The 222,530-nt window shown below is 43.8% G+C and overlaps 5 protein-coding genes and 1 pseudogene across 12 annotated transcripts; 5 read left to right on the forward strand and 1 right to left on the reverse strand.

The window, feature by feature from the left end:
* The first annotated feature begins 3,648 nt into the window (after window positions 1-3,648).
* On the forward strand, window positions 3,649-11,652 carry lactb2 (lactamase, beta 2). 2 transcript variants are annotated; one of them, XM_021613184.3, is made up of 7 exons: window positions 3,649-4,013; window positions 4,217-4,380; window positions 4,529-4,652; window positions 4,922-5,100; window positions 5,414-5,562; window positions 10,629-10,716; window positions 10,820-11,652. In XM_021613184.3, the coding sequence occupies exons 1-7, from the start codon at window positions 3,892-3,894 to the stop codon at window positions 10,864-10,866; spliced, it is 873 nt and encodes a 290-aa protein (XP_021468859.1). In that variant the 5' UTR covers window positions 3,649-3,891; the 3' UTR covers window positions 10,867-11,652. The 2 variants fall into 2 exon arrangements, with proteins under 2 accessions (XP_021468859.1, XP_021468860.1); XM_021613185.3 differs by having other exon boundaries at window positions 3,713-4,013; window positions 4,217-4,344.
* A 2,606-nt stretch (window positions 11,653-14,258) lies between these two features.
* Window positions 14,259-100,074, forward strand: LOC110530268 (nuclear receptor coactivator 2). Of its 5 annotated transcripts, none has more exons than XM_021613186.3 (21): window positions 14,259-14,427; window positions 50,481-50,591; window positions 53,329-53,501; window positions 56,357-56,460; window positions 59,836-60,013; window positions 60,325-60,522; window positions 61,366-61,467; window positions 62,554-62,694; window positions 62,854-63,001; window positions 63,937-65,236; window positions 66,853-67,072; window positions 67,390-67,593; window positions 67,760-67,942; window positions 68,139-68,253; window positions 69,395-69,554; window positions 70,622-70,891; window positions 71,481-71,558; window positions 72,055-72,529; window positions 73,356-73,539; window positions 73,912-74,113; window positions 95,777-100,074. In XM_021613186.3, exons 2-21 carry the CDS (start codon window positions 50,500-50,502, stop codon window positions 95,786-95,788), a joined length of 4,539 nt encoding a protein of 1,512 aa, XP_021468861.3. In that variant the 5' UTR covers window positions 14,259-14,427; window positions 50,481-50,499; the 3' UTR covers window positions 95,789-100,074. The 5 variants fall into 5 exon arrangements, with proteins under 5 accessions (XP_021468861.3, XP_090038347.1, XP_021468863.3 ...); XM_090182221.1 differs by having other exon boundaries at window positions 72,055-72,295; XM_021613188.3 differs by having other exon boundaries at window positions 71,484-71,558.
* Window positions 100,075-103,266: 3,192 nt separating this feature from the next.
* slco5a1a (solute carrier organic anion transporter family member 5A1a) lies at window positions 103,267-137,498 on the forward strand. Of its 2 annotated transcripts, none has more exons than XM_090182224.1 (10): window positions 103,267-103,451; window positions 104,011-105,422; window positions 117,829-117,961; window positions 122,429-122,646; window positions 124,257-124,421; window positions 127,932-128,130; window positions 131,851-132,010; window positions 132,412-132,653; window positions 132,881-132,945; window positions 133,953-137,498. In XM_090182224.1, the coding sequence occupies exons 2-10, from the start codon at window positions 104,432-104,434 to the stop codon at window positions 134,423-134,425; spliced, it is 2,646 nt and encodes an 881-aa protein (XP_090038350.1). In that variant the 5' UTR covers window positions 103,267-103,451; window positions 104,011-104,431; the 3' UTR covers window positions 134,426-137,498. The 2 variants fall into 2 exon arrangements, with proteins under 2 accessions (XP_090038350.1, XP_090038348.1); XM_090182222.1 differs by having other exon boundaries at window positions 103,355-103,594.
* Window positions 137,499-150,611: 13,113 nt separating this feature from the next.
* Window positions 150,612-166,405, forward strand: LOC110530950 (brefeldin A-inhibited guanine nucleotide-exchange protein 1-like; annotated as a pseudogene). The gene is made up of 22 exons (XR_016482758.1): window positions 150,612-150,800; window positions 152,275-152,421; window positions 153,551-153,730; window positions 154,493-154,871; window positions 156,434-156,620; window positions 156,785-156,974; window positions 157,263-157,396; window positions 157,935-158,043; window positions 158,130-158,238; window positions 158,795-158,988; window positions 159,177-159,276; window positions 159,578-159,765; window positions 159,848-159,953; window positions 160,022-160,270; window positions 160,418-160,515; window positions 162,006-162,293; window positions 162,548-162,697; window positions 163,051-163,141; window positions 164,322-164,436; window positions 165,076-165,244; window positions 165,606-165,742; window positions 166,037-166,405. The product of XR_016482758.1 is annotated as a brefeldin A-inhibited guanine nucleotide-exchange protein 1-like (transcript).
* A 1,255-nt stretch (window positions 166,406-167,660) lies between these two features.
* On the reverse strand, window positions 167,661-202,066 carry LOC110530271 (centrosome and spindle pole-associated protein 1). Its single transcript, XM_090182225.1, is given in 29 exon segments — window positions 167,661-168,540; window positions 168,723-168,864; window positions 169,161-169,264; window positions 175,392-175,452; window positions 175,578-175,621; window positions 189,152-189,292; window positions 189,583-189,743; window positions 189,846-189,972; window positions 190,064-190,130; window positions 190,258-190,374; window positions 190,553-190,696; window positions 190,900-191,049; window positions 191,267-191,373; window positions 191,613-191,747; window positions 191,920-192,067; window positions 192,840-192,878; window positions 192,966-193,080; window positions 193,692-193,830; window positions 194,107-194,225; window positions 194,412-194,741; window positions 195,039-195,135; window positions 195,237-195,328; window positions 195,818-195,976; window positions 196,151-196,515; window positions 198,406-198,509; window positions 199,142-199,217; window positions 200,677-200,698; window positions 200,700-200,780; window positions 201,988-202,066. Coding segments are annotated over 28 exon segments (3,591 nt in total). The 5' UTR covers window positions 200,765-200,780; window positions 201,988-202,066; the 3' UTR covers window positions 167,661-168,319.
* Window positions 202,067-207,267: 5,201 nt separating this feature from the next.
* Window positions 207,268-214,503, forward strand: vcpip1 (valosin containing protein (p97)/p47 complex interacting protein 1). The gene is made up of 3 exons (XM_021613194.3): window positions 207,268-210,143; window positions 211,111-211,197; window positions 211,344-214,503. Exons 1-3 carry the CDS (start codon window positions 207,494-207,496, stop codon window positions 212,165-212,167), a joined length of 3,561 nt encoding a protein of 1,186 aa, XP_021468869.3. The 5' UTR covers window positions 207,268-207,493; the 3' UTR covers window positions 212,168-214,503.
* Window positions 214,504-222,530: the final 8,027 nt, after the last annotated feature.

Genomic DNA, 222,530 nt, shown 5'->3' on the forward strand with positions numbered 1-222,530 from the left:
TAATGTGGTAGAGTAAGGCAAGCTAGGCTAACTGAGTCTGGCTACGTCCTAAATGGCACCCTATTCCCTACATAGTTCACTACTTCTGACCAGGCTCTCAGCTCCTTGTTATACACATCATATTGATTTTGGCTGGCAATATTGATACGGTCCGGTGGCCAGGGTAGGGGACAGATCAATAGCATCTGGCTCTTTCATTGCTGGTGTAAATTGTCAATCCCACTCTGTTATATAAATGTCTGCCTTTCAGCACTCTCACCTGTTTCCCCATATGACCTCTAGCGACAGAACTTAAAAGAACAATACGTAGACTTTCATCCCAAATGGCACCCTAATTCCTATACGTAGACTACAAGAAGCTCAATCAAATCCAATTTTATTTGTCACATACTTCGTAACCAACAGATGCAGACTAACTAACAGTGAAATGCTTACTCATTTCCAACAATGCAGAGTGAAAGATTAAAAAAATATGAAACAGTGACACGAGAAGTAACTAACTATACAGTGAATAATGAATAACAATAACAAGTAAAAAATAACATGCCTATATACAGGGAGTACCAGTTCCGAGTCGATGTGTAAGGGTATGAGGTAATTGAGGTAGCTACTGTACAGGTAGGGCTAAAGTCACTAGACAGCAGGATAAAATACAGTAGCAGCAGTGTATGTGGTGAGTGTGAAATTATGTGTGTGTGTGTGTGAGAGAGAGAGTGTGTGTGTAGTGCTAGTATGCATGTGTGCGTGTGTTATTTGTGTGTGGTCGCCTGTTGTGTGTGTGTGTGTGTGTGTGTGTGTGTGTGTGTGTGTGTGTGTGTGTGTGTGTGTGTGTGTGTGTGTGTGTGTGTGTGTGTGTGTGTTGGGGTGTCAGTGTAAGTATGTGTGAGTGTGTGGGTAGAGTCTAGTGTGTGTGCATAGTCAGTGCAAGAGAGTTAGTGCAAAAAAGGGTCAATGCAGGTAGTCTGGGTAGCCATTTGATTAGCTATTTAGAGGTCTTGTTTAGCAGTCTAATGCCTTGGGTGTAGAAGCTGTTCAGGGTCCTGTTGGTTCCAGACTTGGTGCACTGATACCGCTTGTCGTGTGGTTGCAGAGAAAACAGTCTATGGCTTAGTTGGCTGAAGTCTTAGACCATTTTTGGGGTTTTCCTCTGACACCGCCTGGTATATTGTAGTAGTCCTGGATGGCAGGGAGCTCGGCCCCAGTGATCACCACCCTCTGTAGCATCTTGCGGTCTGGTGCCGTGAAGTTGCCGTGCCAAGTGGTGATGCAGCCAGTCAAGATCCTTTCAATGGTGCAGCTGTAGACCTTTTTGAGGATCTGAGGGCCCATGTCAATCATTTTCATCCTCCTGAGCGGGAAGAAGCGTTGTAGTGCCCTCTTCACAACTGTGTGGGTGTGTGTGGACCATGTTAATTCCTTAGTGATGTGGACACAGAGGAACTTCAAGCTCTCAATCCACTACAGACCCGTCGATGTTTCATCACAGCAAGAGGAGGGATAGTAACAAGTCAAGCATCCTTCATTGGTGGTGACATCATACAAGGCAGTCAACGGTTTGTCAGGGGACAGAACATGTTGATACATTTCAAGAAGGGTTTATGCAGACGCAAAGAAAATGTTATCACAACTTTGACTTGAAGAGTCCTTCACTGCACTCAGGGCTCATGCATACATCATTGCTTGTGTCTCATTTGAACGGACTCGGGACTGACAGGGTTAGGTTTAGGGGTGTAATGAACGGTGAGATATTGCTTGAATACAAGGATTCTGAATGATGAAACTAGTAAACAGCAGATATATGGAGTACAGTCAGAATAGTATAAGAAATACATAGGCGAAGTAGAGACTGTATTTGGATGATAATACTTTGATAACAACACAAGCAAAGTGGGATATTCAAGAGATAATTGTGACTCGGGCATCCTCACTACTGCTCCCATAAAATATTAGTGGGTGTATATTGCAGTGATTTGTTGAAGGACAGTTGAGAGATTACACATCAGGCATCTACCCTAAAATGTCTGTTATCTATAATCCATATTTAAACTCTCATCCTGCTACACCTGCTTAGTCATACATTATTAACGCAACGTGTCTTCGGTCCAATGAGCTGGTTTCTCTCCCTCTGTCTCTCTCCTTCTCTCTCTCTCCCAGTCTCTCTCTCCATTTAAACCATTGGTAAATTAAGTTTCTAAATGGGAGATGTAATTACGCAACGTTTTTGTGCATTTTCAATAATAAATGATGATAAAATTAGTGCCGTTATATTCCCTATTTTTGTGAATTATGAAGGGTTCTGTGATGTTTTTAAATGGAAGAAATAGTTCATGTCTGAATAGCACTATGGTTCAGTAAGCCTATAACAAGGGCACTATGATGGATTTGTGAAATAAAACGCTTTAACCAAAGGATTCTTCAAACATCCTCAAACTTCTCTCATTTTCCCTTATCCTCTACGACCCCATTCATATTTCACCAAAATTCACACAAAACAATTTATTGTGATTAGGCATGTAAATAAAAATGAGATTTCTACATTTCTTTCTCCATTCTTTCTCCCGGTCATTTACATTTATATTGAATTAGCAGCAGTGGAGAGAGAGTGAGGTGCAGAGGGAAGGAAAGCAGAGTGATTATAATGTGAGATTACAGACAGATTGCACAGCCATTATGTTGTGTAATTACAGAGGGAGAGAAGAGAAGAAAAGGGCCCTGATACCCAGATGGCAGGATCCATTTCATTTAGAAAAGGTCTCTGCTACCTCTCAACGCTCCTGTAAATATTATATAGACCAAGCAGCCATTTTTATAGGTCACAATTTATGAGAGACAAATATCAAACACAGCATTCAGTGGGATGGGTTGTGTTATGGGTGTAGTTGGACCCATTGTACGATTTACAGCTGCATCCTATGTCAGTTTTATGGGTTAATTTGACTGTATTGATCTCTTGTAATGCATGTACTATTACTCATGAAGCACTTAGGGGGGTAATAGAATGAATAAAATAAATATCACACAGCTTTATTTAAGATCATGCTGTCCCTTATATTCTATATAATGACGATACGGCCAATGCATAGGAACTGCAAAGTCAAAACACATTAAATGAGTTGGTGTTAAATCGTGTAATAAATGACATGTAGAAATGTGTGAAGGTCTATTACATTTATGCCGATGACAGCAGACAAAAATCATTTAGCTTTACTTACTATAAATAATTAAAGTCAATACACTTACAGAGGCTAAACAAACCCAAGGTGATATTTAAACTGGAAAGAAACAAATGCTCACACACACATGACGTATAGTTGTTTTAAACAGTTTGTGCTGAAAACGGTCGTTCTTGTTTTTTTCTACAGAGAAATGTGCAAATGTGTTTATCATAAATCGTAATTATCTTATTATCCTGTCACACTTTATCTACAACATACTGATATAGTCAATTGATTAACCATGTATCTCTGAATAAAATTTGACAATGGCTCTACCTATTGACCTAGCTCAGTTACTACCATCTCGTGCTTGTGTCTGTCATATATATATATTTTTTTTGGGGGGGGGGGGGGGGGGGCAGTATTTACGATGTACTATAATTATTATGAAATTATATGCAATCGTTTTGTAGTTTGAGGCTAAATTGTTTAGACTTTTAGCAAACACTTTTATTTGGATAATGAGGCTTTTATTTTGAAACGAGGTGAGGTGCCACGTCACACAGGAAGTAATCCTCCACTCCAGGTCAATGTTTATTTACATCGGAGAGGTGAAGTTCAAAGCTAATTTACAACTTCAGCGTCTTGGACTACAGATTTTATTTTCACATTGCACGGGGCTTTGAGTTACTAACATCAGCACAATTGATATACGTACCTGATTGCGTCGTGAACCATGAGTGCAATACTCCCTCGTATCGAGCAGCTATCGTCCAGAGTTGTGCGAATCCTGGGATGCAACCCTGGTCCAATGACACTACAAGGAACCAATACGTATTTAGTTGGAACGGGGAAAAGGTATTTTCGTTTTGTGGAAATGTATTCCACACCTGTACTAGCCTCGCATTTCCCCTCTTGGACAGCATTGCTTCATGCGTGCCTATCCATTTTCAGTTGAAGGTCTAATGTAGTACAATTTTATTGAAAGAGTGTTATGGATATGGAAACTACACAAAAGTATCAAACTGCATGAATTAAATTCAGACCATTCTTGTTTTAAGGCGAGTGTTGATAGACACAGGAGAGCCTGCCGTCCCTGAGTACATCAGCAGTCTCCAACAAGCCTTGAGCCAGTTCAACACTGCCATCCAGGAGATCATTGTCACCCATTGGCACCACGACCATACAGGTGGGGTGATCGACATCTGCAGAGACATTACTGGAAGTGAGTGACAGACACCTGACGATAGTAACTGTCTCATTTTGTCAGCCACAGATTGACAGCTTCAGAGGCGTTATGTGCTTTTTGTTGACGCGGACTCAGAAAGCCACACATCACTTGTGTGCCTATGTGCTTTTATTTCTCCACGCAGGTTCTGAGTTACAAGTAAGTAAACTCCCTCGCTCTCCCCCAACTGACGAAAGAATAGGACCAAGTAAGACGTACACTTACCTGAAACATGGAGACGTCATAGAAACTGAGGGGGCCACACTGAAGTAAGTGTAACGTTACTGTGTAAATAGTGTAGTGCCAGTGTTTGACTTGGGCAGCAGCTCACCGGAGCTGAGTACCGGCACCTCCATTCTACTGCTTGAGCTCCTGCACCTCTTATAGAATGTTGGCTCAGAAGTATTGTGAAGCTCCTGCACCTAAATATAAACAGTCCCGGCACCTATTTTAGTCCAAGTCAAGCACTGTGAAGTGCATAAGCTTTATTATGGCTCTATGTATAACTGTGGGTGTGTGCATTTGTGTGCGTGCGCAGAGTCCTATTCACCCCAGGACACACAGATGACCACATGGCCCTTGTTTTGGAGGAAGAGAAGGCCATCTTCTCAGGAGACTGTATTTTGGGGGAGGGAACGGCCGTGTTTGAAGATCTCTATGACTATATGAAATCTCTGCAGATTCTGCTGGACTCACAGGCTGACCTAATATACCCAGGTTTGTTATTGAGCTCTAAAACACTTATTAAAACTCATGGGAATGCGTCCCAAATGGCACCTTATTCCCTATTTAGTGCAGTAATTTTGTCCATATGCCCTGGTAGTGCACTAAATAGTGAATAGGGTGCCAATTGGGACGTAGAGTGTGTCATTAAGTGGACACAAATATATAGATGTCTGAAGCCACATGACATCATGATTTGAGAGGCTCTTCTTCAGATTACTAGTTTACATTTACAGCTATGTCAACTATGCATAGGACTTGATACAAAAACATCTATGTTACTTTCTTCCCAAACTAATTTCTTTAGGTCATGGACCTGTGGTCCAAGACGCTGGTTCTAAGATCCAGCATTACATCAGCCATAGAAACCTCAGAGAGCAGCAGATCCTCAGTGTCCTCCAGGCAGCCGGAGGGAACACATTTTCATCTATGGAACTGGTCAAAGTCGTCTACAAGGTTTGTACATTACAACTTAAAGTTAGGGGCCCGGTTGCATAGAACATTTTAAGTGTTTTCCTTAATCCCTTAAGGAATAATTTCCCTTTATCTAAGGGAATTGTTCAAGGGCGTTGCATAGAGCCCCTCAAATATTTCCTTTAAGTAAGGGCATTCTTAAGGGGTTTTACAGGAGTTTGAAGACATGTATGGCAGAAAGAGTATCTGGTTACCATGGAAATGGCATGATTCACTGACTCGTTTTGTGAGATAACAAAATAGGACTTCTGCAATCAAGACAGGATAACCAAATTGCTTCAGAAGATAGTAAACCACATTTATTGAAGTTACTTTTTTCGAAACTTGTTTATATTACTTTCTAGTACGTCAAGCTAGCTTATAGAGTAGCTATAGCTACAATGGTTTCTCCACTAAAAGTTTAGTAGTTTAGTACGGTACCCTGCGTCACTACTTCATTGCTCCAGACCAGCGCAAGGGGGAGTTAGAGCACTGATTATGCTTTTGGATCCCAAGGCGCTACTGTGTGTCTAACTGAAAATGAATGGGCTACATAAACCTAAATAGAAACTGATAATTGTGCACGACTTCAGTATCACTTAATAAAACTGTTGTTACACTAAGGTTTTTATTCTAAGAGAAGCTTAGACTACAATTAGGGTGTGGAAATGTTAGGATTACTTTGCTCTTACTGTAGTACTGTAGCCTAAAGTCACGTTGTACAGCGCCCAAGTGGCGCAGCGGTCTAAGACACTGTATCGCAGTGCAAACTGATGCTGGTTCAATAACTGTGCCGGCCGCGACTGGGAGACACATGAGGTGATGGTAGGCTTTTGATTTCTCTCCCTCTAAAAACAGAAATAAATCATTCTAAATAACAAACTGGCTTTATTTACAAATTAGTAACAATGTCTCACCCCATGTTCAAGAATGGCCTTTTTCTCGCTCACTTTAAGTTATTTGAAAACAAAATATCGTTATTTTTATTTTTAAAACAAAGCAATTATTATTATTAAATGATTTAGAGTGATTAGATATTCTCACAGATATATTATTCACCCTGTTTTTCACAAGCGTAGCATGCTGTGAATTCTGCAAACGTTTCTAGCAGGACAATATATACTATCCACAGAGATATAGGTAGGCAGGCGCACGAGGTTCAAGGCATGAGAGCAGGAGGCACGGGACGGGCCACAGAGGGGCGCACAGAAGACAGACCTAGCCCATGGGGGAGGGGGGTTGGACCCCAACCTGCACCACAGGGTAGCACAGAGCAACACTTTAAGGGGCATTGCATTAATTATGGCGCTGACTAGGGAAATGTTCCCGCTGTTCTTAGTGCCTGTCTGCACTGTTCAAACTAAAACAACGTAACTAATAATGGTGCAAAAAATGGCCCTTTAGATTTGAATTGGGTGGGCAGATATTATTAAATATTAAAGCATTAGACCTCTCACTAAAGGCGTCAGTCAAAAGTTATTCTTAAATCCGAAAAATTACATGAAAAGCGCACATTTGTAAATCCCAAACTCTAAAAGTAATTGGAAAGGTAGATACTAATTAATTGGGACATTGTGGCTTTTGGTTTCTCCAGAAATAAATAATTCTAAAAAACAAACTGGCTTTATTTACAAATTAGTGAGAATGTCTCACCCCATGTTCAAAAATGGCCTTTTTCTCACTCACTCTAGGTTAAATGAAAACAAAATCCTCTCTAAAAATACCTTAACTTTTTCAACAAAGCGATTATTATTATTATTAATTAATTTAGAATTGTATAAAAGCCCCTTAGATATTCTCAGATATTCTCACAGATTTTAACAAAAAATGCCCCTTAGATATTTATTTAGAATCCTCCAATCCCGCTGATCCTCAACACTGGGGCCCCACAAGGGTGCGTTCTGAGCCCTCTCCTGTACTCCCTGTTCACCCACGACTGCGTGGCCATGCACGCATCCAACTCAATCATCAAGTTTGCAGACGACACTACAGTGGTAGGCTTGATTACCAACAACGACGAGACGGCCTACAGGGAGGAGGTGAGGTCCCTCGGAGTGTGGTGAAATTGTTAGGTTTGATTACTCGTTGGTTATTACTGCATTGTCGGAACTAGAAGCACAAGCATTTCGCTACACTCGCATCAACATCTGCTAACCATGTGTATGTGACAAATAAAATTTGATTTGATTTTCTAAATGTAATTATTGGCGTAGAGTCACGTCATTGAAAAAAATATTTTTCGATATGCTGTAGAACTACTGTAGGCAAAATGAGTCTCACTAGTGTTGAGTAATGTGCTGTTAAAAGTGGTGTAGGTCTTATTTATTTAAAGAGAATTTTCAAGTTAGAAGCAATAGGATTTGAAGCAATAAATATTTCAGCATCGTTTTGCACTGCTCTGAGACAAGCATGGGGACTGGTCTTGATAAATCAATGCATTTTTTTTATTTTCACTGAATCTCTGTTTGATTATTGGGTTACACTGCAATTATGGTTTGGAAATGTTATGCCCCTTAGATATTAGTTTAGAATCCTCCAATCCTCTTATGCTGTAGCCTACTCCTGACCGTCACGTTTTACAGTGCCATATTTTCCGTTCCATCCTAACAGAAACCCTGAGGGTTTCGTTGTTCGTTTTTCTTGGAATAGAAACACCATAATATTAATCAAATGAATTAAGCTACATTTCTTAAAATCAGTCCCATATCCTATGTTCTTACAAAAAAGGTTTTAAATTCTCTAGTAATGCTAATATATATGGAAGACTATCAAATGCTTCTCAAAGATGCCCTCTGGTAGTCAAACTAGCACTAACTTGCATTAATGTTAAAAATGTTAAATAATGTGCCATAGAATTCTGCTACAGCCCGGAAGGTGTGCTGCAGTATGACACAACTTTTAAAGGAGGAACCACTGTAACTAGCCAGCTATCTTTATAGCCATGGATTGTGCATCTTCCATCGTTTAGCTAAGTAGATAGCTTTTTGATGTTCAAACTTTTGTAAGCAGAGCAGATGAAAGCAACATCCACAAGTGCTGTTTACATTGATATCCATACTGAATGAAGCTGTTAAGGGACTTTGTGGGGACCATAACTTTTTCACTTAATTTAAGGGGGAAATTCACCTTAAAATGTTTTGTGCAACTGACTTAACTTTAAGGGGAAACTTTAGGTGTTTTATGCCACCAGGTCCTGAACCTCCTTTGGTTACATTTGGTAAAATTCCTTGGTAACATAAGGTTGATATACGGTATGTGTAGATGCTGACCAAATAATGTTACATCATTCAAAGCCTACTAACACTGCTTTGCCTATAGAATTATATGGGTTGCATATTGGGTCACAATTTTGTTTTGAATGTTTGTTTTAGGACTGATGAAGATTTAATCAAAAGTGCATTACTGTGACTTGAAAACATGATGACATTTCTAAAGAAGGCAAATAATTAGTAGGAAAACCTAGATGCAGTATAATGTTAGCTACAGTAGCTAGCTAAGATTGAGGGGAGATCTCCAGATTTTATCTAGCTAATGTTAGCATTGCTAGCTATTTTTGAGTGCTATTTTTGCTAGTCATTTTACTGTGGCTTCGTCTACATATCTACCTCAAGTACCTCATACCTCTGCACATTGATCTGGTATTGTTACTCCCTGTATATAGTTCCATTGTTTCATGTTTTGTGTGGACACCAGGTAGATTAGCTTCACATTTTTGCAACAGAAAATGAGGATCCTAATAAAATACCAAATATCGTTTGTGTATTTTATTTTATTCCTTGTGTTAGTTACTAGTTTTGTATAAAATTTTTTAAACTCTGCATCGTTGGGAAAGTTAAGCAATAATTTCACTATAAAGTATACACCAGTTGTATTCGGGGCATTCGGGGCATATTCGTAAGCAATAATTTCACTATAAAGTCTACACCAGTTGTATTCGGGGCATGTGATGGAAATAAAATTTGATTTGACGAACTTTGCTAGCTAATGACAACATTGCCATCTGACTAAAGTAAATTTGAAAACATGATGATAATGGAAAAGTTTCTTCCTACTAAATACTCTGTGTACTAGCAATGTCATCATAAGCCCCTATAGTGTAATTTAGGCAAAGTCATTAGCCCCTTTTCAAAGTCATTAGTCCCTGTTCTACTTTTGAGCATCAATATGGCTGCGGTGGCTGTGGGATGTTGACAACAATGACAGAGGTGCAACCCATGAATTAGAGGTCTTCACGGGTCCAACAGACCCAACATTTTGAGATCCGACCAGGTCTGGGTCCTAAATTCAGACTTTTGTCTCGGATTTGGGTCGGGTCTGATATAATTGCCACGTGTCTCGTGTATGTGCAATTAAAATTGAGTTACCGACTGGACCTGATTGGACCCGTCCTCTGTTCATTTAATGTGTGTGAGGTGATGAGAATTACGCAAGCTGAATGATCTGTGTCAGCCAATTGGCACTCAATAAAACATATAGCTTATGTCCAGCTGAAACTGGTTCCGGCTGCGCACTTCACGTGTGCCTGCTTTTAAATGTGAATATCACACAGTGAACACCTAAGCCTAATAGACCCATGCATGCAATGCCCTGATGCATTTGGTGCTCAAATCTCTGACAGCTGAACCATGAGATGGACAATTATTGTTTTAGGAAAGTAAAAACCATTAAAACAATAGGCTACAAGGTTTTGAATATGCTACACATTGTGTAATTTGTTATAGGTAGTTTTTAAGGACCCGTAACTGTGGATCATTTGGGCAACATCGCTTGTTTGTTGGTGGTGCTGGCAGCGCCCGGTTGGTTTATTTTTCGCTCTTTTTACTCTACGGATCTGCATTGGTATCTTGGATCCGAACAAGCACCGATCTGCTTTGGTATGTTTTTTCAAGGGGCCTTTTCGGAACGGGTCTGACTGTCTTATGGTCTCAGTTTAAAAAATATATAATTTATGCATATCGGGTCGGGTGGGAAAACCTCGGAACGGTTCCAACTTTTTGCACCCTTGAAAACCTCTACCATGAATAATCTACTTTGTAACCCATTTTGTAAAATGTACTTTTCTGCAAAAGGAGACACCTGAACATCTGCATAGAGCAGCAGAGGTGAACCTTGTGCATCACCTAAAGAAACTGGAGAAGGAGGGGAAGATAACTGTTGGTATGTCTTAATTTCACTTACATTACATTATGTTACACCATTCGGTTAATGTATTACCATTTTCCAGTAGTTAACATTTTTTCATTTCCTATTTTTCTTTCAGCTAGTGATGATTCTTCTCACACCAACAAATGGAAAAGTAATTTGTGATCAATGATTTAATCCGATTTATCTGTTGAAAAATTACATCCCTAACAAAGGACACATGTAATCTTGGATTCAAATGATTCACATTTCCCTGTCCCACACACAACTGAGCTTGTTTGACGTGAAGTAAAGAGTATTTGCAAGAATCTTACTTTGTAATTCTTTATAGAACTGCAATTATTTAATGTCTGTACTTTATGTCTTAAGACAGCTAAAGGGGTGTTAAAATGTGGCACATCAATATAGGGAGCTGCAAATGCACTGGTGGGTACCCCTCATTTATACCCCTCATTCATCGACAGATAGCCTCAAGGTTCGAGGGTTAGGCCAGTAACCGAAATGTTGCTGGTTTGAAATCCCAGAGCCAACAAGGTAAGAAATCTTGCTGTGCCCTTGAGCAAGGCACTTAACCCCAATTGCTCCATTGGTGACCCTGGCCGTGACCCCAATTCCTGTTGCAGCTCAGGGGGAGTTGGGATATGCAAAAAACACATTTCCATTACAAACTTATACACGTGTGTAACAGGACAAATATAAGCAGCCCCACAAGTATTATTATTATTGCTAATATGCTGATCTTAGACATTTGGGCATTATGAGTTGTACTACTTTCAGAATGTTACTGTGGACAGCTTAACTCTGATATACTAAGATGAAGCACATTTAAACCCTGTGAAGTGATCTTATTGTTCCTTTCTATTGAGAAACCCAGATCAAACTGTATGAATCTATAATGTAAAATGTACAGATGCCTTCTAATAAATACATTGTTTTTCAATATAGAACAAACCGGTACTCAAAGTTATCATTCACTGCCTTTGCAATAATATACACAAATAAATATTTTGGGACAATGATCAATGCTAATACCAAAGCCACTGATTCATACCTGGCCAAGGCTTTCGACTCTGTCAATCACCACATTCTTATTGGCAGACTCGACAGCCTTGGTTTCTCAAATGATTGCCTCACCTGGTTTACCAACTACTTCTCTGATAGAGTTCAGTGTGTCAAATTGGAGGGCCTGTTGTCCGGACCTCTGGCAGTCTCTATGGGGGTGCAACAGGGTTAAATTCTTGGGCAGACTCTCTTCTCTGTATACATCAATGATGTCGCTCTTGCTGCTGGTGATTCTCTGATCCACCTCTACGCAGACAACAGCATTCTGTATACTTTTGGCCCCTCTTTGGACACTGTGTTAACTAACCTCCAGACGAGCTTCAATGCCATACAACTCTCCTTCCGTAAAACTAAATGCAAGTAAAACTAAATGCATTCTATTCAATCGATCACTGCCCGCACCTGCCCGCCCGTCCAGCATCACTACTCTGGACGGCTCTGACTTAGAATACGTGGACAACTACAAATACCTAGGTGTCTGGTTAGACTGTAAACTCTCCTTCCAGACTCACATTAAGCATCTCCAATCCAAAATCTAGAATCGGCTTCCTATATCGCAACAAAGCATCCTTCACTCATGCTGCCAAACATACCCTTGTAAAACTGACCATCCTACCGATCCTCGACTTCGGCGATGTCATCTATAAAATAGCCTCCAACACTCTACTCAACAAATTGGATGCAGTCCATCACAGTGCCATCCGTTTTGTCATCAAAGCCCCATACACTACCCACCACTGCGACCTGAACACTCTCGTTGGTTGGCCCTCGCTTCATACTCGTTGCCAAACCCACTGGCTACAGGTTATCTACAAGTCTCTGCTAGGTAAAGCCCCGCCTTATCTCAGCTCACTGGTCACCATAGCAGCACCCACTCGTAGCACGCGCTCCAGCAGGTATATCTCACTGGTCACCCCCAAAGCCAATTCCTCCTTTGGTCGCGTTTCCTTCCAGTTCTCTGCTGCCAATGACTGGAACGAACTGCAAAATATCACTGAAGCTGGAGACACATATCTCCCTCACTAGCTTTAAACACCAGCTGTCAGAGCAGCTCACAGATCACTGCACTTGTACATATCCCACCTGTAAACAGCCCATCTATCTACCTCATCCCCATGCTGTATTTATTTATTTATCCTGCTCCTTTGCACCCCAGTATCTCTACTTGCACATTCATCTTCTGCACATCTACCATTCCAGTGTTTAATTGCTATATTGCAATTACTTACCTATTTATTGCCTTAACTCCCTTATCTTGCCTCATTTGCACTCACTGTATATAGACTTTTTCTTTTTCTACTGTATTATTGACTGTATTTTGTTTATTCCATGTGTAACTCTGTTGTTGTATGTGTCAAATTGCTATACTTTATCTTGGCCAGGTTGCATTTGCAAATGAGAACTTGTTCTCAACTAGCCTACCTGGTTAAATAAAGGTGAAATAAATAGATAAACCAATAAATCATCACTAGGTGGCAGTGTTTATCAAGGAGAGGCAATAACTGAACTGTGGACAATGAGTAGAATGTCAGCCCATAATGGCATCGATTTTGTATTTAGGCCACAAGCAGAGAACCACTCAAGAAAATATATTACCAATTGTCTTCCACTGTTCTTTACACTTCAATATACAATACTTATTTGGGATTTTAAGAATGTAATAGGCACCCAAATACATGTTTTTGTTGCCTGGCCTCTGCCCTATGAACTGTCTGTCTGCAACTAGATCCCCTGAAATCCCTCTAAGTAAATATTTTTTACAGGGTATAGAAAAGGATATGAAATAGAGCTAAACAGCTTGGAAGACAATATACAATACTTAAGTGCAAAGACATTAGGCAAACATGTCTACATTAGTTTCTCTTTCCATATGTGCAAAACCTTTCCCTAGCTCAAACCGTCTCAGTCTAATGGAGGAACATTAACAATTTATTGTATCAACAGCAGGTGTGGCCAATTAGTGAGTGTGGCTCTGTGGCTGCTATAAAAGCAGACACGGGTGAAGTAAGTAGCGTAATCAGTTCTAGTCCATGGAGGGTTTGGACAGAGGCTATGATTTGTGAGCTGTGCAAACGTTTGAACATCTGCCTGAGACGGCTTGACTGTGCCAAATAGGGGGGGAAAAAACTAATGTGAAGCGAGGCACTATCTCACTGTGTTTGTGTGTCAGCTTGTTAATTTACTCATGAAATGCAAAACCTGAATAAATTGGACTTTTTTTACTCCAAATTAAAATGAATTTAGGCCTAAATAAAAGGGTGTTTACTATTTAGTAGACTAGGCTACATTTTAAAGACTTCATAATGTCATGTTTATTTTAGTAAACAAGGAAGTACTATGGCAACCTATTTAAGTTTAAAATGCAGTGTAAACATCCTCTTTAGTTGTGGCTAACAAACTTTAACCGGGCATTCATTGCATTGTGTCTGGCTTTTAGCTGCTATGGCTGGTTGCAGTGTCATCATTCTTGCCGTCTGTTCTGTGAGCAGCAGTCTATTGTGGTAATGAGTGCTGATGCCCTGCGCGTGTGGGGGAGGACTACTGGTAAGATAAACAGGCACCCAGTCATCGCAGAGGAACATGGCGGCACTGCCTTTACATTGCCGTTTCCCGATTTCGAAGGTCCTGGCATAACAGTTTGCATTTATGGGATTTCAAGTTACGGTAAGTTGAGAGTAACTTACAACGGATGTGTTTTGTAGTGAAGAAGTATGTTTTTGTGCAGTTAGATAAAATATATGGTAGGCTATAGAATCCGTCATGTCAGTTTAGTCTTACCACTGGGAAGCGGCGTTGTCGCTTGTTGTCTGAAGCGAGATATTTCTTTAGGTGGTTCGGGGATGATTCTTACGCTAGACTAGTTTTGTTGCGAAGCGTTGCTGAGAATTCAATGAAATTGAACTTAAAATGTGTTTACGAAGCAATTTAAATGAATTGTTTTTGGTGGAGGAACATCGCCTGTGTTTCAAATAGAAAAGTTTAAGGAGATTATTTTTGGCAGATTCATTTGAAGGTATTGCACGACATGCCGATAGCGAACATGGTAAACTGCACATAGTTTGAGGTTTCTGCATCATGCAAAATAACTTATTGAAACCAAAATAACAGTTGCGGTTGAATAACCAAACGTCACTGTGGTTTACGAGTTTAAGTAGGAAATCCTCAGCAAGCTCGGCACCACATTTCCGATTGTTATTTAGTCTCAACTGTGTAACAACTAGAAATGCCTGCGATCGGAAAGGTGTAACATTGAGGTATGAGATCATTAAAAAAAGTACCCTAACTTTTCATCAACCTTTGACGGTGACGTCATATGGCGAATTTAATATAACAAGTGTTCCCACCATAGAGTGAGTTGTATGTGACACATTTCTCAAAAAAAACTCATTTGAGTTTGGCAATGAGATCTTGTAACCTAAGTTTTGATGGTTTGAGTGTCAATCACCAGTCGTCACTCAACAGTTAAAACAAATATCGGAATCAGTCTAATTTTGTTTGCCTTGTTGCGAGAACCTGTTTTACTATGTATGCCGTGAATCACGATGACTCATTTTTTGAAATGCTAGTAAAAAGTGTGAGGAGCATGGAATAATGGCTCCAAAATCAAATACAGTTAACATTGAGAAGGGCCAGTGGGCTACCAATCAATTGGCCTGCAGAAGGTTGACCATATGGCAGGTGCATGTTATTCATAGTGAAATCTCACCCAATAAGTCAGTGCTATTAGTTTAAATATAAAGATTGGATGAAAAAAAAAAAAGCTGGATCTTGACCTATTGGTCTAGAATATATTGGTAGAGACTAGTGGTCTTTGTTGGCCCTATAAAGACTATTTGTTCTCTGCTGCTGTTTTACAGAGTAGTGAACTTTGAAAGGTATTTCATTACACAGCAGCATTTCTTGTTCTTTTACTTTCCCTCTTCTCCTTATTAAATGCAGGAATGTTACATGAAAACTGAACATCGTTGACAGCAATAACAAGCAACTTAATATTTTTGTAGTTATTTTGAATATCTTATTTTGCTTATGATTTTAGAGCCATTTTTAGCCCTTAAATTTGCCATATAATAGGCTATGCCAAAGGCTTGGCATGTGCTTCTAACACAGTGCATTACAGTAAGTTATGTAGAAGGGATGCCATTGCATTGCTGTACACATTAAGAGCCTTTATGAGTTTGTCTGCTTTCCCAACGAATTATCCTTTGGCTGTATTTACACAGGAAGCCCAATTCCGATATCTTTTTCACTAATTGGTCTTTTGACAGATCACATCCGCTTTGAAAAAGCCCTGATGTTAAAAGATCTGAAGTGATTGGTCAAAAGACCAATTAGGCAGCCAAATTCTAAATATTTTTTCCACTATGTAAATGCAGACATAGTGGCTTGGAATCAGCAAACCATGTGAGCAATATAATAATGTCTGCACCAATGGCAGAGGAGCGGGATGAAGCTTGGGACTTGACAGGGTCGTTTTTCCATTAGCAGGTTTCTACAGGCTTAAAGGCCCAGTGCAGTCAATGCAGTTTTTCCGTTGGTTTGTATCTCATTGTACAACAGTTGATAAAACGAACACTAAAAGTATGAAGAAAAATGAATCGGTGTCATTTAATGATAGTCACTAGTTGGAAAATACAATCTACAGAGGACCTAATCAGCAGGTTGGGCATTGGAGTTTCTGCTTGCCTGGTGACTTGACCAGGTGGTCATTTAGTTAATAGACCAATAACAAAGCTAACTAGCGCTTTGGAATTTCCTCATCCCCACTGAGACCTCACCCAGACCGTCTTAGCAAAATTCTTGGCTTAAAGTTTTTTTTGTTGCCAAAAATATATTTATTTTAAATGGACAACTATTACAGTAAGGTACTTGATTGTTAACCAGACATGATTTGATATTGATAATAACCCGAACATGAAAATGCCATGTTAAAGGTGGTCCGTTGTTTTTTAAAGAGACATAAGCCATTCCTATTTCATTGAGTTTATTAACCTATTTCAAAATAATCAGAAGTCTGATATTTGAAACACTGCATGATAAAAAATGGAATGCCCCAACCCACCCTGTGCTTTCCTCCTGCCTTTTCAAATGGGCATTGACATTGCTGGGTTTTCCCCTGCTCTCTGTAATTGCATTGCATGGAAAATAAGAAATTGTATACATCCATTCTTATGTGACCTGATTATGAGCGGTAGTGTGTACTATTACAGTGTGATTCATTTATCCAAAGCCCTTGAATGTTCATTCCAGGCTGCGTTCACGTGATTAATGGAAGTCTCTCTCTCTCGTGGAATTAAATGTTCTCGATCTCTTACTGTGAAGCCCCATACTCAGTCTTCAACTTGAAGCACTTCCTGTTGCTGCGTTGTTCAATTTATCGATTCCTGTGTGCGTGCGTTTTTAATAGGCTGTGAGAGTGCAGTGTTTCCTTTAGGGGGGATAAATAGCGAGGGGGGGGATAGGTCGGGGGGACTTTTTAAAAGGACATAATACTCTAAAATGAAAAATTAAACTATGCTGACATAATTTATACCTCCAGAAATGAGCCCCATAACAGGCTAGTGGTAAAATGATTTGTTAAAATTGGACCATGCAAATATCGGATGTACAAAGTTTCTGGATATTGGCGGGAACTGGAAGACGCTGTCGTACACGTCGATCCAGGGCATCCCAAACATGCTCAATGGGTGACATGTCTGGTGAGTATGCAGGCCATAGAAGAACTGGGATATTTTCAGCTTCCAGGAATTGTGTACAGATCCTTGCGATATGGGGCCGTGCATTATCATGCTGAAACATGAGGCGATGGTGGCGGATTAATGGCACGACAATGGGCCTCAGGATCTCATTGCGGTATCGCTATGCATTCAAATTGCCATTGATTAAAATGCAATTGTGTTCGATGTACGTAGCTTATGCCTGTCCGTACCATAACCCCACCGACAACATGGGGCACTCTGTTCCCAACGTTGAAAGCAGCTAACCGCTGGCCCACACAATGGCATATACGCGATCTGCCTGATACAGTTCTCCAGTGTGCCAGTGGCCATCGAAGATGAGCAATTTCCCACTGAAGTCAGTTACGACGCTGAACTGCAGTCAGGTCAAGACCCTGGTGAGGATGCAAGTAAGCTTCCCTGAGACGGTTTCTGATAGTTTGTGAAAAAGTCCATTGGTTGTGCAATCCCACAGTTTTGTCAGCTGTCTGGGTGGATGGCGTCAAACAATCCCGCAGGTGAAGAAGCCGGATGTAGAAGTCCTGGGCCGGCATGGTTACATGTGGTCTGTAGTTGTGAGGCCGGTTACACTCACTGCCAAATTCTCTAAAACGATGGAGGTGGCTTATGGTAGAGAAATTAACATACAAGCCAGAGAATTGAAAGTTAGCATTTCATGGTAAGGCCTACTACACCTGTTGTGTTGGGTGCATGTGACCAATGAAATGTGATTTGATTTTGACATTCTTGCAGTCAGCATGCCAATTGCACACTCCCTCAACTTGAGACATGTGGTAAAGGTCAACCTATTTATAATTTTTCAACACCGATTATTGGAGGACCCAAAACTCTGATACGGATTAATCGACCAACATTTTTTTATATATACATAAAGAAAATATATATTTATTTGTAATAACAATTACAACAATACTGAATGAAAATAAGGGTTCATTGTTAACTTTATACAATAAATAAAATCTATTTAGTCTCAAATAAATAGTGAAACATGTTCAATTTGGTTTAAATAAAGCAAGAACAGTATTGGAGAAGGTAAAAGTGTAATGTGCCATGTAAAAAAGCAAAAGTTTAAGTTCCTTGCTCAGAACATGAGAACATATGAAAGCTGGTTGTTCAATATTCCCAGTTAAGAAGTTTTAGGTTGTAGTTATTATAGGAATTATGACGCATCGACCATTTTGTATTTCATATACCTTTGACTATTGGATGTTCTTATAGGCACTTTAGTATTGTCAGCCTAATCTCGGGAGTTTGTAGGCTTGAAGTCATAAACAGTGCTGTGCATCAATCATTGCTAAGAGCTGCTGGTAAATGCAGTAAAGTGCTGTTTGGATGAATGCTTACGAGCCTGCTTCTGCCTACCATCGCTCAGACTGCTCTATCAAATCATAGACTTAATTAATTATAATATAAATACAGAAATACGAGCCTTTGGTCATTAATATGGTCGAATCCGGAAACTATCATTTTGAAAACAAAACGTTTATTCTTTCAGTGAAATACAGAACCGTTCTGTATTTTATCGAAAAGGGTGGCAACCCTAAGTCTTAATATTGCTGTTACATTGCACAACCGTCAATGTCATAATTATGTAAAATTCTGGCAAATTAATTACGTTCTTTGTTAGGAAGAAATTGTGACTCTGCTTGCACTGGACGCAAGACAAGTGATACAATAACATTGCCTACTAAAATGCATTTCTTTTAGCTAAATATGCAGGTTTAAAAAAATATAACTGTATTGATTTTAAGAAAGGCATTGATGTTTATGGTTAGGTACATTTGTGCAACGATTGCTTTTTTCACCCGTTTGGCGAAGTTGAAGTAGGCTGTGATTCGATGATAAATTAACAGGCACCGCATTGATTATATATTTATGTCACCGTTATTTAACCAGGTAGGCCAGTTGAGAACAATTTCTCATTTACAACTGCGACCTGGCCAAGATAAAGAAAAGCAGTATGACAACACAGTTACACACAAATATACAGTCAATAACACAAAATAAAAATAGAAGCATCTACGTACAATGTGTGCAAATGTAGGGAGGTAGGCAAAAAATAGGCCCTAGAGGTGAAAATAATTACAATTTAGCATTAATACTGGAGTGATAATGTGCAGATGGTAAATGTGCAATTGGAGATACTGGGGTGCAAGAGGGTAAGTAATAATATGGGGATGAGGTAGTCGGGTGTGCTATTTACAGATTGGCTGTGTACAGTGATCAGTAAGCTGCTCAGACAGCTGATGCTTAGCGCAGGACAAGCTAGTTAACTACACATGCTGGATGATATTACTAGGTTAACTAGTGATTATGTGAAGATTGATTGTTTTTTATAAGATAAGTTTAATGCTAGCTAGCAACTTACCGTGGCTCCTTGCAGCCACAAGGTCCTTTTGATGCTGCACTCGCGTAACAGGTGGTCAGCCTGCCACGCAGTTTCCTCGTGGATTGCAACATAATCAGTGTTCAAATAGGCCGATTACTGATTGTTATGAACTTGAAAATGGCCCTAATTAATCGGTTGACCTCTAATCTGCGGCATTGTGTTGTGACAACTGCACATTTTAGTGTCCTTTTTCCCCCCCAGCACAAGGTGCACCTTGATCATGCTGTTTTATCAGGTTCTTGATAATCCATAATCCAATCCCCTCCCCCCCCTCTCCCAACACTTTCCCTGCTCACCTAAAATATAATCTGTCTCATCACAATTTAAATCACTCCCCAAAAATTATTTTGATGTAGAGTGGAATTTTACCCCAAGTTACCCTACCATTAACCCGTGTTAAATTAGCCCCACTCTCCCCTTTGCACTCACTGCAAATTACGGAGTGGTAATGTGCTTAACTAGCCTAGTACGAACATCCTGATCTCGCAAGCTTGCATTCTGATTCTCTACATGGATATCCATATTGAGAAACAGAATGTAAACTCGCGAGATCAGGATGTTTTGTATGAGGCTAGTGCTTAAAACCTCAAGGATCTGCCCCCTTTTTTCAATTTTTGCCTAAAATGACATACCCAAATCTAACTGCCTGTAGACCAGACCCTGAAGCAAGGATATGCATGTTCTTGGTACCATTTGAAAGGATGCACTTTGAAGTTTGTGGAAATGTTAAAGGAATGTTGGAGAATATAACACATTAGATATGGTAAAAGATAATACAAAGAAAAGAACAACTGTTCTTCTGTTCAAATTTTTGTTTCAAGACTGCCCAAATAGTCTTTGTTTATTAATAACTTCATGTTTAAAATTGTGCACTCTCCTCAAACAATAGCATGGTATTATTTCACTGTAATAGCTACTGTAAATTGGACAGTGCAGTTAATTAACAAGAATTTTAAGCTTTCTGACAATATCAGATATGTCTATGTCCTGGGAAATGTTCTTGTTTCTTTTACAGCCTCATGCTAATGCCGTTAGCTCAACGGTCCCGTGGATGGGACACCGATCCTGAAGATGAACCATTTGGCTGCTAAAAACTCAGGTTTTAAGTTTGTGCATATTTAGGAGTTGAGAAACAAATAAAGTAGGAATGGAAAGCTGGGATCCCCCTCTTAATTATTATTATTTTAACAAAGGCCTTTAAAACTGCTGTTTTAACCGCATTTGCAAGAATTGTTGTGCATTGACTGCTTGTCCCTCACTATGGCACTTGTAACTTGAATGCGCCTCGAGAGGAATGTTTCTCTCACGTAGAACAAACATCAAGCCGAATAGGTTTGTCAGAGTTTTCTATTCATTACACATTTTGTTTGCAAAGGAAAAGTAACTGTGGACTGTTATAGCGTTTTTTTTGGGGGGGGGGGGGGTGGCAATTTTGCCGTGGGTACAGCACCACATAAATGATTGCAACGGAAACACTAGAGTATGTGCAATAAGTGCCTCCGTCGCCACACACTAAGTCTGTCACCTGGATGTCACACTGCAGGGACGGGTGTCTCAGTGACTGTTCTGATTCCCCCCCGTATTAACTGCTTTGACCACAGACTTACTAACACTACCAGTGTTAACCCAACCGTCCAGGCAGTCACCACCTCAATGATAGTTAATGGATGGACTGCCAGTGCCACCTGACAGTATGATCTGGTTGCATCACTGCCTGGTACGGCAACTGCTCGGCCTCCGACCGCAAGGCACGACAGAGGGTAGTGCGAACAGCCCGGTACATCACTGGGGCCAACCTTCCTGCCATCGAGAATCTCTATACCAGGCGGTGTCAGAGGAAGGCCCTAAAAATGGTCAAAGACTCCAGCCACCCTAGTCATAGACTGTTCTCTCTGCTACCCTGCACGGCAAGCGGTACCGGGGCACCAAGTCTATGTCCAAGAGGCTTCAAAACGGCTTCTACTCCTGAACATCAAGTCAAACGGATACCCAGACTATTTGCATTCCCTCCCCCACTTCCCCCTCTTTACTCCACTGCTACTCTGTTGTCATCTATGCATAGTCACTTTCCTAACTCTACCTACATGTACATACTACCTCAACTGACCGTGCCCCCGCACATTGACTCTGTACCGGTACCCCCTGTATATAGTCTCGCTATTGTTATTTTACTGCTGCTGCTTACTTGTTACTTTTATCTCTTATTCTTATCCATATTTTTTTGGAACTGCATTGTTGGTTAGGGGCTCGTAAGTATTAACATTTGATTTAAGGGGTCCATTCCTTTCTAGCATTCAGCAATGCTCTGAAAGAGCAATTACTCTCTTGAAATGGTGGTTGTAGCATACTGCATTGGGGAGGAGACTGGTTCAAATAGGGAATCTGTGGTGTTTGCACAGTCCACACACACACCGCACACAATTTGAATAAGTGTACTTGGTGTACTCACAGACAGTCTCAACCCACCATGGTAAACTGTTTGTCGGCCACACAGCAAACGATAGTGAATCAGACTGCAGCGGAATGAACCAGTGGCCTGGGAGCCAAGTCCAGGGTTGCATAACAAGTGCTAATTTAGTTTGAGCTGTGGCCATAATTCTGCAGCTCTGTGACGGGTCCTGGTGATAAAGTCGCCACTGTGCTACACTCTGTGTGAAGGCACTGTAGACTAACAGCCAGGCAGGCTTGGAACCAACCTCCTGTTTGTTTGGCTTGGTTGTAGGATTGTTTAGGGTTATTATTATTTTTAGGAATCCCACATTGCTGTGAAAAGGGTTCAGCAGTAGATGCTTTTTAACCTTGCAACTGCAGCACCAGTTGTTAGACGCAGTGTTCAGTTTGCCTGCTTGTTGCCCAATCTGGCAGGGTTTCCATGGTTTAGTCTGGATATATTGTAGAATTTACTGTTCTGGATGTGAAAAAGCCTCCCAATGAACTCTCAAGTCTGTCATGTTATGATAATACATGGGTGGTTATGGTGATTTTGAGTAATATCATACAATGTGATCATGATACCATATTGACATCGAAACGGCAACACCATAATAACAATAGGCTACTAAGGCTAGATGCTTTCTTTCCGGTATAATTCTGAAATAAAATCCTTTTTATTCAAAACCAGCACATATTTCAGCAGTCCCATACAGTTCCCAGTACCTCAAGTTCACTCTGTTACCATCTGGTTGCTTAGTAACACAAATTAATCATAGCCTGGAAGTAGGTCTTGGGTGTGTGTGTGTGTGTGTGTGTGTGTGTGTGTGTGTGTGTAAAATGATTTAATGAACATTTCCACAAACTGTTTTGCTGTTTTTTTCAGTAGTCAAGTGTTGATACGGTCCCAAAATGTTTTGCATGTCAGTAATCAACTTTCAAAATACAGGTGTCACACTTGGCTAGGTGAACTGAACGAGTGTGCTCGCATACTCCCTTAAAAGACCTTTTGATTCGGAAAAACAAGAAAAAAGCGTCAATAGTACTGTTTGTACTAGCCATTAAATTAAACCTAATTTAAAAAAAAATGAAGATGTATAGTGCAGTATTTCACTAGTGGGGGGGGAAAAAAAGAGCATGAAAACGATTTGTCTCTGGTTGAATGACCAACAAACACTTAAAAAATCTCTACTGTTGACCAATCACTGACGAAGGGGCTACCCGACTTCGGCTTGCCTCAACGAAAAATGTTGTGCGCCTGTACAGCTGAAAATAAACAGTGTCAAAGACCAAAACGAACAAAAATGGCATTATCATGTATGCACAAACTGTTGGATGGGAAGCATGTGGATGGACACCTTAAGGCTTGACTTGATAGAGAAAAATCTAATCTGATGTTAGATCTGCGCAGGCAGGAGGCAAAGTCTACCATGAGCTAGTTGGACAAATGAAAACGACGACAAATAGCCTGTTGATTCAGTAATGACGTGTAAGCACTCGGCCAAAGGTCACAGAGTGTGCTGCTCAGGCGACTAGGCCCATAGTTTCAAGCCTTCAACCAGGAGAGAAATTCCATCGGTGTGAGGTGCTGTTTCATTCTGGTGTGTGTGTGTTCAGATCACATTACTGGACCTAATCAATTGAGCTGGTTGAGCCAACATTACTATTTGAGCTGCCCTGTCATTGGTGCATTCCAGGGGGAAAGAATGGTGAACTCCTGACCTCCGATCAGCTGCGAGGAACTTAAACACAGATCCTCTGACATGGTAATGGCCAGACACGCTGATTTAGGCCACATACAATTTTATGTCATGCTCACGATGGTCTAGCAGCCAAAACATTTATTTTTGCTATTGTTGCCTCTAATTGAGTAACATGGCAGAATTATAACTTTACAAATATATTTTAAGTGCGGACCTTCTAAAAATGTATCAACTTTTATATACCATCTTAAGCATAGCTCACTGTTCTTTTCTGAATTCTTCCTTTCAATTGATTTGACTATCAACAGAAAGCTGATGTTCTCCGGCCACGCTCCCCCACCCATCCCCTCTCTCCAGTGCCCTGTTGTTGGTGGAGATCATGTTACAGGAGGAGGAAAGCACTGTTGCTCTCAACACACAGCATCACATGATCGTCCTGACTGACTGGGGGATTTGACCAGTCCCTGTTCAGAGCTGAAGTGTGTGTGTGTGTGTGTGTCGCTGCTTTATGTGCGTACCTCAGCACCTGTTCTCATTTGGAAAAGATTTGACTTGTTTTTGTCCTGCATAGTTTTTGAAATTCACTTGAAAGAGAAGCTGTGATGGATGTAGGGCATACTAGATTAATGTGCAATGAAAGAAGCAACCCTGAAACGACCAGCCTCCATTGGTGAGAGTCAGTGAGTTTTTTTTGGGGGGGGGGGGGGGGGGGGGGGTTGCTATGTAACCACCCTATGATTTGGCATGATGAAATACATGTGAAAGGGTTTAGGTTATTTATCTCGATGCACCCTATTGATGCAGAAGCATTTCATCCATTAACATGTCAAAAGCCACCCACCTCATGGGTTCAAGTCTTTCTTTCTGCCAACACGTTTCATTTTCTATTCACTCCCAAAGTGGAAAAGCAGAAGTTGAAAAGGTCACAGCACCTGCTTGTAACCTCCCTGTATCATCAGAGACTTGAGTCTGTCTTCTGATGAGTGACGGTTGACTGATGAGTCAGATTTGGTGCTTTAGTCATAGGGCTCTTAGAGTCTTACCGGCACACCCTATACAGCCCTATATCCCTATACAGCCCTATAGCCCCCAGCCCTCCCATCTTCCCTATTGCCCTTCTGCTGTAAAGTGTGAGTGATGTAGTGTGTGCTCGGCTCTGCTCCTCCCTCTGAGTGGTGTGGTGGGGCGACAGAGGGGCGGGGCCTGGTGGAAATCACTTTTGGTCAGCTTTCGTCCCCATGCCTCCGTTTGGTCTCTCTGGGTGCAGGTGCATCTTCAAGTGCTCTGGTTTCATACAGTACAAATCATACAAAGCTCTCTTCTACACACACACACACACACACACACACACACACACACACGGTGAGAAAGCTCTAGCAGATGTTTCTAGTTGGCTGGTCCCCAAGAAATGTGCTTCCTCTTATTACTCATTCTCTTATTGCAGTGCTTTCTGACTTGTTGGACTCAATTTCATGTTATGGTCCTCACACGTTCAAGTGGTATAGCTATTGCTCCTCGCTTGTCTACAGAGAACTTGGCTGATGGCATTAAACTAACTATAGCTCTCTGTCTCTCTCTCCCTCTCGCCAATTGAATGTACAGTAGCTGTCTTAGGTTTGGATCGAACTGTAGTATGCCTCTTCTTGTTCAGGCTTTCATAGAGAGGAGTGGATGATGCCTGAAGGAAATCTGCAGCAGAAGTTCAGTAATAAGAATGTGTCTCATAAAGCCACGGTGGGGGCCCTCCCGGGTGGTGCAGTGGTCTAAGGCACTGCATCGCAGTGCTAGCTGTGCCACCATCGACTCTGTATTCGAGCCCAGGCTCTGTCGTAGCCGGCCTTGCCCTGGAGGTTCGTGGGGCGGAGCACAATTGGCCTAGCGTTGTCCGGTTTAGGGTGGGTTTGGCCGGTAGGGATATCCTTGTCTCATCGCGCACTAGCGACTCCTGTAGCGGACCAGGTCGCTAGGGGCACGGTGTTTCCTCCGACTCATTGGTGCGGCTGGCTTCCAGGTTGGATGCGGGCTGTGTTAAGAAGCAGTGCTGCTTGGTTCGGTTGTTTTGGAGGAAACATAGCTCTCGACCTTCATCTCTCCCGAGCTCGTACAGGAGTTGTAGCGATGAGACGACTGTAACTACTAATAATTGGATGCCATGAAATTGGGGAGAAAAGGGGGGTAAAAAAAATGTTTTAAAAAAATAATAAAGCCACGGTGAGTCAGCTGAATCAACTGTTCTCATTCCTTCCCTGATATTGTGCCTTTTCTGCTTTGGAACAGACCTGTGTTTACTATTAGAAAAGTAAGCCTCGTCCCGAGCCAGAAAGGGCTCATGGTGCAGGAGGCTGTCTCCTGTTACAGTAGCGTGAGGCTGATTGATTGTTCAAGTACACCCCCTGGTGAGGACACCGGTCAACAGTGTTTACTATAGTGTGTACTATATTTGTATCTAACAACAATTACTCAATTATTGGCACATACACAACTGTATGATAACAACAAGCCCTTTGTTGTTTCTATAAATCAGCTGTTCCCCAGATGTTGACGTTATTATATAATGTTCTGCAAAGTGAAAGTAAAGGGGAGAGACTTCTGCAGGTTGACAGGGCTAGTGAAACAAAAGCCAGCTGCCTGCTGTGTCAAACGCACACTGCCTCCACCTCTTTTGCCAGTCCATTATTGCTTCTGCTTTGTCATGTGACAAGAAAAAGGAAACCACTTTTCGGGCTGGGCGTCGGAAGCTATTGGAATTTTCGAGCGCTGTACTCTGGCTGTGCTGTATTTTCAGGGTGGGTGGGGAGGGGGCGGGGCCAGGGAGGAGTGGGGGGAGGGGATTGGAGCTCATCGGCCGGGCAGTTCAAGGAGGATTTGTGCTGTAGTTTGTCAGCTGTCATTAGGAGCAGATGACACAGGAGGGTAATCTGCTTTTTGCGCACGTCCTTGCTCCAGCATGTGCCTCTGTCTACATTGCTGTGTAGTTTCTACAGTGCAGTGACTGCCTGCCTGCCTGGACTCAACGTCACTAGGCTATCTAACTGAGAGGGCTGCTCCTGTTTTTGCTGTGAAACTGAAACTACAGTAGCCATGGGTCAGACACTGGATTTACGGACCCACCTTTGGTCAAAGCGGTAAGTAGTGGAATAAATAGGCCTAGCTATTGTTTCACAATGGAAGTTGACAAATATTTTGTTTGGTACATTTGGTGCTGTTTTGGTTTTAGGCAAGTGTTTGTGGGCTTTTATATACACAACAAACTTCCAACCTTATTCTGAGAGGTATTCAGATGTCTACAGAACATTCCATTAGCTCTTTGTTGTATGGTGTCAGCAGTCCTACATGATGTCACCTGAGATGAACAGGACAAGCCTCTTGTAAACTACCCACAAGTCTGATCAGGGGGCTGGTATACTGAATTAACTGTTTGTATAGAGTTGATTGTGGGAATAATGTGTGGCGTGTTGTGTGTACAGTTGATCGACAGTAGGACATTCCTCTCTCCAATGGGAATGGTTTTTTTGAGACTCAGACAGTTGTACGGTAGGCCCCTGGACACCATTTATGGAGCATCTCTTCAGTACAGGGCTGAGGAAGGTGAACGTGGCTCTTTAACACAACACCCTGCCTGCTCCTTGCTTGGCCTGGTGTAGCATAGGGGATAAAGAGGTGCCACTGACAGTCAACAAATCTTCCATGCGACTCTGGTTTAGTTGTTTATGTTTTCTGAGCCTAGATCGCGTAGCCCGAGAGCCAGTCTGTTTGTGCTATCATGCCAACTCCCTGTCATTCATTTGGCTTGACAAGGACGGCAATTTAGTAGGCAAGCGCACAAACGGATCTCGGACCAGGCTATAGAATGTGATGCAGCTTCAGCCATTGTTGCTGTGTTTTCACATGGATGCGATAAAGCCAGTGAGTTCAATGTTTTGGAATGCAGCTGCAAGGCAGCGGGCATTTTTTTGGGGACCTAATGTCCACTGTGCCATTTACTATATATGATTCCTGTCTGTTAGGAAATTAGTTAGCCACAGGGTAAGTGTGTTCAATGGTATTGATCCGGTTCCATGATCAATGCATTCTGACATTGCTTGCGTCGTAAATGGCACCCTATTCCCTATGTTGTGCAGTACATAAGGCCAGAGCCCCATGGACCTATAGGGAGTAGGGTGGCATTTGGTGTCAGACATTGTCAAGCCAACATAGGCGGTAATGAGTTGTTCAGCCTGTTATTTCCATGTTGCCTTCCATCGGCCCATTTAGCATAATCTAAATAATGTTTCTAAACTAATGTTGTGTGCTCAGTGTACAGAAATCTATCTTGGAGGATAATTTGGACTCATTCTAAGTAAATTACAGTGATTGACTGGTCGCTTTATGCAAATAGCAATTTGGGCTGTATTTGCATTGAGGGAGACAAACTGGACAGAAGTGGGTCATTGACGATGAGCACACTTGGTCTACACTCCACTTCGCAGCCTGCACACACACAGTGAGGCAGTTGTTTGCTGCACATTCCAGCACAGAAGTGTCACAAGTCATAAGAAAATTAGGAAAACAATCAAAGACGGTGTTAGGAATGCCTATCCTGATTTACCGTGGTAGCAGCCTGAGCTGATCCGATAACATCTGGTTGGTCCTATACTCTGTGTCAGTGACGCATTTTCTTCTAGATACATCCAGTCTTCTGGATATTCTATGATATCACCATTAATTGAGCTAGGTGGGCGTGAGTCATCATAGGTTGTGTCCCAAATGGAACCCTATTTCCTATAAAGTTCCTATAATTCCTATAAAGTCTGCAAAACATTAGGAACAGCGTCCTAATATTGGCACCCTATTACGCTATATTAGCACCCTATTACCCTATACAATGCATTCGGGAAGTATTCAGACCCCTTGACTTTTTCCTCAATTTGTTACGTTACAGCCTTATTCGAAAACGGATTGAAATGTTTTTTCCCCCCACAATCTACACACAATATCCCATAATGACAAAGCAAAAAGTTTTTTTTTAATATACATTTTTACTAATGAAAAGAAACTTAAATATTACATTCTAAATAAGTATTCAGACCCTTTACTAAGTACTTTGTTGAAACACTTTTGGAAGGGATTACAGCCTTGAGTCTTCTTGGCACCCCTGTATTTGTGGAGTTTCTCCCAGTCTTCTCTGCAGATCCTATCAAGCTCTGTCAGGTTGGATGGGGGGTGTCGTTGCACAGCTATTTGTAGGGGTCTCCAGATATATTAGATCAGGTTCAAGTCCAGGCTCTGGCTGGAAAACTCAAGGACATTCAGAGACTTGTCCCGAAGCCACTCCTGGATTGTCTTGGCTGTGTGCTTAGGGTCGTTGTCCTGTTGGAAGGTGAACCTTCGAACCCAGTCTGAGGTCCTGAGTGCTCTGGAGCAGGTTGTTCATCTTTACCTTGATCTTGACTAGTCTCCCAGTCCCTTCCGCTGAATAACATCCTCCCAGCATGATGCTGCTGCCACCACCATGATTCACAGTAGGGATGGTGCCAGGTTTCCTCCAGATGTCATTAGGTGCCTTTTGGCAAACTCCAAGAGGGCTGTCATGTGCCTTTTTTACTGAGGAGTGGCTTCTGTCTGGCCACTCTACCATAAAGGCCTGATTGGTGGAGTGCTGCAGAGATGGTTGTGGTTTTGGAAGGTTCTGCTATCTCCACAGAGGAGCTCTGTTATAGTGGTCATCGGGTTCTTGGTCAGTGAGGTGACCAAGGCCCCACTCCCCCAATTGCTCAGTTTGGCTGGGTGGCCAGCTTTAGGAAGAGTTTTGGCGGTTCCAAAATTCTTCCATTTTAAAATGGCGGTCACTGTGTTCTTGGGGACCCTCAGTGCTGCAGACCTTTTTTGGTACCCGTCTCCAGATCTGTGCCTCGACACAATCCTGTCTCTGAGCTCTATGGACAATTCCTTCAACCTCATGGCTTGATTTTTATTCTGACATGCTCAGTCAACTGCGGGACCTTTATATAGACAGGTGTGTGCCTTTCCAAATCATGTCCAATCAATTGGTGGACTACAATCAAGTTGCAGAAACATCTCAAGGATGATCAATTGAAGCAAGATGCACCTGAGCTCAATTTAGAGTCTCATAGCTAAGGGTCTGAATAGTTAAGGTATTTGTTTGCAAACATTTCTAAAAACCACATTGTGTTTAGATTGAGGAAAATGTTTTATTGAATCCATTTTAGAATAAGGCTGTAATGTAACAAAATGTGGAAAGTCAAGGGGTCTGAATACTTTCCAAATTCACTTTGATCAGGGCCCTTAGAGCTCTGGTCAAAAGTAGTGCACCATATGTCCTACTACACCGGCTCTGACGTTCGTCGGATGTGGCAGGGCTTGCAAACTATTACGGACTACAAAGGGAAACCCAGCCGCGAGCTCCCCAGTGACGCGAGCCTACCAGACAACCTAAATGCCTTTTTATACTCGCTTCAATGCAAGCAACACTGAAGCATGCTTTAGCGCACCAGCTGTTCCGGACGACTGTGTAATCACACTCTCCGTAGCCGATGTGAGCAAGACCTTTAAACAGGTCAACATTCCCAAGCCTATGGGACCAGCCAGATTACCAGGACATGTACTTAGCACATGCGCTGGCCTACAGTCTTCAACCTCTCCCTGACCGAGTCTGTAATACTTACATGTTTCAAGCAGACCACCATAGTCCCTGTGCCCAAGAATGTGAAGGTAACATACCTAAATGACTACCACCCCGTAGCACTCATGTTGGTAGCCATGAAGTACTTTGAAAGGCTGGTAATGGCTCACAACACCATTATCCCAGAAACCCTTGAGCCACTATCATTCGCATACCGCACCAACAGATCCACAGATGATGCAAGTTCAATCGCACTCCGTACTGCCCTTTCCCACCTGGACAAAAGGGACACCTATGTGTGAGTGCTGTTCATTGACTACAGCTCGGCATTTAACACCATAGCGCCCACCAAGCTCATCAGTATGCTAAAGACCCTGGGACTAACCACCTCCCTCTGCAACTGGAACCTGGACTTCCTACCCCCCCCGGGGTATGCAACAACTCATCTGCCACTCTGATCCTCAACACCAATTTCCCTCAGGGGTCTGTGCTTAGTCCCCACCTGTAGTCCCTGTTCACCCATGACTGCATGGCCAAGCATGACTCTAACATGATCATTAAGTTTGCTGATGACAAGTGGTAGGCCTGATCACCGACAACGATGAGACAGCCTACAGTGAGGAAGTCAGAGACCTGGCAGTGTGGTGCCAGGCCAATAACCTCTCTCTTAATGTGAGCAAGATAAAGGAGATGATTGTGGACTACAGGAAAAGGAGAGCAGATCAGGCCCCCATTTACATCAGCAGGGTTGTAGTGGAGCGGGTCGAGAGTGGTCCAAACATACCCAAGACAGTTGTGAAGAGGGCACGACAACACCTCCCCCCCAGGAGACTGAAACTATTTGGAATGGATGGGTCCCCAGATCCTTAACGTTCTACAGCACCATCGAGAGCATCTTGACTGGTTGCATCACTGCCTGGTTTGGCAACTGATCGGTATCTGACCGTAAGGCGTTACAGAGGGTAGTGTGTACGACCCAGTACATCACTGAGGCCAAGCTTCCTGCCATCCAGAACCTACATACCAGGCGGTGTCGGAGGACTTTTCTCTGCTACTGCACAGCAAGCGTTACCGGAGCACCGAGTCTAGGTCCATAAGGCTCATTAACAGCTTCTACCCCCAAGCTATGAGACTGCTGAACATTTAATTAAATGGCTACCCAGACTATTTACATTTCGCCCCCACTTGTTTTTTTTACGCTGCTGCTGTTTATCTGTGCATAGTCACTTTACCCCTACCTACATGCACAAATTACCTCGACTAACCTGTACCCCTGAACATTTACTTGGTACCGTTGCCCCCTGTATATAGCGTCATTATTGTTATGTCATTTTACTGTTTTTATTTAGTAAATATTTTCTTAGCTCTGTTTCTTGAACTGAACTGTTGTTAAAGGGCTTGTAAGTAAGCGTTTCACTGGAAGGTTGTATACCTGTTGTATTTGGCGCATGTGACAAATAACATTTGATTTGACCTAGGAAGTCTGAGTGTGCCAGGGAACGTCGGCAGGACGGAGCCCTGATTCAATTTGACCTGTGGGATCAGCCTGATAATGGCTGGCTCCAGCTCTCATTCATCGTCTCGTGGAATTGATTATTCTGCAAACAGAGATTGTACACCAGCATGCGTAGGGTGCTACAGGGTGCATAGGGCTGCTACAGGAAAACTAGGGCTCCTAATCCACACTAAAGAAGATTTAATACCCAGTGTATGTGTCTGATGGGAGGGCTTGAACCCTGTTACCATGGCTTTTCTATAGGCTAAGAGATCTGTCTGTACAGGCTTACACATCCTCCAAAAGTCTGACTCACTGACTGATACATCTCACTGAGTATGAGGGTCCATGAAGTCATGGCAGTCTCTGCATTCATGGTGTTTCAACATCCTCAATAAGGCAATTCTAAACTCGGTTACTTAGGGCTGGTTCCCTATGTGATGAGTAATGTTTTAATTTATATTCCTGTATTTGGTTGTGCTGGCCAGCCTTAATACTCTTGTCAAAGAACTTGACACTCCAGGGAGAAGGATGATGAAGAAGAGAGCAGTCACGTCTGATGATGATTATGACATCATGGTGTTGATCCCATAGATATCCTATTAAATTAGTGTTCTAATTCCTAATTATATGGTTGAGCCAATGGTAATGACCTCACAGATCATAGAAAGCATACTGGGACAGATTGTTCCATCACCATCCGCGGCAGGCTCTCTATGAATTAACCGTAATGTAGCATACCACAAAATGCTTACACACCAGCATCTTCTCCTTCCAATCCAATACTAATGAAATTAGAGAAACCAAGTGCCTCAAAGTAAACCCATTTAAAACAATTTCTGCAACGAGAAGACAGTTCAGAGGTCAACTGAGGCATTACAGAATTAACCGTTGGATTGATCACCGCTTCCTAACGGGATTATCTTCTTGATCAAAAGACTAACCGCTTTGCTGCCTTTGGGAGACCGCTGGTCATGTAGTGTTATTTTCAACTATAAAACAATGAACATTTGAAGTGTGTTGTGGACCTTTGCAGGCCATGCAGCATGCTAAAAATAATACTATTTTTGAAATCAGAGTATTTTTGCCCTTAGGATGAGTGAGGGTAATGCCTATATTACCTCATGTTATGGACCTGTGGAAATTAGAATATCCTAGAGTGCATTTTGATGAGTAAAAAGGTGTCACTAAACTGACTAACAAAAATAGGTCCTGGTTTTCTCAACAAGTATAAAGATGCAAAAGTGAAGGAATCTTCTCTGGCTTGTCCAAAATGAAAGGTGTGTCATATCGGCTCTCTTTCCTATTACAATGACAACCAGTCCTGGGTGATGAGGAACTTAAATACTGAATGGAGGATTAAGCACACTGGACAGCCGACAATGCGTTTAAAGGTATATTCCAATTGAGCCGACATACACGTTTCCGATGAATGCAATCTCTGCAAAATGCGGGAACATTGCCTTTAAAAGATGCGTTGTCTTCAACCCGCAATCAAATGTCAAATGTGCCTGAGGTTACTCCTCTGTTATTATCATCATGACAGACCATTTTAAAGGGCTTTTGCCATTTTTTTATGTGATAAAGTATTAGAAATTGGAAGACCTTGCTCCAAATTAGAGGTAGACTGAATAATCGGAAGAGCCGATTTAATTAGGGACGATTTCAACTTTTCATAAGGATCAGAAATCGGTATTTTTGGGCACCGGATAATTGTATTTAATTGTATTTTTTTATTTAATTAGGCAAATCAGTTAAGAACACATTCTTATTTTCAATGACGGCCTAGGAACGGTGGGTTAACTGCCTTGTTCAGGGGCAGAACGACAGATTTTCACCTTGTCAGCTCGGGGGATCCAATCTTGCAACCTTACAGTTAACTAGTCCAACGCTATAACCACCTGCCTCTCATTGCACTCCACAAGGAGACTGCCTGTTACGTGAATGCAGCAGAAGCCAAGGTAAGTTGCTAGCTAGCATTAAACTTATCTTATAAAAACAATCAATCAAATCAAATCAAATCAAAATGTATTTGTCACATACACATGGTTAGCAGATGTTAATGCGAGTGTAGCGAAATGCTTGTGCTTCTAGTTCCGAGGTCTAGTAATAACCAACAAGTAATCTAACTAACAATACCAAAACTACTGTCTTATACACAGTGTAAGGGGATAAAGAATATGTACATAAGGATATATGAATGAGTGATGGTACAGAGCAGCATAGGCAGGATACAGTAGATGGTATCGAGTACAGTATATACATGAGGTGAGTATGTAAACAAAGTGGCATAGTTAAAGTGGCTAGTGATACATGTATTACATAAGGATGCAGTCGATGATATAGAGTACAGTATATACGTATGCATATGAGATGAATAATGTAGGGTAAGTAACATTATATAAGGTAGCATTGTTTAACCTCTCTGATCTCCCAAACCCGGATCCGGTATCGTGACTACAGCCTCAAGCTCATTACCATAACGCAACGTTAACTATTCATGAAAATCGCAAATGAAATGAAATAAATATGCTAGCTCTCAAGCTTAGCCTTTTGTTAACAACACTGTCATCTCAGATTTTCAAAATATGCTTCTCAACCATTGCAAAACAAGCATTTGTGTAACAGTATTGATGGCTAACGTAGCATTTAGCATTAGCATTCAGCTGGCAACATTTACACAAAAAAACAGAAAAGCATTCAAATAAAATCATTTACCTTTGAAGAACTTCAGATGTTTTCAATGAGGAGACTCTCAGATAGCAAATGTTCAGTTTTTCCTGAAAGATGATTTGTTTAGGACAAATCGCTCCGTTTTCTGCGTCACGTTTAGCTATGAAAAAACCCCTGTATCCAGGATTGTGTAAATCTATCAGCAAGCTCATTAGCATAACACAACGTTAACTATTCATGAAAATCGCAAATGAAATGAAATAAATATGCCATCTCTCAAGCTTAGCCTTTTGTAAACAACACTGTCATCTCAGATTTTCAAAATATGCTTCTCAACCATAGGAAAACAATCATTTGTGTAAAAGTAGCTAGCTAGCGTTAGCATTTAGCGTTAGCATTTAGCGTTAGCATTAGCGTTAGCATCCAGCACGCAACATTAACAAAAACATAAAAGCCTTCAAATAAAATCATTTACCTTTGAAGAACTTCTGATGTTTTCAATGAGGATACTCTCAGTTAGATAGCAGATGCTCAGTTTTTCCAAAAAGATTCCTTGTGTATTAGAAATAGCTCCGTTTTATACATCACATTTGGCTACCAAAAAAAATCTGAAAATTCAGTCCTCAAAACGCGAACTTTTTTCCAAATTAACTCCATAATATCGACTGAAAACATGGCAAACGTTGTTTAGAATCAATCATCAAGGTGTTTTTCACATATCTCTTCATTGATACATCGTTCTTGGACACATGGTTTCTCCCCTATATCAAATGGATAGGTACGAGCAGCTGGCAATTGCGCACCGAATTCCACGCAGGACACCAGGCGGACACTTGGAAAATGTAGTCTCTTATGGTCAATCTTCCAATGATATGCCTACAAATACGTCACAATGCTGCTAAGACCTTGGGCGAACGACAGAAAGTGTAGGCTCATTCCTTGCGCAATCACAGCCATATAAGGAGACAATGGAAAACAGAGCTTCAGAAATTCTGCTAATTCCTGGTTGATGCATCATCTTGGTTTCGCCTGTAGAATGAGTTCTGGGGCACTTACAGACAAAATCTTTGCAGATTCTGAAACTTCAGAGTGTTTTCTTTCCAAAACTGTCAAGAATATGCATAGTCGAGCATCTTTTCGTGACAAAATATCGCGCTTAAAACGGGAACGTTTTTTATCCAAAAATGAAATAGCGCCCCTAGAGATCTAACAGGTTAAAGTGGCTAGTGATATATTTACATCATTTCCCATCAATTCCCATTATTAAAGTGGCTGGAGTTGAGTCAGTGTCAGTGTGTTGGCAGCAGCCACTCAATGTTAGTGGTGGTTGTTTAACAGTCTGATGGCCTTGAGATAGAAGCTGTTTTTCAGTCTCTCGGTCCCAGCTTTGATGCACCTGTACTGACCTCGCCTTCTGGATGATAGCGGGGTGAACAGGCAGTGGCTCGGGTGGTTGATGTCCTTGATGAGGTAGTTTGCCCCCGGTGATGCGTTGTGCAGACCTCACTACCCTCTGGAGAGCCTTACGGTTGTGGGCGGAGCAGTTGCCGATACAGCCCGCCAGGATGCTCTCGATTGTGCATCTGTAGAAGTTTGTGAGTGCTTTTGGTGACAAACCGAATTTCTTCAGCCTCCTGAGGTTGAAGAGGCGCTGCTGCGCCGCCTTCACGATGCTGTCTGTGTGAGTGGACCAATTCAGTTTGTCTGTGATGTGTATGCCGAGGAACTTAAAACTTGCTACCCTCTCCACTACTGTTCCATCGATGTGGATAATCACTAGTTATAACTACACATGGTTAATGATATTACTAGTTTACCTAGCGTGTCCTGCGTTGCATATAATCGATGCAACGCTGGGGGAAGATTTAACAAAGGCGCATTTGCGAAAAAAGCACAATCGTTGGACGACTTTACCTAACCATAAACACCAATGCCTTTCTTAAAATCAATACACAATGTATATATTTTTAAACCTGCATATTTAGCTTAAAGAAATTCAGGTTAGCAGGCAATATTAACCAGGTGAAATTGTAACTTTTCTTGCGTTCATTGCAACCAGTCAGGGGATATGCATCCAGTTTGGGCATCCTGGCTCATTGTGAACTAATTTGCCCAGAATTCTACGTAATTATGACATAACATTGAAGGTTGTGCAATGTAAGAATATTTAGACTTAGGGATACCACACGTTAGATAAATACCGAACAGTTCCGTATTTCACTGAAATGATAAACGTTTTGTTTTTGAAATGATTGTTTCCAGATTCGACCATATTAATGACCAAAGGCTCGTATTTCTGTGTGTTATAACTAAGTCTATGATTGATAGAGCAGTCTGACTGAGCAATGGTAGGCAGCGGCAGGCTCGTAAGCATTCATTCAAACAGCACTTTCGTGCGTTTTGCTAGCAGCTCTTTGCATAGGGACGGAAGCTATACTGTTACTGGCAATACTATATTGCCTATAAGAACATCCAATAGTCAAAGGTATATGAAATACAAATGGTATAGAGAGAAATATTCCTATAATAACTTCAACCTAAAACCTCTTACCTTGGAATATTGAAGTCTCATGTTAAAAAGGAACCACCAGCTTTCATATGTTCTCATTTTCTGAGCAAGGAACTCAAACGTTAGCTTTTTTACATGGCACATATTGCACTTTTACTTCTCCAACACTTTGTTTTTGCATTATTTAAACCAAATTGAACATGTTTCATTATTTATTTTAGGCTAAATTAATTTTTATTGATGTATTATATTAAGTTAAAATAAGTGTTCATTCAGTATTGTTGTAATTGTCATTATTACAAATGAATAAATAAACCGGACGATTTAATCTGTATCGGCATTTGAAAATCATAATCGGTCGACCTCTACTCCAAATCACCATAGTCAAAGCCTGGTATTATTGTCTGACTTTGAAAAGGCTTTTGATTTAAGTATGACTGGAATGTGATAAATGAATGAATGCCTGGAATGTTTACATTTTTTACAATCTCTTATAAAATGGCTTAAAGTTATGTATAGTAACCCTAGGTGTAAAATAGTAAATAATGGCTACTTCTCAAAAAGTACTAAACTGCCAAGAGGAGCAAAACCATGTTGTCCACTATTGGGAATATATTATTATTATTATTATTATTATGGCAATCGCAATGTTATAGCTATTAATTTCGGATCCAAGAATAATGTCAAGGGGTTGGAAAAACAAAGGTGTCATTATACGCTGATGATTCCTGTTTTCTTTTAAATCCACAATTTAGATCCCGCCACAGCCTCATTGAGGATCTTTTCTAACCTTTCTGGATTACAACCAAATTATGATGAGTACTATATTACGTATTGGATCACCAAAAAAACAAAAAAAAACTTTTACATTACCGTGTAGTTTACCATTTTAAAGTGGTCTGATGGTGATGTGGACATACTCAATATTCATGTCCTGAAATAAATGACCGCACTACAATACATTTTAATAGAAAGTTAGTAAAAATAGATAAGATCTTGCTACCTTGGAAAGGAAAATGCCTGTGTATTTGTGGAAAAATCACCCTGATTTAACTTTTTAGTAATATCTGAGTTTAGCTATTTGCTTATGGCCTTGCCTACACCTAGCGACCGGTTTTTAAAATATATACTTTTTTTAAAATTATATGAGCAAAAAATGTTCAATTTTATTTGGAATGGCAAGCCAGATGAAATTAAACGGGCCCATTTTATCTAATCAATATGAATTTGGAGGAAAAATAATAAATATTAACACATTAAACCTCTCACTAAAAGAGTCAGTCATACAAAAGTTATACTTAAATCTGAACTGGTCCTCTAACAGATTAGTAAGAATGTCTCACCCCATGTTCAAGAATGGCCTTTTTCCCTTTTCAGATTACAACCTCTCTCACTTTCAGTTATTTGAAAATAATCTCCAAAATATTGCTATTTTTAAAACAAGCTATAGGAAGTTGGTTCAAATGTCAGTTTAATCCACCAGAAAAGACAGAACAAATATTATGGTTAAACTCAAATATACTCATTTGATATAAAAATAAATATATTTTTGGAAAAAATGTTAAGGTATAATTTAAAGATATCATTAATAGGACTGGTGGACTTGTCACACATACAGCTAACAAAACAACACGGAAATGTCTGCTCTATCAAAATTAGAACCAACTAATTGCATTACCTCAAGTGGAAGGGGGGGAAAAGTAAAACTTGTTTGTCAGCCCTGCATTAAAGACCAAAGTACACCAGTTTAATTTTAAGGAAGAAAAAATTGATAGCTGTGCCATATAGATAGCAGAGATTTTTCAATGTACCAATTCCATGGAACATGGTTTATGAACTGATACACAAAACATCCCTGGATTCAAAATGTTTTCTTTTCAGTTTAAATTATTATACATTCTTGCAAAATAGAATGGAGGGGAAAAATGTGTGTACACACACACACACACACACACACACTTCCGTTCAAAAGTTTGGGGTTACTTAGAAATGTCCTTGTTTTTGAAAGAAAAGCACTTTTTGTCCATTTTTTAAATAACATAAAATTGATCAGAAATACAGTGTACACATTGTTAATGTTGTAAATGACTATTGTAGCTGGAAACTGCAGCTTCTTTATGGAATATCTACATAGGCGTACAGAGGACCATTATCAGCAACCATCACTCCTGTGTTCCAATGGCACGTTGTGTTAGCTAATCCAAGCTTATCATTTTAAAGGGCTAACTGATCATTAGAAAACCCATTTGCAAGTATGTTAGCACAGCTGAAAACTGTTGTCTTGATTAAAGAAGCAATAAAACTGACCTTTAGACTAGTTGAGTATCTGGAGCATCAGCATTTGTGGGTTTGATTACAAGCTCAAAATGGCCAGAAACGGACTCTTTCTTCTGAAACTCATCAGTCTGTTCTTGTTCTGAGAAATTAAGGCTATTCTATGTGAGAAATTGCCAAGAAACTGAAGATCTGGTAAAAGGCTGTGTACTACTCTCTTCACAAAACAGCGCAAACTGGCTCTAACCAGAATAGAAAGGGGAGTAGGAGGCCCCATTGCACAACTGAGCAAGAGGACAAGTACATTAGTGTCTAGATTGAGAAACAGACGCCTCACAAGTTCTCAATTGGCAGCTTCATTAAATAATACCGGCAAAACACAAGTCTCAACAGTGAAGAGGTGACTGCGGGATGCTGGCATTCTAGGGATAGCACTGCTGGGTGATTTGAAAAAACATAGTCAATCGATCAATAATATAAAAAAAAATTGCTAAAAGTATAATTCTTTAATTACAATCTGTAGAAACTGTGAGAATAAAGGTTCAGAACTTTTGTGAAACAGCACATTTTTATGTATGTAGTATGTAGAAGCCTAAGTATTGTCCATTACTTTACTCCAATTAGGGGAGGGGTGGTAGGGTTAGGAGAAAATATATTTACAAACAAATATATGGGGGATTGCAAAAGATGCAGACAATTACATTGCTGGAAGCTACACTCTATCTGCAGTATTAAAGCTGATCTACCCCCTAAATAAAAGCCAATAGTGTTCCTCAACTTTAGTCGACGGTGGAAAAGGCTGAATGGTCCGTATTTTGACGTAATTAATAATGCCAATAATTGACTGCATTTATATAGTGCCTTTCCAGATGCTCAAAGTGCTGTATGGGGGGGTGGAATAACAATGTGTAGCACTCATTTGGGACGTGATTTGTATCTTCTTACTTTATAGAGCTGCCACCTTGTAATGGAATGAGGATGTAGGTTAGGCTCTGTCCATGCATTTATTCCAAGCAGCCAGACAAACAGTTGTGTATTTGCTCTTGAAACATGTCGCCCCACATCACGGGGTCATGGTGACCCTCCAATGCAGGCTGTTTGCAATGGGTTGCAGGCTGTTTGCAATGGATTGCATCCCAAATGACACTCTATTCCCTATGTAGTGCCATAGGGCTCTGTTCAAAGTAGTGCACTATATAGGGAACAGGGTGCTGTTCGGGACGCTACCTCTTTTTACTGATGCCTCTTTTTACCGATACTGCTTTCACACAGGATTTACAGTATTTTGCAGATTTTAAAACTTTGTAAAAAATTTTTTTAACCACATTCTCACCCGCATATGCCTTATATTAGAACCAACAAAAATAATTATTCATTTGTTTAGGCTGGTCCTAAGACTAATACAATATATTTTCAAAACAATAGATTGGTTTATTTTGAGTTTAATTATGTTACGTCCAAATGAATGAAATCAATAGTTCATTATTTTGTTAATTTAACCTCTTGAAACTAGGGGGCACTATTTTCATTTTTGGAAAAATAACGTTCCCAAAGTAAACAGGCTATTTTGTCAGGACAAGATGCTAGAACATGCATATAATTGACAGATTAGGATAGAAAACACTCAAGTTTCCAAACTGTAAAAATATTGTCTGTGTGTATAACAGAACTGATATTGCAGACGAAAGCCTGAGAAAAATCCAATCAGGAAGGGACTCTTATTTAGAAAGCTCTGCGTCCCTATTGAGCAGTGAATGGGATATCAACCAGATTCCTTTTTCTATGGCTTCCCTAATGTGTCTAGTGTCACAATACATAGTTTCAGGCTTTTAATTAGAAAAATGATCCTGAACGACAACATTGCGTCAGTGGTCAGCTGGTGGCTCTCAGTGATTTGTGCGTAATAGACAAATGTGGCCATTGTTTCTCTTTCCTACTAAGAAGCTACCTGTCCCGGTTGATATATTATCGAAAAGATATTTGAAAAACACCTTGAGGATTGATTATAAAAAAACATTTGCCATGTTTCTGTCGATTTATTATGGATCTAATTTGGAATATTTTTCGGCGTTGTCGTGACCGCAGTTTCCGGTGGATTTCTCAGCCAAACGTGAAGTACAAACGGAGGTATTTCGGCTATAAAAATAATCTTTATGGGACAAAATGAACATTTGCTGTCTAACTGGGAGTCTCGTGAGTGAAAACATCCGAAGCTCATCAAAGGTAAACGATTTAAATTGATTGCTTTTCTGATTTTCGTGACCAAGTTGCCTACAGCTAGCTGGACATAATGCTATGCTAGGCTATCGATAAACTTACACAAATTCTTGTCTTGCTTTGGCTGTAAAGCATAATTTCAAAATCTGAGATGACAGGGTGATTAACAAAAGACTAAGCTGTGTTTCACTATATATATATATATATTCACTTGTGAATTCATGAATATGAATATTTTCTAGTAATATTTTTTGTCTGTTGCGTTATGCTAATTAGTGTCAGTTTATGACAATTCTCCCGGACCTGGGAGGGGTAGTTCTAATTAACAGACACGACACACCTACCTCGATCAGTCAATATATATATATTGTAGTAAGACCATAACAGAATAAAATATATTTTTCCCACACAACTTGTCACGGGAATGTGTGGAACTGCTGTCATATAAAAAAGGGTTATTTTGAAACAGAGCCAAAGCCCATGCTTTTTTGCTCCACATATCTCTTTCCTACCCTCACGCCACTTTAAGGTGCAGGAGTCGGGTCTTACATTGAGTATCCTCATCATGATACCGATTAGAAAATAATAGCAATCCTATTTTCTAAAGCATTTGAGTCTTGTGTTCATATTTCACAACCTCTGTGGGCTTTTGGAGTTGCCTATATGAGATCGAGCAAAATAATAGGCCTGCACTTGATTTGGGCTACATTATTGCATCCAAGATGAGCAAACGAATTGATGAGCTATAACACCACCTATTGGCCCAGCCAGAAACCAATGAACCAAATAGCCTATACAGATGGAGATTCAGTTTAAATCACATTGATTGAGACACGTCCTTGAAGTCGCAGGCTTTTGGTAGGGAGTAGGTCTAGGCTACTAAGGGACTGCGAGTGAAGCGCAAAATAATTCACTTGTTAACCTGATAGCCTAACAAGCTGACAAAATGTGACCAACCGGCTCGATTCGGTTTTATGTAGCAAAATTTGAAGTTGTGCTTTTTTACATTGGATAAAAGTAGAGACTCAGAGCTAGAACATTGTATATCATACACTACAGTTGAGGAACAATGGGAAAGTAATTCTGCTTTGAAAGTTGAGGAACTTGTAACCTCACTTTTGAGAAAATGGCCTTTGAATGTTTTGGTACCTACTGGTCAGCTATTTTTTGTCAACACCCATTCAGCATCGTTCACACCCTTTTTAAGCTTTAGCCCCACCCGTCTCTTTAAGGATTCACATGTGATGCTATGTACTAAACAACCAAAGATTTCAAGACTAAAGGCTGGTTTATACTACGGATGTGTTCGTAAATGTAATTTGCAGTGCCAGTGTGCTTGTCTCAGAGCGTTGTCAGATTGTCCGTTCATAACTTCGCTCTCGGAGCGTTCAGAACGCACACTGGACGCTCTGGCCGAGGAGTAGGGTCGATCTGTCCTAACAACAGCACCCGAGATAACATTGGCTAGCTACGTCGAGACACAAATTAGACAACGGCTCACTCTGACTATTTTACTCGCCCTAGCAGAGCTGGTTAGGCAGTTTTTTGTTATCCAGTGTTGGTGACTGCAACTTTTCTGCTGACAACAATTTAATTATGTTTTTTTGCCTACTTGCATAGTCTTTTGTTAAGACATGTAGCTAGCTAGCTAAACAGTTGAACCATAATCCCAACTCATGACGTTACTACCCTGAATGAATCTTCAGGTAGCTAACCAACAAGGTTCAATGTTAGCTAGCTTACATTAAGCTACAACTAGCAAAGCAAATGTCTCGGAGATGCCAATAATATTACTACACAGATCATACATGTAACGTTAACTAGCGAGCCAGCCAGCTAACAGTACACTTTAACTTGAAATGAAAATTACTTTCTGACAAAATTAGAAATGTGTAATATCTGAAAATGTAGCTAGGTAGACTACCTTAACCGTATGCATGGATGGACGCTTCTCCCTCTGTCACAGATGTTATGGTTGCCCTTAGTTTGAAGATGTAATCAGGCGACAGGTGTTTTCGCCATCCCCCTTAGCTATCTTACTCTAATTCCACAGATTTTCACTGTCCTCCAGACAGTGGAGAGCAACCCTTATGCAGTTCTTCTGCGTGATATCAACAAACAAAAAAAGCTGTGTTAGCGGGAAGGTGCTAGCGGGAAGGTTGCTGGCTTTTTCTGTGGCTAAACTAGGCTTGTAATTTTAACAATTTTATTTGTATTTACAGGTGGCATACACATTTGTTATTAAGCCGCATGAAAGTTCACATGTTCCAGAAGGCATTTCTGCCAAAAAACCCCCATTTATGTTCAAATGGCTCTCCTGTGAAGTAATGAAGCGCGACATATGCCTAGTTTCCTGGAACGGGTCACAAATGTTCTAATAAATGAGCCAACTAGACAAGATGTTCACGAGCAGCACTCAACTTAGCTAACATTTCCGTAGCCTTACCAATATCCAAACGGAGATTCAGTGAAAACAAATATTTGAAAATGTTTTTATCAAGACGAGTCCCCACGCTTGTCTCAAAGCAGTGCGAAGGCACTGTCCCAATCAAAACAGTGCTGAAATGATCGTCTAGTTGACCGCAAGCGGGTAGACTATTGTTTAAAATGTATTACAATGATTTGATGACTTTGGTAGTTTCATTAAGCAACAATTTGATACATGCCTTCAGTTGCATTAGCCTACTTTTATTCCAATATTTTCATCATTCAGTGATATTTATTCCGACATTAATTATTTATGGATCTATCCAGTTGTGGGTAAGAGAACAGTGCCTGCTTAATGGTGGGCTATGTGAAGAGATGGGAGAAATGACATGCCTCGCAAAGTTTAGAACTGGCAGGAGGACGGTTAACTGGCACTGCCTAGCAACCATCAAGTGTTTTTAAGAGCATAGTGCGTGCCAGTGCCGCCTCCAGCATTACAGCTACGTTTCATACTAAGCCTTATGCTTATTACCGAAATGATTACTAGGTCGTTAGGCGTAAATACCCGTTTTGACTTGATACTGACAATACCTTTCAAATATAAGGGAAATTTGTATAAAATGTTGTATTTATTTTTTATGGTGAAGTTGGCGGAAAATCGACTTTAGTATAAAAAGAATATGGGTCAAGTTTGACCATGCCTCTGTGGTATTGTATTACCACTACCTTCAGTCTCATCTGTTGTCTCTTCATCAGGGTTAGTTCATTTTACTGAAATCCCAAATGTATTGCCAGTCAGTCCACTCACTATATATTTTAGGACAGCTCAACTACGGTGGCTGAAGAGGAACATGCAACAATTTTTGGAACACAGAACAATTAATGACAGGGGCTGTATCCCAAATGTATAAATTTGGTATTACATTGTCCCAAACACCTGCTCTGACTGTGAACTCCATGTCATGGTGCTTGTGGAATTGTATGCTTGAACTTGATGTACTAGTGCCCCTAAATGAGTTTAAAACTCGGGCACAAAACTTTCTTCAGGAGAATTGTGTTGTGCTAATTTGATTGTATACTTACATTTCTTGGCCAGGTCTTCCTTGCAAAAGAGACTGCCTCAATTGGCTTTTCCTGGTTAAATAATGAATAAAAATAAACATTGATGGAAAGTGGTACAGACATCTCTTTGGGTTGTGGCAAAGGTCTTCAATGTTCTTTAATGCATACAGTACAGCGTTTAGGTATGTACATACACAATCAGTTGAAGCTTTACAGTAAAAATGCCTTGTCATTAGGAGCAAGGAAATATGTTTCCCTGCATGCATGGTTTAACATGGACATTAATTGACAGAATCACAACTAGGGCTGTTGCAGTACTGTATTACCGCCACACCAGTAGTCATGACCGCAGTAAAATTCCACGTGAATCGTTGAGTCACTTATCTCCTTTTATGCACTCTGGACCTACTTTGGTAGTACCCAACTTGCTAATAACCATCAGTTCCTAATGGTTGGTACTCAGGGCTGTATTGTCCCTCTAACCTCTCTGACATAAATGCAATCTATAATTGCATCAAACACTTATCAAAACACTTAGCCTATCGTACTTTTAAAACTCACCGTACTGTGATGATCACTTTGAAGAAGCAGGTTGAAACGGTGTAAAACATGGTTGTGGTGGATGTTGTTTTTAAAGCCTAACACAATGAAATGGACAGAGGTTTCTATGGTGATGATTCATTCAAAACACTCATGCATATTAGAGCATAGGCTTATGAATTAAAATGATTGTGCCATTATACAATACGTAGCCTACTGCATATTACGCATGGCAGAAAAACATGAAACCAAACTGATTTAAGATGTCTTTGGTACTTTTATTGGTCTGGCCTTTGAGTGTGGACTGTATTATTATGCGTGCTGAATGGACCGGTTACATTAAGCTACGCTCCAACATTCCTATCCATGAGTCTGGGAGAGAACGTATAGCCCTAGGCGATGCTGTTGGTTCATTGATTGTGCAGGGCGCCTTACAGTTCCACTACAATTAGTGAATTTGATTTGAATAGCGTACTAAGAGTGGATAAAAAAAATAATAGAATTAATTGGGTGACAGTACCTTTTTTTTGCTATACAGAAAATCTCACCACCATGCGTCTCCATCTTCTCTCTCTCCGTTATCCCTTTCTCGAGCACGCAGATGGACTGTCAACATTTTAGTGAAATATGCTCTGTTGTGAAAACATGTTACTATCGATGTTCTTGACCAGATTTCACTTGATTTTCCAAATGAAGCACCGTGTAGCTGCAGGAACAAGGTTGGAGAGCCCATGGCATACAGAGTTTGAGCGGAATATCACCTGCTTCGCTGTCAAACCGAAGTAGCCAACAAAACAGACAAGCTGGAAAGTGCACCGCCTCCATTCGCTTTTCGAGTGCATACTCTTTCTTTCCCCTGCCCGTGTTCCTACCCATTTGATAATGGACCATTTCAAAATCGAAACTAGTTTTTCATATTAGTAAAGACAAGATTATTCTCAGTTTAGTCTGATTGGTGAAAGTATGATTACTTGATGAGAGAATAGCGTGTGCAGCTCGAGGCAAGGAACAGACCACAAGCCATTTATTTTTTTGTTGCTACTTTCTCAAATCATCAATATCCTATAGTGGCATCATGCAGCTCATTTATATGTTTTGATTTATAAGACATTCAAATGTTTTTATCAATGTTTGTATATCACAAAAGTTGCCAAATAACTATAAATCTAGCATATAGGACCTGTTTCAAATGATCACCTTTACCTCATCATAGCCACTTTATATTGCTACTCACTCCATAACAAAAAAATATATTTTCTGTATTATTCAGTTAATTTCTGTTACATGACAATAACTGGCTGACACAATTTCATGACCGCCACAGCCCTAATCACAGCGTCTCAAGATGCTTTTCTGATCGGTTTCATTTCTTGAGAGCTTTGATACCACCCCCTCTCTAATTTAACTGAGCAAGTGAGAAGCCCTAACAATTAATTGCCTGTATAAATTTGGTAAGCATGCATAAATGAGAGAAGTAGACTGAGACTTCTCCTCTTACTCCCTGCTGCAGCCGATTCCTCCCCCCCTGTCCTCCTCCTCCTGATCTAATAGTGCCAGTGTAGTCTCCAGCAGGGATCTATGGGCTGATTATTCATTTAGATGAGCAGGGAGATTTGCCCCAGCTGGCGCTCTATCTGCTCAGTGGCAGGTCCAGGCTGTGTGTTATGTAATGGTCAGGTGATGTGCTGGCCTGCCTGGGCTCTTAGTACACCAGTCTGCTATTCCACCAGCAGCTTAGATCAGCTCAACGCTAGGCTAGCTGACGCGCCCTAGAGACGCGCCAGGCTAGCTGACACGCCCTAGAGACGCGCTAGGCTAGCTGACGCGCCCTAGAGACGCGCCAGGCTAGCTGACACGCCCTAGAGACGCGCCAGGCTAGCTGACGCCCTAGAGACGCGCCAGGCTAGCTGACACGCCCTAGAGACGCGCCAGGCTAGCTGACACGCCCTAGAGACGCGCCAGGCTAGCTGACACGCCCTAGAGACGCGCCAGGCTAGCTGACACGCCCTAGAGACGCGCCAGGCTAGCTGACACGCCCTAGAGACGCGCCAGGCTAGCTGACACGCCCTAGAGACGCACCAGGCTAGCTGACATGCCCTAGAGACGCGCTAGGCTATCTGTATATGTAATGAGATCTTTACTAATACTACGGTTTATTTTGGATGTGTATTCATTCATTTTTTATTGCATTGTTTTTTTTTTTAGGATATAAGGGAATTAGATGCAGATCACTGCAGATGTGTATTTTCATGAGTCATGATGAAACAGCTCTATAAGGAAATTGTGTTAGTCAGAGATCTGTAATTCTTATTGCTTACCGCAGTCATTTGGGGAAAAGTGGTGTGATGTTTGAATGAGGCCAGCAGTCTGTCCATGCAGGTCAGTTGTGATCATCCTCTCTGTGTTTGAGTTCACGCCCCTTGTTGTTGACAGATCTTACTATTGAAGCATCAGTCAATGCAGGAGCTGAATGTCAGCCTAGTATCAGTCCGTGCAAACCGGGTAGGGTAAGGAAGTAGCTCTGTTTGGACTACAAATGGGCTGTGTCCCAAACGGAACCCTATTCGCTTTACAATGTACTACTTTGGCCATAACCAGTCCTATGGGCACGGGTCAAAAGCAGTGCACTATGAAGGGAATAGGGTTCCATTTCCAGTGTCGTTCGGTCTGGCCTGTGTAAACACCCTTTTAAGAGGCGCTGTTACTTCTGTAATTGACAAACCAATAGCATTGACTGGTGAAGAGTCTTGGACAGACTAGTGGGGGGGTACTCTCGCCTCTAACTGCAAACAGAGCAGAAACACAAGGCATCCATACACTCTCGGTCTTCCTCCCTCAGCCTGGATTTGATGGGAGACAGAAGCCCATGCAGTTACACAGCCATACAAATTGCCTTATGAGGTTACGTGGCTGGCTGGAAGGACATGAACTAGATACAGTGCCTTGCAAAAGTATTCATCCCTGTTGGTGTTTTTTTTTCTTCCTATTTTGTAACATTACAACCTGTAATTTAAATAGATTTTTATTTGGATTTCATGTAATGGACACACACAAAATAGTCAAATGGTGAAGTAAAATAAAAAAAATTACTTGTTTCTAAAAAAACAAAAAACAAAACAGAAGTGGTACTTGCGTAGGTATTCACCCCCTTTGCTATGAAGCCCCTAAATAAGATCTGGTGCACATAATTAGTTAGAATCCACACAGGTGGACTTAAATAAAGTGTCACATTGTGTGTGTGTGTGTGTGTGTGTGTGTGTGTGTGTGTGTATATCATTCTGTTCTTAAAAGCCCCAGAGTCTGCAACACCATTAAGCAAGTGGCACCGCCAAGCAAGCGGCACCATGATGACCAAGGAGCGCTCCAAATAGGTCAGGGACAAAGTTGTGGAGAAGTGCAGATTTGGGTTATAAAAAAATATCCAAAATTTTGAACCACGCACCATTCAAAAATTGAAAGAATATGGCACCACAACAAACCTGCCAAGAGAGGGCCACCCACCAAAACTCACGAACCAGGCAAGGAGGGCATTAATCAGAGGCAACAAAGAGACCAAAGATAACTCTGAAGGAGCTGCAAAGCTCCACAGTGGAGATTGGAGTATCTGTCCATAGGACCACTTTAAGCCGTACACTCCACAGAGCTGGGCTTTACAGATGAGTGGCCAGAAAAAAGCCATTGCTTAAAGAAAAAAACAAGCAAACACGTTTGGTGTTCGCCTAAAGGCATGTGAGAGACTCCACAAACATATGGAAGAAGGTACTCTGGTCAGATGAGACTAAAATGTATATTTTTTTCCATCAAGGAAAACGCTATGTCTGGCGCTAACCGAACACCTCTCATAACCCTGAGAACACCATCCCCACAGTGAAGCATGGTGGTGGCAGCATAATTCTGATGCATACTTCTGATGCAACACTCGAGTGGTTTAAGGGGAAACATTTAAATGTCTTGGAATGGCCTAGTCAAAGACAAGACCTCAATCCAATTGAGAATCTGTGGTATGACTTAAAGATTGCTGTACCCCAGGGAACCCATCCAACTTGAAGGAGCTTGAGCAGTTTTGCCTTGAAGAATGGGCAAAAATCCTAGGTGCTAGATGTGCCAAGCTTATAGAGACATACCACAAGAGACTTACAGCTGTAATTGCGGCAAAAGGTGTCTCTACAAAGTATTGACTTTGGGGGGTGAATAGTTATGCACGCTCAAGTTTTTTTTTTTTGGTCTTATTACTTGTTTGTTTCACGAGAAAATATTTGATAGGCATGTTGAGAAAATAAGTGGTAGGCATGTTGTGTAAATCAAATGACACAAACCCCCACAGAAATCCATTTTAATTCCAGGTTGTAAGGCAACATAGGAGAAATGCCAAGGGGGGGGTGAATATTTTCGCACCCATCTCAGTCTCTCTCGTTGGTAAAGACTTTCCCTACAATTTCTCATTGTCCTAAACTGCGTCTTGTTTCATACATAATGTACGACCATCCAATTACTTGCAGGTGCTAGGGTAGAAAATGTACTGCTGAAATAAAGGTACACTGTACCTGTACACTGTTGAATACTCCAGTGGTTTGTTGTGTTTCGATCTGAAGATCTTCGTCAGCCTTGAGCTTTAATGGCGTCTTCTTTCTCTCCCTGTAGTTGGTGATATTTGCTGAAGATGAGTAGTGCGGGGGAGAACACCCCCGACCCTGCTGCCAGGGGAGAGTCCCTGAAGCGAAAAGAATGTGGCCCAGACCTCCTGGGGCCCAGGTAAGATCAGCTGTCAAATATACACAATATAAGTATGTGGCCCAAATTGCACCCTTTTCCATCTATAGTCTTTAAGGGCCCTGTTCAATATAAAGTGCACTTTATAAGGATTGTGGTGCCATATGGGACACTACCTTACAGTTACAGATTCCTCTCCAATATATGTGTGAATGCGCGCATCTCAACGTACGCGCGCACCGCGCACGTCTCAACGTACGTACGCACGCACTCGTCTCAACATACGCACACGATTCAACGTACGCACGCAAGCACGCGTCTCAGCGTACGCACGCACGCACGCACGCGTCTCAACGTACGCACGCACGCACGCACGCGTCTCAACGTACGCACGCACGCGTCTCAACGTACGCACGCACGCACGCGTCTCAACGTACGCATGCACGCGTCTCAACGTACGCACGCACGCACGCACGCGTCTCAACGTACGCACGCACGCACGCGTCTCAACGTACGCACGCACGCACGCGTCTCAACGTACGCACGCACGCGTCTCAACGTACGCACGCACGCACGCACGCGTCTCAACGTACGCATGCACGCACGCGTCTCAACGTACGTACGCACGCGTCTCAACGTACGCACGCACGCGTCTCAACGTATGTACGTACGCACGCACGCGTCTCAACGTACGTACGCACGCACGCGTCTCAACGTACGCACGCACGCGCCTCAACGTACGTACGCACGCACGCACGCGCCTCAACGTACGCACGCACGCGCCTCAACGTACGCACGCACGCACGCGTCTCAACGCACGCACGCGTCTCAACGTACGCACCGCACGCACGCGTCTCAACGTACGTACGTACGCACGCACGCACGCGTCTCAACGTACGCACGCACGCGTCTCAACGTACGCACGCACGCGTCTCAACGTACGCATGCACGCACGCGTCTCAACGTACGTACGCACGCGTCTCAACGTACGCACGCACGCGTCTCAACGTATGTACGTACGCACGCACGCGTCTCAACGTACGCACGCACGCACGCGTCTCAACGTACGCACGCACGCGTCTCAACGTACGCACGCACGCACGCGTCTCAACGTACGCACGCACGCACGCGCCTCAACGTACGCACGCACGCACGCGCCTCAACGTACGCACGCACGCGCCTCAACGTACGCACGCACGCACGCGTCTCAACGTACGCACGCACGCGTCTCAACGTACGCACGCACGCGTCTCAACGTACGTACGTACGCGATTCAACATACCAACGCAAATATCTACCAAGCTTTATACAACTGCAGCCCAAAAATTACTGGGTAGCCTACTCTGCTGACACTGACAAACAAATAAAAATGACATTGTCTGATCCATATAATCAGCCTCCGAAAAGTGGAGACTCAAATACAGTACGAAGTCCATCTAACCTGGATGAGGAAATTATTTTCTAAAACGTGGCACTGGCCCAATGTATGGCCAATGTTCTCCACTGGCCCAATGTATGGCCAATGTTCTCCACTGGCCCAATGTATGGCCAATGTTCTCCACTGGCCCAATGTTCTCCACTGGCCCAATGTGTGGCCAATGTTCTCCACTGGCCCAATGTGTGGCCAATGTTCTCCACTGGCCCAATGTATGGCCAATGTTCTCCACTGGCCCAATGTATGGCCAATGTTCCCCACTGGCCCAATGTATGGCCAATGTTCTCCACTGGCCCAATGTATGGCCAATGTTCTCCACTGGCCCAATGTATGGCCAATGTTCTCCACTGGCCCAAATAGATGGTTACTTTTCACTCAATTAAGAATTTTGATAACTAGACAGATGATTATTTTCATTACATTAATAACCATTTGTATCCCTACTTTTTTATATTGCCATATACCTTGCTGGTTCTCTCTGCTTTTCATTGAAAGTCGCAACTCAACAATCATCTATTTGGTATTTGCCTCACACTCTGCCCAAATTGCTAGCCCTTCCGACTGTAGACTGAGTTTTTTTTAAAGAAGCTAATGATCCTCTGTGGACAAATCATGCTTTCTGGTGCAGTAACCTATTTTGCATGATTTTATTTATTAATTTATAGACCGGGTTAAGCTAATTACGCTATATCATTTTGGCAATTTTTATTCAATTTACTTTAGGGAAAGCTTAGCTTCCCCAAGCCTTATGGATGTGCCACCTATATTCTACTATCTTCAAATTGCTCATCGGAATTCTGTAAGAATGACGCTCGCCTTTGCATCCGAGTTGCATGTTCAGTTAAGATGAATTATCCTGAACTAAATGTGATTTCTGAGAACCGTGAGTGGACACCTTAATCAGGTTATGCAACCAATGCCTATGGGTCTGGTACATTTCTGAAATGTCCGGTTTATTCAAATGCTGCCGGTCAAATGTCCAGCGCCACATTTTCCTAAATGGAACCCTGTTACAGATCACTCTCAGATGAACTGCTCTAGAAGGTCATTCAGTAGTCAGATCATACGCTGGTCATATGGTCTGTGTTTCAAATAGCACCCTATATAGTGCACTACTTTTGGCCAGAGCCTGTCCATTCATACACTGGTCAAGCAATGGCAGAATAGAGTGACGTTTTTGTTGAGGGGTGGGCCGTCGGCTAATCTTCAGGACGTGTATTGGCTATCTATGTAGCTTGCTGAAGCTTTGATCGAAAGACGCCACATGTATTGCTGTGAAAGCGTTTTTCCTAATCCGTGTGCCCTCCCTGCCTCATCATCTTACCTGTACCTCTGTCTCCACAGCCCCAAGCGGAGCATGGAAAAACCGAACCGGGAGCATGAAAACAAATACATTGAAGAACTGGCTGAGTTGATCTTTGCAAACATCAACGACATTGACAACTTCAATGTCAAGCCTGACAAATGTGCAATCTTGAAAGAAACTGTGAAGCAGATTCGTCAAATAAAAGAGCAGGGTAAGGTTTTATTTTCTGCTACTGAGTGACTTGCCCTTCATTGTAAGCACACACATTCCTATATGATACAATGACCCACGTTCTTCATAGCACTGTCCTTTACTGTATTTTCTTTGTGTGTGTGTGTGTGTGTGTATTTTAGTTAGCTGAGAGATGCGTTGTGGGTTCCTGATGACTCAGTGAGATGTGTGTCTGTGCTTGGAAGGCGTCTGGGGGAGAGATGTGCTGAAAGGGCAGGATGCCTGTTTGTGTGTGTGTGTGTGTGTGTGTGTGCCTACCTACTTTTTTGTGCCTGTCTGCGTAGAAATACAGACTGCTGCCTGGAAGGGCAGACGGCAGCAGATCAGACACACACACAGCGGCAGTGAGTCAGTCAGATGAGATGCTCTTCATGATGAAGAAGACAAAGAAGAAGCCTGCTGTTTGTGATTCACTGACTGGATTATGTAATAATGCGCAATGTGATGCAAGACTCCAAGGGAACTGGTCTGAATTGGTGTGAGCGCCTGTGGCAGAGAGAGGGCGAGAGCTCTAGGCTGCATCTCAAACTGAGCCCTATCTCCTACTTTTGACCGGAACCCTATGTATGGAATCGGGTGCCTTTTTTAGGACACAACCCCTACTGTATAATGTGAAAAAGCCTCCTACTGTTCCAGCTTTTGATAACATGTTAGTATGAGAGTTAGCTTACTGTATTATACAGTGTGTTGTCATTGTCTGCTGTTTGTGCAGCTGCAGTGCATACAGCAGCATGCAGTGCTGTGACGATTCTCAATATTGATTGATTTGTCACTCTACATTGTAAGATATTGATTTTGAGCGTTTAAGCTAGCGCACAGCTTCCCACCATTATGTCGGTCACACAATTGCACTCAATTTTCTTAGCAGCATTTGTACAGAATGTATTTATTTGTGGTTGAATGCAGGTTATACTTAATGGCGGTTCTACTGTAAAATATTGTCCAGTTCAGTCTCAAACAGCAGTTAAGGGCTGCGTCCCAGATGGCACCCTATTCCCTATATAGTTAACTTATTTTTACCAGAGCTGTATGGGCCCTGGTCAAAGGTAGTGCACTATGTAGGGAATCAGGTGTTATTTGGACCAAAGCCAGAGGCAAGAACAATCCCAGGTATGGTAGCTACAGCCGTACATGTGTTATGTACCACAGACTAGGAGCCAGTGCTCCATCTCCTCTGAGTAGGTGTCTGAAAATGTGCGTTGTGTGTTTTAGTGATTGAATGGAGAGTAATGTTGAGCTCTCTGCCCAGGCCCACTGTAATGGGTTCTCCCTCACTCACTCCACCTTTATTACTAGATCCAACATGGATCCTAATTGTTTTTGTTAATTACAACTAAGTTGACAGCAATGTTTTGGTGTATAGGCCCAGTGTGAACAGAGGGTAGTTGGTGTACATGATGTACACGCCCAATGGTGGTAGTTGTACTGGCTCAGTTTACAGGGACATGAATGTCAGCTATGTACCCTGATGAGGCAGACGGGACAGACAACAAACAGCTCGACTCTGTCGTGGCACCAACACACGAAGAGAGGGGGATAGACTCTGTAGGGGAGGATGACTGGGAGGGGCTTAGTGAGGCATTAAGACCACACCCAATCACTCATTGATGCACACTGGCATTTAAGTCAACCACTGTCAACATTATTAACACCTGTTGTAGTGATTCTCAAGGACCCTCAGAGCACTTCAAATGATTGTATCTGATAAACAAATCATCAACCACACACACCATGTAATTGGTCTTATTGTTTTCTTAAAGAAATCCAGATGTGTTGTTTTCGACAGAATTTTGTCCATTTAGAATAACACCGCTTGTGTTGTCTTTTTGTTCCTCCCATCTCAGGATTTTGTTGAGATGATTGTATGTTTAAGTAGTCAGATAAGTCATGTTTTGCAACACAACATTCCCTCTGCAATGGCTATGCTGCTGCTGATGACATGATTACATGTTAAGTTGTGAAACATGTCTAACAACCTCTGTCTCTGTCTCTCTCTGTGTGTCTGTCTCTGTCTCTCTCTGTGTGTCTGTCTCTGTCTCTCTCTGTGTGTCTGTCTCTCTCTGTCTCTCTGTCTGTCTCTGTCTCTCTATGTGTGTCTGTGTCTGTCTCTCTCTGTGTGTCTGTCTGTCTCTCTCTGTGTGTCTCTCTGTCTCTGTCTGTCTCTGTCTCTCTGTGTGTCTGTCTCTGTCTCTCTCTGTGTGTCTGTCTCTGTCTCTCTCTGTGTGTCTGTCTCTGTCTCGCTCTCTGTGTCTGTCTCTGTCTCTCTCTGTGTCTGTCTCTGTCTCTCTCTGTGTGTCTGTCTCTGTCTCTCTCTCTGTGTCTGTCTCTGTCTCTCTCTGTGTCTGTCTCTGTCTCTCTCTGTGTCTGTCTCTGTCTCTCTCTGTGTGTCTGTCTCTGTCTCTCTCTGTGTGTCTGTCTCTGTCTCTCTCTGTGTGTCTGTCTCTGTCTCTCTCTGTGGTGTGTCTCTCTCTCTCTCTCTCTGCGTCTCTCTCTCTCTGCATCTCTCTCTTTCTCTGCGTCTCTCTCTCTGTGTCTGTCTGTCTCTCTCTGTGTCTGTCTCTGTCTCTCTCTGTGTGTCTGTCTCTGTCTCTCTCTGTGTGTGTCTCTCTCTCTCTCTCTCTGCGTCTCTCTCTCTCTCTCTCTGCGTCTCTCTCTCTCTCTCTCTCTCTCTGCGTCTCTCTCTCTCTTTCTGCGTCTCTCTCTCTCTTTCTGCGTCTCTCTCTCTCTTTCTGCGTCTCTCTCTCTCTCTCTCTCTCTGCGTCTCTCTCTCTCTCTCTCTCTCTCTCTGCGTCTCTCTCTCTGTGTGTCTCTCTCTCTCTGCGTGTCTCTGTGCAGAGAAAACAACTACTGCCAATGCAGAGGATGTTCAGAAAGCAGACGTCTCGTCAACGGGCCAAAGCGTTATTGACAAAGATGCTCTTGGACCAATGATGCTCGAGGTGGGTGGGAGCAACACACTATTGACAACAATCACAAGTCACATGATTAGCAGGGCTTGTGAAATCAACACTGATTAGATTTTGAACACATTTAAAATATATAGGGGTATACAGTGCAATCGGGAAGTATTCAGACCCCTTCACTCTTTCACATTTTGTTACGTTACAGCCTAATTGAAAAAGGTATTACATTACATTGTGTTTCCGCATTAATCTTCACACACTACCCCATAATGACAAAGTCCAGGCTCTGGCTGGGCCACTCAAGGACATTGAGCCACTCCTGTGTTTTCCTGGCTGTGCTTAGGGTCGTTGTCCTGTTGCAAGGTGAACCTTCGCCCCTGTCTGAGAACCTGCTCCAGAGGGCTTAGGACTTCATCAAGGATCTCTCTGTACTTTGCTCTGTTCATCTTTCCCTCAATCCTAACTAGTCTCCCAGTCCCTGCCACTAAAAAACATCCCCACAACATGATGCTGCCACCACCATGCCTCACCGTAGGGATGGTGCCAGGTTTCCTCCAGATGTGATGCTTGGCATTCTGGCAAATAATTTAATATTGGTTTCATCAGACCAGATAATATTGTTTCTCATGGTCTGAGAGTCTTTAGGTGCCTTTTGGCAAACTTCAAGCTGGCTGTCATGTGCCTTTTACTGAAGTTTGGCTTCCGTCTGGCATCTCTACAATAAAGGCCTGTTTGGTGGAGTGCTGCATAGATGGTTGTCCTTCTGGAAGGTTCTCCCATCTCCACAGAGGAACTCTGGAGCTCTGTCAGAGTGACCATCGGTTCACCTCCCTGACCAAGGCCCTTCTCCCCTGATTGCTCAGTTCGGCCGGGTGGCCAGCTCTAGGAAGGGTCTTGGTGGTTCCAAAGTCTTTCCATTTAAGAATGATGGCGGCCACTGTGTTCTTGGGTATCTTTTACTCTGACATGCACTGTCAACTATTGGACCTTATATAGACAGGTGTGTGCCTTTCCAAATCTTGTCCAATCAATTGAATTTACCACAGGTGGACTCCAATCAAGTTGTAGAAACATCTCAAGGATGATCAATGGAAACAGGATGCATCTGAGCTCAATTTCGAGTCTCCTAGCAAAGGGTCTGAATACTTATGTAAATAAGGTATTTCTGTTTTTATATACATTTGCTAAAAAATAAACTTTTCGCCTTGTCAATATGTGGTTTTCTGTGTAGATGGGCGAGGATGTTTTATTTATTTCATCCATGTTAGAATAAGGCTGTAATGTAACAAAATGTTGAAAAAGTGAAGGGGTCTGAATACTTAACGAATGCACTGTATAACTCCCCCTGCGTATGGTTGTAGCCAACTCCCCTGCATGTTTATTAATGCACAATAGAACAAAAAGTGAATCCGCACACTGGTATAATGATCCCAAACTGGGGTTTCTTAAGGTCAAGTTGTTCACCAATGCACTAGCCTGGTTCTTGTTTGACGTCAGACAGAGGGGTCCCTCTATCTATATGGCGAGAAAGTGGGCATCAGGGAGTGGCTGCCAGTGTTGTTCTCCAGATCTGTGTAATCTGTCGTGTCAGTGGGTATTTATACACCCTCTGGTCCCTATGTCACTGCATTCAGACACAGGAGACTCTAAATATAACCACTGCGGCCGGTTGTCCGCACTGTTTGAAGTGGTGCAGGCTGGGAGCAGGGACAATTCACAGCCGGTCAGCTGGCGTGGTGGAGGAGAGTTCAGTGCTGAGCCAACAGAAAGGCAATGCTTGTGTCCCAAATGGCATCTTATTCCCTTTTTATAGGATATCACATTTGACCAGGGGCCATAGGGCTCTGGTCAAAGTAGTGCACTAGATAGGGAAAGGGTGCCATTTAGGAGGATACACACTTTCACTAGCCAGGGGAGGGTTACTCATCAGTCCTGACGGTAAACAACCATGGGCCATGAAGCAAACTCAGAGAAGCCTCTCTGGAGCTGCCAAGAGAACAGGCGATTTACCCAAAATCGTAGCTTTTAACAGAGTTTCTCTGTCTATTTATGACACACAGAATATCTGCAGTAGCGCCATGGCTGAAGCAAGTTGATAGTGGAAGAGTATTCCTCTTTTTTAATCGTGTTCAGTTTAATGCATAGTTTGTTACCCTGGTTTCCACTAGTTTTTATTATAGTTTAATAGTGTAGTACAGTATACACAACCACACTAATATGGCAGTGAATAGTTGCCAGGCAGGAAGGAGATATTACAGCCTTGTGTGTACAGTTTTGAGCTCAGGGGATGAGGTTAATGGCCTGGCTGTCTCGTGTGTAGAGCCACACACTCTGGCTGGGGCTCATAACATGTCGTGATGAGACTTCCTCTTCTCCAAGCTATTTAGCTCACTGAGGATGATGAGGGAATCTGGGTATCTAGACGAAGAATTGCGAAAGTTAATCTCATGTTGCGGCGCAATACTCTCGGTTGAGTCAGTTCGCTGTGCAGTAATGCATGGTTATATTCCAACCGTCTCTTATTGCTACAGAGCACTGTCGTGGTTTAATGATACGACCCAGGTTACATCCCAAATGGCACCCTATTCCCTATATCATGCACTACTTTTGAGCAGAGTTCCAATGGGCACTGTTCTAAAGTAGTGCACTGTAAAGGGAATAGGGTTCCATTTGGAACAGACGCTCTTGTCACATGTTCTTAGCCAGCCCAATGTTTTCCCTCTTTTTAACTATTTTCTGCTAAAGTTTAGATCTCGGAGCTCTGAATCTGACTTGGTGTGTTAGCGTGTGCTGCCATAATTGACTATAATTTTGTGTGCCACTTAACTTCTTATGCTCTTTTCTTCGTAATGGCTGTATCGTAGAAATAAGAGGTTGGTTGTTGTAAATGGTCTGTTTGCTTCCATGATTGCTCACCATTTTGTCATTTTCTGTCCTCACTGTAATGACTCTGTAAGAACCTTTTGATGAATGACTCAGTAATAACACTTGACTCTCCTCTTGGCCAATTGGAACCCAGGCCCTGGATCGAAGACCATGGCTGGATCCCAAATGGTACCCTATTCCCTATTTAGTGCACTACTGTCCAGGGTCTACAGGTCTCCCATAGGACTCAATAGAAGTGCACTATATAGGGAATTAAGTACCATTTGGGACAAAATGGATAACAACCTTGAATATACCAAAGGTCACGGATTTTTCTCCCGTCTTGTTTCCTCCGTCTGAAGTTTTTGTCAGTAACCTGGTTATAACCCTCTTCCTTTACTCCCTCTCCATCCTAATGTTATGTTGGTGTGTATATTGCAGGGGTTCGGTAAAAGCAACAAAAAAAACACATTTCCGTCTTGTGTGGAGTGTTTTATTTTCCTTCTAATAACCCTCTGCCTCTACTCCTGGTGTCTTCCTCCCCAGGCCCTGGACGGGTTCTTCTTTGTGGTGAACATGGAGGGGAACATTGTGTTTGTGTCTGAGAACGTGACCCAGTACCTGCTGTATAACCAGGAGGAACTGATGAACACCAGCGTCTACAGCGTCCTGCACGTAGGCGACCACGCGGAGTTCATCAAGAACCTGCTGCCCAAGTCCCTGGGTGAGTTACGCTACAGCTACTATATCTCTCCATCCCTGTTTAATGTGCTTTCACAACCATCCACAGAGAGAGGAAGGTTGTCAATGGAAGGGAACATTAGTAGCAGTAGTTTTTAAAAAGTCTTAAAGGGATTGCTCACCCAAGTATTAACGTTTGGGTGAATTATCCCTTTTAAGGAGATTTTCACACGGCCTTTAATGATTTTCAGTCAGCAGTGAATGAGTCAATCTGAACTGGAAAGGGCTTTGAGTGACAATGGGGACAGTAAGTTATTCGTTTTGACCTTTGACCCCCTGTGTGCCCACCCCCAGTGAACAGCAGGGCACCGCGGTCCAGTGAGAACCCCAACAGGAATAGCCACACGTTTAACTGCCGCATGTTGGTCAACCCCCACGGGCCCGAGGAGGGGGGCGTGCAGGAGCCCAAGGACCAGGAGGTGCAGCAGAAATACGAGACCATGCAGTGTTTCGCCGTGTCCGAGCCAAAGTCCATCAAAGAGGAGGGAGAAGGTACATGAATGTTTGTTTAACCCCTGTCTTCCAATAAGGGGTTAATGCTGAACTCTTGAAATGAGGTCTTCTCTCAGTTAATTTCACAAAATCTTCCAACATGGAACATTAATGTTTCTGTCAGATGTTCCCTGTGCACTTCAATAGAACTTCACTCTTAACCTTACATTCCTAAAGTAACGAGTTTTTCTAATATTGGAGGTATTTCCAAAGAGCATCTGGGCTTAGGCTTAGATATAAATCACAAACCTGGGTCACATTCATTAGTGCCAAACGTTTTGCAACCAAAAACAAGCGTTCCTTATTGGCTATTCATGTAGTCCCTTCCCTATTCGGCCTGTTTGTTTACGTTCGTTCCTAGTAAATATGACCTTGTGTGGTCGGGTGTCTTCTCCTCTCCTCAGTTCGTCTCCATCTCTCCAGTGTCCTGTCCTCCTTTTAAGATTCCTGTCATCCGTCAGACACATCCTCAGAGAGGACCCTGGGACGTCTAATTAGTGGCTGCCACTTTCTCCATTCCCCCAGAGCTCCCAGGGAAATATATTTCTAATGTCTAATTTTAGGACCGCCATCCATATGCTGCCACTTCCCAGATATTCAGTCACATTTTTCTCTTGACATTGAAACCACACCAGAGCTGCAAATGCAATGAAGACGCGTCACTAATGAAAACCTGTTGATGGGGACTGAGGACGGTAGCTCGGACATTTGAGGCAGGGTGTGAACTGAACATCGACATGTTGTTTCACCCACCACCTACAACCAAGACGAGGCCATGTCGAACTTGAGCTCCAATGTAAAGCGTTTAATATTTCTTTTTTTTCTTTCCTGCTCCTCGTCTAGATTTCCAGTCTTGTCTGATCTGTGTGGCACGAAGGGTTCCAGTCAAAGAGAGGCCCATGCTCCCGACGTATGAGAGCTTTACCACCAGGCAGGATCTCCAAGGTATGGTACAGCTACAGGACAGGACTACTACAGTGTTCGTATGTCTTACTCTCATCGACCCTTGATGTCAAATCAAATCAAAGTTTATTTGTCACGTGCGCCGAATACAACAGGTGTAGACCTCAGTGAAATGCTTTACTTACAGGCTCTAACTAATGGTGCGGGGGAAAAAAGAAAAGGTGTGTGTGTGTGTGTGTGTGTGTGTGTGTGTGTAGGTAAGTAAAGAAATAAAACAACAGTAAAAAGACATTTGAAAAAAGAGTAGCTAGGCTACATACAGACACTGGTTAGTCAGGCTTATTGAGGTAGTATGTAGATATGGTTAAAGTGACTATGCATATATGATGAACAGAGAGTAGCAGAAGCGTAAAAAGAGGGGTTGGCGGGTGGTGGGACACAATGCAGATAGCCCGGTTAGCCAATGTGTGGGAGCACTGGTTGGTCGGGCCAATTTAGGTAGTATGTACATGAATGTATAGTTAAAGTGACTATGCATTTAAGATAAACAGAGAGTATCAGCAGCGTAGAGTGGTTGGGGTGGGGGGGGGGCACACAATACAAATAGTCCGAGCTTTCCTAGTTGTCTTCTGCGGGTCCGGACGAGGCATCCGGCTCTTCGTCCTCTGTGTCGCTTCCTTTTGTGAATAATTGGGATGTCTGCCCTGTTGGGTGTTTGGAGAATATCGTGTGAGTCCTGCTTGTTGTTGTTGAAGAAATTTTTGTCTAATCCGAGGTGAGTGATCGCTGTCCTGATATCCAGAAGCTCTTTTCTTCCATGAGATACGTTTGCAGAAACATTATGTACAAAATAATTTACAAATATCGCAAAAAAACAACACATAGCACAATTGGTTAGGAGACTGTAAAATGGCGGCCATCTCCTCCGGTGCCATGAATTGGTTCTCAAAAAGGGGCTTTGTGATTCTCATTCAATGTTGTATGTTTGAAATGTACATGCTTGCTGTTTGGGGTTTAGGCCAGGTAACTGGAAAGCATTTTGTGACGACTGCTGATGTAAAAAGTGCTTTATAAAGTTGTTTGATCAACTGAAGCTTGGCAAACTAACTGTCAGCATTGTAATCGTAGGTAAGATCACATCGCTGGACACCAGTCTGTTGAGAGCCTCCATGAAGCCAGGCTGGGAGGACCTGGTCAGGAGGTGCATTCAGAGATTCCACCTGCAGAACGACGGGGAGATGTCCTTTGCAAAAAAGCATCAGCAAGAAGGTACAATGCATAGAAATCCTAGAATATACAAGAGTATTATTTGTTCTATAAATGATATTCTGAGTTGCAATGTTTCACTGGATCTGGAGGAGTCCTCCAAAATTGAAAGCATGTGTCAGTAAATCTCTCATGTTTCATATTCTCTCTTTCTCTCTCCAGTCCTGAGACAGGGCCATGCGTTCAGCCCTCTGTATCGCTTCTCCCTCTCCGACGGTACCATCGTGTCAGCCCAGACCAAGAGCAAGCTAGCGCGCTCCCCTGCCACCAATGAACCACAGCTCTACATGTCCCTCCACATCCTCCAGAGGTACACACCCTCCCGACCCCCTCCTCTCTCTAGTTCAATCCCCATTCAGAGCCACTGTTTGGACCACAGCAGTCGTAGACATGGATCCTGGCCCGTTCTACTGACTAATTCTATAGGTGCAGCCACTCCATGGAGGCTCAGTTCATCTCTTGCCATAGATAATATGATGTGCCCCACCTCTTAAACAGTCAGGGGCTGTGCCCCAAATGGCTCCCTATTCTGGATCCTTATTCTTGTATAGGGGCTACTTTTGACGAGAGCCAAATGGAATGCACTACAAAGTAGTGCACGATAAAGGGAATAGGGTGCTATTTCAGAAGCAAACCCCAGTTTTTCACCCGTTTTAACGTGCGATCCCCGGGGCAGAGCTCGACAAGAACAGGAAACAACAGGACTGTTGTTGAGAATGAGTGGATCAACTGCAAACGTAGCTTTTTCTTGGTGTATTCTCTAACTCATAATGTAGCTTCAGTGACGTGCACAGTGAGTCCTTTGTGTTTTTAACTGTGCCTGGAGCTGCTAAAGCTTTTTCGGTACATGCCGCATTAGAGCTGTCGTTTATAGACCAGACTGGTGTTTGAGTTTGCTCTGTTGAGTACACAGTGTCTCATAGGACTGAACTTTAGTTATCTCCAACATGTTTTATCATCAGTATCCATCATAGAAGAAGTACTGTCTGAAGGGGAAAAGTTGACAACGGTTGTCATTCCATTAACGAATGCCATTTTTTTTATGCTACGCCGGAATGACATATCAGCTTCCTTTAGTATGTCTGTGTCCCAAATGGCACCCTATTCCCTTTATAGGGCACTACTTTTAAACATGGCTCTGGTCAAAAATAGTGCACTATAAAGGGAAATTTGGTGCCATTTGAGACAGCCTATATATTGTTTTTATGCCTTAAAGCTGTGTCTGTGTGTTTGGCCCTCTTCCAGGGAGCAGACGATCTGTGGGATGAACCCGGACATGTCTGGGCAGGGACAGGGGATGGGGAAGCAGCCAATGAACACCATGTCCTCGCTGACCCCTCCCAGTGTGGTTGGGCCGTCCTCTGGGCTAGGGGTCCAGGGCCAGGACACAATGGTCAGCAGCAATACCAACATGGCCACCATGGGGGGCCTGCAGGGTGGACGTTACGGATGCCATGGGACTATGAACCGCATCCCCACTCCTCAGGGTGGCAGTAACTATGCACTCAAGATTGGGATGAACAGCCCGTCGCAGGGAAGCCCCAGTGTGACCTCTCAGGGGGGTCAGGGTGGTGGTGGTGGTACCATGCTATCTCCACGCCACCGCCAGAGCCCCAGTGTGGCAGGTAGCCCCCGGGTTCCTCCCCCAGGACCCTTCTCCCCGACAGGAAGCCTTCACTCTCCGCCAGGGGGGTGTAACAGCACAGGGGTGGGGAACAGCTACACTGGTAACAGCTCCCTCAACGCACTTCAGGCCCTCAGCGAATGCCACAGGGTCTCCCAGGCGCAGTCCTCAGGGTCACCTGACAGAAAGCCAAGCAACCTGCTGCAGATGCAGAGTCACCCTGGTAGTGGTGGAGCCAGCAGCAGGAACAACTCCAGGCAGCTGGCCAACCGCAGCAGCACGTCTGAGAGAGAGATGGAGATGTTTGGAGTGTACGGAGAGCAGTCCCAGCCAGACGGGGAGGAGAGGGAGGACGGGGAGCAAAGGGAGTCGAAAGACGGCACCCCTGAGCCCTTCATAGGAGGAGGGCCGGGAGGAGAGCTGACTGACGCCCAGAACAGGCTCCTCAACAGCAAGGGCCACACCAAGCTCCTGCAGCTGCTCACCAACAAGTCAGAGCACATGGAACCCTGCTCGCCCCACGGGGGAGGGGACCCCAACTGTAAGGACCCTGGGATGGGGCCGGGGGGCCACAACAACCACTCCTCCTCGCTGAAGGAGAAACACAAGATCCTCCACAGACTCCTCCAGAACAGCACGTCCCCGGTGGAGCTGGCCAAGCTGACGGCTGAGGCCACAGGGAAGGACCTGGGTCAGGACCAAGGAGGACCAGACAGCATGGCTGCCAGCGTGGCTGAGATGGCCACCAAGCAGGAGCCCATCAGCCCCAAAAAGAAGGACAACGCACTGCTGCGCTACTTGCTGGACAAAGACGACAACACCATGCAGGAGAAAGGCATCAAGATGGAGCCAGGGACAGAGATGAAGCTGGCCAACGTGAAGACGGAGAAGCATGACCCGGGGTACAACATGGCAGATCAGGTCAGTACAGCAGCAATGTGTATGGTCATGATACACTGGCTACGCCCTATTCCCTCTATTGGCCCTGGTCATTCCCTCTATTGGTCCTGGTGCGCTATATAGGGAAAAGGGTGCCATTTAAGACACAACCACTGATAGTCTGTGAAGTAAGCCATACAATGCAGCCTCCTGGGGGTTGTCCTGGATTTCTTGTACTTTATTACATAGTACCTAGTGAGTTTCTAACTAGGGAATCTGTTGCTCTGCCAGACATTTAATATGCTATGAGGATTTGTTTGTTGTTGAGAGATCTCTTAGCCGTTGCCAAAGCCAAGTTGATCTCCTTGTGAAATCCAAGGACCGGTCCTGAGAACTAGCTGGCTAGTGAGTGAGGCACACAGGCTGGCCCGGCGTCTGTCTTCAATTGACTCTGGCAGAGTGTGGGGGCTCTGAAATACAACATATTGCCAGGGGTAGTGGAGGGAGAATCCAGTAGTGTTTAGTGCTGGCTGGCTGTTTGGCACGCATTGGTGGCCTGCTCCTCTGGCTCGTCCTGGTCTAAACATCACCCGGAAGGCACAGGTGACTACAGACCGCTTAGCAGCCAGTGTTTATACTGCCAGCTCTCTGTGCTTCCTGTAGGGTGTGTGAAGAGGATGATCAGGTTGTCGTCAGTGTGTTCAGGGGTCACGAGATAGATGGAGCGGGGGCTAGCAGGCACACCGTGGGAAGAGGAAGTAAGAACTAAAAGCCTTTAATGAGATGTAAGCCGTCTGCCTACACGTTTCCCCTACAGGGACTATAGACATTCCGTTCAGAGGAGAATATTGGGCATAAGACCAATCTGATAGTTTTTAAGGGTCATTTCTACAAATGCAATCTGTCAACACAATAGCGTTTAGCATAGCGACAACCTGTTAGCTGGGGTCCCCACAGCAGTGTTTTCTAGCTCTGGTCCTCCAGTACCTCAACACATTTTCATTATAGCCCTGGACAAGCACCCCTGATTCAACTCGTCAACTAATCATCAAGCCCTCAATGAGTTGGGTGAGGTGTGTTTGTCTGTGGCTACAACTAAAAGTTGTAGTGTTTGAGGTACTGGAGGACCAGGGTTGGGAAACACTGGCCTACAGGGAGGCATCACTGTCTGTGTTAGCCAACAGCCAACTCCCTCTGCAGAGTGGAGCGGAGTGGCCTTACATCATACATGACCTCATTAGTGCAGTCTGCTATTTATATCCTCCCCTCTATTCACCGGCTTGCCTGTATGAAAGGGCCTGCGTAGGAAAGATTCCATTCCCATCTATAGGCCTCCCTCCCTTCACTAAAAAATACAGCTCATTCTCAGTGATGCATACAGTAAGTAGGTTAGGCTAGCTATGCACAGGCTTTCTTGATTAGAAAGGGATCTGGAAAAAATGTAAACCTCTTTTAATGTGGAGTGTTCAGACAGTTTATTTCTCTTCTAGAAAATATATACCATTTATGTTCCATAATATCTATATATATATTATTTATGTACATAGTGATCAGACACGGTCTCCCACATACCACTATCCTACTCTGCTACCAGAGGCTGTTCTAATGTGTACATATAACTTGTATGTATTTGTCTGTGTGCATGGATATGCATGCAGTCTAGTGAGCTGGAAGACATCTTGGATGATCTGCAGTGTAGCCAGCAGCAGCAGCTCTTCTCAGGCCAGCACCACCAGCAGCAGTCCAGACCCGTGTCCCTGCCCGCCAACGTAGACAAGCAGTCCATTATCAACGACATCCTGCAGATGACCGAGAACAACAGCAGTCCCACGGGCACCAACACCCAGCAGAAGGCCTTCCCAGGCATGGGCCCAGGACGTGAGTTAACCACACCTCTGCTCTTATCTGTCCCAGGTTACATCCCAAATGGCACCTTATTACCTATGGGTCCTGGTCAAGTAGTGCGCTCACTGTATACAGAATAGGGTGCCATTTGGGAAGTAACCCCAGAAGCCCTTAACCACAGATCTGAGATCAGCTTACCCTCCCCAAATATATCATAAAGAATGTGTGACCCTGTGTCAGCGGTTTGTTAGGGGCAACCTCTACCTACTTTGTCTTACGTTTGATATGGGAAAAAATGGTTTATAGTTTAGTGAGATGATTGTGTAACTTTTTCTCTCTTGTGCTCCCAGACTTCAATGGTCCCAGGATGGGCCAGCCAGGACGAGTACCCCCTGTCCGCAGTATGTCCCTGGATCAGTCCAACATGTCTGGCAATGGTTCTCCCCGGCCCTTCCCTCTTCCCAGGAACAGCAGCCCCTACTCTGTCATGCAGCAGCAAGCCATGATGGGAAACCACGGGATGCTGCAGAGCCAGGCTAACATGGGCAACGCAGGCGAGTTGTCTTATCTTCTATACCACTTCATGTTATTATTGGATCAGTCTCAAATGGCTCCCTATTCCCTATATAGTGCACTACTTTTGATTAGGGTCCATTTACAGTGTTTAGAAGTGATCCTTGCTCAGCTTACAGTCTGTCCTCTCCTGTCTCCCTGTCCTAGGCATGCCCCGGGCTGGCATGCAGCAGGGTTGGGGTCCTCAGGGGCCAATGGGCCAGGCTCTGCAGCAGAGAATGGGGCCTGATGGTCGCATGGTGCCCAACGTCTCTGCTGGAGTCCCCATGAGGCCCAGCAACCAGCAGCCTGGACCCAGACAGATGGTCTCCATGCAGATGACGGGAAATGGTGAGTGCTGCTGCCCTGTTTCTCCACACACACACACACCTTGCCCCCGTTTCGCCTAACACACACACACACACACACACCTTGCCCCCGTTTCGCCTAACACACACACACCTTGCCTCTGTATCCATCTAGAGCCCTATGAAGGCTATATTTGAACTTACTCTGAATCTTTTCAAAATGTCTGTTGAACAATCAGAGATGGAGATGGCTGGTCCTCCCTACCCAGGGCAGCAGGCACCGCCCAATCAGACTGCCCCGTGGCCTGACCGCATGATATCTGTAGACCGTGGACTTTATGACAACCAGAACAGGTAACTAGCTACACACAGTGCAGACAAGGGTTGAATATTTTCCTGTTATTTTCCAGATGTTCCATCCCGAGAATATATCACTTTTCTTTTGGCTAACCCGGTATTTCCCGCTAAAACCGGAAGTGTCATTCAAGTGCATTATAAGGCATATAAATAGGCCTATGTCTGGATTTGATCTAAAATTCTAACCTGATGAGCCATACATTAAATAAACGTTTGATCCTACATTAAAGAAATGTAAAGACTCCATTGAATTCATTACCTGAAAGATTTAGGCCAGACCATCCATATGGCCTATCGATCTTGAACAGGTTGATCTATTTTGGATGCAATTCGACTGGCATTTTTTTGAATTTATTTGTTATTTTTTACCTTTATTTAACCAGGCAATTCTTATTTTCAATGACGGCCTAGGAACAGTGGGTTAACTGCCTGTTCGGGGGCAGAACGACTGCCTGTTCAGGGGCAGAACAACAGATTTGTACCTTGTCAGCTCGGGGATTCGAACTTGCAACCTTTTGGTTACTAGTCCAACGCTCTAACCACTAGGCTACCCTACCCCGCATTGATTGCGAGAGAGAGAGAGAGAAAGACAGTGCTCGCGCGTGCACTGATTTAAAACTGCGAAGTGAAGAGGTCTCTCCCTCTTCTCTCACCTCTCACACTTCTCTAATGTCTGACACTCTTGAACATTGTGCGCTATATAGGTAATAAGGTGCCATTTCCGATGCAATGAACTGTCACATTCTGAACCTACTCTGGTTGTTCACTCACCAGATAATGAGAACATCCCAGACAAGTTGGAACATGTTACTGTATGCTTGTGTCCTGAGTGCACAGTCAGTGGCTGTTGAGTTTGAAAGTTGTATGGTATGCACATGATGGTGTCTGTCAGATGAGAAGCAGATGATTCTCACCGTAGTGACCTCCTCTGGCCACACGGCCCTCATCTGTCTGACCTTGAACTCTAACCTCCGACCTTGTGTTGTGGCATGTCGTGTTCTTGAACTTAACACCCACACTTTGTAAAAAGGGTCTACTTGTGATAACTGTGAAATGTCTGTGTTTTTTCCTACTGAACTTAGTCTGGATCAGAGTATCTGCTGAATGAACTAAATGTAATGAAATGTGTTCCTCACAGACAGGTGTATGGTAACCTCCAGGAGGAGGCGCTGTGTCCCCCCTCGCGGCCTGGGGAGGGGCCTTTGGATGGGGAAGCCCTGCTCAGCCAGCTCTACTCAGTGCTGAAAGACTTTGACGGCCTGGAGGAGATTGACCGCGCCCTGGGAATCCCTACTCTGGTCAGTCAGTTAATCTCTATTAGCCACTGTAATCTGCCCAGGCCACAAAGGTACGAGAGAGCTCATCTCCTATCTTTTCAATTGCCACTTCAAAATGGTGAAATCCCTTATTAAAGGGGCAATCTGCAGTTGCTACATACATTTTTGAAGTGAATGATATGTACCCATTGATTCTTGACTATTGTGATTTATAAATACCTAATGAGTTTAGTTCGACTTTCATTCCTCATTAAAACCTGAAATATAAGCTTGTTTTAAACCAATGTTTGTAAACAAGGTTAATGTAAAAAAAACACTCTATACCCTCAAAACATGGTTAAAACAATGATTTTGATATCATGGAAGGTCATTCCTTACAGTCCCTCAGCTTTTTACAGAAACTGTGGCGGTGAGATGCTTTGTTATTGCTTTAATTGCGCATTTCCCCTTTAATGGCGCTGGCCCAAAACCTGTTTTAGGATGGACAAGTGTGCCCTCTATCCAACTCTATGACCCTGGCCAACAAGCCTATAGCAGGCAGGCAGCTGGGCTCAGCTCCATGTTCTCTTTAGAGGGCTTATTGTAGTTCAGTACTGTAATTCAGTGACTTCTGTACAGTAGTTACTAATAATCATTTGGTGGGTGCTTATATTTGTCCTATTTCACACATGTACAAGTGTGTATTAATACGCATTTGTGAATTTTGAATGTGTTTTTTGCATATCCCAACTCTCCCAGCGACACCCTCAGAGAGTGGGGTCACAGCCAGGGTCTGCCATTATCAATGGCAATTAGGGTTAGGTGCCTTGCTCAAGGGCGCATCGACAAATAGTCATTTGTTTCCCCTAAGGTCTATATGGAATGTGTATGTTGCTGTGGATTCCATTGTCATTTTATAAATGGATTGCGATATTATGCAAGTTGGTGTAAACTACAAAATCTTAAATGAATTTAGCTGGCTAGTTTTGTTAGCAAGCCATTACTTATTAACGGAAAGAAGACGAGCCAAAACAAACAACACTGACCTATTGTATCATTTACAAATGCCCTGCTATGTGACTCTTACCTTGTTTGATCTATCTTTGTAGGGCCAGCAAGTGGAGCAGGAGCAGTATCCTAGTCAGGAGTCGCCCATGATGAAGCCACCCATGTACAGCCAGCACTACCCCCAGGCTGGCAGCATGGCACAGGGCAACTACATGGGCCATCAAGACCCTGCCTTCCACGGTATGCCCGGTCTGATGGGCCAGCGGATGGGCTACCCCATGCTGCGACTCCCTGCCCGACCAGGAGGCCCGGTGCCCGCCCAGCCCAACAACCTCAGGCTGCAGCTGCAGCACCGACTACAGGCACAGCTGGTAGGGCGACACACCACCCCTGGAGCCCTCACTGTCATTTATATTGGCCCTGTTCTAATTCATGTCTTCATCTGCAAAGAAACATTTTAAAAGCTTGAAATAATGTTCTAAATAATATATACTGTGACCCAATATATTAACTTTCCCCTTTCAAAATCAGACACACCACACCTAGAGCCCTCACTGTAAATCATAAGGCATATACCAACATCCTGATCTGAAAAGGACAATTTATAGCCTAAATCTTGAAATAGTGTTGCATTTGGAATAAATACGATAATTGCACAACCCTGACCCTCCCTCGTCAAAATCATAAAGGAACTTGACATTTAAGACCATTGCAAACTGAACTGGACATCTGAAAATAAGAGCTTATAGTCTCCTCCTCTGAGGCAGCTACTGCCACCTGCTGGAGAGTTTGAGAAATGTATTAAACAAATTATAACGATGACTCAATGTTGTGCATTATCTTAATGTCTTTGGTCTTAATCGCGTAATGGGCCTTACAGAATGGGAAGGTCTATGTAATGAACATATTTAAGTTGTTAAAATGTTTCAATTAATTTTCTTATTTCCTTTCTATTTTCAGCAGAATCGTCAGCCAATGATGAATCAGATGGGCGTGTCCAACATGAACTTACCTCTCAGACCCAGTGTACCCAACCAGGTTAGTCAAATACTGTAGCAGATCATTATTGTAACGCAACAGCTCCATGTGTGTGTGACTCAAAGCTTGCTCCTCAAATGAGAGCCTATTCCCTATATCGTGTACTACTTTTGACGGTACCCTATTCCCTATATCGGGGTCGGCAACAGGCAGTTTTGGCCCTCTATGAATTCAGCTACAAATTTGTTTCATTTAGGAAATCTGTTCCCAAGTATTCCCACAAATAAAAAAAGATTTGATCGCGTCTCAATGTAATCAAGGTATGAAATTATTGTTATTTTTAAAAATTATCTATTTTTGGGCTTAGTTGTGGTCAATTTACAGTGTACAAATTATTATAATTATGTTACGGCCCCCAGACCATCCGCTGTGACAAAAATCGGCCTTATATATAGTTTACTTCTTTTGACCAGGGCCCATAGTGCACTATATAAGGGAAAGGGTGCCATTTGGGACGCACACATCAAAATGTGTATTTGTCCATCTGTCCTTCCAGGGAACCCTTAATGCTCAGATGTTGGCCCAGAGACAGAGGGAGTACCTGAGTAACCACCTACGGCAGCGCCAGCAGCACGTCCACCAGAGAGCCATGCTGATGCGGGCCCAGGGCCTCAACATCCCCCCCAACATGGCTGCTGGTGCAGTTGGGCCCTCGCAGTCCCCCGGCATGCCACCCGGCACCAACCCTCGGATCCCCCAGGCAAACCCCCAGCAGTTCCCCTACCCGGCCAGCTACGGTACTGGGCTCACATCCCCACCGCCCTCCACCAGCCCCTTCTCCCCGCTGTCCCCTGGTCTCCCGGGGGCTCAGCAGCTACTCTCCCCTCTCCACTCCTCCCCGATCCCGCATGGCTCCTCCCAGATGAGTCTGGCTAATCAGCAAGGGATGATGGGAAACGTAGGCGGACAGTTTGGAGCCGCAGTGAGTCCACAAATGCAGCAGCACAGTGCCTTCCAGTTTCCCAGCTCAGGTATACTCTAATACTGCCCGATCACCTCGCTGTGTGTACTTCTGTCTCAGACACCATGGAGCATTGTGCTACTGGCTTCCTATCACAGCTTAGGTTGAATTTGAACTGATAATCATTCTAATCATACACTGGTTTTATTTGGTGGCTGCGTGACTGTGTGGTGTTTTGTTTCTCATACGTTCTCCATTTTGTCATGGTTTCGCTGAACATCAATGAAGTAGTATGCCTCATGACCTCCAAATTCTATCTACCTGATGAAATCCAAGGACTCACAATCCATAGTGTTAACTAGTCATTCTCTTGTCATGCTAGTTAAAACCATCCATTTCATATGATGCATGGATAAGAATTACCATTAGCATTATCACATTTCAGATTGCTTTGTGTTGGTGTTGTTCACACAGGCTTAATGGCTGTGGCTGGCCTGTAGTATTTTGAGTTCCATCCCCCTCCTCTTACCCATTCACGTGACTATTGATTTTCTGCTTGTGCAACGTTTTGGACCCAACTGCATATGTTTTACTTTATTGGCTCTTCCTGTATTTCTGTTTCTTCCTGCCTGAACATACCTGCAGCAGGCAACTACAACACACAGCTTATCTTTAGCCTGGTCCCAGGTATGTTTGTGCTCTCTTACCAACTTCATTGCTGTCATTGTCAAGTCAAACATGGCATGACAATGAGTGACAACGACTTGGAATGATGGCACAAGCAGACTGCACCTCAAGCGATCTTGTCTTGACAATTTAAATGCATGTGTTTGGGTGTTTTCTGCTGTACTCCACCCCTCCATATTGATTAAATATCTCCTTGTTGGTCCTGTCAGGTATCAACCAGCAGCAGCAGGACGCAGGCTTCATCGGCGCCACCACCCCCCAGAGCCCTGTCATGTCCCCCCGCATGAGCCATGCCCAGAGCCCCATGATGCAACAGCAGACTCAGGCCAACTCCACCTACCAGCCATCCTCTGAGATGAACGGCTGGCCTCAGGGCAACATGTCAGGAAACAGGTGAGACTTGACTGGCAGCTCTGACTAGATATATGAAATTTGCAACCATATCAGTTATCTTCGGAAAGGGTTTCCAGAAATTCTGGTTGGGGGGTTACCTGAATCAGGAGGGAATATGCAGGAAATCTGTAATTCCTCATCCAGGATTTCTGGAAAAGCTGGACATTTTGCAAACCTACTAATAACCTATGCATTAAGGGTCTATTTAGTTGTCCTGGTTCTTATGATCATATACTTATGTTTTGAATTTGCATTAATGTATACTGTCTGTAGAATGTATCCAGTATGCTCTCATTATACACATTCTTTCATCAACCTGTGGTAAAATCAGTGACTGAATATGTACTTTTTTGTTTCCATGTTCCGTTACAGCATGTTCACGCAACAGTCTCAGCAGTACGTGCCCCAACAGCCTAACAGTGGAATGTACAACGGCAGCAACGCCAACCCGAACATGAGCGGTGTCCCCATGGCCTCCAACGGCAGCATGAGCAACATGAACCAAATGTCAGCAGGCCAGATGACCATGACCTCTGTGTCTACAGAAAGCCTTTCCTCCATGGGCCCTGAGCAGGTGAGGGGAGAGAAAGGGGGTGTGTGGGGGCTGTGTAGTGTGTGTGTGTGTGTGTGTGTGTGTGCGTGTGTAATGAGTGTGTGTGTTTGTGTGTGTGTGGGGTTGTGTAATGAGTGTGTGTGTGGGGCTGTGTGTGTGTGTGTGGGGCTGTGTGTGTGTGTGTGGGGCTGTGTGTGTGTGTGTGGGGCTGTGTGTGTGTGTGTGGGGCTGTGTAATGAGTGTGTGTGTATGTGTGTGGCTGTGTAATGAGTGTGTGTGTGTGGGGCTGTGGGGCTGTGTAATGAGTGTGTGTGTGTGTGTGGGGGGGGGTGGGGCTGTGTAATGAGTGTGTGTGGGGGGGGGGCTGTGTAATGAGTGTGTGTGTGTGTGTGTGGGGCTGTGTGTAATGAGTGTGTGTGTGTGGGGCTGTGTGTAATGTGTGTGTGTGTGTGTGTGTGGGGCTGTGTGTAATGTGTGTGTGTGTGTGTGTGTGTGGGGCTGTGTGTAATGAGTGTGTGTGTGTGGGGCTGTGTGTAATGAGTGTGTGTGTGTGGGGCTGTGTGTAGTGTGTGTGTAGTGTGTGTGTGTGTGTGTGGGGCTGTGTGTGTGTGTGTGGGGCTGTGTATAATGTGTGTGTGTGTGGGGCTGTGTGTAATGTGTGTGTGTGTGTGGGGGGCTGTGTAATGAGTGTGTGTGTGTGTGTGGGGCTGTGTAATGAGTGTGTGTGTGTGTGTGTGGGGGGGGGGGGGCTGTGTAATGGGTGTGCGTGTGGGGGGCTGTGTAATGAGTGTGTGTGTGTGTGGGGTGGGGGCTGTGTAATGAGTGTGTGGGGCTGTGTAATGAGTGTGTATGGGGCTGTGTAATGAGTGTGTGTGTGTGTGGGGGGGGGGGCTGTGTAATGAGTGTGTGTGTGTGGGGCTGTGTAATGAGTGTGTGTGGGGGGCTGTGTAATGAGTGTGTGTGTGTGTGTGTGGGGCTGTGTAATGAGTGTGTGTGTGTGGGGCTGTGTAATGAGTGTGTGTGTGTGTGTGTGGGTCTGTGTAATGAGTGTGTGTGGGTCTGTGTAATGAGTGTGTGTGGGGCTGTGTAATGAGTGTGTGTGTGGGGGGGGGGCTGTGTAATGAGTGAGTGTGTGTGTGGGGGGCTGTGTATTGAGTGAGTGTGTGGGGGGCTGTGTAATGAGTGTGTGTGTGTGGGGGGGGGGGGCTGTGTAATGTGTGTGTGTGTGGGGGTGGGGGGGGCTGTTTAATGAGTGTGTGTGTGGGGGGCTGTGTAATGAGTGTGTGTGTGTGTGTGTGTGGGGTGGGGGCTGTGTAATGAGTGTGTGGGGCTGTGTAATGAGTGTGTGTGTGGGGCTGTGTAATGAGTGTGTGTGTGTGTGGGGGGGGCTGTGCAATGAGTGAGTGTGTGTGGGGGGGGCTGTGTAATGAGTGAGTGTGTGTGGGGAGCTGTGTAATGAGTGAGTGTGTGTGGGGGGCTGTGTAATGAGTGAGTGTGTGTGTGGGGCTGTGTAATGAGTGTGTGTGTGTGTGTGTGTGGGGCTGTGTAATGAGTGTATGTGGGGCTGTGTAATGAGTGAGTGTGTGTGGGGAGCTGTGTAATGAGTGAGTGTGTGTGTGGGGCTGTGTAATGAGTGTGTGTGTGTGTGTGTGTGGGGCTGTGTAATGAGTGTGTGTGTGGGGGGGGGGGCTGTGTAATGTGTGTGTGTGTGTGTGGGGCTGTGTAATGAGTGTGTGTGTGGGGGTGGGGGGGCTGTGTAATGAATGTGTGTGTGTGGGGCTGTGTAATGAGTGTGTGTGTGTGTGTGTGTGTGTGTGGGGCTGTGTAATGAGTGTGTGTGTGGGGGGCTGTGTAATGAGTGTGTGTGTGTGTGTGTGTGTGAGGCTGTGTAATGAGTGTGTGTGTGTGGGTGTGGGGCTGTGTAATGAGTGTGGGTGTGGGGCTGTGTAATGAGTGTGTGTGTGGGGGGGGGGGGGCTGTGTAATGAGTGTGTGTATGTGGGGGGGGGCTGTGTAATGAGTGTGTGTGTGGGGCTGTGTAATGAGTGTTTGTGTGTGTGGGGCTGTGTAATGAGTGTGTGTGTGTGGGGCTGTGTGTAATGTGTGTGTGTGTGTGTGTGGGGCTGTGTGTAATGTGTGTGTGTGTGTGGGGGGCTGTGTGTAATGTGTGTGTGTGTGTGTGGGGCTGTGTAATGAGTGTGTGTGTGTGTGTGTGTGGGGCTGTGTAATGAGTGTGTGTGTGTGTGTGTGTGTGTGTGTGTGTGAGGCTGTGTAATGAGTGTGTGTGTGTGTGTGGGTGTGGGGCTGTGTAATGAGTGTGGGTGTGGGGCTGTGTAATGAGTGTGTGTGTGGGGGGGGGGGGGGGCTGTGTAATGAGTGTGTGTATGTGGGGGGGGGCTGTGTAATGAGTGTGTGTGTGTGGGGCTGTGTAATGAGTGTGTGTGTGGGGCTGTGTAATGAGTGTTTGTGTGTGTGGGGCTGTGTAATGAGTGTGTGTGTGTGGGGCTGTGTGTAATGTGTGTGTGTGTGTGTGTGTGGGGCTGTGTGTAATGTGTGTGTGTGTGTGGGGGGCTGTGTGTAATGTGTGTGTGTGTGTGTGGGGCTGTGTAATGAGTGTGTGTGTGTGTGGGGCTGTGTAATGAGTGTGTGTGTGTGTGTGTGTGTGTGTGTGTGTGTGCGTGGCTGTGTAATGAGTGTGTGTGTGTGCGTGGCTGTGTAATGAGTGTGTGTGGGGGTGTGGGGCTGTGTAATGAGTGTGTGTGGGGGTGTGGGGCTGTGTAATGAGTGTGTGTGTGGGGGTGGGGCTGTAATGAGTGTGTGTGTGGGGGGCTGTGTAATGAGTGTGTGTGTGGGGGTGGGGCTGTAATGAGTGTGTGTGTGGGGGGCTGTGTAATGAGTGTGTGTGTGTGGGGCTGTGTAATGAGTGTGTGTGTGTGTGGGGGGGGGCTGTGTAATGAGTGTGTGTGTGGGGCTGTGTAATGAGTGTGTTTGTGGGGCTGTGTAATGAGTGTGTGTGTGGGGCTGGTTGTAATGAGTGTGTGTGTGGGGCTGTGTAATGAGTGAGTGTGTGTGGGGGGCTGTGTAATGAGTGAGTGTGTGTGTGGGGCTGTGTAATGAGTGTGTGTGTGTGTGTGGGGCTGTGTAATGAGTGTGTGTGGGGCTGTGTAATGAGTGTGTGTGGGGCTGTGTAATGAGTGAGTGTGTGTGGGGAGCTGTGTAATGAGTGAGTGTGTGTGTGGGGCTGTGTAATGAGTGTGTGTGTGTGTGTGTGTGTGTGTGGGGCTGTGTAATGAGTGTGTGTGTGTGGGGGGGGGCTGTGTAATGTGTGTGTGTGTGTGGGGCTGTGTAATGAGTGTGTGTGTGGGGGTGGGGGGGCTGTGTAATGAATGTGTGTGTGTGGGGCTGTGTAATGAGTGTGTGTGTGTGTGTGGGGCTGTGTAATGAGTGTGTGTGTGTGGGTGTGGGGCTGTGTAATGAGTGTGGGTGTGGGGCTGTGTAATGTGTGTGGGTGTGGGGCTGTGTAATGAGTGTGTGTGTGTGGGGGGGGGGCTGTGTAATGAGTGTGTGTATGTGGGGGGGGGCTGTGTAATGAGTGTGTGTGTGTGTGTGTGTGTGGGGCTGTGTAATGAGTGTGTGTGTGGGGCTGTGTAATGAGTGTTTGTGTGTGTGGGGCTGTGTAATGAGTGTGTGTGTGTGTGTGTGTGTGTGGGGCTGTGTAATGAGTGTGTGTGTGGGGGGCTGTGTAATGAGTGTGTGTGTGTGTGTGTGTGTGTGTGAGGCTGTGTAATGAGTGTGTGTGTGTGTGTGGGTGTGGGGCTGTGTAATGAGTGTGGGTGTGGGGCTGTGTAATGAGTGTGTGTGTGGGGGGGGGGGGGCTGTGTAATGAGTGTGTGTATGTGGGGGGGGGCTGTGTAATGAGTGTGTGTGTGTGGGGCTGTGTAATGAGTGTGTGTGTGGGGCTGTGTAATGAGTGTTTGTGTGTGTGGGGCTGTGTAATGAGTGTGTGTGTGTGGGGCTGTGTGTAATGTGTGTGTGTGTGTGTGTGTGGGGCTGTGTGTAATGTGTGTGTGTGTGTGGGGGGCTGTGTGTAATGTGTGTGTGTGTGTGTGGGGCTGTGTAATGAGTGTGTGTGTGTGTGTGTGTGGGGCTGTGTAATGAGTGTGTGTGTGTGTGTGTGTGTGTGTGTGTGTGTGTGTGTGTGCGTGGCTGTGTAATGAGTGTGTGTGTGTGCGTGGCTGTGTAATGAGTGTGTGTGGGGGTGTGGGGCTGTGTAATGAGTGTGTGTGGGGGTGTGGGGCTGTGTAATGAGTGTGTGTGTGGGGGTGGGGCTGTAATGAGTGTGTGTGTGGGGGGCTGTGTAATGAGTGTGTGTGTGGGGGTGGGGCTGTAATGAGTGTGTGTGTGGGGGGCTGTGTAATGAGTGTGTGTGTGTGGGGCTGTGTAATGAGTGTGTGTGTGTGTGGGGGGGGGCTGTGTAATGAGTGTGTGTGTGGGGCTGTGTAATGAGTGTGTTTGTGGGGCTGTGTAATGAGTGTGTGTGTGGGGCTGGTTGTAATGAGTGTGTGTGTGGGGCTGTGTAATGAGTGAGTGTGTGTGGGGGGCTGTGTAATGAGTGAGTGTGTGTGTGGGGCTGTGTAATGAGTGTGTGTGTGTGTGTGGGGCTGTGTAATGAGTGTGTGTGGGGCTGTGTAATGAGTGTGTGTGGGGCTGTGTAATGAGTGAGTGTGTGTGCGTGGCTGTGTAATGAGTGTGTGTGGGGGTGTGGGGCTGTGTAATGAGTGTGTGTGGGGGTGTGGGGCTGTGTAATGAGTGTGTGTGTGGGGGTGGGGCTGTAATGAGTGTGTGTGTGGGGGGCTGTGTAATGAGTGTGTGTGTGGGGGTGGGGCTGTAATGAGTGTGTGTGTGGGGGGCTGTGTAATGAGTGTGTGTGTGTGGGGCTGTGTAATGAGTGTGTGTGTGTGTGGGGGGGGGCTGTGTAATGAGTGTGTGTGTGGGGCTGTGTAATGAGTGTGTTTGTGGGGCTGTGTAATGAGTGTGTGTGTGGGGCTGGTTGTAATGAGTGTGTGTGTGGGGCTGTGTAATGAGTGAGTGTGTGTGGGGGGCTGTGTAATGAGTGAGTGTGTGTGTGGGGCTGTGTAATGAGTGTGTGTGTGTGTGTGGGGCTGTGTAATGAGTGTGTGTGGGGCTGTGTAATGAGTGTGTGTGGGGCTGTGTAATGAGTGAGTGTGTGTGGGGAGCTGTGTAATGAGTGAGTGTGTGTGTGGGGCTGTGTAATGAGTGTGTGTGTGTGTGTGTGTGTGGGGCTGTGTAATGAGTGTGTGTGTGTGGGGGGGGGCTGTGTAATGTGTGTGTGTGTGTGGGGCTGTGTAATGAGTGTGTGTGTGGGGGTGGGGGGGCTGTGTAATGAATGTGTGTGTGTGGGGCTGTGTAATGAGTGTGTGTGTGTGTGTGGGGCTGTGTAATGAGTGTGTGTGTGTGGGTGTGGGGCTGTGTAATGAGTGTGGGTGTGGGGCTGTGTAATGTGTGTGGGTGTGGGGCTGTGTAATGAGTGTGTGTGTGTGGGGGGGGGGCTGTGTAATGAGTGTGTGTATGTGGGGGGGGGCTGTGTAATGAGTGTGTGTGTGTGTGTGTGTGTGGGGCTGTGTAATGAGTGTGTGTGTGGGGCTGTGTAATGAGTGTTTGTGTGTGTGGGGCTGTGTAATGAGTGTGTGTGTGTGTGTGTGGGGCTGTGTGTAATGTGTGTGTGTGTGTGTGTGTGTGTGGGGCTGTGTGTAATGTGTGTGTGTGTGGGGATGTGTAATGAGTGTGTGTGTGTGTGTGTGTGTGGGGCTGTGTAATGAGTGTGTGTGTGTGTGTGCGTGGCTGTGTAATGAGTGAGTGTGTGTGTGTGTGTGTGTGTGCGTGGCTGTGTAATGAGTGTGTGTGGGGGTGTGGGGCTGTGTAATGAGTGTGTGTGTGTGGGGGGCTGTGTAATGAGTGTGTGTGTGTGGGGGGGGGGGTGGGGCTGTGTAATGAGTGTGTGTGTGGGGGTGGGGCTGTAATGAGTGTGTGTGTGGGGGGCTGTGTAATGAGTGTGTGTGTGTGGGGCTGTGTAATGAGTGTGTGTGTGTGTGTGGGGGGCTGTGTAATGAGTGTGTGTGTGTGTGTGGGGCTGTGTAATGAGTGTGTGTGTGGGGCTGGTTGTAATGAGTGTGTGTGTGGGGCTGTGTAATGAGTGTGTGTGTGGGGCTGTGTAATGAGTGTGTGTGTGGGGGGGGGGGGGGCTGTGTAATGAGTGTGTGTGTGTGTGTGGGGCTGTGTAATGTGTGTGTGTGTGTGTGGGGGGGGGGGCTGTGTAATGAATGTGTGTGTGTGTGTGTGTGGGGCTGTGTAATGAGTGTGTGTGTGGGGGGCTGTGTACTGAGTGTGTGTGGGGGGGGCTGTGTAATGAGTGTGTGTGTGTGTGAGGGGGGGCTGTGTAATGAGTGTGGGTGTGGGGCTGTGTAATGAGTGTGTGTGTGGGTGTGGGGCTGTGTAATGAGTGTGTGTGTGTGGGGGGGGCTGTGTAATGAGTGTGTGTGTGTATGTTGGGGGGGGGGGGGCTGTGTAATGAGTGTGTGTATGGGGCTGTGTAATGAGTGTGTGTGTGTGTGTGGGGCTGTGTGTAATGTTTGTGTGTGTGTGTGTGGGGCTGTGTGTAATGTGTGTGTGTGTGGGGAAGGATGTGTGTGTGTGTGGGGCTCTGTGTAATGTGTGTGTATGGGGCTGTGTAATGAGTGTGTGTGTGTGTGTGGGGCTGTGTAATGAGTGTGTGTGGGGCTGTGTGTAATGTGTGTGTGTGTGGGGCTGTGTGTAATGTGTGTGTGTGTGTGTGTGGGGCTGTGTGTAATGTGTGTGTGTGTGTGTGTGTGGGGGGGGGGGCTGTGTGTGTGTGTGTGGGGCTCTGTGTAATGTGTGTGTATGGGGCTGTGTAATGAGTGTGTGTGTGTGTGTGTGGGGGGCTGTGTAATGAGTGTGTGTGTGTGGGGCTGTGTAATGAGTGTGTGTGTGGGGCTGTGTAATGTGTGTGTGTGTGTGGGTGTGGGGCTGTGTAATGAGTGTGTGGGGGGGGGGGGTGGGGCTGTGTAATGAGTGTGTGTGTGGGGGGGGTGGGGCTGTGTAATGAGTGTGTGTGTGTGTGTGGGGGGGGGGGGGGGCTGTGTAATGAGTGTGTGTGTGGGGCTGTGTAATGAGTGTGTGTGTGGGGGGCTGTGTAATGAGTGTGTGTGTGTGTGGGGCTGTGTAATGAGTGTGTGTGTGTGTGTGTGGGGCTGTGTAATGAGTGTGTGTGTGGGGCTGTGTAATGAGTGTGTGTGGGGCTGTGTAATGAGTGTGTGTGTGTGTGTGTGTGTGGGGCTGTGTAATGAGTGTGTGTGGGGGGGGGGCTGTGTAATGAGTGTGTGTGGGGCTGTGTAATGAGTGTGTGTGTTTGGGGGGGGGGGCTGTGTAATGAATGTGTGTGTGTGTGTGTGTGTGGGGCTGTGTAATGAGTGTGTGTGTGGGGGGCTGTGTAATGAGTGTGTGTGTGTGGGGCTGTGTAATGAGTGTGTGTGTGTGTGAGGGGGGGCTGTGTAATGAGTGTGTGGGTGTGGGGCTGTGTAATGAGTGTGTGTGTGGGGGGGGGGGCTGTGTAATGAGTGTGTGTGTGTTTGTGTGTGTGGGGCTGTGTAATGAGTGTGTGTGTGTGTGGGGCTGTGTAATGAGTGTGTGTGGGGCTGTTTGTAATGTGTGTGTGGGGCTCTTTGTAATGTGTGTGTATGGGGCTGTGTAATGAGTGTGTGTGTGTGTGGGGGGCTGTGTAATGAGTGTGTGTGTGTGGGGCTGTGTAATGAGTGTGTGTGTGTGGGGCTGTGTAATGAGTGTGTGTGTGTGGGGCTGTGTAATAAGTGTGTGTGTGTGTGTGTGTGTGGGGCTGTGTAATGAGTGTGTGTGTGGGTGTGGGGCTGTGTAATGAGTGTGTGTGTGGGTGTGGGGCTGTGTAATGAGTGTGTGTGGGTGTGTGGGTGTGGGGCTGTGTAATGAGTGTGTGTGGGGGGGTGGGGCTGTGTAATGAGTGTGTGTGGGGGTGGGGCTGTGTAATGAGTGTGTGTGTGTGGGGGGGGGGGGGGGCTGTGTAATGAGTGTGTGTGGGGCTGTGTAATGAGTGTGTGTGGGGCTGTGTAATGAGTGTGTGTGTGTGTGTGGGGCTGTGTAATGAGTGTGTGTGTGTGTGGGGCTGTGTAATGAGTGTGTGTGTGTGGGGCTGTGTAATGAGTGTGTGTGTGGGGTGGGGGGGGGCTGTGTAATGAGTGTGTGTATGGGGTGGGGGGGGGCTGTGTAATGAGTGTGTGTGTGGGGTGGGGGGGCTGTGTAATGAGTGTGTGTGTGGGGTGGGGGGGCTGTGTAATGAGTGTGTGTGTGTGGGGCTGTGTAATGAGTGTGTGTGTGTGTGGGGCTGTGTAATGAGTGTGTGTGTGTGGGGCTGTGTAATGAGTGAGCGTGTGTGGGGTGCTTTGTAATGAGTGTGTGTGGGGGGCTGTGTAATGAGTGTGTGTGTGTGTGGGGCTGTGTAATGAGTGTGTGTGTGTGTGTGGGGTGCTGTGTAATGAGTGTGTGTGTGGGGGGGGGGCTGTGTAATGAGTGTGTGTGTGTGTGTGTGTGTGTGGGGCTGTGTAATGAGTGTGTGTGTGTGGGGCTGTGTAATGAGTGTTTCTGTGTGTGTGGGGCTGTGTAATGAGTGTGTGTGCGGGGTGGGGGGGGCTGTGTAATGAGTGTGTGTGTGGGGCTGTGTAATGAGTGTTTCTGTGTGTGTGGGGCTGTGTAATGAGTGTGTGTGTGTGGGTGTGGGGCTGTGTAATGAGTGTGGGTGTGGGGCTGTGTAATGTGTGTGGGTGTGGGGCTGTGTAATGAGTGTGTGTGTGTGGGGGGGGGGCTGTGTAATGAGTGTGTGTATGTGGGGGGGGGCTGTGTAATGAGTGTGTGTGTGTGTGTGTGTGTGGGGCTGTGTAATGAGTGTGTGTGTGGGGCTGTGTAATGAGTGTTTGTGTGTGTGGGGCTGTGTAATGAGTGTGTGTGTGTGTGTGTGGGGCTGTGTGTAATGTGTGTGTGTGTGTGTGTGTGTGGGGCTGTGTGTAATGTGTGTGTGTGTGGGGATGTGTAATGAGTGTGTGTGTGTGTGTGTGTGTGGGGCTGTGTAATGAGTGTGTGTGTGTGTGTGCGTGGCTGTGTAATGAGTGAGTGTGTGTGTGTGTGTGTGTGTGCGTGGCTGTGTAATGAGTGTGTGTGGGGGTGTGGGGCTGTGTAATGAGTGTGTGTGTGTGGGGGGCTGTGTAATGAGTGTGTGTGTGTGGGGGGGGGGGTGGGGCTGTGTAATGAGTGTGTGTGTGGGGGTGGGGCTGTAATGAGTGTGTGTGTGGGGGGCTGTGTAATGAGTGTGTGTGTGTGGGGCTGTGTAATGAGTGTGTGTGTGTGTGTGGGGGGGCTGTGTAATGAGTGTGTGTGTGTGTGTGGGGCTGTGTAATGAGTGTGTGTGTGGGGCTGGTTGTAATGAGTGTGTGTGTGGGGCTGTGTAATGAGTGTGTGTGTGGGGCTGTGTAATGAGTGTGTGTGTGGGGGGGGGGGGGGGCTGTGTAATGAGTGTGTGTGTGTGTGTGGGGCTGTGTAATGTGTGTGTGTGTGTGTGGGGGGGGGGGCTGTGTAATGAATGTGTGTGTGTGTGTGTGTGGGGCTGTGTAATGAGTGTGTGTGTGGGGGGCTGTGTACTGAGTGTGTGTGGGGGGGGCTGTGTAATGAGTGTGTGTGTGTGTGAGGGGGGGCTGTGTAATGAGTGTGGGTGTGGGGCTGTGTAATGAGTGTGTGTGTGGGTGTGGGGCTGTGTAATGAGTGTGTGTGTGTGGGGGGGGCTGTGTAATGAGTGTGTGTGTGTATGTTGGGGGGGGGGGGGCTGTGTAATGAGTGTGTGTATGGGGCTGTGTAATGAGTGTGTGTGTGTGTGTGGGGCTGTGTGTAATGTTTGTGTGTGTGTGTGTGGGGCTGTGTGTAATGTGTGTGTGTGTGGGGAAGGATGTGTGTGTGTGTGGGGCTCTGTGTAATGTGTGTGTATGGGGCTGTGTAATGAGTGTGTGTGTGTGTGTGGGGCTGTGTAATGAGTGTGTGTGGGGCTGTGTGTAATGTGTGTGTGTGTGGGGCTGTGTGTAATGTGTGTGTGTGTGTGTGTGGGGCTGTGTGTAATGTGTGTGTGTGTGTGTGTGTGGGGGGGGGGGGGGCTGTGTGTGTGTGTGTGGGGCTCTGTGTAATGTGTGTGTATGGGGCTGTGTAATGAGTGTGTGTGTGTGTGTGTGGGGGGCTGTGTAATGAGTGTGTGTGTGTGGGGCTGTGTAATGAGTGTGTGTGTGGGGCTGTGTAATGTGTGTGTGTGTGTGGGTGTGGGGCTGTGTAATGAGTGTGTGGGGGGGGGGGGGTGGGGCTGTGTAATGAGTGTGTGTGTGGGGGGGGTGGGGCTGTGTAATGAGTGTGTGTGTGTGTGTGGGGGGGGGGGGGCTGTGTAATGAGTGTGTGTGTGGGGCTGTGTAATGAGTGTGTGTGTGGGGGGCTGTGTAATGAGTGTGTGTGTGTGTGGGGCTGTGTAATGAGTGTGTGTGTGTGTGTGTGTGGGGCTGTGTAATGAGTGTGTGTGTGGGGCTGTGTAATGAGTGTGTGTGGGGCTGTGTAATGAGTGTGTGTGTGTGTGTGTGTGTGGGGCTGTGTAATGAGTGTGTGTGGGGGGGGGGCTGTGTAATGAGTGTGTGTGGGGCTGTGTAATGAGTGTGTGTGTTTGGGGGGGGGGGCTGTGTAATGAATGTGTGTGTGTGTGTGTGTGTGGGGCTGTGTAATGAGTGTGTGTGTGGGGGGCTGTGTAATGAGTGTGTGTGTGTGGGGCTGTGTAATGAGTGTGTGTGTGTGTGAGGGGGGGCTGTGTAATGAGTGTGTGGGTGTGGGGCTGTGTAATGAGTGTGTGTGTGGGGGGGGGGGCTGTGTAATGAGTGTGTGTGTGTTTGTGTGTGTGGGGCTGTGTAATGAGTGTGTGTGTGTGTGGGGCTGTGTAATGAGTGTGTGTGGGGCTGTTTGTAATGTGTGTGTGGGGCTCTTTGTAATGTGTGTGTATGGGGCTGTGTAATGAGTGTGTGTGTGTGTGGGGGGCTGTGTAATGAGTGTGTGTGTGTGGGGCTGTGTAATGAGTGTGTGTGTGTGGGGCTGTGTAATGAGTGTGTGTGTGTGGGGCTGTGTAATAAGTGTGTGTGTGTGTGTGTGTGTGGGGCTGTGTAATGAGTGTGTGTGTGGGTGTGGGGCTGTGTAATGAGTGTGTGTGGGTGTGTGGGTGTGGGGCTGTGTAATGAGTGTGTGTGGGGGGGTGGGGCTGTGTAATGAGTGTGTGTGGGGGTGGGGCTGTGTAATGAGTGTGTGTGTGTGGGGGGGGGGGGGGGCTGTGTAATGAGTGTGTGTGGGGCTGTGTAATGAGTGTGTGTGGGGCTGTGTAATGAGTGTGTGTGTGTGTGTGGGGCTGTGTAATGAGTGTGTGTGTGTGTGGGGCTGTGTAATGAGTGTGTGTGTGTGGGGCTGTGTAATGAGTGTGTGTGTGGGGTGGGGGGGGGCTGTGTAATGAGTGTGTGTATGGGGTGGGGGGGGGCTGTGTAATGAGTGTGTGTGTGGGGTGGGGGGGCTGTGTAATGAGTGTGTGTGTGGGGTGGGGGGGCTGTGTAATGAGTGTGTGTGTGTGGGGCTGTGTAATGAGTGTGTGTGTGTGTGGGGCTGTGTAATGAGTGTGTGTGTGTGGGGCTGTGTAATGAGTGAGCGTGTGTGGGGTGCTTTGTAATGAGTGTGTGTGGGGGGCTGTGTAATGAGTGTGTGTGTGTGGGGCTGTGTAATGAGTGTGTGTGTGTGTGTGGGGTGCTGTGTAATGAGTGTGTGTGTGGGGGGGGGGCTGTGTAATGAGTGTGTGTGTGTGTGTGTGTGGGGGGGCTGTGTAATGAGTGTGTGTGTGTGTGTGTGTGTGTGTGTGGGGCTGTGTAATGAGTGTGTGTGTGTGGGGCTGTGTAATGAGTGTTTCTGTGTGTGTGGGGCTGTGTAATGAGTGTGTGTGCGGGGTGGGGGGGGCTGTGTAATGAGTGTGTGTGTGGGGCTGTGTAATGAGTGTTTCTGTGTGTGTGGGGCTGTGTAATGAGTGTGTGTGCGGGGTGGGGGGGGGGCTGTGTAATGAGTGTGTGTGTGAGGCTGTGTAATGAGTGTGTGTGGGGTTGTGTAATGAGTGTGTGTGGGGCTGTGTAATGAGTGTGTGTGTGGGGCTGTGTAATGAGTGTGTGTGTGTGTGGGGTGCTGTGTAATGAGTGTGTGTGTGTGGGGTGCTGTGTAATGAGTGTGTGTGTGGGGGGGGGCTGTGTAATGAGTGTGTGTGTGTGTGGGGGGCTGTGTAATGAGTGTGTGTGTGTGGGTGTGGGGCTGTGTAATGAGTGTGTGTGGGGGGGTGGGGCTGTGTAATGAGTGTGTGTGTGGGGGTGGGGCTGTGTAATGAGTGTGTGTGTGTGTGTGGGGGGGGGGGGGGGCTGTGTAATGAGTGTGTGTGTGTGGGGCTGTGTAATGAGTGTGTGTGTGTGTGGGGCTGTGTAATGAGTGTGTGTGTGTGTGTGGGGCTGTGTAATGAGTGAGCGTGTGTGGGGTGCTGTGTAATGAGTGTGTGTGTGGGGTGGGGGGGGGGCTGTGTAATGAGTATGTGTGTGGGGTGGGGGGGCTGTGTAATGAGTGTGTGTGTGTGGGGGGCTGTGTAATGAGTGTGTGTGGGGCTGTGTAATGAGTGAGTGTGTGTGTGGGGCTGTGTAATGAGTGTGTGTGTGTGTGTGGGGCTGTGTAATGAGTGTGTGTGTGTGTGTGGGGCTGTGTAATGAGTGTGTGTGTGTGGGGCTGTGTAATGAGTGTGTGTGTGTGTGTGTGGGGCTGTGTAATGAGTGTGTGTGTGTGTGGGGCTGTGTAATGAGTGAGCGTGTGTGGGGTGCTGTGTAATGAGTGTGTGTGGGGGGCTGTGTAATGAGTGTGTGTGTGTGTGGGGCTGTGTAATGAGTGTGTGTGTGTGTGGGGTGCTGTGTAATGAGTGTGTGTGTGTGGGGGGGCTGTGTAATGAGTGTGTGTGTGTGTGTGGGGGGGCTTTGTAATGAGTTTGTGTGTGGGGGGGCTGTGTAATGAGTGTGTGTGTGTGTGTGTGTGTGGGGCTGTGTAATGAGTGTGTGTGTGTGGGGCTGTGTAATGAGTGTTTCTGTGTGTGTGGGGGGTGGGGGGGGGGGCTGTGTAATGAGTGTGTGTGTGAGGCTGTGTAATGAGTGTGTGTGGGGTTGTGTAATGAGTGTGTGTGGGGCTGTGTAATGAGTGTGTGTGTGGGGCTGTGTAATGAGTGTGTGTGGGGTGCTGTGTAATGAGTGTGTGTGGGGCTGTGTAATGAGTGTGTGTGTGTGGGGCTGTGTAATAAGTGTGTGTGTGTGTGTGTGGGGGGCTGTGTAATGAGTGTGTGTGTGTGTGGGGGGGGGCTGTGTAATGAGTGTGTGTGTGGGGCTGTGTAATGAGTGTTTCTGTGTGTGTGCGGGGTGGGGGGGGGGGCTGTGTAATGAGTGTGTGTGTGAGGCTGTGTAATGAGTGTGTGTGGGGTTGTGTAATGAGTGTGTGTGGGGCTGTGTAATGAGTGTGTGTGTGGGGCTGTGTAATGAGTGTGTGTGTGGGGCTGTGTAATGAGTGTGTGTGGGGTGCTGTGTAATGAGTGTGTGTGGGGCTGTGTAATGAGTGTGTGTGTGTGGGGCTGTGTAATAAGTGTGTGTGTGTGTGTGTGTGTGTGGGGGGGGCTGTGTAATGAGTGTGTGTGTGTGTGGGGCTGTGTAATGAGTGTGTGTGTGGGTGTGGGGCTGTGTAATGAGTGTGTGTGTGTGTGTGGGTGTGTGGGTGTGGGGCTGTGTAATGAGTGTGTGTGGGGGGATGGGGCTGTGTAATGAGTGTGTGTGGGGGTGGGGCTGTGTAATGAGTGTGTGTGTGTGTGGGGGGGGGGGGCTGTGTAATGAGTGTGTGTGGGGCTGTGTAATGAGTGTGTGTGGGGCTGTGTAATGAGTGTGTGTGTGTGTGTGTGTGGGGCTGTGTAATGAGTGTGTGTGTGTGTGGGGCTGTGTAATGAGTGTGTGTGTGTGGGGCTGTGTAATGAGTGTGTGTGTGGGGTGGGGGGGGGCTGTGTAATGAGTGTGTGTGTGGGGTGGGGGGGGGCTGTGTAATGAGTGTGTGTGTGGGGTGGGGGGGGCTGTGTAATGAGTGTGTGTGTGGGGTGGGGGGGCTGTGTAATGAGTGTGTGTGTGTGGGGGGCTGTGTAATGAGTGTGTGTGGGGGGCTGTGTAATGAGTGTGTGTGGTGCTGTGTAATGGGTGAGTGTGTGTGGGGGGCTGTGTATTGAGTGAGCGTGTGTGTGGGGCTGTGTAATGAGTGTGTGTGTGTGGGGCTGTGTAATGAGTGTGTGTGTGTGTGTGGGGCTGTGTAATGAGTGTGTGTGTGTGGGGCTGTGTAATGAGTGAGCGTGTGTGGGGTGCTGTGTAATGAGTGTGTGTGGGGGGCTGTGTAATGAGTGTGTGTGTGTGTGGGGCTGTGTAATGAGTGTGTGTGTGTGTGTGGGGTGCTGTGTAATGAGTGTGTGTGTGTGGGGTGCTGTGTAATGAGTGTGTGTGTGGGGGGGGGGCTGTGTAATGAGTGTGTGTGTGTGTGTGGGGGGGGGCTGTGTAATGAGTGTGTGTGTGTGTGTGTGTGTGGGGCTGTGTAATGAGTGTGTGTGTGTGGGGCTGTGTAATGAGTGTTTCTGTGTGTGTGGGGCTGTGTAATGAGTGTGTGTGCGGGGTGGGGGGGGGCTGTGTAATGAGTGTGTGTGTGGGGCTGTGTAATGAGTGTTTCTGTGTGTGTGGGGCTGTGTAATGAGTGTGTGTGCGGGGTGGGGGGGGGGGGCTGTGTAATGAGTGTGTGTGTGAGGCTGTGTAATGAGTGTGTGTGGGGTTGTGTAATGAGTGTGTGTGGGGCTGTGTAATGAGTGTGTGTGTGGGGCTGTGTAATGAGTGTGTGTGTGTGTGGGGTGCTGTGTAATGAGTGTGTGTGTGTGGGGTGCTGTGTAATGAGTGTGTGTGTGGGGGGGGGCTGTGTAATGAGTGTGTGTGTGGGGGGGGGCTTTGTAATGAGTTTGTGTGTGGGGGGCTGTGTAATGAGTGTGTGTGTGTGTGGGGCTGTGTAATGAGTGTGTGTGTGTGGGGCTGTGTAACGAGTGTGTGTGTGTGTGTGTGGGTGTGGGGCTGTGTAACGAGTGTGTGTGTGTGGGGGTGGGGCTGTGTAATGAGTGTGTGTGGGGGGGTGGGGCTGTGTAATGAGTGTGTGTGTGGGGGTGGGGCTGTGTAATGAGTGTGTGTGTGTGTGTGTGTGTGGGGGGGGGGGGGGGGGGGCTGTGTAATGAGTGTGTGTGTGTGGGGCTGTGTAATGAGTGTGTGTGTGTGGGGCTGTGTAATGAGTGTGTGTGGGGCTGTGTGTGGGGCTGTGTAATGAGTGTGTGTGTGTGTGGGGCTGTGTAATGAGTGTGTGTGTGTGTGTGGGGCTGTGTAATGAGTGAGCGTGTGTGGGGTGCTGTGTAATGAGTGTGTGTGTGGGGTGGGGGGGGGCTGTGTAATGAGTGTGTGTGTGGGGTGGGGGGGGGCTGTGTAATGAGTGTGTGTGTGGGGTGGGGGGGCTGTGTAATGAGTGTGTGTGTGTGGGGGGCTGTGTAATGAGTGTGTGGGGCTGTGTAATGAGTGTGTGTGGGGCTGTGTAATGAGTGTGTGTGTGTGTGTGGGGCTGTGTAATGAGTGTGTGTGTGTGTGGGGCTGTGTAATGAGTGTGTGTGTGTGTGGGGCTGTGTAATGAGTGTGTGTGTGTGTGGGGCTGTGTAATGAGTGAGCGTGTGTGGGGTGCTGTGTAATGAGTGTGTGTGGGGGGCTGTGTAATGAGTGTGTGTGTGTGTGGGGCTGTGTAATGAGTGTGTGTGTGTGTGTGTGGGGTGCTGTGTAATGAGTGTGTGTGTGTGGGGGGCTGTGTAATGAGTGTGTGTGTGTGTGTGGGGGGGCTTTGTAATGAGTTTGTGTGTGGGGGGGCTGTGTAATGAGTGTGTGTGTGTGTGTGTGTGTGTGGGGCTGTGTAATGAGTGTGTGTGTGTGAGGCTGTGTAATGAGTGTTTCTGTGTGTGTGGGGCTGTGTAATGAGTGTGTGTGCGGGGTGGGGGGGGGGCTGTGAAATGAGTGTGTGTGTGGGGCTGTGTAATGAGTGTTTCTGTGTGTGTGGGGCTGTGTAATGAGTGTGTGTGCGGGGTGGGGGGGGGCTGTGTAATGAGTGTGTGTGAGGCTGTGTAATGAGTGTGTGTGGGGTTGTGTAATGAGTGTGTGTGGGGCTGTGTAATGAGTGTGTGTGTGGGGCTGTGTAATGAGTGTGTGTGGGGTGCTGTGTAATGAGTGTGTGTGTGTGGTGCTGTGTAATGAGTGTGTGTGGGGTTGTGTAATGAGTGTGTGTGGGGCTGTGTAATGAGTGTGTGTGGGGGGCTGTGTAATGAGTGTGTGTGTGTGTGTGGGGCTGTGTAATGAGTGTGTGTGTGTGTGGGGTGCTGTGTAATGAGTGTGTGTGTGTGGGGGGCTGTGTAATGAGTGTGTGTGTGTGTGTGGGGGGGCTTTGTAATGAGTTTGTGTGTGGGGGGGCTGTGTAATGAGTGTGTGTGTGTGTGTGTGTGGGGCTGTGTAATGAGTGTGTGTGTGTGGGGCTGTGTAATGAGTGTTTCTGTGTGTGTGGGGCTGTGTAATGAGTGTGTGTGCGGGGTGGGGGGGGGCTGTGAAATGAGTGTGTGTGTGGGGCTGTGTAATGAGTGTTTCTGTGTGTGTGGGGCTGTGTAATGAGTGTGTGTGCGGGGTGGGGGGGGGCTGTGTAATGAGTGTGTGTGTGAGGCTGTGTAATAAGTGTGTGTGGGGTTGTGTAATGAGTGTGTGTGGGGCTGTGTAATGAGTGTGTGTGTGGGGCTGTGTAATGAGTGTGTGTGTGTGGGGCTGTGTAATGAGTGAGCGTGTGTGGGGTGCTGTGTAATGAGTGTGTGTGGGGGGCTGTGTAATGAGTGTGTGTGTGTGTGGGGCTGTGTAATGAGTGTGTGTGTGTGTGTGGGGTGCTGTGTAATGAGTGTGTGTGTGTGGGGTGCTGTGTAATGAGTGTGTGTGTGGGGGGGGGGGCTGTGTAATGAGTGTGTGTGTGTGTGTGGGGGGGGGCTGTGTAATGAGTGTGTGTGTGTGTGTGTGTGTGGGGCTGTGTAATGAGTGTGTGTGTGTGGGGCTGTGTAATGAGTGTTTCTGTGTGTGTGGGGCTGTGTAATGAGTGTGTGTGCGGGGTGGGGGGGGCTGTGTAATGAGTGTGTGTGTGGGGCTGTGTAATGAGTGTTTCTGTGTGTGTGGGGCTGTGTAATGAGTGTGTGTGCGGGGTGGGGGGCTGTGTAATGAGTGTGTGTGTGAGGCTGTGTAATGAGTGTGTGTGGGGTTGTGTAATGAGTGTGTGTGGGGCTGTGTAATGAGTGTGTGTGTGGGGCTGTGTAATGAGTGTGTGTGTGTGTGGGGTGCTGTGTAATGAGTGTGTGTGTGTGGGGTGCTGTGTAATGAGTGTGTGTGTGGGGGGGGGCTGTGTAATGAGTGTGTGTGTGTGGGGGGGGGCTTTGTAATGAGTTTGTGTGTGGGGGGCTGTGTAATGAGTGTGTGTGTGTGTGGGGCTGTGTAATGAGTGTGTGTGTGTGGGGCTGTGTAACGAGTGTGTGTGTGTGTGTGTGGGTGTGGGGCTGTGTAACGAGTGTGTGTGTGTGGGGGTGGGGCTGTGTAATGAGTGTGTGTGGGGGGGTGGGGCTGTGTAATGAGTGTGTGTGTGGGGGTGGGGCTGTGTAATGAGTGTGTGTGTGTGTGTGTGTGGGGGGGGGGGGGGGGGGGGGCTGTGTAATGAGTGTGTGTGTGTGGGGCTGTGTAATGAGTGTGTGTGTGTGGGGCTGTGTAATGAGTGTGTGTGGGGCTGTGTGTGGGGCTGTGTAATGAGTGTGTGTGTGTGTGGGGCTGTGTAATGAGTGTGTGTGTGTGTGTGGGGCTGTGTAATGAGTGAGCGTGTGTGGGGTGCTGTGTAATGAGTGTGTGTGTGGGGTGGGGGGGGGCTGTGTAATGAGTGTGTGTGTGGGGTGGGGGGGGGCTGTGTAATGAGTGTGTGTGTGGGGTGGGGGGGCTGTGTAATGAGTGTGTGTGTGTGGGGGGCTGTGTAATGAGTGTGTGTGGGGCTGTGTAATGAGTGTGTGTGGGGCTGTGTAATGAGTGTGTGTGTGTGTGTGGGGCTGTGTAATGAGTGTGTGTGTGTGTGGGGCTGTGTAATGAGTGTGTGTGTGTGTGGGGCTGTGTAATGAGTGTGTGTGTGTGTGGGGCTGTGTAATGAGTGAGCGTGTGTGGGGTGCTGTGTAATGAGTGTGTGTGGGGGGCTGTGTAATGAGTGTGTGTGTGTGTGGGGCTGTGTAATGAGTGTGTGTGTGTGTGGGGTGCTGTGTAATGAGTGTGTGTGTGTGGGGGGCTGTGTAATGAGTGTGTGTGTGTGTGGGGGGGCTTTGTAATGAGTTTGTGTGTGGGGGGGCTGTGTAATGAGTGTGTGTGTGTGTGTGTGTGTGGGGCTGTGTAATGAGTGTGTGTGTGTGGGGCTGTGTAATGAGTGTTTCTGTGTGTGTGGGGCTGTGTAATGAGTGTGTGTGCGGGGTGGGGGGGGGCTGTGTAATGAGTGTGTGTGTGAGGCTGTGTAATGAGTGTGTGTGGGGTTGTGTAATGAGTGTGTGTGGGGCTGTGTAATGAGTGTGTGTGTGGGGCTGTGTAATGAGTGTGTGTGTGGGGCTGTGTAATGAGTGTGTGTGGGGTGCTGTGTAATGAGTGTGTGTGTGTGAGGCTGTGTAATGAGTGTGTGTGGGGTTGTGTAATGAGTGTGTGTGGGGCTGTGTAATGAGTGTGTGTGGGGGGCTGTGTAATGAGTGTGTGTGTGTGTGGGGCTGTGTAATGAGTGTGTGTGTGTGTGGGGTGCTGTGTAATGAGTGTGTGTGTGTGGGGGGCTGTGTAATGAGTGTGTGTGTGTGTGTGGGGGGGCTTTGTAATGAGTTTGTGTGTGGGGGGGCTGTGTAATGAGTGTGTGTGTGTGTGTGGGGCTGTGTAATGAGTGTGTGTGTGTGGGGCTGTGTAATGAGTGTTTCTGTGTGTGTGGGGCTGTGTAATGAGTGTGTGTGCGGGGTGGGGGGGGGCTGTGAAATGAGTGTGTGTGTGGGGCTGTGAAATGAGTGTGTGTGTGGGGCTGTGTAATGAGTGTTTCTGTGTGTGTGGGGCTGTGTAATGAGTGTGTGTGCGGGGTGGGGGGGGGCTGTGTAATGAGTGTGTGTGTGAGGCTGTGTAATAAGTGTGTGTGGGGTTGTGTAATGAGTGTGTGTGGGGCTGTGTAATGAGTGTGTGTGTGGGGCTGTGTAATGAGTGTGTGTGGGGTGCTGTGTAATGAGTGTGTGTGTGTGAGGCTGTGTAATGAGTGTGTGTGGGGTTGTGTAATGAGTGTGTGTGGGGCTGTGTAATGAGTGTGTGTGGGGGGCTGTGTAATGAGTGTGTGTGTGTGTGGGGCTGTGTAATGAGTGTGTGTGTGTGTGGGGTGCTGTGTAATGAGTGTGTGTGTGTGGGGGGGCTGTGTAATGAGTGTGTGTGTGTGTGTGGGGGGGCTTTGTAATGAGTTTGTGTGTGGGGGGGCTGTGTAATGAGTGTGTGTGTGTGTGTGTGTGGGGCTGTGTAATGAGTGTGTGTGTGTGGGGCTGTGTAATGAGTGTTTCTGTGTGTGTGGGGCTGTGTAATGAGTGTGTGTGCGGGGTGGGGGGGGGGGGCTGTGTAATGAGTGTGTGTGTGGGGCTGTGTAATGAGTGTTTCTGTGTGTGTGGGGCTGTGTAATGAGTGTGTGTGCGGGGTGGGGGGGGGCTGTGTAATGAGTGTGTGTGTGAGGCTGTGTAATGAGTGTGTGTGGGGTTGTGTAATGAGTGTGTGTGGGGCTGTGTAATGAGTGTGTGTGGGGTGCTGTGTAATGAGTGTGTGTGTGTGGGGTGCTGTGTAATGAGTGTGTGTGGGGGGGGGGGGCTGTGTAATGAGTGTGTGTGTGTGTGTGGGGGGGCTTTGTAATGAGTTTGTGTGTGGGGGGCTGTGTAATGAGTGTGTGTGTGTGGGGCTGTGTAATGAGTGTGTGTGTGTGTGGGGCTGTGTAATGAGTGTGTGTGTGTGGGGGGGCTGTGTAATGAGTGTGTGTGTGGGGGGCTGTGTAATGCGTGAGTGTGTGTGGTGGGCTGTGTAATGAGTGAGTGTGTGGGGTGTGTTTAATGAGTGAGTGTGTGTTGGGGCTGTGTAATGAGTGAGTGTGTGTCTGGGGCTGTGTAATGAGTGAGTGTGTGTCTGGGGCTGTGTAATGAGTGAGTGTGTGTGTGGGGCTGTGTAATGAGTGAGTGTGTGTGTGGGGCTGTGTAATGAGTGAGTGTGTGTGTGGGGCTGTGTAATGAGTGTGTGTGGGGCTGTGTAATGAGTGTGTGTGGGGCTGTGTAATGTGTGTGTGTGTGTGTGGGGCTGTGTAATGAGTGTGTGTGTTTGTGGGGGGGGCTTTGTAATGAGTTTGTGTGTGGGGGGCTGTGTAATGAGTGTGTGTGTGTGGGGGGGGGGGGGGCTGTGTAGTGTGTGTGTGTATGTGTGGGGCTGTGTAATGAGTGTGTGTGTGTGGGGCTGTGTTATGAGTGTGTGTGGCTGTGTAATGAGTGTGTGTGTGGGGCTGTGTAATGAATGTGTGTGTGGGGCTGTGTAATGAGTGTGTGTGGGGGCTGTGTAATGAGTGTGTGTGTGTGTGTGGGGGGGGGGGCTGTGTAATGAGTGTGTGTGTGTGTGTGCAGGGGGCTGTGTAATGAGTGTGTGTGTGGGGGGCTGTGTAATGAGTGTGTGTGTGTGGGGCTGTGTGTGTGTCCAGTGCCAGTTCCACCTACCCCTGTTTGTACTGTAGTTTCTCTTTAGTGATTTAGAAGTACTTTAGAAAAAAGCTCTTTACCAGAGGATTTGCCCTCAGTCGCTTGCCAGCTAGTACTGGTTTGCTTGCTATGTATGCAGTGGACTCTGATGCATAGTAGTAGACTGCTTCCCCAATTGGTACTATAATGTCCCACATTTTACTCTACTTTTGACCAGAGCCTTATGGACCCTGGTATAAAGTAGAGCACTATTGAGGGAATAGGTTGTCATTTGGGAGGCAGCCTTAGTGTGGTGATGTAGTGGAACATTAAACAAAAATCTCCATGTGTTCCAACTTCCACAGGTAAATGATAATGGCTTGAGACGAGGCGATAGCCTCATTCTAGAACAGTTGGGATTGACATGTGAAGCAACTCGAGCGAGTAACGTTTCATCATATGTTGTCTGCCCAACATTAAGGATTTAAAAACGTTTACACATCAAAACAGACCACACCGATGGGTCATCGAGGGCATACGTCCTACGTCCTTTAAATCCCCTGTGTCTCTTTTAGAATTTTGTCAGTCTTATTTCACTGAATTCTGCCTTTTTTTAAATGATATAACCATGTTCTTTTTCAGAACTATTGCTAACCCCGGTCGATTGTGGGACAACACAGTATAAATGGCCAACACCCAATGAAAACACTGGCATCCAACCAATCAAGGAGCTCCTGCAGTTCTACCTGGGTCTTTGATTGGACAAAGACTCATCTACTGAAAAACACAACTTCCTGAACCAACCAACTGCATTCACCTTAGTGTGACTTAGGTCCTCCCCACACACACACACACACACACACACACACAATGGACAAACACACATGTAGCTAGGACGATAAACTGAAATTATCAACACCAACCATACCGACCACTTATCGCAGGCATTTTGCCTATACTAAAGAAATGTGAAGTTTGAAATGAAATACAGTACCAGTTAAAAGTTTGGACACACCTACTCATTTCAGGGTTTTTGTTTATTTTTACTGTTTTCTACATTGTAAGATAATAGTGAAGACATCAAAACTATGAAATAACACATGGAATCATGTAGTAACCAAAAAAGTGTTAAACAAATCAAAATATATTGGAAATTTGAGATTCTTCAAAGTTGCCACCCTCTGCCTTGATGACAGCTTTGCACACTCTTTGCATTCTCTCAACCAGCTTCACCTGGAATGCTTTTCCAACAGTCTTGATGGAGTTCCCACACCTGCATGGCACTTGTTGGCTGCTTTTCCTTCACTCTGTGGTCCAACTCATCTCAAACCATTTAAATTGGGTTGAGGTCGGGTGATTGTGGTGGCCAGGTCATCTGATGCAGCACTCCATCACTCTCCTTATTGGTTAAATAGCCCTTATACAGCCTGGAGATGTGTTGGGTCATTGTCTTGTTGAAAAACAAATGATAGTCCCACTTAGCGCAAACCAGATGGGATAGCGTATCGCTGCAGAATGCTGTGGTAGCAATGCTGGTTAAGTGTAACTTGAATTCTAAATAAATCAGACAGTGTCACCAGCAATACACCATCACACCACCTCCTCCATGCTTCACGGTGGGAACCACACATGCGAAGATCACCTACTCTACGTCTCACAAAGACACAGTGGTTGGAACCAAAAATCTAAAATTTGGACTCATCAGACCAAAGGACAGATTCCACCAGTCTAATGTTCATTGGTTGCGTTTCTTTGCTCAAGCAAGTCTCTTCTTATTATTGGTGTCCTTTAGTAGGGGTTTCTTTGCAGCAATTCTACCATGAAGGCATGATTCACGCAGTCTCCTCTGAACAGTTGATGTTGAGATGTGTCAGTTACTTGAACTCTGAAGAATTTATGTGGGCTGCGATTTCTGAGGCTGGTAACTCTAATGAAGTTGTCCTCTGCAGCTTTCCTGTTTCAGTTTCATCATAGCGCTTGATGGTTTTTGCTACTGCATTTGAAGAAACTTTCAAAGTTCTTAAAATGTTCTGTGTTGACTGACCTTCATGTCTTAAAGTAATGACGGACTGTCATTTCTTTGCTTATTTGAGCTGTTCTTGCCATAATATGGACTTGGTCTTTTACCACATAGGGTTATCTTCTGTATACCTCCCCTATCTTGTCACAACACAACTGATTGGCTCAAACGCATTAAGAAGGAAAGAAATTCCTGTTAATTTAAATGCATTCCAGGTGACTACCTCCATAAAGCTGGTTTAGAGAATGCCAAGAGTGTGCAAAGCTGTCATCAAGGCAAAGGGTGGTTACTTTGAAGAATCTCAAATAAATAAAATATTTAGATTTGTTTAACACTTTATGGTTACTACATGATTCCATATGTGTTATTTCATAGTTTTGACGTCTTCACTATTATTCTACAATGTAGAAAATAGTAAAAATAAAGAATAACCCTTGAATGAGTAGGTGTGTCCAAACCTTTTGCCTGGTGCTGTAGGTTTGCTAATATGGGTTAATGCTAATGTGACAATTGTAGGCTACAACCATAGTAGTAGTAGTTTAAAGGATAATAAATTAACTGTGGTAAACTTATCGTTCTATTTATCATTATCGCATCAAGTCAGGCAATTTGTCGCAATATGGATTTTTGTCCATATCGTCCAGCTCACACTCTGACACACTTGCATACACACACATGCACACAAAGAAAATGGATACAGACAAATACACGTATACACACATGCATACAACGGACCCATACTCACAGAATATAGACTCAAAACTGATCCTGTCAGGAGGCATCTGGTCAGATGAATGTATTAATTAAGGGACAGAACCCAGACTATAGCTCCCCTCAGAAAATACACTCTTTACTACTCTCTCTCCGGGTCTTTTTTTTAAATAACATTTTCTTTGTGCGTTTGTGCTGTATACACATGCACGGGTGTGAGACAAGTGGTATATTATAAATGGCTCGAAGAGCATAAACTATACAATTGTGTTTGATTTTGAATGGTTATATTGTAAGCCTAACTAAAGTAGTCTCTTGAAAGGTTTATAAAATAAATGTTTTACAGGTATTTATAGTTTTTAAACTTTAGAAACATTATTTGTATGACACTATAAGAGGGAGGAAATGGTTAAGTGACTTAACAAGTATCCCTTAAAATGTTACCTTATTGTGTCTAATTGAATTCCATATTTTAAGTCCTGTAGTTTTAGATGAAATGTTAAAGTGAATCCCCCTGCTGCGATATGTATGAAGGTGAATGTTCATAGGTTGTGTATATATTGCAGTATAAATTAATGAAATAAGATGTCTGTTTTCTCTCCAGCCTGGTGTTACAAAAAACAACCACTGAAATGTGACTACAGTCATATCGTTTGAGTTGATGAACTCACTTTTTTCAGGGTTTCAACTTATTGCGTAAGGATTTTTCCTTGCACTTCACCTCAACCTCACAATGAAAGGAATGGACAGGCCTGCCAACAGGCATAACTGAATTCTTTAGGGTGGTCTTTGTCTGTTGATTGGGGGTAATGTCTATAGATCACCTGGAAGGTACAAAACAAGTTCTGCTTCAGTCGTGTAAAATGGACAGGCAATATGCATTTTTCACACCATATTCCTGTACTACTCCAGTTTAGTTATAGTCTGTAAGCACATAGCAAATCTCACAGAACTTATAATTTAGCAATTATTTTATATATAATTTTGCTTTTTTTTTAGAAGAATGTGAAAATTCCAAATAGTCTGCAAATGCTGAAATGAAGTTGGCCTCACATAATCAAGTGTTTGTGAAAATGTGTGTCCAGAAAATATCTTTTTTGTAGGTTTGCACTGGTTATTATGATATCTCTTTGACGCTGCAAAGGATATTTCTTATTTTTGTGATGGCCAATTTCTCCCAATTCATTCAACATTTTCCTAAACCAGGCATTTTTTAAGAGTTGAGCAAATTTTGAAGATTAGGATGCTCTTGATGCAAATTAAGTCACAAAAAAAGGAAAGAAAAACAATTGTCATAGAATGGATGTACTGCTCTCGTTGCAAATCCAAAGATTTTATTATACAACCTTTAAAATAAACGTAAGCCATGAAGTGTTACTGTGTTAACAGCCTTTTGTAAGGTATGCATCTTGGCAATCACGACGACAAGTTTTAAGGAAAAAGTGTGCATACAAATATTAAATTCACTCACAAGGGTTGGTTGAATTGAATTACTTTTTCTTCTCTGATTCTGACTGATCGATACTTTTTTTTGAAAAAATGTTCTTAATTTATAGTTTGCTATTTGATCAATTGGTAAATATTACATGCAAGTACCTTAACATGCTAAAGACCTAGCATAATGCCTTAGACCTGTTTTTCTGTATTGTGTATTACTGTGAAGTTGACAGTTGTATCATATATGTATAGTGAGATGACAATACTGAAGTGTGCATCGTCACTCAATGGCCATGTCTGAAATGGCACCCTATATAGGATGCCATTTCAGATGCAACCATTGTACTTGTGCTATGGTTAGACTACTACACCCCTGGCTTATTTGGTTGGTTTTCACAGTAGATTTTTTTTTCTTTTCCCCCACATTTTATTTGTGATCAGTTGTGGGTTGTATTATTTGTACAGTTGTTTCATATTGACTGTCTTTTAAGGTGAGTATGTAAACAACAAAATGGTAAATCAAAGCAATATTGTAAAACAAGAGTTTTCGTGTAGAAAGCTCATTGTTACGGTTCAGAAATGTATTTTTGCAGGTGTGATGTTGATATTAAATAGCACTATGTTCACCTGCATCGATGTTCATCCACTGTGGGCATTTTATGCAAAATTAATTTACACCTTATGCAAGCTGTTGACTAATATTGCTTTTGCCAATGCTGCTTGCTAATTTATGATTTATGGCATTGTAAATAAATTATTTTTATTATGTTGATTGAAGTGTAATTACTGATTTGACTTGGTCTACAATTTTTGTCTCTATCCCATAAGGTTGACAGAATATTATTATTATTCAGTTTCCAGACTAATTACTCTGTAATGTAATCAGTTAGCCACACTTTTTAGTAACAACTGTTACCCTGTTGTAATACATGTATCTGTGTACCTTTTGACTTTTTTCCCACATTTTGTTGTTACAGCCTGAACTTAAAATGGATTAAAATATTGTCACAGGCCTACGAACAATAATACCCCATAATGTCAAAGTGGAGTTGTGTTTTTAGACGTTTTTACAGAGTAAAAATGAAAAGCTGAAATGTGTCGAGTGGAAGTATTCAGCCCCTTTAGTTGTCAAACCTAAATAAGTTCAGGAGGGAAAATGTGCTTGACAAGTCACAGAAGTTGCATGGACTCACTGTGTGCAAAAATAGTGTTTTAACATGATTTTCGAATTACTACATCTCTACCCACACATACAGTGGGGCAAAAAAGTATTTAGTCAGCCACCAATTGTGCAAGTTCTCCGACTTAAAAAGATGAGAGGCCTGTAATTTTCATCATAGGTACACTTCAACTATGACAGAAAAATCCAGAAAATCACATTGTAGGATTTTTAATTAATTTATTTGCAAATTATGGTGGAAAATAAGTATTTCGTCACCTACAAACAAGCAAGATTTCTGGCTCTCACAGACCTGTAACTTCTTCTTTAAGAGGCTCCTCTGTCCTCCACTCGTTACCTGTATTAATGGCACCTGTTTGAACTTGTTATCAGTATAGAAGACACCTGTCCACAACCTCAAACAGTTACACTCCAAACTCCACTATGGCCAAGACCAAAGAGTTGTCAAAGGACACCAGAAACAAAATTGTAGACCTGCACCAGGCTGGGGAGACTGAATCTGCAATAGGTAAGCAGCTTGGTTTGAAGAAGTCAACTGTGGGAGCAATTATTAGGAAATGGAAAACATACAAGACCACTGATAATCTCTCTCGATCTGGGGCTCCACGCAAGATCTCACCCCGTGGGGTCAAAATGATCACAGGAACGGTGAGCAAAAATCCCAGAACCACACGGGGGGACCTAGTGAATGACCTGCAGAGAGCTGGGACCAAAGTAACAAAGCCTACCATCAGTAACACACTATGCCGTCAGGGACTCAAATCCTGCAGTGCCAGTCGTGTCCCCCTGCTTAAGCCAGTACATGTCCAGGCCCGTCTGAAGTTTGCTAGAGAGCATTTGAATGATCCAGAAGAAGATTGGGAGAATGTCATATGGTCAGATGAAACCAAAATATAACTTTTTGGTAAAAACTAAACTCGTCGTGTTTGGAGGACAAAGAATGCTGAGTTGCATCCAAAGAACACCATACCTACTGTGAAGCATGGGGGTGGAAAAATCATGCTTTGGGGCTGTTTTTCTGCAAAGGGACCAGGACGACTGATCCGTGTAAAGGAAAGAATGAATGGGGCCATGTATCATGAGATTTTGAGTGAAAACCTCCTTCCATCAGCAAGGGCATTGAAGATGAAACGTGGCTGGGTCTTTCAGCATGACAATGATCCCAAACACACCGTCCGGGCAACGAAGGAGGGGCTTCGTAAGAAGCATGTCAAGGTCCTGGAGTGGCCTAGCCAGTCTCCAGATCTCAACCCCATAAACAATCTTTGGGGGGAATTGAAAGTCCGTGTTGCCCAGCAACAGCCCCAAAACAACACTGCTCTAGAGGAGATCTGCATGGAGGAATGGGCCAAAATACCAGCAACAGTGTGTGAAAACCTTGTGAAGACTTAAAGAAAACGTTTGACCTCTGTCATTGCCAACAAAGGGTATATAACAAAGTATTGAGATAAACTTTTGTTATTGACCAAATATTTTCCACCATAATTTGCAAATAAATTCATTAAAAATCCTACAATGTGATTTTCTGGATTTTTTTCTTCTCATTTTGTCTGTCATAGTTGAAGTGTACCTATGAAAATTACAGGCCTCTCTCATCTTTTTAAGTGGGAGAACTTGCACAATTGGTGGCTAACTAAATACTTTTTTGCCCCACTGTAGTTATCTGTAAGGTTCCTCAGTCGAGCAGTGAATTTCAACCACAAAGGCCAGGTATATTTTCTACCTATTGGTATATATTTTTTAAATTACAACAACAAAAAAGCAGACATTGAATATTCCTTTGAGCATGGTGGAGCAAGTTATTAATTACACTTTGGATGGTGTATCAATACATCCAGTCACTACAAAGATAGAGGCGTCCTTCCTAACTCAGTTACTGAAGAGGAAGGAAACCGCTCACGGATTTCACCATGAAGCCAATGGTAACTTTAAAAACAGAATTTAATGCTGTGATAGGACAAAACTGAGGATGGGTCAACAACATTGTAGTTACATCACAATACTAACCTAAATGACAGAGTGAAAAGGAAGCCTGTACAGAACAAAACTATTCCAAAACGTGCATCATGTTTGCAATAAGGCCACCGGCAGACCATGAACAGCTGCATGGTCAAACTGCAAAAAAATGTGGCAACGAAATGCACTTGAATGCCTGAAAACAATGTATTATGTTTGCGACAAATCCAACAACCTATCACTGAGTACCACTTCATATTTTCAAACATGGTGGTGGCTACATCGTGTTTAGGGTATGCTTGTCATTTTACTATCAAATAGTCAAAATAATGATAAACCCTGTGATGAGTAGGTGTCCAAACTTGACGTACTGTAATTACTAATACATTTGGAAAAATGTCTAAAAACATTTTTCACTTTGTCATTATGTGTAGATGGGTGAGAGGAACAATATCTATTTAATCCATTTTGAATTCAGGCTGTAACAACAAAATGTGGAATAATTCAAGGGGTATGAATACATTCTGATCACCTGGTTGGGCCGTCCTGTGTTCTTCCCCTTATCAGCAGAGGGCATAATTGTCCAGCAGATAACATTTTATTTTACAGAACACACAGAAAATACATACCATCCAATAAAGCTGAAAAAAATGCGACTATATCAGTATTTTTAAAAAATAGTATGAAGTGAAGTATAATTTTTCCGTATGCAACGAAGTCATAGACACGCATGATTGAATTTAAGATAATATATCACAGGCATTGCATTTGCCAGACGCAGAAGCAAACTGCGGCTTTGTACAATAAGCTGATTCTAGATCTGTTTTTAGGAGCAACTTCACCCCCAAGCATTAGCATCACTTCATATGGCCACAGATAGAACAATGAGTTATACAAATATTTAATATGGCCACACGACACTTCCGCCCCAGTAAAATCGAACCAGTGAGGGGCCTCGGAAGCTACAGAGGCTAGTACTACCCGGGTCGTGGTAAACAACTTCATTCTCTTCAGTGAGTGAGAGTCAGAATGTAAAGCTAAAGACAGGGATGACGAGATCTTGGTCTGGTGCAATTTGATAACGGCCGTCAAATGGGTTTTAAATGGGACATTTAAAGGAAGAATCAAGGGCCCTGCTATTACTTACAATCGTCAGGTTTGTTAGCGATTGTATTTTAATTAACAGCTATTATTAGCTAGCTACAAGCCTGCCACCAGCAGCCGCTCGCCAGAGCTAGCCGCAGTGTTTACTAGGCGACTGTAGATAACGTTAGCTAGCTACTTATTTATGGCTATTTTTTATGTAGGGCTGTATTGAAAACTGGTCGACGTCGGTAAATGCTAGATGGCCATTCAACGGTGTTTTTAGTAGCATGTCAGTTTTTTTTATTGTTGTTGAATGTCAAGACTGGTTTCAGTTGTTCGTTTTCATGTCTAACGTTAACAATTAGCTGCCTAGCTACTCAAAACATACAGATTATGTTACGACAATGACAGCTAACCTTAGGTGGTACTGGGGAGGTGAAAACACTCAATATGTCTGAAATGTATTACTTTCTTCTTTTTGTAAAGGGGATTCCAGGGGGACCATGTCAACTCTGCCGTGTCATCGACCCAATACCATTTTCTTTCTATTTGACTCAAAACACCAACATCCTCTACCGACTCAGTTAACGTTAGTGATGGTGAGCATCTGCAGCGGCTAAAGGCATGGCAGACAATCTACGACACCAGAGGCCTCGAGCTCCAGAATCAGATGCTGGCAGAGCACAAGGGTTCGCGAGATAAACATAGAGGCAGTGCAAAGATAAGCCAACGCAAAAGCCATTATCCCTTATTTTCTCACTTTTATTGGGCCTGGCTTGTAGCCCGAAGCTGTTTTTTACTGGATGAAGTGTGTATATTATAGTGTAAGTGGTGTCAGCTATTGAACGCAGTGACTGGACTTTTAAACTTACTCTTGTGAATTCAGCCAGCTCATCAACAAAACACAATGGCATCTGATGACCACAAGGAGACAGAGAATGACCTGTCAGAACCCCTTCAAGCGGATGATGAGTTATTGAGTCAGTATGAGGAGGAGGACCCTGCTAGCACTAACTTCAAATCCAAAAGTTTACCTGCTCTGAATGACTCAGGCCAGCAAAGCAAGTCCTTGTTGGCCAAGTCTATGCAGCAGCAGGTGTCAATAACGGAGGAAAAGTGTGCTGAATTAATCCAACTCCCACAGAGGATCAACCTGAACCAACCTCTACCTGAATCCTCCACTAGGACTAATGTTAACTATTCCCCTTCCAGTTCTAGTGTGGTGGGGTTGAGTAGTTCATTTAACACGGAGACACAGGTGAGCAAGCCCAGGAGTAAAAACCCAACGAGGCAAGGCTTCCTCACCTCGAGGTTACCCCTGATGCGTTTACCCACTAGGAAATACATTAATGCAATTCTCGAAGACTCTCGCTGTTTTTTATTTTGCATGTGCTACCTGACATTCATCCAGTCACTGATGGTGTCTGGCTACCTTAGCAGTGTCATCACCACCATAGAGAAGAGGTACAGCCTCCGGAGCTCTGAGTCCGGCCTGCTCGTCAGCTGCTTTGACATAGGCAGTCTGCTGGTGGTGGTCTTCATCAGTTACTTCGGAGGCCGAGGGCAGAGGCCCAGGTGGTTGGCCGTGGGTGCGGTGTTCATAGCCGTCGGAGCAGCACTCTTCTCCTTGCCTCACTTCATCTCCCCTCCGTACCAAATCCTGGAGGTGAACTCGTCCCGGGGCAACGAGGGCCTGTGTATGAACAACAACGGCAGTGGCAAGGACTTCCTGGATGTGTCTTGTCCCAGAGACCAGGAGGGTAATGAGCACAACCTGTACGTGGCCCTGTTCATCATTGCACAGATACTGGTAGGCATGGGGTCGACGCCCATCTACACCCTGGGACCCACCTACCTGGACGACAACGTCAAGAAGGAGAATGCCTCTCTTTATCTAGGTAAGACATGAGTGTGTGTGTGAGATGGGGTGTGAAAGGTCCAAAAGACTACACAACGCACCGGAAATAAACTAGGAGATAAAGGAGGAAGGCAACTCGGCTAGCCACCTCTGTGCCAGATTTACTGACTAGGTCTACTGTTTGGGTTCAGATAGAATGTCTCCTACTGTCTTTCCACCTGCCTCTGCCTATACACAAGGCCTTACAATACATTATGACATTAGCTACTTAAAATTTGACTTCAGTTATTCAATCAATCCTTGTCCCTAGATCTTTTCTCTCCAGTGGTCTGAAACAAGGTAAACCTAATTAAGGCCTAAACACTGAAAATAAAGAATAGTTATGATACAGGCTTGTATTCTGTGGTCGCCCATGTGGCTGCCTGGTGCCTGCCTCTCGTACACTCAGAGAAAATAAACTCCACAAAATAATTAGCTCCCGTTTGTGTCCCAAATGGCACCGTGCTCCCTATATAGTGCACCTCTTTTGACTAGAACCCTCTAAAGAAAGCCTTTGACACAGCCCAAAGTCAGTCCCCTTTCTTCTCCTAGACCCAGTCTAACGGTGTTCTCGTGGAAGGCCGGTTCACAAAGGACTGAGCAGCTTTGATCATGCGGTCACTTGGTGCCAGCTGTACAATGGCTGGATACACACTGGCCAAGATGTGACAGAACTTGGCCCATCATTTCCTGTCTGGCTAGCTGGAACACGAAGGCTGTGAAGGAGGACAGACTCTGGTCAAAAGTAGTGCACTAAATAGGGAATAAGGTGCCATTTGGGACGTAGACTAGAGTGGACAACACTAATGGTCTTTGACAGATCTCTATTCAGTCTGATAGAGCCACAGACCACAGACAGACAGTTACTCTGAGGACAGGACATAACTCTTAGGTAGTGGAGCAAATGTTTATTCGTTGTATGTTATTCACTGAGTTCCAGGAAGAGGGATTTATAGGCTTTGGAAACCAGGGAATGAACCTATAGTTAGTCCAAAAAAAGGCTAGATAACCAGATGTTCTTTTACATATTAAGAGGGTTCTTACAGTAGCTTTTAATCTAAGATTATACTGTGTATATAATCTCAAAACAGTGTGAGATTTTATTGGTACTAGGTTTATTAGGTCAGGTTGTCATGAGTGTGCCCATGATTGACCAACACAATACAACATCATTATTTTCTTGGACTCCATAGGCGAGCGAGTAAACTCCAACTGGAAAATAAAATTAATGACATACGATTTAAGATTATCCTACCAACGGGACATTAAAAACTCTAATATCTTGTGTTTCACCGAGACGTGGCTGAACGATGATACGGATAATATAGAGCTGCCGGGATTTTCCATGCACCGGCAGAGCAGAGAAGCTGTGAGGGTGTGTGTCCATTTGTCAAAAACAGCTGGTGCGCGATGTCTAATATTAAAGAAGTCTCAAGGTATTGCTCGCCTGAGGTAGAGTACCTTATGATAAGCTGTAGACCACACTATCTGCCAAGAGTTCTCATCTATATAATTCATAGGCTTCGATTTACCACCACAGAACAAAGCTGGCACTAAGACCATGCTCAACCAGCTCTATAAGGCCATAACCAAAGGAGAAAATGCACACCCAGAAGCGGTGTTCCTGTGGCCGGGGACTTTAATGCAGACAAGCTTAAATACGTTTTACCAAATTTTTACCAGCATGTCACATGTGCAACCAGATGGAAAAAAAAAACCTAGACCACCTTTACTCCACACACAGAGATGCATACAATGCTCTCGCCTGCCTTCCATTTGGCTAATCTGACCATAACTCTATCCTCCTGATTCCTGATTACAAGCAAAGACTAAAGCTGGAAGTACCAGTGACTCGCTCAATACGGAAGTGGTCAGATGACGCGGATGCTACACTACAGGACTGTTTTGCTAGCATAGACTGGAATATGTTTCAGGATTCCTCCAATGGCATTGAGGAGTACACCACCTCAGTCATCGCCTTCATCAATAAGTGCATTGACGACGTCGTCCCCACAGTGACCGTACGTACACATCCCAACCAGAAGCCATGAATTACAGGCAACATGCGCATCGAGCCAGAGGCTAGAGCTGCCGCTTTCAAGGAGCGAGAGACTAATCCGGACGCTTAATTCTTGCGACTATCAAACCCGGATCCGGGAGCGTAATCATAGCCTCAAATAATTAGCATAACGCAGCGGACATAAATCTTCCTACAAAATCTTCCTATTCATGAAAATCACAAATGAAATATATTGAGACACAGCTTAGCCTTTTGTTAATCACACTGTCATCTCAGATTTTCAAAATATGCTTTACAGTCAACGCTAGACAAGCATTTGTGTAAGTTTATCATGGCATAATGCTATGCTAGGCTCTGCTGGCAGCAGGCAACATTTTCACAAAAATAAGAAAAGCAATCAAATTATATCATTTACCTTTGAAGAACTTCGGATGTTTTCACTCGAGACTCCCAGTTAGAAAGCAAATGTTCCTTTTTTCAAAAAATATAATTTTTGTAGGCGAAATAGCTCCTGTTTGTTCGTCACGTTTGGCTGAGAAATCGACCGGAAAATGCGGTCACTACAACACCAAACTTTTTTCCAAATTAGCTCCATAATATCGACAGAAACATGGCAAACGTTGTTTAGAATCAATCCTCAAGATGTTTTTCACATAACAATTCGATAATATATCCGTCGAGACAATTGGTTTCTCATAAGAAGCGGTTGGAAAAATGGCTACTTGTGTACTTTACGCAAGATTTTCTGCTGGAGCCATTATGTGACCACTTGCTAAATGTGGTCCCTTACGGCTATTCTTCAACATAAATGCGCAAAAAAAGATGTCACAATGCTGTAGACACCTTGGGGAATACTTTGAAAAAGGAAGCTCATTCGTAGCTCATTCACAGCCATATAAGGAGTCATTGGCATGAGGCGGTTTCAAAAAATGCGGCACTTCCTGATTGGATTTTTATCTGGGTTTCGCCTGTAACATCAGTTCTGTTGCACTCTCAGACAATATATTTGCAGTTTTGGAAACGTCAGTGTTTTCTATCCAAAGCTGTCAATTATATGCATAGTCGAGCATCTTTTCGTGACAAAATATCTTGTTTAAAACGGTAACGTTTTTTATCCAAAAATGAAAATACTGCCCCCTAGTTACAAAAGGTTAAAAGAAATCCCGCTACGCCCTCAGACGAACAACCAAACCAGCAAAGCGTCAATATATGATTAAGATTGAATCCTACTACATCGGCTCTGACGCTCGTCGGATGTGGCAGGGCTTGAAAACTATTACGGACTACAAAGGGAAACTCAGACGCGAGCTGCCCAGTGATGCAAGCCTACCAGACGAACTAAATGCCTTTTTATGTTCGCTTCGAGGCAAGCAACACTGAAGCATGCACAAGAGCACCAGCTGTTCCGGATGACTGTGATAATGCTCTCGATAGCCGATGTGAACAAAACCTTTTAAACAGGTCAACATTCACAAAGCCGCTGGGCAAGACGGATTACCAGGACGTGTACTCAAAGCATGCGCCGACCAACTGTCAAGTGTCTTCAATGACATCTGTAATACCTACATGTTTCAAGCAGACCACCATAGTCCCTGTGTCCAAGGAAGTGAAGGTAACCTACCTAAATGATTACCGCCCAGTAGCACTCATGTCGGTAGCCATGAAGTGCTTTGAAAAGCTGGTCATGGCTCACATCAACAGCATCCTCCCAAACACTCTAAACCCACTCCAATTCGCGTACTGCCCCAACAGATCCATAGATGAAGTAATGTATACAGGGGGTACCGGTACCTGCTATATACAGGGGGTACCGGTACTGAGTCAGTGTGTAGGGGTACAGGTTAGTTGAGGTAATTTTTACATGTGGTAGGCGTGAAGTGACCAGGCATAGATAATAAACAGCGAGAAGCAGCAGTGTACAAAAACAGCTGGTGCTCCCGTGCATGCTTCAGTGTTGCTTGCCTTATACATGACATTTTTTTTATTTTTTAAAATATGTTTTAAACTGAAATATCTTTAGTCAATAGGTATTAAACTCCTTTCTTATGGCAAGCCTAAATACGTACAGGAGTGAAGATTTCCTTAACAAGTCACATAATAAGTTGCATAGACTCACTCTGTGTGCAATAATAGTGGTTAACAGGATTTTTGAATGATTATCCCATCTCTTGCAATTATCTGTGAGGTCCCGCAGTCGAGTCGTAAATTTCAAACACAGATTCATCCACAAAGACCAGGGAACATTTTCCAATGGCTCGCAAAGATGGACACCTATTGGTAGATAGATAAAAAATAAAATACAGACACTGAATATCCCTTTGAGCATGGTGAAGTTATTAATTCAAATACATCATTTTTTTTTGTCACAGGAATGCACCGAATACAACCGGTATACAATTTCACCTTACTGTGAAATTCTTACTTACAAGCCCTTAACCAACAATGCAGTTCAAGAAAGAGTTCAAAACATGGTAATTTAGAAAAAGTAACACAATATAATTACTTAACAATAATGCGCGTGTATACAGAGGGTACCGGTACCGAGTCAATGTACGGGGATACAGGTTAGACGAGGTAATTTGTAAAGTAACTGCTTAGATAATAATAAACAGCCAGTAGCAGCAGTGTAAAAACAAAGGGGGGGGGGGGCTGTTAAGGAGCCTTTCGGACCTAGACTTGGCACTCCGGTACCGCTTGCCGTGCAGTAGCAGAGAGAACAGTCTATGACTTGGGTGACTGGAATCTTTGGAAATGTTTTGGGCATTCCTCTGACACCGCCATATGCTTTAGATGATGTATAAATACACCCAGTGACTACAAAGATACAGGCATCTTTTCTAACTCAGTTGCCAGGAGAAAGGAAACTGTTGAGGTCAGTGGTGATTTTGGAACAGTTTGGCTATGGAGTTTAATGGCTTTTTTGTTGTTACTTTTACCCCTTTTTGTCCCCAATTATGTGGTATCCAATTGGTAGTTAGTCATGTCTCAATGCTGCAACTCCCGTACAGACTCGGGAGAGGCGAAGGTCGAGAGCCATGCATCCTCTGAAACACGACCCAACCAAGCCACACTGCTTAACCCGGAAGCCAGCCACACCAATGTGTCGGAGGAAACTCCGTACACCTGGCAACCGGTTGGGATGGTGTTCTTCAGCGTGCATGCGCCCGGCCCGCCACAGGAGTCGCTAGAGTGCGATGGGACAAGGACATCCCTGCCGGCCAAACCCTCCCCTAACCCGAACGACGCTGGGCCAATTGTGCGCTGCCCCATGGGTCTCCCAGTCGCGGCCGGCTGCGACAGAGTCTGGACTCAAACCAGGATCTCTAGTGGCACGGCTAGCCAGTGCAGTGCCTTAGACCACTGCACCCGCTTGGGAGGCCAGATAGGAGGAAACTGAGGATGGATCAACCACATTGTAGTTACACCACAATACTAACCTAAATTACAGTGAAAAGAAGCCTGTACACAATAAAACATATTCCACAACATGCATCCTGTTTGCGATAAGGCACTAAAGTAATAGTGCAATAAATGTGGCAAAAAAGTTTGCCTTTTGTCCTTGTTGAGGCAAACACAACACATCACTGAGTACCATTCTTCATATTTTCTTCATATTTTCAAGCATGGTGCTGGCTGCATCATGTTATGGATATGCTTGTCATCAGCAAGAACTAGCGAGTAAAACATTTTGGGGGGTTGGATAAAAATAAGCGGAATAGAGCTGAGCTCAGGCAATATCTGAGAGGAAAACCTGGTCTGCTTTCCAACAGACACGGGGAGACAAATTCACCTTTCAGCAGGACAAGGCCAAATATACACTGGAGCTGTTTACCAAGACAACATTGACTGTTCCTGAGCTGCCGAGTTACAGTTTTGACTTAAATCGGCTTGATAGCCATTTTCAAGTCTTGCAATAGATTGTCTAGCAATGATCAATAACCAATTTAACGGAGCTTGGAGAGTTTAAAAAATAATAATGGGCAAATATTGAACAATCCAGGTGTGCAAAGCTCTTAGAGACTTACCCAGAAAGACTCACAGCCATAATGGCTGCCAAAGGCAATTGTAACATGTATTGACTCAGGGGGTTGAAATACTTTCATTAATCTTAAATCTTAATCCAATTTGTCATTACAGAATATTTTGTGTAAATCGTTGAGAAAAATAAGACAAATCTATTTTAATCCCAATTTGTAGCACAACAAAATGTGGAAGAAGTCAATGGGTGTGAATACTTTCTGAATGCAATGTGTATATATATGGCTTCAGTTGGTGTCCTCTACATTTGGTCATACAGGCAGTTCTGTTTCAGTTGGGGCTGTGATCTGGGGGGCTGTCTATGGGAAATAAAGCAGATTTGTTGGATAGTTGTAAGATGACAGTGCAGTGTCAGCAGGTTGCCATGACGATGCAGTCATCCCACATTTCATTGTGCCTGACCCTGTGCCGCCAGTCTCCCTCCCTCCCTCCCTCCCTCCCGCAAGGTCACAGGGTCCCAATTGATCCAGCTGCCAGGCTGAGGCTCGCATAATTTTCCTGTAACATCCGGCCCGTTACGCTTGCATCAATCTCCTTTATGAGTACAGGACACAGACACTAACAGTAAAACACCTAATTTCACCCATCTGAGCTCATGTACTCAGGGCTGTAGAGACACAGAACAGCTCCCTAAGAATATACTGTATGTAATTAAGCAATGTATTAATGATAATAATGGACTCTGACTGAATGGGTAGTTCACCACTTTGTTCCCCATTCAAATGAACCACGCTGTCTGTACAGGACAACCAGTTCAAAACCTGTACATGTCTCTGAATCTGCCTTGGTCTAGGGTGACTGACAGAAGAGCAGTAGGGGAACGGGGTCACTTGTCAACTTTATTGCTCCACAGTCACGCACAAAGCATTTGTGCCTCCAAAGAGAAACTTAAAAAATGTTTTTTCTACCTCAATGGTTACGTCATCCTGTTTTTATTACAGGGCAATTGCATCATGTAGAAACCAACAGGAGCATTTCACATTCAATTCATTCAACAATTTATGAGGACTGCATTTCCACAAAGAGCCAGACAATGATGATGGGATGTTTCCCAAATGGCACCCTATTCCCTACATAGTGCACTACTTTTGACCAGGATCCTGGGGCCTCATTTATAAACTGCATATGCACAAAATATACCCTAAAATGTGCATGCGCCAGTTTTCACACACACAATGTTATTAAAAATGACTTAATGTGAGAATGTACTCCCCTCCCCGCAGACTTTGTGTGACTTGGTGATTAAAATATTTAATTGCAATCTGCAAGTAAGAATTTTGTGCAAATGGGGGATATTTTTAAAAGCTTATTAACTAAAAATAGGAAAACAAATGAACAAGAACGCAACCATTCTTGTTTTAGATTTTATTTTTTTAAATCTAAATCTTGTAATTAATCTTATAATTAGACAGTCTTTTACCTATTTATTTAATTTTCATAACCATTACAGAATATATTCCTTTTCTGGCCGTAATGGGTTCATATTCCCAAAGGAAAACATACAACAAATGATCATGCGCATCTCTAATTTAATTGGACCTAGTTGCCTAGTAAATAGATAGGCTATATGTATTTCAAGTTTTGCGATATCATAGGCAGTGTGGTTTATTATACCTGTATACAGTCGAATTTAATAGAGGATCTTTTACATTTAAGTAGGATTTACAGTTGAAGTCAGAAGTTTACATACACCTTAGCCAAATACATTTAAACTCAGTTTTTCACAATTCCTGATAATTAATCCTAGTAAAAATTCCCTGTTTTAGGTCAGTTAGGATCACCACTTTATTTTAAGAATATGAAATGTCAGAATGATTTATTTCAGCTTTTATTTCTTTCATCACATTCCCAGTGGGTCAGAAGTTTCCATACACTCAATTAGTATTTGGTAGCATTGCCTTTACATTGTTTAACTTGGGTCAAACATGTAGGGTAGCCTTCCACAAGCTTCCCACAATAAGTTGGGTGAATTTTGGCCCACTCCTCCTGACAGAGCTGGTGTAACTGAGTCAGGTTTGTAGGCCTCCTTGCCCGCCACGCTTTTTCAGTTCTGCCCACAAATTGTCTATAGGATTGAAGTCATGGCTTTGTGTTGGCCACTCCAATACCTTGACTTTGTTGTCCTTAAGCCATTTTGCCACAACTTTGCAAATATGCTTGTTTTTTTTTGTCCATTTGGAAGACCCATTTGCGACCAAGCTTTAACTTCCTGATTGTTTTCTTGAGATGTTGTTTCAATATATCCACATTTTTCCATCCTCATGATGCCATCTATTTTGTGAAGTGCACCAGTCCCTCCTGCAGCAAAGCCCCCCCACAACATGATGCTGCCACCCCCATGCTTCATTGTTGGGATGGTGTTCTTCGACTTGCAAGCATTCCCCTTTTTCCTCCAAACATAACGATGGTCATTATGGCCAAACAGTTCTATTTTTGTTTCATCAGACCAGAGGACATTTCTCCAAAAAAGTACAATCTTTGTCCCCATGTACAGTTGCAAACCGTAGTCTGGCTTTTTTTATGGCGGTTTCTTGCTGAGCGGCCTTTCAAGTTATGTTGATTTGTAGGACCTGTTTTACTGTGGATATAGATACTTTTGTACCTGTTTCCTCCAGCATCTTCACAAGTCCTTTGCTGTTGTTCTGGGATTGATTTGCACTTTTCGCACCAAAAGCACATTCATTTTGTTGTTGAAAAACGGGTTATAATGTCTCAAACCTAAGTGTATGTAAAATTCTGACATCAACTGTATGAATGAAGTTAAGTTTGCACGAGCCCAAGTACATTAAGAGACTGCCCCTCCCTACCTTCATGCTATGCTCAAACCATGCACCCCAACCTGAGTACTCCACCTCAGGATTCTTGGCCCTCCCACCCGTAAGGGAGGGCAGCGCCCCCTCAGCCCAGTCCAAGCTCTTCTCTGTCCTGACACCCCAATGGTGGAACCAGCTTCTCCCTGAAGCTAGGACAGCAGGGTCCCTGCCCATCTTCTGAAAACATCGGTAACCCCCTTTGTTAATGCCTGAATTTAAAATGTATATAATTTACACACAATATCCCATAATTACATAGTGATAACATGTTTTTTGAAGTGTATTGAAAATGAAACTATCTCATTTACATAAGTATTCACAGCAGTGAGTCAATACTTTGTAGAAGCACCTTTAGCGATTACAGCTTTCTGGGTAAATCTCAATGAGCTTTCCACACCAGGATTGTGCAACATTTGTCCATTTTATTATTTTCAAAATTCTTCAAACTTTGTCAAATTGGTTGTTGATCATTGCTAGACAACCGTTTTCAGGTCTTGACATATATTTTCAATTAGATTTAAGTCAAAACTGTAACTTGGGCAATCTGTAGCATTCACTGTATTCTTGGTAAGCAACTCCAGTGTAGATTTGGTGAATTCATTTTTCAGTGTTTGGTGGAAAGCAGACTGAAACAGATTTTGCTTATGCTTAGCTCCATTCAGTTTATTTTTTTATCCTGAAAAACTCCCCAGTCCTCACCCATTACAAGCGTACCCATAACATGATGCAACCACCACTATGCCTGAAAATATGGAGTGATACTCAGTAATATGTTTGGCGCAGATCCAATACAACACAACGCTTTGTATTCAGGACATAAAGTGCATTTCTTCCTTCTTTTCACTGTCAATATTGCTGACCCTTCCTCAGTTTTCTCCTATCACAGCCGTTAAAATCATGGTGAAATCCCTGAGCTGTTTCCTTCCTCTCCGGCAACTGAGTTAGGAAGGACGCCTGTATCTTTGTAGTCACTGGGTATATTTATACACAATCCAAAGTGTAACTAATATCTGTATGTGTGGGGTACAGAGATGAGGTAATCATTCAAAAATCATGTTAAACACTATTATTGCACACAGAATGAGTCCATGCAACTTATTATGCAACTTCTTAAGCACATTTTTACTCCTGAATGTATTTATGCTTACCATAACCAAAGGGTTAAATACTTATTGACTCAAGACATTTCAGCTTTTCATTTGTAAGAATTTGTAAATAAACATAATTCCGCTTTGACATTATGGGGTATTGTGTATATGTCAGTGACCCCAAAAAATCAATTTGATATTCAAGCTATAACACAACAAAATATGGAAAAAGTCAAGGGGTGTACATACTTTCTGTAGGCACTGTAGGTTGGGGGGAAAAGTTGACGCAAAAAATTGAATTCAACAAACGTTCTGCTGACAGGTCCACAACAATTTGCCATTGTTTTGTCTTTCAGAAACGGGACACAATCCTTTTCCAGATAAAGCACAAATTAAAGATTAGAACGGTAGCTTAAGTAAAATATGGGTAGGCTACAGTATTGCTGTGCGATAGGATCGTGACGACATTGCCTATTTAATCTCGGGGTCTATACCAAGGCAGGACATATGAACCCAATAATCTATAGATAAACTTAATATTGTACAACAATTTGTCTTTTGCATGGCAAACCACATGGAAAAGACGCCGTTAAAATGTGAGCACAAGATTAGAGAGCATCAATTCACATACACTACAATATAATCCATCCACCTGACAGGTGTGGCATATCAATAAGCTAATTAAACAGCATGGTCGTTACACAGATGCACCTTGTGTTGGGGACAATAAAAGGTCACTAAAATGTGTGGTTTTGTCACGCAACACAATGCCACAAATGTCTCAAGTTTTGAGGGAGCATGCAATTGGCATGCTGACTACAGGAATGTCCACCAGAGCTGTTGCCGGATATTTGAATGTTAATTTCACTACCATAAGCCGCCTCCAACGTCATTTTAGAGAATTTGGCAGTATGTCCAACCGGCCTTACAACCGAAGACCACTGGGAGTATTTCTGTCGTAATAAAGCTCTTTTGTGGGGAATAACTCATTCTGATTGGCAGGGCCAGGCTCCCCAGTGGGTGGGCCTATGGCCTCCCAGGCCCACCCATGGCTGCGCCCCTGCCCAGGCATGCGAAATCCATAGATTAGGGCCTAATGCATTTATTTAAATTGACTGATTTCCTTATATGAACTGTTAACTCACTAAAATCTTTGAAATTGTTCCATGTTGCGTTTATATTCTTGTTCAGTATACGTAACAGTATTCTCTCTTGAATGGAGTTCCTCGAGTTTCCCAGCTGCCTTGGCTATAATATGCCTGTGCTCGAAATCAACAACGGTAGGCATAAAGTTATTGTTTTCAAATACTGTATGTATTATTGGCACTGGCAGCTAAACTTATCAACACTAAATCGACCCTTTTAACTATACAAAACAATGCACAAACAATGCAAAAAGTTTATCCGCTCACTTTACAGGCATGACGCTGTTGACGGCATTGACTCTCGCGGCCCATCTGTTTTTTGCCATTCACTACCGTGCATTCTAATTCCAGCGTGTACACGCTCCTTTGCGTTTCTTTTGATTTGGCCTTAATGCCAATAGTTCCAAATTATACAGAAAATAAAGGTTTATAAATCAATATGTTTATCTTTTTTCAGAAATGGTACACAGACATTTTTGGCGAATTTTACACAACAGTTATAAATGAGGCGCCTGGTCATTAGGCTGCATTTCCATTGAGGATTCTGCTCGCCACAAGCCTTTAATGTCACACTCCTGATGGAAACACAATAACACTATAGATCACATTAACATAAAACACTGGTGTTGGGGTGAGCATGGAGAAGGGTGGGAATAGGGTGCCGTTTTGGGGCCCACGCTCCTGCTGCTGTGTGTCTGCATCGGAGCCTGTTCTATAACGGGTGCCGCAAGCAAAAATAGTACTCTGCTCAAATAAGAGATTGGGCCTGCAACTTGGCCTCCAGGCCTTGGACAGGAACCCATGTCCACACAATCAGCTGGGGCTCACAACTTCCTGTGTTTTGCTGCCACACTGAGTCAGGAGGAAGACTGCTTGGTGCATGATGTGATGACACACAGTATTAAGCAGTTTTGTGTCATGTGGGTGTGAATTGCTGGATGATACAGAAAGGGAAGGCCTAGCCTGTGTCTAGAAATGGCACCATATTCCCTCGATAGTGAAGGGTCAAAAGTAGTGCGCTTCATAGGGAATGGGGTGCCATTTGGGACGCAGACCTATCCACTTCTGGCTGAGGTGTTTGAGGATATCATGTTCATAGTAGCATTAGCACCATTAGATAGATGACGTTGCCCCCATTTGGGTTCCGGTCAAAAGTAGTGAACTATATAGGGAAGATGGTGCCATTTGGGATGCATCCATAATCTTTATTTTCTGTCCTCTTAGCATTCCAACTCTTCTTATCCATTCTCAACATGTACATTTGTCCTTATGCCTCACATCATGTATTTCTTTCTCTCTGCAGCTGTCATGTACGTGATGGGAGCCCTGGGTCCGGCTGCTGGGTACCTGATGGGAGGAGTTCTCATCGGCTTCTACGTCGACCCCAAGACTATCGTCAACATCGATCAGAGCGACCCCCGCTTCATTGGCAACTGGTAATGTTCCAGACTTTTCACTGAATATGTTAAATGATGCGATTGAATAGAAATGTTAGAGAGGCGCATGCGCGTACCGATAGGACGCATGGGGAGAGAGTAGCTCAGTTTTGTATCAACAAGACTGTGGTTATATAAAGAAACCAGACATCACATAAGCCTTTTAAAATCGATATATCAAAATCATCATGTAACCAGGAGAGAATGGAGCGGTCAGTTATTTACAACCGTGAACCAATCTGTGGCTAAAGCAACACTGCGACTCAAACCCAACAAGCCATGGCTTCTCTTTAGGGCTGTCTCCACCCCCCAAAAAATCTTTGGTCAACCGAGAATAGCCTGTTCTTTCGACCAATCGAATAGTCCATTTTTAAACATGTATTTTACTACATGTAGACACACCCTGTGTCTATGTGTTTAAAAAAGATCAACTATATGCACTGAGCTTGTCTGATGCTTTATGAGCACTGTTTGATCAAATAAGACACACAAATGACAAGGGGGAGTCCGACCGCAATTGATTTGGGTTCAGACTTGCTGTGGTAAAAAATAAACACAGACTGTGTGCATTGTCTTATAGCAATTTTTGACTGAAAAGTTCTCTTACCAAAATCCCTAATTTGTTCAGGAAATAGATTCCCTAATCCCTCAACCTTTGCTCTCTTTACGTGACAGATGTATGCATTAGCCTGCACGTGACCAATAGGGCCTGACCAAAGCCTATCATACTCGCATCAATAAATTGGTTATTACAAACTCTGAACACCCTAACATATGTGACAGCAAAAGAGATGCAGAGGACATGAAAGAGAAACTCGAAACGAGGGAATATTTACTGGTTGCTGAAGAGGGAAAGGGGAAGTGCGATCAATGAAAAAATCCATCAAATGTATTTATAAAGCCGTTTTTACATCAGCAGATGTCACAAAGTGCTATACAGAAACCCAGCCTAAAACAGGTGCTGTTATATTACAATATTATATATATATTTATATATTTTCTGGCCATTTGGAACAGTGTAAATAACACTAAGGACATTTTAAGTTATACCTGAGAGGCTGTTCTAATGGAAAAAAAGTGTAAATCCTTTATTACAGCATAGCAAATATTAAAAAGGGCGGATTTGTTAAATTGCTTAATCTGACATGTTGTGGTTGAATGAGGCTTGGAGCTCATGGAATCAGTAGGCTATTAAACAAACACTCAAACAGGCAACAGAAGCAGGATCTGTCTTAAGGCAAGTGCTGTTTTCTCATCGCCTCACTCTGCTGCTGCCGCCGACTCCGCAATGTTCTCCACACCAATATGCTGATTAACTTTGCTATTATGCACATAGCTACATGGTCTTTCAGGACCATGGACAGCGACTGCTATCCAACCGAAGACGTTCTTTAAAAAATAATAGTAGGTCATAACAGACCTTTTATATTGGCAAATACATTTCATAGAATAAAAAGTTAAGTTTGACATTTTCCTAAGTCTGAGGGTGGTTTTAATCTTCCAGACTTGGAATTGTATGAACTCACAACCTAGGCTTGTACTTGCGACATATAGTTAAATGCATAAAAGAGGAACAATGGGTACATATTGAAGATACGCTAATACCCAGAACATTTTTATGTGTCTATTTTCAAAGGAACATTACAACTTCATAGTTAATAATACTAATGATATGGAAGAAAATGAAACACATTTTACAAGAACCAATATCACTCACTAGAAACACAACCGTATGGAACAATCGTTCGATATCTTTTCAGAATTCATTGATAAATTGGCCCACATGGAATACTAAAGCCATAGAAACTGTAAATTAGTTTGTAATAGGAAATACATTTATTTCTATGACAACAATTGCAATTGTGGGTTGACCATGGTCGATATTTTCAAATACATCCAACTTTCAATACTATTCTCATAATTTCTTTAAAATAAATGTATACTCAAAAACTGTACATCAGCCTGCCGTTTACACAATGGAAAGGTGAAATTCTTTATTATACAAAAAATGATGTGCGTGGGCAACAGAGAGAAACAAAATGGTGCAGTTTGAGGTGCAGTTTGAGGCCAGATGCTGGAGATAGGGGGGGGCTAGTGGTTCTGGGCAGGTCTGATGTAATGATCTAGTTGTTTGTATGTGTTTTGTATTGTTTATGAAATATCTAATAAAATCGTATATATATTTGTTTATATTTAGACGTTTACATATTTGATTGTTAATGCTTAGGCCTAATATGTTAAATATGATGGGATTGATTGGTGGTGATAGAAATGTATGTTATGTACATGTTAGCTTGTCAAATATGGGATTTGAAATAATGTACATACAGTGCATTCGGAAAGTATTCAGACTCCTTTTTCCACATTTTGTTACGTTACAGCCATATTCTAAAATGTATTAAATAAAATAAAAATCCTCATCAATCTACACACGATACCCCATAATGATAAAGCGAAAACAGTTTTTTTTTTTTATATATATATTTTTTTTAGATATATATATAGTTGTAGTTTTTAGAAAACAATACCTAAACATTTCTGCAGCATTGACGGTCCCCAAGATCACAGTGGCCTCCATCATTCTTAATTGGAAGAAGTTTGGAACCACTAACACTCTTCCTAGAACTGGCCGCACGGCCAAACTGAGCAATCGGGGGAGAAGTTCCTTGGTCAGGGAGGTGACCAAGAACCCGATGGTCAGTCTGGCAGAGCTCCAGAGTTCCTCTTTGGAGATGGGAGAACCTTCTAGAAGGACAACCATCTCTGCAGCACTCCACCAATCAGGGCTTTATGGTAGAGTGGCCAGCCGGACGCCACTCCTCAGTAAAAGGCGCTTGGAGTTTGCCAAAAGGCACCTAAAGGATACTCAGACGAGGGTCTAATGAAACCAAGATTGAAATCTTTGGCTTGAAAGCCAAGCGCCACGTCTGGAGGAAACCTGGCACCATCCCTATGGTGAAGCATGGTGGTGGCAGCGTCATGCTGTGTGGATGGTTTTCAGTGGCAAGGACTGGGAGACTAGTCAGGAACGAGGGAAAGATAAACGGGGCAAAGTACAGAGAGATCCTTGATGAAAACCTGCTCCAGGACACTCATGACCTCAGACTGGGGTGACGGTTCACCTTCCAACAAGACAATGACACTAAATACACAGCCAAGACAACTAAGGAGTGGCTTTGGGACAAGTCTCTGAATGTCCTTGAGTGGTCCAGACAGAGCCCGGACTTGAACCAGATCGAACATCTCTGAATACTTTCCAAATGCACTATTACTCTTCCAGTGTTCCATGCTGTTTAATTTGGGGCTTGTGTGTTGTGGGAATGTGCTATTGAACTCATTGCAGATCATAGGACAGGGATGGGATAAGAAACTTGAATGTCATTTTTATATTTACATTTTGGTCATTTAGCAGACGCTCGTATCCAGAGCAACTTACTGGCACAATTCGTGTTAAGTGCCTTGCTCAGGGGCACATCGACAGATTTTTCACCTACTGTAGTCAACTCGGCAATTTGAACCAGTGTCCTTTCAGTTACTGGCCAACGCTCTTAACCGCTAGGCTTGCTCCCTGAGAGGAAAATAGTCTTAGACACACTGTCATATACAAAATTAACACTTTACATTACACTTGACATTAGGGCTGGGAATTCCCAGGGACCTCACGATATGAAATCACGAAACTTAGATGTTGATACGATATGTATTGCAATTCAATACTGTGATTTTTATTGCGATTTGATGTTCCAAACATATTGCTCACCATGTCTGCTGCAGAGACTAGAGAGCCATGAGAAAATTACTTTTGATCAGTCATGGAAATAAAAGTCAATCAATCAAATGTATTTATAAAGACCTTCTTACATCAGCTGATGTCATAAAGTGCTGTACAGAAACCCAGCCTAAAACCCCAAACAGCAAGCAATGCAGGTGTAGAAGCACGGTGGCTAGGAAAAACTCCCTAGAACGGCCAAAACCTACGAAGAAACCTAGAGAGGAACCAGGCTGTGAGGGGTGGCCAGTCCTCTTCTGGCTGTGCCGGGTGGAGATTATAACAGAACATGGCCAAGATGTTCAAATGTTCATAGATGACCAGCAGGGTCAAATAATAATAATAATAATCACAGTGGATGTAGAGGGTGCAACAGGTCAGCACCTCAGGAGTAAATTTTAGTTGGCTTTTCATAGCTGATCATTCAGAGAATCTCTACTGCTCCTGCTGTCTAGAGAGTTGGTCTGGGACAAGGTAGCACGTCCGGTGAACAGTGCTGAAAACACGATGGCTCACTATTTAAAAAGAAGATGGAGAACAAGGTAGAGGAGGAAAAATACAGGAGCTTTAGCGCAGGTACAGCTGACTAGGCCTAGCTAACATTAACTACCTAGCAATTGTTTAATACATTTTTGTTCTTTTTTTGAGAATCGATACCCCGCCCCCATCACGAAGCTAAACCCTCTCTGCTCTCTCAGGTGGAGCGGCTTCCTGCTCTGTTCCATTGCCATGCTACTGGTCATATTCCCCATGTTCGCCTTCCCCAAGAAGCTGCCTCCCAGAAACAAGAAGAAGAAGAAGAGGAAAAAGATCACCCTGGACAACGTGTCCAGCGATGATGACATCACCAAGGAGAAGGCCGACAGCAAGAGTCAGAAGGTTACATCATCCATGGGCTTTGGGAAAGACATTAAAGGTATGTTATACAGAGAGAGAGGATACAGTATGTCCCAAATGGTACCCTATTCCCTAAGAAGTGCACTATATAGCTATTAGGTTGCAATTTGGGGTGCTATTGAGGCTGTAAGAAGCAGGGTTATCTCACTGACTCTTGCCTCTCATATACTATGAATTTGTAGGTTTCCATTGACCAGGTTTATTCGACAACAATTTCACACAAAAATGAATTGCGGGCAGATCTAGGAGAAGTTTTCTAAAGATCAACAACATTTATATCTGTTTCTACAGGAGTGGGGTTTTCTTTTGGCAAACATTCTTTATTTTAAGATCACTTTATTGTTCAATTGCACACAAGGTCCACTCAAAATGTTACTTCCGCTTTTAACCCTACCTCTAAAAGATACACGTACAGGTTTTGGAGAGTTGCGGGGGGTTGCCACACTGGGCGCTCTGGGAGCTGTTCTTGTGGGGGGTTAAGTGCCTTGCTCAAGGGCACAACGGCAGGCAATGGTATCTATGATTTGATACCAGCAACCCTCCGGTTGCCAAATCGCTTCTCAACAGATTTTTCCCATCGGATTCGAACTGGCAGCCCTCCGGCTGCTGGCTCGCTAGCCTAGCTACCGCTCCTTTATTGCAACAAATGATGGAAACTTATGATTGCCAAATAATTGTCAAGGTACGAGGGGCACATGATGTCATCACGTTACTATAAAGCTCCTCTCCACGTTTAATTCTAAATGCCTACTGTTTGAAAATACTTTTTTTTTTTCAATTATAAAAATATTTGTTCTTTACAGGGCAAGGATAATATAAAGACTTGTTTTTATTAGGTGTTGACGTCCTTACGTCCAGCTGTTTTTAGACAGTTCATTGGAAACTCACTGTAGCAGGCAATTGTCGCGTCTCTTTTCTATGCAATTTTTTTAGATGTCGACACAAAATCACTCGACAAGTTTATGGAAACCTAGTTACTGATACTGATCGTATTCTATAAATGCTTGGCATGGTTTGTTGCTGCCACAGACCACTATATACAGCTAGAGCTGAACTTCTCTCGCACTATAACAAATGACTTGGAATTTTTTATTTTTTTATTTTACCTTTATTTAACTAGGCAAGTCAGTTAAAAACAAATTCTTATTTTCAATGACGGCCTAGGAACAGTGGGTTAACTGCCTGTTCAGGGGCAGAACGACAGATTTGTCAGCTCGGGGGTTTGAACTTGCAACCTTCCGGTTACGCTCTAACCACTAGGCTACCCTGCCGCCCCTATAATAACAGCCCATTGCCTCGCTTTATGTCCTAATTAAGTTTACTAAGTTGAAATATATAGGGTACTACTGTAATGAGGTTTCATTCTAATCATGGGCAGAGAAAATGTTCTTCCTATTAAGGTAGTGGGGAATCTGAATAGGAATGTGAATTACTGTACATTGTACATACTCCTTTATGTCCTCCTGGTGAGCAGATGTACCCTTGCATAGCTCCATAATATAAATGCTCCGTCAGCCTTCCCTGTGTCTGTCTGGCTTATGCTCATTTTGCTAACGTGCTGTCTTGTTCCCCTACATGTTTATTTCTCTCCCTCGCTCTCTCTGTCTCTCCCTCCCTGTCCCTGTGTAGAGCTGCCTAAGGCTGCAGTGAGGATCCTGAGTAATGTCACCTTCCTGTTTGTGAGCCTGTCCTACACAGCAGAGAGCGCCATCGTCACCGCCTTCATCACCTTCATACCCAAGTTCATCGAGTCACAGTTTGGCATCCCGGCATCCAGCGCTAGTATCTACACAGGTAAATACACTCCTAGTATCTACACAGGTAAACGCACTCCTAGTATCTACACAGGTAAATACACTCCTAGTATCTACACAGGTAAATACACTCCTAGTATCTACACAGGTAAATACACTCCCAGTATCTACACAGGTAAACGCACTCCTAGTATCTACACAGGTAAATACACTCCTAGTATCTACACAGGTAAACGCACTCCTAGTATCTACACAGGTAAATACACTCCTAGTATCTACACAGGTAAATACACTCCGAGTATCTACACAGGTAAATACACTCCCAGTATCTACACAGGTAAATACACTCCTAGTATCTACACAGGTAAATACACTCCCAGTATCTACACAGGTAAATACACTCCTAGTATCTACACAGGTAAATACACTCCCAGTATCTACACAGGTAAATACACTCCTAGTATCTACACAGGTAAATACACTCCCAGTATCTACACAGGTAAATACACTCCCAGTATCTACACAGGTAAATACACTCCCAGTATCTACACAGGTAAATACACTCCCAGTATCTACACAGGTAAATACACTCCTAGTATCTACACAGGTAAATACACTCCCAGTATCTACACAGGTAAACGCACTCCTAGTATCTACACAGGTAAATACACTCCTAGTATCTACACAGGTAAACGCACTCCTAGTATCTACACAGGTAAATACACTCCTAGTATCTACACAGGTAAATACACTCCTAGTATCTACACAGGTAAATACACTCCCAGTATCTACACAGGTAAATACACTCCTAGTATCTACACAGGTAAATACACTCCCAGTATCTACACAGGTAAATACACTCCTAGTATCTACACAGGTAAATACACTCCCAGTATCTACACAGGTAAATACACTCCTAGTATCTACACAGGTAAATACACTCCCAGTATCTACACAGGTAAATACACTCCCAGTATCTACACAGGTAAATACACTCCCAGTATCTACACAGGTAAATACACTCCCAGTATCTACACAGGTAAATACACTCCTAGTATCTACACAGGTAAATACACATCTATTATCTACTCAATTAACTTTAAACTTTTTGTAATTCTAGTGCACTTTGTATATTTTGAGCGTACATTGAAAGCGTTAAAAATACACCGAAAACATAATAAATACATCTATACAGCTAAAAACAACAGTGTAATGTTAAAACAAGTTGATATTAAGGTTAAAGAAAGAGCTTTATCAAATGACCAGATTTTTCTAACTGTTACTTTGGACAAAATCAAGGCATCAAAATTCTCATAATGCTGTTTGTATAAAGAATCTTAAATTACAGCTCAATTGAAGGAAATTCAGAATTTGCGATTAATCGTGATAGATACATTTCTGTAAAACTCTGTTTTTGGCTGTGGCTGCGAATACAGAGTTTTCTGCCTGTCTGTGAAAATCAGCAGCTAAGTAGAACATGACATCTCTAGACTGCCTGTTTTTGTTATGCTTTTCTCGGTTACCCAGAAGTAAAATTCTCATGTGAAAGTTTGTCATTTCCTGTTTTGCTTGGAGGGGGGGAATCCCATTAACAGTTGTTATTACCTTTGTGCAAAGGAAGGAAGCAAATTCTCTTCCCTCGCAAACGGAAACTTCCAGCTAAACTCCTCTCTTCTGCTAATTTCACCCGTGTTTATCATAGCCAAAAAATAAATGTTTGTTTTCATGAATTTTTACAATATAGCCAATTTTGACTTTGTGGGTGTGGAAACCGTTTATCCTCCACACACGGGCTTGTGAAGTCACCGCACTAATGTAAGCACCGCCTTCGCCCAATCTTAATTAATCCAAATAATCAATGACGAAAACCCCAAACCAGGAACTACTGCTGCTCGTATTCACATCATTTTATGTGCCTTGACAGATTCTTGCAGTTTCATCTGTACACGAGAGATTAGTGTTGTGTTTATGTTCGCAAAACTATTACAACAGCCAAGTTTGTACAAACATGTTGATTTAATGTATTTTGTGTACAACATGTAATTAGCTGCATGTAGCCTAACTCCCCTACTAAAAAAGAACATGAAATCGCACTCATGACTGCAGTTCGTGAACGATATTGTGCTAATCTCCCTCGCGGCAGTCGAGCTGAGAGTTTCCGCCAAGAGTTGTTCACAATCTAGTCCAGTTGAGTCTGCAACTAGAGCTTGTTTCAAAGCTATTCATAAATAATCATATTTGTATGTCTAGCGATCACAAATGTCCATTGTTTGAAGCACACTTTTATAAGTCTCAGTCACAAATGCCAGCTACAGTAAGGCCACAATGGTGAATGAGAGACTTGTCTAGAACCGTAGCCACAGATTTTATTTTATTTTTATCAGTTGACAGCCCGAGTAAACACATCTATACTGAAAAAATATATACGCCTACCATGCAACAATTTCATTGACATCAGCAAACCGCTCACCCACACAACGCAATGTACGTGGTCTGTGTTTGTGAGGCTGGTTGGACATACGGCCAAATTCTCTAAAAATGATGTTGGAGGCAGCTTATGGTAGAGAAAGGAACATTTAATTCCCTGGCAACAGCTCTAGTGGACATTCTTGCAGTCAGCATGCCAATTGCACTCTCCATCAAAACTTGAGACATTGTGTTTTGTGACAAAACTGCACATTTTAGTAGCCTTTTATTGTCCCCAACACAAGGGGCACCTGTGTAATGATCAGGCTGATTAATCAGATTCTTGATATGCCACAGCTGTCAGGTGGATGGATTATCTTGGCAAAGGAGAAATGCTCACTATCAGGGATGTTAACAACTTTGTGCACCAACTTTGAGAGAAATAAGCTTTTTGTGCGTTTGGAAAACATCTGCAATATTTTATTTCCGCTTATGAAACATGGGACCAACACTTTACGTGTTGCATTTAGATTTTTGTTCAGTCAATACACACCTAACACCCCTTGTTTGGAACACAGGTCTATTGTCTCCAGCTTGACCACAGAGGTCAGTTAGAGCCCTTGTCTTCAAAAGCTCCTTAGTCAGGGACACTTCCGGGACAGCCTGAAGGGGTCTGTGTCTTTAAGATTGCTCCACGTGAGTGGGGCCACTGTGAGTTTTAACACTCACTACTTGACCATCTCCCAGGTGCCCCTTTTATTTTAAGGAAGAGTGTTTGTATTATTCATGGCTGCTGGCTGGGCCTTCACTCCGTCCACTGAACATTAGTTGTACAGCTAGCCGTCTTAAAGCTTCCTCAGAAATCCCCTAAAAAGGAGCTTCTACTCTGCTCTTTCTGTTTGGATGATGTGTTTGAAAGTGAACAGGAGGCCCAAATTAAATGATGTTGTAGAATAACATACGTCTAGATGTGAAACAGATTGTTGTGATCTAATCTATGAGTTCTAGAGACTGCATTGTTGACTCTCTCTCTCTCTCTCTCTCTCTCTCTCTCTCTCTCTCTCCCCCCCCCCCCCCCTCTCTCTCTCTCTCTCTCTCTCTCTCTCTCTCTCTGCCTCTCTCTCTCTGCCTCCTGCTGTCACAGGTGTGATCATCGTGCCCAGTGCTGGGGTGGGTATAGTCCTGGGGGGCTACATAATTAAGAAGCTGAAGCTGGGAGCCAGAGAGTCAGCCAAGCTGGCCATGATCTGTAGTGGGGTATCTCTTCTCTGCTTCTCTACTCTGTTCATAGTGGGCTGTGAGAGCATCAACCTAGGAGGCATCAACATACCATACACCACTGGGTAAGAACCACAACTTCCTTCCTACATTCAGTACCCCTTTCTTTCAATCTGAACTTTTTTTCCTCATGCAATCCCTGTCGATCTTGTCCTCTTTCTCTCAGCTCCCCCAAAATTAATTGAATTATTTCTCTGCAAACATTCCAGCCTCCAAAACCCCATATCAACGTATTAAACAATGTGAGGAAGTTTAGTGTGTGTGTGTGTGTGTGTGTGTTTCCCTGTGATGATGAGAAGAGGAGGTGACCATCATGAAGGCCCCTGTTGTGAAGTATCACCTCAGCACACATCAGTCCCTGTCCAAAATGAAAGCCCTTTTCCCTATGTAGTGCACTACTTTTGAACAAGGCCAATAGGGCCCTGGTCAAAAGTAGTGAACTATAGAGTCAATAGGGTGTCATTTGGAACACAGTCCTTCCCCAGACACAATAACTTTAATGCATGACACTGTTATGATCTAGATGAATTAACTCTCTGTTCTACAGTCCTGGAGCTTTGTTCCCTCTCTTAGATCCAACCTCTGGCTACATCCCAAATGGCACCCTATTCCCATTTATAGTGTACTACTTTTGACCAGGATATACAGAGACTGTAAAATTGGGATGTGATGCGTCTCTGTTTGGCACTCAGCATTAAGGAGATAGATTTGGGGTAAGGCATTGCAATAGACTAGCGTCCTGTCCAGGCGGTGCACTTGTACATCAAGCTGCCTCACGCTACAGAAACAGGAGATAGGCTCCTGTTTTTATGAGCCGTTCTGGCTCGCACACGCCAAGGCTCATGCAAGGCTACTTTTCACCCCATAGGGCGAAAAGTAGTGCACTATAAAGGGAAAAGGGTGCCTGTCCCTGATGCAATTATGATTCACCCGTTGCTGACAAGTGTATAAAAATCGAGCACACCACCATGCAATCTCCATAGACAACATTGTCAGTAGAATGGCCTGTACTGAAGAGCTCAGTGACTTTCAACGTGGCACCGTCATAGGATTCCACCTTTCCAACAAGTCAGTTTGTCAAATTTCTGCCCTGCTAGAGCTGCCCTGGTCAAATGTAAGTGCTGTTATCGTGAAGTGGAAACGTCTTAGAGCAGCAACAGCTCAGCCGAGAAGTGGTAGGCAACACAAGCTCATAGAACGGTACCACAGAGTGCTGATATATTTGCGCCCATCTCAGTGAACTAATGCAATGTGGGAGGCCCAGACTAAAAGCCAATTTATGCTTGATCCGAAAATGTGGTTGGAGGCTCCATATGGACGGTGTGACACAATTACGGAGCCTCTGGAGACATGTGGAGGTATGTACCGCATCACCATGCTCCTTCCAAATGTTGTAACAATACGGAGGGCTCTATATACATGATTAGCTGACGGTAGGTGGGGGCGGTACATCCTGTATAAACATAAACTCACTTTCTTGACAACGTCCTTCACAACAGCTCTGCACAGCTCAGCAAAGCACAAGAAGTATGAATGCCCTGACTTCTGCAGAGGCTGTGTCACCGTAAATGCTGCATGGCCAATGCAGATGTCAGATTGACCACGCATCGCCCAGATGCACGTCTCTCTACAGAATGCGCGCTCTCCCACTAATCACAACTTCATTGTGTGAATTGTTTGCGTTTGATGGTTAGTGTATATTACACCCCTATTACCTATACTGTATCACCAGTAGTACATTTACCATTCATTCCTATCATCTCTAATCTACAATGTTTGTTTGGTTATGGTAATTTCTGTTAATGCATTCAATACATTATTATTCCAGTCTTACCGTTCTAATTGTCGGAGTGGACATTGTTTGCAGAGCGCACAACCTATGCTACACTTGTGAGAAACAAGTTTTGGTTTCTTTCATTCCATTTATGAGTTAATTCAATTACATTTAGTAAGTGTCTTTTGTTTGGAGCATTCCTTTCAATTTTAAGGTAAGGACGCGCACCTTATTACGCATAGAAGTAATTTACATAGGCCTAAAGGCTGCCTGGCCTGCACGCAAATGTAGGCATATTAATGTGCCCATTTTGGAGATCTGATTGGCTAAACGCACCACCATTAACGGTGTGCTTTAGGACCATGCGGACGTCTCCGAGGGGTCGTTTTAAAATAATGTGACGTCCCCCACACTTATAAAATCAAATTTGCGCCCCTGTCCCAAAGTAATGTTTTCTTCACCTCAAAAAGCAAACATCCATTGTCAAAGCCTACATCGAGGAACTATTGTCAATTTGAAAAAGAAAGAGAAAAATGTCATGCTCTGATCCAGTGGAAACGTCATAAAATAGGCCAACCTGGTTACTTCTTATCAGTGCATGCTTTGGACTGAAATAGGGTCTGGTACTCATTTTGGGTGCTGGTGCTATTTGTATTTAGGTGCAGGAGCTCCACAATACTTTTAAGCTAATATTTTATAAGAGGAACAAGAGATCAATTAGTAGAGCATTTGAGGTACTGATACTCCGCTCCGGTGATCTCTTGCCCAAGTCAAGCACTGCTTCTTATCCCTTGCGCAAATAGCCTACAGTTGTGTCTGTCTCGAGCTCACTGGCGCTGGATACCCTGAGGACCCAGAATATTTTATACAATGTTGCAAGTTCGTTGCAGACAGGCCATGGGTAGCCGATGTGATTTACAGGAGATTCTTTTTTTTTTATCAGTATATTTTCTACCTGCAATGTTTTTTATTTGTTGGCTTTATGTGGGATATTTTTACATAGTTGGCAATGACAATAAAAGTTACTTTTTAGGTTGGTAAGATAAATTGGCATTCCACATGAAAGGTTACTGACTCCTAGTGTAGCCTATTACCAACAACTTCAGGAGAGTAATGGCAGAATCTGAGAAGCCAGCAGGAGGAGGATGGTTGTGTCAGGTTGTTTTTTTTTTGGTTATCTAAATCGCTGCCTCCCTCTTGAGTCGTTTGTCTTATTTCAACAAACAGTAAGCTTAAAGCATCAGACAAGCTCAATGCATATAGTTGATTTTACTAAAACACGTTGGGTGTGTCTATATATGGAAAAATACACGTTTCAAATTGCTCGAAAGAACAGACGACTTGCGATCGACAAACATTTTTTTTAGTCTGGGACGGCCTTATGAATGAATCTGATTTTGGTAGATGCCAGGAGAAGGCTAGCTGCCCCAATGCCAAGTACCTACTGGAAAGTTAGGTGGAGGAGGAATAATGGTCTGTGGCTGTTTTTGATTGTTCTGGCTAGGCCCCTTTAGTTCCAGTGAAGGGTAATCTTAACGCTACAGCATACAATGACATTCTAGACAATTCTGTGCTTCCGACTTTGTGGCAACCGTTTGGGGAAGGCCCTTTCCTATTTCCGCGTGACAATACCCCCATGCGCAAAGCGAGGTCCGTAAAGAAATGGTTTGTCGAGATTGGTGTGGAAGAACTTGACATATTAATGCCCATGATTTTGGAATGAGATGTTCAATAAGCAAGTGTACACATGCTAACTGGTGTAATTGCCCCCGGTTGTGAGCAATGTATTTTGGTGCAGCAAATCTCAGTGTAAATGTGACCTTTGAATAGCAGCATGGTAAGATAGTCTTCTTAACATTGTTTAATCAGTCTGAATAAGAATTATGTTGTGATAGTGGAAAATGTCCTACGTTATTTAGCTCTCTTCATCCCCCTCTTTTCTCTCTCCCTCTCTCTCTTCCCACCTCTTTTCCTCCCCCTCTAAATAATCTCTCTCCCTCACTTTTCTCAGTCCTACTCTGACTATGACCCATCGTAACCTGACTGGAGGGTGTAATGTGAACTGTGGCTGTAAGATCCATGAGTACGCTCCAGTCTGTGGCTCAGACGGAATCACCTACTTCAACCCCTGCCTGGCAGGCTGCAGCAGTGTGGGCAACGACAGCACAGGAGTGAGTCCCTCAGTCACAAATGTAGGGTCGCAAAATGATCGTAACTTTCCCCAAATTCCCAGATTTTCTGCTTATTCCCTCCTGTTTCTAGAAGTATTCCAAACAGGATTTCTGCAATACCTGGGCATTTTTGGAAAGTTACCTAAAGCTAGGGCCAGGAGTTTTTCCTGGCCATAATGTGAGTTACCTGATCAGAAAAAACAATATTGTTAGACCCTAGTTATAGCTTACTGACCATTGAACAAACATTAATTAAGCATCCGTGTACAGTCTACATTGGTAGTACTTGAATAACACACTTCTTGTGGTACGCACAGTTGCGCCTTAGAAGTTTACTTCCATAGTACAATATGATGAGCTCACAATGATGCCTGGTGTTCTGTTCCCTCTCCGTCTCTCAGATCAGGAACTACTCTGACTGTGCGTGTGTCCAGAGCAGGCAGGTCATCACCCCCTCCTCTAACGGCCAAGTCAACCAGCTGCAGCTGGTCATCGTCAAGACCTACCTGAACGAGAACGGCTACGCCGTGTCGGGGAAGTGTGACCGCACCTGCAGCACCCTCATTCCCTTCCTCATCTTCCTCTTCATCGTCACACTCATCACGGCCTGCGCTCAGCCCTCTGCCATCATTGTCACTCTTAGGTATTGACCCAGAATAGACACTGAACAAAACACACTTATCGAAGGAATTGTGAGGTAGTGGTTGTGAGTTCTCGTCATCGGGTTGCAAAATGATGGTAACTTTCTGTGATCCCGGTTGGATGATTTCTAGAATCAGGATGGAATAAAACTTTTCAAGGATTCCCAGGTTATCATCATTTTGCACCTCTATCTTCACCATTTCCTCCCTTCTTCCTCCTCTCCTCAAGGTCCGTAGAAGAGCAGGAGAGACCCTTTGCACTCGGAATGCAGTTTGTTCTCCTCAGGACCCTTGGTGAGTGATGCAGCTTCAGTCAAATACAGAGTTCAATACTGAGAGGTTATTTTTTAGGGTGTTTCCCTATTTAGTGCCATAGGGCTCTGGTCAGAAGTAGTGCACTATATAGGGATAGGGTCCCATTGGAACATTTGATTCTGGTTCAAAATGTAATTTTAAAAAACAGGTTCCCATTTCATGTCAGAAAATTACTAAGAGGAACTGAACAGTAATCCAAAAAAATCTTTGGTTCATTCCCCCCCCCCTTTTATTGCCAATATTCAAAACTTAATTACTCTAAAAATATAAGGTTTTAAAAATTGAAACGTGTCTTAACCTCTGAATGAGTATGTATCGCTCCTCTGTCCTTGTCTTCCACGTACATCTCCACTTCCACATTGACACCACATGCATGCTGTGTTAGAATAGTCTCTCCTCTCTCTCCTTAGCCTACATACCTACAACCATCTACTTCTTCTGTATCATAACGGTCTCTCCCCTCTCTCTCCTCAGCCTACATACCTACAACCATCTACTTCTTCTGTATCATAACGGTCTCTCTCCTCTCTCTCCTCAGCCTACATACCTACAACCATCTACTTCTTCTGTATCATAACGGTCTCTCCTCTCTCTCTCCTCAGCCTACATACCTACAACCATCTACTTCTTCTGTATCATAACGGTCTCTCCTCTCTCTCTCCTCAGCCTACATACCTACAACCATCTACTTCTTCTGTATCATAACGGTCTCTCTCCTCTCTCTTCTCAGCCTACATACCTACAACCATCTACTTATTTTGTATCATAACGGTCTCTCTCCTCTCTCTCCTCAGCCTACATACCTACAACCATCTACTTCTTCTGTATCATAACGGTCTCTCCTCTCTCTCTCCTCAGCCTACATACCTACAACCATCTACTTCTTCTGTATCATAACGGTCTCTCTCCTCTCTCTCCTCAGCCTACATACCTACAACCATCTACTTCTTCTGTATCATAACGGTCTCTCTCCTCTCTCTCCTCAGCCTACATACCTACTCCCATCTATTTTGGGGCGGTGATCGACACAACCTGTATGCTGTGGCAGCAGGACTGTGGTGTCCACGGCTCCTGCTGGGAGTACGATGTCACTTCTTTCCGCTTCGTCTACTTCGGCCTGGCCGCCAGCCTCAAGTTCATTGGCTTCATCTTCATCTTTCTCACCTGGTACTCCATCAAGTACAAGGAAGAGCGTCTGGAGCGCTGGCTGAAACACCTCTCGCCCATGGACACGGTGAGCGACCTCATCTGCCATGCCGGGGGACACAAGGGACACGCCCGTACCCGCTCCTGTCCTGTTAATATACCACGCAACGAACCTCCCATCATCCCCGTCCTCAACAGGGGCCTCAGCAGCCAGAGCTGCCCGGGGAACAGCCTGAAGAGCCTGAAAGCAACAACCCCGCCGGCCCCTCGACCTCCCGCTCGCTCTCTGGAACAGGTGTCTGCCCGCGTCTGAGGGCAACTCCTACCGCCCTGCCATCCACAGTCTCTGCAATGTCTGCCTTTCGTACTCTGGGTTCTCACTCGTATGGTATTATAGGATACGTTCACACACACACGCACAAGACGTCACTCAGACAGGCAGCGGTTGGTCAACATGTATACAGGAAGACACTGGAATGGATACCCCAGTTAGCAAATCTTTCCTCTACCTAGTATGTTGGTGTCCTTTTCTCTTTGGTTTGTTTCGGTCATGGGAGAGAATGCATATCATCTCTTTAGAAAAGTGCACCTTCGATACTTCTCGAGAACGATCGTAGTGATGGTATTGTTGCGTGGCGCTAGGTGAAAATGACATTAATAATATCCTCCATTGCTCAGTTTTAGTGTTCATTCTAAGACCTCAGCATGACGAGGTGACTGAGCTAAGCAGCTTGGCCAGCGAGCATAAACTAAATCCTCTACTATGCAAGGTCATTTTCTTTTCCCCTATTATTTAATGGCAAGCTGTATTAAAAGCACACATTGAGCATTGCCTTCCCTTTCCATACAATCTGGAAATGTCATTCAGTATCGCCCCAGACCTGCGTGTAATGATGAGTGGTTGACTTGGAAAAGATGTGTCTGGATACGTTTGGAATTGGAATCATTTCTCCATGGTTACCTCATAGACAGGCCCACAAATATATCCCTCGCCTTAGTTCTATTTCAGACACACTCAGGCTGCATCCTAAATGGTACTCTATTCTCTATATACATGCAGTGCTATACATTTGACAATGGCCGATAGGTCTTTGGTCCAAAGTAGTGAACTACATGGGGAATAGGGTGCCATTTGGGGCACAGGCTAAGTGCACTCATGATGACCCCCCTCAGTGTTGCTTCGTGTGCCATGGGCTTTACAGAACGAAGGCATCTTTTGCTTACCGATCTCTTATTAACATGTCTTGTTTCAGACAAAAATCCTAATTGAAATGTTTACGTCCCAAATGGTACCTTATTCCCTTTATAGTGTGCCACTTTTGACCAGGGCAAGAGTAGTGCGCTACAAAGGGAATAAGGTGCCGTTTGGCACACATACAATGTTTTAACCAACCAGACTCCCTGCTGGCTCTGTGGTGGAGCAGAACCAGACCCCCTGCTGGCTCTGTGGTGGAGCAGAACCAGACCCCCTGCTGGTGCAAAGAGACTCTGCTGTGCTTCCCATGATTAGCTAATCCACACAAACCAACCACTATTTCACATTCGTTAGTCAGTAGTTTAGTAAGTAGCCTCTGTCACCGGCTTTCACCTTACCTTCGAGCGAAGACTAGGAGTCTGGCCAGTAGTTTAGATTAGCTTATTAGGTCTGTAACTGGATGCCTAGATTATTTGATTTACAAACAGCAGGGCCACTTCTCCTATGTATTGTGTAACCGATAATAATTATTATAATGTCCAACTACTCACTATGTCTACGATAGAGCATGTCCTACTGAACAACTGTCAAAGTGATATCAATCATGGCTGCTGAGGTTGTTTGTTTTGCCTTTTGGTGAAGTTTCTTTTGTATTTGTATTGTATATTTGTGTTAATTCAAAGGAAATCAGACTCATTTCTTAAGCAGTGCTAAATCAAGTTTAGGGCTGGGAGTTACTAACTCCCACAGCTCAGTAATCAATACAATTACATGGACAGAGGCAACCTGATTCTAGATCAGCACTACTTCTCGGAGACTAGTGATACAAGCTACCTCTAGCTTGTATCACTAGCAGCAAGATCGTTGAAACAAGTAGTTAATGGGTGTAACATGCAATATTGAAGTACATATTGCTGTTGGTTTTACAGGGTGGTTGAGGACACCTGCTAGTCAGATGTGGTAAGCAATATTGTAGAAATACTCAAATGAAGCTGATGTGTTTCCCCAAGTGAAATAACTAGACAATTATTTGGTGGAATAATCTCAATTTTCAGTTTATTTTAGCATTTAAATATTAGAAGCTAAAATTATGCTTTTCTATGCATCTATGTTGAATTTGGGCAGGTGGAATAGCACTGAGCCTGTAAACAACACATTTCACTACACCTATCTGGTGTATGTGACAATAAAACATTATTTTTTACTTACATGATACACTGTGGCTGTTGGTTTAGAGTTAATAGCTTTAAAACTATGGGATATTATAACATGTTACCGTTAGTATGGAAAGGTACCATAGCTCTTTATAGTAAAATGACTGACATTGTCAGCTAGAATAACAGTGTGATGCATCCGGTAGTAGTTGTGATAGACATAATTGCTGCATGTAATAATGTTTCAGGACCAGACACTATTATTAATGGGAATAAGTCACATAACTCTTAGTCAGACATTCCATTCCATGTGAAAGAAAAAGTAGAATACGTAGAGTAATCCAGCTGCAAATTAATCACAATTCTAGCTAGACTACATTTTGCGACAAGAATTCTCCTAACTTTAGTGTTATTGAATCGATTAGTGAAAGGCTACAGTATTATGTTTCTCAGTGCCTACTTTTCCTACTAATTGATTGAAGTTGGGATGTTGCTGATTCTGAAATGCTCTTGACTTCATGTAATGGAACTCAATGATAAGGCTGACTTTGGACTGTGAAGAATTTGGCTCTAGGATTTTTGGTTGACTTGCTGCCATCATTAGACCTTTTCAGCCTATACTGTACCTAATGTACCAGGATGTTTGTTGCAGAATTCTGGTACTCTTGTGATCCTCACCGTCAAACCTACTGTTCCTCTGGAGCTAGGAGAGAGGAGCTCTCACTCTTACCGCCCTGTGTAGTGCTGTTTATCAGTCTTTGTATGTGGCGTAAAATAAGGATTTGACCTGGATGTAAGGACAATTTCAGGTAGATTGTAGATTTATGTTCTTTTTTCTTTCTTTTTTTTGTTGCAGTATTATATTTATTTAATTTGAAATGACAGTGTTTTAATTACAAGTTAATGCCTATGCTATATGGTTGACATCATAAGAAAGAAAATGTACATTATTTGTGGACACACTGTTTACAAATTCCTTCGATTCTTGACATCTGTCAATTAAAATTCCGAAAAATAAATATTGAATTGAATCGCGATTTTTGGTCAAGAAGTGCTTGTTGGAGCAGGAAATAAACATGTAACATGATTAAAACTGGTCATGGGTGTGTTCCAAATGCTACCCTAATCCCTACACAATGCACTACTTGTTTACCTATGGGCCCTCTTGAAAAGTAGTGCACTATATAGGGCAGTGTTTCCCAACTCCAGTCCTCCAGTACCCACAACAGTACACATTTTTGTTGTAGCCCTGGACAAACTCACCTGATTCAAAGAATCATCAAGCCCTCAATGTGTTGAATCAGTTTGTCACGGGCTACAACAAAAAATGTGTACTGTTGTGGGTAGTGGGGGACTGGAGTTGGGGACCACTGATATAAGGTGCCATTTGGTATGCAAACACTGTGGCGCTGTGGACTGTCTTCTTCCATTGACCCTGACAGGTAAGGCGGCTGTACTCAAGGTGGCAGAGTAGGGATGTAATACTGTATGAAGGATGCATTTGTCCTACACTGAACCAAAATATACATTTAACATGCAACAATTTCACTGAGTTACAGTTCATATAAGGAAATCAGTCAATTGAAATAAATCCATTAGGCCCTAATCCCACTGTTTCCAAATGCAAACATTAGGGAAGATACTGGTAACTGCTCCTTCTATCTGTGGTTATAGCATTTGTGGCACAAATCCATTTCAAGTCTTGGTATCAATATTAGAAACTTTCACCCATGTCCAAATCATCTACAATGGACTTTGAGCTACACAATCCATTTGAAATACTTTAGGATGATTTGGACGTGATGTCCTAGCCAGCTCTGCAAGGGTGAGTAAAATGGTCAGAGTGAGGTGTTCTCTCACTTGTGTGTGGCAGCAGGACTGTGTGTGCCATGAGAGTGAAAAGCTCTGAATTTACAAACGCCCAGAGTGCACTGGCTCTCCAGATTGAATTTACGAACACACTCGAAGTCTAGCTAGTCATTTGTTGTGCTAACAAGCTAGCAAAAGGTTGCATAGCAATAGCATCAACTTCCGGTAGACAGGCGAATCTCTAGTACACTCAACTGAAAGCATACCGTTCGTTTACAGTATACTAAAATGAACTAATAGTATATTATGGAGTATATACTATGTTAGTATGGGAATTTGAACACAGCTCTGTTGTATTCGGCACACGTGACAAATAAAATTTGATTTGATGTTGCATTTATATATTTTTTCAGTATAGGTACCGTTGTCTTGCATTGGATTTGTGCCACACATGCTAAAAATATAGCGTTTGAAACAGTGGCCAGATAAACAAAACCAAAGCATTGATTGTTGTCATCTAGTCTATAGACTTCTTACAGGGTAAGGAAACCAATGTCATTTTGCTATTTGGGTGAACTATATCATATTCAATGGGAGTTATCTTTTATTTGATAGATGGTTAATGATGTTTTTTCAAGGCTACTTTGGACAGTGTCCAAATATAATATAGTATTTTTGGGGTGGGCATAATACAGTGAAACAATGCTGAAACATTGATCAAATTGGACAGTAGTGCAAAAGTTGATGCTCTGTCCCCCCACCCTGCAGTAACAATATTCACATCTTAAAATATAGTTCCATTTCTTTTTGCCAGGTAATAAAATGTGGTGTTTTGTATTTACGTTTTGTGAAATAGTACCTTTGGCTAAAAGAATAATTAAATGAATTACATAATGTTTCAGCTTATTTCTGTCGTAGGTAAAGAATCCAAGCAGAACATCTTCATAAATGTGTTCAGTTATACATCTACTGATGTCTTGCCACAGTTTTCTTACATGAATACAATGCCAAAAAAGATGCAACACTGTTTCTGGGTGGTCATTACAAAAGGTACAATTTGAATTAATGTTTATTTTTTTACTTCTTCATATAGTGGTTGGCACGATAATATTTATGAATAATTTTAAAATAAACTTCCTTAATTTTGTTAATAAGCATGTGTGTAGCAACATCCAAACTTTTTTCCAACAGACTTTATCAATAAAACCATTCCAATAAGGCATGACATAAGGTATAGATAAAACATCCTGTTGAAACAAGGCTCGTATAGCTCTATTATTGTTGCATGGACTAAAATGTAAATCTTTCCTACTGACGAGTCAACAGTGTTACGTGTAGGTATGTTCTCATGGTCAGGTCGTGATACGTGCCTGAATAATAAAGCAACACCTGAGGGAATGGCATCTAAAACAATTGCAAAATCTTTAGGCGCTACAAGGATGTAAAGTGATAAGAATTCCTTATAATTGAGTAAAAGCAACTTCATTAAACACCAGTCTCTACGTCACCAGTGAAGAGGCGACTCTGGGATGCTGGCCTTCTAGAGGCGACTCTGGGATGCTGGCCTTCTAGGCAGAGTTGCAAAGAAAAAGCCATATCTCAGACTGGCCAATAAAAATAAAAGATTAAGATGGGCAAAAGAACACTGGACAGGGGAACTCTGCCTAGAAGGCCAGCATCCCGGAGTCGCCTCTTCACAATTGAAGTTGAGACTGGTGTTTTGCAGGTACTATTTCATGAAGCTGCCAGTTGGGGACTTGTGAGGAGTCTGTTTCTCAAACTAGACACTCTAATGTACTTGTTCTCTTGCTCAGTTGTGCACTCCCACTCCTCTTTCTGATGAGTTTCAGAAGAAAGTCTTTGTTTCTGGCCATTTTGAGCCTGTAATCAAACCCACAAATGTTGATGCTCCAGATACTCAACTAGTCTAAAGGACAGTTTTATTGCTTCTTTAATCAGGACAACAGTTTTCAGCTGTGCTAACATAATTGCAAAATGGTTTTCTAATGATCAATTAGCCCTTTAAAATTATAAACTTGGATTAGCTAACACAATGTGCCATTGGAACACAGGAGTGATGGTTGCTGATAATGGGCCTCTGTACGCCTATGTAGATATTCCATAAAAAATCAGCCTTTTCCAGCTACAATAGTCATTTACAACATTAACAATGTCTACACTGTATTTCTGGTCATTTTGATATTATTTAATAATTTAGCTTCCAGTAGGATGCTTTACCAAGGTTAGTATCAGGGGTAAATATTTTGACATGGATATAAATGGCCCTATGGTCTCTGAGGGGAGTAATACAAATATTTGTAGTAACACACTAACTATCAGTACATTTGGATAGAAGCCAAAAATCCATTCTGGACTGTCTGGAACCTCTTTTGTTACTCCAGCTTTTCCATAAAAAGTATTAAACCCAAATTCTGCCTGTTTGGCTGACTTGGGGGCCATCTATCAGTTGAATTATCTATAGTAATATCAATGTCCCCTCTAATCAATAATAACGAATTGGGAAATTCAGATAACCAATGTAGTATATTTTTCTCTACAGATTCAAGCAACTCATCATTCTCATGTTCGGTGAGAATAATGAGTTGTAACTGATCACAAGACAAGTAAAGTGACCTAAGGGGTCACAGTCAGTGTAACAGTATTATTGTGGAGTCACGGAATGACGTTTCCTTTCAACATGGCGCTGACAGGTTGTTATTAGAAATTAGTGGGATTTCCTTTCTGGAATAAAGGATATTTAGCTTTCTACTTAGTACTCCTATATTAGACTCGGCTAAAAAAAAAGAAGACTACAAGAACAGCTTTATGTCCATGGGACAGCTGCTTTGACTACGGTTCCATCACATCATGTATGACAGTAAAACGAAAAACATGTTTTTAACCCGAGCACTGGAGAAGATTTTAGCCGATAAGGAGGTGAGAAAAGCTCACCATTCCCAGTTGCGCAAAGCCTGTGAAGTGTCCCTAGGTGAGTTTAAGTGTGACAACAATGTGTTAGTTTGGGTTGTCATCATTTGTCACTCACATCTTCTCGTGCATGCCACCAACTCCCTGGTTCGATACATGAAGTGCTTGCATACATTGTAGCATCAATATGGACTGCGCTCTAAACAAGCATTGCTTCGCTGCAGAATCGAGATTGGATTCAAATTCTGGGCCGAAAACTAGCTTAACAGAAATCAAGCTTGGTCACTACCAGATATGTAGTTTCTTATGATGTTTGTGCTTGTTGTCATCTGCGTTATAGCCTAGTAGTGCAGGTGTGAGAGGGGTGGTGCTCTCATACCACATTGTGACCGCAACCGTATCCCGTGATTGTCCTGTGCCTTCCAAAGCCGGGGTTAATAATGTTGTCAGTGTTTACATTGGCAAATTCATTGTTTACATGGGCAGATCACACAAATGCATATATGGTATTGATTGAATTGTCTACGGAGAGGAAACATGGTACAACAAAAAATATAGCCTGTTCAGGATTACCATTTGCAATTATTCAACATTGCAGTGGGTAATGTGAGCTGAATGGGACAAGAGTTTGCTGATCGAAACTAAACAGGGGATGTATAGGAAATGGCACCCTATTTCTTATAAAATACACAACTTGTAACCAGAGGCCTATGGGCCCTGGTACCGTGAACTAAGGAAAATAATCCTCTTATCACATTCATTTTAGGAGGGAAGGTGAATTCAACTTTATTTTCAAGTTGAGATACAGTCATTTACCAAATAGCAGTTTTAAATTTTTACATGAATAGGGTAAAGTTAGTCATCATTTTAGGAGCAGAACAGCATGGTCAGGAGGATAAGCTTTACATTGTATTCAGACCCCTTCCCCTTTTCCACATTTTGTTATGTTACAGCCTTATTCTAAAATTGATTACAAAAAAAATCCCCCTCATCAATCTACACACAATACCCCATAATTACAAAGTGAAAACTGTTTTTTAAGAAATATATGTACATTTCATGAAAAACAGAAATACCTTATTAACATAAGTATTCAGACGCATTGCTGTGAGACTCGAAATTGAGCTCAGGTGCATCCTGTTTCCATTGATAATCCTTGAGATGTTTCTACATCTTGATTGGAGTCCACCTGTGGTAAATTAAATTGATTGGACATGATTTGGAAAGGCACACACCTGGCTATATAAGGTCCCACAGTTGCACGGTAAAGCAAAAACCAAGCCAAGAGGTCAAAGGAATTGTCTGCAGAGCTCTGAGACAGGATTGTGTTGAGTCACAGATCTAGGGAAGGGTACTAAAAAATGTCTGCAGCATTGAAGGTCCCCAATAATATAGTGGCCCCCATCATTCTTAAATGGAAGAAGTTTAGAATCCCCAAGACTCTTCCTAGAGCTGGCCTTGTTCAGGGAGGTGACCAAGAACCCGATGGTCACTGATAGAGCTCCAGATGCGAGAACCTTCCAGAAGGACAGCTATATCTGCAGCCAGACGGAAGCTACTCCTCAGTAAAAGGCACATGGCAGCCCGTTTAAATGAATCCCAGACCATGAGAAACAAGATTCTCTGGTCTGATGAAACCAAGATTGAACTATTTGGCCTGAATGCTAAGCGTTACATCTGGAGGAAACCTGGCACCATCCCCACGGTGAAGCGTGGTGGCAACATCACGCTGTGTGAATTTTTTGTTGTTGTTTTGCAGCAGGGACTGGGAGACTAGTCAGGATTGAGGGAAAGATAAACGGAGCAAAGTACAGTGAGATCCTTGATTAAAACCTGCTCCAGAATGCTCAGGGCCTCACAGTGGGGCGAAGGTTCACCTTCCAACAGGACAACGACCCTAAACACACAGCTAAGACAACGTAGGAGTGGCTTCGGGACATGTCTCTGAATGTCCTTGAGTTTCCCAGCCAGAGCCCAGACTTGAACCTGATCGAACATCTCTGGAGAGAACTGAAATAGCTGTGCAGCAATGCTCCCCATACAACCTAAAAAGCCAAAGGTGCTTTAACAAAGTACTAAGTAAAGGGTCTGAATACTTATGTCAATGTAATATTTATGTTTTTTGTTTGTAATACATTTGAAAAAAAATATTTAAAATGTTGCTTTGTCGATATGTGGTATTGTGTGTAGATTGAGGCGGAAAAAAATATTTAATCCATTTTAGAATAAGGCTGTAAAGTAAAATGTGGAAAAAGTCAAGGGGTCTGATTACTTTTCGAATGCACTGTATTTCCACTTTGAGACAGGGGTGTCACCGCAAGCTGTATTGTGTTCATTAGGTGTGTCATATATCATTTTCAAAGATGCATTGTGATACATTATGAGCTCAAAACATTTTGCTGCAAAAATAATTTGGACTATTCGTGGTTTAATCGTTAGTCAAAATTCCACAGTCGTCACAGCCCTGGTCAAAAATAGTGCACTATAAAGGAAACGGATGCCATTTGGGACGTAACCATAAGTTACTGACATAATGGAAGGGTGTTTGGTAGCCCAATATTAGACCTCTGATGAATTATTTCATTCTGACAATGTTTTGTTCTAGCTTTCCTTGCGCACGCTTCCTTTTCTTCCTGTCTGGGGCAGCACAGCTAATAGACAGGTGTGAACCACAGACAAGTGTGTGCGCGCAAAGCGAAAACAAAACCTTGACATCCATTGTCCATAGACTGCTTACAGGGTATGGAAACCAATATATAATTTCGGTGAACTAACCCTTTAACACTGTCAATTGTTTTTCACTTAATAGCAGCAACAGCACCATCTAGTGGTGAGACCTGGTAATATATAAGGATGTTTTATGGCACATAAACCAAACAACAACAATGACTCCTTTCTCTGAACAGGGGGAAAAAGCTAATGGGTGGCTTTTGACAAACCAAATGTTGAGTACTATTTTAATTAATATAATATATATTAAAATGGCCAATTTGTGTGCAATCAATTAGTTAATTATCCAGAGATCCAATTATATATATATATTTGCAGCCGGAATACTTCAAGTTGAAGTCGGAAGTTTACATACACTAAGGTTGGAGCCATTAAAACGTATTTTTCAACCACTCCACAAATGTCTTGTTGCCAAAACTATAGTTTAAGTCGGTTAGGACATCTACTTTGTGCATGACACAAGTCATTTTTCCAACAATTGTTTACAGACAGATTATTTCAGTTATTATTCACTGTATCACAATTCCAGTGGGTCAGAAGTTTACATACAGTCGTGGCCAAAAGTTTTGAGAATGACACAAATATGAATTTTGACAAAGTTTGCTGCCTCAGTTTGTATGATGGCAATTTGCATATACTCCAGAATGTTATGAAGAGTGATCAGATGAATTGCAATGAATTGCAAAGTCCCTCTTTGCCATTCAAATGAACTGAATCCCCCAAAAACATTTCCACTGCATTTCAGCCCTCCCACAATCATGTCAGTGATTCTCTCGTTAACACAGGTGTGAGTGTTGACGTGGACAAGGAGATCGCTCTGTCATGCTGATTGAGTTCGAATAAAAGACTGGAAGCTTCAAAATGAGGGTGGTGCTTGGAAGCATTGTTCTTCCTCTGTCAGCCACGATTACCTGCAAGGAAACACGTGCCATCATCATTGCTTTGCACAAAAGTGTTTCACAGGCAAGGATGCTGCCAGTAAGATTGCACCTAAATCAACTATTTATCAGATCATCAAGAACTTCAAGTAGAGCGGTTCAATTGTTGTGAAGAAGGCTTCAGGGCTCCCAAGAAAGTCCAACAAGCGCCAGTACCGAGCTTGCTCAGTACCAGTACCGAGCTTGCTCAGGAATGGCAGCAGGCAGGTGTGAGTGCATCTGCACGCACAGTGAGGCGAAGACTTTTGGAGGATGGCCTGGTGTCAAGAAGGGCAGTAAAGAAGTCACTTCTCTCCAGGAAAAACATCAGACTGATATTCTGCAAAAGGTACAGGGATTGGACTGCTGAGGACTGGGGTAAAGTCATTTTCTCTGATGAATTCCCTTTCCGATTGTTTCGGGCATCCAGAAAAAAACTTGTCCGGAGAAGACAAGGTGAGCGCTACCATCAGTCCTGTGTCCTGCCAACAGTAAAGCGTCCTGAGACCATTCATGTGTGGGGTTGCTTCTCAGCCAAGGGAGTGGACTCACTCACAATTTTGCCTAAGAACACAGCCATGAATAAAGAATGGTACCAACACATCCTCCGAGAGCAACATCTCCCAACCATCACGGAACAGTTTGGTGATGAACAATGCCTTTTCCAGCAATGATGGAGCACCTTGCCATAAGGCAAAAGTGATTACTAAGTGGTTCGGGGAACAAAACATCAATATTTTGGGTCCATGGCCAGGAAACTCCCCAGACCTAAATCCCACTGAGAACTTGAGGTCAATCCTCAAGAGGTGGGTGGACAAACAAAACCCCACCTATTCTGACAAACTCCAAGCATTGATTCATGCAAGAATGGGCTGCCATCAGTCAGGATGTGGCCCAGAAGTTAATTGACAGCATGCCAGGGCGGATTGCAAAAGTCTTGACTCTTTGCATCAACTTCATGTAATTGTCCATAAAAGCCTTTGACACTTATGAAATGCTTGTAATTATACTTCATTATTCCATAGTAACATCTGACAAAAATATCTAAAGACACTGAAGCAGCACTTTGTGAAAATTAATATTTGTGTCATTCTCAAAACTTTTGGCCACGACTGTACACTAAGTTGACTGTGCCTTTAAACAGCTTGGAAAATTCCATAAAATTATGTCATGGCTTTAGAAGCTTCTGATGGGCTAATTGACATCATTTGAGTCAATTGGAGGTGTACCTGTGGATGTATTTCAAGGTCTACCTTCAAACTCTCTGCCTCTTTGCTTGACATCATGGGATAATTAAAAGAAATCAGTGAAAACCTCAGAAATAAAATTGTGGACCTCCACAAGTCTGGTTCATCATTGGGAGCTATTTCCAAATGCCTGAAGGTACCACATTAATCTGTACAAACAATAGTACACAAGTACTATTGTACTAAGTACTAACACCATGGGACCATGCAGCAGTCATACCGCTCAGGAAGGAGAAGCGTTCTGTCTCCTAGAGATGAATGTACTTTGGTGCAAAAAGTGCAAATCAATCCCAGAACAACAGCAAAGGACCTTGTGAAAATGCTGGAGGAAACGGGTACTAAAAGTATCTATATCCAGAGTAAAACGAGTCCTATATCGACATAACCTGAAAGGCCGCTCAGCAAGGAAGAAGCCACTGCTCCAAAACCGCCATTAAAAAAGCCAGACTACGGTTTGCAACTGCACATGGGGGCAAAGATTGTACTTTTTCGAGAAATGTGTCTGATGAAACAAAAATAGAACTGTTAGGCCATAATGACCATCGTTATGTTTGGAGGAAAAGGGTAAGACTTGCAAGCCGAAGAACACCATCCTAACCTCAATCCTATAGAAAATTTGTGGGCAGAACTGAAAAGGCGTGTGTGAGCAAGGAGGCCTACAAACCTGCCTCAGTTACACCAGCTCTGTCAGGGGGAATGGACCAAAATTCACCCAGCTTATTGTGGGAGGCTTGTGGAAGGCTACCCAAAATGTTTGACCCAAGTTAAACAATTTAAAGGCAATGCTACCAAATACTAATTGAGTGTATGTAAACTTCTGATCCACTGGGAATGTGATGAAAGAAATAAAAGCTGAAATAAATATTTCTCTCTACTATTATTCTGACTTTTCACATTCTTAAAATAAAGTGGTGATCTTAACTGAATCTTTACGAGGATTAAATGTCAGGAATGGTGAAAAACTGAGTTTAAATGTATTTGGCTAAGGTGTATGTAAACTTCTGACTTCAACTGTATGTTTCTAACTGCAGAAAACATTTTAGAACAAGCTGAGATGGTGGCTTGCTGAAATTATATTGAATGACCTGTATGACACGCATAGACTTACATACAGCCTATCATGCATTGCTTATACCCTCCTAAGTATACTGTAGTTCAAAAGTGAAATATTAATATTTGCCCTGCTGAAGGCCAGACATACAAAGCACAGTCTTGATTTAAAAAAAAGAAAATGTATAGAATTTTTATTTCCTTCTCAAGACTATAATAATGTATTATTTGCTGTTGTACCACTGATGAATGAATTACTGTTCACCTGAAGTGTTAATGAGAGGGGTAACACGTCTGATCTGTTCTTTGCTTGTACCCTATTCCCTATTCCCTATGGCACCCAATTCCCTATGTTGGGAACTAGTTTTGACTAGGGCTCATAGGGCTCTGGTCAAAAGTAGTGCACTATGGAATAAGGTGCCATTTGGGACGCTGTCTGGATTGTGTTCTCACTGGTTCGAGCCTGGTACGGGGACAGTGGAGGAAGCTATACTGCTTTTCGCAACACACTGAAGTCTGTTCCTCTCCAGGTGATATAGTACAAACGGCAGAGCTATGATGAGCTTTGTTTTCAGTAAGGCTGTCATCTCATCTCTAGACATCTAAAGCATGCTGATACAACGTTGATGAACTGAGAGTGGATGCAGTCAGCTTATTAGCGTTTGAACTGTCTCTCTCTTTCCTAGTTGGCAGGCAGAGACTAAATCATAGGGGAGCACCGTGTCTATGTTACAATGAAATATATTTGACCTTAGCTTTGTTGAGATCAGCCTGTAGATTCAAGTGAACATTTAGGTAGATGGTCAAGGAGTATGTGTGGTCCATAGTGATATTTTAAACAGTTCACTCTTAAGTTTTAGTATGCATCCCAAATAGCACCCCGTAGGGTTCTCGTCAAAAGGAGGTCACTATATAGGGAATAGAGTGCCATTTGGGATGCAGTTAAGTCTTTTCCAACCGATTTGAGAAGTGGTTTATTGAACTAAAACAGAGGGTCTCTGTACACCACCACCCTCCATATGAGCACCGATAACCCCCAGCATCTACAGTGTCAGATCCTGATAATAACATTACAACATGACTGCCATCCAATATGAAACCTAGTAGATGATGCTGACCATGACCCCAACCTCACCTTCACTGGCTGTAGATGGGATGCTCGACCGTGGAGTCGCAGACAGATACTAGATGTTTCATTATCTGCGTTAAACACCTGGATGACCTGCTGCCTCTCTACTTGGTTTTGGGGGTAAAATATGGTGCAGATGTTGGTGGTAACAAAACGCATGGACTTTTTCTCAGATTGTTTACTGATTGCCTTTTGGGGTTGACAAGTCATGTGGTGCGTTTGTATCTTCTGCATTCCACTCTACACTAGGCAAGTTATTTAGTTCATTTTCATTCTGTATTGATTGAGTCTGGTACACTTTTGAGCTGTCGGTGCCTTTACTATGCCATGTAAATGATGGAGGAGTGGAGGTTATCTCTATCTGCCATGCTCCAAAGTATTGAACTATGTAGGCAGTTGGTTTGTGGTTATAGATTGACTGGTTGGTGGAGGCCAGGACTGAAGATGTCACTGACATGACATCCTATCATGACTCAGGAAGTACTCATGAAATGGACAGTAACTCCTATGAAGAGATATGTGATATTATATTACAGTATTGGATATTTTTTTTGTAGCTATTTTATCGCTAGTTTCCTGCAATTATACTTTTTTTTTCATGGGGCGGAGGGAACATTTTACAATTTTCAAATTCTACACGTTTTTTTCATTTTGTCACGGCTTATGCCTTTTTCTTATGCCATCTGAATGACTCAAACATTATAACAAAATCAGTAGGTAGTCCCATGCCATGAAAAAATACTCCTGAATGCATACTTTTTGGAATTTTAGATTCTCCCTGACTGTCTAGTTTTTATTTTGGTGATTGTAATTTCCCCAAGATCTTATTTAAAAAAACTAAAAAACAAGGTCTCTGATCTTTTCTATATACTTTATATCTGGTTTTAGTCATCCTAGTTTACACTGAAAATATTTTACCATCTTGAAAATAATTTTTAAAACCACTGTTTTTTTCTCTCTCCCTTTTCTACTGGAGTGTTCAGTTTGGCAGGATCTTCTATGAAGGTCAAGGGCAGGAATTTATAGTCGTGGAGGACATGGGCTAATTTGACAAAGTGCTCATGCCTTCATGTAATGAAGCTCTCTACTGCTGGGGTATTACATTGGCTGTTGATGTATTGACCTTGATTATTGCTCATGTGGCAAGAGCAGCATCATACCGGTCATGAGGGGCCAATAACATGGCTCTTTAGTTCATTGTTTCTCTCTTTCTGTTTTCAGAGGAAATTAAAGAAGAAACAGAGAAACTGAGGTAGGTTTATTTTGAGATATAGTGTTTGTGTGAAATGTAATCTCTAGTCAATATTGTCAAGGTTTGTTTTGATGTGTCTTGTTTTCTTGTTATTGTCTTCTCCTCCAATCCCTTGGTTGTGATTGGTTAATAGACAGATGGGCCAGTGAACTGAGTGACCTACACATCTCCCACTGCCTTCTGTCTGGAGGTTTCATTTCTTTCACACCTGAGCTCTCACAGGTCCTAGTCACCACCCCAGACCCCAGGCTGAAACACTGACCAGGCACACTCCCAAGTGATTCAAAATTGCATTTTGTCCCTTATTTGCACTATATAGGGAAAAGGGTGCCATTTAAGACACACACACTATAGCACAGCAGTCTATTAAGCTTTAGTCACTCCTCACTCAATGTTAAAAACAAAACTCTTTCTTTTTTTTCTGTCAAATGTGCATTGGGGAAATTAACACCTCTCGAGTTTGAGATAAGATGCAAATAAAGTTTATTAAAAAAAAGACTAGGCTTATCTGCTTCATAGCTGGCCTAATTAAAGTTTGAGGAAATGAGAGGGAGGAAGGAGCTGAGACGAGAAGTGGGATAAAGAAGAGTAACTCAGTATTGATGGTCAGTATCCCCCAGCTAACTGACAATGGCTACATCCTGATTCTCTACCGTTCTCCCGAGGGGTGCACTTGTTCACTCCCCCTCATGGATTTGAAAGCATTGGGTTGCTGTAAGCTTTGGCTGTTGGGAGTTTCCACCATTTTTCCATTGGAGGCAGTGTTCAAGTGCACACTTCGGGAGAAGTGTAGAGAATCGGAATGCACCAAGTGTGTTTGTGACAGTGTCCACAATGCCGACACTGGTACTCCTCTCCTGACCTCCTCCCGACCTCTCTAACCTTCTCTGCAGACTGCACGCAACTCCACTTCCAGCTGCCTACCTGAATGAACCACAGCAATGCTGATGTTTACAGAGGACCTCAGGAGCATCAATATGACTGCAGCATTGAGGACTATTGGGGGCAGTTGGCCATTGCCAAGCCACAAACGTTTCATATGAGATGGTTGAATTGCTCAGACACGTTTGTTTAGCCTAATGTTTTAACCATTTAGCTGTCACTCTGTATTCCCCCTCAGTCCCCCTCCTGGAGACAACAATGCTGATTCCAGTGCTCTACCACCGGTCAAGTCCAAGGATACCGTCATAGAAGCAGACAAGTACTTCCTGCCATTTGAGTTAGCCTGCCAGTCCAAATGTCCTCGCATCGTCATCACATCTCTAGATTGTTTACAGGTCAGTAGCAGGTAACACTACACACACACACACACAAGTTCAGTAAACATACAGTTGAAGTCAGAAGTTTACATACACCTTAGCCAAATACATTTAAACTCAGATTTTCACAATTCCTGACATTTAATCTGAGTAAAAATCCCCTGTTTTAGGTCAGTTAGGATCACCACTTTATTTTAAGAATATGAAAAGTCAGAATAATAGGAGAGAGTGATTTATTTCAGCTTTTACTTCTTTCATCACATTCCCAGTGGGTCAGAAGTTTATATACACTCAATTAGTATTTGGTAGCATTGCCTTTACATTTTTTAACTTGGGTCAAACGTTTCGGGAACACTTCCACAAGCTTCCCACAATAAGTTGGGTGAATTTTGGCCCATTCCTCCTGACAGAGCTGGTGTAACTGAGTCAGGTTTGTAGGCCTCCTTGCTCGCACACACTTTTTCAGTTCTGCCGTCAAATTGTCTATAGGATTGAGGTCAAGGCTTTGTGATGGCCACTCCAATACCTTGACTTTGTTGTCCATTTTGCCACTACTTCGGAAGTATGCTTGGGGTCCTTGCCCATTTGGAAGAGACATTTGTGACCAAGCTTTAACTTCCTGACTGATGTCTTGAGATGTTGCTTCAATATATCCACATAATTTTCCTGCCTCATGATGCCATCTATTTTGTGAAGTGCACCAGTCCCTCCTGCAGCAAAGCACCCCCACAACATGATGCTAACACCCTCATGCTTCACGGTTGGGATGGTGTTCTTCGGCTTGCAAGCCTCACCCTTTTCCTCCAAACATAACGATGGTCATTATGGCCAAACAGTTATATTTTTGTTTCATCAGACCAGAGGACATTTCTCCAAAAAGTACGATCTTTATGTTTATGGTGTTTATACTTGCATACTATTGTTTGTACAGATGAACGTGGTACCTTCAGGTGTTTTAAAATTACTCCCAAGGATGAACCAGACTTGTGGAGGTGTACAATTTTTTTCTGAGGCCGTGGCAAAGAGCCACAGAGTTTGAAGGCAGGCCTTGAAATACATCCACAGGTACACCTCCAATTGACTCAAATGATGTCAATTAGCCTATCAGAAGCTTCTAAAGCCATGACATCCTTTTCTGGAATTTTCCAAGTTGTTTAAAGGCACAGTCAACTTAGTGTTTGTAAACTTCTGACCCACTGGAATTGTGATACAGTGAAATAAACTGGCTGTAAACACTTTTTGGACAAATTCCTTGAGTCATGGACAAAATAGATGTCCTAACCAACTTGCCAAAACTATAGTTTGTTAACAAGACATTTGTGGAGTGGTGGAAATAACAAGTTTTAATGACTCCAACCTAAGTATATGTAAACTTCACACTTCAACTGTATGTCTAATCTTGGCAAATGGCAGTTATTAAAGTTCTACAGTATTTTTCTGGATTATTGTATCGTAGTTAAAGTAAGGTTTATCCTCATTTTTGTTTCTCCAGAAACTCATTGCTTATGGTCACCTCACTGGAAACGCTCCAGACAACACTACACCTGGAAAGAGGTTAATCGATAGAATCATCGAGACCATATGTGGCTGCTTTCAAGGGCCTCAGACAGACGAAGGTGTTCAGCTGCAGATTATAAAGGTGTGTGGTCTATGAGCTCTCCTCCTGTCTGTGTGACAGACAGACCATCCCCAGCCTGCCTCTCCTCTCCTCCTGTCTGTGTGACAGACAGACCATCCCCAGCCTGCCTCTCCTCTCCTCCTGTCTGTGTGACAGACAGACCAGCCCCAGCCTGCCTCTCCTCTCCTCCTGTCTGTGTGACAGACATACCATCCCCAGCCTGCCTCTCCTCTCCTCTAGTCTGTGTGACAGACAGACCAGCCCCAGCCTGCCTCTCCTCTCCTCTCCTCTAGTCTGTGTGACAGACAGACCAGCCCCAGCCTGCCTCTCCTCTCCTCCTGTCTGTGTGACAGACAGACCATCCCCAGCCTGCCTCTCCGCTCCTCTAGTCTGTGTGACAGACAGACCAGCCCCAGCCTGCCTCTCCTCTCCTCCTGTCTGTGTGACAGACAGACCAGCCCCAGCCTGCCTCTCCTCTCCTCCTGTCTGTGTGACAGACAGACCAGCCCCAGCCTGCCTCTCCTCTCCTCTCCTGTCTGTGTGACAGACAGACCAGCCCCAGCCTGCCTCTCCTCTCCTCCCCAGTGTTAATCCTGTGTCTGGTATGACTGGCCCTGTTGGCCTGTCTGTCTGTCTGTCATCTAACCACTGAGCAGATAACACACATCAATGTTGTGTTCAGGCCCATTCTCTCAGGGTTGTGCCAAACTAGTAGATCTAACAGCTGGCACATACATAGTGGATATAGTCCTCTGTTGTTGTGTTTGAGTGTTCAATATTACTGCCCACTAAGCAATGGCATCAAAATCAGGGACAGGGGGCATTTTCAGGGACAGGAGGCACCCATAATTGATTTTGTTAATGATATCCATTATTTAAAATGAGATGAAATTGTACAAACTTCTGCAGGGTTTCATTTTAATAATGACAATCTCATGATTTTACAATGTTTTGGGTTCAGTCACAAAACCTACAGTATCTTGTTTACTGTGAGTAGTAGTGACTGTTAGTTTGGTGCCATAGAAATATAATAAGTTGAATGGGTGTCTCCATTCAAGTCAATGATGCCAGAATGGGTCTGCTGGCAGCCATTTTAAGTGTACCCATAGGAGTAAAGCATTCTAGTTCTGTGGATGCTGTCCCTCTGCAGGCTCTGCTGACAGTGGTGACTTCTCAGCACAACGAGATCCACGAGGGAACGGTGCTGCAGGCAGTCAGGACCTGCTTCAACATCTACCTGGCCAGCAAGAACCTCATCAACCAGACCACGGCCAAGGCCATGCTCACACAGATGCTAATTGTTATCTTTGCTCGCATGGAGAACCAAGCAGTAAGCGCTCTCTCTCTCTCTCTCTCTCTCTCTCTCTCTCTCTCTCTCTCTCTCTGTTTCTGCCCCCCCCCCCCCCTCTGACTCTATGTGTCACAAACAAATTGCTAGAACAAGAATCCCCATTCAAGTCAATTTGCCATGATGGGTGGACTGGTGGCCATGTTAACTGTATCCATTATTGTTCCAGTAAAATGTCAGTAGTCTGAGGGCCTTTTCCCCCCCATTCTGGTAATTCTATTTCCTCTCTCTTTAACGTGAGTGAAGTGAGTTCGGAACATCTGAATGGATGCGTCTTAAAGGTAGTTTGCACGTACAAAATAATATGTCCGAACCCCCGAATCAAGTATGCATCCCAAAAATAACATGATCGCTGTGGTAGAACGTTTAGTTTGATTGGGAATTTTCTGCATTTAACAGAGTGCCATCAGCAGCCTGATTTCAGATGTGTAAATGTAATAATGAAATTATTATGTTAATCTGACTATCCACAATAATCACATTATTGTGTGCATGTTACCATACTAAATCTTTGCTACCAACATGGTGTTGGTTGCCGAAGACAAAATACCTGATACCATGACAAAATTCTAATGATGCCAGTGCTGTAGATTGTTTTTGTGCTTGGCTTGACAGTGCATGGTCCAAAATTGTTTGGCCTATGGTTATGTTTCGTACAATCTAGGGCTAGGATTTTCAAGTAGGCATTACGATGATGTCTGTGTCTGTGTGTGTTTCCGTCTGTGTCCGTGTCTCTGCGTACAGTTCCAGGAGGCCAGACAGATCGAGAAGGAGCGTCTGAGACAGCAGCATCTGCAGCAGTCACCAAGCAGCCAACAGAGGCAGGAGCTTCCTTCATCCCCCCACCAGCACCAAGGCCCCGCACTTCACTTCACCCCCCCCCCCGACCAGAAACCTCATGCCTCCCCCCAACAGAACCAGGAGCCCCACACAGCCTCACCTCAGCCCTCTGCCTCCCCTAAACAGGAGCAGCATACCTCCTCACCCACACCTCAGGTGGTGACCTCCCGGGTGCCTGATCAAAATGCCCAAGATGACCCGGAGCCAGAAAATGTCTCTGTGTTCTGCAGTGCTGAAAACGAGCTGACTGAGGCAGACCTGGCTACTGCAGCTGCTGCACAGGGTAAGTATCTCTCTCTTTTTGTCACTCACTCTCACTCAAAGTGAGAATAAGTCCTTTTCTGTATGTCTCTCTGGAAGTCATTGTTGCATATTTCACTGAGTCATTGCATTTGATTAAGCAAGCTTCATACATATCACTGTCTGTAAAATCCATGTGTGTGAGTCAGTATTCCTATTCTCTGCTGAGAGAGAGGTCTGCCATGTTAATAGAGCTCTTAAATGGATGGAAGGAGGTAATAAAACGTCCAGCCGAAGTCAAGGGCTGAGTCCCAAATGGCACCCTATTCCCTTGATAATGCACTACTTTTGAACAGAGCCAAATGGGCCCTAGTCAGAAGTAGTGCACTTAATTAAGAATAGGCAATGTATAAATATACACTGAGTCTACAAAATATTAACACCTGCTCTTTCCATGACAAAGACTGACCAGGTGAATCCATGTGAAAGCTATGATCCCTTATTGATGTCACTTGTTAAATCCACTTCAATCAGTGTAGATGAAGGGGAGCAGACCGGTTAAAGAAGGACTGAGACATGGATTGTGTTTGTGTGCCATTTAGAGGGTGAATGGGCAAGAAGAAAGATCTAAGTGCCTTTGAACGGGGTATGGTAGTAGGTGCCAGGCGCCACAGTTTGTGGTAAGAACTGCAAAGCTACTGGGTTTTTCACGCTCAACAGTTTCCCATGTGTATCAAGAATGGTCCACCACCCAAAGGACATCCAGCCAACTTGACACAACTGTGGGAAGCATTGGAGTCAACATGGGCTAGCTTCCCTGTAGAACGCCTTTGACACCTTGTATAGTCCATGACCCGACAAATTGCTCTTCTGAGGGCGGGGGTGCAACACGATATTAGGAAGGTGTTTTATTATATACAGTACCAGTCAAAAGTTTGGACACACCTACTCATTCAAGGGCTTTTCTTTATTTTTACTATTTTCTACACTGTAGAATAGTGACATCAAAACTATGAAATAACACATGGAATCATGTAGTAACAAAAAATTGTTAAACAAATCAAAATATATTTTGTGTGTGTGTGTGTGACCGACCAACTCAGTGGCCTTGTGATTAGTGTCCACCCTGAGATTACAGGGTTGGGAGTTTGATCTCCGGCTGAGTCATAACAAAGACTGTAACAAATGGGGCCCCGATGTGTGTCTGCTTGGCACTCGGCATTAAGGAGATGGATTGGGGGGTAAGGCCGTGCGGTAGACGAGCGTTCTGTCCGTTGATGTACTTGTACATCAAGCCTCCTCACGCTACAGAAACAGGAGACAAGCCAAGGATACTACTAATGTCTGAATTCTAGACTTCTTGGCCTGACCAGAGGCAGTTAAACTCTACAAGGCAGAGGTCCTTTATTGGGATTCATAATGAAATGAAAATGAAAACCTCTGCAGTTGAATATGTTTTGTACTCATAGTGGAGGGATACATTAAATGGAAGATCTCACAAAGGAGTTATGTGCAATGGTTTATTACATAGCAACTCCGTCTGTGTCAATTTGACTTCAAAGTCACCATAGGAAAGCATGGTAAAGTGCATTTAAATCTCTCTAGGTTTGTTCCAGCAAGATGCTGAAGGGCTTGTAGAGGAAGAACCAGTCAACTATGAGGAGCAAGCTCAAGAGGTGGTCCAGACCATGCTGCAGGAAGTTGTCAATAAAGTTGTTGGAGGTAACACATCAGTTTCTTTTATACTCCAATATAGTATGTCCTGTCTTGTCTGTAGAACATTGGACTCACTGTAGTGCCTTGAAAGTTGTTCTTGTTGCGCTAGGAAGAAATATAAATTCTTACGTTCTAATTCATTTTTAGCCCCACTGTTGTTTTCTGAGACAATCTTTAGCTCTTTTGCTGATGTCCCTGTGTGTGTGTTCCCGCATGCCTGCGTGTGTGTGTAGAATGTAGGGAGAGTGTGTGCAGCGCTACAGAGTGTGTAGACGATGTGCCAGTCCCGGTGGTGGGGGAGGAGGAGGGCGAGCTGGGCAGCGACACAGAGAACGTCCATGCCGACGGTATCCCTGGCACGCCCATATATGCTGCCTTCACTCCCTCACTGGCGGACGACAGGCTCTCTGTCTCCTCCAACGACACTCAGGTGCCCACCCACACTGCTCCCCTACATAGAATGCCATTGATAGCTTCCCAAATAGCACCCTATTCCCTATATAGTGCACTACCTATGGCCCTGGTCAAAAGTAGTGCACTAAATAGGGAATAGGGTGCCATTTGGGATTCAAATACTGTCTATGGAGTATTAACAGATTAGTTGATAAATCCAAGTACTAGAGTGGCATCTGATTTGGCGTACTAATGTACATTTTGTATATATGAACATGATTTTGTGTGTTTAATATCAGAAGCATCTGTGCATTTCCTTTTCTAGGAATCTGGAGCTACGAGTGGTTCCTCCCCTGTTGCTAAGTTCTCCCATATCCTCCAGAAGGACGCCTTCTTAGTGTTTCGCTCCCTCTGCAAACTCTCCATGAAGCCTCTGTCTGATGGACCCTCTGATCCTAAGTAAACTCTCCTTGATACCCTGTCACTATGAATCACTGTATGAATAGACCGGTAGGCTATGGCCATAGGAGTTGACTGTGATTGAATCTCTTGGTAGCCCTTAAAGGGCGTGGGTACATATTGTAACTTGTTTTGAGGCTTTATTATGTCTAAGGCGTATAGTATGGGATGTCTATGCATAACATTGTCAACTGTCTGTTAGTCCAGATCATTAGAAGAGGATTTTATGACATTGTAAAGATGTCACATATGCTCGTGATGAGTATTAAAATGCATAATAAGGCATTTGGGATGCGTCAAGGAAACGTTGTCTCTGTCAATCACACGAGCTACGCTCCAAGGTGCTGTCCATCCAGCTGCTGCTGTCCATCCTGCAGAACGCTGGGCCCGTCTTCAAGACCAAAGAGATGTTGCGTCGACGCCATCAAGCAGTACCTGTGTGTGGCGCTGTCTAAGAACGGCGCCTCCTCAGTCCCCGAGGTCTTCTCGCTCTCCATCTTCCTCACCCTCCTCTCCCACTTCAATATATGTATGTCAGCTACGACTGTGACCTGAACGCTGCTAATATATTTGAGAGGCTGGTCAATTACCTGTCTAAGATGGCACAGGGCAGAGTGGGGCATGAGCTTGGCACCACACCTGCTCAGGTAAGAGATGCTTCCAATGGACACTCACCTTCCATACATCTCCTTTTCTGTTGTGTGACCATTTTAAATGTGTTTATTTGTTGTAGGAGCTGAGCTTGAGGAAAAGGGGTCTGGAGTGTCTAGTGTCTATCCTCAAGTGTATGGTGGAGTGGAGCAATGATCAGTCTGTGAACCCCAACTCTCAGACCAGTCTAGGTAAGATACCACTTACCTACAATACTACCTACTGTTGAATAAATAATGCGTTTCCCCTGAGACCAAGTCATCCTCATTCATAACTACTGCAGTAGCCTAGGGGCTTCTTAATGACCCACAAACCCACTGAGACGCGACGGCCCTGCTTCCACCCATATCTCTTAACTACACATCTGACATCTCTCTGCAGCTCAGACTCAATTATATTTGTGTTTATCACAACATGTTCCATTGCTGATCTGGATCTGCTTTGCTCTCTGTCTTTGTTGTTCCAAGGAAGAGCAGGTAAAGCATCAAATCTATTCTTAGACTCATGGTTCCAGTTAGTTAGAGACTGAGGTTTATCTTGAATGTCAGTTTTAGCAAAACTGATAGTCAAGTAACGACTCTTCAGTTTGTTGTGTGGCCCTGTGTTTGCCAACCTGAAGTGCGCACTAGTTGTCTTTCAGCAGCAGACCTCGTAGTGAGCCCCTGAGACCTCTGACGGGGTTTTATAAAGGGAAGGGTAATTCTTGACATTATGGGATGTCCCTACGTGCCACCCTCACCTCTGTAGGTCAGGAGAAGCCCGTGGAGCAGGAGCCCAGTGAGAGCACCATGCCCCCAGAGAGTATCAACCAATAAACTCCCTGGACTCCAATGCCTCCTCGGGCATCGGCTCCTACAGCACCCTCATGTCAGGAACGGACAACGCAGAGCCATCGAGGTGCTCAAGTGGCAGAAGGAGATCATCGAGCAAGGCATTCACTTGTAAGTGTGTGGGAGACTGGAAGTAATGTCAGAACAGCTTTCACTTGCATCCTAAATAACTAATCATTAGGATTTGTAGATCAGTCATTCTTCTCAGTCGGTGAAAAGTGACCGAGCAGAATTTGTGCTCTCAAATGTGCCTGTGTCATACAGATGTGACATTTCCCCCGCTCTCTCTTCCTGTGCAGGTTCAACAAGAAGCCAAAGAGGGGCATCCAGTATCTACAGGAGCAAGGCATGCTGGAGGACCTAGCTCAGTTTCTGCATCAGGAGGAGAGGCTAGATTCTGTAAGGACCTGCTGGAACTACATAACATGCAATGGGATTCACTGCCTGTTAGCCTTCAGGGGGCAGCTTACCAGACACGTATGAAGCCACATCCTGGACAAAACATCAAGCTCAATATGTCTGGGGAAACTGCCCCTAAAAGATCTGTCTTAATCTGAGATATTTTTTCATTTTGTTAAATGTCAAACTTTTGTTGTTCTCACTTTTTCTTGTCCACAAATATATTGAATATACAGTGTACACTATATTTTCATTGTTTATGTGCATGTTGAAGTTCCTCTGTATGGACTTTGCTTTCCAGACTCAGGTGGGGAAGTTCATTAATAAAGAGGTGATGTACGCCTACGTTGACCAGATGGATTTCCAAGGCAAGGACTTTGTCTCGGCTCTGCGTCTGTTCCTGGAGGGCTTCCGTCTGCCCGGAGAGGCCCAGGAGATCGATCGACTAATGGAGAAATTTGTGGCCAGATATTTAGAATGTAACCAAGGGTGAGTGTCTCTCTGGCATCTCACTAGACAGACCAGATGGTGTGGGTTAATGGATGATGTTGACAGTTATGTTATTGCACAGTAGATGTTATGACATTGGACTTGTTTCTCTAATCCTTCAGGCAAACTGCAGATACGTCCTGGCTTATTCAATCATTATGTTGACAACAGACCTTCACAGTCCACAAGTAAGTCACTCAGACACGGCTTTTTTCTGTGACCTAAACATTATTTTGACTCCCCCCCCCCCTTCCAGGTGAAGAATAAAATGACGAAAGAGCAATACATCAAGATGAATCGAGGAATCAACGACAGCAAAGATTTCCCTGAGGAGTAGCTGTCAGGCATTTACAACGAAATCGCAGGAAGAAAATAGCCATGAACGACGCAAAGAAAATCACCCACAAATCCAGCAAACAAAGCAAGTCTCTTTTCTGTTGCTGGTGGACAAAATTACAAGGGTCAAGAAGGAAACAAGCATACTACATGGACTCAAAGCTAGTCTGTCCTCAGAGGCACAGTGATGGCATCAACATTATTGTCTTGTGTGGTTAGGTGTTGACACTGTGTACAGTGGGTGTGTGTTTGCGTGTGAGAGCATGCTCACTGAGTGTCTGTCTGTTTCGAGCCCTCCCCCGTAGAGATGGAGCAGATCGTAAGACAGCCAAGGCCCTGATGGAGGCAGTCAGCCACGTCCAGGCTCCCTTCACCAGCGCCACGCGCCTAAACCACGTCAGACCTATGTTCAAGGTAACCCGCCTAGACCACGTCAGACCCATGTTCAAGGTAACCCGCCTAGACCACGTCAGACCCATGTTCAAGGTAACCCGCCTAGACCCCGTCAGACCCATGTTCAAGGTAACCCGCCTAGACCACGTCAGACCCATGTTCAAGGTAACCCGCCAAAGACCACGTCAGAGCCATGTTCAAGGTAACCCGCCTAGACCACGTCAGACCTATGTTCAAGGTATCCCGCCTAGACCACGTCAGACCTATGTTCAAGGTATCCCGCCTAGACCACGTCAGACCTATGTTCAAGGTAACCCGCCTAGACCACGTCAGACCTATGTTCAAGGTAACCCGCCGAGACCACGTCAGACCTATGTTCAAGGTAACCCGCCTAGACCACGTTAGACCTATGTTCAAGGTATCCCGCCGAGACCACGTCAGACCTATGTTCAAGGTAACCCGCCGAGACCATGTCAGACCTATGTTCAAGGTAACCCGCCTAGACCACGTCAGACCTATGTTCAAGCTAACCCGCCTAGACCCCGTCAGACCCATGTTCAAGGTAACCCGCCTAGACCACGTCAGACGCATGTTCAAGGTAACCCGCCGAGACCACGTCAGACCCATGTTCAAGGTAACCCGCCAAAGACCACGTCAGAGCCATGTTCAAGGTAACCCGCCTAGACCACGTCAGACCTATGTTCAAGGTATCCCGCCTAGACCACGTCAGACCTATGTTCAAGGTATCCCGCCTAGACCACGTCAGACCTATGTTCAAGGTAACCCGCCTAGACCACGTCAGACCTATGTTCAAGGTAACCCGCCGAGACCACGTCAGACCTATGTTCAAGGTAACCCGCCTAGACCACGTTAGACCTATGTTCAAGGTATCCCGCCGAGACCACGTCAGACCTATGTTCAAGGTAACCCGCCGAGACCACGTCAGACCTATGTTCAAGGTAACCCCCCTAGACCACGTCAGACCTATGTTCAAGGTATCCCGGCGAGACCACGTCAGACCTATGTTCAAGGTAACCCGCCGAGACCACGTCAGACCTATGTTCAAGGTAACCCGCCGAGACCACGTCAGACCCATGTTCAAGGTAACCCGCCAAAGACCACGTCAGAGCCATGTTCAAGGTAACCCGCCTAGACCACGTCAGACCTATGTTCAAGGTATCCCGCCTAGACCACGTCAGACCTATGTTCAAGGTATCCCGCCTAGACCACGTCAGACCTATGTTCAAGGTAACCCGCCGAGACCACGTCAGACCTATGTTCAAGGTATCCCGCCTAGACCACGTCAGACCTATGTTCAAGGTATCCCGCCTAGACCACGTCAGACCTATGTTCAAGGTAACCCGCCGAGACCACGTCAGACCTATGTTCAAGGTAACCCCCCTAGACCACGTCAGACCTATGTTCAAGGTAACCCGCCGAGACCACGTCAGACCTATGTTCAAGGTAACCCGCCTAGACCACGTCAGACCTATGTTCAAGGTTTTCCCCAGTTGGCATAGACCCCGTTCTTAGCAGAGTTCAGCGTGGGTCTTCAGGACTGTGGTGACACTGAGGTAGCCTCTCTGTGTCTGGAGGGGATCCGCTGTGCCGTCAGGATAGCCTGCATCTTCACCATCCAACTGGAGCGTGATGCGTACGTCCAGGCCCTGGCACGGTTCACCCTGCTCACAGCCAGCTGTGGTATCTCTGAGATGAAGCAGAAGAACATCGACACCATCAAGACCCTCATCACTGTCGCCCACACTGACGGAAACTACCTGGGCAACTCCTGGCATGAGGTTAGAATCTCTTCCATATTATCGTCTTACATAGTACAGTCACCGTGTTTCAATATTTCGGACCAACCAGGATGTTATTATAGAAGAGAATATCCTCAATGACTTAGGTCGGCGTTGCTCCCTGTACATTGTTTTTATCAACCAGGATCGTAAAAGAGAACTTGACTCAATAGCTAAATAAAGGATGATTAGTATAGTAACCCTCCATTAAAATCCCATCTGAAAGGTTATCCTCTGTTCTCTGTTCTCCACAGATCTTGAAGTGTATCAGTCAGTTGGAGCTGGCCCAGCTGATCGGGACGGGGGTGTAGGCCCGTTACATCTCAGGACGGTCCCGGCCAAAGGGGGCCTCCTGGCCAGCCTGAGAGAGCAGGCCTCAGACAGCTCAGAGTACATGGGACTGGGTGAGTCCTCTCTCCTTTTCATTAATAGTCTACTTTCCAAATGGCACACTTTTCCCTATTCCACCCTAACCCCATAGAGCTTTGGTCAATATTGGGAATACTTGGGGGCTATTTTGGGATGCACCCAGGCTGTTGGATTAGATACCTTTTAGGCTACTGTCACAATGGCTAGTTTTACTGTATGTGTATGTCAGTGTTTATCTTAGTGATAATGTCATATCATGGATAATTGTTTGATATTTTCTTAACATATATATATATATATATAGTGTTATGTGTCATTGTTTGACTAAGGGGTTTGCTTGAAACGTGAACCATCATCTTTTTCTCATTACACGTTGTTTGTCTTGCAGTTGGAGGTAATGTGGACCGTAAACAGATAGCCAGTATTCAGGAGTCCATTGGAGAGACAAGCTCCCAGAGTGTCGTCGTTGCTGTTGGCAGGTAGGCTGATAGAGTGGAATTTATTCAATATGTTGTTTCCCCTCTCCAGTTTTATTACGCAATAAATCTTTATCCTGTATAATGCCTCCTCTCCCCATAAGACCATAAAAACGCTCACTTTTGCAGATGGAGAAAATGTCGGTATCAGTTACATTTTATCCTAACTGTACATTTTTATCCAATTATGTGTAGGGGTGGCAAGTAGCCTCGGTTAGAACGTTGCTGGTTTGATTCCTGGAGCCGAAAAGGTGAAACATTTTTATTCTGTTGCTGTACTCTTGAGCAAGGCACTTAACCCCAATTGCTCCAGGGACGCTGGACAATGGTGACCCTGGCCATTGTGGCGGATGAATCAGAATTAGTTGGGTAACATAGATAATTAAGATGTTTTATTTGCATAATATGCTTATGTGAGATACTTGTCATTAGAATGTATCCTTTTGGACTATAGTGTTGGCAGTTTCACTATTCCCTCAGCTGGGGCTCAGTCACTTGGGGCCCAGAGAGGGGAGAGGTCAGGCTTGTCTTTCACATGTCCCTGGTGCTATGCGGAATATCAGAAAGGGAAGAGAACAGAATGGAACATTGTCTTCATATGTGAATGTGTCTTTACATATTCTTAAACCATGTGAAGGGATGGCGTGATTAATGGGGAACCAATTACTTGTCTCCAAAATGTCTGTGTGCCAGTCACTTCCACATTTTCCCATTGGGGGGAGGTGTATGGCAGTGTCTGGAAACATTGTATGTCCTCTCTGATCTTACACTTATCCTGGGATAGTGTATGACCTAGAGGCTCACTCCCCTCAGTGAGCTTGTCCAGGAGTGGGGTCAAGAGGGAGTTTACTTGAGATGGGAGTATCTAGAGTTGACAATTGAGTTATGCCTTGGATGAGGTATAATTTTTGTACTATGAAGTACCAGGAACGAGATTAGAACCTCGTTTTAGAGACCAAACTGAGCGATAATTTATAGCAAATGCTATCTGGCTAAGGGATACTCCTTTCTCAAGTAAAAGTCCCTTTGTGAAGAGTTCCTAAGATCTGTGGTTCGTCATGTAAGTTGAGAGGGGTGTATCTTGGCTATAAAAGACCATTGTATTTTTCTGTAGTCACTCTCAATGGTTCATTATAGATAGTGAATTGTTGAAAGTCAAATGCTACTGCAAATCTTATTAAAGATGTAGTTTAAGTATAACTCTGGTGCAGCTGGAGCTGATCCAGACCATAGACAACGTGGTCTTCTACCCCGCCAGCAGCAGGAAGGAGGATGCAGAGAACCTGGCTGCTGCACAGGTAACCATGGAGTTTGTACTCAATTCACACAGTTTCAATAACTGAAAAGAACAACAGTAAGGGCAAAATGTATCTTATGATAAATCATATTTGGCGATGGGCTGTCAATGTTATTACAAACAACGACAAAAAAAGTTGTGAATCCTTGGTCCTGGTCGGTCCCTGGATGGGAGACCAGATGCTGCTGGAAGTGGTGTTGGAGGGCCAGTAGGAGACACTCTTTCCTCTGGTCTAAAATAAGTAAATATCCCAATGCCCCAGGGTAGTGATTGGGGACATTGACCTGTATAGGGTGCCGTCTTTCGGATGGGACGTTAAACGGGTGTCCTGACTCTCTGGTCACTAAAGATCCAATGGCACTTATCGTAAGAGTAGGGGTGTTAACCCTGGTGCCCTGGCTAAATTCCCAATCTGGCCCTAATACCATCATGGCCACCTAATCATCCCCAGCTTACAATTGGCTCATTCATCCCCCCACCCTCCTCTTCCCTGTAACTATTCCCCGGGTCGTTGCTGTAAATGAGAATGTGTTCTCAGTTAACTTACCTGATAAAATAAGGGTAAAATAAATAAAACAATCAGGATGTCTGACTAACATTTGGTTATCACTGAGCATTGTGGTGTTGTCAACCTCCACAGAGAGACCCAGTAGATGCAGACGTCTTGTTGAAGGCCCAGGACAAGGGAATGTACCGCTATCTGACCTCAGATCAGCTCTTCAAACTGCTGGACTGTCTGCTAGAGTCCCACCGCTTTGCCAAGGCCTTCAACTCCAACAACGAGCAGAGGACTGTCCTGTGGAAGGCAGGTGGGTGACTAAGAACCCCCTGTACCTTCAACTGATCATCCCATTTCATTTGTCATTTAGCAGCTCTCTTATCCAGAGCGACTTACAGGAGCAATGTAGGGTTAAGTGCCTTGCTCAAGGGCACATCGACAGATTTTTCACTTCCAACACACTTAACCGCTAGGCTAACTACCGTCGCAAGCTATAATCATGACCTCTTATGACAGAGATACTATAAATTACTATTCTATATGGGATTCTACATGGAATTCTTGTCTTATGTCTGATGTTGTGGAATTAGTAAACAGTGACATTTGAATGGCTTACTGACGAACTAACATACAACAGCAGCTGTCTCACAGCATGTGTGTGTGTTATTCAGGTTTCAAGGGGAAGTCCAAACCAAACCTGTTGAAGCAGGAGACTAAGTCTGGCCTGTGGCCTCCGCATCCTGTTCCGCATGTACACAGATGACAGCTGCAAGGCAGCCTGAGAACAGGTGCAGAGGCGACTGCTCAAGTAAGAACTTAGCTAGAGGACATTGTGCTATTGACTTGTGTTAAAACAGTAAAACGCATCCTGTTCAGCACCATTTAGTCCATCATTGTGGACAGGAGTGGTTACCGGTAGTACAGACGGAGGCAAGAACCTGTGTTTTGCTTGCCTGGTCAATCAGACTGACTGCTGCGCTCTCATTTCATTTAAAGTGAGTTACACTGAGATCAGGCTGGGTTCCACCAGACTAATATTCTACTGGTCGGGGTCTGGAAATAAGCGCCACACTCTTCTGTAATGTCTCTCTGCTTATTGCAGTGGGTGTAGTGAGGCCCTGGGCTACTTCCTCACGCTGACATCAGAGAGCCACCGGGAAGCCTGGACCAATCTCTTCCTCACCAAGGTGGTGAAGATCAGCAATGACAGGTTCTCAATTCATCTTTCCTCGCCTCGTTCTCAAATTGCATTGGGGAAGAAAGTCCAAGGGGAGAGAGCTTGGACTTTCTCCTCCAATACGTTTGAGAAGGTGGAGATGGGATGCAAGGATGAATTGAGACCAAGACTTAGTTGTAATTTTCCCTTCACATGTCTGTGGAGAATGAACTAATTGGATCCCGTCCCTTTATCCCTCTATTATTCAGTTCAAGGCCCATGCATCCAGATACTACCCACTCCTCTGTGAGATCATGCAGTTTGACCTGATCCCAGAACTCTGGGCCGTGCTGCGTAAGTTCTTTCAACGCCTTCGACATCTCACTACTGCCCAGTCCCAGAGCGGAGCTAGGGCTTGCTGGAAGCTAGTGACATCATCACTAGTGGACCAGCACAGGATACAAGCTCCAAAGACAGTCCCTCTCTGGGGTGGGAGAGGGAAAGTTTTGCATCCCGAATGGCACCCTATTTCCTATATAGTGCACTATACAGGGGATATGGTGCCATTTGGAACACAGATGATGTATAACCCTCTGAACTCTGCCCCTCTGAGGGCCGCAAGGGATTCTTAAAGCGGACTGGTTAGCTGAAAGTGACAGGGCCCGCAGAAAGGTACTGGAAGCTCCTCCATGCTGCACACAGTGATGTGCCGGCCAGAGATAGTGTAGTGAGTGGGGCCCACAAAAGCACTGAATGAGTGGCTGCAGTATGGCATAGAAATATCATACTAATGATCAGAATAACAATGCAATTATTTTACTAATTTCTTTCCGTCTGACCAACATTATGGAGGGTGTGCTTTTTGCTATCTCTTGGAATTATTTTATGAAACTGAGGTGTGAAAAGGATGAGTAACGATTATTTATTTTTTTACTGTAACATTGAAATTAAAACAATTTGAATTTGCTAAATAATTTCAGCTGCACTGTCACTACACGTATGGTCATTTTCAAAAAGCTTCGGTTATGAGAATCGAGCACATGAGGTTGGTGGCACCTTTAATTAAAGAGAACAGGCTTGTGGTAATGGGGCGGTAGGGTAGCCTAGTGGTTAGAGCGTTGGTCTAGCAGCCGAAAGGTTGCAAGTTCAAATCCCTGAGCTGACAAGGTACAAATCTGTCACTGTTCCTAGGCCGTCATTGAAAATAAGAATTTGTTCTTTACTGACTTGCCTAGTTAAATAAAGGTTAAAAAAAATAAAAATGACTGGAGTGGAATAGGTTTACAGGTGTTTTATGAGCCACTCTCCACTTAGCCACCTGTGAAATCAAGATGCACATTTGAGGATACTGTTTAGGTTAAAGTGTCTTGAGTGTCAGTTACATTGGGGAACGAGCTATACATACATTTTTGTTAGATCAACTCTGACTAATGAGAATACTGCATTGATATGCAATAGAAGTAACTTTGTTGACAGACGATTTTCAGGTACATCACTATGCTGTTACAAGAGACCCTATTTTCCTGAATGCAAATTTAAACAGCTATCAGGTGAACAGAATGAACAAAACTTTATCTAAAATAATTTAATTAGGTTGAAAATGAGGTCACAGTTTCACATATTTTAAAACATGCCATTAACACAATTTACATTAAAGGTAGTGCCATTATTATACAATGAATAAATATTAGTCTTTGGAACAGTTCAGGACATCAGGCTAAGGCAACCCTAGATCACTTTCTAATACGCCTTTCAGAGGATGGCAACAGGCAGGCTTAACTGATTTAACTAATCAACTTCAATAGTGCTTGACTGGAGAAAATGCCTGCACACACTGTCCTTATAGGAATGGAGTTGCCTACCATTCTCAGACAATCTGCATATTTTTCATGAAGGTACAATCTATGCGTTTTTCACAAGAAGCTTAATTCTGCATTGCAAATTAACAAGAGGCATTTTCAGAGGTAGACCATGATACAAAAGCAAAGGGCTAAGTTAGTCAACATCAATCTAGAAGCTAAAGCAGATGAGCCTTCTGTGTTGAGGAGATACTGTGTCTTCATGACCACTGACGTAGATGCATCAAGCCAAATGATGGCAGTGTATAAACGTAGGCCCCCTAAAAACACTCGGTTGTACAGCTGATGTACAAAGCGTTTGACAACAGTTGCAATACAACTGAGTTTGTCTGCACAAAAATGTTTGTGGGGGGGGGGGGGGTGTGTAAGGTTAGCTATGATGGGTAGAGGGGCTTTCCCAGTCCTGGACGGCAGACTCTCTGCTGGTCAGCCTCTCCCCTTGGGGGGTCTGACCGGTCATTAAGCGCTTCAGAGTCTCTGAGGTGCCTGGTCTGATCCAGGGCTCCATGGCAACCATATCCACTGAGCCCCGGGGTTCTGGGGCACGAGGGGAAACCTGCGGAGACGCATCTTCATCGCTAGACAGGTCTGCTGGACAAGAGAACAACCGTGAAGAGATGCCTACAACCCATCCATCATCTTCTTCTTAATACTCATTCATAGAGATCTTCCAGGTAGATATAGATTGTTCAATTCTGGCACACTATGACAGCCTCTATGGTTCAATCTCTATGTAATCATTGCCATCTTCCAGGGCCAAGATCTTCACCCACCTGTTCCGCGGCTCATAGCCGGCAGCCTCTTGGTCCTATGGTGGTTATGCCCTCTGCCATGCTGCTCAGTGTTGAGACTGGTCTCTGACTGGTGGGAGTAGTTCTCTGGCTGGTCCACAGGCTCTCTGGAGCACACCCGTTCCTAAACAAGCCAGAGCACAAGATATGATGACGGTAGAGGAATATAGCATTTTCAATGGAGAGCTGCCACTGGCCTCTTCATTTAAGAAGTGAGGCCATATTCACAATGTAGGGATCAGGGGCTGTTTGTGTCAAGCGTCTCAGTGCGGAATTAGGATCAGTTTAGCCTTTTCGATCATGAAAGGTTTGCATGGACGGGGGAGGGGCCTGATCTGAGATCAGCCCGACTCACCACAGACACTCGGAGAATATGGTCCCAGTCTCAAATAGTTCAGTTCAGACTGTCAGAGGACTTACATTGTGCAGGTCTGCCCTCTTGGCCAGCCGCCTCCTCTCCCTGGCTGAGATCTGGGGCTTCTGCTCAGGTGTGGGGGGCACTGGAAAGGTTTCCCTCATGGGATCTGGAGACAAATCACTTATTAAATATACAGTACCAGTCAAAAGTTTGGACACACCTACTCATTCCAGGGTTTTTCTTACATTTTTACTATTTTCTACATTGTAGAATAATAGTGAAGACCTCAAAACTATGAAATAACACATATGGAATCACGTAGTAACCATAAAAAGTGTTAAAAAATATTTGTATTTGTTTATTTCAGATTCTTTAAAGTAACTACCCTTTGCATTGATGCAATGTAGCCACACTTTGCACATTCAGATGTCATAAATCATCACTGCAGAGCTCTCCCTGTACTAAGCCGTGCCTTGATTGTATTACTGTTGATATCTGGAAATGTGCATGTACACCCTGGCCCATCTACTGTTGCTTGCCCCAATTCTGATTTCTGCTCTCGTAAAAGCCTGGGTTTTCTGCACGTTAACACTAGAAGCTTATTACCTACAACAGATCAATTGTAAGTGTGGGTTCACAGCTCCAATCCAGATGTGTTGGTCATTACTGAGACGTGGTTAAGAAAAAGAGTGTTTTGAAAACTGATGTTAACCTTTCTTGTTATAACCTTTTTTCGGCAAGACAGATCTTCCAAAGGTGGGGGAGTGGCAATCTTTATCAAGTGCTCAGTTGTCTCCACCAAGTCTGTCCGCAAACAATTTGATTTGCTGGTTTTAAGCATTAAACTTTCAGATAGATCTTCGTTGATTGTTGCTGGGTGCTATCGTCCTCCATCAGCACCGGCCTGTAGCCTACCTGCCCAAATCTCTCTCCTGGCCCTTTATACTAAGTCTGAATTTGTCCTGCTAGGTGACCTAAACTGGGACATGCTTAAACCACCTGACCAAGTCCTAAAGCTTCCTCAGATTATCACCAATCCCACAAAGTATGACTCCAAACACACAGAAAAGCTTACTCTTCTTGATGTTATCCTCACAAACAATCCTAATAGCGATCAGTCTGGTGTTTTCTGTGATGACCTTAGTGGTCACTGTTTTAAAGGCTGCTCAGTGAAATGACCTGTCCTGATTTGTCATAAACACTTGCTAAAAAACTTTAATGAGCAAGCCTTCCTTCATGAACTGGTAAAATGGTATTGAATCAGCTTGATCCCCTCTGTCGAAGACACTTGGACCTTCTTTTTTGATACACTGCTCAAAAAAAATAAAGGGAACACTAAAATAACACATCCTAGATCTGAATGTATTAAATACTTTTTTCTGTACATAGTTGAATGTGCTGACAACAAAATCACACAAATGATCAATGGAAATCAAATGTATCAACCCATGGAGGTCTGGATTTGGAGTCACACTCAAAATTAAAGTGTAAAACCACACTACAGGCTAATCCAACTTTGATGTAATGTCCTTAAAACAAGTCAAAATGAGGCTCAGTAGTGTGTGTGGCCTCCACGTGCCTGTATGACCTCCCTACAACGCCTGGGCATGCTCCTGATGAGGTGGTGGATGGTCTCCTGAGGGATCTCCTCCCATAGCTGGACTAAAGCATCCGCCAACTCCTGGACAGTCTGTGGTGCAACGTGGCGTTGGTGGATGGAGCGAGACATGATGTCCCAGATGTGCTCAATTGAATTCAGGTCTGGGGAACGGGCGGGCCAGTCCATAGATTCAATGCCTTCCTCTTGCAGGAACTGCTGACACACTCCAGCCACATGAGGTCTAGCATTGTCTTGCATTAGGAGGAACCCAGGGCCAACCGCACCAGCATATGGTCTCACAAGGGGTCTGAGGATCTCATCTCGGTACCTAATGGCAGTCAGGCTACCTCTGTTGAGCACATGGAGGGCTGTGAGGCCCCCCAAAGAAATGCCACCCCACACCATGACTGACCCACCGCCAAACCGGTCATGCTGGAGGATGTTGCAGGCAGCAGAACGTTCTCCACGGCGTCTCCAGACTCTGTCACGTGCTCAGTGTGAACCTGCTTTCATCTGTGAAGAGCACAGGGCACCAGTGGCGAATTTGCCAATCTTGGTGTTCTCTGGCAAATGCCAAACGTCCTGCACGGTGTTGGGCTGTAAGCACAACCCCCACCTGTGGACGTCGGGCCCTCATACCACCCTCATGGAGTCTGTTTCTGACCGTTTGAGCAGACACATGCACATTTGTGGCTTGCTGGAGGTCATTTTGCAGGGCTCTGGCAGTGCTCCTCCTTGCACAAAGGCGGGGATAGCGGTCCTGCTGCTGGGTTGTTGCCCTCCTACGGCCTCCTCCACATCTCCTGATGTACTGGCCTGTCTCCTGGTAGCGCCTCCATGCTCTGGACACTACGCTGACAGACAGAGCAAACCTTCTTGCCACAGCTCGATGTGCCATCCTGGATGAGCTGCACTACCTGAGCCACTTGTGTGGGTTGTAGACTCCGTCTCATGCTACCACTAGAGTGAAAGCACCGCCAGCATTCAAAATTGACCAAAACATCAGCCAGGAAGCATAGGAACTGAGAAGTGGTCTGTGGTCACCCCCTGCAGAACCACTCCTTTATTGGGGGTGTCTTGCTAATTGCCTATAATTTCCACCTGTTGTCTATTCCATTCTCACAACAGCATGTGAAATTTATTGTCAATCAGTGTTGCTTCCGAAGTGGACAGTTTGATTTCACAGAAGTGTGATTGACTTGGAGTTACATTGTGTTGTTGAAGTGTTCCCTTTATTTTTTTGAGCAGTGTATTTTCAGTGGTATTGTTAACAAACACACCCCCATAAAGAAAATGAGAATTAAAAACAGGTTTTGCAGAGTTACTCCACCTCAAGAATTGCATTTAGCGAAAGGCTCGGCACACTCAAGCTGACTGGCTATCATTCAGGCAAAGAAATAAGTGTACTCAGGCTATTCGGAAGGCCAAAGTTAGTTATTTTAAGGAGCAGTTCTCTCTCTGTGGGTCTAACCCAAAGAAGTTCTGGAAAACAGTTAAAGATCTGGAGAATAAACCCTCCTCCTCACAGCTGCCCATGTCCCTTAATGTTGTTGTGGTTGTTACTGACAAGAAGCACATGACTGTGCTCTTTAATCTCTCATTAGGTCAGGATTCCTATTTGACTCAGCCATGCCTCCTTGCCCATCCAACATTTCCTCATCTCCCACCCCTTCTAATGTGACTATCCCTGATGCTTCTCCCTCTTTTTTTCCCCCTGCCCCCATTGCTTGGAAGGCAGCCACAGTTCGTCCTTTATTTAAAGGGGGAGATCAAGCTGATCCTAACTGTTATAGGCCTATTTCTATTTTGCCCTGTTTATCAAAAGTGTTGGGAAAACTTGTCAATAATCATCTGACTGGCTTTCTTGATGTCTATAGTATTCTCTCAGGTATGCAATCTGGTTTCTGCTCAGATTATGGATGTGTCACTGCAACCTAAAAGGTCCTCAATGATGTCACCATTGCCCTTGATTCTAAGCAATATTGTGCTGCTATTTTTATTGACTTAGCCAAAGCTTTTGATACAGACCATTCCATTCTTGTGGGCCGGCTAAGGAGTATTGGTGTCTGAGGGGTCTTTGGCCTGGTTTGCTAACTACATCTCGCAAAGTGTGCTGTGTATAAAGTCAGAAATCTTCTGTCTCAGCCACTGCCTGTCACCAAGGGAGTATCCAAAGGCTCAATCATAGGCAATCATCCATTTATATGCAGATGATACAGTCTTATACTCAGCTGGCCCCTCCCCAGATTGTGTTAAATGCTCTACAACAAAGCTTTCTGTGTGTCCAACCAGCTTTCTCTACCCTTAACCTAGTTCTGAACACCTCCAAAACAAAGTAATGTGGTTTGGTAAGAAGAATGTCCCTCCCCACAGGTGTGATTACTACCGCTGAGGGTTTAGAGCTTGAGGTAGTTACCTCATATAAGTACTTGGGAGTATGGCTAGACGGTTCACTGTCCTTCTCTCAGCACATATCAAAGCTGCAGGCTAAAGTTAAATCTAGACTTGGTTTCTATCGTAATCGCTCCTCTTTTACCCCAGCAGCCAAACTAACCCTGATTCCGATGATCATCCTACCCATGCTAGATTACGGAGACATAATTTATAGATCGGAAGGTAAGGGTGCTCTCGAGCGGCTAGATGTTCTTTACCATTCGGCCATCTGATTTGCCACATCACTGCACTCTAACACTCATCTCTGTATACCAGGCGCAAGACCCAATGGTTGATGCTTATTTATAAAACGCTCTTAGGCCTCACTCCCCCCTATCTGAGATATCTACTGCAGCCCTCATCCTCCACATACAACACCCGTTCTGCCAGTCACATTCTGTTAAAAGGTACCCAAAGCACACACATCCCTGGGTCGCTCCTCTTTTAAGTTTGCTGCAGCTAGCGACTGGAACGAGCTGCAACAAACACTCAAACTGGACAGTTATCGCAATCTCTTCATTCAAAGACTAACCCTAACCATGGAAACTCTTACTGAGTTGTGGCTGCATTGTTGTCCCTACCTTCTTGACCTTTGTGCTGTTGACTGTGCCCAATGTTTGTACCATGTTTTGTGCTGCTACCATGTTGTGTTGTTGTCTTAGGTCTCTCTATGTAGTGTTGTCTCTCTTGTTGTGATGTGTGTTTTGTCCTATATTGTATTTATATATATTTTTAAATCCCAGCCCCCATCCCCGCAGGAGGCCTTTTGCCTTTTGGTAGGCCGCTATTGTAAATAAGAATTTGTTAACTAACTAACTTGCCTGGTTAAATAAAAATGACAGCTTTGCACACTCTGGCATTCTCTAAACCAGCTTCATGGCTTCAACGACCTGGAATGCATTTCAATTAACAGGTATGCCTTGTTCAAAGTTAACTTGTGGAATTTCTTCCCTTCTAAAATCAGTTGTGTTATGGCAACAACAGCTCAAATAAGCAAAGAGAAACGACAGTCCATCATTACTTTAAGACATGAAGGTCAGTCAATTTGGAAAAATGTGCTGTCACAAAAACCATCAAGTGCTAGGATGAAACTGGCTCTCATGAGGACCGCCACAGGAAAGGAAGACCCAGAGTTACCTCTGCTGCATAGGATAAGTTCATTAGAGTTACCAGCCTCAAATTGCAGCCCAAATAAATGCTTCAGAGTTCAAGTAACAGACACATATCAACTGTTCAGAGGAGACTGCGTGAATCAGGCCTTCATGGTCGAATTGCTGCAAAGAAACCACTACTAAAGGACAACAAAAAGAAGAAGAGACTTGCTTGGGCCAAGAAACACAAGCAATGGACATTAGACCAGTGGAAATCTTTCCATTGTTCTGATGAGTCCAAATTGGAGAATTTTGGTTCCAACCAGTGTCTTTGTGAGACGCAGGGTAGGTGAACAGATCTCCGCATGTGTGGTTCCCACCCTGAAGCATGGTGGATGACACGGATTTATTTAGAATTCAAGGCACGCTTAACCAGCATGGCTACCACAGCATTCTGTAGCGATACACCATCCCATCTGGTTTGCGCTTAGTGGGACTATCATTTGTTTTTCAACAGGACAATGACCCAAAACACACCTCCAGGCTGTGCAAGGACTATTTAACCAAGGAGAGTGATGGAGTGCTGTATCAGATGACACGACCTCAACCCAATTGAGAGGGTTTGGGATGAGTTGGACCACAGAGTGAAGGAAAAGCAGCCACCAAGTGCTCAGCATCTATGGGAACTCCTTCAAGACATTCCTCATGAAGCTGGTTTAGAGAATGCCAAGAGTGTGCAAAGCTGTCATCAAGGCAAAGGGTGGCTACTCAGAAGAACCTAAAAATATATTTAGATTTTTTTGGATACTCCATGATTCCATGTGTTATTTCATAGTTTTGATGTCTTCGCCATTATTCTACAATGTAGAGAATAGTAAAACCCTTGAATGAACAGGTGTCCCAACTTTTGACTGGTACTCAAGTCACTCTTTCCCTTACAAAAACTGGGGTGTGTCCCAAATGGCACCGTATTCCCTATATAGTGCACTACTTTTGACCAGAGCCCATAGGCTGCCTATAGGGCGCTCAGAGCCCATAGGCCGCCGGTCAAAAGCAGTGCACTATTTGGAAAATAGAGTGCCATTTGTGATGCACGCCATGTGTTATTCCCAACGCACGCACATCTTCCCTTACTACCCAGGGACAGTAGTGAACCACAAGGGGCCTACCAATGAAGGCACTGTCAGACTCCAACAGGGAACCTCTCATAGGATCCCCCACTGCATTCCTCTGGGGAGAACAGAGTGTACAGGCTTAGTGACACACACAGACAAGCTGTACTGTACAGCACAGCAAATAAACCACTGTACGTGGTTCAGTGCACTAGCTAAATGAACTAGTCAGTATAAACTCACCAAATAATGGTCTTGTTGCTGGGGTGGTGCCAGGTCAAAACAATCTGTAAAATGCAAAGACACATTATTTAAGCCCCTTACAACGCCTGATAAGTTAGTTCTTGATAGAGCAGTCAGCAGGTGATAAAATATTATTTAATAGTGAGTCTGCGGACAGTGAGTAGAGGTTGATATTGTGTCTGCGGACAGTGAGTAAAGGTTGATATTGAGTCTAGACAGTGAGTAGAGGTTGATAGTGTCTAGACAGTGAGTAGAGGTTGATATTGAGTCTGAGGACAGTGAGTAGAGGTTGATATTGAGTCTAGAAAGTGAGTAGAGGTTGATATTGAGTCTGCGGACAGTGAGTAGAGGTTGATATTGAGTCTGCAGACAGTGAGTAGAGGTTGATATTGTGTCTAGATAGTGAGTAGAGGTTGATATTGAGTCTAGACAGTGAGTAGAGTTTGATATTGAGTCTGAGGACAGTGAGTAGAGGTTGATATTGTGTCTAGACAGTGAGTAGAGGTTGATATTGAGTCTAGACAGTGAGTAGAGGTTGATATTGAGTCTAGACAGTGAGTAGAGGTTGATATTGTGTCTGCGGACAGTGAGTAGAGGTTGATATTGAGTCTAGACAGTGAGTAGAGGTTGATATTGTGTCTGCGGACAGTGAGTAGAGGTTGATATTGAGTCTGCGGACAGTGAGTAGAGGTTGATATTGAGTCTGCGGACAGTGAGTCGAGGTTGATATTGAGTCTGCAGACAATGAGTAGAGGTTGATATTGTGTCTAGATAGTGAGTAGAGGTTGATATTGAGTCTAGACAGTGAGTAGAGGTTGATATTGAGTCTAGACAGTGAGTAGAGGTTGATATTGAGTCTAGACAGTGAGTAGAGGTTGATATTGAGTCTAGATAGTGAGTAGAGGTTGATATTGAGTCTAGACAGTGAGTAGAGGTTGATATTGAGTCTAGACAGTGAGTAGAGGTTGATATTGAGTCTAGACAGTGAGTAGAGGTTGATATTGAGTCTAGACAGTGAGTAGAGGTTGATATTGAGTCTAGACAGTGAGTAGAGGTTGATATTGAGTCTGCAGACAGTGAGTAGAGGTTGATATTGTGTCTGCGGACAGTGAGTAGAGGTTGATATTGAGTCTGCAGACAGTGAGTAGAGGTTGATATTGAGTCTAGACAGTGAGTAGAGGTTGATATTGAGTCTAGACAGTGAGTAGAGGTTGATATTGAGTCTGCAGACAGTGAGTAGAGGTTGATATTGTGTCTAGATAGTGAGTAGAGGTTGATATTGAGTCTAGACAGTGAGTAGAGGTTGATATTGAGTCTAGATAGTGAGTAGAGGTTGATATTGAGTCTGCAGACAGTGAGTAGAGGTTGATATTGTGTCTGCGGACAGTGAGTAGAGGTTGATATTGAGTCTGCAGACAGTGAGTAGAGGTTGATATTGAGTCTAGACAGTGAGTAGAGGTTGATATTGAGTCTAGACAGTGAGTAGAGGTTGATATTGAGTCTAGACAGTGAGTAGAGGTTGATATTGAGTCTAGACAGTGAGTAGATGTTGATATTGTGTCTAGATAGTGAGTAGAGGTTGATATTGTGTCTAGATAGTGAGTAGAGGTTGATATTGAGTCTAGACAGTGAGTAGAGGTTGATATTGAGTCTAGATAGTGAGTAGAGGTTGATATTGAGTCTGCAGACAGTGAGTAGAGGTTGATATTGTGTCTAGATAGTGAGTAGAGGTTGATATTGAGTCTAGACAGTAAGTAGAGGTTGATATTGAGTCTAGATAGTGAGTAGAGGTTGATATTGTGTCTGCAGACAGTGAGTAGAGGTTGATATTGTGTCTAGATAGTGAGTAGAGGTTGATATTGAGTCTAGATAGTGAGTAGAGCTTGATATTGAGTCTAGATAGTGAGTAGAGGTTGATATTGTGTCTAGATAGTGAGTAGAGGTTGATATTGTGTCTAGATAGTGAGTAGAGGTTGATATTGAGTCTAGATAGTGAGTAGAGGTTGATATTGAGTCTGCAGACAGTGAGTAGAGGTTGATATTGAGTCTAGATAGTGAGTAGAGGTTGATATTGTGTCTGCAGACAGTGAGTAGAGGTTGATATTGTGTCTAGATAGTGAGTAGAGGTTGATATTGTGTCTAGATAGTGAGTAGAGGTTGATATTGAGTCTGCAGACAGTGAGTAGAGGTTGATATTGAGTCTAGATAGTGAGTAGAGGTTGATATTGTGTCTAGACAGTGAGTAGAGGTTGATATTGAGTCTAGATAGTGAGTAGAGGTTGATATTGTGTCTAGATAGTGAGTAGAGGTTGATATTGAGTCTGAGGACAGTGAGTAGAGGTTGATATTGTGTCTAGATAGTGAGTAGAGGTTGATATTGTGTCTGTAGATAGTGAGTAGAGTTTGATATTGTGTCTAGATAGTGAGTAGAGGTTGATATTGTGTCTGAGGACTGAGTAGAGGTTGATATTGTGTCTGCGGACAGTGAGTAGAGGTTGATATTGTGTCTGCGGACAGTGAGTAGAGGTTGATATTGTGTCTGCGGACAGTGAGTAGAGGTTGATATTGAGTCTAGACAGTGAGTAGAGGTTGATATTGTGTCTGCAGACAGTGAGTAGAGGTTGATATTGTGTCTAGATAGTGAGTAGAGGTTGATATTGAGTCTAGACAGTGAGTAGAGGTTGATATTGAGTCTAGACAGTGAGTAGAGGTTGATATTGAGTCTAGACAGTGAGTAGAGGTTGATATTGAGTCTAGATAGTGAGTAGAGGTTGATATTGTGTCTGAGGACTGAGTAGAGGTTGATATTGTGTCTGCGGACAGTGAGTAGAGGTTGATATTGTGTCTAGATAGTGAGTAGAGGTTGATATTGAGTCTAGACAGTGAGTAGAGGTTGATATTGAGTCTAGACAGTGAGTAGAGGTTGATATTGAGTCTAGATAGTGAGTAGAGGTTGATATTGTGTCTAGATAGTGAGTAGAGGTTGATATTGAGTCTGAGGACAGTGAGTAGAGGTTGATATTGTGTCTAGATAGTGAGTAGAGGTTGATATTGTGTCTGCAGATAGTGAGTAGAGTTTGATATTGTGTCTAGATAGTGAGTAGAGGTTGATATTGTGTCTGAGGACTGAGTAGAGGTTGATATTGTGTCTGCGGACAGTGAGTAGAGGTTGATATTGTGTCTGCGGACAGTGAGTAGAGGTTGATATTGTGTCTGCGGACAGTGAGTAGAGGTTGATATTGAGTCTAGACAGTGAGTAGAGGTTGATATTGAGTCTGCAGACAGTGAGTAGATGTTGATATTGTGTCTAGATAGTGAGTAGAGGTTGATATTGTGTCTGCGGACAGTGAGTAGGGTTGATATTGAGTCTGAGGACAGTGAGTAGAGGTTGATATTGTGTCTAGACAGTGAGTAGAGGTTGATATTGTGTCTGCGGACAGTAAGTAGAGGTTGATATTGAGTCTAGACAGTGAGTAGAGGTTGATATTGTGTCTGCAGACAGTGAGTAGAGGTTGATATTGTGTCTAGATAGTGAGTAGAGGTTGATATTGAGTCTAGACAGTGAGTAGAGGTTGATATTGAGTCTAGACAGTGAGTAGAGGTTGATATTGAGTCTAGACAGTGAGTAGAGGTTGATATTGAGTCTAGATAGTGAGTAGAGGTTGATATTGTGTCTGAGGACTGAGTAGAGGTTGATATTGTGTCTGCGGACAGTGAGTAGAGGTTGATATTGTGTCTGCGGACAGTGAGTAGAGGTTGATATTGTGTCTAGATAGTGAGTAGAGGTTGATATTGAGTCTAGACAGTGAGTAGAGGTTGATATTGAGTCTAGACAGTGAGTAGAGGTTGATATTGAGTCTAGACAGTGAGTAGAGGTTGATATTGAGTCTAGATAGTGAGTAGAGGTTGATATTGTGTCTGAGGACTGAGTAGAGGTTGATATTGTGTCTGCGGACAGTGAGTAGAGGTTGATATTGTGTCTGCGGACAGTGAGTAGAGGTTGATATTGTGTCTGCGGACAGTGAGTAGGGTTGATATTGAGTCTGAGGACAGTGAGTAGAGGTTGATATTGTGTCTAGACAGTGAGTAGAGGTTGATATTGTGTCTGCGGACAGTGAGTAGAGGTTGATATTGAGTCTGCAGACAGTGAGTAGATGTTGATATTGTGTCTAGATAGTGAGTAGAGGTTGATATTGTGTCTGCGGACAGTGAGTAGGGTTGATATTGAGTCTGAGGACAGTGAGTAGAGGTTGATATTGTGTCTAGACAGTGAGTAGAGGTTGATATTGTGTCTGCGGACAGTGAGTAGAGGTTGATATTGAGTCTAGACAGTGAGTAGAGGTTGATATTGTGTCTGCAGACAGTGAGTAGAGGTTGATATTGTGTCTAGATAGTGAGTAGAGGTTGATATTGAGTCTAGACAGTGAGTAGAGGTTGATATTGAGTCTAGACAGTGAGTAGAGGTTGATATTGAGTCTAGACAGTGAGTAGAGGTTGATATTGAGTCTAGATAGTGAGTAGAGGTTGATATTGAGTCTAGACAGTGAGTAGAGGTTGATATTGAGTCTAGACAGTGAGTAGAGGTTGATATTGAGTCTAGACAGTGAGTAGAGGTTGATATTGAGTCTAGACAGTGAGTAGAGGTTGATATTGAGTCTAGACAGTGAGTAGAGGTTGATATTGAGTCTGCAGACAGTGAGTAGAGGTTGATATTGTGTCTGCGGACAGTGAGTAGAGGTTGATATTGAGTCTGCAGACAGTGAGTAGAGGTTGATATTGAGTCTAGACAGTGAGTAGAGGTTGATATTGAGTCTAGACAGTGAGTAGAGGTTGATATTGAGTCTGCAGACAGTGAGTAGAGGTTGATATTGTGTCTAGATAGTGAGTAGAGGTTGATATTGAGTCTAGACAGTGAGTAGAGGTTGATATTGAGTCTAGATAGTGAGTAGAGGTTGATATTGAGTCTGCAGACAGTGAGTAGAGGTTGATATTGTGTCTGCGGACAGTGAGTAGAGGTTGATATTGAGTCTAGACAGTGAGTAGAGGTTGATATTGTGTCTGCAGACAGTGAGTAGAGGTTGATATTGTGTCTAGATAGTGAGTAGAGGTTGATATTGAGTCTAGACAGTGAGTAGAGGTTGATATTGAGTCTAGACAGTGAGTAGAGGTTGATATTGAGTCTAGACAGTGAGTAGAGGTTGATATTGAGTCTAGATAGTGAGTAGAGGTTGATATTGAGTCTAGACAGTGAGTAGAGGTTGATATTGAGTCTAGACAGTGAGTAGAGGTTGATATTGAGTCTAGACAGTGAGTAGAGGTTGATATTGAGTCTAGACAGTGAGTAGAGGTTGATATTGAGTCTAGACAGTGAGTAGAGGTTGATATTGAGTCTGCAGACAGTGAGTAGAGGTTGATATTGTGTCTGCGGACAGTGAGTAGAGGTTGATATTGAGTCTGCAGACAGTGAGTAGAGGTTGATATTGAGTCTAGACAGTGAGTAGAGGTTGATATTGAGTCTAGACAGTGAGTAGAGGTTGATATTGAGTCTGCAGACAGTGAGTAGAGGTTGATATTGTGTCTAGATAGTGAGTAGAGGTTGATATTGAGTCTAGACAGTGAGTAGAGGTTGATATTGAGTCTAGATAGTGAGTAGAGGTTGATATTGAGTCTGCAGACAGTGAGTAGAGGTTGATATTGTGTCTGCGGACAGTGAGTAGAGGTTGATATTGAGTCTGCAGACAGTGAGTAGAGGTTGATATTGAGTCTAGACAGTGAGTAGAGGTTGATATTGAGTCTAGACAGTGAGTAGAGGTTGATATTGAGTCTAGACAGTGAGTAGAGGTTGATATTGAGTCTGCAGACAGTGAGTAGATGTTGATATTGTGTCTAGATAGTGAGTAGAGGTTGATATTGTGTCTAGATAGTGAGTAGAGGTTGATATTGAGTCTAGACAGTGAGTAGAGGTTGATATTGAGTCTAGATAGTGAGTAGAGGTTGATATTGAGTCTGCAGACAGTGAGTAGAGGTTGATATTGTGTCTAGATAGTGAGTAGAGGTTGATATTGAGTCTAGACAGTAAGTAGAGGTTGATATTGAGTCTAGATAGTGAGTAGAGGTTGATATTGTGTCTGCAGACAGTGAGTAGAGGTTGATATTGTGTCTAGATAGTGAGTAGAGGTTGATATTGAGTCTAGATAGTGAGTAGAGCTTGATATTGAGTCTAGATAGTGAGTAGAGGTTGATATTGTGTCTAGATAGTGAGTAGAGGTTGATATTGTGTCTAGATAGTGAGTAGAGGTTGATATTGAGTCTGCAGACAGTGAGTAGAGGTTGATATTGAGTCTAGATAGTGAGTAGAGGTTGATATTGTGTCTGCAGACAGTGAGTAGAGGTTGATATTGTGTCTAGATAGTGAGTAGAGGTTGATATTGTGTCTAGATAGTGAGTAGAGGTTGATATTGAGTCTGCAGACAGTGAGTAGAGGTTGATATTGAGTCTAGATAGTGAGTAGAGGTTGATATTGTGTCTAGACAGTGAGTAGAGGTTGATATTGAGTCTAGATAGTGAGTAGAGGTTGATATTGTGTCTAGATAGTGAGTAGAGGTTGATATTGAGTCTGAGGACAGTGAGTAGAGGTTGATATTGTGTCTAGATAGTGAGTAGAGGTTGATATTGTGTCTGCAGATAGTGAGTAGAGTTTGATATTGTGTCTAGATAGTGAGTAGAGGTTGATATTGTGTCTGAGGACTGAGTAGAGGTTGATATTGTGTCTGCGGACAGTGAGTAGAGGTTGATATTGAGTCTAGACAGTGAGTAGAGGTTGATATTGAGTCTGCAGACAGTGAGTAGATGTTGATATTGTGTCTAGATAGTGAGTAGAGGTTGATATTGTGTCTGCGGACAGTGAGTAGGGTTGATATTGAGTCTGAGGACAGTGAGTAGAGGTTGATATTGTGTCTAGACAGTGAGTAGAGGTTGATATTGTGTCTGCGGACAGTGAGTAGAGGTTGATATTGAGTCTAGACAGTGAGTAGAGGTTGATATTGTGTCTGCAGACAGTGAGTAGAGGTTGATATTGAGTCTAGATAGTGAGTAGAGGTTGATATTGTGTCTAGACAGTGAGTAGAGGTTGATATTGAGTCTAGATAGTGAGTAGAGGTTGATATTGTGTCTAGATAGTGAGTAGAGGTTGATATTGTGTCTGAGGACTGAGTAGAGGTTGATATTGTGTCTAGATAGTGAGTAGAGGTTGATATTGTGTCTGCAGATAGTGAGTAGAGTTTGATATTGTGTCTAGATAGTGAGTAGAGGTTGATATTGTGTCTGAGGACTGAGTAGAGGTTGATATTGTGTCTGCGGACAGTGAGTAGAGGTTGATATTGTGTCTGCGGACAGTGAGTAGAGGTTGATATTGAGTCTGCAGACAGTGAGTAGATGTTGATATTGTGTCTAGATAGTGAGTAGAGGTTGATATTGTGTCTGCGGACAGTGAGTAGGGTTGATATTGAGTCTAGACAGTGAGTAGAGGTTGATATTGTGTCTGCGGACAGTGAGTAGAGGTTGATATTGAGTCTAGACAGTGAGTAGAGGTTGATATTGTGTCTGAGGACAGTGAGTAGAGGTTGATATTGTGTCTGTGGACAGTGAGTAGATGTTGATATTGAGTCTAGACAGTGAGTAGAGGTTGATATTGTGTCTGCGGACAGTGAGTAGAGATTGATATTGAGTCTAGATAGTGAGTAGAGGTTGATATTGTGTCTAGATAGTGAGTAGAGGTTGATATTGAGTCTGAGGACAGTGAGTAGAGGTTGATATTGTGTCTAGATAGTGAGTAGAGGTTGATATTGTGTCTGTAGATAGTGAGTAGAGGTTGATATTGTGTCTAGATAGTGAGTAGAGGTTGATATTGTGTCTAGATAGTGAGTAGAGGTTGATATTGAGTCTGCAGACAGTGAGTAGAGGTTGATATTGTGTCTAGATAGTGAGTAGAGGTTGATATTGTGTCTAGATAGTGAGTAGAGGTTGATATTGAGTCTGCAGACAGTGAGTAGAGGTTGATATTGAGTCTAGATAGTGAGTAGAGGTTGATATTGTGTCTAGATAGTGAGTAGAGGTTGATATTGAGTCTGAGGACAGTGAGTAGAGGTTGATATTGTGTCTAGATAGTGAGTAGAGGTTGATATTGTGTCTGTAGATAGTGAGTAGAGTTTGATATTGTGTCTAGATAGTGAGTAGAGGTTGATATTGTGTCTGAGGACTGAGTAGAGGTTGATATTGTGTCTGCGGACAGTGAGTAGAGGTTGATATTGTGTCTGCGGACAGTGAGTAGAGGTTGATATTGTGTCTGCGGACAGTGAGTAGAGGTTGATATTGAGTCTAGACAGTGAGTAGAGGTTGATATTGTGTCTGCAGACAGTGAGTAGAGGTTGATATTGTGTCTAGATAGTGAGTAGAGGTTGATATTGAGTCTAGACAGTGAGTAGAGGTTGATATTGAGTCTAGACAGTGAGTAGAGGTTGATATTGAGTCTAGACAGTGAGTAGAGGTTGATATTGAGTCTAGATAGTGAGTAGAGGTTGATATTGTGTCTGAGGACTGAGTAGAGGTTGATATTGTGTCTGCGGACAGTGAGTAGAGGTTGATATTGTGTCTAGATAGTGAGTAGAGGTTGATATTGAGTCTAGACAGTGAGTAGAGGTTGATATTGAGTCTAGACAGTGAGTAGAGGTTGATATTGAGTCTAGATAGTGAGTAGAGGTTGATATTGTGTCTAGATAGTGAGTAGAGGTTGATATTGAGTCTGAGGACAGTGAGTAGAGGTTGATATTGTGTCTAGATAGTGAGTAGAGGTTGATATTGTGTCTGCAGATAGTGAGTAGAGTTTGATATTGTGTCTAGATAGTGAGTAGAGGTTGATATTGTGTCTGAGGACTGAGTAGAGGTTGATATTGTGTCTGCGGACAGTGAGTAGAGGTTGATATTGTGTCTGCGGACAGTGAGTAGAGGTTGATATTGTGTCTGCGGACAGTGAGTAGAGGTTGATATTGAGTCTAGACAGTGAGTAGAGGTTGATATTGAGTCTGCAGACAGTGAGTAGATGTTGATATTGTGTCTAGATAGTGAGTAGAGGTTGATATTGTGTCTGCGGACAGTGAGTAGGGTTGATATTGAGTCTGAGGACAGTGAGTAGAGGTTGATATTGTGTCTAGACAGTGAGTAGAGGTTGATATTGTGTCTGCGGACAGTAAGTAGAGGTTGATATTGAGTCTAGACAGTGAGTAGAGGTTGATATTGTGTCTGCAGACAGTGAGTAGAGGTTGATATTGTGTCTAGATAGTGAGTAGAGGTTGATATTGAGTCTAGACAGTGAGTAGAGGTTGATATTGAGTCTAGACAGTGAGTAGAGGTTGATATTGAGTCTAGACAGTGAGTAGAGGTTGATATTGAGTCTAGATAGTGAGTAGAGGTTGATATTGTGTCTGAGGACTGAGTAGAGGTTGATATTGTGTCTGCGGACAGTGAGTAGAGGTTGATATTGTGTCTGCGGACAGTGAGTAGAGGTTGATATTGTGTCTAGATAGTGAGTAGAGGTTGATATTGAGTCTAGACAGTGAGTAGAGGTTGATATTGAGTCTAGACAGTGAGTAGAGGTTGATATTGAGTCTAGACAGTGAGTAGAGGTTGATATTGAGTCTAGATAGTGAGTAGAGGTTGATATTGTGTCTGAGGACTGAGTAGAGGTTGATATTGTGTCTGCGGACAGTGAGTAGAGGTTGATATTGTGTCTGCGGACAGTGAGTAGAGGTTGATATTGTGTCTGCGGACAGTGAGTAGGGTTGATATTGAGTCTGAGGACAGTGAGTAGAGGTTGATATTGTGTCTAGACAGTGAGTAGAGGTTGATATTGTGTCTGCGGACAGTGAGTAGAGGTTGATATTGAGTCTGCAGACAGTGAGTAGATGTTGATATTGTGTCTAGATAGTGAGTAGAGGTTGATATTGTGTCTGCGGACAGTGAGTAGGGTTGATATTGAGTCTGAGGACAGTGAGTAGAGGTTGATATTGTGTCTGCGGACAGTGAGTAGAGGTTGATATTGTGTCTGCGGACAGTGAGTAGAGGTTGATATTGAGTCTAGACAGTGAGTAGAGGTTGATATTGTGTCTGCAGACAGTGAGTAGAGGTTGATATTGTGTCTAGATAGTGAGTAGAGGTTGATATTGAGTCTAGACAGTGAGTAGAGGTTGATATTGAGTCTAGACAGTGAGTAGAGGTTGATATTGAGTCTAGACAGTGAGTAGAGGTTGATATTGAGTCTAGATAGTGAGTAGAGGTTGATATTGAGTCTAGACAGTGAGTAGAGGTTGATATTGAGTCTAGACAGTGAGTAGAGGTTGATATTGAGTCTAGACAGTGAGTAGAGGTTGATATTGAGTCTAGACAGTGAGTAGAGGTTGATATTGAGTCTAGACAGTGAGTAGAGGTTGATATTGAGTCTGCAGACAGTGAGTAGAGGTTGATATTGTGTCTGCGGACAGTGAGTAGAGGTTGATATTGAGTCTGCAGACAGTGAGTAGAGGTTGATATTGAGTCTAGACAGTGAGTAGAGGTTGATATTGAGTCTAGACAGTGAGTAGAGGTTGATATTGAGTCTGCAGACAGTGAGTAGAGGTTGATATTGTGTCTAGATAGTGAGTAGAGGTTGATATTGAGTCTAGACAGTGAGTAGAGGTTGATATTGAGTCTAGATAGTGAGTAGAGGTTGATATTGAGTCTGCAGACAGTGAGTAGAGGTTGATATTGTGTCTGCGGACAGTGAGTAGAGGTTGATATTGAGTCTAGACAGTGAGTAGAGGTTGATATTGTGTCTGCAGACAGTGAGTAGAGGTTGATATTGTGTCTAGATAGTGAGTAGAGGTTGATATTGAGTCTAGACAGTGAGTAGAGGTTGATATTGAGTCTAGACAGTGAGTAGAGGTTGATATTGAGTCTAGACAGTGAGTAGAGGTTGATATTGAGTCTAGATAGTGAGTAGAGGTTGATATTGAGTCTAGACAGTGAGTAGAGGTTGATATTGAGTCTAGACAGTGAGTAGAGGTTGATATTGAGTCTAGACAGTGAGTAGAGGTTGATATTGAGTCTAGACAGTGAGTAGAGGTTGATATTGAGTCTAGACAGTGAGTAGAGGTTGATATTGAGTCTGCAGACAGTGAGTAGAGGTTGATATTGTGTCTGCGGACAGTGAGTAGAGGTTGATATTGAGTCTGCAGACAGTGAGTAGAGGTTGATATTGAGTCTAGACAGTGAGTAGAGGTTGATATTGAGTCTAGACAGTGAGTAGAGGTTGATATTGAGTCTGCAGACAGTGAGTAGAGGTTGATATTGTGTCTAGATAGTGAGTAGAGGTTGATATTGAGTCTAGACAGTGAGTAGAGGTTGATATTGAGTCTAGATAGTGAGTAGAGGTTGATATTGAGTCTGCAGACAGTGAGTAGAGGTTGATATTGTGTCTGCGGACAGTGAGTAGAGGTTGATATTGAGTCTGCAGACAGTGAGTAGAGGTTGATATTGAGTCTAGACAGTGAGTAGAGGTTGATATTGAGTCTAGACAGTGAGTAGAGGTTGATATTGAGTCTAGACAGTGAGTAGAGGTTGATATTGAGTCTGCAGACAGTGAGTAGATGTTGATATTGTGTCTAGATAGTGAGTAGAGGTTGATATTGTGTCTAGATAGTGAGTAGAGGTTGATATTGAGTCTAGACAGTGAGTAGAGGTTGATATTGAGTCTAGATAGTGAGTAGAGGTTGATATTGAGTCTGCAGACAGTGAGTAGAGGTTGATATTGTGTCTAGATAGTGAGTAGAGGTTGATATTGAGTCTAGACAGTAAGTAGAGGTTGATATTGAGTCTAGATAGTGAGTAGAGGTTGATATTGTGTCTGCAGACAGTGAGTAGAGGTTGATATTGTGTCTAGATAGTGAGTAGAGGTTGATATTGAGTCTAGATAGTGAGTAGAGCTTGATATTGAGTCTAGATAGTGAGTAGAGGTTGATATTGTGTCTAGATAGTGAGTAGAGGTTGATATTGTGTCTAGATAGTGAGTAGAGGTTGATATTGAGTCTGCAGACAGTGAGTAGAGGTTGATATTGAGTCTAGATAGTGAGTAGAGGTTGATATTGTGTCTGCAGACAGTGAGTAGAGGTTGATATTGTGTCTAGATAGTGAGTAGAGGTTGATATTGTGTCTAGATAGTGAGTAGAGGTTGATATTGAGTCTGCAGACAGTGAGTAGAGGTTGATATTGAGTCTAGATAGTGAGTAGAGGTTGATATTGTGTCTAGACAGTGAGTAGAGGTTGATATTGAGTCTAGATAGTGAGTAGAGGTTGATATTGTGTCTAGATAGTGAGTAGAGGTTGATATTGAGTCTGAGGACAGTGAGTAGAGGTTGATATTGTGTCTAGATAGTGAGTAGAGGTTGATATTGTGTCTGCAGATAGTGAGTAGAGTTTGATATTGTGTCTAGATAGTGAGTAGAGGTTGATATTGTGTCTGAGGACTGAGTAGAGGTTGATATTGTGTCTGCGGACAGTGAGTAGAGGTTGATATTGAGTCTAGACAGTGAGTAGAGGTTGATATTGAGTCTGCAGACAGTGAGTAGATGTTGATATTGTGTCTAGATAGTGAGTAGAGGTTGATATTGTGTCTGCGGACAGTGAGTAGGGTTGATATTGAGTCTGAGGACAGTGAGTAGAGGTTGATATTGTGTCTAGACAGTGAGTAGAGGTTGATATTGTGTCTGCGGACAGTGAGTAGAGGTTGATATTGAGTCTAGACAGTGAGTAGAGGTTGATATTGTGTCTGCAGACAGTGAGTAGAGGTTGATATTGAGTCTAGATAGTGAGTAGAGGTTGATATTGTGTCTAGACAGTGAGTAGAGGTTGATATTGAGTCTAGATAGTGAGTAGAGGTTGATATTGTGTCTAGATAGTGAGTAGAGGTTGATATTGTGTCTGAGGACTGAGTAGAGGTTGATATTGTGTCTAGATAGTGAGTAGAGGTTGATATTGTGTCTGCAGATAGTGAGTAGAGTTTGATATTGTGTCTAGATAGTGAGTAGAGGTTGATATTGTGTCTGAGGACTGAGTAGAGGTTGATATTGTGTCTGCGGACAGTGAGTAGAGGTTGATATTGTGTCTGCGGACAGTGAGTAGAGGTTGATATTGAGTCTGCAGACAGTGAGTAGATGTTGATATTGTGTCTAGATAGTGAGTAGAGGTTGATATTGTGTCTGCGGACAGTGAGTAGGGTTGATATTGAGTCTAGACAGTGAGTAGAGGTTGATATTGTGTCTGCGGACAGTGAGTAGAGGTTGATATTGAGTCTAGACAGTGAGTAGAGGTTGATATTGTGTCTGAGGACAGTGAGTAGAGGTTGATATTGTGTCTGTGGACAGTGAGTAGATGTTGATATTGAGTCTAGACAGTGAGTAGAGGTTGATATTGTGTCTGCGGACAGTGAGTAGAGATTGATATTGAGTCTGTAGACAGTGTGTGTGTTTGGTGATAATGCTGCTGACCGTCAACAGGTTCTCTCAGGCTGTTGATCCTGCGCTGCTGCACCCTGTAACCAGCCCGTCTCTGGATGTCCACCCTCTGTCCAGCTCTGTCCCTAGGGGGCTCACAGTAACCATGACCTTCCTCCTCTCTGGAATCAACATCTGCAGCACAAACAATGACTTCTCCATTCAATACTGAATGACATCACTGATCACCCTGGTAAAGAGTAGTGCACTAAAAAAAGGAATGTGACAGGGAATCTACAAAACCCAGTTGCTGCATTTGTTTGATGAACACTGTGCTGTTAGGGCACTGATTGTTATACATGAAATCTGAGTTGTGCCAATGGCACCCTATTCCCTAGTGCACTTCTGATGAGACCCTACATAGGGAATAGGGTGCCATTTGGGACCGGACCAGTATTCATCAAACAATCGCTGTACTCCTTCACCTCTGTATCGGAGCTGTAGCGAGTCATGGATCCTATGCAGGGAGTTGGGCTCTGTGTTCCTGGAGGAGGGTCTCCTGACAGGGGCCTGCAGCCGCAGTCTGGCCATGTCAAACACATCCACCTGGGGCCTGTCCCTGAGCCTGGACACAGTATCGGTCAGCCTGGAGACATAGATAGGACACTACAACTAACACACAGCCTGGACCCTTGGCTTACTGAAGCCATGAGACCAACAGTGGAGGGCATCACCTCACCAGCCTTACCTATCACTCATAGGTGAGCCCAGCTCCTCCCACTCTGACTGCAGTAGCTGGACCTCCAGGCGTTTCTGCTCGCTACGCAGCTGTCTGCGCAGCACCGACAGTTCACTGATCACACCCCGCTGGTCTTCTGGCACGCACAGACAGACATCAGTATCTCAGAAGTAAAGAGAAAACAGTTTAACTACTATGTGTTGTATTATTGTGGGAGTCAGTGTTACCGGCAGCTCTCAGCTGGTTCCAGCGGGCTGGGACTGGAGGGGACTGGAGCCCTGATAGAGAATGCTCCTACAGGGGGAAGAGAGGAAGGAAGACCAGACCCAGTCATTCTCCACTAATCTCTCCTCACAGTCAAACTATTTCCCTCAACGGTAGTGTGGAAGAGGACATGCTGTGGGCTCTGGAAGTCACTCACAGACAGGGAGACGGCAGTAGAGCGACGGCTGTCCATGGACGGAGGTCTGGGGGTGTACTGGGGAGCCTGATACCTCTTCCGGAGGGTGGGGATGGGGGGAGACGGCTCCCTTGGTACCTAATAGACAGGCAACCACAATGTCATCACTCAACTCAGTTTCCCAGATTAAGTGGAGAGCTTTAGATGGAGATCATCCATTGAGCATGATTTCTAGTCGAGGAATAGGCTTTATGTGTACAGTAAACCGCTCCTCGATGTTCAGAGGGTCAAACGGAGCGTTTTCCAGTCAGCTCACCTCCTCTAGACGTGCTTGTCTCTCCTTCTCATACTGCTTCCTCAGGGCAGAGTTCTCCTTCTCCTCTGCCTCTTTCTTCTTCCTCTCCACCTCCTTCTTTCGCTCCTCAGCCAGACGGATCAGCTGCTCATTCTTGGCTTTTTGCTGGAGGGAGAAAAACCTTGCTCAGTCCTCTGAAATGTGTGTGTGTGTGTTACAATAAAGATTTCCTGAACTGAATGACTCATGTCACATGATATCATTCAGCTGATTGACATGTTACTCATACTAATAGCTAGAGTATTGCAGTGTAACCTAACGCTACAGCTCCCTTAGTGAACCCAAGCCCTGGTCCAGTTAATACTGACCTCCATCTCCTTGCGCTTCTTCCTGTCCTGTTCTTCTTCATACTCTCTCTGGATGCGTTCCCTCTGCTCAAACAGCTTCTTCTCCTCCTTCTCCTCCTCCAGCCTCTGGCTCTCTCGCTCCTCCGCCTCCTTCTTCCGCTTCTCTTCAATCTAGGCAGCAGGACAGACAACCAGGGTAATCACTGTGTGTACGTGTATCCAATCACATACCTTAGCTGACTAAGGTAAACCAAACCATCAATGCGCATCAGTACAACATTGTTATTTAAGCTCCGCAATACGCTTTTTTACGTGACTTCGTGAATTTCAGCTGATGATGTGAAAAGACTATTTTAGCCACACAGTGCCGAGGCGGGACACCCAGTACCTGTTGTTTGAGGTAAGCCTTGTGCTTGTCCTGTTCGTGGACTTGCTGTGGTGTGGGCCGGTTACCAAAAACACTGCCTCTGGCAAACAAAGGAGCCTGAACAAAACCTGTTGACAGAAACCCACCAGACAAAATAACATGTTAGCTGAGCCTGACACAGCGAGCTGGACAGGTTGTCAGGGTGCCACTACCACTTTGGGTTGTGTCCTAAATGGCCAATAGGGCTCTGGTCGGAAGTAGTGAACTATGTACGGAATAGGATGACATTTGGGACACACCCTTCCTCTCTGTCCTGTTGCATATGCCTTATAGAGAATCACATCAATGTGAAAGCCCCTGTATCTACCTGAGACTCTGTGGGTGGAGGGAGGTCTGGTGTCCTCCTCTCGGAGTACTGTCATGGTGGCTGTCGCCATCTTCTGCCATGTCTCAGGGTTGATGTAGGCCTCCTCATTATGCTTGTGCATCTGGTGCAGATCGGCTGGTGACAATTCACATGATTATGATTAGTAATAATCTTTACGAAGGTTTTAAATATTACACATTCTTCCCTCTGCGCTCAGTCTCCAAACGTATGTCTACTGAAAGGTGAGAAAACACAGAGAATATGAGGGCCATAGTGTGGAGGGAGAGAAGTCGCAGAGGGAACGTACTGATGAGGTTGCCCCTGCTGTCTCTGAGGGGTGCTCCTCCTCCCCCTCTCCCCCAGGGGTCGTGGTTCTTCATGTCGGCCTCCAGCTTGGCCTCGTACCGATCCCTCTCCTCCCTGTCCAGCCTCCGCCGCTCCTGTCTATCCTGGATCTGCAGTCAGGTTTGGATGGAACACTTTCATTAGAATACCAATTATCCAAAAATGAAGTTCCCCTCACAGGACAAATAAAGTTATTCAATTCTGTACAACCCAGATGTGCTTTTGTCTTCACTGGTCATGTAAAGAGGACAATAGAGAAGAGTGCAATGGTATATTGATAGGCATAGCTATTGGTAAATTGCTGTGAGAATGTCTGAGGGAATGGGTTCAGAAAAACAAAATTAAAATCTGATTCTACAACACATCTACATGTAACTGTCAAAATAAACATCTTAATAGGGGGTTGGGCCACCACGACCCAGAACAGCTTCAATGCACCTTGGCATAGATTCTACTAGTTTCTGGAACTCTATTGGAGGGATGCGACTCCATTCTTCCATGAGAAAATCCATCATTTGGTGTTTTGTTGATGGTGATGGAAAACGCTGCGTCTCAGGCAGCGCTCCAGAATCTCCTATAAGTGTTCAATTGGGTTGAGATCTGGTGACAGACGGCCATGGCATATGGTTTATATCATATGATATCATATCATATCTAATGCTCATCAAACCATTCAGTGACCACTAGTGCCCTGTGGATGGTGGCGGGGTCATAGCCATGGTAGCCAAAATAATGGCCTGACCAGCATTTTTATTCATGATGGAATGTTAATTGCTTAATTACCCCAGAACCACACCTATGTAGAAGCACCTGCTTTAAACATGCTTTGTATCCCTCATTTACTCATGTGCATGAATTATTATGGCAGGACTTACATGTTACCTGGCAAAAAAGCTGACTGCTCCCTTTCCTGGTGTCTCCCTGCCGAAATAACACACTGTGACGAAATGCATGCAAGCATTGAGGAGAAAGACACTGCTGCCTTGCACAATCACATTCAAAATGTACCTGTTGTCTCAGTGCCTCCTTGTAACTTAACACACACTGTTTAGATGGCTTGATCTGCTCGGCAGGAAATCCTCCAATCCCTGAACCCATGATAGCAGCGTCACTGGCAGGTCTGCTGAAAGATTCAATATTCACACATGTGTTCACTACTATGAAATACGTCTATGTAACAATTTGAAATGATCAATATTATGCAAAAAGGTATGGCAAACGGGAGGTACACAATTGATGCGGTTTGTCACATTTCACGCATTGATGCAATTCTATCACTGAGAAAGATGTTCCGATTGTCAGAAGAGAATGGAGAGAGAGAGAGAGAGAGAGGACAGTTATTGGGAGAAAGATGGCAGATGTAAGGGAGAAGGGAGAGCTCAGAGCTATCCAGAGCAGACCAGTGCAGGCTGCAGTCGTCACTCAGTAGGGAGGGAACAACAGTCCTGTCTGTCCAGACGGCCAGTGAGCATGACCTTCTCAGAAGTCCAACACAGGGCACAAATAAGGTATTTTAGAGGTGGTGCCCCCTATTGGTGAATAGAGAATACTACTCACCATCTGAAGAGACTAGCATCCTGTCCAGGGGGTAATTGTACATCAAGCTGCCTCATGCTACAGAAACAGGAGATAGGCTCCTGCCCTATGGGCCACTTTGGCTCAGACAAGGCGTACTTACTGAAGAGTGGATTTTGAAGGGAAGAGACAGGATAAGATGACTAGTAAGGTACTTACTGTGGAGGGGGCTCTGGATGGCTGCTCCCACTGTGCTGACTGGGAGGGCTGTGCTGTGCCTGGCTGGGGTGAGGCCCTGGAGGAGGGAGGCTCAGGTAGGACACAGGCTGCCCCCCTCCTGTCAGCAGGATCTGACCATCTAACATAGAACCACCAAACACTAATGAACATACTTTCAGTCAAACCAATGTACACCTCTTTCTAAGTGTATAGCAACATGACATGGGCTCATTTCCTAGCTAACACACATGAAATATGTAACCCAATAAATATTATAATACCACAAAACACAAATTAGGCTAGATCATAGAACATACGCTTTCACTCCAAATCAATCTATTTTTTTTTACTAGTATTTAACCATTTGAATCTACTGATGTAGCTTGAATATTTAACTTAGACTGGTGGTGCTTACAGTTGGCCGGGTTAGGGTCCAGTGGATTCCTTGCTCCATGGTAGAGGTAGACCTTGTCATAGGGACTTCTATGTGCATCTGCCAATGTGGATGGTGGATGAGGAAGGAAACCTGGAATCCTGAAACAGAAATTCTAAATCATACAGCAATGTTTAATTTTGTCAAACAATCTAGTGAATGTATCAGATTGAATAGATGTGGTGTGTATCCCAAATGGCACCCTATTTCCTATATAGTGCACCACTTTTGACCAGAGCCCTGGGTGCCATTTAGGATGCAGATGAGGATTACTGCTTCTTCGCTACCTGGGGGTGTCCATGTTCCTGTGAATGGCCTGGCTGTAAGGGGAGATGCCTCTACTGCTGAGGCCCAGGGCATGGCTGTACTCCAGCAGGGGGGACTGGAAGGCCACGCGGGGCTGCTCAGGGGGAAGCCTCTCTCGGCTCTCCTCACTGGGTCTCCCATTTAACTCATCACCTGGTACGTCCACACCTTGGCCTGGTGGGTAAAAGCTGTCATTTCTCTTTCTGGCATGGTCGCCACCATTCACTGCCCCAAGCGGTTTGATCCAATCTGCCTGTTTCTCCGGGTCAGTCGACCCTGTCACAGCAACTCTGAGCTCCAAATCCTTCTCTCTAATAAGACAAAGAACAGACTGTTCATGAGTTTCTCCCCACTAGTAAGCAGCAGTAATTCGGATCTTGTCCAATTGTTAGGTAAAAGATCTGATCAAATTGGTCAAAAGACCAATTAGTGGCAAAAGATCAGAATTTGGCTGCCTGTGTAAACGCAGCCTTATAAACAAATCTACCTCATGACTACAATGCTGCTAAAATTAGTCTATGTAGACCCTGTAGCTCATCTCACTAAGATGGATAATGTAAGGCTTTCTTCTTCACATACAGCAGGATCAGACAAACATGAACAACCACCTTTTCTTATTCCTCTGCTGTTCAGCTATCTGCTCCTGCAGCTCCTGCCTGTACCTCTCCTTCCTTCTCTGCAAGGCAGCATCTGCATCTGCAGCCCCTGTCAGACATGCCATATCACCACATTTTTTGAGAAATATCAACAAATTATCTAATGTAGTTAACCTTAGTTAAGAAAAATCTGAACAGAATTGGTCTTACCAATCATTAGTCCGGTAGCAAACTCGGGCTCGTCCTTCTTGGTAGAGGATCTGGATCGTCCATTGGGTTTCATCCCTGCTGGTACCTGCAGCCTGGCAGATAGGACGTCAATAAGCACTCACAGTACACTTACACTTTACAGATAGAAAAATACTGAGCGATAAGTGTCTGTGTTTTAGTGAAAGTGTGGTTTTTTGGTCTGATTCTAGGCTGGTTTGGGGATTTCATATGATTTTATTGTATGAGAGGATTCTAAATCTCTACGAATAGCTGGCACAAGAAGCTTGAACAAGCCATGATCCAGGCACAACAGATGACAGTATGACATCAGCCCCATTTCATTTGTACTTTTCCTCCCAATGTCCCTGACAATGGAAAATTAAAACTTTAATCCAGATTAGATTAAATATTTCTGCAGTTGTTCACAGAAATGTACATTACTGTACAGAAAATGCACTGCGTTAAAAATCCACAACAAAAAAAGAGAGCCATGACAATACAATCGTGTTCACTTGTACCAAATTGGCATTACCACAATCATTTAGAAATGTATGTTATTCAATATGAATAGTTTGACGTACTTGGCTTTGGGGGTTAGAGATGATGTCCCCCAGCGTGCCTCTAAGTAATCCTCATCGGGAACAACAGACCCGTTAGTCTCCTTCCTGTCTGCATAATGACGCGTCTCTGTGTAGTCGTCAGGCAGCTCAACTCTCCTGTCCCTGAGCCTTGATATGTCCCTGCGCAAAAGAGGAAGGTTAACAATACTTTTTCAAACATAGACCTAGAGTCAAGCATTTAGCGAAGACCATTTCAGCAGAGACAATTAACCCATTACATAGCTAACATCTGAATCCATTACAGGTAAGTGCAACATCATGCTTTGTATCACAAAGGGAGTTTTTTAAGAACACCTGAAGTCCGTTTTGTAGTGTCTTCTTAGCCGCCTCCTCTCTTCTCCTCTCTCAGACCCCGTCTGTCTGAGCCGCCTCCTCTCCATAAGATCCAGATCTTCCTCTGTGAGGTCCTCCTCAGAGTCATAGTCCACTCTCACCAGCCTGGCCTTCTCTCTAGGAAGGAGCAGCTCATCCTCAGGCCTCAGGCCCTCCTTCACACTGCCCTCCACCAGGAAGTGTCCTCCCCTGTGCAGCCCCCTCTTGCCTTCAGTCAGCGTGGCTGTCTCTCTCCTAGAGGGGACCCTCTTAGGGTGCACCGGGGGTCTGGGGCTGCAGTGAACATCAGGGAGGTCTGGAGGAACTCTGAGAAAGGCAATCTGCTCCTGTATGTATGAGGGGGAAAGGACAAGTTTAAGATCAACTTCTGGTTCCAAGCACCCTTTTTACGTTTTTTTACAGAAGAAGATTTCAGCAAATTCTCTTAATTTACTGAGACTTGTTTTACCAGCCCTTTTGTAATAATATACACTCAGTATACCAAACATGATATTGAGTTGCACAGCTCCCCTCTCGCCATGGACTCTACAAGGTGTTGAAAGCGTTCTACAGGGATGCTAGCCCATGTTGACTCCAATGCTTCCCACAGTTGTGTCAAGTTGGCTGGATGTCCATTGGGTAGTGGACCATTCTTGAAACACATGGGAAACTGTTGAGCTTGAAAAAAAAAAAAACAGCAGCGTTGCAGTTCTTGACACAAACCGGTGCACCTGGCCTAGCACCTACTACCGTACCATGTTCAAAGGCACTTAATTTTTTGGGGCTTGTCCATTCACCCTCTGAATGGCACACATACACAATCCATGTCTCAATGGTCTCGAAGCTTAAAAATCCTTCTTTAAGCTATCTTCACCCCTTCATGAACTCCCTGTTCACTCATGACTGCACGGCCAAGCACAACTCCAACACTATCATTAAGTTTGCTGATGACACAACAGTGGTAGGCCTGATGACCGACAACGATGAGACAGCCTATAGGGAGGGGGTCAGAGACCTGGCAGTGTGGTGCCAGGACGACAACCTCTCCCTCAACGTGATCACGACAAAGGGGATGATTGTGGATTACAGGAAAAGGAGGGCCGAGCACGTCCCCATTCTAATCGCCGGGGCTGTAACGGAGCAGGTTGAGAGCTTCAAGTTCCTTGGTGTCCACATCACCAATCAACTAACATGGTCCAAGCACATCAAGACAGTTGTGAAGAGGGCACGGCAAAACCTATTCCCCTCAGGAGACTGAAAAGATTTGGCATGGGTCCTCAGATCCTCAAAAGGTTTTACAGCTGCACCATCGAGAGCATCCTGATGGGTTGCATCACTGCCTGGTATGGCAACTGCTCAGCGCCAACCGAAAGGCACAATAGAGGGGTAGTGAGTACGGCCCAGTACATCACCGGGGCTAAGCTTCCTGCCATCCAGGACCTCTATACCAGGCGGTGGCCCTAAAAAATGGTCAAAGACTCTAGCCACCCTAGTCATAGACTGTTCTCTCTGCTACCGCATGGCAAGAGTTACCGGAGCGCCAAGTCTAGGTCCCAGGGGCTTCTAAACAGCTTCTACTCCCAAGTCATAAGACTCCTGAACAGCTAATCAAATGGCTAAGCAGACTATTTGACTATTTTTAGTCTCCTGAGGGGGAAAAGCTGTTGTCGTGCCGTCTTCACGACTGTCTTGGTGTGTTTGGATCATGATAGTTTGTTGGTGATGTGGACACCAAGGAACTTAAAACTCTCGATGTGAATGGGGGTGTGTTCGGCCTTCCTTTTCCTGTAGGCCACAATCATCTCCTTTGTCTTGCTCACGTTGAGAGAGTGGTTGTTGTTTTGTATACCAAGTGTATATATAAATTTGGCTATTTGGAATGAATTAAGAGGCCTCAGTTGACAGAGCTTGATATAAAAATAGGCTACACATAGCACTTCTTAGGTTACCTTAGCAGCTCTCCTCTCACCAAGGGGAAGGGGTGGGCCTGGTTCAGCAGCATTCACACTTTTTTTCTATAATTAAGGGCCAAATTGGCCAAATCAGCCCAAAGCAGAGATCATTGTTTAAAAATATATACATTTGGTAGAAGACTGCACTGACTCCTTGCACTCGTACCATTCCAGTGCTCTTGTTTATCACACACAAGTAAATATTATGGCCCATGTATGCATGTTGACAGGTTACACATTTGTAAGTAACAACTATATAACTTTTGGCATTGGTAATATTATTACCTGAGCCATGAAGTGTCTGTAGTCCAGACGGAGCTCTTGATGTAACTTCTGTTTCTTCCTCTCATAGTCTCTACCCAAAGGTAAACTTAGACAACAACTCTCCTCTGAAAAACAGAATGGTATACATGAAATAAAAGACTTCCCATTGGTCAGGATCTAGATCTACCACAAAGTATCTTACAAATTGGGTTCATAACTTTATGAAAACCTGCTTTTCCCATGACAGACTGACCGAGTGAATCCAGGTGAAAACTATGATCCCTTATTGTCACTTGTTAAATCCACTTCAATGAGTGTGGCTGAAGGTGAGGAGACAAGGCTTAAAAATCCTTCTTTGACCTGAGACATTTGAGACATGGATTTGTATGTGTGCCATTCAGAGGGTGAATGGCCAAGACAAAAATATTTAAGTGGCTTTGAATGGGGTATGGTAGTAGGTGCCAGGTGCACTGGTTTGTGTCAATAACTGCAACCCTGTCTGTTTTTTTATTCTCAACAGTTTCCTGTGTCTATCAAGAATGGTCTACTACCCAAAGGACATCCAGCCAACTTGACACAACTGTGGGAAGCATTGGAGTCAACATGGGCCAGCTTCCCTGTGGAATGCTTGACACCTTGTAGAGTCCATGGCCCGACAAATCAAGGCTGGTCTGAGTACAAAAGGAGGGGGTGGGGGAATGCAACTCAATATTAGGAAGGTGTTCTTAATGTTTTGTACACTCAGTGTATACTGTACCTTTCCCTTGTGCTGTGAACTTAAATGGAGGGATATTTTCCTTGAGTGTGTGGTCATAGGTCTTGTGATTTTTTGTCTGTTGATCCAGCCACAGGTCAGAAAATTGCAATAATTTGCTCAGCTGTCACCAAACACAAAGTAGCATGCGTTTCACCCATGTCCAAGTGAATCATTCCACCTCAAAAAGCACAAGAAAGAGGTTTGACACCACCATCTCAGATTGTTCTGAAATAATTTCTGTCAACAGAAAAATACAAGTTTAGCATTCCTACAACATTAATTTGTTGAAATATAAATGAATATCTGCTAAATTAAGCTAATTGATTGCACCCAAATTGTCAATTTATAGGTGCTATATTTAACAACATTATATGAATCCTAACATCTGATGAGTTAGACATGAGAAATAAAAATAAATAAATAAATCCAAAAAAATGGTCCCCCCCAAAAATGTCTCGCCTATTCAAAGAAATTGGTTATTGAAGTTGTTGGGTTTATGTCCCATCCTAAATCCTGATCTGACCAATAGGTGGTGCTGTTCCTGCTATTAGGTGATTAGATTTTTTTTGTTTAAGAATCCCCCATCATTATAAAGGGATAGTTCACCCAATTAAAAAAATTACACATTGGTTTTCTTACCTTGTAAGCAGTCTATGGACCAGAGGGCTATCCTCCGAAGCAAGTTTGAGCAGTTCGAGAGGTAACTTTGATCAACTGAGTTTAACTCTGTATAACCGGTAAAAAGAAAGGGGCACACCTTTTAGCAAGGTACATTTCTATGGCAACAAATCCTTCAGAACTAACCTGCTCCGGGGTTGGCTAACTCCACTTACCCTGAATGAAATGACTGAGCCACGAGTTGAGGACCAATTAAATCAGATTCCCTTCCTGCTGCAAAGATTATGTCATCATTCCCTTCATTTGCAGAAGATGATTGATTAAATATTTTATTAATCCAATTTGTTGCGTGTAAAAAAAATAGTAATGTTAAAATATATCACATTACACATTTAGTAATGAGAGAATGCATTTTACACTTCAGTCATAATTTTGTAGAACTTATTGATAGAAAGGTGTTTTTGGTTGAGCATTGATAAGCACAGCCAAAGTCTGCATTAACATTAATAAAGACAACACTTCTAAGCCCATTTCACACCATAGCCTACTGAATTCGCAAGCTTTCTTTTCTTTCATTTTGACTTCGGCACAAATTCAAATGTGGCACCGACTCACCTGTGGATTGATGTTTCAGCATTGTCTCAATGAAGAGTTCTGCGTTCGACTAGCCATGTGCGGCATGCATGCACATTTACAAGCTTGCTAAAGTTGGCGGCAGACAGACAAGCAATCTATTATTTAATTTCTCAGCGATCAAATTATTTTCAACAAAATAATGCATATCTTATTTGTTTCTAACTACAAAAACGATTTCAGAACAATCTGAGATGATGGGTGTCATGGCTTGCTGAAATGACATGGAACGACCCAAGTTCAGCATTCTATCACCACAGTAAAAAATAAACACGGAAACACACCCTTATTTCCAGGTAAGGTGGATTTTGTATCCTCTACTCTGGCCTTCTGTTGCTGGATACATTTCTTAAGTTCATTATCCATCTCCATTTATAATGCAGGCTCACTGTGAAAGTGACAGTGACAAAATTAAACAATGTCTAATAATACAGCTCAAATGTACTTGCAAACAGTATAACATTTACATTCTAGCCATTTAAGAACTTCTGGGTGAGAATATAATGTTACCTAGCTAGTAAATAGTAACGTCAATGAAATAGTTAAATAGTGATGATGTTTACGTTAGTAAGCAATGTCATGAATTGTAAACATTTAGCTAGGTAGCTAACGTTAGCTAGTAGCAGCATTTTGGACTCGACAAAACAGCCTCAACAAGTCTAGGATTAACTACAGACAGTTTAACTTTGGTCATATTTCCCTAAATGTATCTAGTTATGCTGTTGTAATATCATCTGATCATATTACTGGCAAAGCATGATAGCTATCTTACTACCCAGCTCGCCAGAAATGGCCCGCTGTCTCTTTAATTTCGGTTGTCAAGCAACCACTGAACACAAAAATAATCTTAGCTATGTAACGTTACCTAGCTAGCATTTAGGCCATATATTAACTAGCAAACAAGCAAGCTACGTAAATGATGTTACACGAATTGGTTAGAATTTTTATAAACTAAATTAGCGAACGTTAGTTCTGTTCTATAGACCTGTTGTCTATAGTTAACGTTAACCTGATGTGTAAGCCAGCTAAAGACAAATGCATGCGAGACATGCATAGATGGAAGCCTGTTGCGGAGTTTGTTTTCTATATTAAAATGGCATAAATAGTACTCACCAGTTGTACAACCAAGATAGCTACTGGACTTGCGAACGTTTGCTACTCAGTTAGCTACCTTAAACTACAAGGCCACAGCTGCCAACTAAGTAGCAACAGCCAGGTAGCTACAGTAGCACGTTAGCACCGTAAATTTAGCCCCGCCAGCACCACCCTTCTAAAATATGAATTGTTTAGATCTGCCAGATTCCTTCCAAGTGCAAGTGCGCACTTTGCGGTCTTTAGTTTTCACCAGTACTGGTTCTTTCATAGAGAACTGATGGTCCTAAATATTCTTCAATATTTTCAGAGTATCTTGTCAGCAGCACTGCAAGTACTAACCAGCAGCACTGCATCTACTAACCAGCAGCACTGCAAGTGCCATGGAAAAAAGTATTCACTTGACCACTGTGGTCTTCTGCGCGATCTAGCGCCCCCGCTATCAATCAATTTGACAAATGCACCCCTCAGCATAGGTTGCTGTGCAGTGATACACCGCTTACCATTCATTTCAATGAAAGCAAAGCGGTGAGCAGTGGAGAGGGCGGGGGACCTTTGGGAGGTGCGAAAGTTGCGTGGGAGTGGGTGAAAAAGATAACGTTTTCCCAACTTTATGCAAATCACCAGCGGTGACCGCTGGGCGATGACCAATCAGAGTGGTTCCCAGAAGAATTTGACGCTGTGCGACCCAATGATTGGAGACTTTCTTCAGGGAAGATGGCTGACAGAAATACTGGGATGGAAGCAAACGTCAGTGATTATAACGTCATAACAAATCATGCAAAAATGTAAAGTTGACAGAAATATGTTAGTTAATGTAGAGACAAACGAGTTTGCATATTTATAATCATTAAGTTAATTTACGAAAATCTCGATTTAGCAAGCTAGCTGACTAGCTTTATGGGTGTATTGACATGAGTCTGAAATTGTAATTCTGGTTCTTTAATGTTTTAGGGACTCCTGAAACAACCAGTAAACCAGGGTGTCATCTTGTGAAACAATGGATGTAATAATCTAGCTAGCTAAAGCATTTACTGCAAATTGAATGTACAATTTTGTAAGCTTGCCTTGCTGATATTTTCCATTCATTGCAGATAGATGAAATAATGTAGATAGCTATGTTCTTGCTTATTGTGCAGTGGAGTATAACAATGTCTGTATGCCTATGGGTGTGTAGCTAGCTATCTAGCCGATCTGTGTATGGACACAAACGTTTGGTATACATATTAGTTCAGAACCTAGCCATGAACCTCAGCTATCATAGCCAGTTGTGTCAACTTCAAAACAGTCTGAATGACATTAATGAAGCCTATGGATTGAGTAGAATATAATATAACTTTGTGCCAAGGATGCAAGTCGTATACATGTAGTTATTACCATGCATGAGATCCCACATCGTAGCCTGTACATTTAATATATTCACTGAAAATGTACTCTACCTTGGCAAATAAAGGTGCAGTTCAGGTATGAATGTCTGATTATTTTTGTCATATCCAATACCAGGAGTATCAAATTCCAGTCTTTGAATGATTACAATTATACACTTCAACAGTGTTGAAATCTTGGTCCTTGGTTCATCTCAATATCTAATGCCCTTCATCTGTATTGATCTGATAAACACAGGATAGGTGTAGTATTTCATCAAATTTCATATAAATACAAGTTCAATCTATACTTCACTGCACATCTGTTGTGCATTATAAAAACAGGAAGAAAGAGGTGGTGGCGAGAGAGGTGTAAAAGACAGAAAGGGAAAGAGGTAAGAACATAGGAGCAGGGAAGGCAGCATATGATTAACGAATCACAGTGCTACCCAAATATTCTCTCAGTTTATCACAATTACATAATAGTGTTTCATCGGCCCGAAGGTTATCTTAAAAGCGGGTGAGGGCGATGATGGGACTGGGGGGGTTGGCATCCTCTTTCACATCAAAACATATCTGCAGACAAGAGACAGATGTAGAGAGATAGCATGTTTAAGCCTGGTTTTATTTTTTATTACATTGTTAGTCATCATAATAATCATGAGGTGAAATGCAAAACTGACCTTGGATTATTAACTCTGGGACTACTGCATCTCAGTGTAAAGCATCTTTTTAATAATACTTCCTGTTGACCTGACCAAGTGACCTCTCACCACTGATCATGCTGTGCCCTATATGTAGCCAGTTCAGATGCAGGAGGGGTTCACTGACACAGCTGATATAACCTAGAGGATTTAGGCAGAAGAGGAGAGAGGGATGAAGTGAAGAAGAGAGACTTATTGAGAAAATAAGGTAGTTAAAGAGACAGTGTACAACAGGAATCTGTGTGTGCACAAAAATGTACACCCCTTTGAGTCCCCAGGACCAGGACTGAGAACCACTGCTCTACATTGGGACCTCTTCATATGCAGACAGGCTTTCATACTCTAACTCTCTTTATCTGAGGACAGAAAAACTCACAAGAAACAGACTTTATTATAGTCAAATTACACCGCACTGAATATTGTTACTATTATCTCCATCCTCACTTCCAGGGAAAGGAACTACACTAAAGTACCTGCCCTATCCAGAATAGCCTATTCTCTCAGCTTGACAGGTGGGGCTGCTATCCTTTTACCCTTCTCCATGGCGTTAGCTGCCTACCTACGGAATGCATTTTGAGTTTTTAATTATTTTTTTTTACAGTGTACACTGTAGCTAGTTAGCTAATAATACATATTTTTTGAAACATTTTCGAAATATATATTTTTTTAAATGAATAGGTTATCCCAGCCATGTGGACAATTGGAAACAGGGCAGCAAAGTTTGTTTGTCACCAGAGCGTTTTAGAGGATATTACTATTGAACTATGTACCCATTTAATAACAAGACCTTCAAACAAACTTGCTATGCTGAATTCTTGACTCACAATCGAGAAGGCTATGCTGCCAGCACGCCCGCAAGCGAGTTACAATGGGCGGCCTAAGCATCACTCGCCAATTTACCACTATCTAGTGTGCATGCACCTCGATGTCTGCGTCCCTGTGAAAATCGAATTAGCATAATGCAAAATCCACATCAAAATCCGTCCATTTAAAGTAGAGATCTGTTATCCTCCACCTGTGTCGCATCTGCGGTGAAAGTTGACAGCGGTAAAGCGGTTTTTGTCAGGCCATGAGACATCCTGAAAATTGGTCTTCTCACAAAATCGTATGTAGCGTCCAAACGGTTTGGCCTACAAACTATTATGGAAAGAATAACTTACGTTAGATATTTCTGGGGGGGACTAGCTGTTGTTCCATGTGGTGAACCTATTATTCAATGCGTTTGTATGGGCTAATAGCAGTAAAGCAAAATAAAATATATATTGCCATTGATTACAACAAAATGTTTCTCGAATTTGGGAAGACTTACAATGTAGCTAGCTAGTGGCTAATACTAGCTAATGTTGCCAACATATGACTCCTTATATGTTGCTGTCTCCTCATGCATGTACCGTTAATCTTTTGACACAGCAACGTTAGAGATTCGTTAGCACACACTTGTATTGCACATACTCTGTTCTAGAAGTGTATAAATGTAAAACATATTCAGGTAAATTAATGAATAAATAAATTAGGTTGATTTGTGCAAAACCAAAACGCATCATGGTACTTGTAGTAAATTTTAAGCCAAATAAACAACTAATTTATCCAAATCTGACTGTAATAGGCATAGTTACTTGACACAATAAGATAATACATCTTACTTAGTATTCGTTAAATTATTATATGTGTCCTGGTTTGGACTCATATCAAAAGATAAACGCAACTAGCACAGTTTAGAAAACTATCTGTACCACAACCCATGGAAAACTACGTTTCGCCACAGACGCTCAACAGAGTCAGGGCAGCAGCATTGAGACTTCCGGTTTTCAGATTTTACCTTCAAATTAAAAGTCTGCCTTAAAACGCTATGTGTATGATACAAAATCAATCATTTTTGCAGATTTTCAAGGTGCATAATGTTAAAATGATGCGAATTTTTTTTTTACTACATGGTGGGAAAAGCTCAAGAGTATTACTACTTTGTATAAGATAAAGAATTTTATAAGGTGGGGCACATTGAGAAATGGTTGGAGATTAAGCCAATTCATGTAAAGAACATATTAGCCTACTGGTAAAACATATATATATACATACATACACATATATATATATACACACATATATATATATATATATATATATATATATATATATATATATATATATATATATATATATATACACACAATGACAAGCTAAGAAAATAACTCGTTATTTTGATTGTATGAATCTTGTTAATTTACTGGTGTTATTGTTCAAGGATGCAATTTTGAAATGTAATGTTTAAGAAAGGTCTTACTGTATTCTGTACAGGAAAACAATGGATTGGTCCATAAAACCATCGTCCAGCATACTCACCAGAGTCCCTATTATACAAAAAAAGGTCAGTTTGATTTTTAAAAATCTAGGTCATATCCAGTGTTGCTGGACTTTTACTGCAGTCAAACAGCTTAAAATGGAGCCACTGGACACTACGGTACAAATATAACACTGTACAGGCAAAACGATCAATTGTGTGTCTATAAAACCAGGATCCAGTCTACTCACTACAGTCCTTAGAATACAAATCAGGTGAGTTTGAACAAGGTCAGGAAGTGTTGCTAGACCTTTACTGTGGTCAAACAGCTTAAAATGGAGCCACAGGGTCCATTAAGTCTATTCACTAGAATCAACATTTTCCTAGTGAGCACAGAGCTATTTTATGAGGCAATTATATGTCACACAACCACAGAAACTTGAACTCACAAGTCCAAGATGAAACCATTTTGATGAATTGCGACCAGGGTAGGTTGAAGAAAAGTGCGGTTAAACTCTGTGATAACCGTTGATAGGCTATAGGCATAATTTGGGTGATTTGTCTAGCCAAAATGCTTGAAATGCTCCTCAAAGACAGATATAATAATTATCGTATAAAAGGTGAGAGAAAGCGATGTGAGTTATGAGTTTGCTAGATGAATGAAAAGTGACGATCCATTCAGAACAGCCTTGCTGATGGAAGTTTTGTAATTCAATTATAATGTTGGTAATTTACAGGTGTGCCAGTCAATTAACACCCCATCTACTGGCCACATTGTTAACATTGTTTCTTTTAAGTAATTCTTTTCTTTCCCAATCACCAGGGAATAGTTGGAATTTGGCACACACATTATAGGGAAAGCCAAGAGTGCAAGTCTGGTATGGAATGGCGTTTATTTCACATTGGAAGCAAACAAAGAGAAAGCTATAAATTAGTTCATGTATAGTTTCATCATTTAGATATAGTCCTCAATTCGTCAGTCAGCAGAGTTAAAGTGACAGTACAACAGTGTAGAAGTATGATTTAGACTCAACATGAGTTCATCGACCTCATAGCCTCAGAGAAGGTGCTGATAAAATCAAATCAAATGTGACCAAGTCTTGCTGTCCTGGGTCTCATCCGTTTACTTGAAGGAAGAGGCTTGAGGAGGCGATTGGCTGTTTTGTGTTCTACGCACTCTCGTGAGTATACTGGAGTGGGTGGAGTAGAAGGTTTTGCTGGGCATAGACCTCAGTCCCCATGAAATAACACCATCAACAGACCCTACTGGGTAATCCCAACCCCACTTTTACTTCGGCACCTAGAATAGTTTTCTAATGCAAATGTCATTTAATTATGAACATTTACTCATTGTTAATGTTTCGACAATTATTGTTCATTATCATGAATAAATTAAACATTTCTACTATTATGTGGGGAACTTTTATTTTGAAAATTGCTGAAATTACATGACCCGGAAGTACCTTTTTTAGTGTTGCTGACGAAACGCTAGTCGTTCGTTCATGGAGAGAAAAAAACAATCGCTTCCGTGTTGTTATCGGTTGTTATTCTGGCAAACACTAGCTTAGTTCTTGAGTAAAAGCGGGATTGCTAGGCAGTTATTTGGTGGTTAAACCATTATGGTCTTGTAGGATCAATACATAGTATAGTTTTATTCGCCAGAATGTCGTTGCTACAGGGCTCCAAGAAAAAGGACAAGCGTATTTTGTCCGGTACCTGCCCAGACCCGAAATGCCAGGCGAGGCTATTCTTCCCTGCTTACGGTTCGATTAGCATTGAATGCACAGAGTGTGGCCAACGCCACGAACAGAATAATCTTTTAAATGTGGAAGAAGTAACTGATCCAGACGTTGTGCTTCACAATTTGTTAAGAAATGCCTTACTCGGTGTCACTGGTGCACCGAAAAAGGGAACAGAGCTGGTGAAAGTGATGGGGCTTTCCAACTACCATTGCAAGCTCCTTTCTCCTATTCTCACAAGGTATGGAATGGATAAGCAGACGGGAAAAGCGAAACTGCTGCGGGAAATGAATCAAGGAGAAATGTTCGACTGTTCACTTCTAGGAGACAGGGCGTTTCTAATTGAACAGGAGCATGTATCTACGGTTGGCTATGGCAAGGACAGATCCGGGAGCCTGATATACCTTCACGACACTTTGGAGGAGATGAAGAAAGCAAACAGCAACAAAGAATGCCTCATTCCTGTTCATGTGGATGGAGATGGACATTGTCTTGTTCATGCTGTGTCCAGGGCCCTGGTAGGCAGAGAACTGTTCTGGCATGCCTTGAGAGAGAATTTGAAACAACATTTCAAACAAAACTTGGATCGCTACAAGGCACTCTTTCAGGATTTTATTGATGCAGCCGAATGGGAGGACATCATCAACGAATGTGACCCCCTGTTTATCCCACCGGAGGGTGTGCCACTGGGACTTCGGAACATTCACATATTCGGCTTGGCCAATGTGTTGCACCGCCCCATAATCTTGTTAGATTCACTGAGTGGAATGAGGAGCTCTGGGGATTACTCTGCAAGTTTTCTCCCTGGGCTTGTGCCGGAAGAGCAGTGCAAAGGAAAAGACGGGAAGTTTAACAAGCCTATATGCATCGCCTGGAGTAGCTCAGGGCGTAACCACTACATCCCCCTCGTCGGGATAAAGAACACCCTTCTCCCCAAGCTGCCACCGAGGCTTCTCCCCAAGGCATGGGGAGTGCCACAGGAGCTCATCAAGAAGTATATAAAGCTGGAACAAGATGGGAGCTGTGTCATCGGGGGAGACAGGAGCTTACAAGACAAGTATGTGATGAGACTGGTCAATGCCATGGAGGAGATCTTCATGGAGAAACATGGAATCCACCCCTCCCTGGTGGCAGACGTGCATCAGTACGTTTACAGACGGACCGGTGTGATCGGCGTCCAACCCGAAGAGGTGACGGAGGCTGCCAGGAAATCAGTCATGGAAAACCGGCTACATCGCTGTCTGATCTGCAATGCACTCTCTGAGCTTCATGTTCTACCTGAGTGGCTGGCTCCAGGTGGTAAGCTCTACAACCTGGCTAAATCCACCCACGGGAAGCTCAGACCTGACAAGAACTACAGCTTCCCGCTGAACAAGGTTGTCTGCTGTTACGACCCTGAGAGGGACATCCTCATTCCTGACTACAAGCTGAGCTCTTTGAACACATGCAACTGGTGCCACGGCACCTCCGTGCGCCACATCCATGGCAACGGCTCTGTGGTGTATCTGGATGGAGACAGAACAAACACCCGCTCCCAGGGGGGCAAATGTGGCTGTGGCTTTAAGCACTACTGGGAGGGAAAGGAATACGACAATCTGCCAGAGGCTTTCCCCATCACTCTGGAGTGGGGTGGGCGGGTCGTGCGGGAGACTGTGTACTGGTTCCAGTATGAGGTTAATGTGGACCTGAACAGCAACGTGTATGATGTCGCCATGAAACTGGTCACCAAGCATTTCCCTGGGGAGTTTGGCAGTGAGCTCCTAGTGCAGAAAGTGGTGAACACCATTTTACATCACACTGCCAAGAAGAACCCAGACGAGTATAACCCAGTCTCCATTGACGGGGCGCATGCTCAGAGGCTCACAGACGTGGTGGAAACTCAGCAGGCTGTTGACACACAGCCACCGACTAAGATCATACTAACTGGGCAGAAATCAAAGACCATTCACAAAGAGGAGCTTACAGTGAGTAAGGCAGAGCGGAGCCTTCAGCAGAGCATCAGCGAGCAGGCCCTAGTGACCCAGAAGAGGAGGACGGATCGACTGAAGCAGGAGCAGAAGGGACAGGGCAGGCCACCCTCCCCAAGTGCTGCTCAGGAACATTCCTCCTCCCCAGCCACACCCACCAAATCCTCCTTCTCCCCCACTTCCAGCAAGGAGAAGAAGATCCGTGTCACCACTAGCGACGGGCGGCAGGCCATGCTCACTCTACAGGCTCAGACCACCTTCTCTGAGCTCCAGAGGAGCATTGCTAATGAGTTCACCATGCCTCCAGCTCAGCAATGTATCCGACATGGATTCCCACCCAAAGAACTTTTCCCTCCCAAGGATGGAGCAGAGAATGAACCGGTGGCTCTCCAACACGGGGACAGGGTGACTGTGGAGATCCTGAGAGGTCCAGAGGACCGCAAGGCATCCGCCCCAAGTGCTTCCAGTTCCTATTCAACTCTGCATTCCCTCCTCTCTGTGAAGAGTGATGATCCAGTGACTTCCAGCAGAATGAATACTAGCAGAGAGCTGCAGGACAACATTGACCTTGAGATGTCCTCCCTCTGTCTCCTAGCAACCTTAATGGGTAAGAAAAGGGAAGGGTGCGGAAAGGTTTTAGTATTCAAGTCAATAGTTAGGCTGTCATTATTTACTGCTACAAAAGAAAGACACGATCTCGCAACACGTAAGTGACAGAGGAGTTAAGCAGAACACTGCTGTGATGTCATTACAAAAAGTCAAAAATGACTTCCGGTAGATGGAGAACTTGTTTGTTGATTCACCTATTTAGACTAGGCCAATAGTTCCAGGCTATTAGTTATCTAGTCTTAGAAGCGTCATGCCTTAGATCATCCCTTCAGTAAATATAAGGCCAGCAACTGAATGTGATAGGAGTGAGAGGGTAGTATATAGGTGTCGCAGACAGTAGCTTTACACAGCATAAGGGCATGCTGTTCTTGGATTGGTTACAAGAAGCAGGATGAATGACAGTGGCCTAATACAGGTATTGAGTGACTGGGTGGGCTTGTCATGGATGGATCAAGGCTCAATCTTTGTAGATAATGACTTTTTTTTCCAGTTGAAATTATAATTATAATCTACTCAAAGTGCTTTCTGTGTAGCCTACATCACCAACATGGCATTCGGTATTCATTTAAACGCATGCAGCCTCAGGCAGAGAGAAGTTGCTAGATTTGATATCCACCCCGCCCTACCCATTTTTTTGTGATCAAGGGGAAAAATCGCTAGCTTATTTGCTCTAGTTGACTGTACCTTCAACTAAACTCCAGTATTTCCTTCATAGCTTGTTCTCCATCTTCTTTTTAAATAGGGAGACAATTTGTTTTCAGCCTTTTATTTCCATTACCAAAACTCGTTTTCTCATGTCTGTCTCTTGTCGAATCTCAATACATAAGAATCGTAATATATATCGTATCGGCAATTCACAGCCCTACTATTTTTACTACAGAATTAGAATTTAGGAAGGAATTTAATTGTATTCATTTATTTTCATGTTTCACATGCTAATTGCAGTATGTTTTATTCATTTTCAGGAGAAGATGTCTGGTCATATGCCAAAAAACTGCCTCACTTATTCCACCAAGGTGGAGTTTTCTACAACATTGTGAAGAAAGATATGGGTATGTAGTCATGTTTTCTGTTATAGGCTTTATCCTCTTAGCAATTTGTGTAACTTAAATGACAGCTACGGTATATTCAACTTTGCATCTAATATGTACTGATCTGTGTTTATGACCATCTTTTATGGCTCTTGTCTCATCTGCAGGCCTGATGGATGGCAAGCACTGCACCCTCCCACACCTGACTGGAAAGACGTTTGTTTACAACGCAGCAGAGGAGCGTCTGGAGCTGTGTGTGGATGCAGCGGGACACTTTCCCGTGGGCCCTGACGTGGAGGACCTCGTCAAGGAGGCCCTGGTGCAGCTCCGCTCTGAAGCTGCCTCCAGGAGTCGCGAGGGAAGCCCCTCTCACAGCCTGCTGAGGCTCGGGAGTGGAGGTGTGGTGCGCAAGAAGGAGCAGCTCCAAAGTGTCAAAGCCTTCCAGGGTAAGGGCCACTCCCTGGGCAGCGCCCCAGGCGGCTCTCCCCCTGAACACAAGCCCATCACCAGGCAGCACAGCAGCGGGGTGGACCTGAGCGCCAGCGCCTCCAAGGGACCTGACCTGTCTGACATCTCAGAGGACGCGACCAAGGAGTTGGTGCGCATGGCTCCCGGTTTTGTCACCATGAAAGACAGCCGACACCTGGACCCTAGTATGATCGAAGAACAGAGGAAAAAACTACAGGAGATGGTCTCATCCATCCAGGCCTCCATGGACAGGCACCTGAGGGAGCAGAGCAATGCAGGGGCAGGCATTGGGGGCCCTGCAGAGAGGACAAGTGGGGCTAAGATGAGTGCTTCCCAATCTGCCCCAGGGGCAGGCGTAAAGGAGGCCTCTTCTATGGACGTATCTACTGCTGGTGCTCATGGCACATCAGTGGAGGCAGGGAACAAGCCTGATGGAAAGGATGCAGGGTCAGAGGAGCTGGAGGAAATGGATAGCCAGGATGCAGAGCATACCAACGCCCTGGAGCCAATGGATCATTCCTGATGGGAAAAGGGCCTGGTCCTATACTTTTCTCAGTCATGATCATTCACCCCTCTATCTGGTTGGCATTAGTGTGGGAATGCTTCAGGTTGTATCCAAGCTTTGGTATTAATTGTGTTTTGTTGTCTTTTACTGCATGATAGACAAGAGGTTGACTGTTTCTGCCTCTGGTGACAGTCTAATGCTATTATACAGAAACATGCACCGAGACCCAAGGAGCAACGCTGCTTCCTGTGTGTGAAATACATCCATGTACATGTCCTCCAAGTCTTAAAGGTCCAATGCAGCTGTTTTTATCTGAATATCAAATCATTTCTAGTTAACAATTTCTAGTTAACAATACCTTACTAACCATGTTTCCATTCACAGTTTTTATGTGAGTAAAGTCATACTGTTTAAAAAAAAAAATAATAATCACAATCGTTGTGGTGGAAATAGGAGGTTCCGGTACAATTTTGTAAATGCCACAGATAGTTTGTTCTTTCGACATGGTGGGATCTTTTTGTGTCGGTAAAATGAATTATGCCAGAAATGGCGGTGGAAACGCCTTTATTCGTAAATATTGATATAAAACCGTCATATCAAAGCAAATTTGGAGTCATGCGATGACATGGTGTGTGGTCCTCGACTCCTCCCGCTACAACTCGGGAAAGGATGCCGTTTATCAGGCTATGGATGAAATAAGTTACGATGAACTTCACAGGGTGGTGAAAGTGCACAGTGATGAGCTTGACCTTCCTTTCCAATAACTGTAGAGGGTCTTATTCTGGTGACATGATGATCGATGCTTGACTGCCGTTTGACAAATAAAAAGATTCTCTCTCTTATTCATAACAAGCACATCATGTAGACTAACCGACATGCAGAGCCTACCTGCACTGCATCTGCGAGCTGTTGGCTAGCGCGTACATACCAAGACCAGAGTAGGCACGTTTGCTATTTAAAGCAACAGTTAGTTTTGTCACAATCTGTAGAGTTGAAAATGCGATGGAAACACATTGAACGTTTTGATTTTTATTCGGTACTTGAAAACATAAGGAACAAAGTACATGTTGTGTGCACTACATCACTCACTGACCTTTATCCGCAACAAGTCAGTTTGGTGGAAACACCACTGGTGAGGAAAATACGCATCTTTTCTTTATGCAGATTTTTAGAATATTTTCATGAAAATCTGTCGCCAATTGGATGGAAACCTAGCGACTGTGATTGTTTTCAATTAAAATGGTCAACAAAAAACAAAAATCGCTTCTTAGGAATTTCTCAAGCAATATTTTTGCGAGGACTGTTGGAGTGGGGAAGGGGAAAACTATCTGTTATTGGCAGAGAGATATGAAACTCTTTCTTATTGGTCTATTAACTAATTTACCACCTGGTGATTTCACCAGGCAGGCTAAAACACCATCCCACCAAATCACTCTGAAATTTTAGGTGGTCTTTTCAAACAGCTCATACACAATTTCACAAGATTATTCCAACCTCATAGTGTGGGATTGTATATAAAGTAGAGGAAAATGTTGGACTGCACTGGGCCATTAAGACAAGAGGGAGTTGAAGAGCTTGAGTTAAGATCCCATCCCACACCAGCATTGTAATGACCACAAACATCCGCTTCAGCAAAGTGCACACTGTAAAGGCACTAGCCCTCAAACATGATAACCTACCATCACATTTATTGCTTTACCAACATACTTGCTTTACCAACACATTGCTTTAAAACAACAGTGAAATATTCCAAATGAAGTTTATTTTCTTGAACGTTGCTCCCTATATGAAGGTTTGCTGTCTTAATTCTTGAAGGAAGGAGTTGCGTGCCCTTATGATAAGTAACAAAAATCAACATTTGTTGTTGAAAAACCTTGTGAAAAAGCTTTTTTAGTTTGGATTTGTTTTTGGAAAATTGTATAAGAATTGAAAGATTGTTTAAAATTTAATTTAGATGAATGCCATTTCAAGTGAAGCACTGTTCTGAAAATAACTCAGTTTATTGGTGGAAATTGGTGAATTTATTTTTGCTGGTTTGTAGTGATTGCGGATAATGCCTGTTGATTCTTTTGGGTTCAAGGTTCATGCTACTTACTGGTTTGAAGTTATTTATGCTACTTTTCATATTTCTCATGAAACCCAAATGAGTGGCCCAAGTTAAGTGTGCTGTACAAGTGCTGAACTACTTGATGTGGAACTGTATTCTATTGGAAGGCCTAGCATAACGTAGTACACACACCTGGGAGTACTGTATATTCCACTATTCATATGCAATTTCCTCAATCACTTTTTGGACTTTAGTGAATGATTGAAGGCAGTGCAGGATATTTTTTCTTAATACATCTCTAAAGTAAGACTTGATTTGTGAATTTCTTTACCATATACAGTGCCTTCGGAAAGTATTCAGACCCCTTGACCTTTTCCACATTTTGTTACGTTACAACCTTATTCTAAAATTGATTCGTTTTTTTTCTCTCCTCAATCTACACACAATACCTATAATGACAAAAAAAATGAAATATCACATTTACATAAGTATTCAGACCTTTTACTCAGTACTTTGTTGAATCACCTTTGGCAGCGATTACAGCCTCGAGTCTTCTTGAGTATGACGCTACAAGCTTGCCACATCTGAATTTGGGGAGTTTCTCCCATTCTTCTCTGCAGATCCTCTCAAGATCTATCAGGTTTGATGGGGAGCGTTGCTGCACAGCTATTTTCAGGTCTCTCCAGAGATGTTCGATCGGGTTCAAGTCCGGGCTCTGGCTGAGCCACTGAAGGACTTTCAGAGACTTGTCCTGAAGCCTCTCCTGTATTGTCTTCACTGTGTGTTTAGGGTTGTTGTCTTGTTGGAAGGTGAACCTTCGCCCCAGTCTGAGGTCCTGAGCGCTCTGGAGCAGGTTTTCATCAAGGATCTCTCTGTACTTTGCTCCGTTCATCTTTGCCTCGATCCTGACTAGTCTCCCATTCCCTGCCACTGAAAAACATCCACACAGCAAGATGCTGCCACCACCATGCTTCACCGTAGGGATGGTGCCAGGTTTCCTCCAGCTGTGACGCTTTGCATTCAGGTCAAAGAGTTCAATCTTGGTTTCATCAGACCAGAGAATCTTGTTTCTCATGGTCTGAGAGTCTTGAGGTGCCTTTTGGCAAACTCCAAGCGGGCTGTCGTGCCTTTTACTGAAGAGTGGCTTCTGTCTGGCCACTACCATAAAGGCCTAGTTGGTGCAGTGCTGCAGAGATGGTTGTCCTTCTGGAAGGTTCTCCCATCTCCACAGAGGAACTCTAGAGCTCTCGGTGACCATCGGGTTCTTGGTCACCTGTCTGACGAAGGCCGTTCTTCCATGGTTGTTCAGTTTGGCTGGGCGGCGAGGTCTAGAAAGAGTCTTGGTGGTTCCAAACCTCTTCCATTTAAGAATGATGGAGGCCACTGTGTTCATGGGGACTGTAAATGCTGCAGACATTTTTTGGTACCCTTCCCCAGATCTGTTCCTCAACAATTCTGCCTCGGAGCTCTATGGACAATTCCTTCAACCTCATGGCTTGGTTTTTGCTCTGATATGCACAGTCAACTGTGGGACCTTATATAGACAGGGGTGTGCCTTTTCAAATCATGTCCAATCAATTGAATTTACCACAGGTGGACTCCAATCAAGTTACAGAAATAAGGGGCCTCCCGGGTGGCGCAGTGGTCTAAGGCAGTCATAGCTGTGCCACCAGAGACCCTGGGTTCGAGCCCAGGCTCTGTCACCCATGGGGCGGCGCACAATTGGCCCAGCGTCGTCCGGGTTAGGGATGGTTTGGCACAAACCTTGTCTTATCGCGCACTAGGAACTCCTGTGGCGGGCCGGGCACAGTTCACGCTGACCAGGTCGCCAGGTGTACAGTGTTTCCTCCGACACATTGGTGCGGCTGGCTTCCGGGTTGGATAGGCATTGTGTCAAGAAGCAGTGCGGCTTGGTTGGGTTGTGTTTCGGAGGACGCATGGCTCTCGACCTTCGCTTCTCCCGAGTCCGTACGGGAGTTGCAGCGATGAGACAAGACTGTACCAATTGGATACCACAAAATTGGGGGATAAAAAATTAGAAGATGATCAATGGAAACACCTGAGTTCTATTTTCGAGTCTCATAGCAAAGGGTCTGAATACTTATCCCGATCGAACATACTTCAGTTTTTTTATTTTTTTATAAATGTGCAAAGAAATGACAAAGTTTTCGCTTTGGGTTATTGTGAAGAAATTGATTTAAACTCAGCAAAAAAGAAGTGTTCCTTTTTTCAGGACCCTTTCTTTCAAAGATAATTTGTAAAAATCCAAATAACTTCACAGATCTTCATTGTAAATGGTTTAAACACGGTTTCCCATGCTTGTTCAATGACCCATAAACAATTAATGAACATGCACCTGTGTAACGGTCGTTAAGACACTAACAGCTTAGGCAGTTAAGGTCACAGTTATGAAAACTTAGGACACTAAAGAGGCCTTTCTACTGACTCTGAAAAACCTGCGTGAACGTTCATCTGCGTGAACGTGCCTTAGGCATGCTGCAGGGAGGCATGAGGACTGCAGATGTGGCCAGGACAATGAATTGCAATGTCTGTACTGTAAGACAGTACAGACGCCTAAGACAGTGTTAGAGACAGGACAGACAGCTGATCGTCCCTCCATCAGTGCTCAGACTGTCTGCAATAGGCTGAGAGAGGCTGGACTGAGGGCTTGTAGGCCTGTTGTAAGGCAGGTCCTCACCAGACATCACCGGCAACAACGTCGCCTATGGGCACAAACCCACCGTCGCTGGACCAGACAGGACTGGCAAAAAGTGATCTTCACTGACATGTCACAGTTTTGTCTCACCAGGGGTGATGGTCGGATTCACGTTTATTGTCGAAGGAATGAGTGTTACACCGAGGCCTGTACTCTGGAGCGGGATCGATTTGGAGGTGGAGGGTCCGTCATGGTCTGGGGCGGTGTGTCACAGCATCATCGGACTGAGCTTGTTGTCATTGCAGGCAATCTCAACGCTGTGCGTTACAGGGAAGACATCCTCCTCCCTGATGTGGTACCCTTCCTGCAGGCTCATCCTGACATGACCCTCCAGCATGACAATGCCACCAGCCATACTGCTCGTTCTGTGCGTGATTGTCAGTGTTATGCCATGGCCAGCGAAGAGCCCGGATCTCAATCCCATTGAGCACGTCTGGGACCTGTTGAATCGGAGGGTGAGGGCTAGGGCCATTCCCCCCAGAAATGTCCGGGAACTTGCAGGTGCCTTGGTGGAAGAGTGGGGTAACATCTCACAGCAAGATCTGGCAAATCTGGTGCAGTCCTTGAGGAGGAGATGCACTGCAGTACTTATTGCAGCTGGTGACCACACCAGATACTGACTGTTACCTTTGATTTTGACACCCCCCCCCCCCCCCCCCCTTTGTTCAGGGACACATTATTCAATTTCTGTTAGTCACATGTCTGTGGAACTCGTTCAGTTTATGTCTCAGTTGTTGAATCTTATGTTCATACAAATATTTACACATGTTAAGTTTGCTGAAAATAAACGCAGTTGACAGTGAGAGGATGTTTCTTTTTTTGCTGAGTTTATTTAATACATTTTAGAATAAGGCTGTAATGTAACAAAATGTGAAAAAAAGTCAAGGGGTCTGAATACTTTCAGAAGGCACTGTACAGTCGTGGCCAAAAGTTTTGAGAATGACACAAATATTAATTTTCACCAAGTCTTCTGCCTCAGTGTCTAGATATTTTTGTCAGATGTTACTATGGAATACTGAAGTATAATTGCAAGCATTTCACAAGTGTCAAAGGCTTTTATTGACAATTACATGATGTTGATGCAAAGAGTCTATTTGTAGTGTAGACCCTTCTTTTTCAAGACCTCTGCAATCCGCCCTGGCATGCTGTCAATTAACTTCTGGGCCACATCCTGACTGTTGGCTGCCCATTCTTGCATAATCAATGCTTGGAGTTTGTCAGAATTGGTGGGTTTTTGTTTGTCCACCCACCTCTTGAGGATTGACCACAAGTTCTCAATGGGATTAAGGCCTGGGGAGTTGCCTGGCCATGGACCCAAAATATCGATGTTTTGTTCCCCGAGCCCCTTAGTTATCACTTTTGCCTTATGGCAAGGTGCTCCATCATGCTGGAAAAGGCATTGTTCGTCACCAAACTGTTCCTGAATGGTTGGGAGAAGTTGCTCTTGGAGGATGTGTTGGTATCATTCTTTATTCATGGCTGTGTTCTTAGGCAAAATTGTGAGTGAGCCCACTCCCTTGGCTGAGAAGCAACCCCACACATGAATGGTCTCAGGACGCTTTACTGTTGGCAGGACACAGAACTGATGGTAGCGCTCACCTTGTCTTCTCCGGATAAGCTTTTTTCTGGATGCCCCAAACAATCGGAAAGGGGATTCATCAGAGAAAATGACTTTACCCCAGTCCTCAGCAGTCCAATCTCTGTACATTTTGCAGAATATCAGTCTGTCCCTGATGTTTTTCCTGGAGAGAAGTGGCTTCTTTGCTGCCCTTCTTGACACCAGGCCATCCTCCAAAAAGTCTTCGCCTCACTGTGCGTGCAGATGCACTCACACCTGCCTGCTGCCATTCCCGAGCAAACTGTGCTGGTGGTGCCCCGATCCCGCAGCTGAGTCAACTTTAGGAGACGGTCCTGGCGCTTGCTGGACTTTCTTGTGCGCCCTGAAGCCTTCTTCACAACAATTGAACCACTCTCCTTGAAGTTCTTGATGATCCGATAAATGGTTGATTTAGGTGCAATCTTACTGGCAGCAATATCCTTGCCTGTGAAGCCCTTTTTGTGTAAAGCAATGATGATGGCACGTGTTTCCTTGCAGGTAACCGTGGTTGACAGAGGAAGAACAATAATTCCAAGCACAACCCTCCTTTTGAAGCTTCTAGTCTGTTATTCGAACTCAATCAGTATGACAGAGGGATTTCCAGCCTTGTCCTCGTCAACACTCACACCTGTGTTAACGAGAGAATCACTGACATGATGTCAGCTGGTCCTTTTGTGGCAGGGCTGAAATGCCGTGGAAATGTTTTTTGAGGATTCAGTTCATTTGCATGGCAAAGAGGGACTTTGCAATTAATTGCAATTCGTCTGATCACTCTTCATAACATTCTGGAGTATATGCAAATTGCCATCATACACCTGAGGCAGCAGACTTTGAAAGTTAATATTTGTGTCATTCTCAAAACTTTTGGCCACGACTGTATATATACAGTGCCTTGTGAAAGTATTCGGCCCCCTTGAACTTTGCGACCTTTTGCCACATTTCAGGCTTCAAACATAAAGATATAAAACTGTATTTTTTTGTGAAGAATCAACAACAAGTGGGACACAATCATGAAGTGGAACGACATTTATTGGATATTTCAAACTTTTTTAACAAATCAAAAACAGAAAAATTGGGCGTGCAAAATTATTCAGCCCCTTTACTTTCAGTGCAGCAAACTCTCTCCAGAAGTTCAGTGAGGATCTCGGAATGATCTAATGTTGACCTAAATGACTAATGATGATAAATACAATCCACCTGTGTGTAATCAAGTCTCCGTATAAATGCACCTGCACTGTGATAGTCTCAGAGGTCCGTTAAAAGCGCAGAGAGCATCATGAAGAACAAGGAACACACCAGGCAGGTCCGAGATACTGTTGTGAAGAAGTTTAAAGCCGGATTTGGATACAAAAAGATTTCCCAAGCTTTAAACATCCCAAGGAGCACTGTGCAAGCGATAATATTGAAATGGAAGGAGTATCAGACCACTGCAAATCTACCAAGACCTGGCCGTCCCTCTAAACTTTCAGCTCATACAAGGAGAAGACTGATCAGAGATGCAGCCAAGAGGCCCATGATCACTCTGGATGAACTGCAGAGATCTACAGCTGAGGTGGGAGACTCTGTCCATAGGACAACAATCAGTCGTATATTGCACAAATCTGGCCTTTATGGAAGAGTGGCAAGAAGAAAGCCATTTCTTAAAGATATCCATAAAAAGTGTCATTTAAAGTTTGCCACAAGCCACCTGGGAGACACACCAAACATGTGGAAGAAGGTGCTCTGGTCAGATGAAACCAAAATTGAACTTTTTGGCAACAATGCAAAACGTTATGTTTGGCGTAAAAGCAACACAGCTGAACACACCATCCCCACTGTCAAACATGGTGGTGGCAGCATCATGGTTTGGGCCTGCTTTTCTTCAGCAGGGACAGGGAAGATGGTTAAAATTGATGGGAAGATGGATGGAGCCAAATACAGGACCATTCTGGAAGAAAACCTGATGGAGTCTGCAAAAGACCTGAGACTGGGACGGAGATTTGTCTATCAACAAGAATATGATCCAAAACATAAAGCAAAATCTACAATGGAATGGTTCAAAAATAAACATATCCAGGTGTTAGAATGGCCAAGTCAAAGTCCAGACCTGAATCCAATCGAGAATCTGTGGAAAGAACTGAAAACTGCTGTTCACAAATGCTCTCCATCCAACCTCACTGAGCTCGAGCTGTTTTGCAAGGAGGAATGGGAAAAAATTCCAGTCTCTCGATGTGCAAAACTTATAGACATACCCCAAGCGACTTACAGCTGTAATCGCAGCAAAAGGTGGCGCTACAAAGTATTAACTTAAGGGGGCTGAATAATTTTGCACGCCCAATTTTTACGTTTTTGATTTGTTAAAAAAGTTTGAAATATCCAATAAATGTCGTTCCACTTCATGATTGTGTCCCACTTGTTGTTGATTCTTCACAAAAAAAGATCTTTATCTTTATCTTTATGTTTGAAGCCTGAAATGTGGCAAAAGGTCGCAAAGTTCAAGGGGACCGAATACTTTCGCAAGGCACTGTATGTGTGTGTGTGTGTGTGTACATAGTTCATGTTGATAGATGATAAGGAAAGATCCATCAATTCAAGAATAGCTGATCATTATTTTTCCATGAACCGCCTGCAGTTTTAGTTGTTTTGAGAACATGCAATGCTAGCATTTTATTATTCAATTGAAATAATACATTTACTTTTGCACTTGGAATTCAAGAGATGGAATTAAGGCATGTTGTTGTGCAGGGGTGTGTTGAGCCCTATATGCTACCTTTATTGCTCTTGGGAACAACTAATGGGAACATTAGAATAAACTTGAGATGACCCAAGCATAGAAATAGAATGATTCATTTTAATTATTTGGAACCAACAATCAGCTTGTATTACTAAGAATGTTATGCCTAGTTGCTTTACTGCTATTCAGCTCTAGAATTTCAACACAACATCCACAATTTGAATCACTCAAAAAAGAACTGGGCCAATGGGATATATTAAAGTGCTGTTAACATGTATGCCTAGTTGGTGAGTGTGACATGAGATGTCTTGATCTTTTGGTGCAGAACGTGATGTATCCCTTGAGAAATCATTGAAAGAGGTGTCATGGAGAAGGTACATTTGGTATCTCATAAACACAAAACTACATCTCACTGTGGTGTTTGAAGTATATTTCCAATTGGTTGTTCATCTAATGCAGTTGAATGTAAACTTATAGGCAAACTGTGTAGTTGTTACACAGATCAGTTTTTGTGGCATTAAGTTCCTCTCCAGACATTATAAAACATAACTCCTGGTTTGTTTGTCGGAATTTCAACCTAAAAGTGGGTTGCGGTGTTGATAGGCCCCGGCCTCAAAAGGTAGAGGTCTCATGAATTGAGTTTACACTTTTGTTGCCAACCAATATTTTGGAGTATTCCAGATCACCTTGTTGTTCTAGAATGACATGGTAACTTTGGATGCTGCCATTATCAGCTTATGGCCTTAAAACATTCAGTCTTACTGAGTCTTGGCCTGACTTCTGGACAAGGTTTCTTATTATGGCAAAAAGCAGTTATATTTGTACCGGCCAAAAAAAACAATTGCAGGTAACATTTTTTTTTTAAAGCTCCATGGCTTTTCTTTTGAGTGAACAAAATGTCAAACTCAGCACTTTCAGAAAAAGAGGGACTGTGAGAATAGAGCATGTACTAGCTAAACTCAAACAAATAGTGATATTTTCAGTCCAAGGAAGAATAAAAAGGAAATGTTAAACTTGCCTAACTCAGACAACACTGATTTGACAAACTTGAAGTTTGTTTTTTTGAGACTGCTGTACTAATTACATATATTGTAAGCCAGTTGTATTATAATAGTATATATTGTAGTATACTTAGATCTGTACATAAACTCAAGTTATTCGGTAAAATGTTTAGTTAACTTTTTTCTTGTTTGCTAATAAAATATTGAAGATACCACAGCTACAACATTGCTGTTTGCATGTGTGATGACTTTTTAACCCAACAATAAAGTAATTGCTTCACAATTTTGTATTGTGGTCACTAATACT

This window comes from Oncorhynchus mykiss, chromosome 8, assembly GCF_057628025.1.
Source record: "Oncorhynchus mykiss isolate SJ-2025 chromosome 8, ASM5762802v1, whole genome shotgun sequence".
Lineage (NCBI taxonomy): Eukaryota > Metazoa > Chordata > Actinopteri > Salmoniformes > Salmonidae > Oncorhynchus > Oncorhynchus mykiss.

What these genes read in the sequence shown, in the direction of transcription:
- lactb2 (XM_021613184.3), top strand. Translation starts at nt 3,892, where the DNA reads ATGAGTGCAATACTCCCTCGTATCGAGCAGCTATCGTCCAGAGTTGTG. An exon ending in ACTGAGGGGGCCACACTGAA is followed by an intron (nt 4,653 to 4,921) that starts GTAAGTGTAACG and finishes GTGCGTGCGCAG; the next exon opens with AGTCCTATTCACCCCAGGAC. An exon ending in GGCTGACCTAATATACCCAG is followed by an intron (nt 5,101 to 5,413) that starts GTTTGTTATTGA and finishes TAATTTCTTTAG; the next exon opens with GTCATGGACCTGTGGTCCAA.
- LOC110530268 (XM_021613186.3), top strand. Translation starts at nt 50,500, where the DNA reads ATGAGTAGTGCGGGGGAGAACACCCCCGACCCTGCTGCCAGGGGAGAG. An exon ending in CACCAGGCAGGATCTCCAAG is followed by an intron (nt 61,468 to 62,553) that starts GTATGGTACAGC and finishes TTGTAATCGTAG; the next exon opens with GTAAGATCACATCGCTGGAC. An exon ending in CATGCAGATGACGGGAAATG is followed by an intron (nt 67,943 to 68,138) that starts GTGAGTGCTGCT and finishes TTGAACAATCAG; the next exon opens with AGATGGAGATGGCTGGTCCT.
- slco5a1a (XM_090182224.1), top strand. Translation starts at nt 104,432, where the DNA reads ATGGCATCTGATGACCACAAGGAGACAGAGAATGACCTGTCAGAACCC. An exon ending in TGGGCAACGACAGCACAGGA is followed by an intron (nt 132,011 to 132,411) that starts GTGAGTCCCTCA and finishes TCCGTCTCTCAG; the next exon opens with ATCAGGAACTACTCTGACTG. An exon ending in GCCATCATTGTCACTCTTAG is followed by an intron (nt 132,654 to 132,880) that starts GTATTGACCCAG and finishes CCTCTCCTCAAG; the next exon opens with GTCCGTAGAAGAGCAGGAGA.
- vcpip1 (XM_021613194.3), top strand. Translation starts at nt 207,494, where the DNA reads ATGTCGTTGCTACAGGGCTCCAAGAAAAAGGACAAGCGTATTTTGTCC. An exon ending in TCTCCTAGCAACCTTAATGG is followed by an intron (nt 210,144 to 211,110) that starts GTAAGAAAAGGG and finishes ATTCATTTTCAG; the next exon opens with GAGAAGATGTCTGGTCATAT. An exon ending in CATTGTGAAGAAAGATATGG is followed by an intron (nt 211,198 to 211,343) that starts GTATGTAGTCAT and finishes TCTCATCTGCAG; the next exon opens with GCCTGATGGATGGCAAGCAC.